At 37.9% G+C, this 288,358-nt stretch overlaps 1 protein-coding gene, 2 non-coding genes and 2 pseudogenes across 3 annotated transcripts; 3 read left to right on the top strand and 2 right to left on the bottom strand.

Moving 5' to 3' along the window:
• The first annotated feature begins 9,093 nt into the window (after window positions 1-9,093).
• Window positions 9,094-9,200, top strand: LOC112933614 (U6 spliceosomal RNA). Its single transcript, XR_003237702.1, has one exon. It is a non-coding gene; the product is annotated as a U6 spliceosomal RNA (small nuclear RNA).
• Window positions 9,201-9,881: 681 nt separating this feature from the next.
• On the top strand, window positions 9,882-10,039 carry LOC112933616 (small nucleolar RNA SNORA62/SNORA6 family). Its single transcript, XR_003237704.1, has one exon. It is a non-coding gene; the product is annotated as a small nucleolar RNA SNORA62/SNORA6 family (small nucleolar RNA).
• A 56,744-nt stretch (window positions 10,040-66,783) lies between these two features.
• On the bottom strand, window positions 66,784-211,498 carry SH3BGRL (SH3 domain binding glutamate rich protein like). The gene is made up of 4 exons (XM_026016764.2): window positions 211,207-211,498; window positions 89,957-90,142; window positions 85,399-85,479; window positions 66,784-70,771 (listed from the first exon to the last, which is right to left on the bottom strand). The coding sequence occupies exons 1-4, from the start codon at window positions 211,249-211,251 to the stop codon at window positions 70,739-70,741; spliced, it is 345 nt and encodes a 114-aa protein (XP_025872549.1). The 5' UTR covers window positions 211,252-211,498; the 3' UTR covers window positions 66,784-70,738.
• On the bottom strand, window positions 97,451-97,864 carry LOC112933580 (COX assembly mitochondrial protein 2 homolog pseudogene; annotated as a pseudogene).
• On the top strand, window positions 148,503-149,841 carry LOC112933578 (keratin, type I cytoskeletal 18 pseudogene; annotated as a pseudogene).
• Window positions 211,499-288,358: the final 76,860 nt, after the last annotated feature.

Raw genomic sequence — 288,358 nt, 5'->3', positions numbered from 1 at the left:
ACTGTAGAACAGATCAACAAAACCAGAAGTTGGTTCCTTGAAAGAATTAATAAGATAGATAAACCATTAGCCCACCTTATGAAAAACAAAAGACTGTAATTAATAAAATCATGAATGAAAAAGGAGCGATCACAACCAATACCAAGGAAATACAAATAATTTTAAAAACATATTATGAGGGATCCCTGGGTGGCGCAGTGGTTTGGCACCTGCCTTTGGCCCAGGGCGCGATCCTGGAGACCCGGGATCGAATCCCACATCAGGCTCCCGGTGCATGGAGCCTGCTTCTCCCTCTGCCTCTCTCTCTCTCTCTCTTTCTGTGACTATCATAAATAAATAAAAATTTAAAAAAAATTAAAAAAAAACATATTATGAGCAGTTATATGCCAATAAACTAGGCAATCTAGAAGAAATCGATGCATTTCTGGAAAGCCACAACCTATCAAACTGAAATAGGAAGAAACAGAAAACCTGAACAGGCCAATAACCAGGGAGGAAATGGAAGCGGTCATCAAAAACCTCCCAAGACACAAAAGTCCAGGGCCAGAGGGCTTCCAGGGGAATTCTAACAAACGTTTAAAGAAGAAACCATACCTTTTCTACTAAAGCTGTTAGGAAAGATAGAAAGAGATGGAATACTTCCACATTTGTTTTATGAGGCCAGCATCACCTTAATTCCAAAACCAGACAAAGACCCCACCAAAAAGGAGAATTACAGACCAATATCCCTGATGAACATGGATGCAAAAATTCTCAACAAGATACTAGCCAACAGGATCCAACACTACATTAAGAAGAATATTCACCATGACCAAGTGGGATTTATCTCCCGGATGCAAGGCTGGTTCAACACTCATAAAACAATCAATGTGATTCATCATATCATCAAGAGAAAACCAAGAAACATATGATCCTCTCATTAGATGCAGAGAAAGCATTTGACAAAGTAGAGCATCCGTTTCTGATCAAAACTCTCCATAGTGTAGGGATAGAGGGAACATTCCTCAACATCTTAAAAGCCATCTACGAAAAGCCCACAGCAAATATCATTCTCACTGGGGAAGCACTGGGAGCCTTTCCCCTAAGATGAGGAACAAGATAGGGATGTCCACTCTCACTACTGCTATTCAACATACTACTGGAAGTCCTAGTCTCAGCAATCAGGCAACAAAAAGAAATAAAAGGCATTCAAATTGTCAAAGAAGAAGTTAAGCTCTCCCTCTTTGCCGATGCAATGATATTCTACATAAAAAACCCAAAAGCCTCCACCCCAAGATTGCTAGAACTCATACAGCAATTTGAAAATATGCAGGGGGAAATCCCAATGTTTTGGTATCAGTTGAGACCTGATTTGTGACCTAATATGTTGTCTCTTCTGGAGAAAATTCCATGTGCACTTGAAAAAAAATGTGTATTCAGTTGTGTTTGAAAGGAAAATTCTGTATATATATGTGAAATCTATTCGTTCCAGCGAATCATTTGAAGCCCTTGTTTCCTTGGTGATAATTTGCCTAGAAAATCTGTCATTTGCTGAAAGTGCTGTGTTGAAGTCTCATACTTACAACTATCTAAGTATCTCTTTACTTTGGTTATTAATTGATTGATATACTTAGCAGCTCCCACATTAGGGCCATTAATATTCATGGTTTTTAGGTCTTCTTGTTGGATAGACCCTTTAAATATGATTTAGTGTCCCTCTTCAACCTTTATTACAGTCTTTGATATGAACTTTTTAATTTTTCTGATATGAGGATTGCAACCCCAGCTTTCTTTTGAGGACCACTTGAATAGTAAATGGTTCAGCACCCCTTCATTTTCAGGCTGTAGGTGTCCTTAGGTCTAAAGTGAGTCTCCTGTAGACAGCATATAGATGGGTCTTGCTTTTTATCCAGTCTGATACCCTGTGTCTTTTGATGGGATCATTTAACCCACTCACATTCAGACTAACTATTGAAAGATATGAGTTTGGTGTCATTGAAATAACTATTCAGTCCCTGCTTTTTTGGATTGTTTCTTTGGGCTCTCTCTCTCTTTTACATGGTCGCTCTTAATATTTCTTGCACATCCGGTTTGGTGGTCACATATTTTTTTCAGTTTCTGTCTATACTGGATGCTTTTTATATCTCCTTCTATTCTGAATGAGAGCCTTGCTGGATAAATTATTCTTGGTTGCATCTTCTTCTCATTTAATACCCTGAATATACCATGTCAGCCCTTTCTGGCCTGTCAGGTCTTTATTTAGAGGTCTGTTGTTTATCTCATATTTCTCCCCATATAAGTAAAGAATCTCTTGTCTCCATCTGCTTTAAGATTTTTCTCTTTATCTTTCAAATTTGCAGTTTCACTATTTTTTTATAAATTTATTTTTTATTGGTGTTCAATTTACTATTAAATGTTGAGGTGTTGAAAGGTTTTTATTGATTATTTTTGGGGGGTTCTTCTCTATCTCTTCTTTCTGAATGCCTGCTTCCTTCCCCAGATTTGGTAAGTTCTCAGCTATTATTTGTTCACATATACATTGTGGTCCTTTCTCAGCTTCTTCTGGAATCACAATTAGATGTATATTCTTCCTTCTCAAGCTATCATTTACTTCCCTAAATCTTTCCTCAGGAGCTCTTATTAGTTTTTCTCTTTTTTCCTCAGTTTCCTTCCTTATCATCAACCTATCTTCTATGTCACACTCTCTCTTCCACCTCATTAACCCTAGCAGTTAGATCATTCAGTTGGGCTTTCATGTCATTTAATCTATTTTAAAGTTTGGCCCGATTAGATCTCAATTCTACAGTTACAATGTCTCTAGAGTCCTTTATGTTTTTCTCCAGAGCCACAAGTAGCTTTATAATTGTACTTCTGAATTGACCTTCTGACATTGTATTGAAATTCAAATTCTGTAATTCTATGTCAGAGAGTACCATTTCCGGTGGTGAATTCTTCCATCTAGTCATTTTGTCCAGTTCATACTGGCTGTATGAGTGGGCTGAGTCAAATATATCAACCACGACATGATCAAAACACACCTTAGATGATTCTGAAGAGGTCAGAGACCAGAAAATAAAAGAAAAAGAAGAACACAGCAAAATAAAATAAAAGGACCACTAAAGAAAACAACAAAATTTTGAAACAAAGTAAAAATAACCAAAAACCAAAAACAAAGTAGAAAAAAGAAAAAAAAAAGTCATGAAAAGAGAAAAAAGTGGGGGGATTCTGGTGGTGAGGAAGTGGTAGTCGAGAGAGAATGTAATCTACCTGAGGGGTCTTAGAGGGTGATCCTCTTGGTTCTGAGTATATTTTGTTCTGTATGTTAGGAGATGCTCAATCCCAAATTTATATAAAACAGCAATACTTATAGCAAGCTCCAACATTGACCACCAAAACATAAACAATATAAAAGAGGGGGGCAGAGTAGGAAGAAAGAGAGAATATTATATCATAGAATTAAACAACAGGGTGTTCCACTTGGTGCTCGGTGTATATTGGTCCTGTTTTGGAAGGTATTAAATTCCACCATTGTAAAACAAAATGAGGCAGAAAAAAAAACCCATATCTCATATATTTGCCAAAATTAAATTGAATATGCAGAAGGGAATCCAGAAGTTAAAAATATATCTAAGACATGTAATTGTAGAAAATGAAGAGCTGGTAAAATATTGCAGTTAAGGTGGGAAAAGAGAAAAATATATTGGAAATCTTTTTTTTATAATAAATTTATTTTTTATTGGTGTTCAATTTGCGAACATACAGAATAACACTCATCCCGTCAAGTGCCCCCCTCAGTGCCCGTCACCCATTCACCCTCACCCCCCGTCCTCATCCCCTTCCACCACCCCTAGTTCCTTTCCCAGAGTTAAGAGTTTTTATTTTCTGTCTCCCTTTCTGATATTTCCCACACATTTCTTCTCCCTTCCCTTATATTTCCTTTCACTATTATTTATATTCCCCAAATGAATGAGAACATATAATGTTTGTCCTTCTCCGATTGACTTACTTCACTCAGCATAATACCCTCCAGTTCCATCCACGTTGAAGCAAATGGTGGGTATTTGTCATTTCTAATGGCTGTATACATAAACCACATCTTCTTTATCCATTCATCTTTCGATGGACACCGAGGCTCCTTCCACAGTTTGGTTATTGTGGACATTGCTGCTAGAAACATTGGGGTGCAGGTGTCCCGGTGTTTCATGGCATCTGTATCTTTGGGGTAAATCCCCAACAGTGCAATTGCTGGGTCATAGGGCAGGTCTATTTTTAACTCTTTGAGGAACCTCCACACAGTTTTCCAGAGTGGCAGCACCAGTTCACATTCCCACCGACAGTGTAAGAGGGTTCCCTTTTCTCCGCATCCTCTCCAACATTTGTGGTTTCCTGCCTTGGAAATCTTTAGTCTGATATAAAAATAAGTTGTAAGAAAGGGAGACAGAACATGATAGACTCCTAACTCTGGGAAATGAACTAGGGGTGGTGGAAGGGGAGATGGGCGGGGGCTGGGGGTGACTGGGTGACAGGCACTGAGGGGGGCACTTGATGGGATGAGCATTGGGTGTTATTCTATATGTTGGCAAATTAAACACCATAAAAAATAAATTTATAAATAAAAAAAATGAGTTGTAATGGAAAAGAAAAAAGGAAAACAAAAGACCCTCTAGTTCTATATACTATTTCCCCTTAGTTCTGGATCTTTCCAGTACTGCTTGATCAATAAAGTTGCTCTTCCCTTGTTCTTCTAGCTGGTCTGGGGCAGGGGTCTGCTGTACTGTTTCTTAGGTGTCTGTGCCTGGACAGAGATGCCTGCCCTTGCCTGATTCTGGGCTGAGTATGAGCTGTTTATTCTGTGAGGCCTTTATTGCGTAGAGGCCCTGCCTCTCCCAGGCATAAGTTGAAACAAAGAGGAGAAACAACAATGGTGGTGGTCAGATTTCCAGCTCTGGAGTTGATCTTCCCACGAGTAACTAACCATAGTCTCCAGTCCTTGCTTTCAGAGATGCTCCCAGGAGCAGGCACAGGTACAGTGATTTGTAAAGATGGGGGGTGCCCAGTGGGAGGAGAGTACTTGCTTTCCTGTGAACTCCTTGCTTCCGTGTGTCCCTGGGGAATGTAGGATCACCAGTTTTGTCCACTTGGGCACCCTGGAATCCAGGGCCTCGTGCTGCTGGACCTGCACTCCTGGGGACCGCCTCTCCCGAAGAGAATGGGGGCACAACCACCTCAGTTCACAGCTGGCCTACCTAACTGACTTGCTTCTTCCAAATCCCCCAGAGGGCTGTGTCGCTCCAGCCTTTTACCATTTTCGGACCTTGGTTTTGTAGTAAGCTTTCCCCGGTACCTCTCCTCTTATAGTGACTCTGGGAATCTTGAGGCTTCACTGCCCCTCCTAGGATTCTGCCTGATTCCCCTGCTAAGCACTTTTCCATGAGGGAAAACTCTGGCATGGATTCCATTCTGGTATCAGCTTTTTCTCTATAGACAACACTCTATTTCTTGGTTTGCCTCTCTCTCTTTTTTTGTACCTTTTTTCAATTTTTTACATTCCACATATGAGTGAAGTAATATGCTATTTGTCTTTCTCTGACTGACTTTTTCACTGAACATAATATTCTCTTAGTTCCATCACTGTCATTACAATTTGCAAATTTTAATTTTTTTTTTTATGGCTGAGTAATTATATATCTTCTTTATTCTTTATCCATTCCTCTATCAGTGAACACTTGGGCTGTTTCCATCATTTGACTCTTGTAGATAACGCTGCTTTAAACATCCAGGAGCGTGTACTCCTTTGAATTAGTATTTTTGTATAGTTTGAGTAAATACTTAGTAGTATAATTGATGGAACATAAGGTAGTTCTACTTTTGAATTTTTGAGGAAACTCCACTCTCTTTTCCAGAGTGGCTACACCTGTTTGCACTCCTACAAACAGTGCAAGAGGGGTTTCCTTTTCTCCACATCCTTGCTAATACCTCCTGTTTCTTGTGTTGTTGATTTAGGCTATTCTGAGACATGAGAGGTGATAGATATCTCACAGCAGTTTTGATTTACATTTTCCTAATGATCAGTGATGTTGAGCATCTTTTCCTGTACCAGCTGTCTGTATGTCTTATTTTTTAAAATGTCTTTTCATGATTTCTGCCCATTTTTAATTGGATCATTCGTTTTTTGGGGGGTATGAACTTCTATAAGCTTTTTATATATTTTGGATGCTAACTTTATTAGATATGTTATTTGAAAATATCTTCTCCCATTCAGTAGATTTCCTTTTAATTTTGGTGATTATTTCCTTCTCTGAGCAGAAGTTTTTATTTATTTATTTATTTGTTTATTTGTTTTTATCATTTTTTTTAGAAAGGGGGAAAGAGAAAGATGAGGAAGAGGGATAGGGAGAGAGAGAATCTTAAGGTGGCTCCATGCCCAGCATGGAGCCCAACAACAGGGTTCAGTCTCACAACCCTGAGATTATGACTTGAACTAGAATCAAAAGTTAGACACTTAACCCATGGTGCCACCCCGACACAAGATTCATTTTTACAGGTCATGGACTTGGAATGTCTTTCCATTTATTTGTGTAATCTACAATGTCTTTCACAAACATTTCATAGTTTTTAGAGTAGAGACATTTCACCTCTTTGATTAGGTTTATTCTTAGGTAAATTAATGAGTTTTGATGTAATTTTAAATGAGATTGATACCTCGATTTATCTTTCTGCTGCTTAATTATTGGTGTATAGAAATGCAACAGATTTCTGTATGTTGATTTTGTATCCTGTGACATTATTGAATTCATGTATTAGTTGTAGCAGTTTTTTTTGGTGGAATTTTTCAGGCTTTCTATATATAATATCATATTATCTGCAGATAGTGAAAGTTTGACTTCTTCCTTATTGATTTGAATACATTTTATTTTTCTTGTGGTTGTTGTTTGATTGTTGAGGCTAGGACTTCCCGTACTATGTTTAATAGTATTGAGAGTGGGCATCCCTGTCTTGTTCCTGACGGTAGAGGAAAAGATCTCAGTCTTTTTCCAATTGAAGATGGTATTAGTTCTGGGTCTCTCATATATAGTCTTATGATATTGAGGTATGTTCCCTCTAAACCTACTTTTTGAAGATTTTTATCATAAATATATGTTGTACTTTGAGAAATTATTGTTGTGCATCAATTGAAATGATCATATGGTTCTTATTATACTTTCTTTTATTAATGTAATATATCATGTTGATTGGCTTGTGAATAATGAACCACCCTTACAAACCAAGAATAAATCCGACTTGATCATAATGAATGATTTTTTTAATTTACTGTTGGATTTGTTTTGATACTATTTTATTGAGAATTTTTGAATCAGTGTTTCTCAGAGGTATTGGCCTTAAGTTTTATCTTTTAGTGGTGTGTTTATTTGGTTTTGGAATAAGGATAACGCTGGCCTGGTAGAATGATTTTGGAAGTTTTCCCTCCTTTTGTATTTTTTTTGGAATAGTTTGAGAAGACTACGTATTAATTCTTCTTAACTCCTCTACTATCCAGCAATTGTACTGCTAGATATTTACCCAAAGAATACAAAAATACTAATTCAATAGGATACGTGCACCTCAATGTTAATGGTAGCATTATCTACAACAGCCAAATCATGGAAACAGCTCTAGTGTTCATATACTGAAGAATGGATAAAGAAAATATGATATCCAGATACAATGGAATATTACTGAGCCATAAAGATAATGAAATCTTGCCTTTTGGAACAACATGAATGAAGCTGGAAAATACCATGCTAAGTGAAATAAATCACAGAAAGACAAATGCCATATGATTTCACACATATGTGGTATTTAACAAAAAGAAAAACAAGCAAAGGGACTGGGGGGAGGGGCAAATCAAGAAACTGAATCTTAACTACAGAGAACAAATGGATGGTTACCAGAATAGAGGTGGGTTGGGGCATATGTTAAATAGGTGATGGGGGTTAAGGAGTGCACTTGTGTCATGAGCAGCAGGTGTTGTATGGAAGTGTTAATTAGTATATTGTACACTTGAAACTAATAGTACACTATATATTGACCAACTGGAATTCAAATAAAAACTTAAAAAAAAAAACAACCTATTACTTCCATTTTACAATGGAAACAGGCATAAAAATATTATATACTTGTTAAAGTTCACAATTCTAATAAGTGGTGAAACTAGGGTTTGTACCAGGCAATCAGATTTAGAACCCCTGCTTTTTCTTTTAAAATTTAAATTCTATTTGCCAACATACAGTATAATACTCCGTGCTCATCACATCAAGTGCCCTCCTCAGTGCCTGTCACCTGGCTACCCTATCGCCCACCCACCTCCCCTTCTGCAACCCTTTTTTTTTTTGTTTCCAAGAGTTAGGAATCTCTCATGGTTTGTCTCCCTCTCTAATTTTTCCCACTCAGTTCCCCACCTTTCCCTTATAATTCCTTTCACAATCTCTTATATTCCATGTATGAATGAAACCATATGATGATTGTCCTTTTCTGATTGACTTATTTCACTCAGCATAATACCCTCTAGTTCCATCCACGTGGAAGCAAATGGTGGGTATTCATCCTTTCTGTTTCCTGTGTAACATTCCATTGTAGAACCCCGGCACTTAATCAGTACACTGTATTGCCTTTATCTGTACTAGCGGAATGCAAGTTGTGGAACAATGTATACAATATGATTATATCATGTAAATAGTGTGTTCTATGTGCCAGACACTTTTCTAATATTTCACATATACTAATTTAACCCTCATTACATCTCTATAAAACAGATTTTTTTTTTATTTTTTTTATTTATGATAGTCACAGAGAGAGAGAGAGGCAGAGACACAGGCAGAGGGAGAAGCAGGCTCCATGCACCGGGAGCCCGATGTGGGACTCGATCCCAGGTCTCCAGGATCGCGCCCTGGGCCAAAGGCAGGCGCCAAACCGCTGCACCACCCAGGGATCCCTAAAACAGATATTTTAATTTCCATTTAATCTATGAAAAAATAGAGGAACAGAGAAATTAGATAGGATGCCTTATAATACACAGTTATAAGTGTATAGTATGGGTTTGAACCCAGGCAGTTTTACTTCAAAGCAGATTTACTTGTGCTCATTTTGGTAGCACATACACTAAAATTGGAACAATACAGAAAAGATTAGCATGGCCCCTGTGCCAGGATGACATGCAAGTTTGTAAAGCATTCCATATTTTTTTAAAGCAGCCTTTGTACTTAACTTTCCTATTATAAGTGACCTTTTTCTCTTTAAACTGACCAAAAATAATACAGATCAGGGATCCCTGGGTGGCGCAGCGGTTTGGCGCCTGCCTTTGGCCCAGGGCGCGATCCTGGAGACCCAGGATCGAATCCCACATCAGGCTCCCGGTGCATGGAGCCTGCTTCTCCCTCTGCCTGTGTCTCTGCCCCTCTCTCTCTCTCTTTCTGTATGACTATCATAAATAAAAAAAATAAAAAAAAATTAAAAAAAATAATACAGATCAAACTATTTTTTTTCTTTTTTTTAATACCTGCCATACAGTCTGCTTTTTATTTATTTTTTTTAATTTTTTTATTTATTTATGATAGTCACACACAGAGAGAGAGAGGCAGAGACACAGGCAGAGGGAGAAGCAGGCTCCATGCACCGGGAGCCCGATGTGGGATTCGATCCCGGGTCTCCAGGTTTGCGCCCTGGGCCAAAGGCAGGTGCCAAACCGCTGCGCCACCCAGGGATCCCCCAGATCAAACTATTAATAGTGATTTCCTCTGGAAGGGAGGTAGCAGAGAGAAGGTGAAGATCCAATTTTACTTTTTACTCTCTGTATATCTATATGGTTTGACTTCTATTATGTGCATGAATTCATGTATTATTTGCAAAATCAAAAATAAATAAATCATTCACATTGTTAGAACTTGGAGTGGAGGCCACTGGCTGGCTTACGAACTCACAATTGTATGTAGTATGCTACATGAGGGGCGAATCTTTTTTTCACTAACACCACAAGGGTCTGTGGCTCAATGAGTGGAGTTAGATAGTAATTCTCATTATAAGAAAAAAAAAACTCAATCAATCAATCAGTCAATCACATACGTAAAAGGACAAGATAAAGTTTACTACCATCTTTAGAATATATTTTTTCAAACCTACAAGTGTCTGGTCTATTCTTCAAAATGATTATGAACTCAGATACAAACTCCTGAAGTAGACTTGGATGCATAAACAAAAATCTACATTGCTGATACTTTCAGCTTGATTATCAATAGAACTGCAGATGCTGTTATTTTTACAAATAATTCTTTCAAATTAATTATCACAAATATCCTATATAATAGGTTAATTCAAATTTTGTATGTCATACCAACCAATTTCTTTTAGGTTATCAAAGACATCCTCTTATAAGACAGAGTGCATTAATTCAGCTTGGCACCAAAGTTACAGCTCATAGCAAATCGAGAAAATAAGTCATAATTGCACACCAGAAAGATAATGAAAATAATTTTAAAAATTAGATTTTCTATCACTGCTACCACAAATGAATATTAAAAGGAAATGGATATCTCAAATTGTTCCTAACCTAGACTCCTTCATTAGTTGTGTCCCATCTCCTTTGCCTTTTTCACTTCTATATCCAAATTCTATCAGTCTCCTGTCCTAAATATCTTTGCCTTTCACTACTGTCATTTCATTTTTGTATTGCTGCAGCTGCTTCCAATCTTGCTCCCTTCAAATCCACTTGACATGCTAGATTGATCCACCTTTCATGCCTACAGCTAATTCCTTCATGGTGTCTAATCATCCATGGATTATTAATAAGAGATATAATTTATTGAGTGTCTCATAAGTGAAAGATGCTCTTAGACAACATCTGTACTCATTTAATCTTCACAGTAAATCTGAAAGTTATGGTTTTCTGCATTTTTATAAACAAGAAACAGCCTTGAAAATACTAAAAGTCAAAATCTGACATGAAACCTGAAGTCTATATGTTTTTTCCTGTTTGTTTCCTCAGTTTCTATTCCTGTGACTTGCTCTTAAAAGCTCCAATTACCACAATGCTTCATGACTGTTCCTTTCACCTTAAACTTCTTTATTCTTATAATTTCCTGGCATATTATACATCTTTCAGGTTTCTGATTAGGTCTCACTTCTTCAGGGATACATTCCTTGACCTACCTAGCATGGTTTAGGTTTCTCTACATTGCATTTACCACATTTGATCAGTTACCACTCTGTGAGTCACTCAAAGGTAAATGCTTCATCTTATTCATATTTATATGCTTGTTCTCAAACTTTATACAAGCAGTCTGACACTTATCATCAATAATTATCATTTTCTGAACTACTGACATATCAGATCATGTGCCAACCATGTTACATACTTAATTAATTTAATCTTCACCATGATGCTGTCAGGTAGGCATCACTACTCACACTCTAATGATTGATAAAATGACATTCAGAAGAAAGTAATTTGCTAAAGATGCATAGTTATAAGTGGTAGAGCCATGGAATACAAATTTGCCTAGCACATAAGCTGGTCCTTTACTGCCAATTTCCATTGTTCATTTTTGGCAAATCCAAAAAATCTTTTAAATATTATTGCTTTCTTCAGCCACTTGAAAATAAAGGCTATAATAATGAGCTACAAATGTATTGAAGAGGAAATGGACATTAAAGCATGAGGTCATCTTTTTCCACAGGGTGAATGGAGGAAGTGCTAGAAGAGTTGGTGTGCATTGTACTCAATATTACATAAGCCAAAAGGTCAACTCCCAGAAGGAAAGCACGTTGTCCCCAAGAAAGGAGGGGCACTGGAGAGGGAAAGGAGGCACTTCAGTGGGCTAAGAAAAAAATGTATCAAAGGCTGCTTTGGTGGTCCCCTCCCATCCAAGTAAGCATTGGCACCATTTACTCTGTCCCTACAAACTTAGGCAATACAAGTTTTAACTTCTCTTTTTCTTTATTCATCCCATTTTATTTTGGTCATTTTATTCCTCAGATGTCTCAGCCCTTCATCGCGGCTGCAGTTGCCAGACACTAAAGCTCACGCTTACACCGTTCTGAAGCAGCAGGAATACGGAATCCGTTAGTTCTACCGTCCAGTTCTACCCTGTGCCTCGCAGATGAGAGAAAAGAGGCCTTAACAGGAGTTTATTACCCAAGAATTCTTCCCCTCCCCCCCACAGGCCTGCAGTCACCTGGCACTGGAGTTCCTGCATCACAAGGGCACTAGTTTCTCAGCCAATCCAGAGTGCTCAGGCCAATGGCCCTTAGCAACAGCTTTGGAAAAGGGCAGGGCCAGGCTTTGGAACTTTGCATAGCTCAGCCTGAAGCAGTAGTGAAGTGACTGATTCTGGGTTACTTCTCCAAAGTAGCCTTGTAGTGAAAATAATGAGCTCCATTAAAATCTATTATACCAGCGTGTCAGGGTCCAGGGAGGTAAGAAAAGGGCCTTAGAAGGCAAAAAAGACTAAATACACTCTAATTGGGGGCTTCAGGATTGTGCTAAGACATTACCATCCTCTTCTTGCCTTTCAGTCTTCACGTCTCACCTCTCTAGGGATGGGAAAGGCAGGGGAGAAAAAAGAATGTGGTTATTGCCCTCACCAAGGCTGTACTCTAAAAATTGACTGATCTGGGAAGTTTCTGGGTCCTGAGCTCAGCCAACTTAAGTATTGCCAATGCTTCTGCAGATTTTTCAAATGGAAGAGATAAAGAACCCTGTTCTTTAGAAGAGATAAATAACACTGTTTAGGATAGGAAAGGGAAAATGTCAGTGAGTAAATGGCCAAAATCCTCAGAAAAGATTGAGTAATCATAAAAGATAAACTGGTAATTTCTAAGAATATCCATTTGCATAGATAAAACATGACTTAGATTACAGTTTAGATGAATTATGTTGACATTATAAGAGATGTTGTACAGCAGTGGTTTCTAACAGGAATATATTGTGAGCCACATATGTTATTTTATTTCTAGTAGTGACTTAAAAAAGGATGAGACTAATTTTAGTATATTTTGTTAAACTCAAAATTCACAAAATTTTACTGTTGCAACATGTAATCAATATTTAAAGAGATATTATATAAATATATTATTCTTATATTAAGTCCTTGAAATCTAGTATGTATATTGTACTTATATAATATTTTATATTGGATTAGCCACACTTCAGGTGCTCAATAGTCACATATAGCTGGCTAATAGTTATAGAAGGACCATTATATGGTTAAGAACCTCATTCTGGAAAAAAAAAAAAAGAACCTCATTCTGCAAAGGTTTTGGAGAAGCATGAAAATGAAAGAATTTTGAATTGATTATAAATGTTTAACATTCATCACACGCCTTTTGTGTGTGAAGACACTATGATAGATGCAGGGAGTAATGAGATTTGATATCAGTCTAGAAAGAGTGCATTGCTTTTGTATAAGCTTTATCAATTAGATTAGGGATTTTACCCAGATACTAAGAAACAACAATAACAAGAAGCACTTTTAAAAATAAAATTATGGGCCTTTTGACTATTTAACATTGTGATTTATGTTATCAGATATGGTACAAAGAGTCTGTAAGAGGGAATGACTCAAAATCAGTAAGGACCACACTGTACACAGCAGAAGACTCACACAACTGTTGGTCTGTGACTCTCAAACTGTAACATAAAAATCATCTGGAGGGCTTGATAAAATATTCCTGAGAGCCACTCCCAAATTCTGTAGTTTTGGAGTGGGATAAGGCTGATGTTGCCAATTTTATAATCTACATTCAGACTAGCACTTGTCTAATAAGCAACTGTTCTTATCTTAATGAGGTTCCGCTGAAAAAGTTTTGAAAAAGAAAACCACTATTAATATGACTTAAATCACATGCACCATGCCTTCGCAATTTTTAAAAATAATGAGCCTTAGAAAGTAGAAATGTTGTATAATGGAATTTCAGAAATTTCTTAGCTATCAATTGCAAATAGACAAGGTTTTCTAACCATGACTGGATTACATTTTTCAGTCATCAAAAAGCCTTCTACCATGCACCTTTTCAGAAATCATACTTGAATAAGCTGGAGTTTGTATTTGTCAAATTGCTTTTACATGTATTCTCATTCTAGTATCAGAGATTTTATTTGGCAAAATTGCCCAAGAATGTCATGTAAAATATGTAGAAAACTCAAATTTTAAAATGTATGGTATAGTTATTAACAAAAAATTGCAATTATAAAATATGATTAAAAGATAAATAATTAGGAATGCCTGGGTGGCTCAGTGGTTGGGCGTCTGCCTTCAGCTCAGGGCATGATCCCGGGGTCTCAGAATCAAGTATCGCATCAGGCTCCCTGCAGGGAGCCTGCTTCTCTTCTGCTTGTATCTCTGCCTCTCTCTGTATGTCTCTCCTGAATAAAAAAATAAAATATTTTTAAAAAGATAACTAATTATTACAATTTTACTTCTTGGTAGTGTTTCAGAAAAAAAGACAGTGTAAGAATATACAATTTTTCAGCAGATAATACAAATCTAATAGTTCATATAAGAGGATATAACAAGAACTCCACTTTTATACCCTACGCTATTTTTAAATCGTAATCTCCTGATATACTTTATTTTCTCATTCTGTGGATTTTATCTCTGTACTTAGGTATAGTCTCTGATTATGGTTTAGCACATGTAGTATGTTTCTTCAAAATTAAAAACCTGGTATGTTCATTTCTTACACAGAGCTACCATAGATATTAGCATAAATTAATGCAGTGATGAGTTGAAAAGTGTGCTTCAACTGTTAGAAGAATGTTATACTACTTCATGTGCAGTATGAAATCAATATGGTAAATACATATATAGCCCATTAGAGATTTTTAGTTCTTACTGAAACCTTACTGTATTTCTTAATATACATATTAAACATATTTATATATTACATATATCTACTATATATGTATGTATGTGTTTATCACAAGAAAATTATGTAATTTTTGCTCCTCCAAGAAACACCACACTATTAAAAGCTATTTCTCTTCCATAGCATAATGGATGGGGAAAATAAAATATAAATCATTAGGGTCAGTTGATTAACATCATTTTATCTCTTTATATACTTGTTTAGGTGAAGCAGAGACAGGAAGAAGTTACCAGAATTCTAGATACTTATAAAATAAAGTATGAATTAATAGATATTTCCATCAGTTTGAAGGTACTTCAAGAAATGAGGATGAAAGTTTCCACTCCTAAGGCTCTACCACCTCAGATATTCAATGGCCAAGAATATTGTGGAGTAAGAGTAAATGTCCATTTTTATTTTATTTTAATTTCATGTCCTAAGGTCAAATACACGGAGAAACAATACAATTATGGTCTGTGAGGGCCAGTATTCTTCATTTATACAATAACTTAATTATGTTCCTAAATATAAGGCAATATGTACTACATTATGAAAAAAGTATCATAAAAGAAAAGTATATCATGCTGCTTGTTTTGAGATACATAGTATTCTCCTTCATACATTATAGTATGAAATGATTGCCGCTAGGGGGAATTTTTTTTTTTTACCTTATATGGCAGATATTTGCAAAGGCCCAGATAAGATAATTAGCAAACTTACCCAAACACTTGAATTTAATGATTTCATAAGTGGAAATAATCGGCATTGATATTACAAGTTAATTTTAATTTCTTTTAGGATTTTGAAATGTTTCACAAGGCAAAGGAGAACAAAGAGATTTTGAAATTCCTGAAGATTGAATGAATATGTGGTGATGATACAAAAGATATTTACTGAGATCGATCTGCGTATACCTCTGTATACACTGGTTCCTTTTAATTATAACAATAGAAATATTCCATTAAAGTTAATTGATACCTAGATTAATTTGCAATCACTAACATGGGGGCTTTTACAATTTCAATTTTGCATTAAAACCATTTCTTTTTTACAGAATGAAAATTTTATAAAGCTATGAAAAAAAAACCACATTAAATTTCTATCAAGATCAAGCTTTTGGGATGCCTGGGTAGCTTGGTGGTTGAGTGTCTGCCTTCAGTTCAGGGCATGATGCTGTATTCCCAGGATCGAGTCCCACATAGGGCTCCTTGCATAAGCCTGCTTCTCCTGTCTCTGCCTCTCTCTATGCCTCTCTCTGTGTCTCTCATGAATAAATAAATAAAATCTAAAAACAAACAAACAAACAAACTTTTAAGTCACTAGTAGCTGTTAATTTATAGGCATAAAATAGACTTTTAGTGCAATTTTCAATTTATTTATTTATTTTTTATAATACCAGCTTTTTACTTTTTTTGTTTGTTTGTTTTGTTTTTTATGATAGTCACACACAGAGAGAGAGGCAGAGACACAGGCAGAGGGAGAAGCAGGCTCCATGCACCGGGAGCCCGACGTGGGATTCAATCCCGGGTCTCCAGGATCGCGCCCTGGGCCAAAGGCAGGCGCCAAACCGCTGCGCCACCCAGGGATCCCTGCAATTTTCAATTTACTTTGAGCTTTATTTTTAAATATTTCTCAGTATATTTTTTTAAAGTTTACATACTATACTAAGGTTGTTTAAAGTTTTTATTTATTTATTATTAGAGATAGAAAGAGGGAGCACCAAGGGGCAGAGGCAGAGGGAGAATCTCAAGCAGACTCCATGCTGAGTGTGGAACCTGAGAGGAGGCTCTTATCTCATAACACTGAGATCATGATCTGAGTTGAAATCAGTCAGAAGTTTGAGTGAGCCACCCAGGCACCTGTACTGGAGCTATTTTAAAAAAGAAAAGAAAAAAGCATATGACTGGGTCCCATTCCAAGTCTTCCTAAATGGAAATAAGGGAGAGAATTGCAATTTGTATTTTAACAGACACTTCAGGTAATTTTTTTTTTTTTGGTATACTAAGATTTGGGAACCAATGTTAAAGAATAACAACTTTAGATCACTCCTCTCTTTACCTCCACATTTGCTATAAAATGGTAGTTTCCTCTCTTTACCTCCACATTTGCTATAAAATGGTAGTTTTCTTCCAAATTTGTTTCTACACCTGTGGTTTCTATCTTGTTGCATTGTACCTCAATCCACTCAAACCCCAAGTCAGAAATCTGGGTATCATCCAAAATATCACCCACACCCCTCACTCTCATATGCAATCAATCATCAAACCCTACATGAGCTAGTCTTGATATCCGTTATCCCACAATTCTCTAGCTCTCCAGCTATTTACCTTGATCATGCCCTAATCATTCTTCCTTATACTATTGCAGTAATATCTTAACTCTCTTCTTCCAGTTTTATTATTCTATATCTGTCCTCTGCTGCTAAATCAGTGCGTTTCAACCTTTACTGAACTTTGTAATTATCTGAGGACTTTGAAACACCATAATTTCTGGATACTATCCTTATTTATTTATTTATTTATCTATCTATTTATTTATTTAACTATTTAATTTTTTTAATTTAAATTGTAATTAGTTAACATAAAGTGCAACATTGGCTTCTGGAGTAGAATTCAGTGATTCATCACTTACATACAATGCTCACTGCTCATTACAAGTGCCTTCTTTAATACCCAACATCCATCTGGCCCACTGCCCACCCATTTCCCTCCATCAGCTTTGTTTGCTCTTTATTGTTAAGAATCACTTTATGGCTTGTTTTCCTCTCTCTTTTTTTTCCCCTTTCTCAAATGTCCATCTGTATTCTTACTTAAATTCCACATATGAATGAGATCATATGGTATTGAATATGACTTACATATTTCACTTAGAACTATACTCTAGCTCCATCCATGTCTTTGTAAATGGCAAAATTTCATTCTTTTTATGGCTAAATAATATTCCAGTGTGTATGTACATATACATATATATACCCACATCTTCTTTATCCATTCATCGGTCAATGGACATTTGGGATCTTTTCATAATTTGACAATTGTTGATAATACTGTTAGAAACACCAGGGTGCATATGTATCCCTTTGAATTAGTATTTTTGCATCCTTTGGATAAATGCATGGTAGCACAATTGCTGGATCATAGGGTAGTTCTATTTTGTAGTTTCTGAGAATCCTCCTTACTATTTTCCAGAGTGGCTGCACCAAGTTTACATTCCAACCAACAGTGCAAGAGGGTTCCATTCTTACCACATCCTCACCAAAACTTGTTTGTTGTGTTCACTATAGCTATTCTAACAGGTGTGAGGTGATATCATGATTTTGATTTGTATTTACATGATGATCAGTGATGCTGATCATCCTGCAATGTGTCTCTAAGCCATTTAGATATCTTCTTTGGAGAAGTGTCTATTCATGTATTCTGTCCATTTCTTAACTGAATCATTGGTGATTTTGAAAACTTTTTTTTTTATAGACTGTAGATACTAACCCTTTATTAGATATGTCATTTGCAAATATTTTCTCCCATTACGTAGGCTGCTTTTTAGATACATTAATTGTTTACTTTATGTTGATGAATTCCTAATTCATTTTTGCTTTTGTTTCTCTTGCTTCCATCGACATGTCCAATAAGAATTTACTACAGCTGAGGTCGAAGAGGTTGATTCCTGTTTTATACTCTAGGATTTTGAAGATTTCCTGTCTCACATTTAAGTCTTTCATCCATTTTGAATTTATTTTTGATTATGGTGTAAGAAAGTGACCCAAGGGCACCTAGGTGGCTCAGTGGTTGAGCCTCTGCCTTTGGCTAAGGTCATTATCTGAGAGTCTTGGGATTGAGTCCTACATCAGGCTCCCCACAGGGAACCTGCTTCTCTCTCTGCCTATGTCTCTCCCTCCTTCTCTGTCTCTCATGAAAAAATAAATAAAATCTTTAACACAAAAAGTGGCCCAGTTTCATTCTTTTGCATGTTGCTATCCAGGTTGTTCAACACTATTTGTTGAATAGACTGTCTTTTTTCCATTATCTATTTCCTGCTTTGTCACAGTTTAGTTAACCAGATAGTTATGGATCCATTTCTGGGTTCCCTATTCTGTTTCAATCATCTATGTATCTGTTTTTATGCTAGTACCACACTATCTTGATGACTACATATTTGTAAATGTAGCTTGAAATTTGGAATTGTGATGCCTTCATTTTTTTTTTCTTTTTTAGAATTACTTTGGCTATTCAGGTTATTTTGTGGTTCCACACACATTTTAGGATTGTTTGTTCTAGCTCTGTGGAAAATGCTGGTGGTATTTTGACAGAGATTGTATTGAATTTGTAGATTGCTTTGAGTAGCATAGATACTTTAACAATGTTTGTTCTTCCAATCCATGAGCATGAAATGCTTTTCCATTTCTTTGTGTCTTCTTCAGTTTCTTTCATGAGTACTCTGTAGTTTTCAGAATATAGATCTTTTACTTCTTCAGTTAGGTTTATTCTTAGGTATCTTATGGTTTTTGGTGCAATTGCAAATGAGAGCAATTCCTTGATTTCTTTTTCTGCTACTTAATTATGGTTGTATAGAATAAAATGAATTTCTGCACATTGATTTTATATCTTACAACTTTGCTGAATTCATGTATGACTTCTAGCAGCTTTTTGATTAAGTCTTTTAGATTTTTTACATAGATAATCACGTCATTTACAAAGAGTGAAAATTTGACTTCTTCCTTGCCAATTTGGATGCTTTTGTTGTCTGATTGCTGAGGCTAAGACTTCTAGTACTCTGTTAAATCATAATGTTGAGGCTGGACTTCCTTGTCACGTTTCTGACTCAATTTTTCTCCATTGACGATATTATCTCAGGGTCTTTCATTTATGGCTTTTATGATGTTTAGTTAATCCTCCATCAATCCCAATTTTGTGAGGGTTGTTATCAGAAAAGGATGCTAGGGGCACCTTTGTGGCTCAGTCAGTTAAGCATCTGACTCTTGATTTTAGCTCAAGTCATGATCTCAGAGTCGTAAGAGCCAGCCCCACACAGGCTCCACAATGGGCATGGAGCCTGCTTAAGATTCTCTCTCTTCATTCCCTCTACTCCTCCCCTCACCTCTCTCTGAAAAAAGAAAGTAAGAAAGGATGTTGTATATTGTCAAATGCTTTCTACATCTGTTAATAAGACTATATGGTTCTTATTCTGTCTTTTGTTAATGTGATGTATCCCATTGATTGCTTTTTTAATATGAACCACCCTTGTAGCCCAGGAATAAATCCCACTTGATCATGGTGAATAATACTTTTAATATACTGTTGAATTCAACTTGGTAGTATTTTATTGAGAATTTTTGCATCCATGTTCATCAGGGATGTTGGCCTGTAAGTCTTTTTTTAGTAGGGTATTTGTCTAGTTTTGGAGTCAAGGTAATGCTGGCTTCTAGAATGAGTTTGGAAATTTTCCTTCCATTTCTCTTTTTTACAACATTTTAAGGAGAATAGGTATTAATTCTTTAAATGTTTGGTAGAATTACCCTAGGAAGCTATATGGCTCTGGACTTTTGTTTTTTGGGAAATTTTTGATTACTGATTCAATTTCTTAGCTGATTATGAGTATGTTCCATTTTTCTATTTCTTCCTGTTTCAGTTTTGGTAGTTTGTAGGCTAGTAGGAATTTTTCCATTTCCTCCAGGTTGCCCAGGTTGCATATAATATTCTATTATATATATTTTTTTGCATTTCTGTGGTGATGGGATGTCTCCTCTTTCATTTTTGATTTTTATCTATTCTAGTTCTTTCTCTTTACTTTCTCACAAGTCTAGCCAGGAGTATACCAACTTTATTAATTCTTCCAAAGAACCAGCCCTTAGTTTTGTTCATCCATTCTATTGTTTTTGTTTGTTTCCATATCATAAATTTCTGTTCTAATTTTTATTATTTCCTTTCTCCTGGCTTTAGACTTTATTTGCTGTTACTTTTCTAGATTCTTTAGGTATAGTGTTAGATTATATATTTGAAACTTGTTTGCTTCTTGAGGTAGGCTTTTATTGTAATATACTTCCCTCTTAGGACTACCTTTGCTGCTTCCCAAAGGTTTTGGACTAACAAGTTTTCATTCTCATTTCGTTTCATCTATTTTTTTATTTCTTCTTTACTTTTTGGTTAATCCACTCATTCCTTAGTAGTATATTCTTTAATCTCCATGTATTTGTAGTCTTTCCAAAAGTCTTCTTGTGTTTGACTTCAAGGTCTGAATCATTTTGATCTGAAAATATGCATGTTATGATCTCAATCTTTTTGTACTTTCTTAAGGCCTGATTTCTGACACAGTATGTGTTCCATTCTGGATAATGTCCCATGGGTACTCAAGAAGAATATGTATTCTGCTGCTTTGGTTGAAATGCTTAATATACATCTGTTAAGTCCACCTGGTCCAGTGTGTCATTCAAAGCCATTGTTTCCTTGTTGATTTTATTTAAATGATCTGTCCATTGTTGCATGCAGGGTGTTAAAATCCCCTACTATTATTTTAGTATTATCCATGAGTTTCTTTATGTTTATTATTAATTGATTTATATATGTGGGTGCTCCCAAGTGGGAGGTATAAATATTACAATTGTTAGACCTTCTTGATGTATAGATCCCTTAACTATGCTATAATGTCCTTCTTCATCTCTTGTTACAGTTTTTGTTTTAAAATCTAGTTTGGGGCAGCCCCAGTGGCTCAGCGGTTTAGCGCTGCCTTCAGCCCAGGGCAGGATCTTGGAGACCGAGGATCGAGTCCCATGTCAGGCTCCCTGCATGGAGTCTACTTCTCCCTCTGCCTGTGTCTCTGCCTCTCTATGTCTCTTATGAATAAATAAATAAAAATCTTAAAAAAATAAAAATAAGTATGTCTACTTTGGCTTTATTTTGATGTCCATTAGCATTATGGATGGTTCTCCATCCCTTCACTTTCAATCTGCAGGTATCTTTAGGTCTAAAATGAGTCTCTTGTAGGCAGGTTATAGATAGTTTCTGTTTTGTTTGTTTTTATTGTTCTTTTGGTTTTCTTTTAATCTAGTCAGACACCCTATGTCTTTTGGTGGGAACATTTAGTCCATTTACATTCAGAGTGATTATTGAAAGGTTAGAATTTAGTGCTATTGTGTTTTCTGTAGTCAGTGTTTCTGATAATTTCTCTGTTCCTTTCTAGTCTGTGTTGTTTTTGGTCTTCTTTCTTTTCCTCTCAAAGAGTCCCCTTAAAATTTCTTATATGACTGGTTTAGTGTTCACAGAATCCTTTAATATTTTTTGTTTGTTTGTATGGGAAACTTTTTATCTTTCCTTCTATTCTGAATGACAGCTTTGCTGGTTAAAGTATTTGTGATTGCATATTTTCCCCATTCAGCACGTTGAATAATTTCTTCCATTTCTTTCTGGCTTGGATGTTTCTGTGGACACATCTGTTGAAAACTTGCTCTGTATTCCTTGTAGATTAAGGACTTTTTTTCTCTTGCTACTTTCAGGCTCTGTCCTTGTCTGTATATTTGGTAAATTTGACTACGATATGCTTTGGTGATTGTCGAGTTTTGTTGAATTTATGGGAATTCTCTGGTTTTGGATTTTTATGTCTGTGTCCTCTCCCAGATTAGGGAAGTTTTCAGCTATAGTATGTTTGAATAAATTTTTTTTTAAGATTGATCTTTTTTTAATTTTTATTTTTAAAAGATTTTATTTATGAGAGAGAGAGAGAGAGAGAGAGATGCAGAGACACAGGCAGAGGGAGAAGCAGGCTCCATGCAGGGAGCCTGACGTGAGACTTGTCCCAGGTCTTCAGGATCATGCCCTGGGCCGAAGGCAGGCGCCAAACCACTGAGCCATCCAGGGGTCCCCTGAATAAATCTTCTACCTCCTTTTCTCTCTCTTTATTTTCTTGGATTCCTATAATTCAAATGTTATGTTTTAACAAGTTGCTGAGTTCCCTAGGTCTACCTTCGTGGTCCATTATCTTTCTTTCCCTCTTCTTTTAAACTTCATTACTTTCCATAATATCTTCTGTATCATTGAGTCATTCCTCTGTCATCCATTGCTGTTTTTATGGCATCCCCTTGGGATTTCATCTTGGATATAGCATTTTTCATTTAGGCCTGGTGAGATTTTACTAAGGGATTCTTTAGCATGTTCTATACTATTTTCAAGCCTACCTAGTATCCTTGCAATTGTTGTTTTAAACTCTAGCTCAAACATCTTAGTTTTATCTGTACTGATTAAATCCTTGACTGTGAGTACAGCTTACTGTTCTTTCTTTTGTGGTGAATTTCTTTGTCTCATCATTTTTTCCAGAAAAGGAAAGAAAAAAAAAGAAAAAGAAAACATACACACACAAAGCTAGATTCTTGGTGTGTTTTGATTTGCTTCTTAAAAAAATCTAGGTCCTTGGGGATCCCTGGGTGGCTCAGCACCTGCCTTTGGGCCAGGGTGTAATCCTGGAGTCCTGGGATCAAGTCCCACATCAGGCTTCACATGGAGTCTGCTTCTCCTTCTACCTGTGTTTCTGACTCTCTCTCTCTCTCTCTCTCTCTCTCTCTGTGTGTGTGTGTGTGTGTGTCTCATGAATAAATAAATAAAATCTTTAAAAAAAAAAGAATCTAGATCTAGAATTAAATAAATAAATAAATATTAAAATTAAATTAAAATGAAGGTAAGCAAAAAATTAAAAACATAAAAAGTATAAATAAAATAAAATTAATAATAAAAAATTTAAAAAGGAATTTAAAAGAAGAAAATAAATAAAAAAATTTTTAAAAATGAACAAAAGTAAAAAATAAGCTAGATCCTATTTTCACCTAAAGCTGAACCTTTGCAGCACTCTATATAATCTGTACACTTTGTGGGAGTGAGTTATTTGTGATGATCTTCTAGGGGAGTGGCCTGTTAGGCTGATTCTCAGGTGGAGTTGCCCTAATAGAAGTGTACCCCCTGGGGTCAGGGAACCTAAGCTTGGTGTAAGCCACCCTGGCTTCCAAATGACTGCAATGTTTTCCTCCCAGAAGGCTTTAAACAATGATCCTGGCCCTGGCGGTGCCCAGGACCTCTAGATGGGAAGCTGAAAGTTTGCACTGCCCATCCTTCAGTGAGCCCCATAGAGGAGCTATCAATCACTCTTGCATCCCTGGTTTCCCTTAGAACCCTGCATTCACCCTGCCTATATCTGAGTTTATTTATTATTTATTTATTTATTTATTTATTCTTTATTTAATCTTTGTATGCTGCTGAGTTCCAGTACCTACCTCTATCACAGCATTAGTAACAGTTTAGAACTATTGCCTCCCTTGAAAGTCATAATAGCCAGTACTTCAGTGCTTACTTATGTTCCAGGAAATTCTAAAATAAATAAATACATACATACATTCTTTAATTAATTTATTTTATTTAATCCTGAGGTTTTAATTTTGTTTAATCCTGAGGGGGTGTTTTTATCATCCTCATTCTGTGAAAGAAGAAAATGAGTGTGAAATAGTAATTTTCACTAGGTTACGCATGTAAGTGATAAAGCTAGATTTTTTTACCCATTACATAGACAAAGAGGCCATCTCTGGACATAGGGGAGGAGAATCTGAAAGGAGAGAAGACAGAAACAAAATGAATCGGTGGTGTGGGTCCATATAAAACTACTCCCACAAGTTATTCCTCCTAATGGTCAGAACCCGAAAGAGATATGGAAATAGAGTTCTTAAAATCCCAGATAGTCTTGGGAGAACCAGAATATCGAAAAGATTTGTACCTCTTATTTCTAAAGTCTAGCCAAAGAAGTCCTATAGGTTCTCATTGTACCAAAACTGTAGAGTTGCAATTCTTAAGTGAAAGTATAGTATGTTTGGGCTGAGGGCAGCCTTGCAAAGCCCTATATCTATCTCCACTGCAGTGAGATAGCATTTCAAGCATTCCCACAACTCCTGAATGAATTAAGATCAACCAAATGAGAAAAATTAAAGGCTATTTATTCAGGGGTGTAATAAAAAGGAGCTGGCTACTATCATTTGGAAATTTTTCAGACTCAACAGTAGGCAAAGGAGTCGAAAAGCTTTATGGTAGATGAAAAGTTTCAGATTTGCTCTGACTGAAGTTTATTGGCAAGGGGAAACTGGAGGCAAGAGAACTAAAAGCAAGATATCCTACACTGATGTTAGGGGAGCACATCTGTTTTTCTCCAGTTAGTTCTAAATTGGAAGCAGGGCCAAAAATTAGGAAAACTGGAAATTACTAAGTCAAGTCCTGGCTATTTTGAACTGATTGCTACAGTCTACAGACTTACTGGATGGTTTACTTCAAAGGTTATGGCTTGGCTTCCTGAGCTGGCTATTGCAAGTTATGGGTTAAAGTTCTATTTTTATGTAAAAACTGTACTTTGTATATTCAGTCTCACACTCTACTAAGAGAATATCAAAGTGGCTGAGTGTAAGCTAGCAGTTATGGAAGCCCTTTAAGATCAGGAAATGAATAAGACTTTTTTGAACATAGTGACTAGAGAGTAGAAGGATACAGACATATCAGTCACAGTTAAAACCAGTTTATCTTTTAAAATATAGAAAATAACTACCGTGTGCATTTTTCCCTTTAACACGTTATTTGTCTAGCTAAGAGACTAAGAAAACTGAGGGGGATTGTCACCCAGCATGATAACGTTAACTGGAGATGCCCATAGGAATGTTAATCTGGGCAATATAAAAAGTCTGCTGATTTTCAGATAATGCACTCTAATAGCCATCTACTGATAAGGTCTTTTACTCATCTCCTCTACTAAACCCCCTGTAATGAATTGAATCGCAGTCCCTGGGGCACCTGGGTGGTATAGTCAGTTCAGCATCTGACTCTTGATTTTGGATCTAGTCATGATCTCAGGGTCATGAAATTGAGCCCTGCATGGGGCTCCATGTTCAGCAGAGTCTGCTTGAAATTCTATCTCCTGTCCATCTGTCCCTGCTGCTCATATTCTCTCTCTCCACCTTCCTTTCATTAAATAAATAATTAAATAATATATCTATACAGTCACATTCTAGTTCCTGGCATCTATGAATCTTACCTTATTTGGACAGAGGTTTTACAAATGTAATTAAGGCTCTTGAAATGAGAGAAGGTCATCCTGGATTTCCCAGGTAGGTTCTAGATATAATGAGAATCCTTATAAGCATGAGGCAGAAGGATAGTAAATAGAAGAGAAAGCACTGTGGCCACTAAAGAAAAGATTGGAATAATATTGGCATATGCCAAGAAATTCTTAGAATCAAAAGCAGCTGAAAGAGGCAAAGAATAGATTCTCCCTTAGAACCTCCAGAAGGAATACAGAATTACTGACACCTTGATTTCAAACATCTGGCCTCCAGGACTCTGACAGATTAAATGTTTATTCTTTTAAGCTGTCCAGCTCATACTAATATTTTATGAGACTCACAGAAAACAAATATGCCCCATGTACAATTTCCCAAAATTAAGACAAAAAAATACCTGGGGTCATGGATGAGGTTAAAAGAGGTTTTCCTTTATACTGTTAAAGAAGAGACACAGGTATATTCCTAAGGTCATGCTATAAATGAGAAAGCTGCTGGAATAACACAAGAATCACTCCAAGTCCCAAGTATTATTTATTTATTTATTTATTTATTTATTTTACAAGTAGTTTTTATAAATTTTGTAATGCAGAGATTTTCAAAAGGTAGGTGGATACATAATAAAATTAATAGAGTTGTATGCTATGAGCATTTTTTGAAAACGGAAATAAAACAGTGGAAGATACTCCATTATATGACACATACTTTTATTTTAAAAGTTTGTTGTATTAAATTTAAATTTATTAATTGTAATATTAATTATTAATAACACTGATTTCAATATATTGATTATTTAATGTGCCAGCCATGTGTTATCTCATAGGTGAATGGGTCTACATCTTATAGCTGATGAAAAGAAAGTTTAGAGGATTAAATTAAGTAATTTAGCAATGTCTAAAACTAGTAAGTGATATAATAAGCAGAATTTGCAATTAAGTAGGTGGAAATAGAAGGTATTATACTAAGCAAAATAGGTCAATCAGAGAAAGAAAATTATCATATATAATTCCACTCATATGTGGAATTTAAGAAACAAAACAGAGGACCATAAAGGAAGGGGGGGGAATAAAATAAGATGAAATTAGAGACAGAGACAAACCAAAACAGACTCTTAACCATAGAAAACAAACTGAGGATTGCTGGAGGCAAGAGGGGCTGGGAGTACTGTGTGATGGAGAATAAGGGGGGTACATGAAAAAAAAAGGAGGGTATATTATGTAATGATGTAATGTAGCACTGGGTATTATATACAACAGTTGAATCACTGAACTCTACCTCTGAAACTAGTATATTTTAGTTAATTGTGTAAAATTAAAAATTAAAGAAAGAAGAAAGAAGAAGGAAAGAAAAAAAGAAAGAAAGAAGAAAAGAAAAGAAAAAGAAAGAAAGAAAGAAAGAAAGAAAGAAAGAAAGAAAGAAAAAAGAAAGAAATAAAGAGAAAGAAAGAAAGAAAGAAAGAAAGAAAGAAGAAAGAAAGAAAGAAAGAAAGAAAGAAAGAAAGAAAGATGAAAGAAAGGAAAGAAGGAAAGAAGGAAAGAAAGAAGATAAAGTGTGGGAAATGTTTACAGGCTTAATGTCCCCATGTTGAAAATTTAGAAAGACAGACATAGTATTGAATATGAATAAGTGTTATTGGGAATATTAGCTGTATGACTCTGGGAAAATAATGTAATTCATTTCATCTGTAAAAAGTAGATAATAATATCTACATTGTATATTTGCATAGATTAAAGAAAATAACACTTGGAAATAATTTCAAGGAAATCTGATCACAGAATTTTTTTAAAGATTTTATTTATTTATTCATGAGAGACATAGACACAGAGAGAGAGGCAGAGACACAGGCAGAGGGAGAAGCAGGCTCCATGCGGGGAGCCTGACGTGGGACTCGATCCCGGGTCTCCAGGATCATGCCCTGGGTTGAAGGCAGGTGCCAAACCACTGAGCAACCCAGGGATCCCCCTGATCACAGATTTTAATATAGTTTAGCAGTTTTTGTTTTAATTTTGGAAGAAAAAATTAAAAGTGTATGGTACATACATTTGAAAAATATTTAAAAGTAGTAGACATTGTTCAGAATCTTATTGAAAGGCGAATAAAAAAAAAACTACCTGGGACAAATGATTATGATTAAGACATACAATATATTGTTTGGGAGGAAAATCTGGGGAATAAATTTTGGGGGGAAATTAAGGCATCAAAAGTACACGTTTACTAGAGAATTTAGAAATCCACTCAATGCCAAGAATGAAAAGTATGTCCAGAGAAGACTTGACAAGGCCTTGAACAGCACTCATTTTGGTAAAAAAGTTAAACTATCTCTTATTTTAGATGACATGATCTATACATAGTAAATCATAATAACTCCACCAGGAATCTACTGGAAGTAATAAATGAATTCAGAGGAGTTGCAGGATACAAAATTAATACCTAGAAATCAGTTGCATTTCTATACACTAATAATGAAGTAACAAAAAGAAAAATTAAGAAGACAACTCCATTACAATTGCACCAAAAAGAAAAAAAATGCCTAATAAACTTAACCAAACTGGTAAAAAAATGGATACTCTGAAAACTATAAAATATTGATGAAAAATTTGAAGAGAATACAAAAAGTGAAAAGAGATTCCATACTCATGAATTGGAAGAATTAATATTGTGAAATTGTCCATATTAAAAATGTCCAATTACAAGGCAGTGCACAGATTCAACTGAATCTGAATGCCAACAGCATTTTTCACAAAACTAGAACAGATAATCCTAAAATTTGTATGGAACCACAAAAGACTAAATAGCCAAAGCAATCCCCTTTTTTAGATTTATTTATTCATGAGAAAAACAGAAATCTTTTTTTAAAAAAAGATTTTATATATTTATTCATGAGAGACACAGAGAGTGAGAGAGAGGCAGAGACACAGGCAGAGGGAGAAGCAGGCTCCATGCAAGGAGCTCGATGTGGGACTTGAACCCAGGAATCCAGGATCATGCCCTGAGCCAAAGGCAGCTCCCAACCACTGAGCCACTCAGGCATCCCAAAGAAATCCTGAGGAGAAAGAAAAAAACAAAGGTGGAGGTACCACAATTCCTGATTTTAATACAGGCAACAAAGCTGTAGTAATCCAAAGAGTATAGCACTGGCACAAAAATAGACACATAGACCTATGGAACAGAATGGAGGTCCCCAAAATAAACCCATATTTATATGATCAATTAATTTATCACACAGAAAGCAAGAATATCCTATGGTAAAAAGACAGTCTTCTCAATAAACAGTGCCAGGAAAAATGGACAGCTATATATAAAGAATGAAATTGGACCTCTTTCTAACACCATGTGCAAAAAAAAAAAACCCTCAAAATGGGTTAGACTAAAATAAGATATCTGAAACCATAAAACTCCTAGAGGAGAATACATGCAATAATTTCTGTGACATTGCCAAAACGAATGTTTTTCTAGATATGTCTCCTAAGGCAAGGGAAATAAAACAAAAATACACTATTAGAAGTACCTTAGAATAAAAAAGCTTTTGCAGAGTGAAGGAAACCATCAATAAAATTATTATTATTTTTATAATAAATTTATTTTTTATTTGTTCAATTTGACAACATACAGAATAACACCCAGTGCTCATCCCATCAAGTGCCCCCCTCAGTGCCGGTCACCCAGCCACCCCCACCCCCTGCCCTCCTCCCCCTCCACCACCCCTAAGGGTCACCTGGGTGGCTCAGTGGTTGAATGTCTGCCTTTGGCTCAGGTCATGATCCTGAGGTCCTGAGATCGAGTCCACATCAGGCTGCCCACAGGGAGCCTGCCTCTCCCTCTGCCTATGTCTCTGCCTCTGTGTGTCTCTCATGAATAAATAAATAAATAAAATCTTTGAAAAAGAAAAGTAATAAAGCACTGCGAAAGATTATTTATATTAAATCTATAATAGCTAGAGTAGAGTGGACATGGAAAAAATACAAATTAAGCAGGAGTCTTTATGTTCTGTCTCCCTTTCTGATATTTGCCACATACTTCTTCTCCATTCCCTTATTTTTCCTTTCACTATTACTTATATTCCCCAAATGAATGAGAACATATAATGTATGTGCTTCTCCGATTGACTTATTCACTCAGCATAATACCATCCAGTTCCATCCACGTTGAAGCAAATGGTGGGTATTTCTCATTTCTAATGCCTGAGTAATATTCCATTGTATACATAAACCACATCTTCTTTATCCATTCATCTTTCGATGGACACCGAGGCTCCTTCCACAGTTTGGCTATTGTGGACATTGCTGCTAGAAACATCGGGGTGCAGGTGTCCAGGAGTTTCATTGCATCTGTATCTTTGGGGTAAATCCCCAACAGTACAATTCCTGGGTCGGAGGGCAGGTCTATTTTTAACTCTTTGAGGAACCCCCACACAGATTTCCAGAGTGGCTGCACCATTTCACATTCCAACCAAGAGTGTAAGAGGGTTCCATTTTCTCCACATCCTCTCCAAAATTTGTGGTTTCCTGCCTTGTTAACTTTCTCCATTCTCACTGGTGTGAGGTGGTATCTCATTGTGGTTTTGATTTGTATTTCCCTGATGGCAACTGATGCAGAGCATTTTCTCATGTGCATGTTGGGCATGTCTATGTCTTCCTCTGTGAGATTTCTGTTCATGTCTTTGGCCCATTTCATGATTGGATTGTTTGTTTCTTTGCTGTTGAGTTGAATAAGTTCTTTACAGATCTTGGAAACTAGCCCTTTATCTGATACGTCATTTGCAAATATCTTCTCCCATTCTGTAGGTTGTCTTTGAGTTTTGTTGACTGTGTCCTTTGCTGTGCAAAAGCTTCTTATCTTCATGAAGTCCCAATAGTTCATTTTTGCTTTTGTTTTTTTTTTTGTCTTCGTGAATGTATCTTGCAAGAAGTTAGTGTGGCTGAGTTCAAAAAGGGTGTTGCCTGTGTTCTCCTCCAGGATTTTGATGGAATCTAGTCTCACATTTAGATCTTTCATCCATTTTGAGTTTATCTTTCAGTATGGTGAAAGATATTGGTCTAGTTTCATTCTTCTGCATGTGGATGTCCAATTCTCCCAGCACCATTTATTGAAGAGACTGACTTTCTTCCAGTGGATAGTCTTTCATCCTTTATCGAATATTAGTTGACCATAAAGTTCAGGGTTCACTTCTGGGTTCTCTATTCTGTTCCATTGATCTATGTGTCTGTTTCTGTGCCAGTATCACACTGTCTTGATGACCACAGCTTTGTAGTACAATCTGAAATCTGGCATTGTGATGCCCTCAGATATGGTTTTCTATTTTAAAATACCCCTGGCTATTCCGGCTCTTTTCTGATTCCACACAAATCTTAAAATAATTTGTTCTAACTCTCTGAAGAAAGTCCATGGTATTTGCATAGGGATTGCATGAAATGTGTAAATTGCCCTGGATAACATTGACATTTTCACAATATTAATTCTGCCAATCCATGAGCATGGAATATTTTTCCATCTCTTTGTGTCTTCCTCAATTTCTTCAAGAAGTGTTCTGTAGTTTTTAGGGTATAGATCCTTTACCTCTTTGGTTAGGTTTATTCCTAGGTATCTTATGCTTTTGGGTGCAATTGTAAATGGGATTGACTCCTTAATTTCTCTGTCTTCAGTCTCACTGTTAGCGTATAGAAATGCCATTGATTTCTCAGCATTGATTTTGTATCCTGCCATGCTACCAAATTGCTGTATGAGTTCTATCAATCTTAGGGTGGAGGCTTTTGGGTTTTCTATGTAGAGTATCATGTCATCGACGAAGAGGGAGAGTTTGACTTCTTCTTTGCCAATTTGAATGCCTTTGATGTCCTTTTTTTGGTCTGATTGCTGAGGCTAGGACTTCCAGTACTATGTTGAATAGCAGCGGTGAGAGTGGACATCCCTGTCTTGTTCCTGATCTTAGGGGAAAGGCTCCCAGTGCTTCCCAATGATATTTGCTGTGGGCTTTTCAAAGATGGCATTTAAGATGATGAGGAATGTTCCCTCTGTCCCTACAACCTGAAGATTTTTGATCAGGAATGGATGCTGTATTTTGTCAAATGCTTTCTCTGCATCTAATGAGAGAATCATATGGTTCTTGGTTTTTCTCTTGCTGATATGATGAATCACATTGATTGTTTTACCAGTGTTGAACCAGCCTTGTGTCCCAGAAATAAATCCTATTTGGTCATGGTGAATAATTTTCTTAATGTACTGTTGGATCGTATTGGCTAGTATCTTGTTGAGAATCTTTGCATCCATGCTCATCAGGGATATTAGTCTGTAATTCTCCTTTTTGGTGGGGTCTTTGTCTGGTTTTGGAATTAAGGTGATGCTGGCCTCACAGAACGAATTTGGATGCACTCCATCTCTTTCTATCTTTCCAAACAGTTTTAGTAGAATAGGTATGGTTTCTTCTTTAAACGTTTGATAGAATTCCCCTGGGAAGCCATCTGGCCCTGGACTTTTGTGTCTTGGGACGTTTTTGATGACTGCTTCAATTTCCTCCCTGGTTATTGGCCTGTTCAGGTTTTCTATTTCTTCCTGTTCCAGTTTTGGTAGTTTGTGACTTTCCAGGAATGCGTCCATCTCTTCTAGATTGCCTGATTTATTGGCATATAGCTGTTCATAATATGTATTTAAAATTGTTTGCATTTCCTTGGTGTTGGTAGTGATCTCACCTTTCTCATTCATGATTTTATTAATTTGAGTCTTCTCTCTCTTCTTTTTAATAAGGTTGGCTAATGGTTTATCTATCTTATTAATTCTTTCAAAGAATCAACTCCTGGTTCTGTTGATCTGTTCCACAGTTCTTCTGGTCTCGATTTTGTTGTGTTCTGCTTGAATCTTTATTGACTCTCTTCTTCTGCTGGGTGTAGTATCTATTTTCTGTTTTTTTCTCTAGCTCCTTTAGGTGTAAGGTTAGCTTCTTTATTTGAGTTTTTTCCAGTTTTTGAATGGATGCTTGTGTTGCGATTTATTTCGCCCTCAGGACCGCTTTTCCTGCATCCCAAAGATTTTGAATGGTTGTATCTTCATTCTCATTAGTTTCCATGAATCTTTTTAATTCTTCCTTAATTTCCTGGTTGACCCTTTCATATTTTAGCAGGATGGTCCTTAACCTCCATGTGTTTGAAGTCCTTCCAAACTTCTTGTTGTGATTTAGTTCTAATTTCAAAGCATTATGGTCTTAGAATATGCAGGGGATGATCCCAATATTTTGTTATCAATTCAGACCCAATTTGTGAACCAGTTTGTGATCTATTCTGGAAAAAGTTCCATGTGCACTTGAGATGAATGTGTATTCAGTTGAGTTTGGATGTAAAGTTTTGTCCATATCTGTGAAATCCATGTTCCCATGCATCAATTAAATCTCTCGTTTCTTTGGAGATGTGGTGTTCAGAAGACCTATCGAGTATACAAAGCGCTAGATTGAAGTCACCAAGTATAAGTGTATTATTATCTAAGTATTTCTTCACTTTGTTTATTAATTGATTTATATATTTGCCAGCTCCCACATTCGGGGCATATATATTGAGGATTGTTAAGTCCTCTTGTTGGATAGATCTTTTAAGTATGATATAGTGTCCCTCTTCATCTCTCACTATAGTCTTCGGGGTAAATTATAGTTTATCTGATATCAGGATGGCTACCCCTGCTTTCTTTTGAGGACCATTTGAATGGTAAATGGTTCTCCAACCTTTTATTTTCTGGCTGTAGGTGTCCTTCTATCTAAAATGAGTCTCTTGTAGGCAATAAATAGATGGATCCTGCTTTTTTTATCCAGTCTGACACCCTGTGCCTTTTGATGGGGTCATGAAGCCCGTTCACGTTCAGAGTTACTATTGACAGATATGAGTTTAGTGTCATCATGATATCTATTCAGTCCTTGTTTTTGTGGATTGTTCCACTGAATTTCTTCTTAAAGGGGAATTTTAAGAATTCCCCTTAAAATTTCAGGCAGAGCTGGTTTGGAGGTCACATATTCTTTCAGTTCCTGCCTGTCTTCGAAGCGCTTTATCTCTCCTTCCATTCTGAATGAGAGCCTTGATGGATAATGTATTCTTGATTGCATGTTCTTCTCATTTAAGAAACTGAGTATATCCTGTCAGCCCTTTCTAGCCTGCCAGGTGTATGTGGAGAGGTCTGCTGTTACCCTAATACTCCTTCCCATAAAAGTCAGGGATTTCTTGTGTCTTTCTGCTGTAAGAATCTTCTCTCTATCTTTGGAATTTGCAAGCTTCACTATTAAATGTCGAGGTGTTGACGGTTTTTATTGATTTTGGGGGGAGATCTGTCTATTTCCGGTATCTGGCTGCCTGTTTTCCTTCCCAGATTCAGAAAGTTTTCAGCTATGATTTGTTCAAATACATATTATGGCCCTCTGTCCTTTTCGGTGCCCTCAGGGACCCCAATTAAACGTAGGTTTTTCTTCCTCAGGCTGTCATTTATATCCCTTAATCTATCTTCATGGTCTTTTAATTGTTTTTCTCCTTTTTCCTCAGTTTCCCTCTTTGCCATCAACTTGTCTTCTATGCCACTCACTCATTCTTCCACCTCGTTAACCCTCGTCCTTAGGACTTCTAGTTTGGATTGCATCTCATTCAATTGATTTTTAATTTCTGCCTGATTGGATCTAAATTCTGCAGTCATTAAGTCTCTTGAGTTTTTATGCTTTTTTCTAAAGCCACCAGTAGCTTTATAATAGTGCTTCTGAATTGGCTTTCTGATATTGAATTGTTATCCAAATTTTGTACCTCTGTGGGTGAGAGGACTGTTTCTGATTCTTTCTTTTGAGGTGAGGTTTTCCTTCTAGTCATTTTGCTCAGTGCAGAGTGGTAGAAAACATGTTGTATTGGGAAAAGGAGAAAAAGAGAAGAGAGAAAGAAGGAAAGAAAGGAGAAAAAGAAAAACGAAAAAAGGAAGAAAAAAAGGAAAAAAGAGAAGAAAAAGAAAGAAAGGAAAAAAAGGGTGGGGGAAGCAAACATAAATCAAAAGGCAAACAACAACAACTACAACAAGAAAAAAAAAGAAATACGGGGATTATCTTCTGATTCTGTATACTTTAAGTCCCTTGACTTCCCCCTGGATCTTGTCCTTCTAGTTGGTCTTCCGGGGGAGGGGCCTATTGTGCTGATTTTCAGGTGTTAGCACTTGGGGGAGCTGCTCTGCCCCCTGCCTGGTACAGGGCTCAGTGGGGGTTGTTTACACCCTGAGGCCCCAGGAGGAACAACCACAGTGGCGGTGCCAGCTCTGGAGCCTTGGATTCAGCTCCCGCAGTAACTAGAGAGCTCTCAGTTTGCAGGGGCCTGGATTCTCCGGGGGCGGGGCCGCTGATCTGCTCAGCTCCGGGCAGGAGCATCCTTGCTCCTGGGCCCTCCTGGCCTCTGCCTGCCCCGGGGGGAAGCCGGATCCTGGGCTGTGTCCCTGCTGCCCAGTGCTCCTGAGCCTGTGCTATTGTATTCGTGCTCCTGGTGGCGCAGCCCCTCTGCACGGAGCCTCTTCCTCTGCCAGAGCCACCTCCGAGCTGCTCCCGGGGCCCGCAGCCCCCTCTTCGTGGAGCCGCCACCCGAGCCCCTCCGAGCTGCTCCCGGGTCAATTCGAGACCGCGCTGCAGCCCTTTAGGGAGCTCGGCGCTCTCTCCCCTGTGCGCAGTTGCTCTGATAGTTTCCCAGGGAGCCTGAGGGCATCCCCGCCCTTCCTGGGGTCCTGCTCTAACTCCCTGGGAGTGCCTTTCAGCCGGGGAAGATTGGTGAAGCTCCTGCTTCTCTGAGACGGAGCTTTCCTGTCCTGGGGGCACTCGCTCCGGCCTTAGCCAGGCTTCTTGTGGGGCCCCTCCCCCTTGGATGCCTTTTGTTTCTTTAATTCCCACCCCACCCCACCCCCACCCCCGTCTTCCTACCTTGATAGAAGCGCGAACTCTTCTCACTGTAGCATTCCAGCTGTTCTCTCTTTAAATCTCAGGCCAAATTCATAGATTTTCAGGATGATTTGAAGGTTATCTAGGTAATTTGTTGGGGACAGGTGGTTTGGGGACCCTACTCTTCTGCCATCTTGCCCCTCCTCCCATCAATAAAATTAAAAGGAAATCTACTGAGTGGGAGAATCTATTTGCAAATGATGTATCCTGTAAGGGGTTAATATTCAGTATATATAAAGAGCCTATGCAACTCAACACACCCGAATAAAACTAATTGAAAAATGGGCAGTGGACCTAAATGACATTTTTCTCAAGAAGATACACTGATGGCCAGGAGACAAATAAAAAGATGCTCAACATCACCAATCATCAAGGAAATGCAAGTCAAAACCATAATGAGATAACACCTCACACCTATCAGAATGGCTAAAATAAGAAAGACAAGAAATAACAAGTGTTGATGATAATGTGGAGAAGAAGGAAATCTCCTTCCCGGTTGGATGACTTGTCAATTGGTGCAGTCTCTGAAAATTAGTATGGAAGTTTATCAAAAATTAAAAAATAGAAATAATATATGATCCAATAATTCCACTATTGGATATTTATCCGAAGAAATTGAAAATAGTAATGCAAAAACATATATGCACTCATATGCTTGTTGCAGTATTATTTATAATAGCCAAGATATGGAAGCAAAATAAATGTTTATCAATAGACAAAGGGAGAGGCTTCTGGCAAGATGGCAGAGGAGTCAGTGTCCTCAACTCACCTGGCCCCACAAACTTACCTAGATAACTTTCTAAACATCCTGAACACCTTCGAATTCGATCTGATATGTAAAGAGAGAACAGCAGATATGCTACAGAGGTAAAGTTTTCACGTCTAACAAGGTAGGAAGGTGAAAAAAATCTAAAAAAGAATAAAGTGGGGGAGAGGAACCACGAGTAGCAGGACTAAAGCAGAGCTGCAAAAGCACCTGGGGTAGGAAATGCCTGCCCTGGAGAAATGGGAACTTTAGAAATCCACCCCAGAGTTTTCCCTGATGGAAAGGTGCTTAGCAAGAAATAGGGCAGAATCTCAGGAGTGGAAGTGAAAGCCTCAAGATTCTCGAGTCACTGTAAGACGAGGGGCACCTGGGGGAAAGCTCACCTCAAACCCCAGTCCAATATTAGTAAAGGGCTGGAGAACCACAGCCCTCTGGGGCATTTGGGAGAAGTCAATAGGTCAGGCAGGTGGGCTATGGACTGATTTGGCTGTACTCCATTCCCTTCAGGAGAGGCAGTCCATGAAAGTGTAGGTCCATTGGCATGGGGCCCCAGATCCCAGGGTCCCCAAGTGGACAAAGCCAGTGATCCTAATCTCCCCCTGGGGCAGGCGAAAGTGGAGAGAGCATGGGAAAGCAAGAAGTCTCCTGCTGCTGGGCGCCCTCCAAGCTGTGCAGATCAGTGCATATGTGCCTGCCCAGAGGAGCACCTAGGCCAGTGAAGACTGGGAGACTGAAGTTAGTTACTCCTGGGGAGCTCGACTTCAGAGCTGGAAATCTGGCCTCTGCCACTGTTGTTTTTCTTCTGTCGTTCACCTTGTGCCTGGGAGAGGTGGAGCTGCCAGGGGAACAAAGGCCTCACAGGATAAACACCTCATGCTGAGCCCAGCACCTGGCAACGGGTGGGGCATCTCTCCCCAGGCACAGGCACCTGAGAATCAGCACACCAGACCCCTCCCCCAGAAGAACTGCTGGAAGAACAGGGGAAGAGCAACTTTATTGACCAAGCAGCTGGAAAGCTGGAAAGATCCAGCACTGAGGGAAAATAGTATATAGAACTAGAGTCTTTTTGTTTGTTTGTTTTCCCATTACACCTCATCTTTATAAAGACTAAAAATTTCCAATATATATTCAATTTTTCCACCTTCACTAAAATATTTTATCAGCTCTTCATTTTTTTACATTTTTTCCTTCTTGTTTTTTTAATTTTTTTTCTATTTTTAAATTCTTTTTATTGGAGTGTGACTTCCCAACATATGGTCTAACACCCAGTGCTCATCCCGTCAAGTGCCCTCCTCAGTGTCCATCACCCAGTCGCCCCATCCACCCACCCACCTCCCCTTCCACTACCCCTTGTTCATTTCCCAGAGTTAGGAGTCTCTCATGTTCTGTCTCCCTCTCTGATATTTCCCACTCATTTTCTCTCCTTTCCCCTTTAATCCCTTTCACTATCTTTTATATTCCCCAAAAGAATGAGACCATATAATGATTGTCCTTCTCTGATTGACTTACTTCACTCAGCGTAATACCCTCCAGTCCCATCCATGTTGAAGCAAATGTTGGGTATTCATCATTTGTAATGACTGAGTAAAATTCCATCGTGTATATATACCACTTCTTCATTATTCATTCACCTTTCAGGGGACACCGAGACTCCTTCCAGAGTTTGGCTATTATGCATATTGGTGCTATAAACATTGGGGTGCAGGTGTCACAGTATTTCCCTGCATCTGTAGCTTTGGGGTAAATACCCAATAGTGCAATTGCTGGGTCATAGGATATCTCTATTTTTAACTCTTTGAGGAACATCCACACAGTTTTCCAGAGTAGCGGTAACAGTTCACATTCCCACCAACAGTGCAAGAGGGTTCCCCTTACTCCACAGCCTCTCCAATATTTGTTGTTACATCTCTTGTTAATTTTCACCATTCTCACTGGTGTGACATGGTATCTCATTGTGGTTTCGAGTTATATTTCCCTGATGGAAAGTGATGTGGAGAATTTTCTCATGTCCTTCTTGGCCATGTGTATGTCTTATTTGGTGAAATGCCTATTCATGGTTTTTTTTTTTTTTTTCTTTTCAGTTCGTGATTGGATTGTTTGTCTCCTGGGTGTTGAGTGTCATAAGTTCTTTATAGATCTTGGATACTAGCCCTTTATCTGGTAGGTCATTTGCAAATATCTCCTCATTCCGTAGGTTGGCTTTTAGATTTGTTGAATGTTTCTTTCGCTGTGCATAAACTTTTTTTCTTGATTAAGTGAAAATAGTTCATTTTTGCTTTTGTTTCCCTTGCCTTCATAGATGTATCTTGCCAGAAGTTGCTGTGGCCAAGCTCAAAAAGGGGGATGCCTGTGATCTCCTCTAGGAGTTGGATGGATTCTTGTCTCACATTTCGATCTTTCATCCATTTTGAGTTTCTCTTTTGGTATGGTGTACGAGAATGGTCTCATTTCATTCTACTGCACGTGGCTGTATAATTTTCCCAGCAACATTTATTGATGAGACTGTCCTTTTCCCAGTGGAGAGTCTTTCCTGCTTTGTCAAATATTAGTTGACCAGAGAGTTGAGGGCCCATTTATGGGTTCTCTCTTCTGTTCCATGGATCTATGTGTCTGGCTTGGTGCCAGGACCACACTGTCTCGAGGATCCCAGCTGTGTCGTACAACTTGAAATCCGGCTTTGTGATGCCCCGGCTCTGGTTTTCTTTTTCAATCTTCCCCTGGCTATTCAGGGTCTTACTGATTCCACACAAATTTTAAGATTATTTGTTCCAACTCTCTGAAGAAAGTCCATGGAATTTTTTTTAAAGGTTTTATTTATTAATTCATGACAGACACAGAGGAGGGGGGGCAGAGACACAGGCAGAGGGAGAAGCAGGCTCCATGCAGGGAACCCAATGTGGGACTCCATCTCAGGTGTCTACAATCACACCCTGGGCCAAAGGCAGTGTTAAACCGCTGAGCCCCTAGGGCTGCTCAGTACATGGAATTTTGATAGCAATTGCATTAAATGTGTAAATTGCCCTGGGTAGCATTTACATTTTGACAATATTAATTTTTCCAATCCATGAGCAGGGAATATTTTTCCATCTTTTTGTGTCTTCCTCAATGTCTTCAGAAATGTTCTATAGTTTTCAGGGTATAGGTTCTTTACCTCTTTGGTTAGGTTTATTCCTAGGTATCTTATGCTTTTGGGTCCAATTGTAAATGGATTGACTCCTAAAATTCTCTTTCTTCAGTCTCATTGTTAGTGTATAGAAATGTCACTGATTTCTGGGCATTGATTTTGTATTCTGTCTGCCACATTGCCGAATTGCTATGAGTTCTAGCAATCTTGGGGTGGAGTTTTTTGGGTTTCCTACATACAGTATCATGTTATCTGCGAAGACGGAGAGTTTGACTTTTTTGTCAATTTGAACGCCTTTTATTTATTTTTGTTGTCTGATTGCTGTGGGTAGGACTTCTAGTACTATGTTTACTAGCAATGGTGAGACTGGACATCAGTCTCATGTTCCTTGTATAAGGGGAAAGGCTCTCAGTGTTTTCCCATTGAGAATGATATTTGCTGTGGGCTTTTTGTAGATGGCTTTTAAGATGCGGAGGAATGCTCTCTCTATCCCTGCACTCTGAAGTGTTTTGATCAGGAATGGATGCGGTATTTGGTCAAATGCTTTCTCTGCATCTATTGAGAGGGTCATAGGATTCTTGTTTTTTCTCTTGTTGATATGATCTATCACATTGATTGTTTTACCAGTGTTGAGCTAACCTTGCATCCCAGGGATGAATCCCACTTGGTCATGATGAATAATCTTCTTAATGTACTGTTCGGTCCTATTGGCTAGTATCTTGTTGAGAATTTTTGCATCTGTGTTAATGAGAGATATTGGTCTATAATTCTCCTTTTTGGTGGCGGCTTTGTCTTGTTTTGGAAATAAGGTGATGCTCGCCTCATAAAATGAGTTTGGAAGTATTGCATCCCTTTCTATCTTTTGAAACAGCTTTGGTAGAATAGGTATAGTTTCTTCTTTAAACATTTGATAAAATTCCCCTGAGAAGCCATCTGACCATGGACATTTGCATCTTGGGAGGTTTTCGATGACTGCTTCAATTTCCTCCCTGGTTATTGGCCTGTTCAGGTTTTTTTTTAATTTTTATTTATTTATGATAGTCACAAAAAGAGAGAGAGAGAGGCAGAGACATAGGCAGAGGGAGAAGCAGGCTCCATGAACCGGGAGCCTGATGTGGGATTCGATCCCGGGTCTCCAGGATCGCGCCCTGGGCCAAAGGCAGGTGCTAAACCGCTGCACCACCCAGGGATCCCCTGTTCAGGTTTTCTATTTCTTCCTGTTACAGTTTTGGTAATTTGTGGTTTTCCAGAATTGCGTCCATTTCTTCTAGATTGTCTACTATATTGGCTTATAGCTGCTCATAATACGTTTTTAATATCATTTGTATTTGCTTGGTATTGGTTGAGATCCCTTTTATTTGTGATTTCATTAATTTGAGTCTTTTTTCTTTTGTTTTTAATAAGGCTGGCTAATGGTTTATCTATCTTATTAATTGTTTCAAGGAACCAACTCCTGGTTTTGTTGATCTGTTATACAGTTCTTCTGGTCTCTATTTCATTTAGTTCTGCTTGAATCTTTATTAAGTCTCATCTTCTGCTTGCTATAGTTTTTACTTGCTGTTCTTTCTCCAGTTCCTTTAGGTGTGAGGTTAGCTTGTGTATTTTTCTCCAATTTTTTGAGGGATACTTGTATTGTGATGTATGTCCCTCTCAGGACTGCTTTTGCTGTATCCCAAAGACTTGACAGGTTCTATCTTTATTTGAATTAGTTTCCATGAATCTTTTTAATTCTTCTCTAATTTCCTGGTAGACCAATTCATCTTCTAGCAGGATGCTCTTTAACCTCCACTGTTTGAATTTCTTCCGAATTTCTTCTTGTGTTTGAGTTCCAGTTTCTAAGCTTTGTGGTCTGAAAATATGCAGGATAAAATCCCAATCTTTTGGTATGGGTTGAAACCTGATCTGAGACCCAATATGTGGTCTATTCTGGAAAAAATTCCACATGCACTTGAGAAGAAAATCTATTCAGTTGTGTTCAGATGGAAAGTTCTGTATATATCTGTGAAATCCTTCTGGTCCAGTATATCATTTAAAGCTCTTTTTTCTATGGAGATGTTGTGCTTAGAATATCTGTCATTTACTGAAAGTGCCATGTTGAAGTCTTCTATAATTAGAGTTTTATTATCTAAGCATGTTATTAATTGTTGTACTTGGCAGCTCCCACATTTGGGGCAAAAATATTCATGATTGTTAGGTCCTCTTGGTCCTCTTGTTGGATAGATCCTTTAAGTATGATACAGTGTCCCTCTTCATCTCTCACTACAGTCTTCGGGATAAACTTTAGTTTATCTGATATAAGGATGGCTACCCCTGCTTTCTTTTGAGGACCATTTGAATGGTAAATGGTTCTCCAACCTTTCATTTTCAGCCTGGAGTTGTCCTTAGGTCACAAATGAGTCTCTAATAGACAGGAAATAGTTGGGTTTTGCTCTTTTATCCAGTCTGAAACTTTATGTCTTTTGATGGGATTATTTAGCCCATTCACGTTCAGAGTTACTATTGAAAGATATGAATTTAGTGTCATAATAATACTTATTCAGGCCCTGTTTTTTGGATTATTTCTTTGGGATTTCTCTTTCTCTTACAAGGTCCTCCTTAATATTTCTTGCAGAGCTGGTTTTGTGGTCACATATTCCTTCTGTTTCTGCCTATTTTGGAAGCTCTTTATCTCTCCTTTTATTGTGACTTACAACCTTGCTGGATAGCGTATTCTTGCTGCATGTTCTTCTCATTTGGGACCCCGAATATATCCTGCCAGCCCTCTCTAGCCTGCCAGGTCTCTGTGGAGAGGTCTGCTGTTAATCTAAAACTTCTCTCTGTATAAGTTAGGAATCTCTTGTTTCTTGCTGCTTTAGGATCTTCTCTTTATCTTTGGAATTTACATGTTTCACTCTTAAATGTCGAGGTGTTGAACAGTTTTTATTGATTTTGGCGGGGACCTCTCTGTCTCCTGGATCTGAATGCCTTTTTCCCTCCCCAAATTAGGGAAGTTCTCAGGTATGATCTGTTCAAATATGCTTTCCGGTCTTCTGTCCCTCTTGGCTCTCTCTGGAACCACAATTATACGTTGATTTTTTCTTCTGAGGCTTATTTATTTTCCTTAACCTTTCCTCATGGTCTTTAATTGTTTTTCTCTTTTTTCTCAGCTTCCTTCCTTGCCATCAACTTGTCTTCTATGTCCCTTCCTCTTCTAACTAATTAACCCTCATCACTAGGACCTCCAGTTTGCATTGCATCTCATTTACTTGATTTTTAATTTCAGTCTGATTAGATTCAGTTCTGCAGTCATGAAGTCTCTTGATTCCTTTATGCTTTTTTCCAGGGCAACCAGTAGGTTAATGATTGTGCTTCTGATTTGGCTTTCTGACATTGAATTGTAATCAAAATTCTGTAACTATGTAGCAGATAGTACCATTTCTGATTCTTTCCTTTGTGGTGAGTTCCTCCTTCTAGGAATTTTGCTCTGTGCTGAGTGGTGTATGAGCAGGCTGAGTCCAGAATATCAACAACGACCTAAGTAAATTTCACCCTAGGTGATTCTGCCGAGGTCACAGACCAGAAATTGAAAACAAAGATCAGGACAAAAGACAACAAAAGGACTACTAAAGTGAAAAACAAATTTTAAAACAAAGTAGTAAAAAATAAAACGCCAAGAATCCCAAAGAAAAAGAAAAAAAATGGCGTGGGTACGTGTAGATTGTGGTGGTGATGAAGTTGTAGTGGAGTGACAATGTAGTCTACCTGAGGGGTTCTAGAGGGTGATCCTCTCAGTTCTGAGTTTATTAAGTTATGTATGTTTGAAGATGCTCAGTACCAAATTTATATAAACCAGAAATATTTGTAGAGAGCCCCACCATTGACCCCCGAGGCAAATGAGATAAAAGAGGGGGGGCAGTATGGGAATGAGGAATCTCACAGAATGAGCCAGCACAGTATAGCACCTGGTTCTGGATGCATGCTGGTCATGTTTTAGAAGATAATAACTTCCACCATTGTAGAACAAAATGAAGTAGAGAAAACAAAAAACACAAATCAAAAAAAATATCTTGTATATCTCCCCAAATTAAGTTGAGTATGTTGAAGGAAATCTAGAATTGGAAAATAAATCTAGGACCTGTAATTGTAGAAATATGAAAGTAAAAAAAAAAGAACCTTAAAAATGAAGAGGTGGTAAAATATTGTAGTTAATGTGAGAAAGGAGAAAAAGATGGCAATTTACAGTCTGATATAAAAATGAGTTGTCCTGGAAAAAGGAAGAAAAATAAAATAGGAGGGTTACCCTCCTGGGGATTTATATACTGTATATACTTTATATACTGTAAATCCCACGACTTTCCCTGGAGCTTTATAATGCTGCTTCTCAAGAACCTGCTCTTCCCCTGTCCTTCCAGCTGGTCTTTGGGGGAGTTGCCCCCTGTGCTGATTCTCAGGTGTGTATACCTGGGGGAGCTGCCCTATCCCCTGTCAGTTTCCGGCTCAGTGAGTGCTGTTTACCCCATGAGGCCTTTGTTCCCTGGTGGCCCCACCTCTTCCAGGGAGAGGATGAAATCAGGAGGAACAACAAATCTGGCAGCAGCCAGGTCTCCATCCCTGGAGTCAGATCCTGCAGTAACTAACAGAGTCTCCTAGTGTGCACTGGCCTAGATGCTCTCAGGGTGGCGCTGGGGCGCTGATCTGCACAGCTTGCAGGGTGCCCTGCATCAGGAGTGTTCTCATGTCCTGTGCCCTCTCTGCTTCCGCCTGTCCCAGGGAGCGTGCATGATCATGAGCTGTGTCTGTTTGGCATCCTAGGGTCTGGGGCCTGTGCTGCTGGAATCCTGTTCCTGAGTCCATGACTCCCAAAGGCAGCAGGGCGCAGACACCTCCATCCAGAGCTGCCCTCCTGACCAAGAGGCTTCTCCTGAATGCCCCAACTTGTGTGCGCTCCAACCCTTTACCAACATCAACCTGCAGTGTGTGGTGCACTCTCCCCAGGTGCACTTCTTCTATTAGTGACTCCAGGAATCTGGAGTCTTCTCTGGCCCTCCTGTGACTCTGCCCGATTTCCCTGCTAAGTGCCTTTCTGTCCTGGAAGAACCCAGTTCAAATTTTTTAAAGTTCCCGCACCTCCGGGGGTGGACTTTCCTGTCCCAGAGGCTTTCACTGCCTGGATTTAGCCAAGCTCCTTGCAGTGCCCCTCCCCCACTTTGTGCTTCTTATTTTATTTTTTTCCAGCTTCCTACCATGTTAGAAGTGAAAATCCTTCTCTCTGTAGCATTCCAGCTGTTCTCTAAATTTCAGGTCAAATTTGTAGATTTTCACGACAGTTTAAATGTTATCTAGATAAGTTGGTGGGTCCAGGTGAAGTGAGGACCCCTACTCCTCCACCATATTGCCCCCTTTTTTCCTTTTTGACTTTCATATTTCTACAATTACATGTCTTAGGTATATTTTTCACTTCTGGATTCTCTTCAACATATTCATTTTAATTTTGGCAAATATACTAGATATTGTTATTCGTTTGTATGCTTTTAGATTTTTCCCCCTCAGTTGGTTTTAAAATGGTGTACGTTAGTACTTTATAAAACATGACCAATATACAGCCAGAACCAAGTGGAACACGCTGTTGGCTCATTCTGTGAGATTATATTCATTTTTCCTTCACATTCTGCCCCCCTCTTTTATTATGTTTATGTTTGGTGGTCAATGTTGGGGCTTGCTAGAAGTATTGCTGGTTTATATAAATTTGGGATTTATCATCTTCTAACATACAGAACAAAATACATTCAGAACAAGAAGAGATCACCCTCTAGTACCCCTCAGGTAGACTACATTCTCTCTCAACTACCACTTGCTCACTAGCAACATCCTCCTTTTTGTTTCTCTTTTTCCTTACTTTGCTACTTTTTCTTCTTTTTTTCTTTTTTCTTCTTTGTTTTTGGTCTTGGCTTTTTATTTTTAGTATTTTGTTTCAAAACTTGTTTTTCTCTTTAGTGGTCCTTCTTTTTAAAATTTTGTTGTGTTCTTCTTTTTCTTTTATTTTCTGGTCTCTGACCTCTTCAGAATAATCTAGAGTGTATTTTAATTAGGTCATGGTTGATAGTTTTGACTCAGCCCGCTCAAACACCCACTATGCACTGGACAAAATGACTAGAAGGAAGAATTCACCACAAAAAAAAGAACCAGAAATGGTAATCTCTGCCACAGAATTACAGAATTTGGATTTCTTTTTTGTTTGTTTGTTTATTTGTTTGTTTGTTTTTCTCAGAATTTGGATTTCAATACGATGTCAGAAGGTCAATTCAGAAGTACAATTATAAAGCTACTTGCGGCTCTGGAGAAAAGCATAAAGGACACTGGAGACTTTGTGACTGCAGAATTGAGATCTAATCAGGCCAAAATTAAAAATACATTAAATGAGATGCAAGCTCAACTGGATGATCTAACTTCTAGGGTTAATGAGGTGGAAGAGAGAGTGTGTGACATAGAAGACAAGTTGATAGCAAGTAAGGAAGGAAGGTGAGGGAAAAAGAGAAAAACAGTTTAGAGCCCATGAGGAAAGGCTTAGAGAGAAATAAATGGTAACTGGAAAAGGATGAATTACATCTAATTGGGATTACAAAAGAGGCTGAGAGAGAGAGAGAGGGTCACAAATATATGTGAACAAATCATAGCTGAGAACTTCCCAAATCTGGGGAAAGACAAAGGCATTCAGATCCAAGAGATGGAAAGACCCCTCAAAATCAATAAAAACCTTTCAACACCTCCACACTAAATAGTGAAACTTGCAAATTTCAAAGATAAAGAGAAACTTATTAAGCAGATGGAGACAAGGGATTCTTCACTTCTGGGGAGAAATATCAAAGTAACAACAGACCTCTACACAGAGACCTGGGAGGCCAGAAAGAGCTGGCAGGATATATTAAGGGTACTAAATGAGAAGAACATGGAAAGAAGAATACTTCATCCAGCAAGGCTGTCATTCAGAATAGGAGAGATAAAGAGCTTCCAGTATAGGGAAAAACTGACAAAATATGTAACCGCCAAACCGACTCTGCAAGAAATACTATGGGGGACACTGTAAAAGAAAGAGGGATCCCAAAGGAACAATCCACAAAAATAGGGACTGAATAGATAATACTATGAAACTAAGTTCATATCTTTCAATAGTTTGAATGTGAATGGGATAAACGGTTCCATCAAAAGACGCAGGGAATCAGACTGGATAAAAAGCAAGACTCATCTATATGCTGTCTACAAGAGACTCATTTAAGACCAAAGGACACCTCCAGTCTAGAAAATGAAGGGATGGAGAACCATTTACCATGCAAGTGATCCTCAAAAGAATGCTGGGGGTAGCAATCCTCATATTAGATAAATTAAAGTTTATGCCAATACTGTAGTAAGAGATGAAGAGCGACAATATATCATACTTAAAGGGTTTATGCAACAAGAAGACCTAACATTTATTAATATTTATGTGCCTAATGTGGGATCAGTCAAGTATATCAATGAATTAATAAGGAAAGTAAAGAGATACTTAGATAATAATACACTAAGAGGGACTTCTTGATGGCTCAGTATTTGAGCACCCACCTTTGGCTCAGCTCATGATCCCAGGGTCCTGGGATCCAGTCTTACATTGCACTCCCCACAGGGAGCCTGCTTTTGTCTCTGCCTATGCTTCTGCTTCTCTTTGTGTTTCTCATGAATAAATAAATAAAATCTTTTAAAAAAATACAGTAATGAGACTTCAACATGGCATTTTCAGGAAATGACAGGTCTTCTCAACAGGACATCACCAAGGAAACAAGGGCCTTAAATTATTCACTGAACCAAAGAGATTTCACAGATATATACAGAGCTTTCCATCCAAATACAACTGAATACATATTCTTCTCAAGTGCACATGGAACTTTCTCCAGAATAGACCACATACTGGGTCACAAATCAGGTCACAACTGATACCAAAAGATTCAGATTGTCCCCTGCATATTTTCAGACCACAATACTTTGAAACTAAAATTCAATCACAAGGAAAATTTTGTAAAAAACTCAAACACATGGAAGTTAAAGACCATCCTACTAAAAGATGAATTGGTCAGCCATGAAATTAGAGGATAATTAAAAAGTTTCATAGAAACTAATGAAAATGAAGGTACAACTGTTCAAATCTTTGGGATACAGCAAAAGTGGTCCTAAGAGGGAAATACATGGCAATAAAATCCTCCCTCAAAAAATTGAAAAAAAAAAAACATAATCAAACCTCAAACCTCATGGAATTGCAGAAAGAACAGCAAGTAAAACCTACACAAAACAGAAAGAGAGGTAATAAAGATTCGAGCAGAACTCAATGAAATAGAGACCAGAAGAACTGTAGAACAGATCAACAAAACCAGGAGTTGGTTCTTTAAAACAATTAATAAGATAGATAAACCATTAGCCAGCCTTATTAAAAAGAAAAGTAAAAAGACTCAAGTTAATAAAATCATGAATGAAAAAGGAGAGATCACATCCAATACCAAGGAAATACAAACGATTTTAGAAACTTATCAGCAACTATACACCAACATATTAGGCAATCTAGAAGAAATGGATGCATTTCTGGAAAACCACAAATTGCAAAAACTGGAATAGAAAGGAATAGGACCCCTGCACTGTCCAAAAACCAGCAAAGAAATTGAAGCAGTAATCAAAAGCCTTCCAAGACACAACAGTCAAGAGTCAGATGGCTTCCTAGGGGAATTCTATCAAACGTTTAAAGAAAAAATACCTATTCTACTAATTCTACTAAAGCTGTTTCAAAGGATAGAAAGAGATGGAATATGTACAAACTTGTTTTATGGGCCAGCATCACATTGATTCTAAAAACCAAGACCCCACCAAAAAGGAGAATTATAGACCAATATCCCTGATGAACACGGATAAAAAAATTCTCAACAAGATACCAGCCAATAGGATCCAGCAGTACATTTAGAAGATTATTCACCATGACCAAGTGCAATTTATACCCAGGATGCAAGGATGGTTAAAATCATGTAGTATAATGAACTTCATGGATCACATCAACTAGATAAAAACAAGAACCATATGATCCTCTCAATATATGCAGAGAAAGTATTTGACAAAATACTGCATCCATTCCTGATTAAAACTCTTCAAATTGTAGGGGTAGAGGCAACATTCCTCAAAGTCTTAAAAGCTATTTATGAAAATCCCACAGTGAGTTTCATTATCAATGAAGAAAAACTGACAACCTTTTCTCTAAATCAGGTACATGACAGGGATGTCCATTCTCAGCACTGATTTCAACATAGTGCTAGAAGTCCTAGTCTCAGCAGTCAGACAACAAAAAGAAATAAAAGGAATTCATATTGGCAAAGAAGTTCAACTTTCCTTCTTTCAGATGACATGATACTGCATATAGAAAACCCAAAATACTCCACCCTAAGATTGCTAGAATTCATACTGCGATTCAGCTATGTGGCAGGATACAAAATCAATTCCCAGAAATCAGTGGCATTTCTATACACTACCAATGATACTGAAGAAAGAGAAATTAAAGAATCAATCCCATTTACAATTTCACCCCAAAGCATAATATACTTAGGAATAAACCTAACCAAAGAGGTAAAGGATCTATATCCTAAAAACTACAGAACACTTCTGAAAGAAATTCAGGAAGACAGAAAGACATGGAAAAACATCCCATGCTCATGAATTTAAGAATAAATATTGTGATAATGTCTATCCACCCAGGACAATATACATGTTTAATGCAATCCCTATCAAAATACCATGGACTTCTTTACAGAGTTGGAACAAATCATCTTAAGTTTTGTATGGAAACCAGAAAAGACCCCAAATATCCAAAGGAATATTGATAAAGAAACCCAATGTTAGGGACATCACAATACTGGATTTCAAGCTGTATTACAAAGCTGTGATCATCAAGACAGTGTGGTACTGGCACAAAAACAGACACATGGATCAGTTGAAGAGAATAGAGAACCCAGAAATGGGCACTCAACTCTATCGTCAACTAATATTTGACAAAGCAGGAAAGAATGTCCACTGGAAAAAGACACTCTCTTTAACAAATGGTTTCAGGAAATTTGGACAATGTGAGAAAAGAATCCATCTAAATCCTAGAGAAGAACACAGGCAATATCCTTTTTGAAGTTGGCCACAGCAACTTCTTGCAAGACACATCTATGAAGGAAAAATAAAACAAAAGCAAAAATGAACTATTGGGACTTCATCAAGATTAAAAGCTTCTGTACAGCAAAAGAAACAATCAACAACACGAAAAGATAACCTACAGAATGGGAGAAGATATTTGCAGATGATGTATCAGATAAAGGGATAGTATCTAAGATCTATAAAGAACTTATTAAATTCAGCCGGAAAGCACCAAAAAATCCAGTCATGAAATGGGCAGAACACATGAACAGAAATTTCACTAAAGAAGTCATACACATGGCCAACAAGCACATGAGAAAACTCTCTCATTGACTTTCTATCAGGGAAATACAAATCAAAACCACAATGAGATACCATCTCACACCAGTGAGTATGGCAAAAATTAACCAGACAGGAAACATGAAATGTTGGAGTGGTGAACCCTCTTGCACTGTTGGTGGGAATGGAAAGTGGTGCAACCACTCTGGAAAACAGTGTGAATATTTCTCAAAAAGTTACCCTATGATTCATCATTGCACTACTGGGTATTTACCCCAAAGATACAGATGTAGAGAATTGCTGGGACATGGACACCCACATGTTCTTAGCAGCAATGTCCACAATAGCCAACCTGTGGAAGGAGCCCCAAAGTCCTTCAACAGATGAATGGATAAAGATCATGTGGTATATTTATAAAATGGAATATTACTGTGCCATCAGAACAGACAAATAACCACCGTGTGCTTCAACATGGATGGAACTGGGAGGTATTATGCTGGGTGAAGTAAGTCAATTGGAGAAGGGCAAGCATTATATGGTTTCACTAATATGGGGAATATAAGAAATATTCATAGGGATTATAAGGGAAAGGAGAGGAATTGATTGGGAAAAATTAGAGAGAGATACAAACCATGAGAGGCTCCTTACTCTGGGAAACAAACAAAGGGTTGCAGAAGGGGAGGTGGGCTGGGGGTTCGGATAACTGAGTGATGGGCACTGAGGAGGGCACTTGATGGAATGAGCACTGGGTGTTATACTATATGTTGCCCAACTGAACTTCAATAAAAACAAATGCAAATAGACAAATGGATAAGGCAGTTGTGGAACACACACACACTGGAATATTAGGCAACCACAAAATTTTGAGACCATATGATATGTGACAACATGGGTGGCTCTAGAAATTATTATACTAAGTGAAATAAGTCAGACATTGAAAGACAAATACCATATGATTCACTCATAGATGGAAGCAAAATAGAGAAAAGGAAAGAAAGAAAGAAGAAAGAAAGAAAGAAAGAAAGAAGAAAGAAAGAAGAAAAAGAAAGAAATAAAGAAAAGAAAAGAAAGAAAGAAAGAAAAGAAGAAAGAAAGGAAGAAAGAAAAAAGAGAAAGAAGTGAATAAACAAACAAATTAGAATTGGACTTTTAAATACAGAGAACAAAGTGATGGTTGCCAGAAGGGATGGGTGGAGTTGGGCCAAATGGGTAAAGGAAAGTGAGAGATACAGGCTTCCTGTTATGGAATGAAAAAGCACGGGATGAAAAGACAGAGCATAAGGAATATAATCAATGACATTATAGTAGAGTTGTATGGAGACAGATGATACCTACACTTGTGAGCATAGCATAATGCATTATAATGTTTGATCACCATGTTTTACACCAGAAACTCAAATAAAATTTCGTGTCAATTGCACTCAAACAAATTTATCTTAAAAAGCACTGCGACTTGAATGAACAAAGAAAAAAAGCGATAAATAAACATAGACTCTTAAACACAGAGAACAAACTGGTGGTTACCAGAGGTGAGGTCAGTGGGAGGATGGGTGAAATAGATGAATAGGATTAAGAGTATACTTATGAGGAGCATTAAGTAATGTATAGAATTGTTGAATAACTATATTGTACACCTGAATTTCATATAACACTATATGTTAATTATACTCAAATTAAAAAAAAATTAAAAAGGATAAAAAACCTGTAGCTTGATTGACAAAAAGAGAAAATATTCAAAATACTAAAATAAAAAAAATGAAGATGAAGACACTATTAATCTTATAGCAATTCAAAGGATAAGAAAATACTATTAACAATTGTATACCAACAAATTAGAAAACTTAGATGAAATGGACAAATTTTGAGAAAAAAAGTTCCAAAATTGACTCAAGAAAAAAAAAAAACAGAAAATATGTACAGTACAGAACTACAAAGAGTAGATATTGAATCTGTCATCAAAATCCTCCACTGCTGTGGTTAGGACACCCAAAACTAAATTAAATAACAGTGGTGAGAGTGGGCATCCCTGTCTTGTTCTTGACTATAGAGGAAATCCTTTCAGTTTTTCCCCATTGAGGACAATGTTAGCTGTGGGTTTTTTGCATATGGTCTTTACTTAACTGTAAAGAGCAAACTGATGGTTACAAGAGGAGATATGGGTGGGGGAATGGGTTAAATAGGTGATGAGGATTAAGGAATGCACTCATTGTGATGAGCACTAGGAGTTGCTTGGCAGTGTTGAATCACTAAATTGTACACCTGAATCTAATATAACACTGTATGTTAACTAACTGGAATTTAAATAAAAACTTTAAAAAATCCCCCCAACAAAGAAAAGTCCAGGACCAAATAATTTTAATGGTGAATTCCACCAAACATTTGAAAAATAATTAAAACTAACTTTCAGAGTCTTCTGAAAAATAGAAGATAGAATGCTTTCTATTAGATTAGATGAGACCAGCATTACTATTAAACTAAAGACAGACAAAGACAGCAAATGAAAGGAGAATTTCAGACCACTATTTCTTATCAATATACATCTAAAAATCTTCAACAACTTACTTGGACACTGAATGTAACAGTATATGAAAATGATTATACACCATGAACAAGCAAGATTTGTCCCACAAACTTAAGGTGGTTCATCATAAGAAATTCAATTATTTCAATACAGAACATTAATAGACTGAAGAAAAAAAACACATGATCATCACAATTCATGTAATAAAAACATTTGACAAAATTCCATACCATTTCATGATGAAAAGACCCAGAGAACTAGGCTAGACAAATATAATACAGAATACTATAAAGGACACTTATGATAAACCTATAGCTAAAAGCATTTTCAATTGTTAAAAGACTGAAAACTTTTCTCCTAAGATCAGGAACAAGACAAGGATACCTGTTTCACCACTGCCGTTCAACATTTTACTAGAAGCTCTAACCAGACAAATGATGAATAAATAAAAAAACAACAAGAGATACCCAAATTAGAAAGGATGAATAAATACTATTTCTACTCACAGATATCAAGATATATATTCTCTCAAAGAAGTCACAAAGAAGCTACTAGAACTTAAATATGTGATTTAGTTCTAATTTCAAGGCATTATGATCTGAAAATATGCAGGGGACGATCCCAATCTTTTGGTATCGGTTAAGACGCGAATTGTGACCCAGTATGTGGTCTATTCTGGAGAAAGTTCCATGTGCACTTGAGAAGAATGTGTATTCAGTTGCGTTTGAATGTAAAGTTCTGTAAATATCTGTGAAATCCATCTGGTCCAGTGTATCATTTAAAGCTCTTGTTTCTTTGGAGATGTTGTGCTTAGAATACCTATTGATTGTAGAAAGCGCTACATTGAAGTCACCAAGTATAAGTGTATTATTATCTAAGTATTTCTTTTTTTTTTTTTTTTTTTTAATTTTTTTTTATTTATTTATGATAGTCACACAGAGAGAGAGAGAGAGAGAGAGAGGCAGAGACACAGGCAGAGGGAGAAACAGGCTCCATGCACGGGGAGCCTGACGTGGGATTCGATCCCGGGTCTCCAGGATCGCACCCTGGGCCAAAGGCAGGCGCCAAACCGCTGCGCCACCCAGGGATCCCTATCTAAGTATTTCTTAACCTTGGTTATTAAGTGATTGATCCTGAATATATCCTGCCAGCCCTTTCTGGCCTACCAGGTCTCTGTGGAGAGGTCTGCTGTTAATCTAATATTTCTCCTGAGGGATCCCTGGGTGGCGCAGCGGTTTGGCGCCTGCCTTTGGCCCAGGGCGCGATCCTGGAGACCCGGGATCGAATCCCACATCGGGCTCCCGGTGCATGGAGCCTGCTTCTCCCTCTGCCTGTGTCTCTGCCTCTCTCTCTCTCTCTCTGTGACTATCATAAGTAAATAAAAATTAAAAAAAAAATAATATTTCTCCTGATAAAAGTTAGAAATTTGTTGTCTCTTGCTGCTTTAAGGATCTTCTCTTTATCTTTGGAATTCGCAAGCTTCACTATTAAATGTCCAGGTGTTGAGCGGTTTTTATTGATTTTAGGGGGGGGGGATCTCTCTATTTCCTGGATCTGAATGCCTGTTTACCTTCCCAGATTAGGAAAGTTTTCAGCTATGATTTGTTCAAATACATATTCTGGACCTCTGTCCCTTTTGGCACCCTCGGGAACCCCAATTAAGTGTAGATTTTTTTCCTTTTGAGGCTGTCACTTATTTCCCTTAAGCTATCCAAATGATCTTTTAATTGTTTTTCTCTTTTTTCCTCAGTTTCCCTCTTTGCCATCAACTTGTCTTCTATGTCACTCACTCGTTCTTCTACCTCGTTAACCCTCTTCGTTAGGACCTCTAGTTTGGATTGCAACTCATTTAATTGATTTTTAATTTCTGCCTGATTAGATCTAAATTCTGCAGTCATGAAGTCTCTTGAGTCCTGTATGCTTTTTTCTAGAGCCACCAGTAGCTTTGTAATTGTGCTCCTTGAATTGGCTTTCTGACATTGAATTGTAATCCAAATTTCGTAACTCTTTGGGAGGGAGGACTGTTTCTGATTCTTTCTTTTAAGGTGAGGTTTTTCTTCTAGTCATTTTGCTCAGTGCAGAGTGGCCACAAACAAGTTGTATTGGGAAAAGGAGAAAAAGAAGAGAAAGAAGAAAAGAAAAAGAAAAAAAAAGAAGGAAAACGAAAAAGAGAGACAAAAAAAAGTGGGGGAAGCAAACAGAAACAAAACAAAAAACAAAAAACAAAAAACAAAAAACAAGGGAGAGTATCCTCTGATTCTGTATACTGTAAATCCCTCGACTTCCCCTGGAACTTTCCAGTGCTCTCTTGGTCAATAATTTGTTTTCCCCTGTCCCTATAGCTGGTCTTCTGGGGGAGGGGCCGGCTGTGCTGATTTTCAGGTGTTAGCACTTGGGGGAGCTGATCAGCCCCCACCCTGGGGCAGGGCTCAGTGAAAGTTGTTTAACCTGTTTATCCTGTGAGGCCACTGTGAGTCTCAGTGGAGGTTGTTTATCCTGTGAGGCCCCAGGAGGAACAACAACAGTGGTGGCGGCCAGCTCTCCAGCCCTCGAGTCAGCTCCTGCAGAAACTAGGGAGCTCTCAGTCTGCAGGGCCTGGATGCTCTAGGGGTGGAGGCCACTGATCTGCTCAGGTGGGGGTCACCCAGTGGTAAGAGCATCCTTGCTGTCCTGTGTCCTCCCGGCCTCTGCCTGTCCCGGGGGGAGCGCCAGATCTTGGGCTGAGTCCCTGGCGCCCTGTGCCCCCGGGCCTGCGCTGTTGGAATCGCGCTCTTGGCCGCGCAGCCCCCTTCTGCATGGAGCCTTTGCCGGAGCCACTCCGGGAGCTGCTCCTGGGGCTGCGCAGGCCCCTCCGAGCAGAGCCTCCGTCAGAGCCGCTTCCGAGCTGCTCCCGGGGCACGCAGCTCCCTCCCCACGGAGCCGCCGCCTGCACCGCTTCCGTGCTGCTCCCGGGTCCAGCTGGGTACGTGCTGCAGCCCTTTAGGGAGCTCAGCCGTGGGGTGTAGCGTGCTCTCCCCAGGGAGAAGGTCCTCTGTTAGTGTCCCAGGGAGCCTGAGGGCATCCCTGCCCCTCCTGGGATCCTGATCCAACTCCCTGCCAGCGCCTTTCCGTCCGGGAAGATTAGTGAAGCCCCTGCTTCTCCCCCAGGCGGTGCTTTCCTGTCCTGGGGGCACTCGCCCCGGCCTTAGCCCGGCTCCTCGTGGGGACCCTCCCCCTTGGATGCCTTTTGTTTCTTTCTTTATTTTTTCCCGTCTTCCTACCTTGATAGAAGCGTGAACTCTTCTCACTGTAGCATTCCAGCTGTTCTGTCTTTAAATCTCAAGCCGAATTCGTAGGTTTTCAGGGTGATTTGAAGGTTATCTATGTTTATTGGGGACAGGTGACTTGGGGATACTACTCTTCCTCCATCTTGCCCCGCCCCTGTTAACAGTTTATTTTTAGTTTTGTTTCAACATCATTAATAATCAGGGAAATGCAAATCAAAACTGCCATGAGACATCAATTTATACTTGCCAGAATGGCTAGATTAACAAAGACAAGAAATAAAATGTTTTGGCAAGAATATGGAGGAAAAGGAACCCTTATGTCTTGTTGGTGGAAACACAAATTAGTGCAGCCATTGTGAAAAACAGAATGTAGATTCCTTAAAAAAATTAAAAATAGATTTACTATATGTCTAATAATACCACTACCCGGTATTTAAACAAAGAAAATGAAAACACTTATTCAAAAAAGTATATGCACTCTTATATTTATTGCAGCATTGTTTAGCCAAGATATGAAAGCAATCGAAGTATCCACTCATAGAAGAATATATCAATAAAATGTGGTAATGGAATATTACTCAGTCATAAAAAAGAATGAGATCTTGCCATTTACAACAGCATGAATGGACCTACAAGGTATAATACTAAGTGAAATATGTCAGATTGAGAAAGACAAATATCATATGATTTCACTCATATGTGGAATTTAAGAAAACAAAATAAATGAACAAAGGAAAAAGAGACCAAAAGCAACTCTCAAGTACAGAGAACAAACTAGTGTTTGCCAGAGTTGAGGTGGGTGGAGAGAAGGGTTAAATAGACAAAGAGGATTAAAGAATACTTATCTTTATGAGTGCAGAGTAATGTATAGAATTGTTGAATCCCTATATTATAAAATGTAGATATTATAAAATTTGGAGAGTAATATTTTTAAGACAGAGTTACTTGATGACCCAGGATACACTTTCCTTTTCATAGCTCCTTAGAACATATCAAACAAATTGTAAGGAGCAAAAAATGTAGAATGGAGTGGGAGGGCTATTCACCACTTAGCTATATAGACTGATGTACCACATGCTGAGTTGTCATTTACCATTCCAGATGCTTAATTTGTATTTTTTCCATGTCCACTCTACTCTAGCTATTATAGATTTAATATAAATAATCTTTTGCAGTGCTTTATTATTTTTCATTTTCAAAGATTTTATTTATTTATTTATTTATTTATTTATTTATTTATTTATTTATTCATGAGAGACACACAGAGGCAGAGACATAGGCAGAGGGAGAGGCAGGCTCCCTGTGGGCAGCCTGATGTGGACTCGATCTCAGGACCTCAGGATCATGACCTGAGCCAAAGGCAGACATTCAACCACTGAGCCACCCAGGTGACCCTTTCTCAGTGATTTCATTTAATATTTTATTAATATTTAGAAATATTGAAATCATGTATGATATGTATACATTTAATCTGATATTGTGAGGGAATGTGAAAAGAAATGAACTTATCCATTATTTATCACAAGCTTCATCTACATGAACAAACCAGTTTGATTATTTTGACAGACTTAACCAATTCAAACCAGGACAGAAGCTGTGAATCCAGTACATCATTTGACATTTTTCTCTGACAGCTGAAAAACAATCAGTGCAAGAATCAAAATACTTTGTGAGTTTAAAGCCATATTAAAATTAGAAAAACAAAACAATGGAGGTAAAATCTGCACTTCCTTTTTTTCCTAAGTTATTTGCATCAATTGCCTTAAAATTCCATTTCACAGAGCAGTTTCTGCTGCCATAGTAATAGCAACATTTAGTAGGACCAGGATCTAATTTTTAAATATACATAAATTTAAAATAAGTTTTAAAAAGTTTTTGAACTCCAGAATTTTACTCTTTATTAACCTTTTTCAGAAATATAATTATTTTATATATGGGGTCTGGGAGTGTTGGGGGCATAAAAAGACAATTTCATTCATGCTAACTTTTAATGTGATGAAATGAGAGGCAAAACTACAGATTTTGGAGTTATGAGGACTTAGCTAGCTGCCATTTCTCAACTGTGTGTTCCTGGGAAAGTTATATCACTTCACTTTATTCATCAAAAATATGGAGATAATGATACCCACTGCATAAATTAGGGTTCTCATATAAAAAAATAGCAATAATACAAACAATCCTTGTTTGTATTGGTATGTGTGTATTGGTGTGTGTGTGTGTGTGTGTATGTGTGTGTATATATATATATATATATATATATATATATATATATATATATACAGGTTGGAGTCTGGAAATTCCAGTAGCAATTGATGTTGCAATCTTGAATCCTGAGGCTGTCTGGAGGGAGAATTCCTTCTTCCTCAGGGGGCCTGAGACTTTTTCTCTTAAGGCCTTCAACTGATTGAATGAGGTCTCTCTGCATTATGGAGAGTGATCTGCTTTAATAAAAGTCTACTAGATTAAATGTTAACCATATCTAAAAAATACCTTCACAGCAATATCTAAACTGATGTTTGAACAAACATCTGGGAATTAGAGCCTAGCTAATTTGACACATAAATCTAATCATTACACCTGCTTATGGTTGTTGTGAGGATTAACTGAATTTATGTGGGCAGGGGACCTACGGAGTGCTTAGAGTATGTGCCCAGCTTTCACCATACCCAGTAACAATCTAATAATTGGGATTTGAGTGAAGAAAAGAAGAAGGAAAAAGTGCTCTGTATGTTCTGGGGTTATTTTTGATTTACTTAACAGTGGGGAAATGGAAATAAATTTACTAATACAAGCTCCCATTACAGTTTCTCTGCTTCTTCCCCTACATTAACCCAGTACTAGTGCAAATTAATTATTCCCATGGTAATGCAAATTAATAACTCAAGGTCTTCCAGAATCTCAGTCAGTTAAGTAGTTTGACCAATTTCTGGAATTAAGGCCTTTTCTTTATCCTTACATTTTTAATAAGGGTCATTAGTTTAATCTTCTCACAGTGTGGACTTTTTAAGAAACCCAGAAAGATCATGTACTTTTAAGGTTATGATATTTGGTGAAAATTTTGGGAAACGTATTTTTTTCCATAAATCACGTGGCATGATTGGTTGGAGGGATTAAATATTTTGACCTTAGGGCATACAGCTATATTAAAATAAGAAATGGTACCAGATGGTAACTTAATTCCATAGGAAGAGATTAAAAGAATCAAAATGGCAAATAAGGTTAATATGCTCATAAAAAATCTTCTATATTTTTGCTGTTCTCTCTTCTCAGACTCTTAGATCCATAAGATTAAATAAAGTAATAATTAAAACAATGTATTTTTGAATTTGTAATATATGGTCATAATAAACATAATAATAACAGCACAAAAGGCACAGAGAGAATAGAATTATATCGGAGTAAAGTTTTTATATCTAATTGGAATTAGGTCAGTATGAATCTGGGGTGATTTTGACTAAAATGCATATTGGGACTCTAGGCAAACATTAAAAAGTTAAAATATAATTTGAAAATTATCAAAGACATTAAAAGATTATAAGAGAAAACAACGAATTCAAAAGAAAACAACATGAAAGGAAGAGAGGAACAAAAAGACATGAGGTATAGAAAACAAAAGTCAACAAGACAGATGTCAATCCATCAATATCAATATTAACATGAAAATGGGTTAAAAACCTCATCTAAAACCAAATTATATCAGATTGGATTAAAAAAAAAACAACTTCTAAGATTAAACTGCCTATGGGGGACACATTTTGGATTCATAGATAATAACTGGTGTAAATGAAAGGATGGAAAAGATATAGTATGCAAACAACTACCATAAGAGAAGTAAATCAATAATATCATAAAAATAGACCTTCAAACAACAAAAATGTCATTAGAGAAAAAGAGGAACATTTTATAATTATTTAAAAAATCATTCCATGAAGAAAATAAAGCAGTTATGAAATTATATACACCTAACAAATTACCTCCAAAATAAAGCAAAAAATGGCAGAATTGAAGTGAAAAGTAGACAGCTGAGCAATAATAGTTGGAGAGATTAAAAGCCCTGTATTCAATAATAATAGTATAATTAGTCAGAAAATCAACAATGAAATAGAAAAAATACATCAATAAGTCCAAATAATTATCTTTAGAATACTCCAGAGAACAACATTAGACTACTTGCTCTTCTCAAGTATACATAAAATATTCTCCAGAAATCATGTTAGGCAATAAAACAAAGCTTAACAATTTTAAAAGGACTGGAATCATATAAATATGTTACCTAACAACAAGAAATTGAATTAGAAATTAATAACAAGAAGAAATTTGGGAAACTCAAAGAAGATAAAGATTTAAAAAAATAAAAATAAAAACCTCCTGAGTAATCAATGAGTCAAAGAAGAAGTCATCAAAAAATTAGAAAATACCTTGATACACTTACTTGGTAGAAGAGATACCATACTCAATAATACCTTGAATACTCAATAATACCTTGATATAAGTGAAAACGAAGTCATAACATTCCAGAAGTTATGGGATACAGCTAAAGCAGTTCTCAGAGAAAAATTTACAAATAATATTTTAAATTAAGAAACATCTCAAATTAATACATTAACCTTCAGCTTTATAAAGCTAAAATAAGCATTTTAAATGCAAGAAAGCTAAAAACTAGTGTGGAAATTAGTAAAAAGGGAATAAAGAAATAAAGTAAAACAAAAATTCACATAAGTTGGTTCCTTGAAAGAGCAATGAAGTTGGCAATTATTTAGCTAGACTAACCAACAAAAAAGAGTGAGGACTCAGGAAAGAAAACAGGGACATCACCATCAACTACACAGAAATAAATAGGTTCATATTTAGGAACAGAATTAACAACTTTATTTCAACAAATAAGGTAATAGATAAAATGGACAATTTCCTAGAAATTAAAAAACTATAAAACTAATTAAGAACAGAGAGTATCAGAACAGATCTGTAACAAATGAAGATATTTAATTAGTAATACAAAAAAATGTCCATATAAAAAGGCCTCAGATAAGGTGTCATTACTGGTAAATTCTGCAAAACATTTAACGAAAGATTAGCACTAATCCTTACAAAAAGAAGTTGAAGAGGAGGATGAACTTCACAATTCATTCTACAAAACCAGTATTACTGTGATGCTGAAAGTAGACAGAGTCATCACAAGGAAACAATGACAGAACAATATTCCTTATGAATATAGGTGCAACATTGCTCAAAAAACCAAATCCAGAAATACCTAAAAGGGATTATGCATCATGGCCCAGAGGTACTTTTCCCAGGAATGCAAAGTTGGTTCAACATATTAAAATCAATTTATCAATTTAGCTAATATCACCCTCAATGGGAAAAACTGATAACTTTCCCTCTATAGTCAGGAAAAAGACAGGGATCTCCACTCTCGCCAATGTAATTTAATATAGTACTGGAAGGTTTACCCACAGCAATCAGACTAAAGTCATAAAAAGTCATCCAAATCAGCAAGGAATAAGTCAAACATTCACTATTTGCAGATAACATGATACTCTACATAGAAAACTTGAAAAACTTCACCAAAAAATTGCTAGAACTGATACACAAATTAAGTAAAGTTGCAAGATACAAAACCAACTTAAAGAACTCTGTTGCATTTCTATACACCAATAATGAAGGAGCAGAAAGAGAAATCAAGGAATTAATTCCAAATACAATTGCACCAAAAACAATAAGATACCGAGGAATAAACCTAACCAAGGAGGTGAAAGACCTATATCCTGAAAACTATAAAATGCTGATGAAAGAAATTGAAAATGAGACAAAGATGGAATGACATTCCATGAACCTATATAGAAAAAATAAATACTGTTAAAATGCCTCTACTACCCAAAGCAATCTATACAATTAATGCAATACCTATCAAATACCAACAGCATTTTTCACAGAGCTAGAACACACACAATACTAAAATGTGTATGGAAAATCAAAAGACCCTGAATAGGGGCATCTGGGTGGCTCAGTTAGTGAGAAGATAACTCTTGATTTTGGCTCAGATCATGATCTTTGGTTCATGGGATCAAAACCCTCTTCAGAATCCTCACTCAATAGAGTATTCTGGAGATTCTCTTTCTGCTCTTCACTCCCACTCTCACTTTCTCTTAAATAAATACATAAATCTAAAAAAAGACCCTGAATAGTGAAAGCAATCATGAAAAAGAAAAGCAAAACTGGAGGCATCACAATTCTGGACTTGAAATTATATTACAAACATGTAGTGACCAAAGCAGTATAGTACTGGCACAAAAATAGACACATAAATCAATAGAATAGAATATAAAACCCAGAAATTAACCCACAACTATATGGTCAATTAATCTTCAACAAAGCAGGAGACGATATCCAGTGGGGGAAAAACAGTCTTTTCAATAAATGGTGTTGGGAAAACTGAACAGCTACATAGAAAAGAAAGAAACTGGACCACTTTCTTGTATCATATGCAAAAATAAATTCAAAATGGATGAAAGATCTAAATGTGAGACAAAATCATCAAATGCTAGAGGGAACACAGGCAGTAAACTCTTTGGCACTGGCCATCACAACTTCCTATTAGATATGTATCTTGAAGCAAAGGAAACAAAAAGAAAAATAAGCTATTAGACTTCATTTTCAAAAAGCTTCAGCACAGTGAAGAAATAACCAACAAAACTAAATGGCAATCTACAGAATGGGAGAAGATATTTGGAAATGACATATCTGATAAAGGAGACTGTATATATCCACTGTATATTCTTTTCTGCTTTGTCAAGATTAGTTAATCATATAGTTGTGAGTTCATTTCTGGGTTTTCTATGCTGTTCCATTGATCACATGTCTGTTTTTGTGCCAGTATCATACTGCTTTGACAACTATAGTTTTGTTATATAGTTTGAAGTCCTAATTTGTGATGCCTCCAGGTTTGCTTTTCTTTTCCAGGGATGTTTTCACTATTTGGAGTCTTTTTTAGGCCTATACAAATATTAGGGTCTTTTGTTTTAGTGCTATGGAAAATGCTGGTGGTATTTTGACAGGGATTGCATTGAATGTGTAGATCGCTTTGGGTAGTATAGACATCTTAACAACTTTTGTTCTTCTAATCCATGAACATGGAATATTTTTCCATTTCTTTGTGTCATTTTCAATTTCTTTCATAAGTGTTCTGTAATTTACACATCTTTTACCTATTTGTATTCCTAGATATCTTATGGTTTTTGGTGCAACTGCAAATAGGATGGATTCCTTGATTTATTTTTCTGCTGCTTCATTATTGGTGTATAGAAATGCAACGGATATCTGTACATTGATTTTATATGCTGCATTCTTGCTAAATTTATGTGTTACTTCTAGCAATTTTTTTGGTGAAGCCTTTCAGGTTTTCTACTTAGAGAATCAAGTTACCAGCAAAAAGTGAAAGTTTGTCTTCTTCCTTGCTGATATGAATGCCTTTTGTTTCTTTTTGTTGTCTGATTGCTAAGGCTAACACTGTCAATACTATGTTAAATGATAATCCCGATCTTGTTCCTGACCATAGAGGAAAAGCTCTCAGTTTTCCCCATTGAGGATGATATTAACTATGGCTCTTTTGCATATGGCCTTTATATTGTTGAGGTATGTTCCATCTATCCCTATTTTGTTAAGGGTTTTTATCAATAGGGGATCCCTGGGTGGCTCAGCGGTTTAGCACCTGCCTTCCGCCCAGGGCGTGATCCTCTGGTCCCGGGATCAAGTCCCGCATCGGGCTCCCTGCATGGAGCCTGCTTCTCCCTTTGCCTGTGTCTCTGCCTCTCTCTCTCTTTGTGTCTCTCATGAATAAATAAATAAAATCTTTTAAAAAAGGGTTTTTTTTATAATAAAATTGTATTTTTATTTGGATTTTTAAAACATTCATGTGATTTAATTAACATGAACGTCAATTATTTACATTTTGTATGTTTCAACTAAATGTAAAAGCGATCCAGAACACTTTCCTTTAAGTACACATATTTTTTTTAATAAATTGATTTTTATTGGTGTTCAATTTACCAACATAGGGTTTTTATCAATAATGGATGCTGTATGTTGTCAAATGCTCTTTCTGCTTCTATTAAGAGGATCACATGATGCTTAATATTTTATTAATGTACTGTATCACATTGATTTGTGAATATTAAACTGCCTCTGCAGCCCAGGAATAAATCCCATTTGATCATGGTATATAATTAATTTAATGTAATTTGAATTCAATTTGCCAATATTTTATTGGGAATTTTTGCATCCATGTTCTGTTGGTGTAATTATTTTTGGTGGGATCTTTTTTTGGTTTAGGAATCAAGGTCATGCTGGCCTCGTAGAAGTTTGGAATTTTCCTTCCTTTTCTATATTTTGGAACAGTTTGAGAATAGGTATTGACTCCTTTTTAATTATCTGGAGGAATTCTCTTGGGGAGCCTATCTGGCTCTGGACTTCTGTTTGCTGGGGTATTTTTGATTATGGTTTCAATTTCTTTGCTGGTTATGAGTCTATTCAAATTTTCTACATCTTCCTGTTTCAGTTTTGGTGGTTTGTGTGTTTTCAGGAATTTATTCATTTCTTCCATATTTCCCAGTTTTTTGGCATATAATTTTTCATAATATTTTCTTATAATTGCTTATATTTTTATGGCATTGTTTGTGATCTGTCCTCTTTCATTCATGATTTCATTTATTTGGGTCCTTTCTTTTTTCTTTTCTTTTTGATATGTCTGGCTAAGGTTATATCAATTGTATTAATTCTTTCAAAGAACTATCTCTTAGTTTTGCTGATCTGTTCTACTAGGTTTTTTTCCTATATCATTTATTTCTGCTCTATTCTTTATTATTTCTCATCCTCCTCTGGCTTTAGGCTTTATTTGCTGTTCCTTTTCTAGTTCTTTTACGTGTAAGATTGGGTGTGTATTTGAAACTTTTCTAGCTTCCTGAGGTAGTCCTGTATTACTATGTAACTTCCTCTTAGGATCTCCATTTATGCATCCCAAAGGTTTTGGACCATGGTGTTTTCATTTTCATTTGCTTCCATATATTTTTTAAAATTTACTCATTAACCCATTCATTCTTTAGTAGGATGCACTTTAACCTCCATGTATTAATAGTCTTTCCAAAATTTTTCTTATGATAACTTGAACGAACTTTCATAGCCTTGTCATCTGAATATATGCATATGTAATTTTTATCTTTTTGTACTTGATGAGGGCTTATTTGTGGCCCAGTATGTGATCACTCTGGAAAAAGAGCTATCTGCACATGAAAATAATTTGTTTTATGCTGCTTTACGATGAAATGTTTTGAATATCTCTGTTAAGTTCATCTGGTCTTATTTGTCATTCAAAGCCATTGTTTCCTTTCTGATTTTCTACTTAGAATATCTGTCCATTGCCGTGAGTGGGGTGTTATAGTCCCCTACTGTTATTGTACTATTATCAATGACTTTCTTTATATTTATTATTAATTGATTTATATATGCATGTACTTCCAAGTTGGGGGCATAATAATTTACAATTATTAGATCTTCTTGATGGATGGATCCCTTAATTTTGATATCATGCCCCTCTTGATCTTTTGTTACAGACTTTGTTTTAAAATCTAGTTTGTCTGATATAAGTATGGCTACTTCACCTTTTTTTGATCTCCTTTAGCATGATAGATGGTTCCCCATCTCCTCACTTTCAAGTCTCAGATGTTTTTAGGTCTAAAATAAGGCTATTGTAAGCAGTATATAGATGGGTCTCTTTTTTTTAATCAATTCTGTTACTGTATGCCTTTTGATTGGAATATTTAGTCCACTTACATTCAGAGTGATTATTGGTAGATATGAATTTAATAGCATTTTGTTACTTGTAAGGTTGATGCTTCTGATGATCTCTGTTCCTTTCTAGTCTTTGTTGCTTTTGTTCTTTCTTTCCTACTCAGAGAATTCCCTTTAATATTTCTTGCAGGGCTGGTTTAGTGGTCACAAACTCCTTTGGTTTGTGTTTGGCTTGGAAACTCCTTATCTGAATGACACCCTTTCTGGGTAAAGTATTCTGGATTGCATATTTTTCCCATTCAGCACATTGAATATATTATGTCTCTGTCTTCTGGCCTGCCACCTTTTTGTGGAAAGATCTGCTGTTAGCCTTATTTGTCTTCCGTTTATGCTTTCAGGACTCTTTCCTTGTCTGTGTATTTTGTGAATTTGACTAGGGTATGTCATGGTGCGGGCTGGTTTTCATTGAATGTGATGAGTTCTCTGTGCCTTTTGGATTTTGATGTCTGTTTCCTTTCCCAGATTCAGGAAATTTTCAGCTATAATTTGCTCAAATAAACCTCCTATTCCTTTTTTCCCCTCTTCTTCTTCAGGGGCTCCTATGATATAAATGTTATTACATTCTAATATGTCACTTAGTTCCCTAAGTCTACCTTCATGTTCCATTACTTTTTATTTTCTTACTTTCATCTTTATTATTTTACATAACTTTTTCTTCTGTATCACTGATTTGTTCCTCTGCTTTGTCCATCCTCATTGTCTTTGCATCAGTCAGTTTCACTTCTCAATTATAGTATTTTTAAAATTTCAGACCAACTAATTTTTAGTTCTTTTATCTCTGCAGGAAGAGATTCTTTAGTGTGTTCTATGCTTTTCTCAAGCCCAGCTGGCATTTTTATGATTGTTCTTTTAAATTCTGATTCTAGCATCTTACTTATATCTGTTTTGACTAAGTCCCTGGCCATTACTTCTTCCTATTCTCTGTGGGTGGGGTGAATTCTTCTGGCTTGTTATTTTATGAGAGTCACTGTTGGTGTTTTGTTTTGTTTTGGTGTGTGTGTGTGTGTGTGTGTAATTAGGTAAGCCTGTTATATTCCTGCTCCTGAGAGTAATTGCTATATTTAGAAGAGGTCCTACACTGTCCTAGGCCTGATGCTTGACAAGGTGTTTCAGAGTGTGTGCTCTACTTTTGTGTTTTGGTTACTCCTTCCCTTAGGTGAGTCCTCTGCAGAGTTTCTCCTTGTAGTGGAGAGTGGACATTTTATCCTGTGTGACAAGTTTAACCTAAGCATATTTTGGTCTGCTTTTTAAAAAGAAACCTGATACTATTTGTCCTAGAGCTGAAGCTTTGCAGCATTTTGTGATCCATAGATCTGGTGTGTGCAAGGGGTTTGTGCTGATCTTCTGGGGGAGGGTCCTGCTGTGCTAATTTCTCAGGTGGATTTGATCTAGTGAAGATACACCTGCAGGGTTCCCTGATAGTGGTTTTTGTAAGTGGCTGGAGACTCCACCAGGGGTGCTGTGTTGCTCACTGAAGTTGGTCAGTGATGATGAGGGGGGATGTCAGGGTCTTATTCTCTTGGTCTCATAGCAGGGAGTTCACACCTGCTGCACTTTATGAAGCTCTCAAAGAAGAGAAAACAATCTTCCCTCTAATGTTCCTAGCTTCCATCAGATCCCTGCCTTCACCATGTCTGTTCAAGCTGTCTGTCTTCCAGGCAGCACAGTACCCCTGAGTTTTATCTCAGGCCCATGGCTGGGTTTCAAAACTCCAAATTTTGGGGACCTACTTGGCACAGACCTACACTGATCCTCTAAGAGACAGTCTTGCCAAACTGTGTCTTGTGCCAGTCTGTCCCAGAAAAGTAGTCACATGACCATGCAGCAGTTCAGAATTTATCGTACATTGAAAAAAAAAAAAAACTGGCACTAAATTTTGCTGCTATCAGCAGTTGTCTCTGTTCCTATGGTAGTGAGCAGGGCTGTACATTGGCTCCTGCCAGCTCTTTTGTCCCCAGAGAGGCCATGCCACCATTTCCAAATGCACTCCAAGAGGGGAACTGTTTCTCCCCATGTAACCCAGAGGATCCTCAGACCACACTGCCTGGTCTTAGGCCTCAGCCCTCCTTCCCCTTAGGTGCACCACTTAGCCCATGAGGCATGACTCTGGAAATGGTGTAGACTTCTAAAACTTCAGACTTTGAGCTCTTCTAGGTTATAAACTTACGGTAGTCCGCCCCTCTTCTTTTCTCAGTCAATGGGTCTGGGAAAGAGTTTTTCCTGGGCAATCTCTTGCATGCTTTTACTCTTTCTCTCTTTCTCACATCTGTCTGTGATCAGGACTCCCTCCTCTGCAACATCTGCAATTATTTTCTCCTCCAAATGAACTCTCCACAGCTCCTACAGTTCATGATTAGCCATTTTACTACCTCTAGATATGCATTTTGTTTTGTCAGTTCTCAGATTGATTTTTGGGTGTTTAGAATAATTTGATATTTATCTTAACTCTGAAGCCAAAAGTGTCATTTTCTCTTGATGGATTCCATTTTGACATTGTTAACTTAGTCTATAGTAAAAAAATCCCAGTGCAATAAAACATACAGTGGTGTATTGGTTTTAGGTGTACAAAGTAGCAATTCAACAATTCCATATATTTTTCAGTACTCATCAAGATAAATGTGAGAGATGTCTCTTAACACTATAATTCATCGGCCTGTATATATAGTATAGTGATCCTTTTATTTGAAACAACCTATTCATATAACAGAAAATATGCTTTTATTTTTCAAAATGTCATAGTAGCAACAGTATGAGATTTATTTCTCCTATGAGAAAACACACCAATGAAGGTATAATTCCAAAGATATTATAGTGTCTAGTTCCATCTTGTGAAAATTTGGATTGGAATGAAAAATAGATTTTTAAAGACAAACTATAGAATGCTTCAATAGAGACAAGGTAAACTTGAAGGATGAAAAGTGGGTTGACATTGTTTTCAATAATCCACTTTCATTACTCTGAGTATATAATATAACTCCAATATTTTATTAAACAATTGGATTAAATGTTAATTTCTTTCTCTTTTTGCATGTCCATGTCATGAATAACAATTATTTCAAAAATATAAGGGAGGTATTTATAAGACTATGAATAGCTAGTTGGTAGTATTATGTCTTACACTCCCATTTATAATATCAAAATAATTCACCATGATTAATGTTAGGATAATGAGCCAACAAAAGCAATAGTAATTTGCCACTTATTATTTATCATTTAAGAATATTGCAATTTAGTACTATTACTTTTCTTACAATTTAAATGAACTGAAATATAATTTTTGAATAAATAAGTCTAAAAAATATCCACATAGATGAGTACAAACAGCATCATCAGTATTTAATAAAACTCAAGAGAAAATATTGACCAAACATTATTTTAGTATTTTCCAGAATCTATTACAAGGCACCCTGTTTCGTTTATTGTTCTCCATGGCCTATTTTTGTAGAGAAAACAATGGAATAGTTCCTTGTGCGATTCTAGTGTATACAGCAAAGTTTAGAATCTTAAAAAAGGAAAACTTAGAAACTGTATTCAAATTATTTTCTTTCTGTTATTGTTCTTTTCTCCTTTTACACCTTCTGAAACATGTATTACTCATCTTAAATTACTATTATACTTAGAAAGTCTGGGAACACATAAATTATGTTTCTAAAGGACTGACTTTATTTTAAAACATTGCATCATGTTTGAATCTCAGTAAGCAAAGCCATGTCTTCATTGTATGTTGATTTTGGCAAAAAGAACAGACTTGCATACATCAGATGATATGATAAGGTAATTTAAAGTAAAAGATTTTTTTAACATAATAAAGTAGTGTGGAATTAAAGCACAATATGTATATCTTCTGGGTAAGTAATTTAAGCCATAATGTTTCTTGTTTTCTTAGAAGTTCTAATAATTAACATTTTTTTAAATGGGCCCTTTTATAGATACTTGTGCTATTCACTGGAATAGAAGCACAGAAAAGATTCTCTCTGCTTAGATTAACAAATTCACACAATATGTGCCTAACCTGAAATAAATATATCAAATATCTGAGAAGTAGTGTGATTCATGATGACAAGTTGTTTTAAAAGGGGAATTGCTAAGATTTTTTTTTAGCAAAGACCCTACAAAAACCAGTCTTGGGCACTGAGTGCTGAACTATTTTATAATAGCTAATTAAAAGTCTGAGTTATTTGCCAAAGTATGCTGTTTTAAACTTACATGCTATCCCACATTCATAACATATATATGCATATTTCACTGGGGCAAGCAACTTAGAAATATGATTGCATCATAGCTGTGTAGTTATACAAGGAACTTGTCAACTTAATGCATTTATTTTTTGTAAAAGTTCACCTGTCTAATCACTGAAATATACAATGAAAGGCTACATTTAGAGACCTAGAAAACCTATGGTTTAGTATAAAGAAATTTCAATTACAAAATAGTGGGAATGTTATAATTACCAAAAAAATATGATATCTAATATATCATAAACTTTACCTGCAACTACCTTTTAATCACAATAACATCACACCAAAAGAGTACATATTTTTGTTAACTAAAATTAAAGAGGCAATTTGGGAACAAGAGACAGATTCCTTCACTCTGTGTTTTAAATTCCTCCACATCGAACTACAGATACATTTAAGCTGTCAATCACAATACCAAAAAAGGGACAGGATTTTGCTTTCTAAAATCATTGAAATACATAAAATGCCTTGGAAGATAATGATACTATTCCATAACATCTAAATATTTTATGTGCAGTTCTCATTCTCCTATCATAGTATTCATATTTTAATTATGTATTTATTTTGATTGTTTGCATATGAAAACCTAATCTATTATCTCAACATTAGGCTCATTTCTTTTAGAGCCAAGGTAATTTTAAAATCAATAAAGACTCCTTTTTCAAGATGCTTAAGGCAGAGTGCATAAGATTCATGCTTGCTGCTTTGCCTGAGCTTCTGCTTCCTGAAATGAAAAACAAACAAAACAGATATATTTAAATATCACAAAGCATAAATTTTTGTACATTTTGGATAAACTATATGAGCTCGAATTATTAAGAATATTTAAAAGCAGGGGTCCCTGTGTGGCTCAGTTGTTTGAGCATCCAACTCTTGGTTTCCACTCTGGTCATGGTCTTGGGGTCCTGGGATTTAGTCCTGTGTCTGGCTCTGCGTTCTGGCGGGAGTCTGCTTCTTTCCTGCTCTCCCTCTTCCTCTGCCCCTCCCCCACCCATGTGGTCCCTCTATTTCAAAAATAAACAAATGCATCTTTAAAAAATAATATTCAATGGCAAATAATGGCTTGCAGAGAAGATTGCTTAAAAATTATTAATAGAAAAAACTATAAAATAGAAACTTCTGTTTAGAAGCATATATAATAGAAGACTGACTAATCATTACTAATTGTTTGAAATAATTCCAAAAAAACAAGTGATTTATAAGTATAGTTCATATTTTATTTAAAAGTAGATGATTTCTGGGCTCCCTGGGTGGCTCAGCGGTTTAGCGCTTGTCTTTGGCCCAGAATGTGATTCTTGAGTCTCTGGGTAGAGTCCCGCATCAGGCTCCCTGCATGAAGCCTGCTTCTCCCTCTGCTTGTGTCTCTGCCTCTCTCCCTCTCATGAATAAATAAAATCTTTAAAAAGAAAAGTAGATGATTTCTTTTCTGTGTGATTTTTCACCAAAATTGAGTGTTCCAAAACATTGTCATCTAAAGTAGATGATTTCTTTTCTGTGTGATTTTTCACCAAAATTGAGTGTTCCAAAACATTGTCATCTAACAATTATAATTAATTGTTTTTGTTTAATTAAGGTTTAAGTTCCTTGGAAAATATATTATTTGTTAAACGATTGTTTTTTAATTTTACAATAGTAGGCAGGAAAAGAGGTCAAGTTGTTTTCTTCTCCTTGGGCAATGACTATCTGTAGCGTTGGAACTCTGACCTATAGATGTGCTCTGGCTCCTACTATAGTACTCGGCACAAAATATGCTTCAAGGAAAGCTTATGAAACTAAAGATGGGGGACAAGAGTGACTTTGGTGAAAGCAACTTCAGAGTTAAGTTGTAGAAATCATGTATGCTGGACAATATCATTCTAAATACACCTTCCATAAGTTGAATACTTGATAATCTCAGGAGGAGTGGAAATAGTTGAATGCACCCAAATGAGCCTCTGACACTATGCCTAGAAAAAGGAGAAAAATAAAAAACTAAAACAAAAAAAATGATAGATTTTTATAAAACAAAAAAGGTAGAAATGAAAAGAAAAAAGGACACTGAAATTCATGTTTAATATATCTTTAATAGAAAAGATGTAAAATATTACTGACTCACCTCCCAAAACCCTTCACCAAGAAAAAGGCCCTAAACTCTTTTTTAAAACTCCAAACGTAGTATTTGGGTGTCAAAATGAATATATCTTAGACCCACATTATATATATTTCTTTCATATTATAGAGCAACCTTTCAAGAATTTCCTCACACGCAGAATGAATTTTACACTAAGACCTCTCAAAGGCTTGGCACATATAGCTGGGGAAGTAGTTCTATAAAGATGTAAATATGTCCTAATGTGAAATCCTTCTTCTTATGCACATGTAATACCTCTGGGTAACTAGTATTTTGGAAACAGCCTAATTCCCTAAAGTCACATCCTATCAATCTTTGCTGTAATTAGTTATATTTAACTCTCAGTTATTCCTTTTAATGGAAGAAATTGTTAGCACAAACATCCAAAACAAAATGGCAATTCAAAATTCTTTGTAATATCTTCACATCATATTTAAATTATTTACCTTTTAAATTACATTTTATCCATCAAATATGTATATTGTGCTAAAATATTTGTTACTACATAGATGTAAGTAGCCAATATTCATAGTTCATAGATTATCTAACCAACTAGAGATATTTGGAAACAGGTGTATGAGGTATCCTCCCCCTATATTCCTAATATAAACATCATTGGATAAATGCACTGATTTTCAGTCATATAATCCTGGGTTCAAATTCGAGCTCTGCTACTTAATTATTATGTATCCTTGGACAAATTACTTAAATTACCTGAGCATCAGTTTCCTCCCCTGTAAAATGCCAGAGGACACTTAGCTCATAAGGATGGTATAAGGATAAAATGAAATGCATGTGAAGTGTCTAGTTTAGCGTTTGGCCCATTGCAGGCAACTATCCTACTTTCCTGCTTTTCTCATCTCCAATTTTTGCCTAGTAACTAGGACCAATACCACAGCTAAGTGATGTTAATATAAAGTTTCTCTTGGAGATATAATAAAATAGGATGGACTTAGTGGAAATAGGACTGCCTCTAATTTCACAGCAGAGGCAGATTCCATTTCTTCTCCCTACAGAAAGTTCAACCAAAGCTAATGAGAAAGTTTCTCAAACCAGCATTCTCTATTCTCTCAACATACTAGTGAACATCAGTTAATGGTTCTTCTCTCAACATGAACATAACCAGATTTTTACTATTTAGTAAAAATACATTATTTCATATCTGAAAATCATCACCTCTACTATAAAGAAATGCTAGTGCTAAGGAATTATCTTTTGTATTAATAAAATAAATAGTAAATATCAGCCTACCCTGTTTTAAATGCACCCAATATAAAAATAATATAACAATTGTCTTCCAAAAGAGGATTCCTTATTCTATGGAAATATTTGTCATAAGGTACTTTTAAATATCAAGTTCTCCACTGCATTGGCTTTTAATGATTTTTAAATGTAAAGAGAATGTACGCTAATTATTTGGAAAGTGAAGAAAGGAGAAAAATATTCACATTTAGCTATGGTTCTGTTCAGTCTCCCAACATAATTAGAATATTAATTATACATTAAAAACAATGATATACCTCATAATATATCTTTATACAAACCCATTTTTTAAATAATAAATTTATTTTTTATGGGTGTTCAATTTGCCAACATACAGAATAACACCCAGTGCTCATCCCATCAAGTGCCCCCTTCAGTGCCCATCACCCATTCACCCCCACCCCCCGCCTTCCTCCCCTTCCACCACCCCTAGTTCATTTCCCAGAGTTAGGAGTCTTTATGTTCTGTCTCACTTTCTGATATTTCCCACACATTTCTTCTCCCTTACTTTATATTCGCTTTCACTATTATTTATATTCCCCAAATGAATGAGACCATATAATGTTTGTCTTTCTCCAATTGACTTACTTCACTCAGCATAGTACCCTCCAGTTCCATCCAAGTTGAAGCAAATGGTGGGTATTTGTCCTTTCTAATGGCTAGGTAATATTCCATTGTATACATAAACCACATCTTCCTTATCCATTCATCTTCCTATGGACACCGAGGCTCCTTCCACAGTTTGGCTATTGTGGACATTGCTGCTATAAACATCGGGGTGCAGGTATCCCAGTGTTTCATTGCATCTGAATCTTTGGGGTAAATCCCCAACAGTGCAATTGCTGGGTCGTAGGGCAGGTCTATTTTTAACTCTTTGAGGAACCTCCACACAGTTTTCCAGAGTAGCTGCACCATTTCACAAGGTTTTTCTTCCTCAGGCTGTCGTTTATTTCCCTTAATCTATCCTCATGGTCTTTTAATTGTCTCTTTTTTCCTCAGTTTCCCTCTTTGCCATCAGCTTGTCTTCTATGTCACTCACTCCTTCTTCCAACTCCTTAACCCTCGTCATTAGGAATTCTAGTTTGGATTGCATCTCCTTCAATTGATTTTTAATTTCTGCCTGATTAGTTCTAAATTCTGCAGTCATGAAGTCTCTTGAGTCCTGTATGCTTTTTTTCTAGAGCCACCAGTAGCTTTATAATAGTGCTTCTGAATTGGATTTCTGACATTGAGTTGTAATCCAGATTTTGTAACTCTGTGGGAGAGAGGGCTGTTTCTGATTCTTTCTTTTGAGGTGAGGTTTTCCTTCTAGTCATTTTGCTCAGTGCAGAGTGGCCCAAAACAAGTTGTATTGGGAAAAGGAGAAAAAGAGAGGAGAGAAAGAAGGAAAGAAAAGAAAAAAAGAGAAAAAAAAGAAGAAAAAGAGAAAGAAAAAGAAAGAAAGGAAAAAAATGGTGGGGGAAGCAAACAGAAATCAAAAAGCAAAAAAACAAAAACAAAAACAAACCACTGGGGAGTATCTTCTGATTCTGTATACTTTAAGTCCCTTGACTTCCCCTGGAACTTGTCCATCTAGTTCGTCTTCTGGGGGAGGGGCCTGTTGTGCTGATTTTCAGGTGTTAGCACTTGGGGGAGCTGCTCTGCCCCCTTCCTGGTGCAGGGCTCAGTGGGGGTTGTTTACCCCGTGAGGCCCCAGGAGGAACTACCACAGTGGCCTCGGCCAGCTCTGGTGCCCTGGATTCAGCTCCCGCAGTAACTCTGGCGCTCTCAGTCTGCAGGGGCCTGGATGCTCGGGGACGAGGCCGCTGATCTACTCAGCTCAGGGCAGGAGTGTCCTTGCTGTCCTGGGCCCTCTTGGCCTCTGCCTGTCCCGGGGGGAGGCCGGATCCTGGGCTGTGTCCCCAGCGCCCTGTGCTCCCGGGCCTGCGCTGTTGGATTCGCCCTCCCGGCCACACAGCCCCCTCTCCGCGGAGCCCCCACCCGAGCCCCTCCAAGCTGCTCCCGAGTCCATGCGTGCGCGTGCTGCAGTCCTTTAAGGAGCTGGGCGCACTCTCCCCGGTGTCCAGATGCTCTGTTAGTGTCCCAGGGAGCCTGAGGGCATCCCTGCCCCTCCCGGGGTCCTGCTGTAACTCCCCGTGAGTGCCTTTCCACCGGGGAAGCTTGGTGAAGCTCCTGCTTCTCCGGGAAGGTACTTTCCTGTCCTGGGGCCTCTCGCCCCGGTCTTAGCCTGGCTCCTCGCTGGGCCCCTCCCCCTTGGATGCCTTTTGTTTCTTTAATTCTTTTTTCCCTGTCTTCTTACCTTGATAGAAACGCGAACTCTTCTCACTGTAGCATTCCAGCTGTTCTCTCTTTAAATCTCAGGCCAAATTCATAGATTTTCAGGATGATTTGAAAGTTATTTAGGTAATTTGGTGGGGACAGGTGATTTGGGGACCCTACTCTTCCGCCATCTTGCCCCTATCCTATAAACCCATTTTTAATGAAAGCACTAGTTCATTCAGTGAATAAACTATTTTTGTGACCCTAGGTTTGGACTTTAACTTGTTTTCAAAGTTTCAAAGTTATATAACACTTTGAAACATACTTTTATCCATAAAGCTCATTCAGTATTTCATTATTTTGGTTGACCCTACTGTTAGATATTTAACTTGCTTCTAAAGTTTTAGGATTCCAAATAACATTTTGATATGTGTTTTTATCCATAAAGCTTTTTCCATGTATAGAATGATTTCAATAGACTATAATACTCAATGTGAAATTACTGCATGAAGGACCATAAGCATGTGAAGGTCCTTGATATCTATTTGCCATTCTGGTTTTCAAAAGGAAATACTAATTTATATCACCACCAGTATTATGAGAGAGCATTTGTTTCAATGCGCCCTTCTTGGCATTAAGCATTATCACCTTGTTTTTTCTTCACTAATTTCACAGATGAAAATTGAATCTCATTTTATCATGTGGTCTTTATTGTCAGTGCATTTTTCTAATGTGGATTAACTAGTTGCATTTCTTATTTTGTTTATTTTCTATTCACCAGTTCTTTCTGGAAAGCTTATTGTCCTATTAAATTAAAGGGAAAAAACCTCTGAAAGTTTAGTCAAAGAATAGAAAAATAATTCTGGAATCAAATTTATCACTTATAGTCTTGGAACAAATCTATTAAATAATAACATTCAAAATCTCCCCTACCACCAAATAAAATGCACAGCATAGGGAATATACTCAATGGTATTGTAATAGTGTTGCATGATGACAGATGGTTACACTTGTGAGCTTAACATAACTTATAGAGAAGTTGAATTGCTATGTTGTATACCTGAAACTTATGTGTCAACTATATTCAAGTAAGTAAAACAAAAACAAATCTTTCTATAATCACTCCACCTTTCTACTCCACTGTCAATTTCAGATCTCTTCTTCTTATTCCAATCTATTTGCTCTCTCCTTGATAAAATCTACTGTTCTTTTACTTTATTCCTACTCCTAGGCATAAGGATGGAAAAAAAAAAGAAACCACTATAACCAAGCCGACTGGCTCCACTATGAATTCATCAACTCTAACTTTAGCTGGACTCTCTATTTTGCTCAGCCATGCTTCCATTCTTAACCTTAATCAACTCGTTAGTCTATTTTCAACAACTGAATCCATTCAATTATCCTCAAAGTGTTAATACCTTACATTTCCCATCACTCCTAGCAGATGATCTTATGCTCACAATATGACATTTTCAAATATGAACTTCTCTAGCCTCCCCACATATTACAATTTCTATTTTTATCCATGCTCTCTTCATATTCTCCAGTCTCAGAAAAAAAATACATGTCATCTCCTTTCCAAACTAACACTTCTCCTCGATCACTCACTTTTTTGTTTCCTCCATGACATTTATTTCCCAGTCACTCAGGTCAGAAGCCCTAGAGACAGCTTCACTTTGTCCCAGTTCCTTATATACATCACATAAGTTGCTATGTTTTATCATACATAAGTTTTCTATATCTTCTAAATTCATCTTTTCCTTCCCATGGTGCTCCCCCACTTAGGTCCTCTCCATTACTTATTCTGGATTCTTAAGTTACCCTCTAATGGGTTGGCTTATCTCTAATATCTAATTTCTCAAATGTTTTACAATCCTTACAGAGGCCAATTTTCTTAAGACATGGATCAAATAACATCTTAAAAATGCAGAGATAATTTTACTATTATCTTCCCCCATTTCCTACCATGACTTTTGGATACCTAAAGGATAAAGATGAAAGTACTTAACACGGCATTCATAATTTAGTCCAAACTACTCAGCCAACCTCACATCCTCTATTTAATATGCCCTATTCTGCAGACATGCTGCACTTCACTCTGCTTCCTGAACATACATACCATCATGTGAAACTATATCTCAAAGCAGTGGTTCCTGTGGCTGCCTCTGTGAAAGACATCTTAGCTCCATTTCAGTATTTTTGAATGCCTAACAACTCAAATGCCATTTCCTCTGTGAAAATTTCCCCAACTCGACAGTAATAATTTATTATTATTTCTTCTGGACACCTACAGCACTTCAGTCAGGGCATCCAGAATTTACCATAATATGTGTTTGATCATAATTATTTGTAGACATAGTTGTTGTATAATTATTGCAATACTTTCCCTTCGGGATGTTGAAAACACTTTGAAGGTAGTGACCATTCATTCTCCATATTTGTCCCACCATTAAAGTCAAGTTAGGGATTGACAATCAATACTTGCTGAATGAATAAGTGAATGAATGAATCATACTTTAAAGTGAAGGAAAGGGAGTAATTCGCCACAGAAAATAGACTAGTCTTTTTTCATACTTCCTCTTATCTACACTGAAATCAATGACTTAACGTGGGTTTTCCTAACCTGATTTTTTAAGTTTTTTTATTGGAATTCAATTTGCCAACATGAAGCATAACACTCAGTCCTCATCCCGCCAAGTGCCCCCCTCAGTGCCTGTCACCCAGTGACTCGAACTGCACACCCACTTCCTTTTCCACAATCCCTTGCTCATTTCCTGGAGTTAGCTGTCTCTCATGTTTTGTCACCTACACTAATATTTCCCCCTCATTTTCTCTCCTTTCCCCTTTATTCTGTTTCAATATTTTTTATATTCCCCAAGTGAATGAGACCATATAATCTTTGTCTTTCTCCGACTGACTAAATTCACTCAGCAACTGGAACCCTCCAGTTCCATCCACATTGGAGCAAATGGTGGGTATTTGTCATTTCTAATGGCTGAGTAATATTACATTGTATACATATAACACATCTTCTTTATCGATTCATCTTTTGATGGACACCGATGCTCCTTCTACAGTTTAGCTATTGTGGACATTGCTGCTATAAACATTGGGGTGCAGGTGTCCCGGTGTTTCACTGCATCTGTATCTTTGAGGTAAATCCCCAGCAGTGCAAATGCTGGGTCATAGGGCAGTTCTATTTTAAATTCCTGGAGGAACCTCCACACAGTTTTCCAGAGTGGCTGCACCATTTCACATTCCCACCAAGAGTGCAAGAGGGTTCCCCTTTCTCCATATCCACTCCAACATTTGTTGTTTCCTGCCTTGTTAATTTTCACCATTCTTCCTGGGGTGAGGAGGTATCTCATTGTGGTTTTGATTGGTATTTCCCTGATGGCCAGTGATGCAGAGCATTTAATCATGTGCCCGTTGGCCATGTGTATGTCTTCCTCTGTGAGATTTCTGTTCATGTCTTTTGCCCATTTCATGATTGGATTGTTTGTTTCTTTGCCGTTGAGTTTAATAAGTTCTTTATTAATCTTGGACACTAGCCCTTTATCTGATCCGTCATTTGCAAATATCTTCTCCCATTCTGTAGGTTGTCTTTTAGTTTTGTTGACTGTTTCTTTTGCTGTACAGAGGCTGTTTATCTTGATAAAGTCCCAATAATTCATTTTTGCTTTTGTTTCCCTTGCCTTTATGGAAGTATCTAGCAAGAAGTGGCTGTGGCAAGTTCAAAAAGGGTGTTGCCTGTGTTCTCCTCTAGGATTCTGTTGGATTGCTGTCTCAATTTAGATCTTTCATCCATTTTGAGTTTATCTTTGTGTATGGCATAAGAAAATGGTCTACTTTCAGTCTTCTGCATGCAGCTGTCCAATTTTCTTAGCACCATTTATTACAGAAACTTATCTTTTTTGCAATGGATAATATTTCCTGCTTTGTCGAATATTAGTTGACCATAGAGTTGAGGGCCCGTTTCTGGGTACTCTATTCTCTTTCACTGATCTATGTATCTGTTTTTGTGCCAGTACCACACTGTCTTGATGACCACAGCTTTGTAAGACAACCTGAAATCTGGCATTGTGATGCCTCCAGCTATGGTTTTCTTTTTTAATATTCCCCTGGCTATTAGGGGTCTTTTATGATTCCACACAAATCTTAAGATGATTTGTTCCAACTCTCTGAAGATTGTCCATGGTATTTTGATAGGGATTGCATTAAATGTGGAAATTGCCCTGGATATCATTGACATTTTCAGAATATTAATTCTTCCAATCCATGAGCATGGAATATTTTTCCATCTCTTTGTGTCTTCCTCTATTTCTTTCAGAAGTGTTCTGTAGTTTTAGGGTATAGATCCTTTACCTCTTTGGTGAGGTTCATTCCTAGGTATCTTATGCTTTTCGGTGCAAATGTAAATGGGATTGACTCCCTCAATTCTCTTTCTTCAGTCTCATTGTTAGTGTATAGAAATGTCGCTGATTTCTGGACATTGATGTTGTATCCTGCCACACTGCCGAATTGTTGTATGAGTTCTAGCAATCTTGGGGTGGAGTATTTTGGGTCTTCTATGTAGAGTATCGTGTCATTGGCAAAGAGGGATAGCTTGACTTCTTCTTTGCCAATTTGAATGCCTTTTATTTCTTTTTGTTGTCTGATTGCTGAGGCTAGGACTTCTAGTACTATCTCGAATAGCAGTGGTGAGAGTGGATATCTCTGTCTTGTTCCTGATCTTAGGGGAAAGGTTTCCAGTGTTTCCATATTGAGAATGATATTTGCTATGGGATTTTCGTAGATGGCTTTTACGATGCTGAGGAATGTTCCCCCTATCCCTACACTCTGAAGAGTTTTGATCAGGAATGGATGCTGTATTTTGTCAAATGCTTTCTCTGCATCTATTGAGAGGACCATAAGGTTCTTGTTTTTTCTCTTGCTGATATGATGAATCACAGTGATTGTTTTACGAGTGTTGAACCAGCCTTGCATCCCGGGGATAAATCCTACTTGGTCATGGAAAATAATCCTCTTAATGTATTGTTGGATACTATTGGCTAGTATCTTGTTGAGAATTTTTGCATCCATGTTCATTAGGGATATTGGTCTATAATTCTCCTTTTTGGTGGGGTCTTTGGTTTTGCAATTAAGGTGATGCTTGCCTTATAGATCGAGTTTGGAAGTATTCCATCCCTTTCTATTTTTTCAGAACAGCTTTAATAGAATAGGTATGATTTCTTCTTTAAACATTTGATAGAATTCCCCTGGAAAGCCATCTGGCCCTGGCCTTTTGTGTCTTGCGAGGTTTTTGATGACTACTTCAGTTTCCTCCCTGGTTATTGGCCTGTTCAGGTTTTCTATTTCTTCCAGTTCCAGTTCTGATTGTGGTTTTCTAGAAATGTGTCCATTTCTTCTAGATTGCCTAATTTACTGGAGGATAGCTTCTCATAATATGGTTTTAAAATCGTTTGTATGTCCTTGGTGTTTGTGATGATCTCTCATTTTTCATTCATGATTTTATTAATTTGAGTCTTTTCTCTTTTGTTTTTAATAAGGCTTGCTAATGGTTTATCTATCTTATTAATTCTTTCAAAGAACCAACTCCTGGTTTTGTTAATCTGTTCCCCAGTTCTTCTGGTCTCTATTTCTTTGAGTTCTGCTGGAGTATCTATTAACTCTTTTCTGCTGGGTGGAGGATGTGTTTGCTGTTCTTTCTCTAGCTCCTTAAGGTGCAAGGTTAGCTTTTGTATTTGAGTTCATTTCAGATTTTGGATGGATGCTTGTATTGCGATATATTTCCCCCTCAGGACTGCTTTTGCTGTATCCCAAAGATATCTTCATTCTCATTAGTTTCCAAGAATCTTTTTAATTCTTCTCTAATTTCCTGGTTGACCCTTTCATCTTTAGCAGGATGGTTTTTAACCTCCACGTGTTTGAATTCCTTCCAAATTTATTCTTGTGATTTAGTTCTAGTTTCAAAGCATTATGGTCTGAAAATATGCAGGGGACAATCCCAAACTTTTGGTATCTGTCAAGACCTGATTTGTGACCCAGTATGTGGTCTATTCTGGAAAAAGTTCCACGTGGACTTGACAAGAATGTGTATTCAGTTGCATTTGGATGTAAAGTTCTGTAAATATCTGTGAAATCCATCTGGTCCAGTGTATCATTTAAAGCTCTTGTTTCTTTGGAGATGTTGTGCCTAGATGATCTGTCAATTATAGAATGCACTGTGTTCAAGTCTCACAATATAAGTGTATTATTATTTAAGTATGTCTTAACTTTGGTTATTAATTGATTGATATGCTTGGCAGCTCTCACATTAGGGGTATAAATATTCATGATTGTTAGATCCTCTTGTTGGATAGATCCTTTAAGTATGATATAGTGTCCCTCTTCATCTCTCACTACAGTCTTTGGGGTAAACTTTAATTTATTTGATATGAGGATGGCTACCCCTGTTTTCTTTTGAGGACCTTTTGAATGGTAAATGGTTCTCCAACCTTTTATTTTCAGGCTCTAGGTGTCCTTACTTCTAAAATGAGTTTCTTGTAGACAGTAAATAGTTGGGTCTTGCTTTTTTATCCAGTATGAAACCTTGTGCCTTGTGTTGGGATCATTAAGCCCATTTACACTCAGAGTTACTCTTGAAAGATATGAATTTAGTGTCATCATAATACCTATTCAGTCCCTGTTTTTATGGATTGTTTGCTTGGACTTCCTCTTTCTTTTACAGAGTCCCCCTTAATGTTTCTTGCGGAACTGGTTTTGTTGTCGCATATTCTTTCAGTTTCTGCATATCTTGGAAGCTCTTTATCTCTCCTTCTATTCTGAATGAAAGCCTTGCTGGATATTGTTTCCTTGGCTGCGTGTTCTTCTCATTGAGGACTCTGAATATATCCTGCCAGCCCTTTCTGGCCTGCTAGGTCTCTGTGGCGAGGTCTGCTGTTAACCTAATAGTTCTCCCCATAAAAATTAGGGATTTCTTGTCTCTTGCTGCTTTAAGGATCCTCTCTTTATCTTATGAATTTATAAGTTTCACTATTAAATGTCGGGGTTTTGAATGATTTTTATTGATTTTTGGCGGGGAGGGGGGTGGATCTCTCTATTTCCTGGATCTGAATGCCTGTTTCCCTTCCCAAGTTAGGGAAGTTCTCTGCTATGATTTGTTCAAATACACTTTCTGGTCCTCTGTCCCTTTCGGTGCCCTCTGCAACCCCAATTAAATGTAGTTTTTTCCTTTTGAGGCTGTCATTTATTTCTCTTAACCTTTCCTCATTATCTTTTAATTGTTTTCTCTTTTTCCCTCAGCTTCCTTCCTTGCCATCAACTTATCTCCTGTGTCACCCACTTGTTCTTCTACCTCATTAACCCTCATTGTTAGTACCTCCAGTTTTGATTGCATCTCATTTAATTGATTTTTAGTTTCAGACTGATTAGCTCTAAATTCTGCAGTCATGAAGTCTCTTGATTCCTTTATGCTTTTTTCCAGAGCCACCAGTAGTTTTATAATTGTGCTTCTGAATTGGCTTTCTGACATTGAATTGTAATCCAAATTCTGTAACTCTGTGGGAGAGAGGACTGTTTCTGATTCTTTCTTTTGTGGTCAGTTCTTTCTTCTAGTCATTTTGCTCAGTGCAGAGTGGCTAAAAACAAGTTTACTGGGAAAATGAAGGAAAAGGGGGGAGGGGAAATCAAACAAAAAACAACAAAAAAAGAAGGAATAGTATCCTCTGATTCTATATACTGTAAGTCCCTAGATTTCCCCAGGAGCATTACAGAACTTCTTGGTTAAGAACTTGCTTTTCCCTTGTCTTTCCAGCTTGTCTTCTGGGGGAGGGGATTTCTGTGCTGATTCTCAGGTGTGTGCACCTGGGGAAGATGCCCCGCCCCCTGCCAGGTGCACTGTTCTGTGGGAGCTGTTTATCCCTTGAGGCCCCTACTCCCTGGCATGATCACTCAGTCCCAGGTACAAGGCTACATCAGGAGGAAGAACAGTGGTGGCACCCAGATCTCCAGCTCTAGAGTCAGCTCCAGCAGTAACTACCACAGCTCCCAGTCTGGAGGGGCCTTGATGCTCCGGGGGCAGGGGACGCTGATCTGCATAGGTCCGGGCACCTGGTGCTAGTAGTGTTCTTGCTGTCCTGTGTTCTCCCGGCCTCTGCCTGCTCCAAGGGGAGCACCGGATCCTAGGCTGTGTCCCCTGTGCCTTGGGATCCGGGGTCTGCGCCGCTGGAATCATGCTCTCGTGGCCGCGCAGCCCCCTTCACATGGAGCTGCCACCTGAGCTGCCGCTTGACCTGCTCCCAAGGCCCCGCTGGGTGTGTGTTCCATCCCTTTAGGGATCTCGGTCGGAGTGTGTGGTGTGCTCTTCCCCGGTGCGCACTTCCTCTATTAGTGACCCCGGTAACCTGCGGTCTCCACTGCCCCTCCTGGGATCCTGCCGGAGCTACTGCAATCACCTTTTCTTCTGGGAAGATTGGTAAAGCTCCTGCTTCTCCGGGACTGGGCTTTCCGGTCCTGGAGGCACTCACCGCCTGATCTTAGCCAGGCTCCTCACTCGGGCCCCTCCCCCTTGGATGCTTTTTTATTTAATTTTTTCCCTGTCTTCCTACTTTGTTGGAAGCACGAGCTCTTCTTACTCTGGCATTCCAGCTGTTCTCTCTTTAAATCTCAGGCCGAATTTGTAGGTTTTCAGGATGATTTGAAAGTTATCTAGGTAAGTTGGTGGGGACATGTGACTTGGGGATCCTACTCTTCTGCCATCTTGCCTTGCCTCCCCTAACCTGATTAAACAAAATATCTTACCTAACATTTCTTATGCCTTAAATTATGCAGTCTAAAAGAAGATATTTTATCCATGGAAAAAGAGAATTCATCAAGGAAACAGAATTTCACAGTGACTCAGACAACAATGCTAGTAAATGGTCTCTGCTGAGAACATGAACAATAACAGACCCTCAAAATTGGAGAAGGAGCTGGAGTTCAATGAATCTGTTCAACATAAAATTAGTTGCTAACAACAAAAGATAAAATGATAGAACAGGAATCATACATTCTGATTAAGCCAGCGTGTGTAGAAAAGAACATGGTAAAAGGCAAAGTATATTTAATGTCCATAGCTTTAAGACATTTCATTAAATAGGAAATTTAATTTTTCATTATTTTCTTTATATGATATCCCCTGGAAATACTACCACTTTAAAAATTAATTTGTTATTGGCAGTGAGAAAGCCCCAAGTTTAGCCAGCAATTTAGTGACCAGTTTTGAAACTCAAATGCTTTTACGTGATTTGAATGCATGACTCTAGCATTTGCTTTCACAGAAAGACAATAGAGGCTGCCAAGAAGATTACTATGTACTAAGATGAGTTCTGTTGATGTAGAACCATGCATGACAGCTGAAATAATGGAGTCTTTAAAATTGGTAACCACTTATTATTTATAAATGGGTCAATAAGAAATTTGTTGCTTTGGATAACTTGATGGAGAAGTCACTCCACCTACATCCTACTCATACACTTTATGTATGAGATTATGCATTGTGTGCCCTACCTGTGTGCCCTACCTGGATTTAAGTACATGTAGAGAAGGAAGAGTTCTGTTACCTATGTTACACTGCCTCTGGCTTAACTTGAATAGTTGATAAAGGTAGAAATCTCACTGACTAAAAATTCCAGCAGTAATATAATAGATTATAAAGCAAGAAAACAAAGGAATCATACCTTTGAACCAGGTGGGGCTGTCAAGCCCAAAAAGGCATACACTGCATTATTTTCTCTAGCTTCAAAGAAAGCATCATAGTCCTTAATGAAAAGAAGGCAAGAAAAATTAGCAGTATGCAACCAACAAAGGAAATAAAAGATTAAATTATTCAAAATTAACTCATTGGTCAACCTTTTGGGGGGCATACAAACTATCTAACTTCGAAAATGCTACAATTTTGGAAAGACTAGTAAAGAGGCAAGACATATTACATCCCACTTAATATAGGTTAGAATATATGCTGTTTGGTGGGGCAGAAATGGCAAAATGACTTATTCCATATCACATAGCATTTAAGTCTGTTTGAGGTCAAGTTACTTTCTCCACAACCCAAAGCAACCAACTATTTCAGTAAGAGTTTGGTTATTTCTGGTAGGAGGCTGTTGTTTCTGTTCCCCATTATTTCTCTTTCATTATTTATTAAGGTAGAGATATCCTCAGAACCTACAGTATACCTGATATTAACTAGGCCATGCATGTAATAAATCTATGCTGTATTTGAAGGAAGGGAATGTAATTTTCATGAAATATGACCAGAGGAGCAAACAAACTACTTAGATGTTTCAATTCAAGGATCCAAGAAAAACCTCACATGACTGAATTTGGTTGGGCTTTCCACTGTCATCCTCTAAGCCACCAAGTATGTTTTAGAAGTGACAAATAGAATTGCCTAAATTTGACTATGACATATAATCAGTAGCAAATCTACTTAGAAAACACAGCCATTGTCAGTACCTGGTCTTATTTTGTTTAAAACACACAAAAATAAGTTTGTCATCTTGGTGGATTTATTGTAGGTGAAAAATATTCATAATTTGCTGGTTTCTCTAGAGATTGCCTCATGAATATATTGTTAATTACAGGGTTAAGTCCTGACACTTGAAGAATCTGGAGATATACAGTTTAGATATATGTATAATTTCTGGTACTTGGAGAATCTCTCAAGCCATTAATGACCCTAAATTGGAACCTTACTCCAAGAAATAGCAAAGTTTCTCTCTTATTTAGGGATCTTCTAATGCAATCAGAATTGTTTAGCACTACTGAAATATCCCCAAGGATTGACTCAAAGCATCTTATTGTGTACCCTACATGTTGGCAAAGGAATAAACCTTAAACAACAGGCATTTATGAACAGCCTCCTATGAGCTTACTCTTCAATAGTGAAACTATTTTGATATTGATAGCAATTTCATACTGAGACACATGACCTATAAACTACTCAAAATAAACAAACAATATACATCATTTTTACACTCAACCACTTGGAAGTAACTTCAAAATGCTAGCTGAAAGAGTCAGTCACAGAAGAGTTATTTTTTACCTTTTGTTCAAAAATAACTCAAGCCAGTCTTTAAATTCATGTGAAAGAATATAGATTCAACTATGTTGAAATATGATCATAAAATGCTACTCTAATTGTCTGTTTCAAGATCACAGTATAATATCATTTTGGGGGCCTGGACTTAGCAAACACAAACAGATTTGTAACTCCAAGACAAAAGAACATCACCAGTTTCTCAATTAAGTCAGATTAAATCAGTTTATTTTGCAAATACATATTGAGTACCTACTATATACCAATCATTTTTGGTGCTAAGAATATAAGAGTATACAAAACATTAAGATCTTCATATCTATTCATGGCTCAATCCTAGGGAATTCAAATTTAAAATATTTACAAAGAGTAAACAAAACAGATTGTGATATAGTCTGCTTCTTCTATAGGAATTTGCTTGAGGAAAAAAAAAGATATTTTGTTTACACCTCTGTGATTCCACTAACATTAACCTGTATATTGGTATCATAATCATTACCAATTCATGAAAATGCTCTAGTTCTTCATATACATAGCATAAGCTCTTTCAGAATCAAGATTATCCTTAAAAATGCACCTATGTAATAGAGCCTCATCTATGTAGTAGGTTAGTTGTTTTAGTCACATTCCAGGCTGGAAATAAGAACCTAATCCATAGTTCAGTGTTCTCAACAGGATATAACTCCCCACCCCCACCCCCAGGGAAGTCTGGCAAAGTCTAGAGATATTCTTGGTTTTTCACAACTGGGAGGGTGCTACTGACACTCACAGACAGAAAACAGGGTTGCTGCTAAACTTTCTATGATGCACAGGGTAGCTCCCAACAACAAAGTATTCTCCAATCCAATATCTCCATAGTGCCAAGTTTGAGAAACCTTCAGATATTTTAAACAACGGAATTCAATACAAAATATGAAGAATTTATTTACAAAGGAACTGATGAAAGGCAAACAGGAAATGGTAAGGGAACCCAAAGATTATCAACAGCAAGAGGCTGCTACCACAGCTATACAGCTAATGGAAAAAGTGCAGAAGATGATATTACAGAACCCAAGAGTTGGGATACCTGGTACCACAAAGCAGACACAGCCACTGCTACCACAGCTATACAGCTAATGGAAAAAGTGCATACCTGGTACCACAAAGCAGACACAGCCACTGCTACCACAGCTATACAGCTAATGGAAAAAGTGCAGAAGATGATATTACAGAACCCAAGAGTTGGGATACCTGGTACCACAAAGCAGACACAGCCACTATCATGGACATCTCCAGAAGCCAGAAGGAGGGTTACACCTTGGCTTTTCCTTTCCTCTGTCCTCCAGTCTTTCAACCAGTATCTCCCATTATTGGCCAAACCTAATAGCCAGTCAGCAGTGAATACTGCGAGATTTAATTTACTGAGGTCAGCAACCCTTCTATAATACAGAATGGAGGAAGAAAGTAAAGATAGGATCTTTGTATAAATAGGAAAATGAAATATACACTCGTTTAAAAGAAAAAGTAAGAGCTTTAGAATAAAACAGATTTAGCAAGTCAGTTAGCCTTCTTCTAGGCCTAGTCTGTATAGGGACAAATCTTAATTTTCATTGTTATTCAAATCCTAACTTAGTGTCTGGCACACAGCAGACATTCAATAAAAATGTGATCCTTTATCCATTAACAAATATTTGTTTGGTCGAGTCTCACCTCCTGCTCCATCCTTTCCAGCTCCCTATTTCTCACTGATACCTGATTTCTGTAACATACTACATTCCCTTACATTGTGGCTTCTGATGGAGAAATAAGCCAGGTCAATGTGGTTTCTCAACTGTTACCCTTATAACCTAAAATGTGTTTGTTTTCAAGTCCAAACAAATTAAAATTCCTGCTTCAAAAAAAGTTAAGAAAATACTTGCTGGCTTATATCGGACTGGATGGCCTCTGAGGCCTCTTCCAGCTCCTGGGATGCAGCAATTTGCAGAAATTAGAGAATCACTGAGGTTTTGTTATCTTAATGAATAGCCTTATTGCCTTTTCCTTATCTGCAGAGTATGTCTTTACACATCAGCCCTGTTGGCAGCAACAGATGAAATGTTCAGGACCCTCCTCAGAACTTAAAAATTCAGTTCACAGAGAAAATATTTTGTGTCAATAAAGTTCTCAATTTTTCCATGCTCCCTCCCCTAGATTTTCAGAACTGACACACGAATAAAGATCCCCACCAAAAAGTGTCCTTTTACTTGCATATATATATCTATGAATTAGAAGATTTGGATTGCTGACTCTAATACAGTTGTTCTTCAGTCATGCTAATTCTGAGGATATAGCAGGGTAAACAATTCCTTACTGGAAATTCCTATAGCCCTCACATTTGCTTCTTGTACTATCTCATCACATAGAAATGGATTCATAACCACACTCCAATTGTTTCAGGTGTGTATGATTCTTCCCACACCTCACTCCCAACAGCTCCTTAAGAGAAGAAAACTATTATATTTATACTTGTACTTACCATGGTAGCAAGAATGGCCACCAGCTTCAAATGTTAAATATATAGTGACAGAAGAATAAAGGAAACTACTCTATGGTTTAAATAAAGACTAAAGATGGTATACTTGAAAGCACCAGTCACAAAGCAAAACTCCATTTTTGTTTCCCTTGTTCTTTACATGAGTTAAATTAGCTAACTTAACATTTTGTGAAAATTCATTAATAATACCAAAATAAAAGTATTATTGACTTCAAGGAGAAAATAAGGTATTATTATTTTTAAACTATTTTTCATCTAAATATGCAGTTGACTTCTCAAAAGCTTCTTCATGGACATAGCAGACACAATGCAATTGCTCTATATAGAATTAAGAAGAAATGGAAAGGCAGGGTGCCTGGCTGGCTTAGTTGATAAAATATGCAGTTCTTGATCTTGGGGTTGTGAATTCAATACACAGGTTGTGTGTAGACACTACCTAAAAGTAAGATCATAAAAAAAGAAATGGAAGAACAACTCTGTGTTCAAGGTCTGTATTATCCATTTACAGGAAATTTTAGGGGGCATGATTCATCCATTTGTTTCCTAGTAAAAATATCCCAGCTGCTTAATATGGATGAAGTGATGAACAAAAAAAAGGCTGTATACAAATTTGGGATAAAAGGGATTGGATGTATTTGAGGTGATGCATTTGATAAAACAAGAGTTTAGATTTTAATTTTTTTCTTACCCCACGGTACTGGCTTTCATTGAAAATCTGAGGTGGCAGCGGGTACCCTGTGGCTGGTCGATTGTTTTCAGGTACATTTTCTCTCATCCACTTCCGATTCTCTTCATTGGCTGCAATGTCTTTTTCTTCAAATCCTATTTTGTTAGCTTCTAAAAAACCAAGCACATCTTGCTGTTTCTTCTTAATCTAGAACCCAAAGGACAAAGAAACTATGTTGTTGAACAAACATTTTGTTGTTTTTATTTTTCAAATTAAACAAAAGTCAGTGTTTGAGAACTAGCAGAAATGAATTCAGACAGGGATCAAGAATTGTGGCTTCACAAAAGACATGGTTTTTCCACTTTATTATTTTGCTGTTAATGGTGTCTCATAAGTGGATTGAATGGCTTTCAGCCTATAGATCCTTTTATCAACCTCTTTTTTTCTTTTTCCATCAAAAACTCCACATCAAATGACACAAAAGTAAGGCTACCTAAAGTGTATCAATAGCCTAAACCACAGTTAAATAAAAATTGAGTAATGGAAGCTGTGCTTTCTGATTATCTCTAAGCCTCTCTTAGTTTCAGCCCTTGTAGGAAGTCTTTCCAAAAGATTCAAGTCTATATGGTGTCTTTTTTTTTGCCTTAAACTTTATCTTTAACTATAATTTTACATTTTTAAATTAAAAACTTTATAATTATTATACCTTCTAAGTGCTTTAGGTTTACTTCATAGCAGAATAGTTTTTAAAAATATACTTGCTATCATTTTTTCCACTTATTATTCATTAACTTTTTATTTTATTCCCAGTGTATTTAGCATGCAGTGTTATATTAGTTTCAGATTTACACTATAGTGATTCAACAATTCCATACATTACCCAGTTATCATCACAAGTGCACTCCTTAATCCCCATCACCTATTTCACCCATCCTCCCCAACCACCTCCCATATGGTAACCGTAAGTTTGTTCTCTATAGTCAAGAGTCCGTTTCTTAGTTTATTTCTCTTTCTTTTACCTTTGGTCAATTTTTTTTTTTTAAATTCCACATATGAGTGAAGTCAATATGGTATTTATCTTTCTCTAATTGACATAGTTTGTGAGCATAATACTTTCTAGCTTCATCCATGTCCTTGCAAATGGCAGGGATTTGGGTTTTTTAAAATAGCTGAATAATTTTCAATTATGTATATAAAACCGCATCTTCTTTATCCATTTATCTAGCAATACACACTTGGGCTGCTTCCATAATTTGGTTATTGTATATGCAGCTGCCATAAACTTAGGGGGTGTGTGTGTCCCTTTGAATTAGTGTTTCTGTATTTTTGGAGTAAATACTTAGTAGTGTAATTACTGGATCATAAGGTAGTTCTATTTATAAATTGTTGAGGAAACTCCATACTGTTTTCTGCAGTGGGTGCACCAATTTGCATTCCCACCAACAGTACAAGAGGGTTTCCTTTTCTCCGTATCCTTACCAATAATCATTATTTCTTGTGTTTTTCATTTTAGACAATCTGACAAATGTGAGGTGATATCTCAATGTGGTTTTAAACTGCACTTTTCGGGGCCCCTGGGTGTCTTGGCTAAAACTCTGTCTTTGGCTCAGGTCATGATCCTAGGATCCTGGGATCAGGCCCTCATTTGATTCCCTGTTCAGCAGGGAGTCTACTTCTCCTTCTCCCTCACCCCTCACCCGTGCTCAGGTGCCAGTCTCAATTAATTAATTAATTAATTAATCCTTAAAAATAAAATAAATTGCATTTCTCTATTTCTCTGATGATGAGTAATGTTGAGCATTTTCTCATGTGTCTGTTGGCCGTTTATATGTCTTTTGTTTCTTTTCTTCCAAATTTTAATTTAATTCTAGTTAGTTAACATATAGTGTAATATTGATTTCTACTCATTATCAATACTTATTGGTAATGAGTAGAATTTAGTGATTCATCACCTACATATAACACCCAGTGCTTACTATAACAAGTGCCTTCCTTAATACCCATCACCAATTTAGCCCATGCCCCACCCACCTCCCTTCAGCAACCCTGTTTGTTCTCCATTGTTTAGAATCTCTTATGGTTTGCTTCCCTCTCTCTCTTTTTTTCCCCTTCACATACGTTCACCTGTTTTGTTTCCTAAGTTTCACATACGAGTGAATTTATATTGTCTAAATCTGACTGACTTATTTTGCTTAGCATGGTTCACTCTAGCTCCATTCACATCATTGCAAATAGCAAGAATATTTTTTATCTTTTTGATGGCTGGTTAATATTCCACTGTGTATATATATCTCCTCTTCTTTATCCATGTATCAGTCAGTGTACATTTGGGCTATCTCCATAGTTTAACTATTACTGATAATGCTGCTATAAACATCAGGGTGCATATTACACTTTTGAATCTGTAACTTTGTATCCTTTTTGTAAATACCTTATAATGCAATTGCAAATAGCAGGATCTCATTCTTTTTTAAAGGCCGAGTAATATTCCATTGTATTATACATATATATATATATATATATCCTATTATACAGCAATTGCACTGTATGTATATATGTATTATATATACATATATTGGAAGAAAAGAAACAAAAGACATATATATGTATTATATACATATATGTTATATTATATATGTATGTGTGTATATATATATATTATATGTACAATACATATATACATACAGTGCAATTGCTGTATAATAGGATACTTCTATTTTTAACATTTTGAGGAACCTCCATAATATTTACAGAGTAGCTGCACTGGTTTGCATTCCAGCAACAGTGAAAGAGGGCTCCTCTTTTTCTGCATCCTCACCAACATCTTTTGTTTCCTGTGTTATTTTAGCCATTCTGGCAGGAGTGAGTTGATATCTCCTTGTGGTTTTGATTTGTATTTCTCTGATGGTGAGTGGTGTTGGGCATTTTTTCATGTGTCTGTTAGATATCTGAATGGAAAAATGTCTATTTATGCTCTCTGCCCATTTTTAAAATAGATTATTTGTTTTTTCTGTGTTGAATTTGAGAAGTTCTTTATGGATTTTGGATACTAGCCCCTGGTCTGATATGTCATTTGCAAATATCTTCTCCCATTCTGTAGTTTGTATTTTAGTTTTCTTGATTGTCTCTTTCTCTGTTTCTCCATTTTGAATTTATTTTTGTGCATAGTGTAATAAAGTAGTCCAGTTTCATTCTTCTGCATGTTGCTGCCCAGTTTTACCAATAGCATTTGTTGAGTAGAACTTTTTCCATTGGATATTATTTTCTACTCTGTTAAAGATCAGTTGACCATATAGTTATGGATCCATTTATGGGTTTTCTACACTGTTCCATTGACTTATGTATCTGTTTTTGTGCCAGTACCATCCTGTCTTGATTACTTTGTAATATAGCTTAGAATTCCAGAATAACAATTCCTCTAGTTTTGCATTTATTTTTCAATATTGCTTTGGCTATTCAGCATCTTTTATGGTTCCAAACAAATATTAGGATTGTTTGTTCTAGCATTGTGAAAAATGCTGTTGATATTTTGATAAGGATGGCATTAAATGTGTAGACTGCTTTGGGTAATTTAGACATTTCTGCAATGTTCTCCTAAGACATGAACATGGACTTTTTTGTATTTTTTGGTGTCCTATCCAATTTCTTTCATAAGTTTCCTATAGTTTTCAGATCTTTTACCTCCTTGCTTAGGTTTATTCCTAGGTATCTTGTTGTTTTTTTGGTGCAATTGTAACTGAGATAAATTTCTTTTTCTGCTGCTTCATTATTGGCATATAGAAATGCAACAGATTTCTGTACATTGATTTTTTTTATGCTGCAACTATACTGAATTTATCTTTTCTAGCAAGGTTTTTATGGAGTTGTTTGGATTTTATACAGATTATTGTGTTATTTGACTTTCTTGCTGATTTGGATGCTTTTTATTTCTTCTTATTGTCTGATTGCCAAAGCTAACACTTTTAGTACTATGTTAAATAATAACAATGAGAATGGACATTCCTGTCTTGTTCTTGACCATAGAGGAAAAGCTTTCAGTTTTTCCCTCTCGAGGATGATATTAGTTGTGGGCATTTTGTATATGGCCTTTATGAGGTTGAGGTATGTTTATAACTACTCTTTTTAAGGGTTTTTTATCAAGAATGGATGCTGTATGTTGCTAAATACTTTTTCTGCATTCATTGAGATTATATGGTTCTTTTTCTTTTATTAATGTGGTTGATCACATTGATTGATTTGTGAATATCGAACCATCCTTGCAGCCCAGAATAAATCTAACTTGATTATGGTGAATAATTATTTTCATGAGCTATTAGATTTGATTTGCTCATATCTTCTTAATAATTTTTTGCATCCATGTTCATCAGGAATATTGGTCTATAATTCTTTTTCATTTTTAATTTTTTTCATTTGTTTTTATTGAAGTTCTATTTGCCAACATATAGTATAACACCTAGTGCTCATTCCATCAAGTGCCCTCCTCAGTGCCTGTCACCCAGTTACCTGAACCCCAGCCCACCTTCCCCTTCTGCAACCCTTTGTTCATTTCCCAGATTTAGGAGTCTCTCATAGTTCGTCTCCCTCTCTAATTTTTCCCGCTCATTTCCCCTCCTTTCCCTTATAATCCCTGTCACTATTTCTTAAATTCCCCATATGAGAGAAACCATATGATGATTGCCCTTCTCCAATTGATTTACTTCATTCAGCATAATACCCTTCAAGTCCATCCAAGGTGTTCTTCAACAGATGAATGGATAAAGAAGATGTGGTATATATATATATATATATATATATACAATGAAATAGTCCTCAGCCATCAGAAAGGATGAATGTGAATCTCCTTTTAAGTGGGGTCTTTGTTTTTGGATCCAAGATAATGCTGGCTTCCAAAAACAAGTTTGGAAGTGTTCCTCCCATTTCTATTTTTGTGAATAGCTTGAGAAGAATAGGTATTAACTCTTCTCTAAATGTCTACTAGAGATCCTTTGGGAAGCCATCTGGCACTGGACTTTGGTTCTTTGGGAAATTTTTTATTACTGATTCAATTTCTTTGCTGGTTGTGGATTTGTTTCAATTTGTATTTCTTCCTATTTCAATTTTGGTAGTTTGTAGGTTTGTAGGAATTTGTCCATTTCTTTGAGGTTGCACAGTTTGTTGGCATATAATTTTTATAATATTCTATTATAATAGTATTTTTAAAAATATTTTATTTATTTATTAATGAGAGAGAGAGAGAGGCAGAGACATAGAAAGAGGGAGAAGCAGGCTCCATGCAGGAAGCCTGAGGTGGGACTCAATCCTGAGTCTCCAGGATCAGGCCCTGGGCTGAAGGCAACGCTAAACTGCTGAGCCACCTGGGCTGCCCTATAATTGTATTTCTGTGGTGTTGTTAGTGATCTCTCCTCTTTCATTCATGGTTTTTTGTTTTTGTATTTGTTTTTTTTTTGTTTTTTTTTTAATTTTTTTTAATGATAGTCACACAGAGAGAGAGAGAGAGGCAGAGACATAGGCAGAGGAAGAAGCAGGCTCCATGCACCAGGAGCCCGACGTGGGATTCGATCCCGGGTCTCCAGGATCGTGCCCTGGGCCAAAGGCAAGCGCCAAACTGCTGCGCCGCCCAGGGATCCCTGTTGTTGTTTTGTTTTGTTTTGTTTTTTTACTTGGATCCTTTTTCTTTTCTCTTTGGCAAGTCTGGCTAAGGGTTTATCATTTTTCTTAATTCTTTCAAAGAACCAGCTCTTAGTTCAGTTGATCTGTTCTACTAGGTTTTTTGTTTCTTTCTATTTTGTTTATTTCTGCTTTAATCTTTATTATTTCTTTTCTTCTGTTGGCCTTGCTTTATTTGCTGTTCCTTTCTTTCTAGCTCCTTTAGGTGTAAGATTAGGTTGTGTATTTGAGAATTTTATTGCTTCTTGAGTTAGAACCCTGTTGCAATATGCTTCCCTCTTAGTACTACCTTTGCTGCATTCTAAAGTTTTTGGACTCTTGTATTTTCATTTTCATTTGCTTCCAAGATTTTTATAAAATTTTAATATCTTAATTTTCTGGTTAACACATTCATTCTTTAGTAGTATGTTCTTTAATCTCAATATATTTTTGTTCTTTCCAAATTTTTTTGTGGTTGACTTCAACATTCATTGTGTTGTGGTGTGAAAATATGGGTTATATGACCTCATTCTTTTTGCACTTTTTGAGGGCTGATTTATGACCCACTTCGTGATCTATTCTGGAGAGTGTTCCATGTACAATTGAAAAGAATTTGTAATTTCCTGCTTTAGGATAAAATTTTTGAATCTTTCTGTTAAGTTAACTTGTTCTAAAACGAGAGAAGGACAAACTAGAAGAGATTCTTTACTATAGGAAACAAACTGAGGGTTGCTGGAGGGGCATTGGGTGGGAGCATGGGGTAACTGGGTGATGGGCACTTGATGTAACGAGCATTGGGTGTTATATGCAACTGATGAATCACTAAGTTTTACCTTTGAGACTAATAATACACTATATGCTAATTAATTGAATGTAAATTAAAAAATAAAAAACATAAATAAATAAAAAGGAAAAAAAGTCATCTGATCTAGTTTCTTATTCAAAACCATTGTTTCCTAATTGAGTTTTTGCTGAGATGATTTCTTGATGTAAGTGGGATGTTAAAGCCTACTACTATTATTGCACTATTATCAGTGAGTTTCTTTATGTTTATTATTAATTGTTTTACATATTTGTATGCTCCCAAGTTGGGAGCATAAATATTTACAGTTGTCAGGTCATCTAGTGGGATAGTCCTAATTATTATGTTGATGATGATCAGAGCCTTCTTCGGTGCCAGATTTGGTGAGGGAGACACCCTCTCAAACTCACTGAAGACTCTCAACTGATCACCTAGAAGGGATACAGACTTTGGAGTCAGATGGCCTGGGTTTGGATCTCAGGTCTATCACTTTCTAGCTGTGTGACCTCATGGGCAAATCACCTAATCCCTGAGCTATAGTTTCCTCTGCCATAAAACAGACTTCTAACAGGGCTGCTTTAGGACTTAGAGAAGATACAGTACATAAAGTATCCAGCCTGGTGCCTGGCACAGAGAAGATCCCCCATGCACATTCCTTTCTCTCCTCTTTATTTGTCCATCCCACGTGGGGAGGCCTGGGCACCTCTGTGTCACAGCTTATGTATGTGAGTGCCAAGGTAGGGTGGGAACTCACTGTCTCTGTGGTTAGGTGAGGTATTATCTACATCATATCTACCTTTAAGCACACGTCAGTATTGATGCACAGAAACTGATGTGAAGACACAGAGGTGAAGTTCCCTACCCAAGTTCACAGCAGAAAATGGTGATAGGTCCAAAAAAGACCTTGGAGCCTTCAGTCTTCAATTTTTTAAAGATTTTATTTATTTGTTCATCACACACACACACACACACACACACACACACACACACACACGCAGAGACATAAGCAGAGGGAGAAGCAAGCTCCCTATGGGGAGCCCCATGCAGGACTTGATCCTGGGACACCCAGGATCATACCCTGAGCTGAAGGCAAATGTTCAACTACTGAGCCACCCAGGCAACCCTTCAATTTTTTAAAACAAATTATGCCTGTAATTTACTTTTCAGTTTCCTTTGCAGGATTGAAATGTCTTTTTTGCATCACATTTCCATGTTCTTTGCTCTTGGTCCTCTTTTCCAAGTACTCATTCTTCAAGTATTTTCTTCTCTCTTCATCAATATCATTGCAATGACCAAAAAGTTTCAGAATGTTGTGATTTTTTTGGTGACATTCCTTCAGCAAGTTAGTCAAGATGTTGCATTCTTCAGTGTGCAAGTGTGGAGATAAGTCAGGATGCATATTTAGGAGGTGACAGCACAACAGAGCAAACTGACTCTCAGTCACACTGGGAGGGCTGAAGTGACAGTCACTAGTGAAGATTCTCCATGCAAAGGCCAGCTGCCTGGATGCTGGAGGCAGGGCAGCTCCAGTGGCAAAGGCTCCCACGCCCTCCACCCCCCCACCCCCACATGCTGGACAGCATGAAAGTGATTATGCTAGATTAAAATTAATTAAAAACATGTAAATATATAAAAACAAAATGCCACATGACTAAGTTGAGTATGTTGCTGCAGAATGCCCTTCTTCATCTCCTATTACAGGCTTTGCTTTAAAATCTAATTTGTCAAAAAAGTAAAATAAAGTCTAGTTTGTCTGAGGTGAGTATGGCTATTCCAGCTTTTTTTGTGATTAATTCCTTAATTTCTATTTCTGCTGCTTCATGTATATAGAAATGCATGTGTATAGAAATGCAACAGATTTCTGTATGTTGATTTTATATCCTGTGACTTTACTGAATTGATTTAGGGGTTCTAATAATTTTTTTTGTAAAGTCTTTAGGGTTTTCTATATGTAGTATATCATCTGAAAATAGTGAAAGTTTTATTTCTTCCTTGCCGATTTAGGTTCCTTTCATTTCTTTTGTTATCTCATTGTTGTGGTTTGGATTTTCAGTACTATGTTGAACAAAAGTGTTGAGAGTGGACATCCTTCTCCTATTCCTGACCTTGGAGAAAAAGCTCTTAATTTTTCGCCATTGAGTATGATATTCACTGTGTGTTTTCATGCATGGACTTCAGTATTTTGAGGTATGTTGCCTCTAAACCTAGTTTGATGAGAGCTTTTTTATCATGAATGCATATTGTACTTTTACAAATGCTTTTTTTCATCTATTGAAATGATGATATGGTTTCTATATTTTCTCTTATTGATGTGATGTATCTTGTTGATTGACTTGTGAATACTGGATCACCATTGAATCCTGGGGAAAAATACCCAATTGATTGTGGTGATCTTAGCTTGTTTTGTTTTGTTTTCTTGATGAGCTTTTTTTATCCATTCTGTCACTTTATATATTTTGATTGGAGTGTTTAGCCCACTTGAATTCAAAGTAATCATTGATAAAAATGTATTTATTACCATTTTGTTACTTGTTTTGTGGTTGTTTCTATCACTTATCTCTGATCCTTTCTTCTCTTGCTCTCTTCATTTGTTTGCTGATTCTTTGATACATAGATTCCTTTCTATTTATACTTTCTGTCCTAATAAGCATTCTAAAACAAATAGAAACAAATCTTTCCTTAACCATGCTATAAGTCAGAGTTACTCTACATTTGATTTTCATTGTTTAGAACAGAAATTGGATAATATATGAGCTAAATCTACCTGTATATGAAGTTTGGAATATACCTGTACCACTCATGAGCCATTAGCATGGGCTTCTAAGGTTCTATTTCATGTGTTTGTGCTACTTCTTTGATAGAAGATTTGAAATCCTTACCTTCCCATTCTGTGACATTGGATAAAGTTTGGTCATGTCTCAATCACTTTTTCTGTCCTCAAACACTTCCTTATTCTTTCTTTTCCAAAACTGGTCAAAATATAATAAGAGAATGAACTAATATAATGTCAGCATTTCTACCTGATGTTTTAACAATATTTTGGGGGGTTATAGATTAACACATTGAAATACAAAGCTTTTATTATTATTTCTGTATTACCAGATAGAGATAATACACTTCTTTTGTCTGCTAATCATATGTAGGAGAGAGCTTAAAAATAGTAAAATTAAGACTTTTTAGTTAGGTTTCTCCATTGCTATGAATTTTTTTAGAACTTTAATTCACACATCTATGTTAATTTAAATTTAAAACTATTACTTAACATTTCTGTTAATTTAAATTTAAAACTATTACTTAACATTTCTGAGTTGCAGAGCTCAATCAATAATTTTTTTTTAATGGAGTCACACTAAAAAGCTACCTGGGGCAGAAGCATCAGAAATATAAAATCAACAGAAGCAGTTCTCTCAAAGGATATAATAATGCAAAACATCAACAAAATCACCACCACCAACAAACTCCTATACAGTCAAGTTCCCTCTGGATTTGTACCCCTATACTCATTATACACATACATGCATACATACACAGAGGTTGTATTTTTGTCCTTCTAACTTGCTTGTGATTGTGAGTAAACAACTTTATCTTTCATCACATAACCCCAGGAAAAATTACTCCCTAAAGATGCATCACAATCCAACAAAATTTGCAACAAGATATTTTTATTACAAGAAATATATTTCCTTATTAGTTTATAATGTCAAGATTTCCCCCTAAATATAACATATAGGCTTTTATGAATTTTGAGGAAAATCAATGTAAAAATCAGTAATCAGGAGTGAGTATCTAGTGGACTAATGCACTAAGTGGAGGATTCAATTAAATCATTGTTTTCAATCTTCATGATACAATAGGTGTTCAGTTAGTTCAAAATGTGGCAAGTAATTTGTCAGCCATTTGTATATTTACAAATTTAGTTTTTTTATAAAGATGATACATAAATATGGTACTTTCAGGCACTTATCATTTTAACAGATATATATATTTTTTGGCTTTTTTATTGGAGTTCAATTTGCCAACATATAGCATAACACCCAGTGCTCATCCCATCAAGTGCCCCCCTCAGTGCCCATCACCCAGTCACCCCCACCCCCCCGCCCACCTCCCTTTCCACCACCCCTTGTTCGTTTCACAGAGTTAGGAGTCTCTCATGTTCTGTCTCCCTCTCTGATATTTCCCACTCATTTTCTCTCCTTTCCCCTTTTTCCCTTTCACTATTTTTTATATTTCCCAAATGAATGAGACAATATAATGTTTGTCCCTCTCTGATTGACTTATTTCACTCAGCATAATACCCTCCAGTTCCATCCACGTCGAAGCAAATGGTGGGTATTTCTTAACGGATATATTTTTAAACAATTTATTTTATTTTAGGGAAAGAGCAAGCCTGTGTGAGTGACAGCATGAGTGAGCACAGAGCCAACACAAGACTCAATCTCGGGACCCTGAGATCATGATCTGAGCTGGAACCGAGAGTCAGACACATGACAACTGAGCCACCTCGGCACCCCTAACAGATATTTTTGAATAATGAAGAGTTAATGTTATAGCTCACATGCTAAGAATTACACATGGCCCTGGGTAAATGTCATTTGTCATGTCAGTATATTAGAGTAAAAAGGCACAGAGCCTAAATGAATCTTTGAGGCCTTTTGCTCACTATTAAATGCTATGCTGAGAACATTGTACACTCTACTGAGTTAAGATGCTGGTTAGGCCTAGTATCACTGGGCATTATAGCATATGTTCACTGGTATCTTTATCTTTCAACCATCAGCTCCAGACTGAAAATATTTCTTCCATGCTCTGGAAGTACCTAACAATAAGTATACATGCTTCTTGGAGTGTTTACATTTCTACAAAGCTAGACAGAATGGGCCATAATAATACTTTAAGTAGGTTTTGCCCTGTCAAATGTTCAGCTTTGAATATTCAGGTTATGTATTTTTTTCTAATTAAATCATATCTGTGAGTCCAAATTTTCACATATCATGATTATTTCCAACATGGAATATTTTATATCTAAAGAGTTATTATTGACTTTCTTATATGTCTATAGGCACATGTTCAGTGCAACACATCCTGACAAAAGGGGTTCTGCTGATGCTAATTTCCTAATTTCTTAATGGAACTTAAAATGAAGGGACACAGAGAACATATGTGACTGAAAGCTTCATTTGGGGAACAATTAAGAATGGATGTCATGGGATCCCTGGGTGGCGCAGCGGTTTGGCGCCTGCCTTTGGCCCAGGGCGCGATCCTGGAGACCCGGGATCGAATCCCACATCGGGCTCCCGGTGCATGGAGCCTGCTTCTCCCTCTGCCTGTGTCTCTGCCTCTCTCTCTCTCTCTCTGTGACTATCATAAATAAATAAAAATTTAAAAAAAAAAAAAAGAATGGATGTCATAAGGGTTTACTAAGGAATAAAATTTAAATTCCCTACAGGAAAATAAACAATAAATTACTTCAAAGTTAAAAGGTTATTAATATCCTTTTCAGCACATAAATGCATTTACAAGTAGGAAATAGCACTGTCCAAGAATTTAAATCTTTTTTTTTTTCAGAGCAAACCACACCCTTCACCTCCACCCAAGAATGAAAAATTATTTCTGCTACATGCCAGGGTTTGAGATTCAATGTATCCTTCCCTCCAAAGACACAGATCTGGGCCTCTGAACAACTAACACCTGGAGGAAACAGCTGCTCTCCAGCTAGCCTCAGTTAGTTTGTCTGTCATGCCAAGAATCAAGTTTCTTTTGAAGAAAGGAAACTGAAATGGTTTCTGCTTTAGTAGGTGCCAATGTGAATGTCTGAATTCCAAGGAAACAATAAAACTTCAGTAATCATGTTTCAAATGGGAAAACAAGAGTATTTTTAATGAAAGTGCCAATCTAGGCACTTTTAAATCATAAAACATTTAATCTAGGTGGAGGTTTTGTCTTGCTTTATAATCAACATCTGTCACACATTCTCAGCTGACACTTGAATGAACATTGACAGAGGTTCCAATTATGATGTACTAAAATTTAAAATGATTGTCTGAAACTGTGTTTATTTATTTGAAACTGTATTTAGTAGCTACTCAACAATATATCTCAGAGGCCTTTTAAGTGTTTAATAACTTCATTAGTTTCTCTAAAATATCTAAAGAAAGATGGCAGATTCCCTTCCAAGATTACAATCTAATGAAAAGGATTAAATATACTAAACAATACACAACATAGTATTTAAATATGAAGCTAACTCAGCATAATACCCTCCAGTTCCATCCACGTTGAAGCAAATGGTGGGTATTTGTCGTTTCTAATCGCTGAGTAATATTCCATTGTATACATAAACCACATCTTCTTTATCCATTCATCTTTCGATGGACACCGAGGCTCCTTCCACAGTTTGGCTATTGTGGCCATTGCTGATAGAAACAATCGGAGAAGGACAAGCAGTGTATGTTCTCATTCATTTGGGGAATATAAATAATAGTGAAAGGGAATATAAAGGAAGGGAGAAGAAATGTTGGGAAATATCAGGAAGGGAGACAGAACATAAAGACTCCTAACTCGGGGAAACGAACTAGGGGTGGTGGAAGGGGGGAGGAGGGCGGGTGTTGGAGGGAAATGGGTGACGGGCACTGAGGTGGACACTTGACGGGATGAGCACTGGGTGTTTTTCTGTATGTTGGTAAATTGAACACCAATAAAAATTAATTTAAAAAAAAAATAAATAAATAAATATGAAGCTAAGACAACCATATGTATAACATGGTGAGAGGGTCCAAATGAATGACAATGCCAATAGGTGCAGGGAAATAAGAAGACAGAGCAAGTGCTTATGGCTATTATTGATGTTACTTAGATTAAACTTAATAGCTAGCACAAATGCTGTATATTATATCTATATTGCATGTGACCTATAATTTTATTGAAAAGATGTTATACTTAGTAAAGTTCAATATAACTGGCTTATGAAAACTAGGCTTACAAATGTTGTAACATATTGCACTAGAACAACGAAGGTACGGTATTACAAAATAAACTTGGAAACTTTCTAAATGGATGATTCACAATTTCTATGACTAAATGTTTATGCATAATTAAAGTCTATAATTTAATAAACAATTGTATGGATGTGTATTTTGTCTTTTTAAACAGCTTAAAATTTGTGACCCAGACAATTTCTGCAATTAGGAATTCAAATATATAGATTCCCTCCAATTGGTTCTGCTTATTTCAAATGCTGCCCTAAAAAGGGTCACTCTATTTTGTAGGAAAATAGTAAGACTGTATTTGCCTACTCTGTACCTAAACATTTAACAGTAGAGTGTAGGAGGAGTGAACAAATAACATTTAAATCTGCCAATCTACTTACAAAATACATCCAAAAGGAAAATCATATCTGAATTACTAGTTAGTTTTTTTGATGCTGGACCAGTGCTGTGTTGCCACTGGGTAGTTGTTCAGTAACTAGAGATCTGTATGCATTTTAAGTGAATACTGTCATAAGTCTTTAAGCCACTCTTCCTGTTGCTTAATATAATGCTTAATATAATGATACAACCACAGCAAGACACTTGTTTACATCTTGTCTATTTTGCAATATTTTCAAAAATGCTTTGGTCACAATCAGCCATGTAAAATTTGTAATCCATGTCTCTTTGCCAACAAGTCCACAACAAATCTGGGTCAAGATGACAATTAAGAATTTTCTTGGGCAGCCCGGGGGGCTCAGCAGTTTAGCGCTGCCTTCAGCCCAGTGCGTGATCCTAAAGTTCCGGGATAGAGTCCCACCTTGGGCTCCCTGCATGGAGCCTGCTTCTCTCTCTGCTTGTGTTTCTGCCTCTCTGTCTCTGTGTCTCTCATGAATAAGTAAATAAAATCTTTTTTAAAAAAGAATTTTCTTGTTGATCTTCCACATCTACCCCTAGCTCCCTGGAATTCTCCTGATTGATATTCCATGATGTGGCAGCAAAAGAGCACAATCTAAGCCTTGTTATTTCACTGTCACCAAAAGAAAAAAATCTACTGTTATTATTCTCCTTTTTAGTTGTACTTTTACCACATCATGTCAACACAGATGTTAAGGTTCAAGTAATTTTAAAAATAGAGCTTGTGTGAAAAGAAGAAATAGTAGATATTTAAAGTAGTTTCTAAGAAATAGCTATTTCTTAAGGTGGTCATAGTAAGGAAAATACAGTCACGTTTATTTTCTAGGTAAAAAAGGCTTTTCTTGACTAAATGAAATATCAGTTCTGAATAACCTCATTTATCCAGCCCTTTCTTATCTGGCAGTTTTTTCTATCTGTACTTTTTGACAAGAGTCAGAAGGATTGAAGTTCATAAGCTTCACAAGATTTAGACTATGTGGGCTCACAGAAGCTATGGGTTCATCTAGTATAAAGAGACATTTTGTGGTATTAGCAGATGTTCAGTAACTATTCCCAATCTTATAGGAATTTCAAGTTGTGGTTGTGTTCAGACAAGACTAGGAGACAGATATTTTCTTCTTATTATTTATACCAATTAATCACAACTAACATCTATGGAAGGCCAATTAAGTGACAGCAGCCAAGTTAAGTGTTTTATATGTGCTATTTCATTTAGTATTTATAATAGCCTTATAAGGTAGATATTACTACCTCCACTTTACAGATTAGAATATTGAATAAGTTAAGTTAATTTACCCAAAGTCACAAAGCTAGTGGGTGGCAGGGCTGATATTCAAACCTAGATATCTCTAACTCCAGAGCTTAAGTTTGTTCCACTACATTTCCCTATACAGCTTCATGATTATATTATATTGATTTTTAAAATTTATATAAGATTGACAATCTCTTACAAAGATCAATAACACTTTTTGATGTATTCTTACTATATAATTTAATACTAAATTTTACTTACCAGACTATAATTTTGTGTTTATTGTCATCCAAATGAGTGTGTATACAATTTAACCAATCTCACATCATTATAAACAAAAGTGATTAGAATACTCAATTCCAACTCTAGGATCCTTTGCTGCTAGAAAAGGATTAGTGCTGGACCTCTTCCTTTTTTTTGTAAATATTTTATTTTTTTATTCATGAGAGACACACAGAGAGAGGCAGAGACAGAGGCAGAGGGAGAAGCAGGCTCCCTGTGGGCAGCCCAAAGCGGACTCTATCCCAGGACGCCAGGACGCCTGAGCCAAAGGCAGATGCCTTACCACTGAGCCACCCAGGCATCCCAGTGCTGGACCACTTCCTAAGTAATGTTAGGGGCTACCATTCAATCAAGAATGGTTAGCATAGCATAATGTACAGAGAAGGTGAACCACTATGTTGTATACCTGAAAATAATGTAACATTGTGTGTCACCTATAATGAAATAAAAAAATATTATATACAAATAGTATAGTTTCTATGTACACACTGGGCCTCCAAGCAATTGTTCTTACCCTAATACAAGTAAAACTAAAATAAAATAGATATTATTTATAGGCTCAAGGAATTTATAAATTATAAGATTATAAATTCCATACTAGTGGATAATTTAAGCAATGGAATCCCGTCAGCCCCTAATCAAAGTCTGGTGTCTTTCTGCTGCATGGAAATGCACAGATTAAGGCTGGGTTAATAAGGAGAAACAAAAGGATACAGACTCCATGTTAGGGTGTGCTAACAATCTGCTGCATAATTTTATATATACCAGGTCCCTGTCTGCATTGCACAAAATATAATCTAACTATAAAGTCTAATATAGTAATTATTATTTATTAAGGGTTGCTTATGGGCCAGGCATTATACTAAGCCCTTTACGCAACTGTTTTTTCACATACTTATCTTATTTGGTTTCCACAACAATATTGAGGCAACTGCTATTATTTTCATTCCAGATTCATAGATGAAGAAACTAATGCTCAAATGAATTAGAAATTTCCTTCAAAGCACATTTGTCTGATCTGTCAGAGTGAAAAGCACCACTTAAACACTAAGCATAATGAATAACAAAATAATGCATTGCCATACTTGTTATCTTGTGCTAAATTGCACTGTCAACTTAATGATGGCTCTTTGAGTGCAGATATAGTTCATAATTCTTTTGTATCATTCTTAATTCTAAACTTTATCCTAGAATAAGAGCAAGAAAAATCATTGATTGTTTTAAAGCTTTTATACACAGGGTAGATTTTTCTAGATAACTCCTTCAGTTTATTCCCACTCTGAAGTTCTGTAATAATGAAACAAACATACCACAAGTAATAAAATCCTTCTGGCACTTTAAGACTTGGTAAGAAAATGTTACAGTGAGGAAGCAGTCATTCATATGAATCCCACTGCCTTTATATATTACAAATGTCTCCTTCTAAAACTGTCATATATTTGGACAAATAAAGTGTGAAGTTAGGTACATTTCTAAGTGCTTCCACAAAAGTGTTAGTCACTTGTGCCATAGGTGGCTACAGGAAATTAGTGCTAACAGAGAAATATAGCAACAAATATTTTCAGCTATTCTGGCTGCTTTGGGAATGCCATTAAAATAAAAAATTTCCTTGAAACAAATCATGCTATTATAATTAAATATCAAAGCTAAATATTTGTGCTAGGTTAACATATGTGGATTTTATGTTCCAAAATAAAATTCAGGCTTTTTGCACTAAGAATTTAAAAATAAACAAACCACTTTATTCCAGCCTTCACCTCCCTGCTCTAAACACTTAAATCATTATCAATTCAGTCCAATGAGTTTCTATACAGATTTCAGTCTCCTTTAGGAGAACTTTCTTATAATAGAATAAAGGAAATTTTGTATATGAAGAGGTATAAAATTCTGGTTATTCTATAATTAGCAAAGATATTCTCCAACCAACCATCTCTTTATGAAACAAATTCTGGCAGTATGGAAACTTAATTACAAATACTATGGCTTCTTCCTAAAGCCACAGTTCCTGCAAATGCTACAGGGTTTCTAATTCTGGTCAGACAGATTCTCCACAAAGCCTTCCCATATAAGGATAAGCAAAACCACAGGAATACTCCAACAGGCTAATGTGAGGTCACAGGGCAGGCATATGAAAACCAAATATGGTAGCTAAATTCTCCAACTCACAACAGTTACTTAAAAAAGGAGGGGAGGCTGTAACCACCAACTCCAAACTATCAGTTTTGAATCATAAGAAAAGTAAGCAATTAATATCTTCTCATTAGTGTTAACTGGCTGACAAATACAAACCAATCTACCTACCATGTATGAAATTAGCTTTGTCTTTTTATTTTTTATTCCTTTATTTTTATAAATTTATTTTTTATTGGTGTTCAATTTACCAACATATAGAATAACACCCAGTGCTCATCCCATCAAGTGCCCCTCTCAGTGCCCCTCACCAATTCCCCCCCACCCACCGCCCACCTCCCATTCCACGACCCCTCGTTCGTTTCCCAGAGTTAGGAGTCTCTCAAGTTCTATCTCCCTTTCTGATACTTCCCACCCATTTTTAGCTCCTTTCCCCTTTATTCCCTTTCACTATTTTTTATATTCTCCAAATGAATGAGACCATATGTTTGTCCTTTTCCGATTAACTTATTTCACTCAGCATAATACCCTCCAGTTCCATCCACGTCGAAGCAAATGGTGGATATTTTTCGTTTCTAAGGGTTTTTTTTTTTAATTTTTATTTATTTATGATAGAGAGAGAGAGAGAGAGGCAGAGACACTGGCACAGGGAGAAGCAGGCTCCATGCACCGGGAGCCCTATGTGGGATTCAATCCCAGGTCTCCAGGATCGCGCCCTGGGCCAAAGGCAGGGGCCAAACAGCTGCGCCACGCAGGGATCCCATATTTGTCGTTTCTAATGGCTGAGTAATATTGCATTGTATACATAAACCACATCTTCTTTATCCATTCATCTTTCGATGGACACCGAGGATCCTTCCACAGTTTGGCTATTGTGGCCATTGCAGCTAGAATCATTGGGGTGCAGGTGTCTCAGCATTTCATTGCATCTGCATATTCGGGGTAAATCCCCAGCAGGGCAATGGCTGGGTCGAAGGGCAGATTTATTTTTAACTCTTTAAGGATCCACCACACAGTTTTCCAGAGTGGCTGCACCAGTTCACATGCCCACCAACAGTGGAAGAGGGTTCCCCTTTCTCCACATCCTCTCCAACATTTGTAGTTTCCTGCCTTGTTGATTGTCCCCATTCTCACTGGTGTGAGGTGGTATCTCATTGTGGGTTTTGATTTGTATTTCCCTGATGGATAGTGATGCGGAGCATTTTTTCATGTGCTTGTTGGTCATGTCTATGTCTTCCTCTGTGAGATTTCTCTTCATGTCTTTTGCCCATTTCATGATTGGATGGTTTGTTTCTTTGCTGCTGAGTTTAATAAGTTCATTATAGATCTTGGATACTAGCCCTTTATCAGATAGGTCATTTGCAAATATCTTCTCCCATTCTGTAGGTTGTCTTTGAATTTTGTTGACTGTATCCTTTGCTGTGCAAAAGCTTCTCATCTTGATGAAGTCCCAATAGTTCATTTTTGCTGTTGTTTCTCTTGACTTCATGGATGTATCTTGCAAGAAGTTATGTGGCCAAGTTCAAAAAGGGTGTTGCCTGTGTTCTCCTCTAGGATTTTGATGGCATCTTGTCTCACATTGAGATCTTTCATCCATTCTGAGTTTATCTTTGTCTATGGTGCAAGAGAGTGGTCTAGTTTCATTCTTCTGCATGTGGAAGTCCAATTTTCCCAGCACCATTTATTGAAGAGACTGTCTTTTTTCCAGTGGATAGTCTTTCCTCCTTTGTCAAATATTAGTTGACCATAAATTGAGGGTCCACTTCTGGATTCTCTGTTCTGTTCCATTGATCTATATGTCTGTTTTTGTGCCACTACCACACTGTCTTGATGACCACAGCTTTGTAGTACAACCTGAAATCTGGTATTGTGATGCCTCCACTTATGGTTTTCTTTTTGAATATTCCCTGGCTCTTCGGGGTCTTTTCTGATTCCACACAAATATTAAAATAATTTGTTCCAACTCTCTGATGAAAGTTCATGGTATTTTGATAGGGATTGCATTAAACGTGTAAATTGCCCTGGGTAACATTGACATTTTCACAATATTAATTCTGCCAGTCCGTGAGCATGGAATATTTTTCCATCTCTTTGTGTCTCCCTCAATTTCTTTCAGAAGTACTCTGTAGTTTTTAGGGTAGAGATCCTTTACCTCTTTGGTTACATTTATTCCTAGGTATCTTATGCTTTTGGGTGCAATTGTCAATGGGATTGACTCCTTAATGTCTCGTTCTTCAGTCTCATTTTTAGTGTATAGAAATGCCACTGACTTCTGGGCATTGATTTTTTATCCTGCCACACTGCCAAATTGCTGTATGAGTTCTAACAATTACGGGGTGGAGTATTTTGGGTTTTCTATGTAGAGTATCATGTCATCTGCGAAGAGGGAGAGTTTGACTTCTTCTTTGCCAATTTGAATGCCTTTTATTTCTTTTTGTTGTCTGATTGCTGAGGTAGGACTTCCAGTACTATGTTGAATAGCAGTGGTGAGAGTGGACATCCCTGTCTTGCTCCTGATCTAAGGGGAAAGGCTCCCAGTGCTTCCCGATTGAGAATGATATTTGCTGTGAGCTTTTCGTAGATGGCTTTTAATATGCTGAGGAATGATACCTCAATCCCTACACTCCGAAGAGTTTTGATCAGGAATGGATGCTGTATTTTGTCAAATGCTTTCTCTGCATCTATTGAGAAGGTCATATGGTTCTTGTTTCTTCTCTTGCTGATATGATGAATCACATTGATTGTTTTATGAGTTTTGACCAGGCTTGCATCCCGGGATAAATCCTACTTGGTCATGGTGAAGAATCTCTTAATACATTGCTGTATCCTCTTGGCTAGTATCTTGTTGAGAATTTTTTCATCCATGTTCATCAGGGATATTGGCCTATAATTCTCCTTTTTGGTGGGGGTCTTTGTCTGGTTTTGGAATTAAGGTGATGCTGGCCTCATAGAACGAATTTGGAAGTACTCCATCTCTTTCTATCTTTCCAAACAGCTTTAGTAGAATAGGTATGGTTTCATTAAACGTTTGATAGAATTCCCCACGGAAGCCATCTGGCCCTGGCCTTTTGTGTCTTGGGACGTTTTTGATGACTGCTTCAGTTTCCTCCCTGGTTATTGGCCTGTTCAAGTTTTCTATTTCTTCTAGTTCCAGTTTGGTAGTTTATTGTTTTCCAGAAATGTGTCCATTTCTTCTAGATTGCCTAATTTATTGGCATATAGCTGTTCATAATGTTTTTAAAATTGTTTTTATTTTCTTGCTGTTGGTAGTTGTCTCTCCTTTCTCATTCATGATTATATTAACTTGAGTCTTCTCCCTCTTCTTTTTTAATAAAGCTGGCTAATGGTTTATCTATCTTATTAATTCTTTCAAAGAACCAACTCCTGGTTCTGTTGATCTGTTCCACAGTTCTTCTGGTCTCTATTTCATTGAGTTTTGCTCAAATCTTTATTAACTCTCTTCTTCTGGGTGTAGGATCTATTTGCTGTTTTTTCTCTAGCTCCTTTAGGTGTAAGGTTAGCATTTGTATTTGAGTTCTTTCCAGTTTTTGGATGGATGCTTGTATTGCAATGTATTTCCCCCTCAGGACTGCTTTTGCTGTATACCAAAGTTTTTGAATGGTTGTAATTTCATTCTCATTAGTTTCCAAGAATCTTTTAAATTCTTATCTAATTTCCTGGTTGACCCTTTCATTTTAGCAGGATGGTTTTTAACCTCCACGTGTTTGAATTCCTTCCAAATTTCTTCATGTGATTTAGTTCTAAATTCAAAGCATTATGGTCTGAGAATATGCAGAGGATGATCCCAATATTTTGGTATCAGTTAAGACCTGATTTGTGACACAGAATGTGATCTATTCTGGAGAAAGTGCCATGTGCCCTTGAGAAGAATGTGTATTCAGTTGGGTTTGGATGTAAAGTTTTGTATATATCTGTGAAATCCTTCTGGTCCAGTGTATCATTTAAAGCTCTTGTTTCTTTGGGGATGTTGTGCTTAGAATACCTATCAATCGTAGAAAGTGCTACATTGAAGTCACCAAGTACGTGTATTATTATCTAAGTATGTCTTAACTTTGGTTATTATTTGAATGATATATTTGGCTGATCCCACATTCGGGGCATATAATATATATATTGATTTTTATGTCCACTTCTTGGATAGATCCTTTAAGTATGATATAGTGTCCCTCTTCATCTCTCACTACAGTCTTCGAGGCAAACTTTAGTTTATCTGATATAGGGATGGCTACCCCTGCTTTCTTTTGAGGACCATTGGAATGGTAAATGGTTCTCCAACCTTTTATTTTCAGGCTGTAGGTGTCCTTATGTCTAAAATGAGCCCCTTTAGACTCCAGATGGATGGGTCTTGCTCTTTTATCCAGTCTGAAACCCTGCTCCTTTTGATGGGGTCAGTAAGCCCATTCACATTCAGAGTTACTATTGAAAGATATGAATTTAGTGTCATCATGATACCTATTCAGTCCCCGTTTTTATGGATTGTTCCATTGGACTTCCTCTTAAAGAGGAATATTAAGAGTCCCCCTTAAAATTTCTTGCAGAGCTGGTTTGCTGTTCATAAATTTTTCAGTTCCTCCCTGTCTTGGAAGCTCTTTATCTCTCCTTCTATTCTGAATGAGAGCCTTGCTGGATAAAGTATTCATGGCTGCATGTTCTTCTCATTTAGGACCCTGAATATATCCTGCGAGCCCTTTCTGGCCTGCCTGGTCTCTGTGGAGAGGTCTGCTCTTAATCTAATATTTCTCCCCATAAAAGTTAGAATTTTCTTGTCTCTTGCTGCTTTAAGGATCTTCTCTTTATCTTTGCAATTTGCAAGCTTCACTTTAAATGTTGAGGTGTTGAGCTGTTTTTATTGATTTTAGGGGGGCTCTCTCTATTTCCTGGATCTGAATGCCTGTTTCCCTCCTCAAATTAGGGAAGTTATCAGCTATGATTTGTTCAGTTACATATTCTGGACCTCTGTACTTTTTGGCGCCCTCAGGAACCCCAATTAAACGTAGATTTTTCCCTCTGAGGATGGTTATTTATTTCCCTTAATCTCTCCTCATGATCTTTGGTTTGTCTCTTTTTTTCCTCAGTTTCCCTGTTTGCCATCAACTTGTCTTCTATGTCACTCTCTCGTTCTTCTACCTCATTAACCCTTGTCTTTTGGACCTCTAGTTTGGATTGCATCTCATTTAATTGATTTTTAATTTCTGCCTGATTAGATCTAAATTCTGCAGTCATGAAGTCTCTTGTGTCCTTATGCTTTTTCCCGAGCCACCAGTAGTTTTATAATAGTGCTTCTGAATTGGCTTTCTCAAATTAAATTGTAATCCAAATTTTGTAACTCTGTGGGAGAGAGTACTGTTTCTGATTCTTTCTTTTGACGTGAGGTTTTCTTTCCATTTTGCTCAGTGCAGAGTGGCCAAAAACAAGTTGTATTGGGAAAAGGTGAAAAAGAGAGAAGAGAAAGAAGAAAAGAAAAAGAAAAGAAAAAAAGAAGGAAAAAAAAGAGAAGAGAAGAAAAGAAAAAAAAGGCGGGGGGAAGCAAACAGAAATCAAAAAATAAAAAACAATGGGTATTATCCTCTGATTTTGTGTACTGTAAATCCCCTGGACTTCCCCTGGAACTTTCCAGTGCTGCTTAGTCAGTAATTTGTTTTTCCTCTGTCCCTCTAGCTGGTCTTCTGGGGGAAGGGCCTACTGTGCTGATTTTCAGGTGTTAGCACTTGGGGGAGCTGCTCAGCCCCCTGCCTGGTGCAGGGCTCAGTTAATGTTGTTTAACCTGTTTATCCTGTGAGGCCAGTGTGAAGCTCACTGGGGGTTGTTTATCCTGTGAGGACCCAGGAGGAACAATAACAGTAGCAGTGGCCAGCTCTCTAGCCCTGGATTCAGCTCCAGCAGTAGCTACTGCAGCTCTCAGTCTGCAGGGGCCTGGATGCTCTGGGGGTGGGACCGCTGATCTGCTCAGCTCGGGGCTGCCCTGAGGCTGGAGCGTGCTTCCTGTTCTGGGCCCTCCTGGCTTCTGCCTGTCCCGGGTGGAGCACAGGATTTTGGGCTGTTTCTCCGGTGCCCTGTGCTCTTGGGCCTGCAGCTGTTGGAATCGCTCCCGGCCGCGCAGCTCCCTCTGTGCGTACCCTCTGCCCGAGCCGCCCCCGAGGTCCTCCCGGAGCCTTTGCCTGAGCCACCCCCGAGCTGCTCCCGGGGCTGCGCAGCTCCCTCCCCACGGAGCCACCGCCTAAGCTTCCTCCAAGCTTCTCCCGGGTCCAGAGGTGCGCGCTGCAGCCATTTAGGGATCTCTGCCGTGGGTTGTCATGCGCTCTCCTGGGGTGCTGGTACTCTGTTAGTGTCCCCAGGAGCTTGAGGGCATCCCCGCCCCTCTTGGGATCCTGCTCCAACTCCCTGCGATGGCTTTTCAGTCCGGGAAGATTGGTGAAGCCCCTGCTTCTCTTGGATGGGGTTTTCCTGAGGCTTTCCTGTCCTGAGGGCACTCGACCCGGCCTTAGCCGGGCTCGGTGCAGGGCCCCTCCCCCTTGGATGCCTTTTGTTTCTTTATTTTTTTTCCCCCGTCTTCCTACCTTGATAGAAGTGTGAACTCTTCTCAGTGTAGCATTCCTACTGTTCTCTCTTTAAATCTCAAAGATTTAGGTTTTCAGGATGATTTGAAGGTTATTTAGGTAATTTGGTGGGGATAGGTGACTTGGGGATCCTACTCTTCCATCTTGCTTCGCCTCTCCAGCTCTGCCTTTTTATTCTTTTCCTTTTCAATTCTAATAAAGGCTACTATGAAATGTGCTAACATGGACACATTCAACAATAGTGTATGGCATGTGAATAAATAAATTAGTAAAATCTGCCCCTGTACAGAAGAAAATATAGATTTTTCAAGTATTTCATGTTAATAGCTTCTGCCCTATTGTAGGGAAGGCACTGTCTTACACTATGACCAAGAAAAAAGTATCTATATAAGTAACATCCTTTGGTACTAAGGATAGGTCCTGAGGGGATTCTGTTCCTCACTTGAACTCCAGGATGGAACAACATCCTGAGATCTGGTCCGTGGCCATAAAGAGAGAATTTCCCCTACTTCTCACTACCAAAACCCCATAATTAAGAACAATTAAGTCCCTTTCTTTCCAGGGATCATAGAGTTTCAATCAGAATAATTATATGCCTTTGCAATTTTGAAGCCTGGTTAATTCAGTCAAAGTCAAACAAAATTAGGAGCATTTTGAGAGTGTGCATCAAGAGCCATGGAAACATTCAAGTTCATTGATACAGTAATCTCACTTCTAGATTGCTAGTTTAAGTAAATAAACCAAAGAGGGTATAAACTGTGCCTAAAGAGGTTATGCGATATTTTGGTATGTTTTTGCTGTTGTTATTTATTTGTTTCATTTTCTAGCAGTTCAGGATTGAAAGTGGCCTGCATCCAACCATTTGGGCTTGGTTAAGTAAACAGGTGTGTGGTCATTTGAAATATTGCTGAGTACAATTGAAACTGACCACAGTATGATTATGTAGCAAAAAAAAAAATGATAAAAAGAGTGAAGAAGAAAGTCTAGAGAAGTATTTACTGTGTCTAGCATAGTATTTGCTATGAAGCAACTTATAAAAAGGAAAACTCTTTTTAAAGATAAGACAGGTGGGACAACTGGATGGTTTAGCGGTTGAGTGCCAGCCTTCCACTCATGGCATTATCCTGGAGCCCCTGGATCAAGTCCCACATCAGGCTTCCTGCATGGAGCCTGCTTCTTCCTCTGCCTATGTCTCTGCCTCTCTCTCTCTCTCTCTCTCTCTCTCTCTCTCTCTCTGTCTCTCATGAATAAATAAATAAAATATTTTTTAAAAAAGATAAGACAGGAGTTCAAACACAATTATTTTGAGTACTTATATTGATAGCAGGAGTGCTACCTGTTAGCACCTTACTCAGGAGACTAATTGAGTAGTGTTAAGATCATAAGACTATGGAGATGCCCCACCAAACTTTTTTTTTAAGAGGAGCTCGAGTGTGCAATGGGGGGAAGGGGAAAAGGGAGAAAGAGAGAGAGAATCTTAAGCAGGCTCCATCCCCAGCACAGAGCCCAAGGTGGAACTTGATCAAGACCCTGAGATCATAACCTGAGTGGAAATCACAAATTAGATGCTTAACTGACTGATTCACCCAGGTGCTCTCTTCCACTACCAAACTTCTTTAGTGATGTTATTTTGCTTTACACATTTTTAAGAATATTTCAAATACCAATTTATGTATGTTAAGCTCTTAATAGAGTCAGCATAGTACTGTGCACAGACCATAGATCATCAGACCTGTGGTGAACACACTCTCATGGGACCCCTTCCCATGATCCTTGCCTCATAGTATTGCTTCCTTGTATAATCTCTTCCTCTGGAATGTGGAAATAATTTGTTATTTGCTTCCAGCTAATAGAATATGGCAAAGGTGATGGGATATATCTTTACTGATGATGTTATAAGGCTTTATCTTTCTAGCTGACCCACACTAGAGTTTTTCTCTCCTTTTTTGGAAATTAAAAAGCAAACTTCCATGATTAGTACAGCCTCAAGGAAATGAATTCTGGCAACAACCATATGAGCTTGAAAGTGGATTCTTCCATAACGGATCCTCTAAATGACAAGCCACTCCTGGTGCACACCTCCATTACAGCCTTGTAGAGAACCCAGCTAATCTATTACAGATTTCTTGAGCCACCGACACTGTGATATAATAAATGTGCATTGTATTGTTTTAAGCCACTAAATTTATAGTACTTTGTTTACAGCATAGAAAATTAATACAGAACATGACTGACTGGGTTTGTATTTATATCTTTCACTTATTATCTGTGTGATTGAGCAAATTAATTACCCTCTATGGGTCTCAAATGCTTCATTTATTAGTTGAAAGTAACAGCACTCACATACCATAATGATTACAGAGAAAATTATAGATAAGAGAAGCAATGTAACTCTCGCATTGCCTGTCACAAAGCAGCCTAGATTGTAAATTATAAGCACTTTTATGTCTGGAACCTTGTCTATTTTGCTCATGGTTTTATCCAGTGCCCATTATCATATTTTACCTATAGCAGGCATTCTATAAATAAATGAAAATAAGCTCTCAAGGAATGGCAGATGCTATTTTAAATATACACGAAGAACCCTTGTTTTCAAGTTACTAACAGCAATGAATTACATCATAGTGCACTAATCACAACACAGGGCAGTCTTTCCAGAGCAGTATGATAGAGTATGCAGATGAAGAGCTAGACTCTGGAATCAAACTTAAGAATATTTTATCTGCATAATTCAATGTAACTTTTTGATAAGCAGCTATTAATATCAATAGAAATTGCACAGGAGAGTGATAAAGAGGTGCTTAAAGCAAATAATGTAGTCCCTCGGTATTCATGAGAGGACTATTGGTCTATAAAGTGCTGGGCTGACATCTGAACATTCAAAAAGCCTAGTAACTTTCCTCACTTCCTGGGGCTCTGAAAACAAGATGGGCTGTTAAGTATACCCAGAAAATGTTTGAGGGACCACTCAGACACTGTAAAATTCTTCCTAAAACAACCTTAAAAAGATGAAACTGTTGACTTACTGCATTATAGTAAGATTCCAGAAGTGTTGTGCTTGGAAAAGTGTCATCCAAAGTAAGAAATTTTATCTTGATAATAGTACATAAAAGATACTACTAATTTAAGAGCAACTGATGGAAAGTTGGATGGCTGTTAGGTATTGTCAAGCAATACATTTCTTGAGTTGTAGAGTAAATTTCCATTAAAAACATACTGTCTAGAGGAGAACACAGGCAACACCCTTTTTGAACTCGGCCACAGTAACTTCTTGCAAGATACATCCACAAAGGCAAAAGAAACAAAAGCAAAAATGAACTATTGGGACTTCATCAAGATAAGAAGCTTTTGCACAGCAAAGGACACAGTCAACAAAACTCAAAGACAACCTACAGAATGGGAGAAGATATTTGCAAATGACGTATCAGATAAAGGGCTAGTTTCCAAGATCTATAAAGAACTTATTAAACTTAACACCAAAGAAACAAACAATCCAATCATGAAATGGGCAAAAGACATGAACAGAAATCTCACAGAGGAAGACATAGACATGGCCAACACGCACATGAGAAAATGCTCTGCATCAGTTGCCATCAGGGAAATACAAATCAAAACCACAATGAGATACCACCTCACACCAGTGAGAATGGGGAAAGTTAACAAGGCAGGAAACAACAAATGTTGGAGAGGATGCGGAGAGAAGGGAAACCTCTTACACTGTTGGTGGGAATGTGAACTGGTGCAGCCACTCTGGAAAACTGTGTGGAGGTTCCTCAAAGAGTTAAAAATAGACCTGCCCTACGACCCAGCAATTGCACTGCTGGGGATTTACCCCAAAGATGCAGATGCAATGAAATGCCAGGACACCTGCACCCCGATGTTTCTAGCAGCAATGTCCACAATAGCCGAACTGTGGAAGGAGCCTCGGTGTCCATCGAAAGATGAATAGAAAAAGAAGATGTGGTTTATGTATACAATGGAATATTACTCAGCCATTAGAAATGACAAATACCCACCATTTGCATCAACGTGGATGGAACTGGAGGGTATTATGCTGAGTGAAATAAGTCAATCGGAGAAGGACAAACATTTTATGGTCTCATTCATTTGGGGAATATAAATAATAGTGAAAGGGAATAGAATGGAAGGGAGAAGAAATGGGTAGGAGATATCAGAAAGGGAGACAGAACATAAAGACTCCTAACTCTGGGAAACGAACTAGAGGTGGTGGAAGGGGAGGAGGGCGGGGGGTGGGGGTGAATGGGTGACAGGCACTGAGGGGGGCACTTGACAGGATGAGCACTGGGTGTTATTCTGTATGTTGGCAAATTGAACACCAATAAAAATAAATTTATTATTTAAAAAAATAAAAATAAAAACATACTGCCAAAAGGGTGCCTGGGTGGCTAATTCAGTTAAGCCTCCAGCTCTTGATTTAGTTCAGTCATGATCTCAGGGTCCTTGAATTAAGACCTGCATTGGGCTCTGTGCTCAGCATGGAGTCTACTTGTTCTCTCTCTCCCTCTCTCCCTCTCTCTTTCTCATGAGCAAATAAATAAAACCTTATAAAAAATACATTTAAAAAACCCCCACAACATACTCCCAGGAGTGCCTGCCTGGCTCAGTTGGTAGATCATGGGACTCTTGATCTTGGGATCATGAGTTCAAGCCCCCATGGGGCATAAAGCTTACTTGAAAAAATCCTATCAAATTATAAAACTAATTTTTTTCTTAGAATTCGTTACTTTATCTGGAATTTATTAAATTGCTCCAAATGTAAAATAATCCCCACTCCCAACTGATAGATAAATCTGAAGCCATAGAAAAAATTCCAAAGTTAACAAACCCTATATCCACAACACTTACCTAGTGTTGACCATAAAAATCCACCAACATTTGTAACTGTTAAAAGGGGAAGACCAAAAACATTGTGAAACAATGAGTAGTGAAGTCATTGACTTAACCTCTGAAAGTCCCCTAAATCATTCTATGAAGAAGACCAATAATACTCTCAAATAAAAAGACACAGGCACATTCTCAGATATACAATTCCTGTTAACTCCAGGTTGAAAGGAAATTATTTCTCCACTTCCCTTTACTTGTTCAAAGGGAAAGGAAACTGTTTTTGCCTATGTCCTACTACATTTTTAGCCCAGGTAAGATGTTTTACTATGACCAAATTCTGTCTCAGTATAATAAAAACATTTTAAGGCAATGGCTTTTTCAATTAAGAGAGGTATTATGGTGGCAACAGAAAGCAGGGGAACAAAACAGAATGATTCAGGAAAGTGTGACCTATTGTTAATGACATTACGCAAATGCAGAGAGAATCTCCATTGGCTACCATGAAACAGAACATCAAATGCAGGAAAAAAAAAACAATCCTTTTGCATGTTGATCAATTTCATTGAAATGGCACAAAATGCTCCAATTCAACTCACCCATATTCAATTTATTTAACCTTAAAATTACCATTCTATCAAATACATAACAGGACATATCAAATTTATACACATTATCTAACTGGGTTAACTTTCACAAATAATTATGCTATATTTTTAGATCACAGGGTCAGCTTCCCAAACAATAAAAACTTTATCTAACTAAATAGCATAGTTTATTAATGTAACAGAATGAGACAAATAGGTGTGACCTTGTTTTACACACTGAAAACAGTCATTCAATGTAAAGAAAACCCTCAGTCTATTCAAGGTAAAGTATTTCAAGTGGCCTTACACAAACATATGATGATTTCAACTTTTTTTTCTTTTTTAAAGGAAATTGTAAGAATCTTTACAAAGAAATGCACGTTAATAAATGATGTTTAAAATTTAAAAGTTGGGGATGCTTGGGTGGCTCAGTGGTTGAACGTCTGCCTTTGGCTCAGGGTATGATCCCGAGGTCTGGGATCAAGTCCCACATCGGGCTCCTTGCAGGAAGCCTGCTTCTCCCTCTGCCTAAGTCTCTTCCTTTCTCTCTCTGTGTCTTTCAAGAATAAATAAATACAATCTTTAAAAAAATCTAAAAGTTGTTTATATGACTATTTAAGGTGCACAGGCTCAGTTGGTAGACAATTCTTTGTCCAATTATCTACACACACACATAAAACACATGTCCCTGATCACTCTCTCTAGACCCTCCTGGGAAAATAACTGCTAACCATATTCAGCTGATGATGGGTCCATAGCATAATCTTTACACATAAAGTTCTGTCTATGACTTCATAAAGCAAACACAAAGAAGTGAATACTACTTTTTCAGATTACATTAGCGGTAATGCTAATTTTGTCCTCTATCATTGATGAAGTGATAACATTTCATTACAAATGAAATTAAAGACTTTCCTTTCAGGGAAGCATAGCAACATAGAGAATTCTGTATCCTGGGCAAAACAAATTCATTTGCCATAGGAAAAATAACTAGCCTGAAGCCTTAGTTGACCAGTGTACCCCAGGTAAACATTACAGAGAACACTATGAATGTATTCCTGGACTAAAGCCAATATAAATCATGTTCTGAACTGACAAGCTGAGAATAACTATGTGTTACCTAATTAGTTAAATAAAACCAGGATCAAATGGTCCAAGAAGTTAACCAACTAGTAAGCTAAGGTTGCTAAACAAAAGAAGCCTGGATCATGCAGCTCTGTTGGCTCATCAGTGAGTTTCTGTGCAATTTAGTTGCTACCATTGTTTTTGGGCTTATGACCATCAAGAACAACACCTTGAGAAGCAATAAGAACTACTGTAAAGATTTGTAAAAAATCTGATATTTTTACTCTAATTGCAAACTAACAAGTAAACCTGCCATAGTTTTAATGATGGTGGCAGAAAACATAACCACTTCTAGGTCACAACAGTAGTATCCAGATTATTAGCATTTTCTTGTACCTTTTCTCTGTTCCTCAATTCCTTTATGGTGACACAGGACGCCAAGTGAGGGAACCCAGATATTTTATACTGAGTCATATGCAAATTTCCCTTCGCTTTAGAGAGAGAGAGAGAGAGAGAGAGAGAGAGAGAGACTATCCCACTTTTCAAGGCTGGTTGCATCCTTAAAACGATAATACAGAACAAAGGTAGTCAGTGCCTTTTTTCACAAGATGTGCACAAATGCAAGGGATCAATGGAGAACTGTCTGCCAATATCTACTATTCACAACGTATTTGTGTATTATACGTTCTCAACTTTTCTACATTTCTTATGAGGAAGCTAGTCTAAACATCAAATGTAATTTTGGGTGATGAAATCCTATAATTTCACCACCTGGTTGCAGAGAAAATTTTAGGAGTTAGGTTAAACAGAAATTATATTAAAAATAGAAATAATGGATTCCTCAAGAATCCATCAACCCAGACTGAACTCTTCTTCTACCAGGGATTGCACAATCATTCAGCAGTCCCTCATAAGATAGGTTGTTTATTTGTAAAATCAATTCTTGTTACCAAAGTTACATCTTTAACTTCTCTCACTCAAAACCCGAAGTTTAGACAAGCTGCACAGCATTTATTCTCTGTAAACAAGGCTTTGCCTTAAGGGTATTGACTCTGATTCAGGAAATGATTTGTTGAAATAAACTTAATACTAGTCAAGTTTAAAAAAAAAAAGATTGGCAGTTATCACTACAAAATTCTTATTGAAAGTAAATTCTATGAGAAAAAGGACTATAATGTTGGGGCTCCTGGGTAGCTCAGGAGTTGAGCATCTTCCTTTGCCTCAGGTCCTGATCCTGGGGTCCTGGGATCAAGCTCCATATTGGGCTCCCCACAGAGAGCCTGCTTCTCCCTCTACCTATGTCTCTGCCTCTCTCTTTGTGTCTCTCATGAATAAAGAAATAAAATCTTTAAAAAGGGACTGCAATGTAAATGTTACTACTTAATGTTATATAAAAAGCATTGCATTTTTCTAAAGATTTTATTTACTTGATAGAACACATGAATAGGGGGAGGGGCAGAGAGGGCGAGACAAGCAAACTACCCACCAGGATCTCTGAATCAGGACCTGAGCCATACAGATGGCTAAGCAGATGCTTAGCAGACAGAGCCATACAGGGGTTCCCTAGACACACTTTATTTTTTAATTTGTTTTTATTGAAGCTCAATTTTCCAACATAAAGTATAACACCCAGTGCTCATCCCATCAAGTGCTCTTCTCAGTTACTATCACCAAGTTACTCCAACCCCCCAGCCACCTTGACTTCGGCAACCCTTTGTTCGATTCCCAGAATTGCAAGACTCTCGTGGGTTGTCTCCCTAATTTTTCCCACTCATTTCCCCTCCATTCCCTTATAATCCATTACACTATTTCTTATATTCCTTGTATGAGTGAAACCATATGATTGTATTTATACAATTGCCTTACTTCACTAAGCATAATACTCTTCAGATCCATTCATGTCCAAGCAAATATTAGGAACTCGTCCTTTCTGATGGATGAGTAATATTCCAATGTGTGTGTATATCTATATGTATATACTCCACATCTTCTTTATCCATTCATCTGTCAAAGGACAATGTAGCTCCTTCCACAGTTTAGATATTGTGGACATTGCTGCTATGAACATTGGTGTGCCAGTGTCCTGGTGTTTCATTACATTTGCATCTTTGGGGTAAATAATTGCTGAATCATAGGGTACCTCGGTTTTACAATTTTGAGGAATCTTCACACTGTTTTCCAGAGTGGCCGGATCAGTGTGCTATCAAACCAACAGTGCAAGAGGGTTCTCCCTTCTCCACAACCTCTCAAACATTTGTTGCTTCCTGTCTTGTTATTTTTAACCATTCTCACTGATGTAAAGTGCTATCTCATTGTGGTTTTAATTTGTTTTTAAATTTTTTTGTTGGAGTTCAATTTGCCAACATATAGCATAACACGCAGTGCTCATCCCTCCAAGTGCCCCCCTCAGTGCCCATCACCCAGTCACCCCAACCCCCTGCCCACCTCCCCTTCCACTACCCCTTGTTTATTTCCCAGAGTTAGGAGTATCTCATGTTTTGTCACCCTCACTGATATTTTCACTCATTTTCTCTCCTTTCCCTTTATTCACTTTCACTAATTTTTATATTCCCCAAATGAATGAGACCATATAATGTTTGTCCTTTTCCAATTGACTTAATTCACTCAGCATGATACTTTCCAGGTCCGTCCACGTTGAAGCAAATGGTGGGTATTTGTCGTTTCTGATGGCTGAGTAATATTCCATTGTATACATATACCACACCTTTTTTATCCATTCATCTTTCAATGGACACCGAGGCTCCTTCCACATTTTGGCTATTGTGGACATTGCTGCTATAAACATTGGGGTACAGGTGTCCTGGCGTTTCACTGCATCTGTATCTTTGGGGTAAATCCCCAGCAGTGCCATTGCTGGGTTGTAGGGCAGATCTATATTTAACTCTTTGAGAAACCTACACACAGTTTTCCAGAGTGGCTTCACCAGTTACATTCCCACCAACAGTGCATAGTCTACAGCCATACCACCCTGAAAGTGCCCAATCTTGTCTGGTTTTAATTTGTATTTCCCTGATGGCAGTGATGCAGATCATTTTCCCATGTGCTTAGTGGCCATGTGTATGTCTTCTTTAGTGAAATTTCTGTTCATGTGTCTTCCCATTTCATGACTGGATATTTTGGTGCTTGGGTGTTGAGTTTAATAAGTTCTTTATAGATCTTGGATACTAGCCCTTTATCTGATAGGTCATTTGCAAATATCTTCTCCCATTCTGTAGGCTGACTTTGAGTTTTGTTGACAGTTTCTTTTGCTGTGCAGAAGATTTTTAACCTAATTAAGTCTCAATAGTTCATTTTTGCTTCTGTTTCCTTTGCCTTTATAGATGTATCTTGCAAGAAGTTACTGTGGCCAGCTCAAAAAGGTTGTAATCTCTGTTCCCCTGTAGAATTTTGATGGAATCTTGTCTCACATTTGGGTCTTTCAACCATTTTGAGTTCATCTTTGTGTATGGTGTAAGATAATGGTCTAGTTTCATTCTTCTGCACATGGCTGCCCAATTTTCCCAGCACCATTTATTGAAGAGACTGTGCTTTTTCCAGTGGATAGTCTTTCGTCCTTTGCCGAATATTAGTTGACCATAGAGTTGAGGGCCCATTTCTGGGTACTATATTCTCTTCCACTGATCTATGTGTCTGTTTTTGTGCCAGTACCAAACTGGCTGGATGATCACAGCAATGTAATACAGCTTGAAATCCGGCATTGTGATGCCCCTGTCATTGGTTTTCTTTTTCAATAGTCCTCTGGCTATTCTGAGTATTTTTTGATTCCATACAAAACTTAATATTATGTTCCCAACTCTCTGAAGAAAGTCCATGGTATTTTGATAGGGATTGGATTGAACATGTAAGTTGCCCTGGGTAGCATAGACATTTTCACAATATTAATTCTTTCAATCCATGAGCATGGAATATTTTTCCATCTCTTTGTGTCTTCCTCAATTTCTTTTAGAAGTGTTCTGTAGTTTTTAGGGTATAGATCCTTTACCTCTTTGGTTAGGTTTATTCCTGGGTTTCTTATGCTTTTGGGTGCAATTGAAAATGGGATTGATCCCTTAATTTCTCTTTCTTCAGTCTCATTGTTAGTGTATAGAAATGTCACTGATTTCTGGGCATTGATTTTGTATCCTGCCACATTCCTGAATTGCTGTATGAGTTCTAACAATCTTGGGGTGGAGTCTTTTGGATTTTCCATATACAGTATCATGTCATCTGTGAAGAGGGAGGATTTGACTTCCTTGCCAATTTGAAGGCCTTTTATTTCTTTTTGTTTTCTGATGGCTGAGACTAGGACTTCTAGTACTATGTTGAATAGCAGTGATGAGAGTGGATATCCCTGTTTGCTCCTGATCTTAGGGAAAAGGCTCTCAGTTTTTCCCCATTGAGAATGATATTCACTGTTGGCTTTTCATAAATGGCTTTTAGGATATCGATGAATGTTCCCTCTATCTGTACAGTTTGAAGAGTAATTTGTCAAATGTTTTCTCTCCGTGTATTGACAAGATCATATGGTTCTTATTTGTTTTCTTATTGATGTGATCTATCACGTTAATTATTTTATGAATGTTGAAGCACCCTTGCATCTGGGGAATAAATCCCACTTTGCCATGGTGAATAATCCTCTTAATGTATTATTGATCCTATTGGCTACTATCTTGTTGAGAATTTTTGCATCCATGTTTATCAGGGATATTGGTCTATAATTCCCCTTTTTGGTGGTCTTTGTCTGGTTCTGGAATCAATGTAATCCTGGCCTCATATAACAAGTTTGGAAGTATTCATTTCCTTTCTATCCTCCTAAACAGCTTTAGTAGAATAGGTATTATTTTTTCTTAAACATTTGATAGACTCCCCTAGGAAGCCATCTGGCACTGGCCTTTTTTGTGATGGGAGGTTTTTGATGACTACGTCAATTTCCTTGCTGGTTATTGGCCGGTTCAGGTTTTCTATTTCTTCTATTCCAGTTTTGGTATTTTTGGTTTTCCAGAAATGCATACCTTTCTTCTAGATTGCATAATGTGTTGGCATATAGCTGCTCATAATATATTTTAAAAATCATTTGTATTTCCTTGGCATTGGTTGTGATCTCTTCTCTTTCATTGGTGATTAATTTGAGTTTTTTCTGTTTTCTTTTTAATAAGGCTGGCTAGGAGTTTATCTATCTTATTAATTCTTTCAAAGAACCAACTCCTGGTTTTGTTGATATTTTCCACAGTTCTTGTGGTGTCTATTTCATTGAGTTCTGCCCCAATCGTTATTATTTATCTTCTTCTTGGTGTAGGTTTTACTTGCTGTTCTTTTGCAATTCCTTAGGTGCAACATTAGCTTGTATATTTGAGTTTATTCCAGTTTTTTGACGGAGGCTTGTATTGCGATGTATTTCCCTCTTAGGACTGCTTTTGCTATATCTCAAAGATTTTGAATGGTTGTATCTTCATTTTCACTAGTTTCAATGAGCCTATTTAATTCTTCCCTGATTTCTAGGATGACCTATTCATATTTTAGTAGGATGGTCTTTAACCTCCATATGTTTGAGTTTTTCCAAATTTCTTCTTATTGTTGAGTCCTAGTTTCAAAGCATTGTAGTCTGAAAATATTCAGAGAACAATCCCAATCTTTGGTATCAGTTGAGACCTGATTTATGACCCAGTATGCGGTCTCTTCTGGAGAATGTTCCATGAGCACTTGAAAAGAATGTGTATTCAGTTGTGTTCAGATGGAAATTTCTGTATATATCTGTGAAATCTATTTGGTCCACTTAATCATTTAAGGCCCTTGTTTGGTGATTTTGTGCTTAGAATATCTGTCATTTGCTGAAAGTGCCCTGTTGAAGTCTCCTACTATTAGTGTATTATTATCTAAATATGCCTTTACTTTGGTTATTAATTGATTGATATACTTGGCAGCTCCCACATTAGGGGCATAAATATTCATGATTGTTAGGTCTTCTTGTTGCATAGACCCTTTAAGTATGATATAGTGTCTCTCTTCATCTCTTACTACAGTCTTTAGGATAAACTTTAATTAATCTGATATGAGGACTGTTGCCCCTGCTTTCTTTTGAGGACCAATTGAATGGTAAATGGTTCTCCATCCCTTTTTTCAGGCTGTAGGTGTCCTGAGGTCTAAAATGAGTCTCTTGTAGACAGCAAATAGATGGGTTTTGCTGTTTTATTCAGTTCAATACCCTGCGTCTTTTGATGGAATCATTTAGCCCATTCACGTTCAGAGTAACTATTGAAAGATGAATTTAGAGTCATCATATTATCTATTCAATCCCTCTTTTGTGGATTGTTCCTTTGAGCTCCCTCTTTAATTCCCAGGGTCCCCCTTAGTATGGCTTGCAGAACCAGTTTGGTGGTCACATACTTTTTCAGTTTCTGTGAATCCTGGAATATCTTTATCTCCCTTCTATTCTGAATGAGAGCCTTGCTGGATAGAGTATTCTTGGCTGCATGTTCTTCTCATTTACTATCCTGTATATATCATGCCAACCCTTTCTGGTCTGCCAGGTCTCTGTGGAGAGGTCTTCTGTTACTCTGATATTTCTCCCCATATAACTTAAGAATATCTTTTTTCATGCTCCTTGAAGAATTTTGTCTTTATCTCTGAAATTTGCAAGTTTCACTTTTAAATATGGAGGTGTTGAAAGGTTTTTATTTATTACTTTCGGGGGGGAGTCCTCTCTATCTCTTCTATCTGAATGTTTGTTTCCTTCCCCAGATTTGGAAAGCTCTCAGCTATGATTTGTTCACGTAAACTTTGTGGTCCTCTCTCTCTCTCTCTCTCTCAGACTCTTCTGGAATCCCAATTAGATGTATATTCTTCCTTTTCAAGCTAACATTTATTTCCCTAAGCCTTTCCTCACAGGCTCTTAATTATTTCCCCCCTTTTACCTAAGCTTCATTCCTTACCATCAACTTCTATGTCACTCACTCTCTCTTCCACATCATTAACCCTAGCAATTAGAACATCCAGGTGGAATTGCATCTCATTTAACCTATTTTTAATTTCCACCTGATTACATCTCAATTCTGAAGTCACGAAGCTTCTAGAGTTCTTTATGCTTTTTTAGAGCAACCCCTAACTTTATAATTGTATTTCTGAATTGACTTTTTGACATTGTATTGAAATTCAAATTCTGTAACTGTGGCAGAGAGAACCATTTTCAGTTCTTTCTTTTGTGTTGAATTTTTCCTTCTTCATTCTGTCCAGTGCATACTGGTTGTATAAGTGGGCTGAGTCAAAAATATCAACCACATCCTAAATAAAATACACACTAAATGATTCTGATGAGGTCAGAGACCAGAATATAAAAGAAAAAGAACAGAACAAAATAAAACAAAAAGACCACTAAAGTGAAAAACAAATTTTAAAATAAAATTGTAAACATAAAAAGCCAAAAACCAAAAACAAAGAGGAAAAAAGAAAAAACAAAAGGAAAGAGGGAAAAGAGAAATAAAAGGAGGGATGTTGGTGGTGAGATAGTGGTAGTGGAGAGAGAATGTAGTGTACCTGAGGGGTCCTAGAGGGTGATCCTCTTGGTTCTGAGTGTATTTTGTTCTGTATGTTAGAAGATGCTCACTCCCAAAGTTATATAAACCACCAATACTTATAGAAAGCCCTAACATTGACCACAAAAACATAAACAAGATAAAAGAGGGGGGCAGAATGTGAAGTAAGAGAGAATATAATCTCACATAAGGAACCAACACGGTGTTCCACTTGGTTCTGGGTGTATGTTGGTCATGTTTTAGAAGGTACTAACTTTCTCCATTGTAAAATAAAACAAGGCAGAAAAAACAAAAACCAAAAACCCATATTCTGTTTATCTACCAAAATTTAATCGAATATGTGGAAGGGAATCCAATAATGAAAAGTATGTCTAAAGACATGTAATTTTAGAAATATGAAAGTCAAGATGGAAAAAACTTAAAAATGAAGAGCTGGTATAATATTGTAGTTTAGGTGTGAAAAGAGAAAAAATATTGGAGATTTTTAGTCTGATATAAAAACAAGTCATAATGGAAAAAGAAAAAACAAAAGAAAACAAAGGAACTCTCCAGTTCTATATACTGTTTTCTCTCAGTCCTGGAGCTTCCCAGTGCTGCTTGGTCAATAAACTTGCTCTTCCTTTGTTCTTCCAGCAGTTCTTCTGTTGGAAGGTCTGCTGTGCTGATTCTCATGTGTCTCTGCCTGGGAGAACATGCCCTGCCCCTTGCCAGGTGCTGGGCTCAGTGTGAGCTATTTATCCTGTGAGGTCTTTGTTCCCTAGAGGCTCCACCTATCCCAGGCACAAGGTGAAACAAAGAGGAGAAAGAACAATGGTGGTGGCCAGATTTCAATCTCTGGAGTTGAGCTCCCCAGTAGTAACTAACTGCAGGCTCCCAGTCCTCACTGGCCTAGATGCTCCTGGTGGCTGGCATGGGTGCACTGATCTGCACAGCTTTAAGGGCACCCAGGGGCAGGAGAATTCTTGCTTTCCTGTGCCTTCCATGCTTCTGCCTATCCTAGGGGCAAAGCAAGATCGCTGGCTTTGTCCACTTGGGCACCCTGGGATCCGGAGTCCTGTGCTGCTGGACCCACACTCCCAGGGACTATCCCTGCCTAAGGTATCAGGGTACAGCCACCTCCATCCAGAACCTGCTCGCCTAATCAACTGGCTTCTCCCAAATACAACACAGGGCTGTGGCACTACAGTCCTTTACCAGTATCAGACCTTGGTTTGTGGTTAGCTATTTCCCAGGCAACCCCTCCTCTTATAGTGACTCTGGGAATCTTGAGGCTTCACTGCCCTTCCTGCAATTCTGTCTGATTTCCCTAAGCATTTTTCCTTTAGAGAGAACTCTGGCATGGATTTTAAAGTTCCCACTTCTCCAGGGCTGGGCTTTCCTGCCCCAGAGGCTTTTGCCACTCTGCTTTAACCCTACTATTCATGGTTCCCCTCCACCATTTTATTTTATTTTTTTATTTTATTTTATTTTATTTTATTTTATTTTATTTTATTTTATTTTATTTTATTTATTTTATTTTATTTATTTTTATTTTATTTTTTACTTTTTGCCTTCCAACCTTGGTAGAAGCAAAAACTTTTCTCTGTGTAGCATTCCAGCTGTTCTCTCTTTATTTTTGAAATATTTTATTTATTTATTCATGAGAGAGAGAGAGAGAGAGAGAGAGAGAGAGAGAGAGGCAGAGACAGGGGTAGAGGGAGAAGCAGTCTCCATGCAAGGAGGCCAATGTGGGACTCAATCCAGGACGTTTGGAATACGCCCTGAATCAAAGGCAGATGCTCAACTGCTGAGCCACCCAAGCGTCCCAGCTGTTCTCTCTTTAAATCTCAGGTTGAATTCATAGGTGTTCAGGATATTTTAAAAGTTATCTAGGTAAGGTTGTAGGGCCAGTGAATTGAGGACCCCTATCCTTCTACCATCTTGCTCCTCTTCCCCTAGCCACTAGGGGAGGCTTTAAATACTTTGTTGTCAAGGGCCATTTCTATCACTACAGAAAGTTTTGTCAGATAGTGCTATGTGAGAACTGACAGGAGGGGGAATTCAGCACTTCACAAATCAGAACACAACAGCAGCTCAGCTGAAAGGTCTCATGTTTATTACTGAACCAACCTACTGGTATAGAAGCAAAGTAACAGAGAAAGTAATTTCCTTGATAAGACATGTCTATTGGCCAGGTAGGAAGGATGTTTCCATAGTGATGGAAAAGGAATATGTGATTTCCAAGTAGGTTAAATAGGTGTGCCAATTATGTTTGCTATCTTATGATGTGCAATGCTTCCTCATAGACCCAGCTTGGTTCTTCTCCAGTGCCTCCTCTTGCAGTTGTACCTGATTTTATTACCAGTTTTCATCTGAATCCACTGGGGAATGGGACAATTCTGCTTCTGTTTCTTGGCCAGGAATCGACTGATCCTGAAAGTCTTATGAAAAGACATGGTGAGGAATATCAACCACACACAACCAGGATGGCGGCAGAAAGGAGAGAGCAACAGCATTGCTTTTGTATTTTGTTGTGATTTTAATCAACATTAGAAGTAAGCATACACTATGGGGAATAAAAACTACAAAAATGAAAAAACTAATTTTATTTTACAATTTTTAAAAGTGTTTCCCTGTGATTACAAATATAGCCAAAACCTGTGAAGAATTCTAGGATAGTTAAATACTGAAAAGTCAGGGTCAATTATCAGCTAGTCTCCATGGTGAGAAAATAAGTTATATTTTCTTCATTAAGATTCACACGCACAAAGGGGAATGAATTATAGGACAGTAGATAATTTTTTGAAGTATATCTAAATGGTATGAGCATCTGACTCACGCAGATTATAGCAAAGAATCATGAGTAAAATTAACAGCAGTTATCAAATCCATGCCTATCATGGACTTTATAAAATTTGAATGTTACTGATTAACTGCACAAATTACCAAAGCAATAACATTTCATAATATCTATTTGTTGGTTGGTAAATATACAGTTTCCTTAAACATTTATGGGTTGTTCAAAAGATCTACATCATACATGTTTGTTAATGAATCTTCATCATAGAATCCTGCCACTTTTTAAGGCTTGAGACTCGCAAACATTTCAGTGACTAGATTTGTAGGGCAGCAGGGAATAAGTAATCAATATTTCCAGCCTTCCAGAATGTGTGCAATTCCATTTTTTGGCATAAAAACAAGGAAAATGATGAAAAATTGATTCATTGCTATACTAAATTAAAAGATCTTTTAATTAACTTTTTTTTTCTCAATGATCCTCAGTCCATGCTTATATCTTGGTAAGGAAATCCACTCTTTCCTCCAATCCTATAGAGTAATTCTTGTTCTACAACCTAGCTTTACAGGGAGTATAAAGGGCAAAAACACTATTTCTGTTTTATAAAAGTTTAAAATTAAGGAAACTAAATTCAATGTTCCACGCTTCAGTAAAATAGTTATATATTTTAAATACTTATGTCACCTGCTAAATACAACACTAAGCCCTTTAACATTATAACATTTTATGAGGTCAGAAAACATTTCTTAAAGCAGTTAACTTTGTCCAATAAGACACGGCTAGTAAACAGTGGAACAGAGATTCAAAGCAAGTAGTTTTTAATTTTTTTTCTCGTTCTAAGTTTTTGTTTAAATTCTAGTTAGTAAACAGGAGGAGGCAGAGCAAGATGGCTGAAGAGTAGGGTCCCCAAGTCACCTGTCCCCAGGAAATTACCTATATTACCTACAAATCATCCTGAAAACCTACGAATTCGGCTTGAGATTTAAAGAGAGAACAGCTGGAATGCACAGTGGGAAGAGTTCACGCTTCTATCAAGGGAGGAAGACAGGGGAAAAAAGAAATAAAGAAACAAAAGGCATCCAAGGGGGAGGAGCCCTGCGAGGAGCCCGGCTGAGGAGCCGGGCTAAGGCCCGGGCAAGTGCCCCCAGGATAGGAAAGCCCCAGGAAAGCCCCATCCAGGAGAAGCAGGGGCTTTACCAATCTTCCCAGGTGGAAAGGCGCTCGCAGGGAGTTGGAACAGGATCCCAGGAGGTGCGGGGATGCCCCCAGCCTCCCGGGAACACTAACAGAGGACCTGCGCCCCTGGGAGAGCATGCCACACCCTGCGGCCGAACTCCCTAAAGGGTTGCAGCACTGGCACGGATGGAAACGGGAGCAGCTTGGAGGCGGCTCTGGCGGAGGCTCCCCAGGGGAAGGACCTGCGTGCCCCCGGAGCAGCTCGGGGGCGGCTCCAGCAGAGGCTCCACACAGAAGGGGGTTGCGCAGCCCGGATCCTGATTCCAACACCACAGGACCGGGAGCACAGGACGCCGGGGACAGAGCCCAAGATCTGGCGCTCCCCTGGGACAGTGAGAAGCCAGGATGGCACAGAACAGCAAGCATGCTCCAGCCTCGGGGCCGCCCCGAGCAGAGCAGATCATGCCCCGCCCTCCAGCATCCAGGCCCCTACAGACTGAGAGCTCCCTAGTTACTGCAGGAGCTGACTCCAAGTCTGGAGAGCCGGCCGCTACTACTGTTGTTGTTCCTCCTGGGGACTCACAGGATAAACAACCCCCACTGAGCTCACAGTGGCCTCACAGGATAAGCAGGTTAAACAACTTTCACTGAGCCCTGCACCAGGCCAGGGGCTGCGCAGCTCCCCCAAGTGCTATCACCTGAAAATCAGCACAGGAGGCCCCTCCCCCAGAAGACCAGCTAGAGGGACAGCGGAAAAACAAACTATTGACCAAGCGGCACTGGAAAGTTCCAGGGGAACTACAAAAACAAGGAAATACAAATGATTTTAAAAACATATTATGAGCAGCTATTTGCCAATAAATTAGGCAATCTAGAAGAAATGGATGCATTCGTAGAAAGCCACAAACTACCAAAACTGGAACAGGACGAAATAGAAAACCTGAACAGGTCAATAACCAGGGAGGAAATTCAAGCAGTCATCAACAACCTCCCAAGACACAAAAGGCCACAGCCATATGGCTTCCGAGGGGAATTCTATCAAAAGTTCAAAGAAGAAACCATACCATTCTACTAAAGCTGTTTGGAAAGATAGAAAGAGATGGAATACTTCCAAACTCAATCCATGAAGCCAGCATGACCTTAGTTCCAAAACCGGATAAAGACCCCACCAAAAAGGAGAATTATCGACCAATATACCTGATGAACATGGATGCAAAAATTCCCAACAAGATACTAGGCAATAGGATCCAACAATACATTGAGAAGATTATTCACCATGACCAAGTAGGATTTTTTTTTTTTTTTTGACCAAGTAGGATTTATCCCCGGAATGCAAGGCTCCTTCAAAACTTGTAAAACAATCAATGTGATTCATCATATCAGCAAGAGAAAAAACAAGAACCATATCATCTCCTCAATAGATGCAGAGAAAGCATTTGAAAAAATACAGCATCCATTCCTGATCAAAACTCTTCAGAGTGTAGGGATAGAGGGAACATTCTGCAGCGTCTTAAAAGCCATCTACGAAAAGCACACAGCAAATATCATTCTCAATGGGGAAGGACTGGGAGCCTTTCCCCTAAGATCAGGAACAAGACAGGGATGTCCACTCTCACCACTACTATTCAACATAGTACTGGAAGTCCTAGCCTCAACATTCAGACAACAAAAAGAAACAAAAGGCATTCAAATAGGCAAAGAAGAAGTCAAAGTCACCCTCTTCACCGATGACATGATACTCTACTTAGAAACCCAAAATACTCCACCCCAAGATTGCTAGAACCCATAGAGCAGGATATAAAATCAATGCCCAGAACTCAGTGGCCTTTCTATACACTAACAATGAGACTGACGAAAGAGAAATTAAGGAGTCAATCCCATTGCCACTTGCACCAAAAGCAATTAGATATCTAGGAATAAACCTACCCAAAGAGATAAAGGATCTATACCCTAAGAACTATAGAATACGTCTGAAAGAAAGTGAGGAAGACACAAAGAGATGGAAAATATTCCATGCTCATGGATTGGAAGAATTATTATTGTGAAAATGTCAATGTTACCCAGGGCAATTTACACGTTTCATGCAATCCCTATCAAAATACCATGGACATTCTTCAGAGAGTTAGAACAAATTATTTTAAGATTTGTGTGGAATCAAAAAAGACCCCGAATAGCCAGGGGAATTTTAAAAAAGAAAACCATAGCTGGGGGCATCACAATGCCAGATTTCAGATTGTACCACAAAGCTGTGGTCATCAAGACAGTGTGGTACTGGCACAAAAACAGACACCTAGATCCATAAAACAGAATTGAGAATCCAGAAGTCGACCCTCAACTTTATGGTCAACTAATATTCAACAAAGGAGGAAAGACTATCTACTGGAAGAAAGACAGTCTCTTCAATAAATGGTGCTGGGAAAATTGGACATCCACATGCAGAAGAATGAAACTAGACCACTCTCTTGCACCATACACAAAGATAAACTCAAAATGGATGAAAGATCTAAATGTGAGACAAGATTCCATCAAAATCCTAGAGGAGAATACAGGCAACACCCTTTTTGAACTTGGACACAGTAACTTCTTTTAAGATTCATCCATGTAGGCAATAGAAACAAAAGCAAAAATGAACTATTGGGACTTCATCGAGATAAGAAGCTTTTGCACTGCAAAGGATACAGTCAACAAAACTAAAAGACAACCTACAGAATGGGAGAAGATATTTGCAAATGACTTATCAGATAAAGGGCTAGTATCCAAGACCTATAAAGAACTTATTAAACTGAACAGCAAAGAAACAAACAATCCAATCATGAAATGGACAAATGATATGAACAGAAATCTCACAGAGGTAGACATAGACATGGCCAACAAGCATATGAGAAAATGATCCTCATCACTGGCCATCAGGGAAATACAAATCAAAACCACAATGAGACACCACCTCACACCAGTGACAATGGGGAAAATTAATAATGCAGGAGACCACAAATGTTGGGGAGTATGTGTAGAAAGAGGAACCCTCCTGCACTGTTGGTGGGAATGTGAACTGGTGCAGCCACTCTGGAAAACTGTGTGGAGGTTCCTCAAACAGTTAAAAATAGACTTGCCCTACATCCCAGCAATTGCAGTGCTGGGGATTTACACCAAAGATACGGATGCAATGAAACGCCCGGACACCTGCACTCCGATGTTTCTAGCAGCAATGTCCACAATAGCCAACCTGTGGAAGTAGCCTCGGTGTCCATCGAAAGATGAATGGAGAAAGAAGATGTGGTCTATGTATACAACGGAATATTACTCAGCCATTAGAAACTACAAATACCCACCATTTGCTTCGACATGGTTGGAACTGGAGGGTATTATGCTGAGTGAAATAAGTCAATCAGAGAAGGACAAACATTATATGGTCTCATTCATTTTGGGAATATAAAAAATATTGAAAGCGAATAAAGGGGAAAGGAGAAAAAATGAGTGGGAAATATCAGAAAGGGAGACAGAACATAAGAGACTATTAACTCTGGGAAACAAACTAGGGGTGGTGGAAGGGGAGGTGGGCAGGGGAAGGTGGGGGTGACTGTGTGATGGGTCCTGAGGTGGGCACTTGATGGGATCAGCACTGGGTGTTATGCTATATGTAGGAAAATTGAACACCAATAAAAAATAAATTAAAAAAATAAATTCTACTTAGTAAACATACAGTGTAAAAGTTTCTGGAGTAGAACTTATTGATTCATCTCTTAGATACAACACTGTAGGGTAAGTAGACTTTCATAATTTTCAAGAATTATTTTATTTATTTATTCATGAAAGACACAGAGAGAGCAAGGCAGAGACACAGGCAGAGGGAGAAGCAGGCTCCAGGCAGGGAGCTCCATATGGGACTCAATCCTGAGACCACAGATCATGCCAGAGTCAGGGTCAGGTGCTCAACCATTAAGCTCCCCAGGCATCCCCTAATTATTATTTAAATTGAAGAATGTTTGACATAGTATTATATTATTTTAAGGTATAAAATATAGTGATTTGACTTTTTTTTAAAGGTCTTATTTATTTTAGATAGAGAGAGAACACAAGCAAGGGAAGAGACAGAGTGAGAAGTCCACTCTCCATTGAGCTAGGAACCTGACACAGGACTTGATCCCAGTACCCTGGGATCATGAGCTAAGCCTAAAGGCAGACATTTAACTGACTGAGCCACCCAGGTGCCCTGTGATTCAACATTTATATACAGAAGATGGTGGAAGAGTAGGTTACCCAAGTCCTGAAAACCTATGAACTCAGCCTGAGATTTAAAGAGAGAACAGCTAGAATGCTACAGTGAGAAGAGTTCGTGCTTCTATCAAGGTAGGAGGACAGGAAAAACATAATAAATAAAAAACCATCCAACGGGAAGGGGCCCTCAAGAGGAACCAGGCTAAGGCTTGGCGGCAGTGCCTCTGGGACAGGAAAGCCCAGTCTCAGAGAAGCAGGAACTTTACCAATCTTCCCGGATGGAAAGGCGCTGGCAGGGAACTAGGGCAGGATCTCAGGAGGGGTAGTGGAATCCACAGGTTCCCAGGGTCACTAACAGAAAAAGTGCGCCCCAGGGGAGAGCACACCATACACCCAGGGCCAAGCTCCCTAAAGGGATGGAGCATGCACCTGGCGGCCCTCGGGAGCAGCTCAGGCAGTGGCTTTGCACAGAGGGGGCTGTATGGCCCCAGGGAGCACAATTCCAGTGGCACAGGCCCCAGAACCCAGGGTGCCAGGGGACACAGCCCAGGATACTGCACTCCCTTTGGGATAGATGGAGCTGGGAGACTCAGAACAGTGAGGACACTCCTAATGCAGGGTGCCTTCCAGCTGTGCAGATCAGCGCCCCCAAACCCTGGAGGATCCAGGCCCGGCACCTGAGGACTGGGAAACTACGGTAGTTACTGCTGGAGCTGACTCCAGGGCTGGAGAGTTGGCCACCAACACTATTGTTCCTCCTGGTGTCACCATGTGCCTAGGACTGAGCAGGGCCTAGTAGTACAAGGGCCTCAAGTAGTAAACAACTCCCACTGAGCCATGCACCTGGCAGGAGGCAAGGTAGCTCCCCCAGGAAACACACCTGAGAATCAGCACAGCAGGCCCCTCCCACAGAAGACCAGCTGGAAGGACAGGGGAAAAGCAAGTTCTTGACCAAGCAGTGTTGGAGAGCTCCAGGGAAGTTGAGGGACTTACAGTATATAGAATCGGGGGATACCCATCCTGTTTTTTTGTTTTGTTTTGTTTTCTTTCATTTCTCATTTTTGTTTTGTTTTTGTTTTTATTCTTTGTTGGATTCTTTCCCTCCTTTTTTCTCTTTCTTTTTCCTTCCTACTTCGAGTACAACTAGATTTTAGCCATTCTGCACTGAGCAAAATGAATAGAAATAAGAACTCACCACAAAACAAAGAATCAGAACAGTACCCTCTCCCACAGAGTTACAGAATTTGGATTACAATTGGATTTCAGAAAGCCAATTCAGAAGCACAATTATAAAGCTACTGGTGGCTCTGTAAAAAAGCATAAAAGATTCAAAGCCATCATGACTACAGAATTTAGAGCTAATCAGGCTGAAATTAAAAATCAATTACATGATATCCAATCCAAACTAGAGGTGCTAACGACGAGAGTTAATGAGGTAGAAGAAAGAGTGAGTGACATAGAACACAAGTTGATGGCAAGGAAAGCAGCTGAGGAAAAAAGAGAAAAATAGTTAAAAGATCATAAGGAAAGCTTAAGGGAAAAAATGAGAGACTCAGAAGGAAAATATACATTTAACTGGGGTTCCAGTGGGTGCCAAAAGGGACAGAGGACCAGAAAGTGTATTTGAACAAATCATAGCTGAGAAATTCCCTAACTTCCCTGATCATGGGGAGGGAACCAGGCATTCAGATCCAGGAGATAGACCCCCCTAAAATCAATAAAAAACTTTCAACAGGGACACATTTAATAGTGAAACTTGCAAATTCCAAAGATAAAGAGATGATCCTTAAAGTAGCAAGAGATAAGAGATCCTTAACTTTATGGGGAGAACTATTAGGTTAACAACAGACCTCTCTACAGAGACCTGGCAGGCCAGGAAGGGCTGGCAGGATATATTCAGGTTCCTAAAGGAGAAAACCATGCAGCCTGAATACTCTATCCAGCAAGATTCTCATTAAGAATACAAGGAGTTATAAAGAGCTTCCAAGATAGGCAGAAACTGAAAGAATACGTGACCAACAAACCAGCTCTGCAAGAAATAATAAGGGGGACCGTGTAAAAGAGGAAGTCCAAAGAAAAAATCCACAAAAATAGGGACTGAATAGGTATTATGATGACACTAAATTCATATCTGTCAATAGAAACTGTGAGTGTAAATGGGCTTAATGATCCCATCCAAAGGCGCAGGGTTTCAGACCGGATAAAAAAGCAAAACCAATCTATCTGATGTCTACAAGAGACTCATTTAGACCTAGGAACACCACAGCCTGAAAATAAAAGGCTGGAGATCCATTTACCATTCAAATGGTCCTCAAAAGAAAGCAGAAGTAGCAATCCTCATATCAGATAAATTAAAGTTTATCCCAGAGACGGTAGAAAGAGATGAAGAGGGATACTCTATCATATTAAAGGATCTTTCCAACAAGAGGACATAACAATCATGAATATTTATGCCCCTAATGTAGGAGCTGCCAAGTAGATCAATAAATAACCAAAGTTAAGACATACTTAGATAATAACACACTAAACCTGGGAGACTTCACCATGGTGCTCTGTGTAAATGACAGATATTCTAACCACAACATCTCAAAAGAAACAAGACCTTTAAATGATACACTGGACCAGATGGATTTCACAGATATTTACAGAACTTTACATCCAAAGGCAACATTATCCACATTCTTCTCAATTGCACATGGAATTTCTTCAGAATAGTCCACATACTGTGTCACAAATCAGGTCTTAACCCATACCAAAATAGTAAGATTGTTCCCTGCATATTTTCAGACCATAATGCTTTGAAAACTAGAACTAAATCACAACAAAGTGTTTGGAGGAAATTCAAACACATGGAGATTAAAAAGCATCCTGCTAAAAGATGAAAGGACCAACCAGGAAATTAGAGTAGAATTTAAAATATTCACAGAAACTAATGAGAATGAAGATACAACCATTCAAAATCTTTGGGATACAGCAAATGGAATCGTGAGAGGGAAATACATCACAATACAAGCATCCCTCAAAAACTGGAAAAAACTCAAATACACCAGCTAACCTTGCACCTAAAAAAACAGAAGAAAGAACAGCAAACAAAACCTATACCCAGCAGAAGAAGATAGTTAATAATGATTTGAGCAGAACTCAATGACATAAAGAACAGGAGAACTGTGGAACAGATCAACAAAACCAGGAGTTGGTTCTTTGAAAGAATTAGTAAGATAGATAAACCATTAGAATCTAAAAAAAAAAGAGAAAAAGATCAAGTTAATAAAATCATGAATGAAAAAGAAGAGATCACCACCAATACCAAGGGAATACAAACGATTGTAAAAACATATTATGAGCAGTTATATGCCAATATATTAGGCAATCTAGAAGCAATGGACACATTTGTGGAAAACCACAAACTACCAAAACTGGAACAGGAAGAAATAGAAAACCTGAACAGGACAATAACCAGGGAGGAAATTGAAGCAGTCATCAAAAAGCTCCCAAAACACAAAAGTCCAGGGCCAGATAGCTTCCCTGGGGAATTCTATCAAACGTTTAAAGGAGAAAGCATACCTATTCTAGTAAAGCTGCTCCGAAAGATAAAAGGAGATAAAAATACTTCCAAACTCATTTTATGAGGCCAGTGTCACCTTAATTCCAAAACCAGACAAAGCCCCTCCAGAAAGGAGAATTATAGACCAATATACCTGATGAACACAGAGGCAAAAATTCGCAACAAGTTACTATCCAATACGGTCCAAGAGTACATTAAGAAGATTATTCACCATGACCAATTTGGATTTATCCCTGGGATGCAAGGCTGGTTCAACACTTGTAAAGTAATCAATGTGATAGATCATATCAACAAGAGAAAAAACAAGAACCATATGATGCTCTCAATAGATGCAGAGAAAGCATCTGACAAAATACAGCATCCATTCGTGATAAAAACTCTCCAGAGTGTAGGGATAGAGGGAACCTTCCTCAGCATCTTAAAAGCCATCTACAAAAGCACACAGCAAATATCATTCTCAATGGAGAAACACTGGGAGCCTTTCCCCTAAGATCAGGAACAAGACAGGGATGTCCACTCTCACCACTGCTATTCAACATAATACTAGAAGTCCTACCCTCAGCAATCAGGCAACAAAAAGAAGTAAATGGCGTTCAAATTCATAAAGAAGAAGTCAAACTCTCCCTCTTTGCAGATGACATGATACTGTCCATGGAAAACCCAAAATCCCCACCCCAAGATTGCTAGAACTCATACAGCAATTCAGCAGGATACAAAATCATGCCCAGAAATCAGTGGCATTTCTATACACTAACAATGAGACTGAAGAAAGAGAAATTAAGGAGTCAGTCCCATTCACAATTGCACCCAAAGCATAAGATATATAGGAATAAACCTACCAAAGAGGTAAAGGATCTATACCCTAAAAAATAGAACACTTCTGAAAGAAATTGGGGAAGACACAAAGAGATGGAAAAATATTCCATGCTCATGGATTGGAAGAATTAGTATTGTGAAAATGTCAATGCTACCCAGGGCAATTTACACATTTAATGAAATCCCTATCAAAATACTATGGATTTTCTTCAGAGAGTTGGAACAAATAATCTTAAGATTGGTGTGGAATCAGAAAAGACCCCGAGTAGCCAGGAAAATATTGAAAAAAAATCAGAGCTGGGGGCTTCACACGGTGGATTTCAGGTTGTACTACAATGCTGTTAGCATCAAGACAGTGTGGTACTGTCACAGAAATAGACACATAGGTCAGTGGAACAGAATAGAGAATCCAGAATGGCCCCTCAACAATATGGTCTTCTAATATTTGACAAACCAGGAAATACTATCCCCTGGAAAAAAGTCTCTTCAATAAATGGTGCTGGGAAATTGGACATCCACATGCAGAAGAATGAAACTAGACCACTCTCTTACACCATACACAAAGAGAAACTCAAAATGGATGAAAGATCTAAATGTGAGACAAGATTCCATCAAAATCCTAGAGGAGAACACAGGCAACACCCTTTTTGAACTTGGCCAAAGCAACTTCTTGCAAGATACATCCATGAAGGCAAGAGAAACAAAAGCAAAAATGAATTCTTGGGACGTCATCAAGATAAGAAGCTTTTGCACAGCAAAAGAAATGCTCAAGAAAACTAAAAGACAACCTACAGAATGGGAAAAGATATTTGCAAATGACATATCAGATAAAGGGCTAGTGTCCAAGATCTATAAAGAACTTATTAAACTGAACAGCAAAGAAACAAACAATCCAATCATGAAATGGGCAAAAGACATGAACAGAAATCTCACAGAGGAAGACATAGACATGGCCAACGAGCACTTAAGAAAATGCTCCTCATCACTTGCCATTAGGGAAATACTAATCAAAACCACAAGGAGATACATCACACCAGTGAGAATGGTGAAAATTAAGACAGGAAGCAACAAATGTTGGAGAGGATGTGGAGAAAGGGGAACCCTCTTGCACTGTTGGTGGGAATGTGAACTGGTACAGCCACTCTGGAAAACTGTGTGGAGGTTCCTCAAAGAGATAAAAATAGACCTGCCCTATGACCCAGCAATTGCACTGCTGGGGATTTACCCCAAAGATACAGATGCAATGAAACGCCAGGACACCTGTACCCCGAGGTTTCTAGCAGCAATGTCCACAATAGCCAACCTGTGGAAGGAGCCTCAGTGTTCATCGAAAGATGAATGGATAAAGAAGATGTAGTATAATGGAATATTACTCAGCCATTAGAAATGACAAATACCCACCATTTGCTTCGATGTGGATGGAACTGGAGGGTATTATGCTGAGTGAAGCCAGTCAATCGGAGAAAGACAAACATTATTATATGGTCTCATTCATTTGGTGAATATAAAGATAATGAAAGAGATTATAGGGGAAAGGAGAGAAAATGGGTGGGAAATATCAGAGAGGGAGACAGAACATGAGAGACTCCTAACTCTGGGAAACGAACAAGGCGTAGTGGAAAGGGAGTTGGGTGGGGTTTGGGGTGACTGGGTGATTGGCAGTGAGGCAGGCACTTGAGGGGATGAGCACTGGGTGATATGGTATATGTTGGCAAATTGAACTCCAATACAAAAATAAGTATAAATGAATAAAAAAGAAAAAAGAAGTTTCCAGGGGGACAAAATGCTCACCAGGATAAGTGTAGTTATCATCTATCACTGCACAAAGTTATCACAATATTATTGACTATAATCTCTAAGCTGTACTTTTCATCCCTATGACTTATCTATCTTATAAGTGGAAGTTTGTACTCTTTACTACCTTCACCTATACTGCCTATTCCTTTTGCCATCCTGATTATGTGTTGACTGTTTCTCGCCATGTATTTCCACAAGGCTTTCAGAATCAAGTGATTCCTGGCCAAGAAACAAAAGCAGAATCGTCCCATTCTCCAGTGGATTTGGAGGAAAACTGTTAATAAAATCAGGTACAACTGCAAGAGGAGGCACTGTAGAACCTCACCTCTGGGAACCAGATTGACTTTAGCTGCATGAGTCCATGATTTTTACAATGACAAAATAGAAATAGAAGTTAAATAATTAAGTAAGGTATAGGTAAATAATGCCAGTAATTTATTAAATAATTAGGATTCATTTTTTATTCTAAAAATCAAAAAGGGTCTAATCAGGCAAACCAATGAAAAACCCAATCACATTCAATTAATAAAAGGAAAATTGTTGGATTAAAATATAAATGTACTTTCTTTAAAGACTTCAAAAACAGTTATTTCCATTTAAATATATACTTTTTTCTAATACATTTTATCAGCATTCGTTTTCAAGTCTAGAACTGAGGTTAAAAATGGATTTGAAATGCTATGGTATAAAATCTATTAAAAAGCAAGCTATGTTCATACATTTTATTAGATTGCCTAACTTAGGTTATGATTATTAGGAGAGTGCTGTGTTCTTCAGGAAAGTCTTAGGAAATTTCTATAATTATGTAGTATCCATTTTATCCTAGCAGGCTTTTTTTTTAAATATCAGATGTTTAGACTGGGATATATGGTATGAGTTAAAATTGTATTTTTCCTATTCTTTACCAGATAATATGTTTTAAAATATATTTTTTGATCTGGAAAGGAGATGCCCATAATTTCTGTTCATTTGGCAGAGCAAAAGAACACAGAATGAAGGTCTCTAGCTCCTCCATTGAGCAGAGGTAAGGAATACATTTGGATATAGTCAATATATGTCTAATTCTAATAAATCTACTAGCACAATTGAAAAAAATGCCTCATCTGTTTCTGAACACCATTAAGGGAGGGAAAAATTAAACTGAGGTGTAATTCCTGCAATTTTTAAGGGCATATAGCTGCTCTTATAAAGAACCAGAATCTGGCCCTGAATTTTTTTTTAGAGAAGGAAGGGAGAGGAGAGCACATGCATGCAGGGTAGGTGAGGCAGAGAGAGAGAGAGAGAGAGAGAGAGAGAGAGAGAATCTTAAGCAGGCTTCATGTCCAGCATGGAGTCTGATGCAGGGCTCAGTCCCACAACCCTGAGATTATGATGTGAGCTGAAATCAAGAGTTGGATACTTAACCGACTGAACTACCCAAGCACATGGAAAATTTGTTGCTTAAGTGAGAAAAACAGAGGAGGTGAGTCAAGATGGTGGAGGAGTACGGTGCCCAACTCATCTGGCCCCACCAACTTACCTAGATAACTTTCAAACCATTCTGAACACCTACGAATCTGACCTGAGATTTAAAGAGAGAATAGCCAGAATGCTACAGATAGAAGGGTTTTCTATTCTAAGAAGGTAGGAAGGTGGAAAAAAATAAAATTAAAGAGAATCAAGTGGGGGAGGGGCACCCCAAGGAGTCAGGCTAAGGCCTGCGGCCAAAGCCTCTGGGACAGGAAAACCCAGCCCCGGAGAAGCAATAGCTTTAAAAAAATCCGCACCGGATTCTTCCTGGACAGAAAAGTGCTCAGCAGGGAAATCAGGCAGAATTGCAGGAGAGTCAGCGAAGCCTCCACTTTGCCAGAGTCACTAATAGAGGACGTGTGCCCAGGGGACGGTGCACCAGGAACTGTGAGCCATTCTCGGTAAAGGGCTGGAGCATGCATCCAGCAGGGCATCTGGAAGAAGCCAGTCAGGCTGGTGGCTCCAGACTAAGGTGTCTGCGCCCTGCTGCCCTCGGGAGCCACCAGCTGGGAGAGCGATTCCAGCAGTGCAGGGCCCCGGATCCCAGGGTGCCCAAGAGGACATAGCCCACGATCCTGCACTCCTGCTGGGACAGACAGAAGCAGGGAAGGCACAGGACAGTGAGGACTCTCCTGCCACTGAGTGCCCCAAGCTGTGCAGATCAGTGCACCCACTCTGGCTCCAGAAGCATCTAAGCCAGTGTGGACTGGGAGACTGTATTAGTTACTAGTGGGGAGCTGACTACAGAGCTGGAAATCTGGCTGTGGCCATGTGTTGTTTTTCCTCCTTGTTTCACCTTGTGCCTGGAGTGGTGGGGCTGCCAGGGAACAGAGGCCTCATAGGGTAAACAGCTCCCACTGAGCTCGGCACCCAGCTGGGGCGGGGGGGCATCTCCACCCAGGCACAAACACCTGAGAATCAGCACAGCAGGCCCTCCCCCAGAAAACCGGCTGGAAGAACAGGGGAAGAGCAGGTTCTTGACCCAGCAGTGCTGGAAAGCTCCAGGGGAAATCAAGGGATTTACAGTACACAGAACTAGAAGGTACGCCTCCTCCTTTTTTTCCTTTTTCCAGTACAACTCGTGTTTATATCAGACTAAAAATTTCCAGTATTTTCTCCTTTCCCACCTTAACTACAATATTATACCACCTCTTCATTTTTGAGTTTCTTCCTTTTTGACATTCATATTTCTCCAATTACATGTCTTAAATATATTTCCACCTCCAGATTCCCTTCAAAACACTCAACTTAATTTTGTGAGATATACAAGATATGTTTTTTGTTGTTTCGTGTTTTTCGTTTTCTCTGCCTCATTTTGTTCTACAATGGTAAAAGTTAATACCTTCTAAAACATGATCAGCATGCACCCAGGACCAAGTGGTATACCGTGCTGGTTCATTCTGTGAGATTATATTCACTCTTCATTCCCATTCTGCCGTCCTCTTTTATCTCATTTATGTATTAGTGGTCAATTGTGGGTCTCTATACAAGTATTTCTTGTTTATACAGATTTGGGACTGAGCAACTTCTACATACAGAACTTAATATACTGAGAACCAAGAGGATCACACTCTAGGACCCCTCAGGTAGACAACATTATCCCTCCACTACAACTTTGTCACCACGAACGTCTCCAGCAACCCCCCCTTTTCTTCTCCTTTTTTTCCCTCTTTAATTTTGCTTATTTATCTTCTTTTTTTTCACTTTTCTTTTTTTTCTTCTTTGGGATTCCTGGCATTTTATTTTTTACTACTTTGTTTTAAAATTTGTTTTTCACTTTAGTGGTGCTTTTGTTTTATTTCGTTCTGATCTTTGTTTTCAATTTCTGGTCTCTGGCTTCATCAAAATCATCTAGAGTGAAATTTACTTAGGTTGTGGTTGATATTCTTGACTCAACCGACTCATACAGCCACTCTGCACTGAGCAAAATGACTAGAAGGAAGAACTCAATGCAAAAGAATCAGAAACAGTACTTTCTGCCACAGAGTTACAGAATTTAGATTATAATTCAAAGTCAGAAACCCAATTAGAAGCACAATTATAAAGCTACTGGTGGCTCTGGAAAAAAACCATAAGGGATTCAAGAGACTTCATGACTACAAAATTTAGATCTAATCAGGCTGAAATTAAAAATCAATTAAATGAGATGCAATCCAAACTGGAAGTCCTAACGATGAAGGGTAATGAGGTAGAAGAAAGAGTGAGTGACATAGAAGACAGGTTGATGGCACGGAAGGTAGCTGAGGAAAAAAACAGAAAAACAATTAAAAGACCATGAGGAAAGGTTTATGGAAATAAATGATAGTCTCAGAAGGAAAAGTCTACATATAATTGGAGATTACAGAGAGAGCTGAAAGGGACAGAGGGACAGAAAAAGCATATTTGAGTAAATCATAGATTTGAACTTCCCTAATTTGGGGAGGAAAACAGGTATTTAGATCCAGGAGATACAGAGGTCCCTCCAAAATCAACAAAAACTGTTCAACAACTCAACATTTAAAAGTGAAACTTGCAAATTTCAAAATTAAAGAGAAAATCCTTAAAGCACTGGGAGATAACAGATTGGTAACTTATATGGTGGAGAAATATTAGATTAATAGTAAACCTCTACACAGAGACCTACGAGGCAAGAAAGGGCTAGTGGGACATATACTCAGGGTACTAAATGAGAAGAACATGCAGCAAAGCATACTGTTTCCAGCAAGGCTCACATTAACATTAGAAGGAGAGATAAAGGTCTTCCAAAATAGGCAGAAACTGGAAAAATATGTGACCACCAAACCAGCTCCACAAGAAATATTAGGGAGGATTCTGTAAAAGAAATAGGAAGCCCAAAGGAAAAAATCCACAAAAACAGGGCCTGAATAGGTATTACAATGACACTAAATTCATAGCTTTCAATAGTAACTCTGAGTGTGAATGGGCTTAATGATCCCATAAAATGACACAAGGTTTCAGGCTGGATAAAAAAGCAAGACTCATCATCTATTTGCTGTCTACAAGAGACTCATTTTAGACCTGAGGACACCTACAGCCTAAAAATGAAAGGGTAGAGAACCATTTACCATTCAAATGATTCTCAGAAGAAAGCTGGGGTAGCAATCCTCATCTCAGATACATTAAATTTTATCCCAAAAACTATAGTAAGAGATGAAGAAGAACACTATATCATATTTAAAGGATCTATCCAACAAGAGGACCTAACAATCATGATTATTTGTCTGTAATGTGGGAGCTGCCAAGATTATCAATCAATTAATAACCAAAGTTAAGACATACTTAGATAATAATACCCTAATACTGCGAGACTACAACACGGGGGTTTCTGCAAATGACAGATATTCTAAGCACATCTCCAAAGAAACAAGAGCTTTATTTTTTTTAATTTTTATTTATTTATGATAGTCACAGAGAGAGAGAGATAGAGAGAGAGAGAGAGAGAGGCAGAGGGATCCCTGGGTGGCGCAGCGGTTTGGCGCCTGCCTTTGGCCCAGGGCGTGATCCTGGAGACCCGGGATCGAATCCCACGTCAGGCTCCCGGTGCATGGAGCCTGCTTCTTCCTCTGCTTGTGTCTCTGCCTCTCTCTCTCTCTCTCTCTCTCTCTGTGACTATCATAAATAAATAAAAAAAGAAAAACGATTTCTTTAAAAAAAAAAAAAAAAAGAGAGGCAGAGACATAGGCAGAGGGAGAAGCAGGCACTGGGAGACCGACGTGGGATTCGATCCCGGGTCTCCAGGATGGAGCCCTGGGCCAAAGGCAGGCACTAAACTGCTGCGCCACCCAGGGATCCCCCGAAACAGGAGCTTTAAATGATATACTAGACCATATGGATTTCACAGATATATACAAAATATTGCATCCAAATGCAACTGAATATACATTCTTCTCAAGTGCACGTGGAACTTTCTCCAGATTACACCACATACTGGGTCACACATCAGGTCTCAACTGAACCCAAAAGATTTGGATTGCCCCTGCATATTTTCAGACCACAATGCTTTGAAACTAGAACTAAATCACAGGAAGAAATTTGGAAGAAACTCAAACACATGGAGGTTAAAAAGCATCCTGCTAAAAGATGAAAGGGTCAACCAGGACATTAGAGAAGAATTTAAAAGATTCATGGAAACTAATGAGAATGAAGATACAACCATTCAAAATCTTTGGGATACACCAAAAGCAGTTCTAAGGGGAAATACATCGCAATACAAGCATCCCTCAAAAAACTGGAGAAAATTGAAACACAAGCTAACCTCGCACCTAAAGGAACTGGAAGAACAGCAAAGAAAACCTACACCAAGCAGAAGAAGAGAGTTAATAAAGACTCGAGCAGAACTCAGTGAAAGAGAGACCGAAGAACTGTAGAACAGATTAAAAAAAAAAAAAAAAACAGAAAAGAGGAGTTGGTTCTTAGAAAGAATTAATAAGAGATAAACCATTAGCCTGCCTTACTAAAAACAAAAGAGAGAAAAGAATCAAATTAATAAAATCATGAATGAAAAAGGAAAGATCACAAGCAATACCCAGGATATACAAACAATTTTAAAAACGTATTATCAGTCCTGGCCCGAGCCTGAGCCCTGGCCTCCTGAGTCGCCCTCTGGCTCTCAAGCAGTATGAGCTTCACCACCTGCTCCACCTTCTCTTCCAACTATCGGTGCCTGGGCTCTGTGCAGTCGCCCAGCCACCAGGTCCGGCCGATCAGCAGCAGTGCGCCAGCGTCTATGCAGGCGCAGGGCTCCGGATCTCCATATCCTGCTCTACCAGCTTCCGGGGCACTTGGGGATCCAGGGGCCCGGCTGCGGGGATGGCCGGGGGTCTGGCGGGCATAGGGGGCATACAGGGCGAGAAGAAGACCATGTAAGACCTGAATGTCTGCCTGGCCTACTACCTGGAGAAGGTGAGGAGCCTGGAGGCTGATAATCAGAGATTGAAGATGAAAATCCGGGAACACCTGGAGAAGAAGCGTCCCCAGGTCAGAGACTGGGGGCATTACTTCAAGACCATCGAGGACCTGAGGGCTCAGATCTTTCAAGTGCTGTGGACAATGCCCGCATCGTTCTGCAGATTGACAATGCCCGGCTTGCTGCTGACGACTTGCGTGTCAAGAATGAGAGGGAGCTGGCCAGGCGGCAGTCCATGGAAAGCAACATCCATGGGCTCTGCAAGGTCATTGATGACACCAATGTCACTCGGCTGCAGCTACAGAGATCGAAGCTCTCAAGGAGGAGCTGCTCTTCATGAAGAAAAACCACGAGGAAGAAGTAAAGGGTCTACAAAACCAAATCGCCAACTCTGGGTTGACGGTGGAGTTGGATGCCCCGAAATCTCAGGACCACAGCAAGAGCATGGCAGATATCCGGGCCCAGTATGACGAGCTGGCTCAGGAGAACAGGGAAGAACTGGACAAGTACTGGTCTCAGCAGATCGAGGAGAGCACCACAGTGGTCACCACACAGACCGCTGAGATCAGAGAAGCTGAAATGACCCTCACGGAGATGAGAGGTACCGTCCAGTCCTTGGAGATCAACCTGGACTCCATGAGAAACCTGAAGGGCAGCTTGAAGAACAGCCTGAGGGAGGTCAAGACTCACTATGCGATGCAGATGGAGCAACTCACCGGGGTCCTGCTGCAACTGGAGTCAGAGCTGTCCCAGACCAGGGCAGAGGGTCAGTGCCAGGCACAGAAGTTTGAGGCCCTGCTGAATGTCAAGGTCAAGCTGGAGGCTGAGAATGCCACCTACTGTCACCTGTTGGAAGACGGGGAGGACTTCAGTCTTACTGATGCCCTGGACAGCAGCAACTCCTTGCAGGCCATCCAGAAAACCACCACCCGCAAGATCATGGATGGCAAGGTGGTGTCTGAGACCAACCACACCAAAATTCTGAGGCGCTGAGGCAGCAAAACAGGGTACCCTTTGAGGAGCAGGAGGCCAACAAAAGGTTCAGAGGTCAAAAAAATGTATTATCAGCAAATATACACCAAAATATTAGGCAATCTTGAAGACATGAACTCAATTCCAGAAAACTACAAACTACCAAAACTGGAACAGGAAGAAATAGAAAACCTGAACAGGCTGATAACCAGGTAGGAAATTGAAGCAGTCCTCAAAAACCTCCCAAGACACAAAAGTCCAGGGCCAGATGGCTTCAGGGGAATTCTATCAAACGTTCAAAGAAGAAAAAATACCTGTTCTACTAAAGCTCTTCCAAAATACAGAAAGGGACAAAATACTTCCAAACTCATTTTATGAGGTCAGCATCACCTTAATTCCAAAACCAGAAAAAGACCCCACCAAAAAGGAGAAAAATAGACCAATACCCCTGATGAACACTGATGCAAACATTCTCAACATGACACTAGCCAATAGGATCCAATAGTACATTATGATGTTTATTCACCATGACCTAGTGTGATTTATCCTAGGGATGCAGGTTTGGTTCAACACTGTTAAAACAATCAACAAGATAGATCATATCAACAAGAGAAAAAACAAGAACCATGTGATCCTCTCAATAGATGCAGAGAAAGCATTTGACCAAATACATCATCCATTCCTGATCAAAACCCTTCAGAGTGTCGGAATAGAGGGAACATTCCTCAGCATCTTAAAAGCCATCTACGAAAAGCCCACAGGAAATATCATTCTCAACGGGGAAAAACTGAAACCCTTTCCCCAAAGATCAGAAACATAACACGGATGTCCATTCTCACCACTGCTATTCAACATATTACTAGAATTCCTAGCCTCAGCAATCAGACAACAAAAAGAAATAAAAGGCATTCAAATTGGCAAAGAACTGAAACTCTCCATCTTCATAGATGATATGATGCTGTCCATAGAAAACCCAACGATTCCACCCCAGATTGCTAAAACCCATACAGCAATTCGGTAATGTGGCAGGATACAAAATCAATGCCCAGAAATCTGTGGCATTTCTATACACTAACAATGAGACTGAAGAAAGAGAAATTAAGGAGTCAATTCCATTTACAATTGTACCCAAAAGTATAAGATACATAGGAATAAATCTAACCAAAGAGATAAATGATCTATACACTAAAAACTACAGAATACTTCTGAAAATAATTCCGGAAGACACAAAGAGACAGAAAAATATTCCCTGCTCATGGATTAGAAGAATTAAAATTGTGAAAATATCTATGCTACCCAGGGCAATTTACATGTTCAATGCAATCCCTATCAAAATACCATGCACTTGGGCAGCCCCGGTGGCCCATCAGTTTAGTGCCACCTTCAGCCCAGGCCATGATCCTGGAGATCCGGGATCGAGTTCCATGTTGGGCTCCCTGCATGGAGCCTGCTTCTCCCTCTGCCTGTGTCTCTGCCTCTCTCTCACTCTCCCTCTCTCTCTCTCTCTCTCTCTGTGTCTGTCATGAATAAATAAATAAAATCTTAAAAAAATACAATGGACTTTCTTTGGAGTTGTAACAAATCGTCTTAAGATTTGTGTGAAATCAGAAAAGACCCCAAATACTAAGGGAATATTGAAAAAGAAAACCAGAGCTGGGGGCATCAAATGCCAGATTCTAATTTGTACTACAAAGCTGTGATCATCAAGACAGTGTGGTACTGGCACAAACACAGACACATAGATCAATGGAGGAGAAAAGAGAACCCAGAAGAGGGCCCTCAAGTTTATGGTCAACTAATGTTCAACAAAGCAGGAAAGACTATTCACCAGAAAAAAGACAGTCTCTTCAATAAATGGTGCTTGGAAAATTGGACAGCCATGTGCAGAAGAATGAAACTAGACCATTCTCTTACACTATACACAAAGATAAACTCAAAATGGATGAAAGTTCTAAATGTGAGACAAGATTCCATCAAAATCCTAGGGGAGAACACAGGCAACACTCTCTATGAATTTGGGCACAGCAACTTCTTCAAGTATACATCTATGAAAGCAAGGGAAACAAAAGCAAAAATGTATTACTAGGACTTCATCAAGATCAAAAGCTTCTTCACAGCAATAGAAACAGTCAACAAAACTAAAAGACAACCTATAGAATGGAAGATATTTGCAAATGACTTATCAGATAAAGGGCTAGCATCCAAGATCTATAAAGAACTTATTAAACTGAACAGCAAAGAAACAATCCAATCATGAAATGGGCAAAAGACATGAACAGAAATCTCACAGAGGAAGACATAGACATGGCCAAGAAGCACATGACAAAATGCTCTGTATCACTTGCATTCAGGAAAATACAAATCAAAACCACAATGAGATACCACCTCACACCAGTGAGAACGGTGAAAATTAACAAGACAGGGAACAATGAATGATGGAAAGGATATGGAGAAAAGGGAACCCTCTTGCACTTTTGGTGGGAAGGTGAACTGCTACAGAGACTCTGGAAAACTGTGTGGAAGTTCCTCAATGAGTTAAAAATAAAGCTCCCCTACAACCCAGCAACTGCGATGTTCAGGATTTACCCCAAAGATACATATGCAGTGAAAGACTGAGACACCTGCACCCCAATGTTTATAGCACCAATGTCCACAATAGCCAACCTGTGGAAGGAGCCTCGTTGTCCATCAAAAGGTGAATGGATAAAGAAGATGTGGTATATGTATACAATGGAATATTACTCAGTCATTAGAAACGACAAATATAAACCATTTGCTTCGACATGGATGGAACTGGAGGGTATTATGCTGAGTGAAATAAGTCGATCGGAGAAGGACAAACATTATATGGTTTTATGCATACAGGGAGTATAAAAAATAGTGAAAGGGATTATAGGGGAAAGGAAAGAAAATGAGTTGGAAATATCAGAAAGCATAACAGAACATGAGAGACTCCTAACTCTGGGAAACAAACAAGAGGTAGTGCAAGAGGAGGTGGACAGGAGGGTGGGGTGATTGGTTTCTGGGACTGAAGGGGGCACTTGATAGGATGAGCACTCGGTGTCATAGTATATGATGGCAAATCGAACTCCAATACATACATACATACATACATACATACATACACAAATACATAAATACATAAATAAATGAGAAAGATATAATTGAAGTTGGTAGACTATTCATAAATTAAACTACTGCATACCGATGGATGTATACTTTCAACAACCATACTAATTTATTTTAAAGAAGGAGAGATAAAGAGAATTACAACACTAATTTGAATTATAGAGTTAAAAATAGATCTGCCCTACGACCCACCAATGCACTGCTGGGGATTTTCCCCAAAGATACAGATGCAATGAAACGCCGGGACACCTGCACCCCGATGTTTCTAGCAGCAATGTCCACAATAGCCAAACTGTGGAAGGAGCCTCGGTGTCCATCGAAAGATGAATGGATAAAGAAGATGTGGTTTATGTATATAATGGAGTATTACTCAGCCATTAGAAACGACAAATACCTACCATTTGCTTCGACATGGATGGAACTGGAGGGTATTATGCTGAGTGAAATAAGTCAATCAGAAAAGGACAAACATTATATGGTCTCATTCATTTGGGGAATATAAAAAATAGTGAAAGGGAATAAAGGGGAAAGGAGAAAAAATGAGTGGGAAATATCAGAAAGGGAGACAGAACATAAAGACTCCTAACTCTGGGAAATGAACTAGGGGTGGCGGAAGGGGAGGAGGGCGGGGTGGTGTGACTGGGTGGCAGGCACTTGATGGGATGAGCACTGGGTGTTATTCTGTATGTTGGCAAATTGAACACCAATAAAAAAATAAAATTATTTTAAAAAATGAATTACAGAGTTATTATGCCTTAGAGTAAAAAAATAATCACAATGTCATAATTCTAAAACATAGAGGCATGCTTAGTAGATAGCTGTTTTAAACAAAGTTGAAAACTTCACTATATTAAAAATACTTGAGGAGTCCCTGGCTGGCTCTGTTGGTAGAGCGTGCAACTCTTGGCCTTGGGGTTATGAGTGCATGACCCATACTGAGTGCAGAGAGTATTTCAAACTTAAAAAAATATTTAAAGAGATTCTAAATTTATTTTGAATTATACACTATGAAATTTACTCTTTTGGTGTACAATTTTATGAATTCTGACACACGCATAAAGTCATGTAACTACCAACACAATCAGAATAGTTCTCTTACTTCTCTGTAATTTTTCTGGTTCTGCCTCTTTGTAGCTTTAGTTTTTAAAACTAAAATTTCAGTTCACAGATATTCTCAACTATTACTGCCTAGTTACTTTCAGGTTTCTGTCAACCTTTTGCTGAATAAGAATTTAGTATTTTTTCCACAGAAAAAGATAAACTCAAAATGGATGAAAAATCTAAATGTGAGACAAGATTCCATCAAAATCCTAGAGGAGAACACAGGAAACACCGTTTTTGAACTTAGCCACAGCAACTTCTTGCAAAATATATCCATGAAGGCAAAGGAAACAAGAGCAAAAATGAATTATTGGGACTTCATCAGGATAAGAAACTTCTGCACAGCAAAAGAAACAGTCAACAAAACTAAAAGACCACCTACAGAATGTGAGAAGATATTTGCAAATGGCCTATCAGATAAAGGGCTAGTATCCAAGATCTATAAAGAACTTATGAAATTCAACACCAAGGAAACAAACAATCCAATCATGAAATGGGCAAAAGACATGAACAGAAATCTCACAGAAGACATAGACATGGCCAACAAGCACATGATTAAATGCCCTGCATCACTTGCCATCAGGGAAATACAAATCAAAATCACAATGAGATACCACCTCATACCGGTGAGAATGGTGAAAATTAACAAGACAGGAAACAACAAATGCTGGAGAGAATGTGGAGAAAGGGGAACCCTCTTGCACTGTTGGTGGGAATGTGAACTGGTACAGCCTCTCTGGAAAACTGTGTGGAGGTTCCTCAACGAGTTAAAAATAGATCTGCCCTACGACCCAGCAATTGCACTTTTGGGGATTTACCCCAAAGATACAGATGCAGTGAAATGCTGGACACCTGCACCCCGATGTTTATAGCAGCAATGTCCACAGTAGCCAAACTGTGGAAGGTGCCTCAGTGTCCATCGAAAGATGAATGGATAAAGAAGTTGTGGTCTATGTATACATTGGAATATTACTCAGCTATTACAAATGACAAATACCCACCATTTGCTTCGACGTGGATGGAACTGGAGGGTATTATGCTGAGTGAAATAAGTCAATTGGAGAAGGACAAACATTATATGGTCTCATTCATTTGGGTAATATAATAATTAGTGAAATGGAATAAAAGGGAAGGTTAGAAAATGAGTGAAAATATCAGTGAGGGTGACAAAACATGAGAGACACCTAACTCTGGGAAATGAACAAGGGGTAATGGAAGGGGAGGTGGGCGGGGTTTGGGGTGACTGGGTGATGGGCACTGAGGGGGACACGGCAGGATGAGCACTGGTTGTTATGCTATATTGGCAAATTAAATTCCAATAAAATAAATTAAATGAAAAAGAATTTAGTTTTTTTTTTTTTTTTCACAGAAACACAAATGGATAAGAATCTGTATGTCAGGTCAGTAAGTATTTATGAAGTGCTTGTTCTGAGTTCAACATTACACTAAATGTTCTGGGGACTACAGTTTGAGAAGATAAAAGTACTACATAGGAACAGAAGTCATAGGCATGTGAAAGTTTATAAAAATATGAGACTTTATATAATGAAATGTTTTATTGTAAGATTCACATTATGAAAAGGATTCTTTCTCTAAAACATTTATGAGTGTATCTTTGGGAAGAGTCTCCAAGCTTTTCATCAGATTATCAAAATTACTAAAGTGGAAGGTCTAAAATGTGTTATCGAAAAGAAATATGAAAAGACATAGGGTGGAAATAATTGCTGATAAATTTTATAATCCAATAAGCAACAGAAAGATCTAACCTTCACAAAGCACTTTAAGCTTTCACATCATTTCTTTCCTTTAAACCAAGAGGCATTTGAAAAAGATTCTTAAGTTATGAAATGAGATGAAGGATACAGGAAGGAAATTGGTAGACCAGTAATATGCAGAATGGGTTAAAAAATGACTGAAGGTAATAAATTATTTTTTAAGTCTAAAGGGACAAGGAGTCAATTGGAAGGTGTGGACTATAGAAGTGTGTAGGAAGCAGAAAATCTAAGAAACATTATTAAATGATAAATTGATAGAATTTTTGGGAAATATTAAGGGTTAGGAGTTTTGAAATCAGTCATTCATTTACTTTTATTTATTTATTAGGGAGCAAGAAAGGGAGAGATAGAGAATGCAAGTCAGGAGAGAGAGAGAGGGACAAGCAGATTCTGCGGAGTGTAGAGCACAATGAGGGCTGGTACCCAGGACTCCAAGACTATGAGCTGAGCCAAAACCAAGAGTCAGACACTCAACCAACTGAGCCACTTGGGAGTCCCTAAATTCAATCACTCATTTAATAAGTATTTATTGAGCTGAACCTATTTGGTTCTTGGTACTTGTAAGAAACAGAGATAAGAGCAATAAATATGCAGGGAAGGTCCCTGCATCTATGGAGTTTATAATCTAATGAGAAGCAGACAATAAATAGGAAATAGGAAAACACACTAACAAATTGATGAAATAATTTCATATGTTAATTAATTGATGCATGCTATTAGTGAAAGATGACTTCCAAAACACAGAGGACAAGTGCAAGGAAACAAGTAAGTGCTAATTAATGGACTTGGCTTTTATTTATTTTTTTAAGATTTTATTAATTTATTCCGAGAGAGAGAGAGAGAGAGAGAGAGAGAGAGAGAGAGAGGCAGAGTTACAGGCAGAGGGAGAAGCAGGCTCCATGCAGGGAGCCTGACATGGGACTCGATCCCGGGTATCCAGGATCACCCCGGGTTGCAGGTGGCGCTAAACCGCTGCGCCACTGAGGCTGCCTGGACTTGGTTTTTAAAACAAAATTTCTCATTTCATTAAAAGATGATGCTGACAATAACATGGGACAACTGGCAAAAGCAGAACATTGTTAATGAAGGGAGAACTTCCATATGAATGTGTATTATATAAATGTGTGTTGAAGAGGGTATATCTGAGAGGGCAAAGATGGTGAAAGAAGGAGCAGAGAGTAAAGATGTTGAGTTATGTTTTAAATAAATTGAGCCAGGAGTCCTTTATTTTTAGGGAAATCAACCCATGGGTAGGACAGCAAAATGTACCATCCTAACAAAGGAAAAAAGCTACCTCAGCACAATAAAATGATGATAAATTCAGTAAATGCTATCTTTTTTATAGCATTTGAAGAGGATTTTGTTTATGATAAACATATACTGACTATATGCACAGTAAGGAATGAACAATTGGTAAATTAATGCATTAAGCTTCTCTTTTGTTTTCTACTCCCACAGGTAATTGTTGATATAAGTCTATGTCTTATAGAGCTGTTACCACATAAATGCAGTCTAAAATATATACACACATTAGCATGCAAGCTTTGTTATCTTTACTAGATTACAATCTCCTCAAGAGGAGGTTCCACATCTAATTTATGTTTGTGTCCATCAAAATACCAGAATGTCTCACACATTGTGGGTATTCAATAAATATTTTTAGGTTAAGGCCTCTTCAGGGCAGAAGACCTTATTTACACCACAATGTATCATTTTGATGGTTCTCCTCTCATGAGAATACTAACTGGATTTATTCTATTGGCACTATAACCACTGTAAAATTATTGACTAGCAGTATTTTCATCTTTCAGTCAAAACCTGTTTTGATCCAATTCTAAATAATAAGAAAACGAACACAAGAAAAACAGAATGTATGGATTTTCAGGCCCCAAAACTAAGCCAGAAAAGAGGCAGGCAAAGAGATAAGGCATGTAAAAATGCTTTGCTAGTGCCTCTAATTCCTCCCAGGTTTTTATCTTCCTCTACCCAACATCTAAAATGTCTTCTGTTTATGGACAGTAAAGAATCTTTTTTAAACATGTAAACAAATACTTAACATATGAGCTACAAAATCTATTTAGAATTGGTTAGAGTTAAAAGATGACTATCTATTTACAAATAGATAATAGGTTTTTGCTCTCTACCTGTGTGTGTTTGAGAAAGCAAACAATTCAAAGATGAAAAATACACCTTAGGGAAACAAACATGAATGATATTGCATGCTGTATGTTGGCACAATATCCTAAGGCTCACAAAAGATGAAGCTCAAATAAAATCTTCATGGAAATGTGCACTGTTGATCAACATTTTAAAGTTAGGTGGTATTCTACTACTTAATTACTTCCTTAGAACTGGTCATCAGAGATAGCTACATGAACATAGTCATAAATAAACATGACCTGTCTAGTCCTGTAGCTTATAAGTGCCCTTCCACTGGTCCTTTTTTTTGGGCGTTCTTCCACCATTTTTGGATATGTGTTTTACAAAGAGTTGTAAGGATCTGCATAGGGAAGGCACATATGTTAGATGCAAGAATTTTAAAAGTCAGGATGGGAAACCAACCTTAGATAAAAATGATTCTAGAAAAAAAGAAGATTGAATGAATCAACACATACGAAGTGCTAAAAACAATGTCTGACACATAGCATTTAAGTAATGTTAGTTGTTATTACTGATGTTATTATTTACATAGGTGAGAGAGGTGGTATTGGTGTATTGGTAATATTACTCAACGTTGAGTTAGAAAAGTAGGTTCAGAATTAATTTATTCTAACTACTAGATAGATGATCATAAGTTAGTCACTTAAATTTTCTGGGCCTTAGCTTTCTACTGTCCAAAAGAGTGACGTGAATACTTATGCTCATAAGTTGTTATGAGTATTAATGTTAACTGTGATAATATGTGAAAGGACTTTGTAAATATAATAAAGTAAGGTTTTAAATCAATAAAATTTCTTGACTTTTGTCTCACTACCATACTTCTCACTTGAGTCTATCTGATTTCCATAGTCTCAAATCTACAGACTGTATCTGCTTTCTTACGGAGGATTCCCTGGTACTACAAAACCATATCAGGATTTCTTTTCACTTTCTTTTCTACTCTACTCTATTCTATTCTATTCTTTCTTACACACCTACCCACATGTGCATATACACACTTGTGTGCGCGTGCACACACACACACCACAAAAATTACTGAATTTCAGATCAGTTTCTTTCTTTTTCTCCTAGAATCCTATGTATTATATCTCAAATGGTTCCCTGGACTAGACTAATTCTAAACACTGCCACTTCTTTTAGGAATTAATTATTCATTTTTCAAGCTATGTAGTTATTAGCTCTTTAAGAAAGACTTGGCTTGGTCTCCCCAGGTCCTCAGCTCCATAGCGTTAGTTACTTATAGTACTTGATTCTTTTTGATGTGGCTTCTGATGCTCAAAATGCAGACTCTTGAGTCACATTCCTACAGATCATAATTCAACATGTTTACAATGTCCATGAATGACATTTTGAACAAGCATCCTGTGGGATTTCCCCCCACTACATTATGAATACCAATGAAATGTTTATAGAATCCTTGAGACATTCACCAATCTCCTAGTCATATCTTTGCTCTTACTGTTGCCTCTCTCAGGAATGGTTTTTTCCATCACTAAGAGTAAAATCTTGCTTATTTTTTGAAATCCAGCTCAAATGTAGCCTCCTAGTCCATTTCTCCCACACCTAATACATGTATTCTTTTCTGATGAATAAGATATAGTACTTTACCAGCACTAGGATACAAGGAAGTATTGAGCCATCATAGAGTTTCTGGGCTTTACAAGTTTTCTATAAGATCTGTAAAGTGGGTAAACTAATAGAAAAGTCTATAGTACTTGGCATCTGATTGATCAAGACAGTAACTCAAATTACATAGAAACTGGAAAGGAGGACTAGCAGCTATATCAGGACCAACCATTGAGAATGAGAAGTAAACAAAAAATACTTGTTAGCAAGAACACTGTTTAAGTTCAGTAAGGAACAGTCAAGTGATAACAACGCAATGGTCTCAGGGGAAAAGATGGCTGGTTGCACAACTACCTAAATGAGTTTATGCAGTTGGGATTGGCTATATAGTAACAAGGAGGAAATAAGGGAGGGAGGGAGGGAGGGAGCTAACAGCAGAATTGGCAGTGACATGAGAAGAGTAGAAGCTTTGGACATAGTTATTATGTGGCAAAATGGGATTTGAACCCACATCAACCTAATTTCATATACTATTGGATTTTCAGACCTTAATGTGACTTGGAATATAATTCAAGAATTCTTGAATGGGCTCAGAATTCTGTTATTTTAAAAAAATAAACACCTTTCTAGGTGCAGGTGGGCAGTCTATTAATCATATGTGAGAAACAGTGAACTATTGCTTTTCACTGTTTACTTGAGGCACTGTTTCTTTCCCTCTCCTCATATGCATGTTCACCTTTCAGGGATACCCAACTACCTAGCAAGCACAAACATTAAAAAGATAAATTCACTAAACTTTTTCTTCTTTTCCCCATCCTTGCAAGCTCTGAGTTCTTAAAATTAGACTCCTTTAAATGTCCCAAAACATAAGGGCAACTGCTTTTCTGAGATAGTTTGGTAGTGGTCCCTGGAAGACATATTAGATCCCAAACCCTTAAGCTCATAAATGCATGTTTTCTTCATTAAAATTAAATATCATCATCATCATGATACCTTACATTTTATCAAGTGCCCACTATGTGCTAGGCACAATGTAAAGCATATCATACTATCTTAATTTTAAAAAGAAAAATGTAAAATTGAAATTATCTTTATTTGACAAAAAAGAAATCGAGCCTTTGAGAAGGAAAAGTTAAGTAACTTTCTCAGGATAACCAACAGTGAATGATGGTTTAAACCACTACCTGGAATTTTAACCCATACAGTCTGAATCTAAACCCTATGCTCTTAACTGTTCAACTATGTAACCTGTGGAAACTCAGATATTTCATGACTGCTTATCAGTTCATAATTATACGCACTAACTATTGGCATAAGTCAAAGACACTCTCACAAAAATTTTAAAGGAAGACAAAAGGACTTAGTCCAAAGCCCAGAATTATAATCCTTCATGGTACTAGAACATGCTTGGTAAACCACTATTACCCAGCAAATACAGACATGATCAAGTATTGTGTGCCTCAAGATTCAGAGAGGTTTAATGATTTTAGAGGGAGACAGAATTGGGGAAAAAAAAGATGAATAACTCCAGTTAAGTCACATCTAAGAACTTTTAATTTCAATAATGTCTAATGCTATGTTAAATATCACACATCCTCTCAAAAAAGAAGGAAGTTTTTTCCATATTACAGGAAAAATACACAATGGAGAACATTTTGTTGTAACATTTTGTTGCCATAAAACAATGTAATCACAATCACATCTACTGGCTGTCTTTGGACACAAAATAATAAACAAAATTGTTAGAAAAGAATCATTAAAATTTTTAAATGGAAGAATTGCATTGAACTGTTCATAAATTCACTTTATAAAATTTATCAAAGACAACTAAAGTGAAGAAAACCATTTCCTCATGCATAATATAGAATTGATTTTATAATGTTCACTCCATTGTTTTTAGCAAGTGAGCAAGTTAAGAGTATTTCTACTTTGGAGCAACCCCTGTATAATAGGAACCTACTTCTTCACATGCAATTTGAGAAATTTGGAAAGGACCAGTCAAATGACCTGCTTCAAATGGCCTATGATTATTCTGGAACATGGGAAGAGCCTAGGCAAAAGAGTTAAACATTAATAGTAAAGTCAAAGATGAAATAATCTCTTGAATGATGGTGTAGAAACAGCACAAGCTTTCTCAATAGGTTATTCAAGATGGGCCTATTAATTACTTATAGGTAATTAAGATGGGCCTCCCAAATGAATAAGTGTAAAAGCAAACCACTGCTATAACTCCTGTGGAGTCCAAGCTTACCAGTTCAAATTCACTTTACCAACATTAACAGTAGCTGGTTTTTGTACTTCTTATTAGAATAATGCTAAGGTAAGATCCAGGGTATGAATTCTGGCTATACAAATTTACTGGATATAAGACCTCAGTCATGTTATTAAATACTTTGAGACTTCATTTTCTTGTACGGAAAGTGGGTATAATACACCTACTTCAAAGGGATGTAAGGAATAAATGAAAGGACAAATGTAAGGTGACTGGCTTTGACCTGGGAAATCCCCAAACCCTCAATAAATAGAAAGTCTTTCCACATCTTTCTCCTCCTTTTCTTTTTTTCTATCAAGATTTTATTTAAATTCAAGTTAGTTAAGATATAGTGTATTAATTTCAAGGATAGAATTCAGTGATTTATCACTTACATATGTCACCCAATGCTTACTATAAGTGTTGTCCTTAATGCCCATCATAATCCATTTACCCCATCCCCCCACCTTCCTCCACTCCATCAACCCTCAGTTTATTCCATATAGTTAAAAGTCTATTATGGTTTGCCTCCCTGTTTTTATTTTATTTTTCCTTCCTTTCCCCTTTGTTCATCTATTTATTTCTTAAATTCCACATATGAATAAAATAATATAGTATTTGTCTTTCTCTAACTTATTTCGTTTAGCATAATATACTTTAGTACTATCTATATGAATGAAATTGGCAAGATTTCAGTCATTTTGATGGCTAATATTCCATTGTGTGTGTGTGTGTGTGTGTGTGTGTTTTCATTATCCATTAGTCAGTTGATGATCACTTGGACTCTTTCAATATTTTGACTATTGTGTATAATGCTGCTATAACCATTGTGATGCATATGCATCTTCAACACTATTTTTGTATCCTTTTGATAAATACCTAGTAGTGCAATTGCTGGATCATAGGTTACTTCTAATTTTAACCTTTAAAGGAACCTCCATACTGTTTTCGAGTGGCTGTACCAGTTTACATTCCCAATAACAGTGGAAAAGTGTTCCCTTTTCTCCACATCCTCGTTAATACCTGCTGTTTCCTGAGCTGTTAATTTTAGTTATTCTGACCAGTGTGAGGAGTTATCTCATTACAGTTTGATTTGTATTTCTATGATGAGTGATGTTGAGCATGTGTCTGTTAGTCATTTGGATGTCTTCTTTGGAGAAATGTCTCTTAATATCTCTTGCCCATATCTTAACTGGATTTTTTTGTTTTTGGGTGTTAAGTTCTTTAAATATTTTGGATGTTAGGCATTTATCTGATATGTAATTTCAAATATCTTCTCCCATTCTGTAGGTTCCCTTTATTTTTTGTTGATTGTTTACTTTCCTATTCAGAAGCCTTTTATCTTGATGAAGTCCCAATAGTTCATTTTTTATTTTGTTTCCCTTACCTCTGGATCCCTGTCTAGCAAGAAGTTGCTGCAGCTGAGGTCACTGATGTTTGACTTCAAAGATGTTGGTTGTGTTCTACTCTAGGATTTTGATAGATTACTATCTTACACAAGCCGTTCATATGTTTTTAATTTATTTTCATGTATGGTGTAAGAAAGTGGTCCAGATTCATTCTTCTGCATGTAGTTGTCTAATTTTCCCAACACTATTTGTTGAAGAAACTTGTCTTTTTTCCATTGGGTATTCTTTCCTGTTTTGTAGATTATTTGACCATATAGTTGTGGGTCAATTTCTGAGTTCTCTATTCTGTTCCATTCACCTATATGTATAATTTTTTGGGCCAGAAACATACTGTCTTGATGATCATAGCTTTGTAATACAGCTTGAAGTTTGGAACTGTGATGTGCCTCCACCTTTGGTTTTCTTTTTCAACATTTCTTTGGCTATTCAGGATCTTTTCTGGTTCCACACAAATATTAGGATTGTTTGTTCTATCTCTGTGAAAAATGCTGGCATTATTTTGATAGAGATTACACTGAATATGTAGATTGCTTTGGATAGTACAAATATTTTAACAATATTTGTTCTTCCAATCCATGAGAATGGAATATTTTTCCATTTTTTTAGTGTGTCTTTCTCAATTTCTTTCATAAGGGTTCTATAGCTTTCATATTACACATCTTTTATCTCTTTAGTTAGGTTCATTCCTATGTATCTTATTGTTTTTGGAGCAGTTATAAATGGGATCAATACATTGATTTCTCTTTCTGCTGCTTCATTATTGGTGTATAGAAATACAACAGATTTCTGTTGATTTTATATCCTGGCACTTTGCTGAAATCCTATATTAGTTCTAACATTTTTTTGGTGGAGTTCTTCACATTTTTTACGCAGAGTATCATCTTATCTTCAAAGAGTGAAAGTTTGACATCTTCTTTGCTGATTTTGATGCTTTTATTTCTTTTTGTTGTCTGGTTGCTCAGGCTAAGACTTTCAGTAATATGTTGAACAATGGTGAAAATAGACATCAATGTTGTGTTCTTACTTTAGAGGAAAAGCTGTTAGTTTTCACCAATGAGGACGATTTTAGCTGTGGGTCTTTTGTATATATCTTTATGTTGTTGAGGGTTATTCCCTGTATGTCTACTTTTTTGTGGGTTTTTATTAAGAAGGGATGCTGTATTTTGTCAAATGCTTTTTCTGTATCTATTGAGAAGATCGTGTGGTTCTTATCTTTTCTTTTGTTAACATGATATATCATGTTGATTGATTTGCACATATTGAGCCACCCCTGCAGCCCAGGAATAAACCCCACTTGGTCATGGTGAATAATCCTTTTAATGTACTGTTAGATTTGATTAACTAGCATCTTGTTAATAATTTTCCATCCATGTTCATCAGGGATAATGGTCTGTAATTGTCCTTTTTAGTGGGGCCTTTGTCTGGTTTGGAATCAAGGTAATGTTGGCTTTATGAAGTGAGTTTGGAAGTTTTCTCTCTGTTTCCAATTTTTAGAATAGTTTCAGTAGAATGGGTATTAATTTTTATTTAAAAGTTAGATACAATTTCCCCAGGCAGGCATCTAGCTCTGGACTTTTGTTTATTGGGAGATTTTTGCTTACTGATTCAATTGTTTTACTGGTTAGGGGTTGGTTCAAATTTTATATTTCTTCCTGATTCAGTTTTGGTAGTTTCTAGGTTTCTAGGAACTTATCCATTTCTTCCAGATTGCCTAATTTGTTGGCATATAATTGTTCCTAATATCCTCTTATAATTGTATTTGTGCCATGTTAGTTGTATTCCCTCCTCTTTCATTAATGATTCTATTTGTGTCCTTTCTCTGTTCTTTTTGATAAGTCTGTTTGGGGTTTGTCAAATTTGTTAATTTCAAAGAACCCACTGCTACTTTCTTTGATCTGATCTTCTGTTTTTTTGTTTTGTTTTGTTTTGTCTTTCTATATTATTGACTTCTGTTCTAATCTTTATTACTTCCCTTCTCTTGCTGGACATAGTCTTTATTTGCTGTTCTTTATTCCAGCTCCTATAGGTGTAAGGTTAGGTTGTGTAATTGAGACTTTTCTTGCTTCTTGAGGAAGACTTGTATTGCTATACACTTCCCTTTTAGGACTTATATTGCCACATCCCAAAGGTTTTGGACTGTCATGTTTTCATTTGCATTTGCTCCCATGTATGTTTTGATTTCTTCTTTAATTTTCTGATTAATCTATTCATTTTTTAGTAGGATGTTTTTTAACCTCCATGTATTTGTGGGCTTTCCAATTTTTTTGTGTGTGTGGTTGACTTCAAATTTCATAGCATGGTGGTCTGAAAATATGCATGATATGATCTCAATCTTTTTGTACTGTTTGAGTCCTGATTTGTGATCCAGTATTTGACCTATTTTGGAGAATATTCCATGGACATTAAAAAATAATGTGTATTTTCCTGCTTTGGGAGGAAATACTTTGAATATGACTGTTAAGTCCATCTGATCCACTGTCACATTCAAAGCCCTTGTTTCTTTTTTGATCTTCTGCTTACATGATCTGTCATGTGTAGGGTGCCATGAGTAGGGTATTAAAAGTTCCCTATTGTTATTATATGCCATGAGTAGGGTGTTAAAAGTTCCCTACTGTTATTATATTATTATCAATGAATTTCTTTATATTTGTTTTGATTTATATATTTGACTACTCCCAAGTTAGAGGAATAAATATTGCAATTGTTTGATATTTTTGTTTGATAGATCCCTTTATTAAGTTAAAGTGTCCTTCTTCATATCTTCTAACAGTCTTTGGTTTAAAATCTAGTTTTTCTGATATAAATATGGTTATTTCAGCTTTCTTTTGATATCCATTCGCATGAGCAATGGTTCTCCACTCCCTCACTTTCAGTCTGGAGGAGTCTTTGGGCCTAAGCTGAGTCTCTTGTTAGCAGCATATTGATGGGTCTTGTTTTGTTTTGTTTTAAATCCATTCTGACATATGTCTTTTGATAGGAGCATTTAGTCCATTTAGATTCAGAGTAATTACTGGTAGATATGATTTTAGTGTCATTGTATTATCTGTAGTCACCATTCCTATAAATTGCCTGTGTTCCTTTCTAGTCTTTGTTGCTTTTAGTTTCTCTTTCCCTCTCAAAGAGTACCCTTGAATATAAATAATAGTGAAAGGGAATAGAAGGGAAGGGAGAAGAAATGGGGAAATATCAGAAAGGGAGACAGAACATAAAGACTCCTAACTCTGGGAAATGAACTAGGGGTGGTGGAAGGGGAGGAGGGCGGGGGGTGGGGGTGAATGGGTGACAGGCACTGGGGGGGCACTTGACGGAATGAGCACTGGGTGTTATTCTGTATGTTAGCAAATTGAACACCAATAAAAAATAAATTTATTATTAAAAAAAGAGTACCCTTTAATATTTCTTGTATAGCTGGTTTAATGTTCATGAACTCCTCTAGTTTTCGCTTGTCTTGAAAACTATCTCTCCTTCTATTATGAATGATAAGCTTTGATAGATAAAGTATTCTCGGCTGCATATTTTCCCATTTAGCACTTTGAATATTTCCTGCCACTCTCTTCTGGCCAGTAAAGTTTCAGTGGACAGATCTGTTGCTAACCTTATGTGTCTACCTTGGGGAATTAAGGGACTTTTGTCCTAGCTGCTTTCAGGATTCTCTCTTTACCTTCCTATTTTGTAACTTTCACTATTACATGTCTTTATTGTTGACCTGTTCATTTTTTGTTTTTTAATTTTATTAATTAATAATTATTTTTTTATTTTGAAGGGAATTTGTGGAGGCCAAGAAAATTAAGGCCATTCCACCTTAAGTTCAGCGTTAGCACAAGTACAGCCATCTCAGGCCCCTGTGAATAAGAGCTGAACTTTATCTTACTTCAGTTACAGAAAAAAACAGCTTACAGCTTAATGCCCTAGAAAGCCCCATTTTAGAATGCAAACAGCTCAGTGCCAGTGGTAGGAAGCCCCATATTAGAATGAGAACAGAGCTCAAAGCCAGTGGCAAGAAGCCCCATATTAGAATGAGAGCAGAGCTCAACGTCCTATATCAGAATGAGAACAGAGCTTAATGCCCTTGAAAGCCCCATATCAGAATATAAACAGAAGTAGAGAAATTCTTCCACCCCTTCTGGAGGTCCCCTAGACCAGACCACCTCAGGGTCCAAGTCCCTGCTCCGCTGTGTCAAGTATACTTGGACCTAAGCTCGAGCTTGTAAATAAACCCTCGTGTGTTTGCATTGGTGTCGGCTCCTTGGTGGTTTCTCCGATACATAAATCTTGGGCACAACAGAATTATCTGTGCCTGTTGGGCTTGAATGCCTCCTTCCTTCCCCAGATTAGGAAAATTCTCACCTATTATTTGTTCAAGTAAAGTTTCTGCCTCTCTTTCCCACTATTCTTCTTCTGGGACTCCTATGATACAGATATCACTTTGTTTTATGGAATACCTGAGTTCCCTGAGTGTACTTTGGTGATCTAATAGTTTTCTCTTCTTTTCAGCTTCATCATTTTCCACAATTTTATTTTCTATATCACTTTTTCTCTCCTTTGTATCTTTAATCTTCATTGTGATTATATCCAGTCAGTTTTGCCTCTCAGTTATAGCATTGTTTTTCAGACTGACTAGCTTTTATTTCTTTTATCTTGGCAGCAAGGTTTTCTCTGCTGTTTTTTATGCTTTTATCAAGCTCAGCAAGTAGTCTTATGACTGTTGTTCTAAATTCTTGTTCTGATATATTGCTTATATCTGTTTTAAGCAAGTTTCTGGCTATGATTCTTCTTGACCTTTCTTCTGGGGAAAATTCCTCTGTCTGGTCATTTTAGCTAAGTTTCTGTCTTTTGTGTGCTTTGAAAAGTTGTTACGTTTCCTGCATCTGAGAGTAATGCTATATTATAAAGGGTTCATTCATACACTGTCCAACCCTTCAGGAAATATTTCCGGTATATGCTGTGTGCACCCTGCTGTTATATTTTGGTTGTTTTTTTTCCCATTGCTCAATCTTCTGCAGAGTTCCTCCTTGCTTGCAGTGTGGAGTATTTGAACCTTTAACTAGGTTTGCTTTGATTTATTTGTTATTTGTTAACATAAGCCTGGGGGGAAAAAGGAAAAGAAAGCCTAATCTAAAAAAGAAAAAAGGAAAAGGAACTAAAAACCCAAACAAACAATCAAAAAACTACAAACTTGATTCCAAAGAAAAAGGAAAATAAAAGCAAAAGAAACCTGATCCCCCACCCCACCCCCAAAAAAGGAAATGAAGAAACAACTAACAAACACACACAAAATATAAGCCTAATTACAAAGAAAAGAAAAAACAAAAAATTAAAGACTAGTCCTACTTCCACCAGAACTTCAGGTGATGCTTTGAAGCCCTCTATGATCAGTAGACCTGGTGTATGCAGGGTGCTGCCTGTGCTGATCATCAGGGGAAGAGGCCTACTGTACTGGCTCAGAGTCAGACCTGCCCTGGTAAATATGCACTTACTTGCTAGGCACAGGGGGGTGGGGTTTGGTGTAAGCAGCTCTCACCTCCACTGGGGGCCACTGTGTGGCTCTTTGAAGTTGAAAATGGTGCCATCTCACTCTCTTGTCCTTGGACCAGTGTTCTCACACTCCACCAATTATTCAGGAAGTTCTTACAGGATAATAAAGTGCACTTGGTGCCACAGCAATTCTGCTTTTTATGTTTGGTGCATGGCTGGGATTCTAAACTCCTAATCTTTAAGGACTTGGCATTGGACAGACCTGCTCCCCTCCTCTGGAGTACAGCCTCACAGCTGTGCTGTGTCTGGTGTCCTTTGTCCTAGAAAAATAGTCCTGCGCCTGCACAGTTCATGGAATCTATAATGTAGCACAGGCAAAAGCAGCAACCAGGTTACCCACCCTCTGTGCATGCCTCTGTCACCTGCACACTAAAGGCAGTTTGCTGGTGCTTATGGGGTTTTGCCCTTGGAGAGGCAAAATGCCCTCTTCCAAATGTACTCCAGGAAGGGGAATGTTCTCTCCCTGTGTGACCAAGAAGATTGCTACACCAAGTTTGCACTCTCAGGACAGCATCTAACTTCTCCCCAGGAGTATATGTCACAGCTCTGCTCTGGTGAAAGTCGCACACTTCCAAAACCTCAGAGTTTGAGCACCATATGCCATTTGCAAAAAAACCTGCAACATGAGCATCCCCTTGCTCACTAGTCTATGGTGTAGAGAGTTTTTCACATTCTGTTTGCAAAAAAACTTGGAATATGCAGATCCCCTTGCCTACCAGTCCTTGATGTAGACCGGCTTTCATCTTTTGTGAACCCCACAACACACTCTCTTGATGCCTCTCTCTTTCTCTCCCTTTTCTCTATCCATGGAAAAGGTTCCCTCCCCTCAGTGGTACCACAGTGTTTCTTTCCCCCAATTACTTCCACGCACCTTGCATCTGCCACACTGTCTCCTTCCTACTGTGGAGATCCTTCTAAAAATCCTTAGACTAGTTTCCTGAATGTCCCATGTGATATGACCTCAATACAGCTGTGTTTGAGGGATGAGGAAAGCCCAAGGTCTCCATACTTCTCCACCATCCTAACTCCTCCCCACCTCCTCCTTTTCTTCTACTCATTAATCAAACTTAATCCAAAGTTCTACCTTTCCCAGAATATGTTTTAGGCACACTGATTTTCCCTATTTTATCTGAATTCTTATAGTAGTGATTCTTCACCTGTGGTCAAGAGATTACTGTGAGGAGAGAAGAACAGAGTTATTATTATAAATGACATACAAAACATTTTCTAGAGATTGAAAGAATAAGTTCAACATATGACTGTTTTCCAATATATATAGAAACTATTGTGTAAATTAAAATGAAAATTCACTTCAATGTGTTAACCAAATTCATGGCAGCTTTTGTTATTATTTATTTTCTTAATCAATGGATAGTAAAAACTCAAATACTAATTTGCTATATTTCCATATTTATTTCCATATTTATATTTTGAAAAGGTATATCCCACTATCACAATCAGCTCTATAGTTGTATGATGATGTTCTCCAGTTGTTTAGAGCTGACTTGGACTAGGGTGAAGGAAGTGAGGCCCTCACCTAGGGTAAAAATTTAAGGGGCCCCAAAAAGCTCAGTAATCAAGATGAATAATATTTTTAAGTAATTTTTAAAATAAAAATTAATGCAAAGAATATATTATGAACAAAATATCAAAATTTTACACAAAAAATGATCTGATGAGGCCAAATTTATGGTGAAGTAAGCTAGGTAAATGAGATTAAGTGTAGGGTCAGATGCTGGTTCATAAACATTGAGAATTTGACCCTGTATGTCCAAAGAAAAAGGAAATATTAGATCATTATTTCACAATATGAAAACTGTTTCATAAAATATTCAGCTAGATCTTTGAAAGGGTAAGCTATTCTATGCCATGAGTGCTTTTGCAAAGTAGATACCTTTACCATGCAAAAACCAGAGCAAGCATAGGAGAGAGAATGAGAAGAGAAAGAGATGAGTATGCATTTGAAAGAATGAATTTAGCAATAGGATAAACAGTTCTGAGTCAGTATCAACCAAACAGTAAAAGTCCTGTTGTTCAAAAGGGCTGATTGCTAACCTACACTTATTTTCCACAGGGCAGGTAAATCATCTTTATCATCATTATCATCATGACACTATTTATTGAATACTTATTGTATTCTAAGTATTACATTAAGAACTTCACCTTGTTTAGTCATCAGAATGATTCTGTGATATATATACAGTCATATTTCACTCATTTTATATAATGAGTTTCAGAAGGGATGAAATGATTTGTATATAATGCTGTACCTAGTAAAGGATTTTATGGACAATATGAATTGATCCAATCAATCTTTAATAATAACAATAATAATAATAATAACAAAAGTAACAGTATTATCAAATGTTAAATGCTAATTTAACAATTACTGTTTCAAGTACTGTACTCATTTAAACTTTATAATAGCCAGGTAGGTATTATTATCTCTGTCTTACTGAGATGCCTAATTAGAAGTGTGTGTGTGTGTGTGTGTGTGTATTTTTTTGTGAGTGTGTGTGTATTTATTTGCAATAAATTTCTAAGCACAAAATGGAGCCATTCTTGATCAGGGTGCCACAATAGGAAACTAAAACTTACATAACTTTTGTTTTCCTACATGTTACACTTGGGCAAAAACAGTATAACCAGTCAGCCAATCCCAAAATACCAGGCCAACTCTCAGCCTTCTCACCCTAAACATGTTTGACTATGTGGCCCCAACCCCCTAGATGTTTTCTATTTTTCTTTTCCTTGTTCTTTATTCTTTATTCTACAGAAGCTTCCTGCCTTCCATCCCATTTTGCAGTTCTCTAAATGGAGATTGCCTGCTTTATGAAGTGTTAAATAAAGTTTGTTTGTATTACCTAAATTGTTTACTCATTTTTTAAAATATACACACATACACATATAATATATGAACATATATATCTAAGCATTTACTATGTGCCAGGTATTATGCTAATTATGGCACATATTATCTCAGTTAATTTGCTGGTGCCCAGAGAATATTGCTACTGTAGCCTTGGACCCAAAGCTGCCACTTTTACAACTGGGGTCTTCTAACAACTTGGCATTAGTGTTTATGTGCTAAGTTTCATATACTATAAGGCTCTGAAAGGTTCTTCTAGAGACATTACTGGTATCATTTATGAAAGCCAATAACTGTTATGAAACAAGAACCAAAGAAGACTACTGGAATTTAAATATAAAATATTCACAATTTAATCTCAAAACAAACTAGCATGCTTGTGTGGTTTTTCTGACAACTGCATCCTATTTTTCTACACTAATTTTCCAACTCTTTGACACCAAGTGAATGTCAAACAGTGCAATTCTGACACTACCTGCAATTAGATAAGATTCCATAAATTAGAGGGCTCAGTCCTAGGACTGCCCTCAATTCAGATGTGAGCCACAAGTGGGGATCCCAGGAAGCCCACACTTCTAACTACAAATTCAGGGGTTCACATAACTGTCCCCCCTCAAGATCACTAGAACACCTTACACAACTTAGGAAAGTTTTAGAAAAAAAGTAACTTTACTTACTCTTAGTTTATTGTGAAGGATAAAATTAAGCAGCCAGATCAAAAGGTATATAGAGTGAGGTTTGGAAGAATCCCAAGTGTAAGAACTTTTGTCTTTGTTGAATCAGGGTGCACCATTCTCCTGGAACTGGATATACTCAACAATTTGGAAGCTCTCCAAACTCTGTCATTTAGGGGTATTTATGAAGATTTCATTATGTAGGCATGATTGATTAAATCACTGGCCACTAGTGATTGAACTCATTCTCCAGCCCTTCTCCACTCCCTAGGGGTGGAGATGAAAGTCCCAACCCTCTAAAAATTTGTTTTTGCTGGAGATTAGCTCTCATTCTAGAGCTATTTATATGCCACACCCTGCCAAGAGCCACATCATTAACATATAATCAGGTGTGGTTGTTATGAATATCAAAAAGCACTCCTATCATTCAGGGAACTCAAGGGTTTAGGAGTTCTGTGCCAGGAACTGAAGACTCTCTCTCTCTCTCTCTCTCTCTCTATATATATATATATATATATATATATATATATTTAAATTTTAACTGTGAGCAGTTGGAAAGAGTTAGGAATCCCCCTCCAGTCAGCTATAGCAACAAGTCAACTCCTTTCTAGCAGAGGACAAAATCCTACAGAAATTTGCTACCTTATTTAGATCCCTAGTTTCACATGGAATTGATTTAAAAAAAAGTGTCCAAAACCTAATTTTGTCTGTTTAAAAAATGACAATGGATACTGATATCTTCAAGGCCAATAATATGTACAAAACGAAATTCAGTTTTCCTTATTAAAAAAAAAAAGCCTAATGTCACAATGTTAGGAGTGACGAGTATTCACTTGACTGCAAATGGATAAATAGAACTTAATCTGCAAGCGCATATACCTAGTATGTCTGGTGAAATGTGTCATTTTGTTGGCAGAAAATTATTTTCCTGAAAGAATAAGAGTGAACAATGATTATATTCACAGGCTTCATACTAAAATTATATTTAAATTTATTTCTATTCGAAAATTTTTCTAGAGCAATCCAACATGGTTTTTCTGGCTTCTCTCCCTATAGAGCCACAGACTATCAGCTAGTGAATGTTTTTGCTTTCAGTGTATCAATACATTGTTCTCAAGAGCAGTGACCTGGGAGTAAGTTAACTTGGAGTCTGGTTCCTGAGCTGTAGATCTTTATATATATAATCAAGGATTTAAAATAGTTAATTTCTAAGGAAGCTTCCTACTCTGCTATGCTATTGTTTCATGAAGTCTTCCACTTTAACAGACAGATAACCCAGGGATAATAAGTGATGTCCAAATTTTCCTGAATGTTTATCTCCTCTAGAATCTAGTTTGAAAAAGAAGACCTTGCTTTTCCTCAAGAGTGTTACACAAAGAATTATGCTTTCAGGTGACTACTCTTTTAATAGACTAGTTCTTTACTTAGGTTATAGGCATGAAATTGTGAAATTCAACATACTGTGACGTAATTAGGAACTCCAAGAGACCAATAATTTCATTTGGGGGAAAGTAATTATAAAAGCCACCTAGCATACTTTGATCTTAAGGCAAATGAGGGAAACCCAGCTTTCATCCTATTTGGCTCAGAGTCAAAGCTGAAATACAGGAATCCACAGGCTGATGTCCATGTGTCAAGACTCAGTTAGGGCCACACGTTGCAGCGATGAAAGATCTCAGGGTTATTATGTTGAAAATAGTTGTGCCAATAATATTACCACCACTTTAATCTTATAGAGGATTTTAGAGTTTATAAAGTTTACCATCATGTTCTCAAGGCTCTATTTAACGTATCTTCTAATTTCTTAATTTTTTTTTTAATTTTATTTATTTATGATAGTCATACAGAGAGAAAGAGAGAGAGGCAGAGACACAGGCAGAGGGAGAAGCAGGCTCCATGCGCCGAGAGCCTGATGTGGGATTCGATCCCGGGTCTCCAGGATCGCGCCCTGGGCCAAAGGCAGGCGCCAAACCACTGCGCCACCCAGGGATCCCTGTATCTTCTAATTTCTATCCCATTTTTATTTCAAAATATCTCAAAAAAGTGTTATTATTCTTCCTGAAATGTTATTTTTCTTGCAGGTCATCTAACTGGTTCTTCTTTCCTTTAGGACTAAATGTAATTATCACCACCACAGTGGGACTTTCCCTGACCATACTACCTGAAGTAAGTCTCTTGTTATGCTTTCACATTAGACCTTAACTTCTTCATCCATGAACTTATCACAAGTTGTAATTACATATTTATGTGTTTACTTCTTTAGTATCTGTATTTTCCACTAGAATGTAAGCTTAATGAAAGCAAGGGCTATGACAATCTTATTCATTGATGAATCCCCAGGGCCTAGGGCAGAGCCAAGCACAGAATATGCTCCAAATGTACTTTATGAATGAATAAGTAAATTAATACATATTCACTCGTTCTTTACAACAACTTCATGAAATAGGTAGAGCGAGCACTGGTATACTCATTTTCTAGCTGAGGTCACTGAGGTTCACAGAAACTAAATGACCTATTATGTAGCTGTGAATGGTGGAACTAAAATTCAACCTCTGAATTTCCTGCTCCAAATCCAATGTACTTTTCACTATATCACATGTCTAGTAACTCCCTAATTACTAGTAATACCATTTCATTTAATCATTGACTCCTTCTCCATGGCCTCTGGAAATGAATTTTAGGCACCGGAGATGAAAATGCATCACAGATTTCCTTAAAGAAGAGTTATTCAATTATCTATGTTCTTTTCAAAAGATCTCCTTTTCATCCAGGCCACTCAGGATTCCCAAACTTCAATAATAGTGAATCTCAAAACCTCTAAGTCCTTTATGTAACTTACAAGCTATAGCTCATGTATCACACTTAATGTCATTTTGTTGAAGAAAAGAATTAAGAGTTATATATCCAAAAAAAAATGAACAAAGTAAAATGGACTATATACTATAGTTTAAAATGGACCATTCTTCTTATAAACAATATATTTATATTGTTATTATAGTAATAATAATGATCACTAGAAAAGTCAATGGGCAAACACTGTAACCATGAGGCATTTTGGACAACCTAGTGTCTAAAATTGCCTGCTTGATAAACTATATAGAAGCATGAAGCTACATGGTCACCATTTATTTTATAACAATTTCTATAAATTAGAGAGTGTAGTAATCCAAGAGATTAATGAAATATGTTATCATGTTAGTTAACACTTCAGAGATTAGTTCACTATTTATTGTACTCAGCTCAATGTTGGTATAGGCTATTTAACAACATGCCAGCTTACAAGAACTGAAAAAAATTTTAAAAACGCCAATTTTTAATTCCACGATTTAAAGAGGATTTGTAATTAAGAGATCATTGTTATTTTTACAAAGCAAGTGGAATTATTGTCTTTAAGACTTGACCAAGACAGCAAGTAAAAAATAATTCTTTTGTGAAGCAAAAGTAAAAATTGGTTTCTTTTATGCTAGGAAGTGGACAACAGTTCCAACTGATAGTTTGTTCAAGAATTTTTGTGCACTTTTCATATAGACTCAAGCCCCAAGAATTTTTGCAAGCAATTAAGCAGGTTTTCTGTGTTTTGAAACAAATCTAGCAGAGTAAGGGCATATGGTGGTGAGAAATGTAAAGAAGAAAAATGTAAAGAAGAAAAAAATTGGTTGTTTTTAAGTAGAAAAATAAAACGAAACTCTTAAATGAGGAACTAATTGTTTTAGCTCTAGTGATCTTCAGATCAGAATAAAATGTGGCAGTTCTAAAATCATGAAGTAAATAAAAAAATTGTACCACATTTTCAACTGGTTTGGAGGTCTAACAATTATTCAACATTTGGTTTTGAGTCTCCATTTTTCACAATGATATCATTGTAGTGAAAAGCCAAAAGTATTCATGTCAGGTACAACTTTACAAATTTCTTCATGACAGGCTTGAGAGATCTGTAATACAGGCAATGTTAAATCCAACATTACCTAAAAGGAACAAAAGTAGTGACAGAATTAAATGAATTGACTGAGAATATACGGCAATGGCAGAGCAAGGAGTTCTATTGGTTTCCTATTGTCACAAAAACAAATTATTTCAAATTTAGTGGCTTTAATCGACACAGATTTATTCACTTACAACTTGAGGTTAGAATTTGAAATTAGTTTAATGGGGTTAAAATTAAGATGATGCCAGGGATTGTTCCTTTGAGGTCTCTAGGCAGAACTCCATTTTCCTAGCCTCTTCTAATTTCTAGAGGCTACATGCACTTCTTGGCTTGTGACCCCTTCCTTGCATCACTGTAACCTTTTATTTCCATCATTATATCCCCCATTTCCCCCTCTGTCATCAAATCTTCTTTTGCTTCCTTCTTATAAGGACTATGGTAATTACATTTAGGTCCACCAAGATAACCTAGGATTATCTCCCCATTAATTCAATCATACCAGCGAAGTCCCTTTTGCCTTATAAGGTGATATTAACAGGTTCCAGAGATTAGGACCGGGATATCTTTGGAGGCTATATTCAGTTTACCTTAGGAATAAAACCGAATCCAAGCACATTTATGTTTCATCTACTAAACCAAGGATGACTTGCTCATGGCAATATAGCCACCATGAGTTGTTACGGTTTTTCTGTGTGATTCTGGGATTCTGACAAAAGACATAAATCATTCTCTCTCTCTCTCTCTCTCTCTCTCTCTCTCTCTCTCTTTCTATCTCTCCCTCTCTAACTCACAGACACAGACACACATACACACATACACACACAGTTAACACAGATTATCAATGCAGTTCAAAATAATGTTTTTTAACTTACAATAATAAAAATATAAAGAAATATTTGAGTCAAATTTCAACAGAGCAAAACATTTTCATGTTAAAAAAATAAAACCAAATTGTTAAATTCTAGTTTTAAGACTGTCAGCAACAGACCAAGATGTAGAGTAAAAGCCTATATACCAACATTTGAAAAAGATGGCTGGTAATTATCTAGTGAAGTCAAATATTGCAAATGAAAACGCTCTACATAAACTAGATAATTCCTTAACTGTACCTTATCTTATCCTATCCCCAAAATATTTTGACCTCCATAGATAAGACAAAACTTCCTAGAGATTACAACTAAATTATGACGATTAGTACTGACATCAGCTATTTATGTAAAACCACATGTGTTCTCCCAGTAATGTCACTGATGACCTATGTGATCTTGATAAAGTCTTTTCATCTTTCTGAAACTGAGTTTTATGGGCAAATAAGTTTAAACAAAATGAATTTATAAATTCCTTTCAGATCAAAAGCTATTACCAAGGATGACAAGAATAGATGTCCTTATTATAGTGAAATACAGAGCAATCTAAAAATACTAATTGAAACCAACAAAATTCTAATCCTCACTCTACTACTACTTCTTTTTTTTTTTTTAACTTTTATTGGTGTTCAATTTACCAACATACAGAAAAACACCCAGTGCTCATCCCGTCAAGTGTCCACCTCAGTGCCCGTCACCCATTCTCCTCCAACACCCGCCCTCCTCCCCTTCCACCACCCCTAGTTCATTTCCCCGAGTTAGGAGTCTTTATGTTCTGTCTCCCTTCCTGATATTTCCCAACATTTCTTTTCCCTTCCTTTATATTCCCTTTCACTATTATTCATATTCCCCAAATGAATGAGAACATACAGTTTGTCCTTCTCCGATTGACTTATTTCACTCAGCATAATAACCTCCAGTTCCATCCACGTTGAAGCAAATGGTGGGTATTTGTCGTTTCTAATTGCTGAGTAATATTCCATTGTATACATAAACCACATCTTCTTTATCCATTCATCTTTCGATGGTCACCGAGGCTCCTTCCACAGTTTGGCTATTGTGGCCATTGCTGCTAGAAACATTGGGGTGCAGGTGTCCCGACGTTTCATTGCATCAGAATCTTTGGGGTAAATCCCCAACAGTGCAATTGCTGGGTCGTAGGGCAGGTCTATTTTTAACTCTTTGAGGAACCTCCACACAGTTTTCCAGAGTGGCTGCACCAGTTCACATTCCCACCAACAGTGGAAGAGGGTTCCCTTTTCTCCGCATCCTCTCCAACATTTGTTGTTTCCTGCCTTGTTAATTTTCCCCATTCTCACTGGTGTGAGGTGGTATCTCATTGTGGTTTTGATTTGTATTTCCCTGATGGCAAGTGATGCAGAGCATTTTCTCATGTGCTTGTTGGCCATGTCCATGTCTTCCTCTGTGAGATTTCTCTTCATGTCTTTTGCCCATTTCATGATTGGATTGTTTGTTTCTTTGGTGTGGAGTTGAATAAGTTCTTTATAGATTTTGGAAACTAGCCCTTTATCTGATATGTCATTTGCAAATATCTTCTCCCATTCTGTAGGTTGTCTTTTAGTTTTGTTGACTGTATCCTTTGCTGTGCAAAAGCTTCTTATCTTGATGAAGTCCCAATAGTTCATTTTTGCTTTTGTTTCTTTTGCCTTTGTGGATGTATCTTGCAAGAAGTTACTGTGGCCAAGTTCAAAAAGGGTGTTGCCTGTGTTCTCCTCTAGGATTTTGATGGAATCTTGTCTCACATTTAGATATCTCATCCATTTTGAGTTTATCTTTGTGTATGGTGAAAGAGAGTGGTCCAGTTTCATACTTCTGCATGTGGATGTCCAATTTTCCCAGCACCATTTATTGAAGAGACTGTCTTTCTTCCAATGGATAGTCTTTCCTCCTTTATCGAATATTAGATGACTGTACATTTCAGGGTCCACTTCTGGGTTCTCTATTCTGTTCCATTGATCTATGTGTCTGTATTTGTGCCAGTACCACACTGTCTTGATGACCACAGCTTTGTACTGCAACCTGAAATCTGGAATTGTGATGCCCCCAGCTATGGTTTTCTTTTTTAAAATTCCCCTGGCTATTCAGGGTCTTTTCTGATTCCACACAAATCTTAAAATAATTTGTTCTAAGTCTCTGAAGAAAGTCCATGGTATTTTGATAGGGATTGCATTAAACGTATAAATTGCCCTGGGTAACATTGACATTTTTACAATATTAATTCTGCCAATCCATGAGCATGGAATATTTTTCCATCTCTTTGTGTCTTCCTCAATTTCTTTCAGAAGTGTTCTATAGTTTTTAGGGTATAGATCTTTTACCTCTTTGGTTAGGTTTATTCCTAGGTATCTTATGCTTTTGGGTGCAATTGTAAATGGGATTGACTCCTTAATTTCTCTTTCTTCAGTCTCATTGTTAGTGTATAGAAATGCCATTGATTTCTGGGCATTAATTTTGTATCCTGCCATGCTACCAAATTGCTGTATGACTTCTAGCAATCTTGGGGTGGAGGCTTTTGGGTTTTCTATGTAGAGTATCATGTCATCGGCGAAGAGGGAGAGTTTGACTTCTTCTTTGCCAATTTGAATGCCTTTAATGTCTTTTTGTTGTCTGATTGCTGAGGCGAGGACTTCCAGAACTATGTTGAACAGCAGTGGTGAGAGTGGACATCCCTGTCTTGTTCCTGATCTTAGGGGAAAGGCTCCCAGTGCTTCCCCATTGAGAATGATATTTGCTGTGGGCTTTTCGTAAATGGCTTTTAAGATGTCGAGGAAAGTTCCCTCTATCCCAACACTCTGAAGGGTTTTGATCAGGAATGGATGCTGTATTTTGTCAAATGCTTTCTCTGCATCTAAGGAGAGGATCATATGGTTCTTGGTTTTTCTCTTGCTGATATGATGAATCACATTGATGGTTTTACGAGTGTTGAACCAGCCTTGTGTCCCAGGGATAAATCCTACTTGGTCATGGTGAAAAATTTTCTTAATGTGTTGTTGGATGCCATTGGCTAGTATCTTGTTGAGAATTTTTGCATCCATGTTCATCAGGGATATTGGTCTGTAATTCTCCTTTTTGGTGGGGTCTTTGTCTGGTTTTGGAATTAACGTGATGCTGGCCTCATAGAATGAATTTGGAAGTACTCCATCTCTTTCTATCTTTCCAAACAGCTTTAGTAAAATAGGTATGATTTCTTCTTTAAACGTTTGATAGAATTCCCCTGGGAAGTCATCTGGCCCTGGACTCTTGTGTCTCGGGAGGTTTTTGATGACTGCTTCAATTTCCTCCCTGGTTATTGGCCTGTTCAGGTTTTCTATTTCTTCCTGCTCCAGTTTTGGTAGTTTGTGGCTTTCCAGGAATGCGTCCATTTCTTCTAGATTTCCTAATTTATTGGCGTACAGCTGTTCATAATATGTTTTTAAAATCGTTTGTATTTCCTTGGTGTTGGTAGTGATCTCTCCTTTCTCATTCATGATTTTATTAATTTGAGTCTTCTCTCTCTTCTTTTTAATAAGGTTGGCTAATGGTTTATCTATCTTATTAATTCTTTCAAAGAACCAACTCCTGGTTCTGTTGATCTGTTCCACAGTTCTTTTGGTCTCGATATCATTTAGTTCTGCTCGAATTTTAATTAACTGTCTTCTTCTGCTGGGGGTGGGGTCTATTTGTTGCTTTTTCTCTAGTTCCTTTATGTGTAAGGTGAGCTTTTGAATTTGAGATCTTTCCAGTTTTTGAATGGATGCTTGTATTGCGATGTATTTCCCCCTCAGGACTGCTTTTGCTGCATCCCAAAGATTTTGAACGGTTGGATCTTCATTCTCATTAGTTTCCATGAATCTTTTTAATTCTTCCTTAATTTCCTGGTTCACCTTTTCATCTTTTAGCAGGATGGTCCTTAACCTCCACGTGTTTGTGGTGCTTCCAAACTTCTTGTTGTGATTAAGTTCTAATTTCAGGGATCCCTGGGTGGCGCAGCGGTTTGGCGCCTGCCTTTGGCCCGGGGCGCGATCCTGGAGACCCGGGATCGAATCCCACGTCGGGCTCCCGGTGCATGGAGCCTGCTTCTCCCTCTGCCTATGTCTCTGCTTCTCTCTCTCTCACTGTGTGCCTATCATAAATAAATAAAATTAAAAAAAAAATTTAAAAAAAAAAAAGTTCTAATTTCAAGGCATTATGGTCTGAGAATATACAGGGGACTATCCCGATCTTTTGGTATTGGTTCAAACCCGATTTGTGATCCAGTATGCGGTCTATTCTGGAGAAAGTTCCATGTGCACTTGAGAAGAATGTGTATTCAGTTGAGTTTGGATGTAAAGTTCTGTAGATATCTGTGAAATCCATCTGGTCCAGTGTATCTTTTAAAGCTCTCGTTTCATTGGAGATGTTGTGCTTAGAAGACCTATCTAGAATAGAGAGAGCTAGATTGAAGTCACCAAGTATAAGTGTATTATTATCAAAGTATTTCTTCAGTTTGGTTATTAATTGGTTTAAATATTTGGCAGCTCCCACATTCGGGGCATATATATTGAGGATTGTTAAGTCCTCTTGTTGGATAGATCCTTTCAGTATGAGATAGTGTCCCTCTTCATCTCTCACTATAGTCTTCGGGGTAAATTTTAATTTATCTGATATAAGGATGGCAACCCCTGCTTTCTTTTGAGGACCATTTGAATGGTAAATGGTTCTCCAACCTTTGATTTTCAGGTTATAGGTGTCCTTCTGTCTAAAATGAGTCTCTTGTAGACAGCAAATAGATGGGTCCTGCTTTTTTATCCAGTCTGAAACCCTGCGCCTTTTGATGGGGTCATTAAGCCCGTTCACGTTCAGAGTTACTATTGAGAGATATGAGTTTAGTGTTATCATATCTATTCAGTCCTTGTTTTTGTGGATTGTTCCACTGAACTTCTTCTTAAAGGGGAATTTTAAGAGTCCCCCTTAAAATTTCTTGCAGAGCTGGTTTGGAGGTTACATATTCTTTCAGTTCCTGCCTGTCTTGGAAGCTCTTTATCTCTCCTTCCATTTTGAATGAAAGCCTTGCTGGGTAAAGTATTCTTGGTTGCATGTTCTTTTCATTTAGGACCCTGAATATATCCTGCCAGCCCTTTCTGGCCTGCCAGGTCTCTGTGGAGAGGTCTGCTGTTACCCTAATATTCCTCCCCATAAAAGTCAGGGACGTTTTTCTCTTGCTGCTTTAAGGATCTTCTCCTTATCTTTGGAATTTGCAAGCTTCACTATTAAATGTCGAGGTGTTGAACGGTTTTTGTTGATTTTAGGGGGGGATCTCTCTATTTCCTGGATCTGAATGCCTGTTTCCCTTCCCAGATTAGGAAAGTTTTCAGCTAGGATTTGTTCAAATACATATTCTGGTCGTCTGTCCCTTTTGGCGCCCTCGGGAACCCCAATTAAACGTAGGTTTTTCTTCCTCAGGCTGTCATTTATTTCCCTTAATCTGTCCTCATGATCTTTTAATTGCTTGTCTCTTTTTTCCTCAGTTTCCCTCTTTGCCATCAACTTGTCTTCTATGTCACTCACTCGTTCTTCCACCTCGTTAACCCTCGTCGTTAGGACTTCTAGCTTGGATTGCATCTCATTTAATTGATTTTTAATTTCTGCCTGATTGGATCTAAATTCTGCAGTCATGAAGTCTCTTGAGTCCTTTATGGTTTTTTCTAGAGCCACCAGTAGCTGTAAAATAGTGCTTCTGAATTGGCTTTCTGACATTGAATTGTAATCCATATTTTGTAACTCTGAGGGAGAGTGGGCTGTTTATGATTCTTTTTTTTGAGGTGAGGTTTTCCTTCTAGTCATTTTGCTCAGTGCAGAGTGGCCAAAAACAAGTTGTGTTGGGAAAAGGAGAAAAAGACAGAGAAGGAAAGAAAAGAGAAAAAGAAAAAAGAGAAAGAAGAAAAAAAGGGGAAAAAGAGAAGAAAAAGAAAGAAAAAGAAAGAAAGGAGAAAAAAGAAAAAAAAAGTGGGGGTGGGGGAAGCAATCAGAAATCAAGAAGAAAGAAAAAAAAAGCACAAAACAAAACAAAACAAAAAAAAAACAAAAACAAAAAACAAAAACAAAACAAAAAAAAAAAACCACGGGGGAGTATCTTCTGATTCTGTATACTTTAAGTCCCTTGACTTCCCTTGGAACTGGTTCGTGTCGCTGGTCTTCTGGGGGAGGGGCCTGCTGTGCTGATTCTCAGGTGTGAGCACTTGGGGGAGCTGCTCTGCCCCTGCCTGGTGCAGGGCTCAGTGGGGGTTGTTCACCCCTTGAGGCCCCGGGAGGAAGCCACAGTGGCGGGGGCAGCTATGGGACTCTGGAGTCAGCCCCCGCAGTAGCTCCGGGGCTCTCCGTCTGCAGGGCCTGGAGGCTCCGAGGTGGGGCCGCTGATCTGCTCAGTTCCAGGCAGGAGCGTCCTCACTGTCCTGGGCCCTCCCGGCCTCTGCCTGTCCCGGGGGAGGCCGGATCCTGGGCTGTGTCCCGGCGCCCTGTGCTCCGGGGCCTGCGCTGTTGGATTCTCCCTCCCGCCCCGCAGCCCCCTCCGCGGAGCCGCCGCCCGAGCCCCTCCGAGCTGTTCCCAGAGCCGCGCCGCCCCCTCCGCGGAGCGTCTTCCTCCGCCCGAGCCGCCGCCGAGCTGCTCCCGGAGCCGCGCAGCCCCCTCCGCGGAGCCGCCGCCCGAGCCCCTCCGAGCTGCTCCCGGAGCCGCGCAGCGCCCCCGCGGAGCCGCCGCCCGAGCCCCTCCGAGCTGCTCCGGGTCCCGCCGAGCGCTGCAGCCCTTAGGGAGCTCGGCGCATCTCCCCGGGGCGCAGTTCCTCTGTTACTGTCCCAGGGAGCCCGAGGGCATCCCCGCCTTTCTGGGGATCCTGCTCCAATTCCCCGGGAGGCCTTTCCGCGGGGAAGGTTGGTGCAGCTCCTGGTCCTCCGGGACGGGGCTCTCCTGTCCTGGGGACACTCGCCCCGGCCTCAGCCCGGCTCCTCGGGGCCCCTCCCCCTTTTAGGCCTTTTGTTCCTTTATTTCTTTTTCCCGTCTTCCTACCTTGATAGAAGCGCGAACTCTTCTCACTGTAGCGTTCCAGCTGGTCTCTCTTTAAATCTCAGGCCGAATTCGTAGATTTTCAGTATGATTGGATGGTTTTCTAGGTAATTTGTTGAGGACAGGTGACTTGGAGACCCTACTCTTCCGCCATCTTGCCCCTCCCCCTCTACTACTACTTGTTTAAGAATTCCAAGACTGGTCATTTAATATTATCATACCTTAGTTTTCTCCAAGCACTGATGCTTAGCAACCTTCACATAAATTAATTATTCTATTGCTTCTCATCTTCATGAAGCTTTGAGAAGAACTAATAAGAATTATATTGCATTTAACTGTCTTTGATACGAGATATGACCCACCTGTTAAGTCATAAAGATCTTAGGCATATAAAAGCAGGGAAATTTGCTTAAAATCTCTCTTGAGGAAGAAAAATTGGGGGTTATACATTAAAATAGGTCTGTGTTTGGCTCCTTCTGCCAAGTTGTCTCCACAATTCTCTAGATTATATAGTCAAAGTGTTCTTCTGGAAATAAGGTTATACTGGCAATCTGTAATATATTGATTCTTCTCACAGTGATGTGTCTTTCTCAACAAAATAGGCAGGCAGGCAGAGTTCTTGTGGTGCCAGATTAGATAGTTCAAGGCTCTTATCATAGTTCCTTACAGACAATTGCCATATAACCAGACCATTGGAAAAATGCTCAATAGTTCCCTATAGAAAGCTCACCTTACTCCTTCATTACTGACAATATTCTTGAATCTCCTATTTTCAATTATCTATACTATGTCAAGGGAAACTGATATTCTCAATTTAAACATTGGTTTATTAGCTTCTGTAACAAATTACCACACATTTAATAGCCTAAACTGACACAATTTTTTTTTTATCTTGAATTTCTGGAGGTCAGAAACCCAACATGTCTCATTGGGCTAAAATCAAGGTTTTGGCAAGGCTGCATTCTCTTCTGGAGACTCTCTGAGATAATCTATTGTATTGCTCTTTCCAGCTTCTAGAGGCTGTCTGCATTCCTTGGCTCATAGCCCATTCCTACATCTTCAATCCAGAAATGCCTGTTAAATTGTTCCAATATGACATCAATCTGACAATGACTGTTCTGTCTCCATCTTTCACTTGTAACAAACATTGTGATGATATCAGTCCCTTCTGGATAATCCAAGATAATCTCCCCATCTCCAAATCTTTAATCACATCTGCAAAGTCCCTTTTGCCATGTAAGGTAATATAGTTACAGGTTCCAAAGATTAGGACGTGGACATCTTTGGGAGGTCATTACTCTGCCTACCATAATTGGCCTGAATACTAATAATTAATCCACTATAGTTGTATGCAGGCATTCATCTATGCAAATTCACCCAATGAATTCACCCAATAAATGTAGCCAGAGTAGTCCAATGATAATAAAAATGCCCATCTTCAATTTGCCCTAATAGAGAAGAGGATATTTGAAAATTTCTTTTCTACTTAATTATAAAACATAGGCACAGCTCTTACCTCTATCACATTTATTCCAAGTGTCATTACCATCACTCTCTCTCAGTCACAAAGACTGTATGAACACATCATTCATCTTAATATGCTTTTATTAAAATTAAATTTCTCAGAAATATAAGTATATATACCCAAAACTACATGAATACTTACACCAAGGATTCAGGATTTAAAACTTTAATGATAATTAGTAAGACTCAAATTAGAAAGTGGCAGCCAAGATGGTAAAAGACATAAAATATATGCAATATATGGAATACTTGAAAGAACTAAGAATTCTCAGTCTGGAAACAGATATTCAAAAAACAAGAATTCATGATGTGAGTCTTACCTGTGGTGAAGGGCTCTAATATCAAAGAGAAGATTTATTTCCAAATTTAAAAAATCAGACCACCAGGTAGAAGTTAGAATGAACCACATTTTGGCTTAATTTAAAATTACTTTTTAAAAAAATATTTATTTATTTGAGGAGAGAGAGAGAGACAGAGAGAGAGACACAAAGAGAGAATGAGTGGGGGAGGGGGGTGCTGGGCAGAGGTAGAAGCAGGTTCCCTGCTGAGCAGGGTGCCTGCCAAGGGACTCCATCCTAGGACCCTGGGATCATGATGTGAGCCAAAGGCAGATTTTTTAAAAAGATTTTTATTTATTTATTCATGAGAGACACACACACAGAGAGGCAGAGACACAGGCATGGGAGAAGCAGGCTCCATGCAAGGAGCCCGATGTGGGACTCGAACCTGGGAATTCGGAATCATTCCCTGAGCTAAAGGCAGGCACTCAACCACTGAGCCACTCAGACGTCCCCTAAAGGCAGATATTTAACTGACTGAGCCATTCAGGTGCCCTTGATACTACTTTTAATGATTAGAGTTGTCTAACAATGAAACAGCTTATTTGTTTTTTTTTAAGATTTTTTTATTTATTCATTTGAGAGAGAGAGAGAGAGAGAGAGAGAGAGAGAGAGCAAGTGAGAGCATGAGCAGGGGGGAGGGTCAGAGAGAGAGGGAGAAGAAGACTCCCTGCTTAGCAGAGTGTCTGACATGGGGCTTGATACCATGACCCCAGGATCATGTCCTGAGTCAAGGACAGACACTTAACTGATTGAGCCACCCAGGCACCTCTGAAACAACCTATTTGAATAATTATTAGAAGTTGTATTTATTAACTTAGTAGCTAATAGTAGTAGTTATGAATAGTGTTTAGTAGAAGTTAACCAGAATTGTTTAACAATGAAGCAATATGTTTGAAGAATTACTGAAAGTATCAATGGAGAAGGAAATATTTAAAAGGCTGCAAAAAGAAGACATCTGCATTGAGTAAAATGCTGGACAGATTGGAAGATGCTATGAGTCTAAAATTAGGCTTTGCAGAGATAAAAGTTCTTCCACATAAAATCTTACACTAATGTTTCTTACTTTATTAAGGCAGCAGCATCATTAATAAAAGTAAAGTGTTGATCACCAAGTGTTTACTGAATATCTCTTATGGTTTAAGGTTTGAAGACATATATGACACAGTCCTGTCCTCAGACTGTTTAATGGAGTGATCAGAACATAACCATAAGAAGGCAATGGGCAATATTATGAGCATCCCTCATGAAACATATAGATGATAAGTGCTAAAGGAGTTTAGATGTAGAGAATTACCTTACTTTAAGTATGCCGGAAAGACTTCATTTGTGAAAAGGGGTAATGAATGGCTAAGACCAAAGCCAGTGAAATGGGTGGAGAAGGATAATTCAGGTGAAGGGAACATGGAGAGCAAAGTCACAGAAGCGAGGATATATATGGCACATTTAGGAAGTAGCAAGCCCAGCTGTCTGGTCCAGAGAGTGCCACTAGTACAATGCTTTCTACTGATTTCACACAAGATGATTTTTAATACATGAATGGAAATATTTAATTATATATATTTACTCTAATATGTAATATAAAAATAGATAATTAGCACATTAAATCCATGATCCCACAGATACTGTTGTCTGGGATAAATTATTTCATTCATACATCCATGGATTCCATAAGCATATATTCATTACATAGTTTCTGGTCACTGGGCCCTGTGCTGTGGTCTGAGAACACAACACTAACCACTTTAGGTTAAGGCACAGCATTTCTTTTTCTGAGGATTTGAATTTATTTACAGTATGATTTGTACTGGCCTGTGACTTTGGTTAATAGTCCAACTAGGATCATTGTATTTCCTCAGTCTTAATCATATAAAATTAATGGAATTGGTATTGGGAGGTTATAAAACTCAGGTCAGGCTCAAAAGGCTTGAAAAAAGGCCTGGGTGTTGAATAAAATATAGTCTCTACTTGTACAGGGCTTTTATGATGAAGTCAGCTTTACTTATCAAGTAATTATCTAATCCATTGTCTTTTTTTTTAAGATTTTATTTATTTATTCATGATAGTCACACAGAGAGAGAGAGAGAGAGAGGCAGAGACACAGGCAGATGGAGAAGCAGGCTCCATGCAGGGAGCCCTACGTGGTATTCGATCCCGGGTTTCCAGGATCGCGCCCTGGGCCAAAGGCAGGCGCCAAACTGCTGCGCCACCCAGGGATCCCCTAATCCACTGTCTTTTTTAGGAAAGACTGAAGTTGACTCAGCTTTAAATCAGCAATTTCTAAGAAACTATAATAAAGCTTCCCACGTGGTTTCTCTAATTATTTAGACAAAAATATGTATTTCTAATCTCTGAGTTGAAGAAAAAAAGGAACAAAAAGACCACTGACAAAAAAAAGACTGAACAAAGGATAATTTGTGATCCTTTTGTTACACTATATTAAAAAATAGAGTTAAAGGAAAATGCAATAAGATCACAAGGGAGATTCAAATTAAGCTTTGTGTATGAAATGAAATTAGTAAATACAAAACATCTTAAATCAGATTGTCACAGATTAATTATGACCTGAAATAATGTCTTCTAATATCTATTCTTGATTAACTCTCAGTATTGCTTACAACTATGTGGTTTTTGTTTTAAGCACATAATCTGTGCTTTAGCTCATATTCTTGATTTATAGGTGTATTTGAAAGAAATAATATTTGGGTTATATGTAATAGGGCTTCATGAAATTTGTTTATAATTTTGGATGGTCTTGAGACTGGGACCTACTGCAAATTTGCCTAAAATACTCAGAGTAGATTTTTAATATCTTACAATTAAGTATAATAAGTACTAAGAGAAAAAAAAAAGAAGTACTAAGAGATTCCAAAGAAATGGAGCATTGGAGGAAATAATCCGAAAAGAAAGATTATTAATGAAAACAATGTAATCATTTTCAATAGCATGATTTTTTTTCATTAATAACATCATCAGCTATCAAAAATGAACAATGCCTAGTACTTGGGCTTTAGCAAATTACTGATTTGAAAGTGCTTAAACAACTGATTTTGAGATTAGTTTAAAGTCAGTAAATCACAAGTCTCACAAAATAACCAATAAATGACAATATTCCTTTTTGGCATGATCTTAGAGTGTACTGATCTACAGGTATGAACAATAAATACCCAGAATGTTTCCCCACAAAAAAAGAGGGATACAAAAAAGGAGAAAAAAACCATCAAACCAATTTTAAGCTTTTTAAAATAAGGTAGATTGTAAAGTCAGGAAAAACACTTTGTCCTCCACAGAGGTAAATATTTTATCATTAGATATTTAGGAAATATACGTTGAATTGATAACGGGTATATCTCTATGTATTGCATAGTGCTTTACTTCCTTCTCTTCCATGGTTTCAAGAATCTGATCTCCCTGTTTACTACACAAATAGAGGCAAGCAGGGGAACCTGGGCAGTTCAGTTGGTTAAGCGTTTGCCTTAGGCTCAAGTCATGATCCCAGGGTCCTGGGATAGAGACCCATGTTGGGCTCCTTGTTCATGGAGAGCTTGCTTCTCCCTGCTTATTCTCTCTCTCTCTCTCTCTCTCTCTCTCTCTCAAATAAATAAGTAAAATATTTTTTTAACACAAGGTAAAGAATATCCTTCATTAGTCATGCAGAATTCTAACAATCTTAGTTCCCAAGTCTAGGACAACAAGGAATAGAAAGTAGTACTGCAGCATATTATCAAAGGAGGTTGTAAATTTCCCTCTTTGGAGAATTTACTAAGAGGAAATTGATTACCCTCTTGGGACAGTTCACAGGCAGTCCTTAGGTGGTTGGACTGTATGACCTCCTATCCTTTTCTATCCAGATGCTTCGAATAGTTTGTTTTCAGTATGTTTGTTGCTGATAAGAATAGAAGAGACTGAAAGCCATTTTTTTTTTTACAGTGGATAATGAACTTCCAGTGTTAGACTCTAGGATTATGTTTTTTTAAGATTCTATTTATTTATTCATGAGAGACACAGAGAGAGAGGGCAGAGAGAGAAGCAGGCTTTCTGCAGGGAGCCCAATGTGGGACTTGAACCCAGGACCCAGGGATCGTGCCCTGAGCCACAGGCAGACACTCAACCACTGGACCACCCAGGCATCCCAGACTCTAGGGTTCTTAATAACAATTAATATTAATAACAAAAAAAGATTTTCCATATCCTTTCCATGTAGATATAATCTCTTTAGTTCACTAAAACATCATTATAAAAATTTGAAAGCCATAATGCTATTTTAAGACGAAATATCTGGTGCTAGGAGAAAATTTATCCACCAGAACAGGACCCAACTGGATTTCAATGTTTATTAACTCTTGGTAATGAGGCAACCATTTTTTTAAAAGATTGTATTTATTCACAAGAGACACACAGAGCGAGGCAGATATGTAGGCAGACAGAGAAGCGGGATCCCTGTGGGGAGCCCCATGCAGGACTCCATCCTGGGACCCTGGGATCATACCCTGAGCCAAAGGCAGACATTCAACCACTGAGTCACTCAGGCATCCCAAAGTAACCATTTTTTGACAGAGTTCACATGTTTGTGGTAGTGAGAGTTAGAAATATGATGGAAGGGGAAAGGAGGGACTAATATTATCTTCAGTTATCTAATAATTGGTGAAAACATAGAGAAATATTGATTGTTTCAGCACTTAGCCTCTTTGCTATATACTTAATCAAAGGCAAACATGTTGAATAGTCCCCACACTGGAAAGTCTGGCTCAAGAGATAGTCCTTGTCAAATTTAATTGTAGCAGTGGCATGAACTAAGCTCAAAGGAAACAAAGCACACTAATATGCAGGACCCTGAACCAAATATTAAATCATACAGTTGGGAATCCTATAATCCTTGGAAAAGAAGGAAAGAATCAGGAAGAGCACAAAGGGAGAGACAAAAATAAGATGATTGAAGTGTTATAAGTTAAGGAGGTAGGGGCACCTGGGTGGCTTAGTGGTTGAGCGTCTACCTTTGGCTCAGGGCATAATCCCTGGGATCTGTGATGGAGCCCTGTTATGGATCCCCCCCTCCCACATCAGGCTCTCCGCAGGGAGCCTGCTTCTCCATTTGCCTATCTGTCTGCCTCTCTGTGTCTCTCATGAGTAAATAAATAAAATCTTTTTAAAAAAGGAGTTAATGAATACACCTTATATTTTTGTAAGGCATAATTGTTAATACAAAAGATCAAAACTGGGGTGACCATGAAGAGATCATAGAGTGATCTAAAAGACATTTTTTCAGATAATAAAACAGGAGCCTAGTATGCTTTGCTCCATAGTTCCACGATAACTGATAGAAATAGGCACTAAAACCTCAAATCTTTGGCTTGTCAAAATTGCTACATTTGAATTAAATCAAAACCGTATAGTAATCATACCCATACAAATGTTAAGATCTATTTCCCACACCTTTCTCCAGGGAAATGACAGGGAAATTGAGTAAAAGTTAATTCAATTAATAAACTACCACTGTTTTCAGAATAGTTATTCAAGGCTAAGATCATTGTCAGGGCAACTGGAAGAGGTAGACAAAATACTTGGGTACATTTGATGGAGGGGGGGTGGCAAGTGAATGTTAATTCCTGGTAGACAGAATACCAACTTGAACATAACTAGGCCCTAAAGTAGTTCTGTTTTTGAGTCCCTCACATATACCTCCTTATTTGTAAGCCATATAGTTTGGTCCCCAAAATTGACATCTCTATATGTCCTATCTTATTCTGGCTCAGGGAACAGGCTGAGGATTATTTTTGGCTCTTCTCACTCTTGAGGACCTGTGTCAAGAATCTAGCCCAGTGGATGACAATAACTATTTTCTGAATGAATGGATGAATGAATGAATGAATTTTGAGGTAAAAGAATAGTACAGCCTATAGATCCAGAATAGGCAGGGCCTGTCCATCCTATCTAAGACTCAGCACTTGAATATCTCTGCCAAATTTTTATATAGTATATGTATGTATATATATTATTAAGTTTCTTCAATGGAGAAGTACTAAACCAGAGCTCCAAAAACTCTCTGATGTTGAATTTAATAATTTAATGTAAATGCAGCCCCAAATTTCTGATTTCTTTCCATTTTTTTCTTTGTCTTTTTTTCCTGAGTTGCTTACACCATATCCCAAATCAGCCCAGAAATCTTGGAAGCTATATTAAGATAAGGAGGATGGGGGCATCCCGGGAGGCTCAGTGCTTTAGTGCCTTCTTCAGCCCAGGGCATGATCCTGAAGACCCGGGATCGAGTCCCATGCTGGGCTCGCTGAATGGAGCCTGCTTCTTCCTCTGCCTGTGTCTCTGCCTCTGTGTGTGTGTCTCCCATGAATAAATAAATAAAATCTTAAAAAAAAAAGATTGGGAGGATGGGAACTAAATGTAAAAGAATAAATTGAAAAAAAGATAAGTTTCACTTTCTTTTGACTAAAATAATACATCTTGGGATGCCTAGGTGACTCAGTGGTTGAGTGTCTGCCTTCGGCTCCGGGCATGATCCTGGAGTTCCAGGATCAAGTCCCACATCAGGCTACCCACAGGGAACCTGGTTCTCTCTCTGCCTATGTCTCTGCCTCTCATGAATAAATAAATAAAATCTTTCTATAAATAAATAAATAAATAAATAAATAAATAATCCAACTTCTAGAAGTTAGAGTGTAGAAAGCAAAATATTCTAAAGATTCAAACTAAGTTTTACTGAAGTTTAGCAAGTAAAAGTAAGGTAAAGTTTCTAGCTGTTCTTCATAATTTCTGTAAGAACTTTGACTTTCCTGACTATTCTTTGACAAGGGTAATTTAAATTTACAACTAAAAATAAAGACATTTTACTACATAATCATCAGAGACTTTATATGGTAACTGAAATTAGCGAAAAAAACCGCTTTCTGAAGTAATTTAGATTTGTCTTGATAAAAGCATCCATTGGACATTTATACATTTATACATAAAAACATCCATTATACATTTACTTGATAAAAACATCCATTTGTCCATCCATTGGACAATAAACAAAAATGTTTATTTAGTTTCATTGTTTTCTAATCGTGAATATTCATCTTTCTTTGTCATAATTTCTAAAGTATTAATTCTTGAGTATTTCAGCCACTGGTGATTCAACAATGAAATATAAAACCAACAATGCTCTGATAAACCTAGGCTGGGAAAACGGATAAACAGGATTTTTTCAAGGCAAATTCCAATTCACTTAGTTTTGTTCTATTTTAATTCTTCTAAACTATCTTTTTTTCGTTTTGTCAAACTATTCAAATAGTCTACCTACTCACCCCTTCCTCATTATATAATGCATTTCTTTAGGCTTTCTTTTTCTTAGATTTCATTTACTTATTCATGAGAGACACAGAGAGAGAAGGCATAGACATAGACAGAGGGAGAAGCAAGCAGGCTCTATTCAGACATGATCTGCATGATCCCGAAACTCTGGGACGCTCAACTGCTTAGCCACTCAGGCTTCCCTCTTTTTTTAGGCTTTTAATTAGGTTTTTGTCTTCACCATTCTACTGAAACTATTTCCAAGATCATTAATAATTTCTTTATTTTGGATTTAATAGCCTTTTAAAATCGGTACTCTAGTTTCTAAAGGATGCAACTCTGATCTCTCTTAATGAATCCTCCTGTTTCCTGCTGCACCTGCTTTCTTTCACACCATCCTGAATGTGAACATCCACTAATATCCTGTCATTGTTCTCAGCCTTCTTCTCATTTCACTCTATAATTCCTCCCTTCAAGCGAGGTCATTATTTCCTATGGTGTCAAGTCCTTCTTTGTGAATAACTTCAAAATCTATTCTCCAGCCACCATCTTTCCCAAGTTGTAGTCAAACATTTCCCACTAGCAACTGCAGATCCCCATTTGAATGACATGTTTGCACTTGAATTTAAACATGTTATCCATTCATGCATCAACAAATATTTATTTGGAAACTTACAACGTATAAGTATATTCTGGACAGTGAGAAGCTCATGGTCTGGTGGAGAAGATAGGTAAGTCATTTTCTCTGTCGAATTTTGAAATAGTACTATATTAAAGTAGAGCTCTAGGGCAGCCCAGGTGGCTCAGCCATTTAGTGCCACCTTCAGCTCAGCACCTGATCCTGGACTCCCTGGATGGAGTCCCACATCAGGCTCCCTGCATGGAGCCTGCTTCTCTCTGCCTATGTCTCTGCCTCTGTCTCTTTCTCTGTGTCTGTCATAAATAAATAAATAAAATCTTTAAAAAAATAAAGTAGAGCTCTACAAAGTATCTTAAATTTTTACAGGTCCATCATTCTGAGAGGAGGAAAGCTAAGAGATAAACTGTAAAAACACTGACTTGGCCTCAAAATCTGTTCTTTTATGAACAGAAACCTACGTTATGTGATTTTTAAAAATTGGTAGAGACTATTTTTTTAACTTAAGATAAATGTTTACAAAAAGGCTAATCCTATTTTATACAATATGCAATCTGTATTTTTTATCATATGCTTTCATACAGAATAAGGGCTTGTCATTAATCATATGAAATGAAAGTTGCCAAATAATCCTAAAATTTGTATGGAACCAGAAAATACTCCAGACAGTATGAGGAATTTTGAAAAAGAAAACCAAAGCTGGTGACATCACAATGCCAAACTTCATGCTCTATTACAAAGCTGTCATCATCAAGACAGTATAGTACTGGCACAAAAATGGATATAGAGATCAATGGGACAGAATAGAAAACCCAAAAATGGACCCTTAACTCTATGGTCAACTAATTTTGACAAAGCAGGAAAGAATACCAAATGGAAAAAAGTCTCTTCAACCAATGGTGCTGGGAAAATTGGACATCCACATGCAGAAGAATGAAACTGGACCATTTTCTTACACTATACATGAAGATAAACTCAAAATGGATGAAAGACCTAAATGTGAGATAATTATCCACCGAAATCCTAGAGGAGAGCATAGCCAGCAACCTCTTTGACCTTGGCCACAGGAACCTTTTGCTAGACACATTTCCAATGTCAAGGGAAACAAAAGGAAAAGTGAATTATTGTGACTTTATCAACATTAAAACCTTCTGCACAGAAAAGGGAACAGTCAACAAAACTAAAAGGCAAATATAGAAAGGGAGAAGATATTTGCAAATGAAATATCAGATAAAGGGCTGGTATCCAAGGTCTATAAAGAATTTATCAAACTCAACATCCAAAAAACAAAGAATCTAGTCAAAAGATGGGCAGAAGACATGAACAGACATTTCTCCAAAGAAGACATCCAAATGGCCAACAGGCAGATGAAAAAATGCTGAACATCACTCAGCATCAGGGAATTTTAAATCAAAATTTAAATCAAAACCACAATGTAATACCACTTCACACCAGGCAGAATGGCTAAAATTAACAAGTCAGGAAGCAACAATTATTGGTGAGGATGTGGATAAAGGGAGACTCTTACACTGTTGGTAGGAATGCAAGCTGGTATAATCTCTAGGAAAAACAGTATGGAGGTTTCTCAAGAAGTTAGAAATAGAGCTAAACTAAGACCCAGAAATTGTACTACTATGTATTTATCCCAAAGATACAAATGTATTGCTCCCAAGGGGCACCTGCATCCAATGTTTATAGCAGCAATGTCCACAATAGACAAACTATGGAGGTATCCATCAACAGATGAATGGATAAAGATGTGGTGTGTGTCTGTGTGTGTGTGTGTGTGTGTATATATATATATATATATATATATATATATATATGTAAAGGCATATTACTCAGCCATTAGAAAGAATGAATACTTATCATTTACACTGACATGGATGGAACTGGAGGGTATTATGCTGAGCAAAATAAGTTAATCAGAAAAAGACAATTATCATATGGTTTCACTCATATGTAGAATATAAGAAACAGCACAGTGAATCATAAGGGAAGGGAGGGAAAACTGAATGGGAAGTCATCAGAGATGAAGGAAAACCATGAAAGAGTCTTAAGCAAAGGAAATAAACTGAGGGTTGCTGGATGGGGGTGGGTGGGGGAATGGGGTAAATGGGTGATGGGCATTAAGAAGGGCATGTGATGCGATGAGCACTGGGTATTATATGCAACAGATGAATTATTGAACTCTATATTGAAAACAATGATGTACTATATGTTGGTTAATTGAATTTAAATTAAAAAAAGAAAGTTCCTTTACATTTTTACTAAAAAAAAAGAAAATAGACACATAAATTACTGCTTGCCATTCCAACTTCAAATATTTACAAGAAATCTTATAATAGCAATCAAATGATGGTCCTTTTTGCAAGTGTGGGTTTGGAATGAGGTCATAATTATGTCAATCATTTGAAGATGGTCTACCTATTTTTTCTTATAATTTTTTGTTGGAGCAATTCATGTTTTGACAACCCAAGAACTCAGATTTTGCTTTTTTTGTTTCCCCAGAATCTCTTAACATGAGCTACTGCACGATAAGTATCTAACTGTTGTACCACCAGCCCCTTTCTAGATGTTCTTTATATATCCCAAGCAATAATATGCTTATGTACAGCTTCCCTAGTTTTACACATTATCCTAAAAGTGTAATTCTAATATTTCTTTATCCAATCACATTATGTAGTAAAAAGTCAAATAATCTCTATAAATTATTGACTTTCAAAAAGTAATTATATATTAATTTATAGAAAATCTACTTGGTCATCTAGATATAAATGATTTAGATAATACTGTGTTAGATGTTTTACATTTTAAAGCATCATATAGTGCATTACTTCTCATGAAATCTAGAATCACTTACTTTCAAAACTACACACATGCTATGTTGCTGGTGGGAGGTCTCTCGAGCAGGCCCTGGTATTTGGGAAGTATAAAAATTCCCTGGGATGTATAGTTTTAGTTGTTGAGGTCAGCCTTTTGGTAGAGTCATACTTAAATCCACGTAGGATATATAAACTTTCTTAAGGCCCCCAAGCAGAGTCTGACCATAACCACTCAATTTTAAGGGTATATAAAAAAATACCAAACAAAGATTATTCTTTAATTTAAATTTCAAATGTAGAGATGCCTGGGTGGCTCAGTGGTTGAGTCTGCCGTCGACTCAGGGCACAATCCCCGAGTCCAGGGATCAAGTCTTAAATTGGGCTCCCTTCAAGAAGCCTGCTTCTCCCTCTGCCTATGTCTCTGCCTCTCTCTGTGTGTCTCTCATAAATAAATAAATAAATAAATAAATAAATAAATAAATAAATAAATATCTTAAAAAATAAATTTCAAAATGTAATCATAAGTCCTAATGCAACTGGTCAATAAGTCAATGGTTACACATACTATCCTCATAATATTTTTGTTCTTGCCTTTCAACAAGTTTTCTTTTAAAAAATCACATAAATTCTATGGTATAAAATCGGCCTTATTCTGGATTTTGACACATTTCCTACTTATTTCCTTTAAAATTTACCAGGTCTTTTTCTTCTTACCTGGTCAACTCTCTATATCACCATCATCACCCCTGATTGTCCTCTCATCATTAGAAGATTTAATTTAATATTTCTAAAATTTTAAGTAGAAATTTACTGAAAAAGCTATACCTCAACTGCTGCATTTTTGGGGTTTCTAAATAGCTGATGCACAAGACCAATTATGTATAAATTTCTGAAAGAGTAAAATCAGATTCTGTAATTTTTAGTAATGGATTTCCAAACCAATACTTATAGAAGCTTTCTTCCATGCTACTCTCATTTTATATCATTTATAAATGACATAAACCTTTGTGAGGGTTATGAGAAGCAAAGAAAATTTTAATGACCTACAGATAACATAGGCAACAGTCAATAACACATGCCACACCCTAAAGCTACATGCTCTAGCTGAAAGCTTAAAACCCCTTCTAAAAATAATTTGTCTCACCTACTTTTTGTTAGACTGCCTTACACAAGAAATCTTATATTGGGATAAAAGCACATATTTTGCATTCTAAGTAATAGTATATATTGAACTATTATGACTTTGATTTTCTGCTCTGGATAATTTTCTTTTTAGAGCGGGAGAGAGGTGGGGGGCAAGAGGCAGAGGGAGAGAGAGAGAGAGAGAATCTTGAGCAGGCTCCACACTAGTGTGGAGCCTCATACAGGGCTCCATCTCACAACTCTGAGATCATGACCTGAGCCAAAATCAAGAGTTGGAAATTTAACCGAATGAGCCACCCAGATTCCCCTGAAGAATTATTAGTTCTCTACATGATATACCAGGCCACTAAAATTTTTCTTTGTACTGCTATAAAACAATTAACTAAGAAATACTTTTCATGATTTTCAAGTTTATTCGAAAAGCAATTTTGCAATGACTTTTAGTTTCAGAACTACATTCATAGTGGATAATCAAGAAATATCAGCCAAAAGGTCAAATACCATGGTTGTTAAGATCATGGGCTCTGGCATCAGACAAACCTAGTTGGCAGTGCTTTGCTAGCTCTCTGAGTCTGTTTCCTTTTCATAAATGGACAGAGAAACTGCTGACTTTATTGAGTTGAAACAGGAATTCAATTATATAATATTGTACTTACCACTATCCCTGGCATATTTTAAGTGCTCACTGACAAAGTATTGCATGAGAAATTAAAATGAGATGATTAATCATATTTTAACATATGATATAATTGTCTATGCTCATCTTCCTTCCAAATCAACTTTGAAATATCACGCTGAATAGAATGGTTTGTGATATCATGCAGCTGGTTTTTTTTCATGCAACTACTATTAAGTGTATATTTACTGCTTTAATTCTAACATTGGGGATATGCTGCACTCAAAATAATTGGCTGAGTGGTAGTGGCAAAACAGACAAAATTTTCTCTATTTTTCTTGAAAGATTTTATTTATTCATGATAGACACACACAGACAGGCAGAGACATAGGCATAAGGGGAAGCAGGCTCCCCATAGGGAACCTGATGTGGGACTCAATCTCAGGACCCTGGTGTCATGACCTGTGCCAAAGGCAGATGCTCAACCACTAAGCAACTCAGGTGCCCCCAAATTTTCTCTATTGTAACTGTTAACTGAGATAAATATTCTCTGGTATTTAAAAGATAAAGTACTATTTGTCTTGACTCACTGTTTGAAATATCCTAAGCAAAAATGTATGGCTTTAAATCCAACTCTGATAGTGTCTCATTTCCAGAAAGGACTAAGCCAAAGGGACAGAATTCAAAGACTAGAATCCATAATCAGAGTTTACAAGTCATAGCACTATTGCTTTGCTAATGAATTTAGAAAATTTACAGAATCATAAAAAGCCACTTTTAAATTATGTTAGCCTATGACAACATGAAAATACTTTTCAGGGAAGAGAATTTGAGTCAAAAGAACTCAATACATGGCACAAATGCTATTTAAAATCTGTCCTTGGTTAAGCAATTTTATTTAAAAATAAAAGAACTAAAATATATCTGAAACTGATGCTACTAACCAACCTCCTTACTTTCCCCACCCACCTAATTCTCATGTACAGATTATGGATGAAGACACATTTGCCTGGTTAAGCATATTCCAGTCTTTTTCTCTCTTTTCATGTATCATCCAGTCTTAAATAGTAGTTATAGGTTCATAGTCACGTGACAAGAATTTAATGTACTATTGACAATTTTTGTTTAATAACTATACATTAAGAGGATGTGTAAATAACAGTATTTAGGAGTGGGTTCTGGAGTCCGAACAACTTGGTTTCTTCTTTTTTTTTAAGCAAGCTCCTTGCTCAGTGTGGAGTACAGCATGGAGTTTGAATCCACTACCCTGAGATCAAAACCTGAGCTGAGACCAAGAGTAGGGTGCTTAACCAACTGAGGAACCCATGTGCCCCCAGAACAACTTGGGTTCTAATCCCAGTTCTGCCACTTGAAACTTTTTTTAAAGATTTTATTTATTCATGAGAGACACAGAGAAAGAGACAGAGGCAGAGACATAGGCAGAGAGAAGCAGGCTCCATGCAGGGAGACTGATGTGGGACTCGATCCCAGGAGTCCAGGACCACACCCTGGTCTAAAGGCAGGCACTAAACTGCTGAGCCATCCAGGGATCCCCCCACTTGAAACTTTTTGATCTTAAGCAATATAACTAAGGTTTCTGGGTCTTAGACATACTCCCTTAGACATACATATTTACAGATGTAAATATACATTTGTTTAATCTTGTTCTGTATTGGAGGAAATAATTAAGTACTAGGTTTAAAAGACTTTCTTGTAGGCAAGAAAGAAGAACTGAAAGCAACAGACGGTCATAGTCTAAGATTCCAACAGAATCTCAATATGTTTAATTTTATCAGTAAGAAATGAAATATTACATTCACTCTTGATAATTCAATTAACTAGCAGAAAATATTTCTGTAAAAGATACATGTTTAATTGTGCAATATATATCTTAGAGAAGAATTTAGGTATTAACTACAGAGAATTAGAACATTTGACCTGAATGCATGTGGGGCTTCAATCTATTTATTATTTTCCAGGTCAATCCAGGGGGAGAATTGATCTTATGGTGTATTGTTCAGAACTCCTCCTCAGTACAGAAACTAGACTTTGAGCTAGAGATAAACCCATTTTATATTTCTCTTCTACCAGCTCATAAATCTAAATTTATACTAAATATGTTCTCATTCATTTGGGGAATATAAATAATAGTGAAAGGGAATATAAAGGAAGGGGAAAGAAATGTTGGGAAATATCAGGAAGGGAGACAGAACATAAAGACTCCTAACTCGGGGAAACGAACTAGGGGTGGTGGAAGGGGAGGAGGGCGGGTGTTGGAGGGGAATGGGTGACGGGCACTGATGTGGACACTTGACGGGATGAGCACTGGGTGTTTTTCTGTATGTTGGTAAATTGAACACCAATAAAAATTAATTAAAAAAAATTTCCAAGATACATTCTTCCCTAAAACTATTTGACTCTTAAATGCCCAAGAATCATTGCTGATAATTGTGATTTCCAAGCCTCTTTAAGTTGGGCCAAATTATTCCAAAAACTGCCACTGTTGCTGTGAAATTAAAGAAGTCAGTCATCAAACATAGGGCACCAAGTTGAAACCACTGATACTGAGTCCCTGCATTAACCAGGTGAATGCTGTCATTTTCCATCATTTAGAACCAAAAAGTATTTCTAAACATTCATATGATGAAAAATTTCTGATTTTGTTCCTTTAAGTAGTTTATGAATACTTTTAAATAGCATCCAAACTTTGACAGTTATAACAAAGACCATAGCATACATCAAAACAATGTTCAATTTATAAATATAAGGTCAGAGAAGCAAAATATTCTGCCACCTAAAATACAATTACTTGAGAATCATATAGATGAAGAATTGTAGTTTATTATCCCACATGTATATTATCCAAATGAAAATAATACTGTGACTAGTGATTCATACTTTGGCAATCACAAGCATTTATTTACTCATTTTTATAACTAGTATAGTGAATAGTGTCATAAAGAAATGTATATTTCATTTTGAACATGGATAATTGTCTTAGAAGTCATAAAAGAGATAATTTTTAAAAAGTTATTTCATAAATAAAACCCACAGAAACCATCTATCTACCACAATCTCAACATTTTACACTAAGCCTACCTAGAATGCATAGAGACCATAAGATGGAGATTATTATGAGTCCAGAGTAAAGAAGTATCAGGAAAAAAAACCCCCCTAACCAGTTAAAATTCTCCAAGCAATCATCTCTCTAGCAGTTCTCATCAAAGACTAATGTTGATTTTTGTTAAAAGTTACTGAAATTTATTAAGTTACACAGGGTCTGTATTTATTGTTCCTGTTCCATTAAATATAAATTTATAGGGCATTACAATCTCAACAAGAACAACAACAACAAAAATATGGTATATACTTCTGTGTTACAGTGGGTCAAGACATACACAAACAGTCCTGAACAGGCAGAAATCACCCCCTATAGACAGACAACTTTGGAATTACATTCCTGCTAAATAGTTTCCACAAAAAGAAACAGTATTCAGGCCTGACTTTCTATACCTTGACTTACAAAAAACAATTCCAAATGGGCGTGTCTTCTCTATCCCCCTGTCCTTGAGTGAATAGTCATTTACTCCACTTAACGACATTCAATTTCAGATATACTATCTCTCCTCCACATCAGCTCATTTTTCGAATCCCTGTATATGTATATGGTCAGGCAATTCTTCCAATTCTTCCAGTCATTTCTGTACCTCTCACCTCATGTTCACATTTATCTTCTCATGCCTCCTCTACATGCATCACTGGGACAATGTATTTCTTGGTGGTTAAATACATGTTATTGTATTCAAACAGCTTGTGCTGGATTCAAGTTCTGTGACATCCTATTTATATGACCCTGAGAAAACTGTTTAACCTTTCTGGACCTGTATTTCCTTATCTTAAAAATAGAGATAATCATAAAACCTAATTCACAGGACTAGGAATTGTCAACAAAAAATGAGATAGTACCTGACACACTTAAGTGTTTCTATTATTATTATGGCTTTCAAGAAATTGATTACAAAAACCAACACACCTGTTTTCATTTCTACATTTTTGAGAACCAAATGCTACCACTATTGGGGCAGAGTTGAGTAAATATTTGAAAACTTTTTTTTTTTTTTTTTTTTTGATCAGGCTATGTGGGAAAATAAGTCCTGAAATAAGCACAGAAAAAATTAATATTGTTTTGGACTTATATATTCTCCTGTGCCTGGTAAAACATTGAATATTGGTTATTTTTATAACAACCATTAGGAAGAGTCAGAAAACAGTGAAAGATTAGCAATCCAAAACCAAAAGCTTTCTTTTAAATGCTCTTCAGAGAACTACACTTAATAACTTATCTTAGTAACTTATAAGAGTGTCTCACTTTGAGCAATCATTGGGTTCCCATTAAGATTTTTGCGCCAAGAAGGCGGGGCAAGATGGTGGAAGAGTAGGATACCCAAGTCACCTGTCCCCACCAACTTACCTAGATAACTTTCAAATCATCCTGAAAACCTACGAATTCTGCCTGAGATTTAAAGAGAGAACAGCTAGAATGCTACAGTGAGAAATGTTCACGCTTCTATCAAGGTAGGAAGATGGAAAAAAATAAATAAAAAAGCATCCAAGGTGGAGCACCCTGCGAGGAGCCAGGCTAAGGCAGGGGCGAGTGCCTCCCGGACAGGAAAGCCCCGTCCCGGAGAAGCAGAAGCTTCACCAATCTTTCCGGATGGAAAGGCGCTCGCAGGGAGTTGGAGCAGGATGCCAGGAGGCGCAGGGATGCCCTCAGGCTCCCAGGGGCACTAAGAGAGGACCTGCGCCCTGGGGGAGAGCGCACCACACCCCGCGGTCGAGCTCCCTAAAGGGCTGCAGCGAGCACCCCGTGGGGCCTCGGCAGCAGCTCAGGCAGCAGGTCTGGCAGCGGCCTTGCACAGAGGGGACTGTATGGCCCCAGGAGCACAATTCCAGTGGCACAGGCCCCAGAGCCCAGGGCGCCAGGGGACACAGCCCAGGATCCTGCACTCCCTTTGGGACAGATGGAGCTGGGAGGGCTCAGGACAGCGAGGACACTCCAGGCTGGAGGGCAGTGGGGCGTGGGAGCAGCTCAGGAGGTGGTGTAGGCAGCGGATCCCCGAGGTGGGGGCCCCGCCGCCACGGGAGTGCAAATCCAGTGGTGCAGGCACCGGAGCCAAAGGCGCTGGGGGACACAGCCCAAGATCCGGCACTCCCCACAGGACAGGCAGAGGTGGGGAGGACACAGGGCAGCAAGGACACTCCTGCCAACAGACGGCCCAGAGCTGTGCAGATCAGGGCCCCCCCGCCCCGGGAGCATCCAGGCCCCTGCGGACTGGGAGCTGCAGTAGTTACTGTGGGAGATGATTCCAGGGCTACAGAGATGGCTACCACCACTACTGTTGTTCCTCCTGGTGTCACCTTGTACCTGGGACTGAGCCAGGCCACCAGGGAGCAGGGACCTCACAGGATACACAGCTCCCACTGAGCCGTGCACCTAGAAGGGGGCTGGGCAGCTCCGCTAGGTGCACAGACCTGAGAATCAGCATAGAAGGCCCATTCCCCAGAGGACCAGCTGTAAGGACAGGGGGAAAGCAAGTAATTGATCAAGCAGTGCTAATTAAAAAATAATAATAATAAATAAATTTCAGCTATATTTAAAAAAAAAAAAAAAAAGAAAGTTCCAGGGGAAGTCGAGGGATTTACAGTATATAGAATCAGAGGATACTCCCCCTTGTTTTTTGTTTTCTGTTTGTTTCTCCCCCACCCCTTTTTTTCTCTCTTGTTCTCCTTTTCTGACTACAACTTGTTTATGGCCAATCTTCACTGAGCAAAATGACTAGAAGGAAAAACTGACCACAAAAGAAAGAATCAGAAACAGTACTCTGTCCCACAGAGTTACAGAATTTGGATTACAATTCGATGTCAGAAAGCCAGTTCAGAAGGACAATTATGAAGCTACTAGTGGCTCTGGAAAAAAGCATAAAGGATTCAAGAGACTTCATAACTGCAAAATTTAGAGCTAATCAGGCCGAAATTAAAAATCAATTAAATGAGATGCAATCCAAACTGGAGGTCCTAATGATGAGGGTTAATGAGGTAGAAGAATGAGTGAATGACATAGAAGACAAGTTGATGGCAAGGAAGGAAGCTGTGGAAAAAAAAGAAAACAATTAAAAGATCATGAGGAAAGGTTAAGGGAAATAAATGACAGCCTCAGAAGGAAAAATCTACCTTTAATTGGGGTTGCAGAGGGCGCCAAAAGGGACAGAGGACAAGAATACAGTTTGAACAAATCATAGCTGAGAACTTCCCTAATTTGGGAAGGGAAACTGGCATCCAGAGATATCCCCACCACTAAAATCAAGAAAAAACATTCAACACCCCGACATTTAATACTGAAACTTGTAAATTCCTAAGATAAAGAGAGGATCCTTAAAGCAACAAGAGACAAGAAATCCCTAACCTTTATGGGGAGAAGTATTAGGTTAACAGCAGAGCTCTCCACAGAGACCTGGCAGGCCAGGAAGGGATGGCAGGATATATTCAGGGCCCTAAATGAGAAGAACAGAATACTTTATCCAGCAAGGCTCTCATTCAGAATAGAAGGAGAGATAAAGAGCTTCCAAGATAGGAAGAAACTGAAACAATATGTGACCACCAAACCAGATCTGCAAGAAATACTACGGTGGACTCTGTAAAAGAAAGAGGAAGTCCAAGGAAACAATCCACAAAAACAGGGACTGATTAGGTATCCTGATGACATTAAATTCATATCTGTCAATAGTAACTCTGAGTGTGAATGGGCTTAATGACCCCGTCAAAAGGCATAGGGTTTCAGACTGGATAAAAAAGCAAGACCCATCTATTTGCTGTCTACAAGAGACTCATTTAGCCAGAAGGACACCTACAGCCTGAAAATAAAAGGTTGGAAAACCATTTACCATTCAAAAGGCCCTCAAATGAAAGCAGGGGTAACCATCCTTATATCAGATAAACTAAAGTTTATCCCAAAGACTGTAGTAAGAGATGAAGAGGGACACTATATCATACTTAAAGGATCTATCCAACAAGAGGACCTAACAATCATCAATATTTATGCCCTGAATGTGGGAGCTGACAAGTATATCAATCAATTAACAACCAAAGTTAAGACATAGTTAAATAATAACACACTTATACTTGGAGACTTGAACACAGCGCTTTCTACAATTGATAGATTTTCTAAGCACATCTCCAAAGAAACAAGAGTGTTAAATGATACACTGGACCAGATGGATTACACAGATATTTCCAGAACTTTACATCCAAATGCAACTGAATACACATTCTTCTCAAGGGCACATGGAGCTTTATCCAGAATAGACCACATACTGGGTCACAAATCAGGTCTTAACTGATGCCAAAAGACTGGGATTTTACCTGACATATTTTCAGACCATAATGATTTGAAACTAGAACTAAATCACAAGAAGTCTGGAAGGATTTCAAACACGTGGAGGTTAAAGACCATCCTGCTAAAAGATGAAAGGGTCAACCCGGCAATTAGAGAAGAATTAAAAAGATTCATGGAAACTAATGAGAATGAAGATACAACCATTCAAAATCTTTGGTATACAGCAAAAGCATATCTGATGGGGAAATACATCGCAATACAAGCATCCATCCAAAAACTGGAAAGAACTATAAATACAAAAGCTAACCTTGCCCCTAAAGGAGCTGGAGGAAAAACAGCAAATAGATCCTACACCCAGCAGAAGAAGAGAGTTAATAAAGATTCGAGCAGAACTCAATGAAATAGAGACCAGAAGAACTGGGGAACAGATCAACAAAACCAGGAGTTGGTTCTTTGAAAGAATTAATAAGATAGATAAACCATTAGCCAGCCTTATTAAAAAGAAGAGAGAGAAGACTCAAATTAATAAAATCATGAATGAGAAAGGAGAGATCACCACCAATAAAAAGGAAATAGAAACGATTTAAAAAACTTAATATGAGCAGCTATATGCCAATAAGGTAGGCAATCTAGACACAATGGACGCATTTCTGGAAAACCAAAAACTACCAAAACTGGAACAGGAAGAAAAAGGAAACCTGAACAGGCCGATAACCAGGGAGGAAATTGAAGCAGTCATCAAAAACCTCCCAAGACACAAAAGTCCAGGGTCAGATGGCTTCCCAGGGAATTCTATCAAACGTTTAAAGGAGAAACCATACCTATTCTACAAAAGCTGTTTCTACAAAGGAGAAACCATACCTATTCTACTAAAGCTGTTTCTACAAAGATAGAAACAGATGGAGTACTTCCAAATTCATTCTATGAGGGCAGCATCACCTTAATTCCAAAACCAGACAAAGACCCCACCAAAAAGGAGAATTATAGACCAATTTCCCTGATAAATTCTCAACAAGATAGTAGCCAATAGGATCCATCTGTACATTAAGAAGATGCAAAAATTCTCAATAAGATAGTAGCCAATAGGATCCATCTGTACATTAAGAAGATTATTCACCATGACCAAGTGGGTTTTATCCCCAGGCTTCAAGGCTGGTTCAACACTTGTAGAGCAATTGATGTGATAATATCAGCAAGAGAAAAAAACAAGAACCATGTGATCCTCTCAATAGATGCATAGAAGGCATTTGACCAAATACAGCATCCATTCCTGATTAAAACTCATCAGAGTGTAGGGATAGAGGGAACATTCCTCAGCATCTTAAAGGCATCTACAAAAAGCCCACAGCAAATATTATTCTCAATATGGGAACACTGGGAGCCTTTCCCCTAAGATCAGGAACAAGACAGGGATGTCCACTCTCAGCACTGCTATTCAATATAATACTAGAAGTCCTAGCCTCAGCAATCATGCAACAAAAAGAAATAAAGGCATTCAAATTGGCAAAGAAGTCAAACTCTCCCTCTTCACAGGTGACATAATACTGTCCATAGAAAACCTAAAAGACTTCACCCCAAGATTGCTAGAACTCATATAACAATTCGACAGTGTGGCAGGATACGGCATCAATTCCCAGAAATCAGTGGTGTTTCTATACACTCACAATGAGACCGAAGAAAGAGAAATTAAGGAGTCAATCCCATTGAAATTGCACCCAAAGCATAAGATACCTAGGAGGAAACCTAACCAAAGAGGTTAGAGGATCTATACCCTAAAAACAACAGAACACTTCTGAAAGAAATGGAGGAAGACACAAAGAGATGGAAAAATATTCCATGCTCATGGATTGGCAGAATTAATATTGTGAAAATGTCAATGTTACCCAGGGCAATTTACACATTTAATGCAATCCCTATCAAAATACCATGGACTTTCTTCAGAGAGTTGGAACAAATCATCTTTAGATTTGTGTGGAATCAGAAAAGACCCCGAATAGCCAGGGGAAGATTGAAAAAGCAAACCATAGCTGGGGGCAGATTTCAGGTTATACTACAAAGGTGTGGTCATCAAGACAGTGTGGTACTGGCACAAAAACAGACACATAGATCAATGGAACAGAATAGACAAACCAGAAGTGGACTCTCAACTTTATGGTCAACTAATAATCGACAAAGCAGGAAAAACCATCCACTATAAAAAGGACAGTCTTTTCAATAAATGGTGCTGGGAAAGAAGAAAGAAACTAGACCGTTCTCTTACACCATACACAAAGATAAACTCAAAAAGGATGAAAAATCTCAGTGTGAGGCAAGATTCCATCAAAATCCTAGAGGAGAACACAGGCAACACCTTTTTTGAACTTGGCCGAAGCAACTTCTTGCAAGATACATCCATGAAGGCAAGAGAAGCAAAAGCAAAAATGAATTATTGGTACTTCATCAGGATAAGAAGCTTCTGCACAGCAAAAGAAACCATCCACAAAACTAAAAGACAACCTACAGAATGGGAGAAGATATTTGCAAATGACGTATCAGATAAAGGGCTAGTATCCAGGATCTATAAAGAACTTCTTAAACTCAACACCAAAGAAACAAACAATCCAATCATAAAATGGGCAAAAGACATGAACAGAAATCTCACAGAGGAAGACATAGACATAGCCAAAAAGCACATGAGAGAATGCTCTGCATCAGTTGCCATCAGGGAAATACAAATCAAAACCACAATGAGATACCACCTCACACCAGTGGGAATGGTGAAAATTCACAAGACAGGAAACAACAAATGTTGGAGAGGATGTGGAGAAAGGGGAACCCTCCTGCACTGTTGGTGGGAATGTTAACTGGTGAAGCCACTTTGGAAAACTCTGTGGAGGTTCCTCCAGGAGTTTAAAATAGATCTGGCCTATGACCCTGCAATTGCACTGCTGGGATTTACCCCAAAGATACAGATGCAGTGAAACGCCGGGACACCTGCATCCCGATGTTTATATAGCAGCAATGTCCACAATAGCCAAACTGTGGAAGGAGCCTCGGTGACCATAGAAAGATGATTGGATAAAGAAGATATGGGGTATGTATACAATGGAATATTACTCAGCCATTAGAAACGACAAATACCCACCATTTGCTTTGACATGGATGGACCTGGAGGGGATTATGCTGAGTGAAATAAGTCAATCAGAAAAGGACAAACATTATATGGTCTCATTCATTTGGGGAATATAAAAAATAGTGAAAGGGAATGGAGAGCAAAGGAGAGAAAATGAGTGAAAATATCAGTGAGAGTGACAAAACATGAGAGACACCTAACTCTGGGAAATGAACAAAGGGTAGTAGATGGGTGGTGGGCGGAGGGTTGGGGTGACTGGGTGATGGGCACTTGGTGGGATGAGCACTGGGTGTTATGCTATATGTTGGCAAATTGAACTCCAATAAATAAATTTAAAAAATATTTTTGCCCCCAAATCTCTAAATTGTGTGTTAAAAACTATTTGGTAGAAGTCTTAATGACAATACCTTAGTACTGCAACCTGAATAGTGCACATTTATGTTATAAATGAAGTATACTCGCTTTTTCCTGTTTTAGTACTATTTAAAAATACTCATGCTTTTTAAAAAATAAAAATTTATTTTGTCAATATGCGTAATTTTGATAACAAGCTCATAAGAACTATAATTACTGAAACAACACACAAATTTCTAGTAACTCATAAGATAAAAAACTGAAACAAAACATAAATAGCATATATTTCCTATTTGTATAGTCTTCAGCAATCCAGTCTAACAGCATACGTAAAAAGAGATAGCAGTCATTTTTTTAAGGCTTTTAGAACCCTAAGTCTTTACAAAGGGAGAAATACAATTGTTCTTTAATAGAAATTTTGAAAGGAGTTTCTTTTTGAATCTGCTTTTGGGGGAGAGGTAGATGAGCAAGAAAGCAAAGAATAAAAAGTAGTATTGGAAATGCCTATCACCTAAAATGAAACTAACTTCTGATCAGGAATTTAACTAAAGTTATTAAGCTGGTCTTTAAAATTTTACAATTACTGTGTTGGGCGTAAGACTCTGAGGAACTCAAATATTACTCTGAAATATCATAATTAATATAAGTGGATAATAATAAAGCAAGAAGCTCATGAGGTAAGGTTCAAAGGCAATATAAAAAGTTTTAGGTTTTCAACCTAAATTTGCTCAAAAATTGTAATGTTAAGTATTCTGTCTGAAAACTGTCTAAACATACCCATGCATGGTGGCCAGAAAAGACGAAGTTCAAAGTTCAAGGTTTTTGTGATTTCACCTAACCTTCAGTTTTATCCCAAATCCATTTTAGGGGTAAATAAACAAAACAAACAATAGTAAAAATATGAAATAGCTGCTGTTCTAAAGCCCAGAAGAAGGAGGCAGTTACTACATCCTACATCAGGAACTCACATATCTACTCTTGCTACTGTTAGCTTTTCTTTTGAGTTGTGAAAAACAGGCACTTTCATTTATCATGGATATACACTCAGGTTGCACCCCAGTTTATCTTATTCCTTCCCACAGCTGCTGAAGAATTCTTACTCTAAATTAAAAGCACATGAACCCAGAAGGGACCTGTCCTATCATTTGAAGAAGCAGCAACTGGAGTCTGCCACTACATAAGAAACTGCTTACTTGTTAGTTCCCTTTTTAGTTCTCAATATATTTGAAGCAGTTAGAAACTGTTAGAAGTTATGTCTTTTGGGGAAAAAAATCATAATAAGGAACACTATGGAAGGAAAAAACAGGTCCTTTGTCACATTAGTTAAAAAAACCGCCACAACTTTGCATCATTGTTCTCAATCCCCCCACCCCCATTCTGCCTAGTTCTAACACTTTTTAAACTGAATTAAAACACACTCTCCTACACACTGGCAAAATAACTCTTTGATTAAACGGGCCTCACTTCAAAAATAATCACAATGTTTCAGTAGGCCTCCACTCAATTGTCATCAGCACTTTTTACATCTTTACAGAAGTGCATGCCTGCCTTTCATCTCAGTACCTAGAGCACAGATGTCAAATTTCCCACTCCTGAAACTCACCACTGTGTGATTTTACTTGACTTCTTCCCCTAACCTTAAAGACCCAATACCACCATCTCCCATCTAACAAAATTCAGTAACTTTCTCTTTCCTTCAACGTAGAAATGTGATCTTACATCGTAAGGGAAACAAAGCTAAACTCCATAGAAAAATGGAATCGAAGCAACAAAGGAAAGAAAGAGAAGGGGAAAACGGGTGGAAGACCGTGTGTCTTCCTAAGTAGTGGCTGCCAGATGAACTTCTGCAATTTTACGGTTCTGGAGCAGCAGGAGACTGGTGTGTAGGAAAACAAAGGTGGTCTCTCCACCCTCCTTACCGCCGTTGAACCAGAGGAAGATGCAATATACACACGGATCACCATCCTGGGAGCAATGGCCGCTGTTGTTTGGGTCCTGCAAAGGGCTTGAGAGAAACTGCAGCAAATGCTGGAATTCAGCTAGAAGTGGAAGAGAGGTGGGAAGAAGAAAGGGGGGGAAGGTGGAAGGGGAACTCGCCAGAGTCCCGCCTCCTCCCTTGACTGCTTTCACTGAGCTCAGAATACTGCAGTCCCAGTCCCAAAGCCTGGAAAATACAGGCTCCTTTGCATCATTTCTATTTTTTTTTTAAATAGGGAGTCTCGAATTGCACCGCGAGATCTGTTGAAACATTTATTTTTGACGATTCTCTCCGCAAGAGGAGGCAGAGGAGAAAGAAAAAAAGCAAAAGGGAGCATTGTATTAAATTATATTAGAATGAAGGACATTTTCCCACAGAAACTGAAAGTTCTGCACATAACTTCCTGCTCAGAAATGTATGCAAATAAGACAGATCTTCCTTAAATGAAGACTCCCTATGTTGAATCAGACACTAGTAAGAAAGCCCATGCTTTCAAAGTTTTGTGCATTTTAAGACTCCTATTATGTAATGATTATTCTGACGATAGCTGGTCGCAGAAATTAGGCATTGAAGAAGTGAGAAAAGCCACAGAAGATTTAAGAAAAGTTTCAGGTTTCCCTAAACCCAGACATGGCAGGACCAGTTTTCTTTCTGAGTTTTACTTTTTGTTATGATAGGGAACATGGTCTCTGAAAATTTGTAGGAGGCCTGACTGCCAAACTCAATAATGGAGGAAGAAATTGCAAACAATAAAAAATTGAAAATACAGTATAAGAAAGTGAATGATTTGTTTTGTTTTGTTTTTTAACTGACTGAAGAAAAGGGAATTTAAATTATATGTTGCAGAGATGTTGAAATGATGAATAGAGGGAACGGACGATTATTTTTAGCTCTAAGGAAATGTATAAACAATTGATAATGTCCAGAGAGGAACCCTATACTTCAGAGTAGAATTTCTTTTTCCCAAATTATGTCAAATGAACAGAAATAAAAAACTTACAGTCAGTCATCTGTCCTAATTCTTTACTTTTCCTCTGCAGTTTTTCCTCCCTCTCCATTCTAGTAGTGTAATCACTTTTGTCTAGGTTCAATAATTGTAATACTTTCCTAACGGTTCTCTGGCCACAGGTTTTCCCTTTTTTCAATCGATGTGATCCATACAACAGCATTGAAAGGTGGATATTACTATAACAATTTTACAGATGAAGAAACTGACACTCAAGAAAATAAGTAATTTTCCCAATGTCATATAGCTGATAAATTCCAGAGTCAGGACTAGACCTTAACTCCAACCAACTTAACGCCACCGTCTTAACCATCATTATTGTATCGCATTGCCTGGAACAGGGCAAGCACTCAGTAACTGTTAGCTATTTTTTCTCCTAAAACATTACTTTAATATATCACTAAAAACAATGTAGGCTAAAATACTATAGATAGTTCTTTATTGGCTATCAAACCAAACCTAATATTTCTAAGGGGCACTCTCCATGATCCTACCTTATACTTTTCATAGTCTTACCCATTGCTTCTCCGAGTAACTTCCTCGCATAATCATTGTTGACACCCCCATTGCAATCTCCATATTTATTCTCTTTTACATGGCTTTCCTCTTTCTGTCCCATTCTTCACTTTTCTCCCATGTCCTTATACCCTTTTCTGTCCTCATCTGCCCAACTCTTACCTTTTCTAGATAAAACTCAGAATTATTATACAAATAATCAGGCAGAAATAAGTCAGGATGATAAGCTATCTTCATCATTGTTAATTTCAGGGTGAGTGTTATTGGGCTTCCCAGCCCACAGGACAGGAAAATCTTCCTTAAGGTTTTGATTTGGCAAAATGGGCATAATTTGCCACATGCATATATAGTCAATCTTCCTGCCTCTTAGTGATCAACATGTATTCTATTTGGACCCAAGGCCTCTTTTCAACTGAAAAAAAATATATAAAGAGAAAGAAAGAAAAACTCTTGTATTCATTCTATATTCCCATATAATAAAATTTACATCTGGAGAACACTGGATGGCAGAATGAGTAATGAGTTCAGTGGGCCTTATCTAAAACTCTCAGAATGGGAAGCTGATTCTTGGTATTTAATTTACTTTAAATTCAGACATTAATCTAAGTGAAAATTTGCTAAATAAATTTATATATAAATAAAATCTGTTGGCCTTTATTGACAACATTAGGAATACATGAGGGGGCTGGCTTTACCAGTATTTTTATCCTAGAAATTAACATTATAGATTATATTAGACTTGTTCCTTACTATATTCAACTATCCCTGGAATGTGTATTCTATAATAGTCATCTTTGCTTCATTTTAATCTTACATAAAACAGTTCCCCAAATCATTTTTAATATTATTTGACTGGAAAGGTTAAGGCCAGATTAAAGTAAGATGAATCAAAGAATTTTCAAATAGTATTTGTGACCTATTGCCATAGGAAATCTATTTATTAACCAAAAGTTAACATTTTTCAAAAATTATAAAATAAATGCATGCTATGTTCAGAAAACTTAGCAAACATTGTAAAGAAAGAAAGTATCTTGAGATAACCACTTTTAATATGTTCATGTAAACCCTTCTAAACCTAGTCAGAGACAGATGACAGTGTGTAAGAAGGGTTGAGAAAAGTAACAGGGAGGAAGGGAATAAATATATTTTAAAAATCTATCATAGGATACATACCATTTTGTAAATGGCTGTTTTCCACTTAGAAAATATTTTAAAAATTATCCAATATTATTCTATGTGATTTTTAAATGTTTTATATGATTCCATTTTATAGATATTCCAAAAGTTATGTAACCAGTTCTGTATTATTGGACATGTTGCTTATTTTAAATTATTCTATATTGTAGTTAATGCTGCAGTATATGTTTATCAATAAATTTTTGCCCACATCTTTAATAATTTTTTCAGAATAAATCCTTTTTTTAAAAGATTTTATTTATTTATTCATGAGAGACAGAGAGGGGGGTGGGGGCAGAGACACAGGCAGAGGGAGAAGCAGGCTCCATGCAGGGAGCCTGACTTGGGACTCCATCCCGGGTCTCCAGGATCAGGCCCTGGGCTGAAGGCGGCGCTAAACCACTGAGCCACCTAGGCTGCCCCAGAATAAATTCTTAAACATGGAATTGCTGGCATACTAGATAGGACTCCAGCCTATTGTCACAATGTTACAATTTGGACCCAGCATTGCCCTGGTCTAGACTGGAAAGAAATGTTGATTTCCTTGAGAAACTATTTGATGTTACCACAATCACAAGAATGGGGCTAAGGAGCTATGAGTGGAGATTTTATGACTATGGTTGTAAGTAGTGGAGCCTAAGGACAGTTCTTAGCAGGTTTTACTCCCCTCTCCTCCTTCACTGACTTTCCTGATATATCAGGTCCCTATCTTTAGCACTTTTCTGATATGGCAGGTAAATTCCTACAAATGCTTCTCTGTCCCATATACCCTTTGCTGAGCCAGGTTCTCAGCAAAGGGTATATGGTTAATGGTGTCAGAATGAGTACAGCTCTACACAAAATATAAATTTTGGTTTCCTGTTTTGAATTTTTAGGCCAAATTCTGAGCTGGTGGGTTTAACACAGTTTCAGTGAGCTGTACATAATAGTGGTAAAATTGGGGTATATGGTGTAAGAATAGGTGAAAAGATAGAATTAAACATAATTGAGCTTATCTGTCACACGGAAAAGTTCCATAACAAGAGTCTAATAATTTCTGGTAGAAATGTCATACATATTGCATAGGATAAGAGCTAGAAGACACCTTCTATTCAGAAATTCTACCTCAATTTCAATCTCCATATTTCCTACCATTCAAAACTTTTTTCTATATTCACTAGGGATTCTGTTTATGATGGAAAGAATCTCCTACACCTTCAGCCCTCTCTCTGTTCTTTCTACCTCCTTGCCTTAACTGATACTTGTCTCTTCAGAACAGCACTTTCCCTTCTCAAATGGAGACGGCTTATGCTCTCACACCCCACTCAGGGTTAGGAATCTCCAGGTGGGTTATCTTTAAAAGAGAAGGTCTGCTTAGAAGCTTCATTTCCTTTCTTGGCAAATGGTCCCCAGGCAAAAGCAGATCTGATTTATCACTGAGTCCTTTGAAATTGAAATCAATCCCCATTTCTTACTCTGGTAATTCCTCACTTTCTTGCCAAGGTTGTTGATATTTTTAAGGTTTTTGTAAAGTGTCCTCTAAAATTTTAAATTGCCTTTGGCAAGAAGGTTGTTTCAAATCATCCAGTACATTGCCAGAAGCAGAAATATTTCCTATTTTTAAACTTTTGAGAAAGTAAAAGTATTATTTATCCCATAATACAAAAAGAAGACTACAAAATCATAATTAAGAAATGCTTAATTAGGGGATCCCTGGGTGGCTCAGTGGTTTAGTGCCTACCTTCGGCCCGGGGCATGGTCCTGGAATCCCAGGACCTGTATGGAGCCTGTATGGAGCCTGCTTCTCCCTCTGCCTGTGTCTCTGCCTCTCTCTCTCTCTGTCTCTCATGAATAAATAAATAAAATCTTTTTTAAAAAAGAAATGCTTAATTAAATATATGCAAAACATTACCACATCAACTTCTTTAAATGTTAAATTTAGCATTCACCAGTATTTCATTTCACTTGAAAACAATTTGGAATTTAGATTTTTCTTCTATAGTAGCAGAATTCCCAAGTATATCTAACAATTGCAGAAATATCACTGTCAAGCATGATTTAATGAATTACTTGGTGCCAAGTAATTTTGAATTTAAAAACCAAGTTATAACATATTAATACTTTTCATTTAACATTTATATTTAAGTAAGAAGATAGGTACATTTAGATTTTTAAAAAATTGTTGATACACTGTGTATGGGTGTTTCCAAAATAATACTGCCTAGATTTTTATTTTATTTTTTTAAAGATTTTATTTGTTTATTCATGAGACACACACACACACACAGAGAGAGAGAGAGAGAGAGAGAGAGAGGCGGAGACACAGGCAAAGGGAGAAGCAGGCTCCATGCAGGGAGCCTGATGTGGGACTCAATCCTGGTTCTCCAGGATCAGGCCCTGGGCTGAAGGCAGAGGTACCAGCTGAGCCATTCAGGGTACACAAGACTGCCAAGAGTTTTAATGGTATTCAAAGAGCCTTGAATGTTGGATGAAACCACCAAAAATGTTACTCAGTGATGCTCTGGTCTTCACCCTTCTGTAAGCACTGGTAGATGAAAGACTAAGAAAATATCTTTTCTCTATTTTTTTAATGAATAATTTTTATTGGTGTTCAATTTACCAACATACAGAATAACACCCAGTGCTTATCCAGTCAAGTGTCCCACTCAATGCCCGTCGCCCATTCACCCCCACCCCCCGCCCTCCTCCCCTTCCACCACCCCTAGTTCATTTCCCAGAGTTAGGAGTCTTTATGTTCTGTCTCCCTTCCTGATATTTCCCAACATTTCTTCTCCCTTCCTTTATATTCCCTTTCACTATTTTTATATTCCCCAAATGAATGAGGACATACACTGTTTGTCCTTCTCCGATTGACTTACTTCACTCAGCATAATACCCTCCAGTTCCATCCACGTTGAAACAAATGGTGGGTATTTGTCGTTTCTAATGGCTGAGTAATATTCCATTGTATACATAAACCACATCTTCTTTATCCATTCATCTTTCGATGGACACCGAGGCTCCTTCCACAGTTTGGCTATTGTGAACATTGCTGCTACAAACATCGGGGTGCAGGTGTCCCTGCGTTTCATTGCATCTGAATCTTTGGCGTAAATCCCCAACAGTGCAATTGCTGGGTTGTAGGGCAGGTCTATTTTTAACTCTTTGAGGAACCTCCACACAGTTTTCCAGAGTGGCTGCACCAGTTCACATTCCCACCAACAGTGGAAGAGGATTCCCTTTCCTCTGCATCCTCTCCAATATTTGTTGTTTCCTGCCTTGTTAATTTAATCCCCATTCTCACTGGTGTGAGGTGGTATCTCATTATGGTTTTGATTTGTATTTCCCTGATGGCAAGTGATGCAGAGCATTTTCTCATGTGCATGTTGGCCATGTCCATGTCTTCCTCTGTGAGATTTCTCATCATGTCTTTCGCCCATTTCATGATTGGATTGTTTGTTTCTTTGGTGTTGAGTTGAATAACTTCTTTATAGATTTTGGAAACTAGCCTTTTATCTGATATGTCATTTGCAAATATCTTCTCCCATTCTGTAGGTTGTCTTTTAGTTTTGTTGACTGTATCCTTTGCTGTGCAAAAGCTTCTTATCTTGATGAAGTCCCAATAGTTCACTTTGCTTTTGTTTCTATTGCTTTGTGGATGTACCTTGCAAAAAGTTACTGTGGCCTAGATCAAAAAGGGTGTTGCCTGTGTTCTCCTCTAGGATTTTGATGGAATCTTGTCTCACATTTATATCTCTCATCCATTTTGAGTTCAATCTTTGTGTATGGTGAACGAGAGTGGTCTAGTTTCATTCTTCTGCATGTGGATGTCCAATTTTCCCAACACCATTTATTGAAGAGACGTTCTTCCAATGGATAATCTTTCCTCCTTTATCAAATATTAGTTGACCATAAAGTTCAGGGTCCACTTCTGAGTTCTCTATTCTGTTCCATTGATCTATGTGTCTGTTTCTGTGCCAGTACCACACTGTCTTGATGACCACAGCTTTGTAGTACAACCTGAAATCTGGCATTGTGATGCCCCCAGGTCTGGTTTTCTTTTTTAAAATTCCCCTAGCTATTCGGGGTCTTTTCTGATTCCACACAAATCTTAAAATAATTTGTTCTAACTCTCTGAAGAATGTGCATGGTATTTTGATAGTGATTGCGTTAAACGTGTCAATTGCCCTGGGTAACGTTGACATTTTCACAATATTAATTCTGCCAATCCATGAGCATGGAATACTTTTCCATCTCATGTGTCTTCCTCAATTTCTTTCAGAAGTGTTCTATAGTTTTTAGGGTATAGATCCTTTACCTCTTTGGTTAGGTTTATTCCTAGGTATCTTATGCTTTTGGGTGCAATTGTAAATGGGATTGACTCCTTAATTTCTCTTTCTTCAGTCTCATTGTTAGTGTATAGAAATGCCACTGATTTCTGGGCATTGATTTTGTATCCTGCCACGCTACCAAATTGCTGTATGAGTTCTAGCAATCTTGGGGTGGAGGCTTTTGGGTTTTCTATGTAGAGTATCATGTCTTCAGTGAAGAGGGAGAGTTTGACTGCTTCTTTGCCAATTTGAATGCCTTTAATGTCTTTTTGTTGTCTGATTGCTGAGGCGAGGACTTCCAGTACTATGTTGAATAGCAGTGGTGAGAGTGGACATCCCTGTCTTTTTCCTGATCTAAGGAGAAAGGTTCCCAGTGCTTCCCCATTGAGAATGATATTTGCTGTGGGCTTTTCGTAGATGGCTTTTAAGATGTCGAGGAAAGTTCCCTCTATCCCAACACTCTGAAGGGTTTTGATCAGGAATGGATGCTGTATTTTGTCAAATGCTTTCTCTGCATCTAATGAGAGTATCATATGGTTCTTGGTTTTTCTCTTGCTGATATGATGAATCATATTGATTGTTTTACCAGTGTTGAACCAGCCTTCTGTCCCAGGGATAAATCCTACTTGGTCATGGTGAAAAATTTTCTTAATGTGTTGTTGGATCCTATTGGCTAGTATCTTGTTGAAAATTTTTGCATCCATGTTCATCAGGGATATTGGTCTGTAATTCTCCTTTTTGGTGGGGTCTTTGTCTGGTTTCGGAATTAAGGTGATGCTGGCCTCATGGAAAGAATTTGGAAGTACTCCATTGCTTTCTATCTTTCCAAACAGCTTTAGTAGAATAGGTATGATTTCTTCTTTAAACGTTTGATGGAATTCCCCTGGGAAGCCATCTGGCCCTGGACTCTTGTGTCTTGGGAGGTTTTTGATGACTGCTTCAATTTCCTCCCTGGTTATTGGCCTGTTCAGGTTTTCTATTTCTTCCTGCTCCAGTTTTGGTAGTTTGTGGCTTTCCAGGAATGCGTCCATTTCTTCTAGATTGCCTAATTTATTGGCGTAGAGCTGTTCATAATATGTTTTTAAAATCATTTGTATTTCCTTGGTGTTGGTAGTGAACTCTCCTTTCTCATTCATGATTTTATTAATTTGAGTCTTCTCTCTCTTCTTTTTAATAAGGTTGGCTAATGGTTTGTCTATCTTATTAATTCTTTCAAAGAATCAACTCCTGGTTCTGTTGATCTGTTCCACAGTTCTTTTGGTCTCGATTTCATTGAATTCTGCTCGAATTTTAATTAAATCTCTTCTTCTGCTGGGCGTCGGGCCCATTTGCTGTTTTTTCTCTAGCTCCTTTATGTGTAAGGTGAGCTTTTGTATTTGAGTTCTTTCCAGTTTTTGAATGGATGCTTGTATTGCAATGTATTTCCCCCATCAGGACTGCTTTGGCTGCATCCCAAAGATTTTGAATGCTTGTATCTGCATTCTCATTAGTTTCCATGAATCTTTTTAATTCTTCCTTAATTTCCTGGTTGACCCTTTCATCTTTTAGCAGGATGGTCCTTAACCTCCACGTGTTTGAGGTCCTTCCAAACTTCTTGTTGTGATTTAGTTCTAATTTCAAGGCATTATGGTCTGAGAATATACAGGGGACTATCCCGATCTTTTGGTATCGGTTCAGACCCAATTTGTGACCCAGTATGTGGTCTATTCTGGAGAAAGTTCCATGTGCACTTGAGAAGAATATGTATTCATTTGAGTTTGGATGTAAAGTTCTGTAGATATCTGTGAAATCCATCTGGTCCAGTGTATCATTTAAAGCTCTTGTTTCTTTGGAGATGTTGTGCTTAGAAGACCTATCGAGGGTAGACAGTGCTAGATTGAAGTCACCAAGTATAAGTGTATTATTATCTAAGTATTTCTTCTCTTTGGTTATTAATTGTTTTAAATATTTGGCAGCTCCCACAATCGGGGCATATATATTGAGGATTGTTAAGTCCTCTTGTTGGATAGATCCTTTGAGTATGATATAGTGTCCCTCTTCATCTCTCACTATAGTCTTCGGGGTAAGTTTTAGTTTATCTGATATGAGGATGGCTACCCCTGCTTTCTTTTGAGGACCATTTGAATGGTAAATGGTTCTCCAACCTTTTATTTTCAGGTTGTAGGTGTCCTTCTGTCTAAAATGAATCTCTTGTAGACAGCAAATAGATGGGTCCTGCTTTTTTATCCAGTCTGAAACCCTGCGCCTTTTGATGGGGTCATTAAGCCCGTTCACGTTCAGAGTTACTACTGAGAGATATGAGTTTAGTGTCATCATGATATCTATTCAGTCCTTGTTTTTGTGGATTGTTCCACTGAACTTCTTCTTAAAGGGGAATTTTAAGAGTCCCCGTTAAAATTTCTTGCAGAGCTGGTTTGGAGGTCACATATTCTTTCAGTTCCTGCCTGTCTTGGAAGCTCTTTATCTCTCCTTCCATTTTGAATGAGAGTCTTGCTGGATAAAGTATTCTTGGTTGCATGTTCTCTCATTTAGGACCCTGAATATATCCTGCCAGCCCTTTCTGGCCTGCCAGGTCTCTGTGGAGAGGTCTGCTGTTACTCTAATACTCCTCCCCATAAAAGTCAGGGACTTTTTGTCTCTTGGTGCTTTAAGGATCTTCTCCTTATCTTTGGAATTTGCAAGCTTCACTATTAAATGTGGAGGTGTTGAACGGTTTTTATTGATTTTAGGGGAGGATCTCTTTATTTCCTGGATCTGAATGCCTGTTTCACTTCCCAGATTAGGAAAGTTTTCAGGTAGGATTTGTTTAAATACATATTCTGGCCCTCTGTCCCTTTCAGCGCCCTCAGGAACCCCAATTAAACATAGGTTTTTCTTCCTCAGGCTGTCGTTTATTTCCCTTAATTTGTCTTCATGGTCTCTTGTCTGTGTCTTTTTTCCTCAGTTTCCCTCTTTGCCATCAACTTGTCTTCTATGTCATTCACTCGTTCTTCCACCTTGTTAACCCTTGTCTTTAGGATTTCTAGTTTGGATTGCATCTCATTCAATTGATTTTTAATTTCTGCCTGATTGGATCTAAATTTTGCAGTCATGAAGTCTCTTGAGTCCTTTATGCCTTTTTTCTAGAGCCACCAGTAGCTTGATAATAGTGCTTCTGAATTGGCTTTCTGACATTGAATTGTAATCCAGATTTTGTAACTCTGTGGGAGAGAGGACTGTTTCTGATTCTTTCTTTTGAGGTGACGTTTTCCTTCTAGTCATTTTGCTCAGTGCAGAGTGGCCAAAAACAAGTTGTATTGGGAAAAGGAGAAAAAGAGAGAGAGAGAGGGAAAGAAAAGAGAAAAAGGAAAAAGAGAAAGAAGAAAAAAGGGAAAAAAGAGAAGAAAAAGGAAAGAAAAAGAAACGTGAAAAAAAAAGGGGTGGGGGAAGCAATCACAAATCAAAAAGAAAGAAAAAAACACAAAACAAAACAAAACAAAAAAAAAAAAAACACGGGGGAGTATCTTCTGATTCTGTATACTTTAAGTCCCTTGACTTCCTCTGGAACTGGTCCGTCTCGCTGGTCTTCTGGGGGAGGGGCCTGCTGTGCTGATTTTCAGGTGTTAGCACTTGGGGGAGCTGCTCTGCCCCTGCCTGGTGCAGGGCTCAGTGGGGGGTGTTCACCCCGTGAGGCCCCAGGAGGAAGAACCACTTGGGGGCCGCCAGCTCTGGAGCCCAGGATTCAGCTCCCGCAGTAACTCCGGGGCTCTCCGTCTGCAGGGCCTGGAGGCTCCGGGGTGGGGCCGCTTATCTGCTCAGCTCGGGGCAGGAGCGTCCTTGCTGTCCTGGGCCCTCCCGGTCTCTGCCTGTCCTGGGGGTGGTCGGATCCTGGGCTGTGTCCCGGGCGCCCTGTTCTCCGGGGCCTGCGCTGTTGGATTCGCGCTCCTGGCCGCAGCCGCCTCTCCTCGGAGCCTCCGCCAGAGCCCCTCGGAACTGCTCCCGGGGCTGCACAGCCCCCTCCGCACGGAGCTTCTTCCTCTTCCCGAGCCGCCACCACCGAGCTGCTCCTGTCCTCGCAGCCCCCTCTGCGCAGAGCCGCGCCCGAGCCCCTCCGAGCTGCTCCGGGTCCCGCCGTGCGTGCTGCAGCCCTTTAAGGAGCTCGGTGCCACCGCAGGTGTCTGTTACTGTCCCAGGGAGCCTGAGGGCATCCCCGCCCTCCTGGGTCCTGCTCTAACTCCCTGCGCGCCCCTTTCTGCCCGGGAAGGTTGGTGCAGCTCCTGCTCCTCCAGGACGGGGCTCTCCTGTCCTGGGGACACTCGCCCCGGCCTTAGCCTGGCTCCTCGTGGGTCCCCTCCCCCTTGGAGGCCTTTTGTTTCTTTATTTCTTTTTCCCCGTCTTCCTACCTTGATAGAAGCATGAACTCTTCTCACTGTATCATTCCAGCTGGTCTCTCTGTAAATCTCAGGCCAAATTCGTAGATTTTCAGGATGATTTGAAGGTTATCTAGGTAATTTGGTGGGGACAGGTGACTTGGAGACCGTACTCTTCCGCCATCTTGCCCCTCCTCTCTCTTTTCTCTATTAATAGACAACACATTAACATACATATTTAAAAATTACTGCACTTTGGAAGACTAACTGTTTTTTTTTCTCCAAGGGTCACCATCAATGGCAATATCTGCAGTGGAAACAGAGTAGGTTAAATAACAGAGCACTGTGCTTCAGAGGTCTGAACCTGTCTCACCTGCTACATAGTGATATTCATCAGCATTAAACAACTTTAGGATTTGGTGCTGGAAAGTGTCTTGGAGGTACTAGGTCCAGAGTTTTGATCTCATCCAAGATGTTATGTCCATAAGTGTAGTAGCTACAGGGTGTCATACACCCATGGGAAATAAGTGGTCTGTGCTTGGAAAAATAACGGTTAAAGAAAAAAATTTTATGAGCTCTGTACAGAATTCCAGTACAGGGGTAGAAAATTATTTTATCCATTGTCCCTGAGCAGTAACACAAAAAGGTCTCAGGGAACTGAACAGGTCTACAAGCCAGAAGAACTATTTCTAAAACCTGCTGATACTTGTAGTAAGGGCTACTGACCCATTAATCTTCCACTGAGTGCCACTGATTCCAGGAGAGTAGCGAGTCAACCTGTGAAGATAACTCAGTTATCATCAGAATGAGATGTTATGGGCTAGATTGGAGGGTGACATCCCAGGTATTAGTTCTTCCCAAATGAGGCCTCCTTTCAAATCCCTTTCTTACACACACACCCCCTCAACACACACCCATCACAATTCCACTATTTAAAGAGTCATAGATCTGAAAGGGACCTCAGAGGTCATTCTAATCCTCTAGCTCCCTCCACACACTAACAATAACACCATAAATGATCATCTAGGCACTACTGGTGAACACCTCCAGTTACAGTGAACTAATTTGCAATTCCTAAGGCATTCCTATACTGGTTTTGGTCAGCATAATATTTTAAATTTTTTTTCTGAGGTTGAGGTGAGCACTGTTTCCTTTTATGTTTCTTTGATACTAATAATTCATAGTTATAAACTCACTTCTATTTTTGTCAAGCATTTGCAATAAGAAGCCTTCTCTCCTCCAAGTTAATATTTTCAGTTTCTCTAACCAGTCTTTCTTAAAAAAAAAAAGATTGTATTTATTTATTTATTTATTTATTTATGAATGGTACAGAGAGAGAGGCAGAGAGGTAGAGAGAGAGAGAGGTAGAGGGAGAAGCAGGCTCCATGCAGGGAGCCCTATGCGGGACTTCATCCCAGGAACCCGGGATTCCGCCTTGTTCAACCACTGAGCCACCAGGCATCCCTAGTCTTTCTTTTTTAAACTAGTCTTAATAAGCTGTAATGTCCAGAGGTTTCTCCTCTAAATATGTTCCAGTTTGTCAATTTCTGTCTTCTGCAGAGGGTGATTCCCAGAACTGAATGTCATATTCCGAGTGTTATATGACTAGCATCAAGTACAGTATTATAAGATCCTCATTTTGGATCATGTGTTTCTCTTTTTAAGCCCTCCTACATGGTGAGGAATGGTTTTTCTCATTGTGGTTTTAATTTGCATTTCTCTGCTTACTGAGAAGTTATATACCTTTTGATATATTAATTGCCTTTTGGATGTTTCAATTGGGGGAATATTTGTGCAAAATTTTTGCTCATTTAAAAAATTTCTTTATCTTGTCTCTATTCCAAACAACAGCCTTGTAACACTTATAATTTTTAAAGTTTTAATTTAAGTTTCACTGAGTTAATATACAGTGCAATATTAGTTTTAGGTTTACAATAGAGTGATTGAACACTTCCATACAAAATCCTGCACTCATTGGGATCCCTGGGTGGCACAGCGGTTTGGCGCCTGCCTTTGGCCCAGGGTGCGATCCTGGAGACCCGGGATCGAATCCCACGTCGGGCTCCCGGTGCATGGAGCCTGCTTCTCCCTCTGCCTGTGTCTCTGCCTCTCTCTCTCTCTGACTATCATAATAAAAAAAAAAAATCCTGCACTCATCACAAGTGCCCTACTTCATCCCCATCGCTTATTTAACCCATACCCATCCACTTCCCTTCTGGTTCCTATCAGTTTGTCCTCTATAGTTAAGAGTCTGTTTCTTCTAATTATGTACTATATGTTGGCTAATTGAATTTAAACTTTAAAAAAAAAAAGAAAAAAAAGAGCCTGTTTCTTGGCTTGCCTCTTTTTTTCATCTCTTTGCTCATTTGATTTATTTCTTAAATTCCACATATGAGTGAAAACATGGTATCTGTCTTTCTCTGACTGACATATGTTGCTTAGCATACTACTCTATAGCTCCATCCACGTCATTGCAAATGGTTAGATTTCATATGCTATCATATGCTAAGTAATATTCTATGGTATATATAACACATCTTCTTCAGCCATTCATCTATTGATGGACACTTGGACTGTTTCAATAATTTGGCTTTTGTAGATAATGCTGCTATAAACATTGGGGTACATGTATCCCTGCAAATTAGTATTTTTGTATTCTTTGAGTAAATACCAAGTAGCACAGTTACTGGATCATAGCGTAGTTCTATGTTTAACTTTTTAAGGAAACTCTTACTGTTTTACAGATTGGCTGCACCACTTTGCTACCCGACAAGTGATGCAAGAGAGTTTCACATTCTCCACACCTTCACCAACTCTTTTTATTTCATATATTGTCTTTTTCATATATTTTCTTTATTATGCTGAGGTATGGCCTCTCTAACATCCTTTGGTGGGGGTTTTATCATAAATGGATATTGCACTTTGCCAAATGCTATTTCTGCATCTACTTAAATGATCACATGATTCTTATCCTTTCTTTTATTGATGTGATGTATCACACTGATTGTTTTATGAATATTGATCCATACTTGCAACACAGGAATAAATTCCACTTGATCATGGTGAATGCTTATTAAAAGATATTGTTGGATTTGATTTGTTGGTATTTTATTGAGAATTTTTGCATCTTTGTTCATCAGGGATATTGACCTACAGTTCTCTTTTTTAAATGCTGTCTTTATCTGATTTAGTATCAGGGGAATGCTTGCCTCATAAAATGAATTTGGAAGTTTTTCTTCCATTTCTATTTTTTAGAATGGTTTGAGAGCAATAGGTATTAACTTTCCTTTAAATGTTTGATAGAATTCAACTGTGAGCCCATCTTGTCCTGGACTTTTGTTTGTTGGGAGATTTTTGATTACTGATTCAATTTATTTTTGCTGGTTATCAGTCTTTCTCTTTAACTTTGATTAGGTTATATGTTTCTGGGAATTCATCCATTTCTTCCAGGTTGTCCAATTTGTTGGCATATTGTTTTTCATTAAATTCTCATATAATTGTTTATATTTCTGTGGTATTGGTTGTGCTCTCTCCTCTCATTTATGATTTTATTTGGGTCTAGTCTCTTTTCTTTTTGATGAGTCTAGTTAAGGGTTTTCACTTTTATTAATTTTTTTCAAAGAACCAGCTCCTGGGTTCATGGATCTGTTCTATTGTATTTTTAAAATTTTCTATATCATTTATTTCTGCTCTAATCTTTATTATTTCCTTCCTTCTGTTGCTCTTCATTAGTTGTTCTTTTTTTCTAGCTATTTTAAGTGTAAGGCTAGGTTTTTTTTATTTGATGTTTCTCTTGCTTCTTGAAATAGGTCTATAGTGCTATATACTTCCCTCTTTACATGGTTTTTGCTCTATCTCAAAGGTTTTAGAATGTACCGTGTTCACTTTCATTTGTTTCATATAAAGTTGTATTTCATGGTTGAGCCATTCATTATTTAGTAGCACATTGTTTAACATTCATGGATTTGTGACTTCCAGATTTTAAAAAAAACTATTGATTTCTAGCTTCAATAGCATGTGGTCAGAAAAGGCTCATGGTATGCCTTCAATCTTTATGTATTTGCTGGGGCTTGTTTTGTGACTAATATGTGATCTCTTCTGAAGAATGTTCTATGTGCACTTGTAACGATGGGTATTTTGCTGTTTTCAGATGGAATATTCTCAATATATCTGTTAAGTCTATCTGGAACTGTTTGTCATTCATAGCCATTGTTTCCTTGCTGATTTTTTGTTTAGATGATGTGTCCATTGATGTAAGTAGGATGTAAAATTTCATTTTTTTGGATTATTATCAATTAGTTCCCTTAATTTTGTTATTAATAGATCCATATATTTGTGGAATCCCACGTTTGGTGCATAAATATTTACAGTTTGTATATCTTCTTGTTGGATTGTCCCTTTTATTCTTATATAGTGTCTTTTTGTTTTATTCTTATATAGTGTCTTTTGTTTCATTAAATTTTCTGTTTTAAAGTCTAGTTGGTCCAATATACATCCATTTACATGATAAATATTTCTCCATCCCCTCACTTTCAGTCTGTAGGTGCTTTTAGGTCTAAAATGAGTCTCTTATAAGCAGCATATAGATTGTTCTCGATGTTTTATCCATTCTAATGCCCTATGTCTTTTGATTGGAGCATTTAGTAATTTTGCATTCAAAGTAATTATTGATAGACATGCATTTCTTGCCATTTTATTACTTGTTTTGTCATTGTTTCTTGAGTATTTCTGTGATCCTTTCTTGTCTTTCTCTCTTTCATGGCTTCCTCAGTTTCTTTAGTGATATATTTTGGATTCCTTTCTCTTTATGTTTGTATGTTTATTAATGGTTTTTGACATAGGGTGACCATTAGGTTTATATATAACCTCTGCAAATAGCAGTCTATATTAAATTGATGGTCATTTAAGTTCAAACTCATTCTTTTCTTCTCTTTTCCCCATGTTTTTGGTATATGTTATTATATTTTATGTAATTTTTTGTGAGTTCCTAGGCTAATTTTGTAAATAAATATTCATTTTTACTGCTTGTATGTTTCCTGCCTTTAAACTGTCACTTTTGGACTCTCCCTTCCACTCAAAGCATCCCTTTAATATTTATTACAGGGCTGGTTTAGTGATCACAAACTCCTTTAGTTTTTGTTTGCCTGGGAATCTCTTTAAATCTCTTTCTATTCTGATTGAGAGCCTTGCTGGATAGAATATTCATAGCTGCAGAATTTTCCCATTCAGAGTATATGAAATTTCCCATTTGAGTATATCATGCCACTCTCTTCTGGCTTGCCAAGTTTCTTTTAAAAATTCTCCAGCCAGCCTTATGGGTTTTCCCTGGTAATTTAATGACTTATTTTGTCTTGTTGCTTTTAAGATTTTTTCTTTATCACTATATTTTGCATATTTAATTACAAAATACATTGGTGTTGGTCTGCTTTTGTTGATTTTGATGGGAGTTTACTGTGCCTCCTAGACCTGGGTCTGTTTCTTTCCTTGTTTTAGGGAAGTTGTCAGCTATTATTTTTTCAAATTTTCTACTCTCTTTTCTCTGTCTGCTTCTTCTGGGATTCCTCTAGTAGGAAGGTTATTACTTTTGATGGAGTCAGGGTTTCCTAAATCTATTCTCATTTTGCACAATCTTCTTTCTTTTATTCAGCTTCATTGTTTCCATTACTTGTCTAATCTAGGTCATGAGTTCATTTACCTACTTCTCCTAGCCTACTATTCATTACAACATGTGTTGTTACTCTAATTTATAGCACTCTTCATCTGATTGATTCTCTTTTTAACTCTTTTGTATCTGTGGTAAGTGTCTCACTGATGTCTTCTTTTCTGAAGCCCAGTGAATATCCTTATGATTGCTGCTTTAAATTCTCAATCAGGCATATTACCTATTTCTTTTTCACATTAGATCTCTTAATTTGTCTTTCTCTTACTCTTTCATTTGGGATAAATTCCTCGGTCTTCACATCTTGTCTAAGTCTCTGCCTTCTTCTCTGTGTTAGAAAAGCCACTTATGTCTCCTGCTTCTAAAAATTCTGGCTTGGGATCCCTGGGTGGCGCAGCGGTTTGGCGCCTGCCTTTGGCCTAGGGCGCGATCCTGGAGACCCGGGATCGAATCCCACCTCGGGCTCTCGGTGCATGGAGCCTGCTTCTCCCTCTGCCTGTGTCTCTGCCTCTCTCTCTCTCTGTATGACTATCATAAATAAATAATAAAAAAAAAATTTAAAAAAAAATAAATAAAAAAAAAATAAAAATTCTGGCTTTATGATGAAAAGGTCACATGGTGTCCAGGGCATGGTGCTTCAGGGAATGTCTCTTTGGTGTGTGCTCTGTTATTATCTTCTGGGTGCTCTAGGCTTCAGGCCAGTCATCTGCAGAGACGCTCCTTGCCTCTGTTTGGTCCCTAGTCTGAATGTAGCAAGTTTTTACTAGGTGTGCTCTGGTCTGCTTATGAAATGAAACCTGTCACCATCTCCACTGTAACTGAGGTCCTGAAAAACACTGGTACAGAGATGTAGTGTAGTCAGGGGTTTGTGTTGGTCTCTTGGGGGGAGGGTCCTACAGCACTGGGACTGAGGTAAGCATAACAGAGTAAGACAGTTTCACTAGAGCTCAGGTGGATGAGAATTGGTTTAAGCAAGTTATGCAGCCAGTGTGGGCACTGCAGTACTTCCTGCAGGTAGCTCTGTGTTTATGCTGAGGAATTGAGGAAAGAAATGATGCCAGACACCTGTTTTTCATGTAGAGGTGTCTCCATAAAACCTACTCACAGGGAACATATCAGGAATAGCAAATAATGTCCCCACTTTGTGACCCAGGCACTCTTCAGATCACTGTTTCCATGCTCTCTGCTCAGGGTTTGTTTGCCTGTTTTCCTCCATCTACCTGCCTCTCCTTGTGACCCTTACATTTGCTTTAAATATCTTCTATCCTGAGACAGGGCATTTTACTATTCTAAAAGGGTCATTTTATAAACAGTAGATCTTATTTTAAGGATATATATATATATATTTTTTTTCTTTCTAGTTAGTTATTAGCTTTAGGTAAATTCTTTAAGAATCTTCCCAGACCCTACAGACATAAAGATCTTCTCTTATATTCACTTAGAAAGTTTTATTATGATTATTTTTACTTTTAAAACTAGAATCCACCTGAGATTGATTCACATGGAAGATTGGAGATACGGATCAAATTTAATTTTTCCACATAGATATCCAACTTTTTTATCACTAGTAGTTGATAAAAAAACATCCACTTCCCTGCCAGAGTGCAGTGACTTGGGATTTGGAGCAAAGCAGGCTAAAAAGCCAGTATCCACATTAGCCACCCTCAGGAGATGCCTCTGTGCTAAGGGGTGAGGGAGGCAAATGGCGTCCTCCACTCTTTTGTCCATGGAGGGCACCTCTCATAGATGTACTCCAAGAAGAGGGAACAGTCTCTCCTCATGCATCTAGGAGATCCTCAGATTATGCTATTTTCCCCAAGGTTACCTGCCTGCCTTCTCTCTGGGATTAAGGCAGCACCTTCAAGCTTCTATCTAAACCATGCCATGGGCCTCTAAAACTCTAGTCTTTAAACCCCACTGCTTTCAAAAACTCAGGAAAATAAATCCTTTTTACTTTCCCAGTTAATGCCTTTGGGGAAGTGTTTTCCTTGTGCAATCAACTGTACACTTCTCTCTCTCTCTCTTCCTTCCTTTCACCTTTCTCTGCGAATAGGGCTCCCTCTTCTCCACAACACGTGATTGGTTTCTCCCCCAAACCACTCAACTCCTCATTTCCTATATTCCTCAAGTGGCCTCTTCTCACCCTCTACTAATGCAGTTTGTTCTATCAGTCTTCAGGCCAACTTCTTGAGTATTCAGAATGATTTGAAAGGTTATTTGAGGGATGAGGCAAGCCTAGGGTTCTCCTACTATGTTGCTATCTTAGCTCCCCCAGCCCCCAATAATAAACTATTTCTTGTTGTTACCTAGAAGTGTTTCTTTAATCAAGCTGTACCTATGATTTGCATATTTTTCTGGTATATATGATTTATATATCTTATATACTTAAAATGTTTCTATTAAAATAATAAACTAAGAGATATAAAAATGAATTAATCTTAGCAACATAACATTGTGTAGAAATATTAAATTCCAAAACATTACTTATAGAATGAACATTTTTAAATTAAGTTAAAAATACCCAAAATTATAAATATCTTCAGAATACATTTAAATTCAATAAAGCTAAATAAAATAGAAATCCTGAAAACAATAAACATGACATTCAAGGTAGGTCACCCATGGTAATGGAAGAGCAGGAGAAAAATACATAGCTAAATGCCAAATTGCTGTCAAGGTGAGGTCTCATTTTGGTTGTTGGATTTGTGTATGTTTTTTACATTATAAAAACTGATTTACTAAATCAATAACTAAAAGTTATCCATATACAAGACTAATTAAAGAGTATATCATAGAAAATGTTTATAATGAAGTCAATTCTGTATGTTTTATGTCAATTTAAAAATGTGTAAGTGATATATGTTTCAAAAATTATTTTAGAGATTATGGAAGTATAGTGTTTAATGATAACTGATCTAGAAGACATTTTTCCATCTCAGATTAAGAGAATTTTTTTCAAATGTTTTCCAAAAATTATAATATGTCTGTTCATTCTTTCTACTATAGTAATTCTATAAGAAAACTTAAATTAGAACTGTATTCCAAAAATATATTTCATAAAATATTATTTTGGGGTAATATTGAGAAATAATGCACTCACATAGATAACAAATAGTTTCATGCTCACATTTGGGAAAGACTATATATTATGTTTATCTTATTGGAAACCTTAATTTACTTTAGTGTACCCAAACTCTGGAAAGTCTTGCAGTAAGGACATGTGAAAACATGTGTTTAACTTGCTTGATCTTATGTTTCCTAAATTTATTTGGTCATAGAAAAAATATTTTTCTCAAAACTATCCCATTAACATTCAATGTTCTGAGGGACAACAGTTTAGGTAACACTGGTCTACTGGTCTAGCATAATATATCCCTAGTAAACGCACACTAACTTTTAGTGATCAGCATTTTCTTTTCAAATTACTTTTTAATACATTTAGAATGTTTCTTGGAATACTACTACTTCATTAAAATAAATAATATTCTCCCATCATAATTGTTATGGGAACCCTTTTATTCCTCATTAAAATAATTGTTCAGTTTCATTCACTGATATCCTCACTACTAAGAAGTTGTTCTCATGTGCCTCATAGAGCCTGAGAATTAGGATAATACCATGTGGGACTACCAAGTCTATCTGTAAGTATTTACAAAGAGGTCTTATACTACAATAAAGCAGATGACTGCTACTACTATGAAAACATAAACTACAGAAAAGAACTCTTCTATTTTTAGACTATAAGACTGAAAATAAATGCCTTTGGAGTGATGATTATGTGCAAGCATTGTGAATAGCTCTACATGTGCATCATTCCATCTAAATCTTCATAACAGTCATGTGAAATAGCTGTTATTATCCTTATTTGACAGAAGATAAAACTAAGGCACAATGTTTAAGTAATTTGATCAAGGTCGTGTAACTCTTAAAGACAGAAGCAATATTGCAAAATAGGTTGGTTTAATTTCATGTACTCTTAACTATTATGCTATACTGCCTCCGTGAGGACAAAGACCACAATTTATTTATATCTTAAATACTTCACAATGCCTAGCATAGTTGTTGCTCAAAAAACATTTGCTGAATGAATGAATATATAAATAAATACATTGCAGCAAGGTCAAGGAACTTTCATGTATTCAAAGAATTTATGTGCTCTAGGTAAATAACTAGTGATCATGGAACTTCAGTTCTTGTTTATTAATGTTGTCCTACCCCTACTAGTCTATAGAAGTCTGTCTAAATACCATTAATATATTTCAAAACTAATTTTTGAAATTATGGAATTAAACTGAAAGAATTTAAAAACAGGTTAATAGTGGGATCCCTGGGTGGCGCAGCGGTTTGGCGCCTGCCTTTGGCCCAGGGCGCGATCCTGGAGACCCGGGATCGAATCCCACATCGGGCTCCCGGTGCATGGAGCCTGCTTCTTCCTCCGCCTGTGTCTCTGCCTCTCTCTCTCTCTCTGTGACTATCATAAATAAATAAAAATTTAAAAAAAACAGCTTAATAGATTTCTGCATACCCTTGAATAAAGGACTGTAGTATGTGTGAGTTCTCTATGAATAAGTGGATCAGTGTAATAAATAAATATATTTTAACATTTTAATTCTTTTTTAATAATAAATTTATTTTTTATTGGTGTTCAATTTGCCAACATACAGAATAACACCCAGTGCTCATCCCGTCAAGTACCCCCCTCAGTGCCTGTCACCCATTCACCCCCACCCCCCACCCTCATCTCCTTCCACCACCCCTAGTTCGTTTCCCAGAGTTAGGAGTCTTTATGTTCTGTCTCCTTTTCTGATATTACCTACCCATTTCTTCTCCCTTCCCTTCTATTCCCTTTCACTATTATTTATATTCCCCAAATGAATGAAACCATATAATGTTTGTCCTTCTCCGATTGACTTACTTCACTCAGCATAATACCTTCCAGTTCCATCCACGTTGAAGCAAATGGTGGGTATTTGTCATTTCTAATGGCTGAGTAATATTCCATTGTATACATAAACCGCATCTTCTTTATCCATTCATCTTTCAATGGACACGGAGGCTCCTTCCACAGTTTGGCTATTGTGGACATTGCTGCTAGAAACATCAGGGTGCAGGTGTCCCGGCGTTTCATTGCATCTGAATCTTTGGGGTAAATCCCCAACAGTGCAATTGCTGAGTCCTAGGGCAGGTCTACTTTTAACTCTTTGAGGAACCTCCACACAGTTTTCCAGAGTGGCTGTACCAGTTCACATTCCCACCACCAGTGTAAGAGGGTTCCCTTTTGTCCACATCCTCTCCAACATTTGCGGTTTCCTGCCTTGTTAATTTTCCCTATTCTCACTGGTGTGAGGTGATATCTCATTGTGGTTTTGATTTGTATTTCCCTGATGGCAAGTGATGCAGAGCATTTTCTCATGTGCGTGTGAAAGAGATTGAGGAAGACACAAAGAGATGGAAAAATATTCCATGCTCATGGATTGGCAGAATTAATATTGTGAAAATGTCAATGTTACCCAGGGCAATTTACACGTTTCATGCAATCCCTATCAAAATACCATGGACTTTCTTCAGAGAGTTAGAATAAATTATTTTAAGATTTGTGTGGAATCAGAAAAGACCCAGAATAGCCAGGGGAATTTTAAAACAAGAAAACCATAGCTGGGGGCATCACAATGCCAGATTTCAGGTTGTACTACAAAGCTGTGGTCATCAAGACAGTGTGGTAGTGGCACAAAAACAGACACAAAGATCAATGGAACAGTAGAGAATCCAGAAGTGGACCCTCAACTTTATGGTCAACTAATATTTGATAAAGGAGGAAAGACTATCCACTGGAAGAAAGACAGTCTCTTCAATAAATGGTGCTGGGAAAATTGGACATCCACATGCAGAAGAATGAAACTAGACCACTCTCTTGCACCATACACAAAGATAAACTCAAAATGGATGAAAGATCTAAATGTGAGACAAGATTCCATCAAAATCCTAGAGGAGAACACAGGCAACACCCTTTTTGAACTTGGCGACAGTAACTTCTTGCAAGATACATCCACGAAGGCAAAAGAAGCAAAAGCAAAAATGAACTTTTGGGACTTCATCAAGATAAGAAGCTTTTGCACAGCAAAGGATACAGTCAACAAAACTAAAGGACAACCTACAGAATGGGAGAAGATGTATCAGATAAAGGGCTAGTTTCCAAGATCTATAAAGAATTTATTAAACTCAACTCCAAAGAAACAAAGAATCCAATCATGAAATGGGCAAAAGACATGAACAGAAATCTCACAGAGGAAGACATAGACATGGTTAACATTTTAATTCTTATTCTCCAGTAATGAGACTATTTTTTACTAGAAAGTGATCATATTAAGTATCACTAACCTTTGTGCTAGCATCATCATTATTTGTTAACTTAGGAATTATAGAAAAATTATTTCACCATTCTAATTGATCACCTACTATAACTCCAGGGTTTCACAATTTCATAAAACACATCTAAGTAAATAACAGGATAGTGATAAATGCAGTAAGAGACAAAAGCATAGATGCAATAGGAAGAAATTCAGTAAGATAAGGTAAACCTAAAAAGATTACGCTAATTCAAAAGACAATTTACTGAGCAACTATCATGTGCCAGATACGATGCATATTGTAAAAGAGACAGAGATGCATTAATACAAGAACACTACACTTAAGAAGTTCATAACTTTAAAGGAATGACTGACAAGAAAAAAAATATGGAACTGACTGAGGAGTATTATAGAAGCTGCATATAAAACAGTATGGGAGCACATTAAAGGGAAATACTAAGTCTTGGATGAAAAGAGAAAGGCTTGGGAAGCCCCAGTAGCGCAGTGGTTTGGCGCGGCTGCAGCCTAGGGCGGGATCCTGGAGACCTTGGATCAAGTCCCACCTCGCACTCATGGAGCCTGCTTCTGTCTCTGCCTCTCTCTCTGTGTGTGTCTCTATGAATAAATAAATAAATAATCTTAAAAAAAAAGAGAAAGGCTTGCTGAAAAGTGAACTTTTTTCTTTTAAAATGTTATTTATTTATATTGTTTGGGATATGTAGTATACTCAAATGGTTCAAATAAAGCAGTGAATTAAGGTTTATATTGAAGAGTTCCATTAACATCCCCTTCGATCTGCACCACTCTTTCCTACCCCCTACAAATAACTTCTCTTGTTAGTTCTTGTAGATAATTTCCAGTGTTTCTCTATGTAAATATGCAGAAATGAAGACACGCATTATTATCACTTACATCCTTTATTTATTTAAAAGATATACTTTTACTTTTCTTACTTTTTTCACTTTACTATATATCCTGGAAATCTTCCCAAATCACCATATAGAGAGAGGTTACTCATTGGTTTTTAAGCAGAAGTATAGTACTCCATTCTGTGGGTGTACCATAGTTTACTTAACCAGTTTCTCAGTGATGGACATTTCAGTTATTTCCAATCTTTTATTACTACACACAGTACATCAATAATTAGCTTTGTATGCATGTGCAGGTATATCTGTAGATATAAGTTCTCATTAGGATGGCTAAATCAAAGGATAAATTCATTTGTATTTTTGATAAACATTACCAAATTATCCCCCATAAACATTGTTCTATCAAAATATATGAGAATGTTGGGACACCAGGGTAGCTCAGTGGTTGAGTGACTACCTTCAGCTCAGGACATGATTCTGGGGTTCTGGGATGGAGTCCCACATCAGGCACTCTGCAGGGAGCCTGCTTCTCCCTCTCCCTGTGTCTCTACCTCTCTCTGTATTTCTCATGAATAAATAAATAAAATTAAATATATATAAATAAATAAAATTTTATATACAAATATATTAATATATATATGAATTCATATATATATGAATGTTTATTTCCCAAAGTTGATTGGTGAAAATTCTTTTTTGTTGTAGCTGAATGCATATTTCCCTTATGATTAGCTCTTGTCTGTGATATGAATTGCAAATATTTTCCAGCTTTTCAGTATTCATTTTTAAATTTTTATTATTTTTTTAGTCATGCAGAAGTAATTTTTTTCTTTTAGTCGACATTGTTAATATTATCTTTTTTGGATTCTAGATTTTTTACCATAGTTTAAAAGGCCTTTCCTATCCCTTGTTTTTTTAAAAAAAATTTCACCCATGCTTTCTTCTCCTACTCTTGTAGTTTTTTTTTTTTTTTTAACATTTGGAGTTTATTCTGGGTGTGCAGTGTATGTTATGTTCTGATAATCTCTTTGCACTTATTTATTTCTTTGTTTTGTTGGAATTCTTTAAGGCAAATTACAGACATGTCTGCTCACTCCTAAAATAATTCACTATGCATATCAAACTGATAGGACTTATTTTTCCATAAAACTACCATGCCATTATCATATCTATCCAAATTAATAGTTATTCCTTAGTATCCAGGCTATATTAAAATTTCCCTGATTACTTCAAAGATGTATCTTTACAACCATTTATTTTTTTTTCTCTCATCAGTATCCAAATAAGGACCATATATCACATTTGGTTGTATGTCTCAAGTTTGTTTCATTCTACATCCTATATTACGTATATACATTTAAGGAGCAGAAAGAGAAGAACCAGAAGAGTGCAATATCACTCTTTAAAAATCGCTTTAGACACTTCTCAAATACTTTTGAGAAAGAAATAGAGTTTAAACAAATAACGGCTTTGTCCAGCATATTTAATTTTATCAAGACTTGTGATTCATAAAAAGTAACTTGTTTTTGATAAACTGTTTTTGCATTATCTAGAATTCTTCAAAAGGTTCCTTGTGAATATACTTATCAATTCTAATTTTATATACTTATTGTTTTATTTGTAATATTTTCTGATGGGAGGAGAAAATAATTTCAGTAATGTATCATAATTTGTGTACAGTATGTACAATGACCCTGAAGCAGTGTAGCAGAAGTGTGGTGAACAATGTTGCTCAAGTTACTTGGACATAAAGCGCAAAGAGAGAGGAAAATGTCAAATCATTCGGGACTCTTTAGGGGCACTAAGGATCTTGGATTTTCTCTTGAGAACAATGGGAAGTCATTGAAAAATTTTAATTTTTCAGTTGTATACTTTCAACTCAGGAAAATTCTTAATATTTCTATGTTGATTAGCAAGCTCACATTAAAAATATAGAAGAAAATATCTCACATGAAATACATATAAGAAAATGTAAACTGATTGTCATACACCAATATGTGAGTAAAAACTCAGTAAATTATGTTGTGAAGTCTAGAAACATGCCATTGCATTTCTGTTTACATTTCCACCAATTCCTGACATATAAGAACTCAGGATTCAAGTGTCAGTATTTGAAAAGAAAATAAATGGTATTTGTAACAATAGAAAATTTGTACATTCATTTCAGAAATTACTTCCTTGCCATTTATTTTCCTTCCCACTTATTAAGGCATGTTTTCTTTTTTCTGTGATGAAAGCTGCAATTTCACCATGATTGGTCCACTTATAAAATCTCATTTTCTCATAAGCAGATCTCCAAAATGCATATTATCAATCATTTAATATTTACCATATGAGAATGAAGCTACTAGTAATACATAGATTGATTGATTGGTAAAAGCAGGTTCCCCTTAGTCAAAAAAACAATTGTACTATTGTTGTAACAGTGCTATATATTTCTCCATGTTCATTTCAGTCTCTTAAAATCAACGTTGGAAAATAGCATTTTGTAGCAGAGAATACATCAGGATTGAAGTCAATCACAAAAATGTCACAATCCCAATTTCACCACATATTTGTAATATATCTTGGCCAAGTCACAGTCACTCTAAGTCTTAGTCATTTTTTTTAATTTTTATTTATTTATGATAGTCCCAGAGAGAGAGAGAGAGAGAGAGAGAGGCAGAGGGAGAAGCGGGCTCCATGCACCGGGAGCCCGATGTGGGATTCGATCCCGGGTCTCCAGGATCGCACCCTGGGCCAAAGGCAGGCGCCAAACCGCTGCGCCACCCAGGGATCCCCATCATTTTTTATATACATAATAGAAATAATAATATCTAACAGGCAGAGTTACTATGAGAATTGTGAGTTTATGTAAAGCATCTGGCACATAGTAAATGCAAAATATGATTATGATGCTTTATTTTGATAGTTAACATAATCTTAATGGTAGATTTAAGGGATTTGAGATATATTATTTCTCAGTATGATATATATGTAAATATAATATGTAATATGTATATGTATAATAACTACTATGTAATATTATAGATGTAATATGCATATATACATATATAATATGTATGCAATGTGTAATGTGTATATATTTCATATATGTATATTACATATGTAATATGCATGTGTGTATATACATACATATGTATGTATGCATATACATAATATATGTATATTGCAAGTCATGTAATGTATGTATGTATATATATTATGTACATAAGTACAATATGTATATATTATGCAATATACATGCATAATATGTAATATGTAATATGTAATATTATATGTACATATATATACAGTTAGCTGGTAATCTCTCATTTACAAGTGATACATTTCATCACTGATATTTCTCATTGGTAGTCATTGAGAGTGTTTGAAGCATTATTGATTTTACTCTTGATGCTTCTAGTGCATCCACTTATAATTTTATAAATTAGGCCATTTGCATTGCTAGACAAAGTGATCTTGCCTTATTTTGCTTTCCTTTCTTAATATATCCCATTCCTTTTCTGTTATACATGTATTTTCTTACTAGAAAAGTAATATAGCCATAAGTGACTTTCATTTCCCAGACCCCATCATCACGGATGTAAAATAGTTATTCTAACAATCATCAAATAGTATTACTATGATTCTGGATTCACTTGCTTTACAAAATCTAGTACCTGCTCTCTACCTCACTTTACTCATAAACCCAGTACATCACAAATAGGTTTGAGAACCCTTAGTGGATTCTCTCACATGCCATAAGAACCAGTCTTCTTGGTTGCTACTTGGTGCCCGCCATTTTCTTTCTCTCCTTACTAATGTTTCCGGTCTTGTATATGCCTAAGGAAGCTGTGGAATCCATGCCTCATAAGGCACCATTCATTACTGATGGCCTTTGAAGGTTCTTGCTGCTACTGGCACTTGAACATTTTTACACTAAGTTAACTAATAATATCAATTGCTTTTGCTTAAGAGGGATATCTGAATTAAGGGTGCCATCTCCCATCTGAGGTTGTTGACATTAGTGCTCCAGACACTTCAATGTAAGGATTAAATATTTGATGTGTTATGAAAATGCAAACACTGAGGCAAAACAGCTGTGTAATTAGGTGAAACAGCTCATTGCAGTTTGCTTTTTTTAAATATTTTTTTAATTAATTTTTATTGGTGTTCAATTTACCAACATACAGAAAAACACCCAGTGCTCATCCCGTCAAGTGTCCACCTCAGTGCCCGTCACCCATTCCCCTCCAAAACCCGCACTCCTCCCCTTCCACCACCCCTAGTTCGTTTCCCAGAGTTAGGAGTCTTTATGTTCTGTCTCCCTTCCTGATATTTCCCAACATTTCTTTTCCCTTCCTTTATATTCCCTTTCACTATTATTTATATTCCCCAAATGAATGAGAACATACACTGTTTGTCCTTCTCCGATTGACTTATTTCACTCAGCATAATACCCTCCAGTTCCATCCACGTTGAAGCAAATGGTGGGTATTTGTCGTTTCTAATTGCTGAGTAATATTCCATTGTATACATAAACCACATCTTCTTTATCCATTCATTTTTCGATGGACACCGAGGCTCCTTCCACAGTTTGGCTATTGTGGCCATTGCTGCTAGAAACATTGGGGTGCAGGTGTCCCGACGTTTCATTGCATCTGAATCTTTGGAGTAAATCCCCACCAGTGCAATTGCTGGGTCGTAGGGCAGGTCTATTTTTAACTCTTTGAGGAACCTCCACACAGTTTTCCAGAGTGGCTGCACCAGTTCACATTCCCACCAACAGTGGAAGAGGGTTCCCTTTTCTCCACATCCTCTCCAACATTTGTTGTTTCCTGCCTTGTTAATTTTCCCCATTCTCACTGGTGTGAGGTGGTATCTCATTGTGGTTTTGATTTGTATTTCCCTGATGGCAAGTGATGCAGAGCATTTTCTCATGTGCATGTTGGCCATGTCCATGTCTTCCTCTGTGAGATTTTTCTTCATGTCTTTTGCCCATTTCATGATTGGATTGTTTGTTTCTTTGGTGTTGAGTTTAATAAGTTCTTTATAGATTTTGGAAACTAGCCCTTTATCTGATATGTCATTTGCAAATATCTTCTCCCATTCTGTAGGTTGTCTTTTAGTTTTGGGAACTGTATCCTTTGCTGTGCAAAAGCTTCTTATCTTGATGAAGTCCCAATAGTTCACTTTTGCTTTTGTTTCTTTTGCCTTTGTGGATGTATCTTGCAAGAAGTTACTGTGGCCGAGTTCAAAAAGGGTGTTGCCTGTGTTCTCTTCTATGATTTTGATGGACTCTTGTCTCACATTTAGATCTCTCATCCATTTTGAGTTTATCTTTGTGTATGGTGAAAGAGAGTGGTCCAGTTTCATTCTTCTGCATGTGGATGTCCAATTTTCCCAGCACCATTTATTGAAGAGACTGTCTTTCTTCCAATGGATAGTCTTTCCTCCTTTATCGAATATTAGATGACCATACATTTCAGGGTCCACTTCTGGGTTCTCTATTCTGTTCCATTGATCTATGTGTCTGTTTTTGTGCCAGTACCACACTGTCCTGATGACCACAGCTTTGTAGTACAACCTGAAATCTGGCATTGTGATGCCCCCAGCTATGATTTTCTTTTTTAAAATCCCCCTGGCTATTCGGGGTCTTTTCTGATTCCACACAAATCTTAAAATAATTTGTTCTAAGTCTCTGAAGAAAGTCCATGGTATTTTGATAGGGATTGCATTAAACGTGTAAATTGCCCTGGGTAACATTGACATTTTCACAATATTAATTCTGCCAATCCATGAGCATGGAATATTTTTCCATCTCTTTGTGTCTTCCTCAATTTCTTTCAGAAATGTTCTATAGTTTTTAGGGTATAGATCTTTTACGTCTTTGGTTAGGTTTATTCCTAGGTATCTTATGCTTTTGGGTGCAATTGTAAATGGGATTGACTCCTTAATTTCTCTTTCTTCAGTCTCATTGTTAGTGTATAGAAATGCCATTGATTTCTGGGCATTGATTTTTGTATCCTGCCACGCTACCAAATTGCTGTATGAGTTCTAGCAATCTTGGGGTGGAGGCTTTTGGGTTTTCTATGTAGAGTATCATATCAACGGCGAGAGGGAGAGTTTGACTTCTTCTTTGCCAATTTGAATGCCTTTAATGTCTTTTTGTTGTCTAATTGCTGAGGCGAGGACTTCCAGAACTATGTTGAATAGCAGTGGTGAGAGTGGACATCCCTGTCTTGTTCCTGATCTTAGGGGAAAGGCTCCCAGTGCTTCCCCATTGAGAATGATATTTGCTGTGGGCTTTTCGTAAATGGCTTTTAAGATGTCGAGGAAAGTTCCCTCTATCCCAACACTCTGAAGGGTTTTGATCAGGAATGGATGCTGTATTTTGTCAAATGCTTTCTCTGCATCTAATGAGAGGATCATATGGTTCTTGGTTTTCCTCTTGCTGATATGATGAATCACATTGATGGTTTTACGAGTGTTGAACCAGCCTTGTGTCCCGGGGATAAATCCTACTTGGTCATGGTGAATAATTTTCTTAATGTGTTGTTGGATCCTATTGGCTAGTATCTTGTTGAGAATTTTTGCATCCATGTTCATCAGGGATATTGGTCTGTAATTCTCCTTTTTGGTGGGATCTTTGTCTGGTTTCGGAATTAAGGTGATGCTGGCCTCATAAAACGAATTTGGAAGTACTCCATTGCTTTCTAACTTTCCAAACAGCTTTAGTAGAATAGGTATGATTTCTTCTTTAAACGTTTGATAGAATTCCCCTGGGAAGCCATCTGGCCCTGGACTCTTGTGTCTTGGGAGGTTTTGGATGACGGCTTCAATTTCCTCCCTGGTTATTGGCCTGTTCAGGTTTTCTATTTCTTCCTGCTCCAGTTTTGGTAGTTTGTGGCTTTCCAGGAATGCGTCCATTTCTTCTAGATTTCCTAATTTATTGGCGTACAGCTGTTCATAATATGTTTTTAAAATCATTTGTATTTCCTTGGTGTTGGTAGTGATCTCTCCTTTCTCATTCATGATTTTATTAATTTGAGTCTTCTCTCTCTTCTTTTTAATAAGGTTGGCTAATGGTTTATCTATCTTATTAATTCTTTCAAAGAACCAACTCCTGGTTCTGTTGATCTGTTCCACAGTTCTTTTGGTCTCGAAATCATTGAGTTCTGCTCGAATTTTAATTAACTGTCTTCTTCTGCTGGGGGTGGGGTCTATTTGTTGCTTTTTCTCTAGTTCCTTTATGTGTAAGGTGAGCTTTTGAATTTGAGTTCTTTCCAGTTTTTGAATCGATGCTTGTATTGCGACGTATTTCCCCCTCAGGTCTGCTTTTGCCGCATCCCAAAGATTTTGAACGGTTGTATCTTCATTCTCATTAGATTCCATGAATCTTTTTAATTCTTCCTTAATTTCCTGGTTCACCTTTTCATCTTTTAGCAGGATGGTCCTTAACCTCCACGTGTTTGTGGTCCTTCCAAACTTCTTGTTGTGATTAAGTTCTAATTTCAAGGCATTGTGGTCTGAGAATATACAGGGGACTATCCCGATCTTTTGGTATCGGTTCAGACCCAATTTGTGACCCGGTATGTGGTCTATTCTGGAGAAAGTTCCATGTGCACTTGAGAAGAATGTGTATTCAGTTGAGTTTGGGTGTAAAGTTCTGTAGATATCTGTGAAATCCATCTGGTCCAGTGTATCATTTAATGCTCTCGTTTCTTTGGAGATGTTGTGCTTAGAAGACCTATCTAGTATAAAGAGAGCTACATTGAAGTCACCAAGTATAAGTGTATTATTAACAAAGTATTTCTTCAGTTTGGTTATTAATTGGTTTAAATATTTGGCAGCTCCCACATTCGGGGCATATATATTGAGGATTGTTAAGTCCTCTTGTTGGATAGATCCTTTCAGTATGAGATAGTGTCCCTCTTCATCTCTCACTATCGTCTTCGGGGTAAATTTTAATTTATCTGATATAAGGATGGCAACCCCTGCTTTCTTTTGAGGACCATTTGAATGATAAATGTTTCTCCAACCTTTTATTTTCAGGTTGTAGGTGTCCTTCTGTCTAAAATGAGTCTCTTGTAGACAGCAAATAGATGGGTCCTGCTTTTTTATCCAGTCTGAAACCCTGCGCCTTTTGATGGGGTCATTAAGCCCGTTCACGTTCAGAGTTACTACTGAGAGATATGAGTTTAGTGTCATCATATCTATTCAGTCCTTTTTTTTGTGGATTTTTCCACTGAACTTCTTCTTAAAGGGGAATTTTAAGAGTCCCCCTTAAAATTTCTTGCAGAGCTGATTTGGAGGTCACATATTCTTTCAGTTCCTGCCTGTCTTGGAAGCTCTTTATCTCTCCTTCCATTTTGAATGAGAGTCTTGTTGGATAAAGTATTCTTGGTTGCATGTTCTTCTCATTTAGGACCCTGAATGTATCCTGCCAGCCCTTTCTGGCCTGCCAGGTCTCTGTGGAGAGGTCTGCTGTTACCCTAATATTCCTCCCCATAAAAGTCAGGGACTTTTTTTCTCTTGCTGCTTTAAGGATCTTCTCCTTATCTTTGGAATTTGCAAGCTTCACTATTAAATGTCGAGGTGTTGAACGGTTTTTGTTGATTTAAGGGGGGGGGATCTCTCTATTTCCTGGATCTGAATGCCTGTTTCACTTCCCAGATTCGGAAAGTTTTCAGCTAGTATTTGTTCCAATACATATTCTGGACCTCTGTCCCTTTCAGCACCCTCGGGAACCCCAATTAAACGTAGGTTTTTCTTCCTCAGGCTGTCATTTATCTCCCTTAATCTATCCTCATGGTCTTTTAATTGCCTGTCTCTTTTTTCCTCAGTTTCCCTCTTTGCCATCAACTTGTCTTCTATGTCACTCACTCGTTCTTCCACCTCGTTAAGCCTCGTCGTTAGGACTTCTAGCTTGGATTGCATATCATTTAATTGATTTTTAATTTCTGCCTGATTGGATCTAAATTCTGCAGTCATGAAGTCTCTTGAGTCCTTTATGGTTTTTTCTAGAGCCACCAGTAGCTGTATAATAGTGCTTCTGAATTGGCTTTCTGACATTGAATTGTTATCCAGATTTTGTAACTCTGTGGGAGAGAGGGCTGTTTCTGATTCGTTTTTTTGAGGTGAGGTTTTCCTTCTAGTCATTTTGCTCAGTGCAGAGTGGCCAAAAACAAGTTGTATTGGGAAAAGGAGAAAAAGAGAGAGAAGGAAAGAAAAGAGAAAAAGAGAAAAGAGAAAGAAGAAAAAAAGGGGGAAAAGAGAAGAAAAAGAGAAAGAAAAAGAAAGAAAGGAGAAAAAAGAAAAAAAAGGGGGGTGGGGGAAGTAATCAGAAATCAAGAAGAAAGAAAGAAAAAAAAGCACAAAACAAAACAAAAACAAAAACAAAGAACACGGGGGAGTATCTTCCGATTCTGTATACTTTAAGTCCCTTGACTTCCCCTGGAACTGGTTTGTCTCACTGGTCTTCTGGGGGAGGAGCCTGCTGTGCTGATTCTCAGGTGTTAGCACTTGGGGGAGCTGCTCCGCCCCTGCCTGGTGCAGGGCTCAGTGCGGGGTGTTTACCCGGTGAGGCCCCGGGAGGAAGCCACAGTGGCGGGGGCAGCTCTGGGACCCTGGAGTCAGCTCCCGCAGTAGCTCCGGGGCTCTCCATCTGCAGGGCCTGGGTGCTCCCGGGCGGGGCCGCTGATCTGCTCAGCTCCAGGCAGGAGCGTCCTTGCTGTCCTGGGCCCTCCCGGCCTCTGCCTGTCCCTGGGGGAGGCCAGATCCTGGGCTGTGTCCCGGCGCCCTGTGCTCCGGGGCCTGAGCTGTTGGATTCGCCCTCCCGCCCCGCAACCCCCTTCGCGGAGCCGCCGCCCGAGCCCCCCCGAGCTGTTCCCGGAGCCGCGCCGCCCCCTCTGCGTGGAGCTTCTTCCTCCGCCCGAGCCGCCGCCGCTGAGCTGCTCTCGGAGCCCCACAGCCCTCATTGCGGTTTTCACTTTGGGTTTTCTTATAGGACTGAAATGTGTGAGTCCCTGTGAGTGTGCTGGATTAGTGACTAATCCAACTGAAATATATACACCTGTGCTGTAATTTAAATCACTCTTTCTAATGGAGCTGACCCCTTGTCTTTGAATTTATCTTTAGTTCTGTAACTTTTTCCTCACTGAGGAGGAGGTAATTTTCAAGAGGTTCTATGGCCCTTCAGGTAGCTAGGCTCTTGCCACTGCTCTGCCACCAGTTCTCCAAGTATACAGACATGTCAAAAATCCAAGTAGAACAAAGCTTGTGGGCATACTGAGCCCCTCTATGACCTGTTTTCCTGGTAAAACAAAAACAAAAACAAAACAAAACAGCAAAACAAAACAAAACAAAAAAACACGTAGTATGTGCTGCAGTCTGTGTCTTCACTCAAGAATCAATCTTGCAAGAATGGAAAAATAAGGAATCCTTTAGCCATTCTAAGATGGGTTCACAGGCCCAGATTCTTACATACCAACAACCCTGGACTGTTTGTGACATAGAACAACAAAGGTGATAGAATAACGTTGGGTTACAATCCAAATTTCAAATTACCTCTGTGGTGAATTAGAACTATTTTTCAATAAAAGCATTTGCCTTTCTGTCTCTGATCCCTTTTACCCTAGAAAAGTAGGTCTCCAGATTCATTGTGTCTTTCGGAGCTTTCTGAGGCTTCTCTGGAAGAGCTACATGTTCAAAAAGCACTGTTATAAAGCCTATGCCTATGGGCAAGCAGAAGCCCTAGATCACAATGACAACCCTAATCTCATTCTCTGACTCACCATATACTCTAACATCTCTTTTCTCATGGAAATCAGACACAGCCAACTGTAAAATTCCTACACAAAGGACAGATGCTTTATTTTTGTACCTAATTTCTCAAGCTCTGGACTCATAGATGTAGGAAAAGTGTCATTCCCTAATTCTTCTGTGGGCAATAGATCATGTTGTTAGATACCAGTGTATTAGATCCATTTTCTGTCAGCTTTAGTCACATTAGGCCAGGTGTACGGAATTTCAATTCTCAACTCCCACTCCAAAGTAAGGGGATCTGCAAACAGTCAGGATTTCTGCTAAATTTACAAAAATTGAGGGTGAAGAAAAATAATATTTTTTTGGAAAGTGTTATTTTTTAGAGTATTTATTGCCAAGTGCTAGCACTGCATGTGTTAGCTCTTAATCTGTGTGCTCTGCTGCTACTCCCTGTCTCCTGGCATGTTTGGCAAAGTCTAATATGATTATTTTATGTTGTGAATCTCCTGAGAGTCATGGTGGGGTCATTCTAAATTTTTTTGTGCCTATCACCTGGACTCTTTTACATAATAGTTTATATACAAAGAAGCATTTCTTCCATAAAATCGATGCAACTGTGATTTAGAGTCCTTTAATTTTGGTCATGATGAGTGAAAAAATTGGTTTCCAAGAGGCTGCTCCCATGAGTTCTGCTCTCTGGGTTTACTTTTTTAATTCTATATTTAAATTCAATTTATTTAACATATAGTGTATTATTAGTTTCAGGGGTAGAATTTAGTATTTCATCAGTTGCATATAACACCCCAGTACTCATTCCATCAAGTACCTCCTTAATGTCCATCACCCAATTACCCTATACCCCCATCCACCTACAGCAACCTTCAGTTTGTTTCCTAAAGTTGAACACCTCTTATGGTTTGCTTTCCTCTCTATTATCATCTTATATTATTTTTCCTTCCCTTCCCTTACACACTCCTGTTTTGTTTCTTAAACTGTACACATGAGTGAAATCATATGGTATTTGTCCTTCTCTAAATGACTTATTTTGCTTAGCATAATACCCTCTACTTCCACCCAAATTGTTCCAAATAGCAAGATTTCATTCTCTTTGATGGCCAAGTAATAATCCATTGTATAAGTATACTATAGCATCTTTATCCATTCATCACTTGATGGATATCTGGGCTCTGTCCATATTTTTGTTATCATAGACATTGCTGCTACAACCGGTGGGGTGCATGTACCACTTTGAATCACTGTGTATGCATTCTTTGCATAAATATCCAGTAGTGCAATTCCTGGGTGGTAGGGTAGATCTATTTTTAACTTCTTGAGGAACTCTCATATTGTTTTCAATAGTGCCCGCACCACTTTGCATTCCCACCAACAGTGTAAGAGGGTTCAACTTTCTCCACATCCTCATCAAAATCTGTTGTTTCCTGAGTTGTTAATTCTAGCCATTCTAGCAGATAAGAGGCATTATCTCCTTGTGATTTTGATGTACATTTCCCTGATGCCAAGTGATGTTGAACATTTTTTCATGTGTCTGTTGGCCATTTGTATATCTTTTTTGGAGAAATGTCTGTCTGTTCATGTCTTCTGCCCATTTCTTGATTGGATTATTTGGGTGTTGGATGTTGAGTTTATAAGTTCTTTATAGAACTTGGATAATAACCCTTTATCTTATAAGACACTGGCAAATATCTTCTCCTATTCTATGAGTTGCCTTTAAGTTTTGTTGACTGTTTTCTTTGTTCTGAAGAAGCTTTTTATCTTGATAAAGTTCCAATGGTTCATTTTTGCTTTTGTTTCCCTTGTCTCTGGTGATGTGTCTAGTAAGACGTTGCTAGAGCCGAGGTTAAAGAGGATGCTGCCTCTGTTCTCCTCTGGGATTTTGATGGATTCCTGTCTCCCATTTAGGCCTTTCATCTATTTTGAGTCTATTTTTGTGTATAGTGTGAGGAAATGGTCTAGTTTCATTCTTCTGCATGTCACTGTCCAATTTTCCCAAATCCATTTGTTGAAGAGACTGTTTTTAATTGGTTCAATTTCTGGGTTCTGTATTATGTTCTATTGATAGATTGTCTGTTTTTGTTCCAGTGCCATACTGTCTTGATGATTACAGCTTTTTGATAGAGCTTCAAGTCCAGAATTGTGATGCCACCAGTATCAACACCTTTTTCAACATTCCTTTGGCTATTCAGGATCTTTTCTGACTCCATACAAATTTGAAGATTATTTGTTCCAGCTCTGTGACATAGTTGATGGTATTTTGATAGGGACTGCATTGATGTATATATTGTTCTAGGTAGCATAGAAATTTTCACAATGTTTGTTCTTCCAACCCATGAGCATCATGTTTTTCTGTTTCTCTGCGTCTTCTTCAATTTCATTAATAAGTGTTCTATAGTTTTCTGAGTACAGAGCTTTTGCCTCTTTGCTTAGGTTTATTTCTAAATATCTTATGCTTATTGTTGCAATTGTAAATGGGAATGACTCATTTTTTCTTTCTTCTGTGTCATTGTTAATGTATAGAAATACAACTGATTTCTGTCCACTTATTTTATATCTTGCCACTTTGCTGAATTCCTTTATGAATACTAGCAATTTTAAGGTTTTGGGCTTTCCACATAGATTACCATGTCATCTGCTAAGAGGGAAAGTTTGACTTCTTTGCCAATTTGAATGCCTTTATTACTTTTTGTTGTCTGATTGCTGAGACTAGGACTTCTAGTACTATGTTGAACAACAGTGGTGATAGAGGGCATCCCTGTTGTGTTCCTGACCTTAGGAGAAAAGCTCTCAGTTTTTCCCCATTGAGAATCCTATTTACTGTAGGCTTTTAACATATGGCTTTTATGATATTGAAGTATGCTCCCTTTATACCTCCACTGGAAACGTTTTAACCAAGAAAGAATACTGTACTTTGTCAAATGCTATTTCTGCATCTATTGAGAGGATCATATGTTTATTGTCCTTGCTTTTATTAATATACTGTATCACATTGATTGATTTGCAGATGTTGAACCACCCATGCAGACAAAGAATAGATCCCACTTATTCTTTGTGAAAAATCCTTTTAATGTACTGTTGGGTCCTCTTGCCTAGTATTTTGGTGAGTATTTTAGCTTACATGTTCATAAGAATTATTGGTCTATAATTCTCATTTTTGGTGGGATCTTTGTCGGTTTTGTGGTCAAGGTAATGCTGACCTCATAGAAAGACTTTGGAAATTTTCCTTCCATTTCTATTTTTTGAAACATATAAGCTCATTCTAAAATATTTTGTATGATTTGCTTGTGAAGCCATATGGTCCTGGACTTTTCTTTGTTGGGATTTTTTTGATTACTGATAGAATTTCCTTGATAGTGCTTGGTCTATTTAAATTGTCTATTTATTCCTATTACAGTTTTGATAGTGTATATGTTTTCAGGAACTTATAGCAGCACTATCCAATATAGCTAAAGCATAGAAAAAGCCCACATGCCCATCAACTGATGAATGATTAAAGATGTAGTATACATAGACAAAGGAATATTAGCCATAAAAATAATGAAATCTTACCATTTTCAGTGATCTGGTTGGAACTAGAGTGTATCATGCTAAGTGGAATAAGTCAATCAGAGAAAGAAAATGCCATGTGATTTCATTCATATGTGGATTTTAAGAAGCAAAAAAGATGGACATAGGGAAAGGAAGGAAAAATGAAAAAAAGACACGGAGGAAGGAAAACAATAAAAGACTTAAATATAAGGAACAAACAGGGTGCTGAAGCAGAGGTGGGTGGGGAGATGGGGTAATTTGGTGATGGGCATTAAAGAACACACTTGATGTAATGAGCACTGTGTGTTATATGCAAATGATGAATCACTTAATTACTTAATTTTACTCTGAAACTAGTACTAAAGCACAAGCGAACCAACTTGAATTTAAATACAATTTTGAAAGAAAAGACTATATTCTACTTTTTTTTCGGATGTAATATACTGAATATATCAGTTCAATCCATCTGATCCAGTGTGTCATTCAAAGCCACACTTTTCTTGTCTATTATCTGTTTGGATGATCTGTCCATCTATTTAAAAGGAGTGTAAACTTCCTCTACTATTATGGTATTACTATTGATCAGTTCCTTTATGTTTGCTATTAACCATTTAATGTCTTTGGGTGGTCCCATGTTGATTGCATAAATATTTACGGTAGTTATATCTTCTTCAGATTATCCCATTTATATAGTGCCTTTCTTTGTTTATTGTTGAAGTCATTGTTTTAAAGACCATTTTGGGGGCAACTAGGTGGCTCTGCAGGTCATGCATCTGGCTCTCTTCTCAGGTCATGACCTCAGAGTTGTGAGATGAGCCACATGTTAAACTTCATGTGGGGTGAAGAGCCCACTTGGAATTCTCTCTCTCTCTCCCCCAATCCTCTGCTCCCCCTTTCTTTTTTCAAAGATAATAAATAAACAAGTCTATTTTGTCTGGGAAAAAAAGTCTTATATTTTTTATATAACTATTGATACTGAAGCATTCTTTAACATAGATTTTTATGATAAGTATTTCTGCATCCCCTCCCTTTCCATCTGCAGGTGACTTTTGGTCTGAAATGCACCTATTGCAGGCTGCATACAGATTGGTTTTCTTTTTTAACCAAACTGACACCCTATGTCATCTGGTTGGAACATTAGTTCATTTACATTCAAAGTAATTATTGAGCAAGATGCATTTGTTGCCTTTTTGTTACTTGTTTCGTAGATTTTTCTGATGTTTTTCCCTCTTTCATGGTTTCTTTTTTTTATTGGAGTTCAATTTGCCAACATATACAATAACACCCAGTGCTCATCCCATCACGCGCCACACTCACTGCTGGTACCCAGTCACCCCCACGCTCCGCCCCCCTCCCTTTCTACCACCCCTTGTTCATTTCACAGAGTTAGGAATCTCTCATGTTCTGTCTCCCTTTCTGATATTTCCCACTCATTTTCTATACATTCCCCTTTATTCCCTTTCACTATTTTTTATACTCCCCAAATTAATGAGACCATACGTTTGTCCTTCTCCGAATGACTTATTTCACTCAGCATAATACCCTCCAGTTCCATCCACGTCAAAGCAAATGGTGAGTATTTGTCGTTTCTAATGGCTGAGTAATATTCCATTGTATACATAAACCACATATTCTTTATCCATTCACCTTTTGATGGACAATGAGGCTCCTTTCACAGTTTGGCTATTGTGGACATTGCTGCTATAAACACTGGGGTGCAGGTGTCCCAAAGTTTCACTGCATTTGTATCTTTGGGGTAAATCCCCAGCAGTGCAATTGCTGGGTCATAGGGCAGATATATTTTTAACTCTTTGAGGAACCTCCACACAATTTTCCAGAGTGGCTGCACCAGTTACATTCCCACCAGCAGTGCAAGAGGGTTCCCCTTTCTCCACATCCTATCCAACATTTGTTGCTTCCTGTCTTAACTTTCACCATTCTCACTGGTGTGTGTGATGTATCTCCTTGTGGTTTTGATTTGTATTTCCCTGATGGCCAGTGATGCGAAGCATTTTCTCATGTGCCTGTTGGCCATGTCTATGTCTTCCTCTGTGAGATTTCTGTTCATGTCTTTGGCCCATATCATGATTGGATTGTTTGTTTCTTTGCTGTTAAATACATTCTTTATAGATCTTGGATACTAGTCCTTCATCTGATAGGCCATTTGCAAATATCTTCTCCCATTCTGCAGGATGGATTTTAGTTTTGTTGACTTTTCTATTGCTATGCATAAGCTTCTTATCCTGATGAAAGCTCAATAATTGATTTTTGCTTTTGTTTCTCTTGCCTTCATGGATGTCTCTTGCAAGAAATTGCTGTGGTCAAGTTCAAAAAGGGTGTTGCCTAAATAATAATAATAATAATAATAATAATAATAATAATAATAAAAGGGTGTTGCCTGTGTTCTCCTCTAGGATTTTGATGGACTCTTGTCTCACATTTAGATCTTTCATCCATTTTGAGTTTATCTTTGTGTATGGTGCAAGTGAGTGGTCTAGTTTCATTCTTCTGCATGTGGATGTCCAATTTTCTCAGTACCATTTATTGAAGAGACTGTCTTTTTTTTCAGTGGATAGTCTTTCCTGCTTTGTCAATTATTAGTTGACCAGATAGTTGAGGGTCCACTTCTGGATTCTTCATTCTGTTCCATTGATCTTTGTGTCTGTTTTTGTGCCAGTACCACACTGTCTTGATGACCACAGCTTTGTAGTACAAGCTGAAATCTGGCATTGTGATGCCCCCAGCTATGGTTTTCTTTTTTAATATTCCCCTGGCTATTCGGGGTCTTTTCTGATTCCACACAACCTAAAGATGATTTGTTCCAACTCTCTGAAGAAAGTCCAAGGTATTTTGATAGGGATTGCATTAAATGTGTAAATTGCCCTTGGTAACATTGACATTTTCACAATATTAATTCTGCCAATTCATGAGCATGGAATAGTTTTCCATTCCTTTGTGTCTTCCTCAATTTCTTTCAGAAATGTTCTGTAGTTTTTAAGGTATAGATCCTTTACCTCTTTGGTTAGGTTTATTCCTAGGTATCTTATGCTTTTGGGTGCAATTGTAAATGGGATTGACTCCTTAATTTCTCTTTCTTCAGTATCATTGTTAGTGTATAGAAATGCCACTGACGTCTGGGCATTGATTTTGTATCCTGCCACCCTGCCGAATTGCTGTATGAGTTCTAGAAATCTTGGGGTGGAGTCTTTTGGGTTTTCTATGGATAGTATCATGTCATCTGCGAAGAGGGAGAGTTTGACTTCTTCTTTGCCAATTTGAATGCCTTTTATTTCTTTTTGTTGCCTAATTACTGAGGCTAGGACTTCCAGTACTATGTTGAATAGCGGTGGTGAGAGTGGACATCCCTGTCTTGTTCCTGATCTTAGGGGAAAGGCTCTTGGTGTTTCTCCATTGAGAATGATGTTTTCTGTGGGCTTGTTGTAGATGGCTTTTAATATGCTGAGGAATGTTCCCTCTATCCCTACACTCTGAAGAGTTTTGATCAGGAATGGATGCTGTATTTTGTCAAATGCCTTCTCTGCATCTATTGAGAGGATCATATGGTTCTTGTTTTTTTCTCTTGCTGATATGATGAATCACATTGATTGCTTTATGAGTGTTGAACCAGCCTTGCATCTCAGGGATAAATCCAACTTGGTCATGATGAATAATCTTCTTCATGTATTGTTGTATCCTATTGACTAGTATCTTGTTGAGAATTTTTGCATCCATATTCATCAGGGATATTGGTCTATAATTCTCCTTTTTGGTGGAGTCTTTGGTTTGGAATTAAGGTGATGCTGGCCTCATAGAACGAGTTTGGAAGTATTTTTATCTCCTATTATTTATTTTTTTATTGGTGTTCCATTTGCCAACATACAGAATAACACCCAGTGCTCACCCCATCAAGTGCCCCCCTCAGTGCCTGCCACCCAGTCAACCCCACCGTCCACCCTCCTCCCCTTCCACCACCCCTAGTTAATTTCCCAGAGTTAAGAGTCTTCCATGTTATGCCTCCCTTTCTGATATTTCCTACCCAGTTCTTCTCCCTTCTCCTCTATTCCCCTTCACTATTATTTATATTCCCCAAATGAATGAGACCATATAGTGTTTGGAAGTCCTCCATCTCTTTCTATCTTTCTGAATAGCTTTAGTAGAATAGGTATGTTTTCTTCTTTAAACGTTTGATAGAATTGCCCTGGGAAGCCATCTGGCCCTGGACTTTTGTGTCTTGGGAGGTTTTTGATGACTGCTTCAATTTCCTCCCTGGTTATTGGCCTGTTCACGTTTTCTATTTCTTCCAGTTCCAGTTTTGGTAGTTTGTGGCTTTCCAGAAATGTGTCCATTTTTTCTACATTGCCTAATTTATTGGCATATAGCTTTTCGTAATATGTTTCTAAAATCTTTTGTATTTCCTTAGTGTTGGTAGTGTTCTCTCCTTTCTCATTCATGATTTGGTTAATTTGAGTCTTCTCTCTCTTCTTTTTAGTAAGGCTGGCTAATGTTTTATCTATCTTATTAATTCTTTCAAAGAACCAACTCCTGGTTTTGTTGATCTGTTCCACAGTTCTTCTGGTCTCTATTTCACTGAGTTATACTCAAATCTTTATTAATTCTCTTCTTCTCCTGGCTGTAGGATCTATTTGCTGTTTATTCTCCAGCTCCTATAGGTGCACAGTTAGCTTTTGTATTTGAGTTCTTTCCAGTTTTTTGATGGATGCTTGTATTGCAATGTATTTACCCCTCAGGACTGCTTTTGCTGCATCCCAAAGATTTTGAACAGTTGTATCTTCATTCTCATTAGTTTCCGTTAATCTTTTTAATTCTTCTCTAATGTCCTAGTTGACCCTTTCATCTTTTAGCAGGATTGTCCTTAAACTCCACGTGTTTTAAATCCTTCCAAACTTCTTGTTGTGATTTAGTTCTAATTTCAAAGCATTATGGCCTGAAAATATGCTGGGGAGGATCCCAATCTTTTGGTATCAGTTCAGACCTGATTTGTTACCCAGTATGTGGTCTATTCTGGAGAAAGTTCCATGTGCCCTTGAGAAGAATGTGTATTCAGTTGCGTTCGGATGTAAAATTCTGTATCTGTGAAATCCATCTGGTCCAGTGTATCATTTAAAGCTCTAGTTTCTTTGGAGATATTGTGCTCAAAAGATCTGTCAATTGTAGAAAGCGGTACATTCAAGTCACCAAGTATAAATGTATTACTATCTAAGTATGTCTTACCTTTGGTTATTAGTTGATTGATATAATTGTCAGCTCCCCCATTCGGGGCATAAATATTGATGATTGTTAGGTCCTCTTGTTGGATAGATTCTTTAAGGATCATATAGTGTCCCTCTTCATCTCTTACTACAGTCTTTAGGATAAACTTTAATTTATCTGATATAAGGATGGCTATCCCTGCTTTTTTTTTTTTTTTTTTTTTGAGGACCATTTGAATGGTAAATAGTGCTCCAACCTTTTATTTTCAGGCTGTAGGTGTACTTACATCTAAAAATGAGTCTCTTCAGTACATGAGACTCATAACTCTGGGAAACAAACTAGGGGGGGTGAAAAGGGAGGTGGACGGGGGGTGGGGGTGACTGGGTGATGGGCACTGAGGGGGGCAATTGATGGGATGAGGACTGGGTGTTTTTCTATATGCTGGAAAATTGAACACCAATAAAAATAAATTTATATATAAAAAATAAAATAAAATGAGTCTCTTGTAGACAGCAAATAGATGGGTCTTGCTTTTTTATCTAGCCTGAAACGCTGTGGCTTTTGATGGGGTCATTAAGCCCAATCACGTTCAGAGTTACTATTGAAAGATGTGAGTTTAGTGTCATCATGATACCTTTTCATTCCCTGTTTTGGTGGATTGTTCCCCTGGACTTCCTCTTTCTATTACACCGTCCCCCTTAGTATTTCTTGCCGAGCTGGCTTGGTGGTCACATATTCTTTCAGTTTCTGCCTATCTTGGAAGCTCTTTATCTCTCCTTCTATTCTGAATGAGAGCCTTGCTGGATAAAGTATTCTTGGTTGCATGTTCTTCTCATTTAGGACCCTGAATATATCCTGCTAGCCCTTTCTGGCCTGCCAGGTGTCTGTGGAGAGTTCTGCTGTTATCCTAATGCTTCTCCTCATGAAGGTAATGGATTTATTCGCTCTTGCTGCTTTAAGAATATTCTCTTTATCTTTGGAATTTTCTAGTTTCACTATTATATGTGAAGGTGTTGAGTGGTTTTTATTGATTTTAGGGGGGGACCTCTCTATCTCCTGGATCTGAATGCCTGTTTCCCTTCCCAGATTAGGAAAGTTCTCAGCTATGATTTGTTCAAATACATATTCTGGACCTCTGTCTCTTTCGGCACCCTTGGAAACCCCAGTTAAATGTAGATTCTTCCTTCTGAGGCTGTCATTTATTGCCCTTAACCTATCCTCATGATCTTTTAATTGTTTTTCTCTTTTTTTCCTCGGATTCCCTCCTTGCCATCAACTTGTCTTCTAGGTCTCTCACTCCTTCTACCTCGTTAACCCTTGTCGTTAGGACCTCTAATTTGGATTGCATCTCATTTCATTGATTTTTAATTTCTGCCTGATTAGATCTAAATTCTGCAGTCATGAAGTCTCTTGAATCCTCTATGCTTTTTTTCTAGAGCCACCAGTAGCTTTATTATTGTGCTTCTGAATTGGCTTTCTGACCCTGAATTATAATCCAAATTTTTTAACTCTGTGGGAGGGAGGACTGTTTCTGATTCTTTCTTTTGAGGTGAGTTTTTCCTTCTAGTCATTTTGCTCAGTGCAGACTGGCCAAAAACAAGTTGTACTGGGAAAAAGAGAGAAGAGAAAAAAGAAAAAGAAGATGAAAGAAAGAAAAAAGGGGGGAAGCAAACAGAAAACAAAAAACAAGGGGGAGTATCATCTGATTCTATATACTGTAAATCCCTCGACTTCCACTGGAACTTTCCAGTGCTGCTTGGTCACTAACTTGCTTTCCCCCTGTCCTTTTAGGTGGTCTTCTGGGGGAGGGGCCTGCTGTGCTGATTCTCGGGTTTGTGCACATGGGGGAGCTGCTCAGCCCCCGGCCTGGTGCAGGGCTCCGTGGGAGTTATCCTTTTTATCCTGTGAAGCCACTGTGAGGCTCTTTGGGGGTTGTTTATCCTGTGAGGCCCCAGGAGGAACAACAACAGTGGCAGCAGCCAGCTCTCCAGCCCTGGAGAGTCAGCTCCTGTAGTAACTACCACAGCTCCCAGACCACAGGGTCCTGGATGCTCTGGGGGCAGGGACCTCTGATCTGCACAGCTAGGTGCCGCCCAGCGGCAGGAGAGTCCTTGCTGTTCTGTGTCCTCCCGGCCTCTGCCTGTCCCGGGGGGAGCGCTGGATCTTGGGCTGTGTCCCCCAGCCCCCCGGGCTCCAGGGCCTGTGCCACTGGAATCACGCTCCCAGGCTGTGCAGCTCCCTCTGCCCCAAGTCATCGCTGGAGCTGCTCCCGGGCTAGTGCCCTTTATGGAGATTGGTCATGGTCTGTGGTGCACTCTTCCCCGGGACACAGTTCCTCTGTTAGTGCCCCTGGGAGCCTGAGCGCATCCCTGCTCCTCCTGGGGTCCTGCTCCAACTCCCTGGGAGTGCCTTTCCATCCGGGATGATTGGTGAAGCTCCTGCTTCTCCAGGACTGGGCTTTCCTGTCCTGTGGGCACTCGTGGCACAGGCTTAGCCCGGCTCCTCACAGGGGCCCCTCCCCCTGGATGCTTTTTTATTTCTTTATTATTTTTCCCCCGTGTTCCTACTTTGATAGAAGGGCAAACTGTTCTCACTGTAGCATTCCAGCTGTTCTGTCTTTAAATCTCAGACCAAATTCGTACGTTTTCAGGATTATTTTAAAGTTATCTAGGTAATTTGGTGGGGACAGTTGACTTGGGGACCCTTCTCTTCTGCCTTTTTCCCCCCTCCCTCTTTCATGGTTTCTTGATTTTTATTTTTTAGTGATATACTTGAACACTTCTTATCTCTTGCATATCTATTCCTTTTTTATTTGTGGTTACTGTTCGGCTTATATATAATGTTCTTTTGTATACATCATTCTACATTAAGCTGATGGTCTTCTAATTTTGAACTTATTCCTTTCTTATCTTTCTTCTACATTTCAAATACTTGGTATCATCCTGTTATTTTATAAATCCCTTGAAAGATTTTTACAGAAATGCTTATATTTTTTATTTTTTAAAATATTTTATTTATTTATTCATGCAAGACACAGACTGAGAGAGAGAGGCAGAGGGAGAAGCAGGTTCCATGCAGGGAGCTCGATGTGGGACTTGATCCCGGGACTCCAGGATCACACCCTGGACCAAAGGCAGGCACTAAACCACTGAGCCACCCAGGGGGTCCCCGAGAAATGCTTATCATTTTAATGCTTTAGTGCTTTTTACTTTTCATACTCTGACTTATGTCTTTCCTTTCCACTCAAGGAGTCTCTTTTAATATTTCTTGTATGGCTGATTTAGTGGTCATGAACTCTTTTATTTTTTGTTTGAGAAACTCTTTATCTCTCTCTTTTTTTCTGAATTGTACCCTTGCTGGATAGAATATTCTTGGCTGCAGATTTTTCCCTTTCAGCATTTTTGAATATATCATGACACTTTCTTCTAGCCTGCCAATTTTCTGCTGAAAATTAGTTGATAGGCTTGTGGGATTTTATTCTAATGTAACTGTCTTCTTTTCTTTTGCAGTCTTTAAAGGTTTTTTATCACTATTTTATCATTTTAATTACAATGTGTCTTAGTGTGTACCTCCTTGGGTTTAATTTGTTGAGAGATCTGTTTTCCTCCCCAGATTTGGGAAGTTTTCAGCTATTATTTCTTCAAATACATTTTTTGTCTTTTTTTTCTCTTTTCCTTCTGACGTCCTTATAATCAGAATGGTATTATGCTTAGAGAACTCATTGAGTTCTTTTCCCATTGTGCAGTATTTGTTTGTCTCACATCTCTTCAGCTGATTTGCTTCACATTACTCTATCCTCTAAGTCACTGATACTTTCTTCTGCTTCCTATAACCTACTATTTATTCCATCTATTGTATTTCTAATTTCATTTATGGAGTTTTTAATCTTTGATATGTTTTTCTTTAACCTCCTTTCCAAGGAATCTCACTGATGTCCTGCACTCTTTCTTGAGGTCCAGTGAATATCTTTATGAATATTTCTTTAAATTCTCTATCAGGCATACTACTTATTTCTGATTTGCTTAGATCTCCTGCCATGATTTTGTCATGTTTTTTACATTTGGGACATAATCCTTTGTCTCCTCATTTCGTCTACCTCTCTGTGTCTATTTTGTGTGTGTGTGTGTGTGTGTGTGTGTGTGTGTGTGTGTGTGTGTGTTGGGAAGTCAGCTAATTCCTCTTCTCTTAAAAATAGTTGCTTTATTAAGAAAGGTTTTGTAGTGTCCTGCAGTGCAGTGTCCACTGTTCACCAGAACCTAGTACTTTAGAGGAGTCTCCTATGTGTGTTGCTATTGTGTCTGAGTAGCTTTCCATTTCAGTCCAGACTGCACTGACCTTCTGCCTGTTAATGGTTGTGCTTCTCTCTGTGCTATTAGGGAGACAAAAGCAGGCTGATTCTGAGTGGGTGTGATGGTAGGAGGGCTTAGGAGCAGGGCACAGGATTAGCAAAATTTTCATTAAGCCACTAGTCCTAGGCCAAATCCCCCAAAGTAAGGTGGTGGCCAGAGGCACATCATGCATTAGCACCAATGGCCAGGGACAAGTCACATAGCTGAAATGGTGGTAAGGGACATACAGTGACTTCGCATGGCATGTGATATCTGTGCATATAGAGCCTGGGTAGCTAGTCCTAGGTAAATCCCCAAAAGAATGGAGACAGCTGTGGGTGTGGTATAGCAGCAACAGTGGGCAGGGTCACATGGCATCTATGTCCCAGGTGGATAAGTGGAGAGTGAGGTATCTAGGGTGTGCAAACTGTGTGGGGCTAGCTGGGCAGGGCACCTGCATTAATTAACTACATGTGTGCTAAAGCCAAGGTGGAGGCTGGAAGGCTTAGAGTGTGCCAGTCCTCAGGAGAACTTGTAGGTGAGGCAAACTCTTTGCAAGTTATGTAGCAGGTATCTGTGCTGTGGCTGGGGGCATGCAGCCTCTGTGTGCATGGTGGTTGGGCAGGGCATTCATGGTGTCAGCAAAATTTGCACTGAACCTGTAATCCTAGGTCAGATTCCCATAAGTCCTATGGTAGCTCAGGTGTGCCCAACTTTAGATGTAGCAGCCGCAGCCAGGAGCCTGTAGCATCTTTGGGCATGGCAGCTAGATGTAGATCCAGGTGGCCTCAGGCCTATGGCATCTGTGTCTGGGACAGCTGATCTAGGCATACATTATTTTAAAAAATTGTGCTGTGCCCACCGCAGAAGCCAGCATGCTTGGAGTGGGTGAATCCTCAGAAGGACAGCAGGGTACACTGCTGGCAGGTTAGGTAGCAAGTGTCTGTGCTGTGCAGCTTCCTACAGGTGGCTCTGTGTTTATGCTGGGGGAAAGGAGGAAAAATAGTGCCCACCAGCTACTTTGATCCTGGAGAAGTCCCCCAAGAATCTCCTAAATCCTTATAAATAGATTTCTCCATTTGCCCCAGGCATTGTGCAAAGTATTGATTCTGTTGCCTCTCTGTGGGCTGTTGTCTCATTAAGGGCAGGTACTCAGCTCAGCTATCACTTGCCCTCTTGCTTGCCCAATGCTGAGTCAGCTGACTTTCAAAGCTCCAGGATTCAAGTCCAGCTGATTATACAAACTCACAGAATTCGACCCCTCTGGTTTTCAAGGCTAGACATTATGGATATTCATACTCCCATGTGGGCTCCCTGGTGCTTTCCACTCTTGGCACCTGCAGGTCCTTCCCTCCTGTGGGAAGCTCCCCACCAAAATTTCTGCCCTTCATAAATTCTCTGATATAACTTCTTCTCTAAATTTATCCCTGGAGCTTGTTCTTCCATTCTTCAGATCACTCTCTGGTTTATTGACTTGGATGGGGGTAATGTCTAGTTGTAAATAATGGGACAAGGTGAGTTTAGGGTACTATTCCACCATCATCCCCTTATTTAAGTGTTTTTTAAAACAGAATCCTGCCTGTAGAAAACCTAGCCTTCAAAAATGAAGCAGAAATTAAGACATTCCACAATAAACAAAAGCTGAGAAAATTTACTGATTGCAGATCTATATACCTTACAAGATAGGCTAAAAAGAGTCCAGGCTGAAATGAAAAGACAGACAGTAACTAGAAGCCATGGAAAGAAATAAATGATTATAGTAATGGTAATTACCAGGTAAATATAAAAGACAGTTTTAGTATACTTTTAGTTTACAACATCTTTTTTTTTTGTTCCTTTTATGTCTTAGGAGACTAATGCATAAAAATAATTAAAACTCAATGTTAATGTCCACCCTTGTATAAATATGTAATATGTGACAAAATAAGAACATAAAGGGGACAGAGAGGTAAAAGAGCAGAGACTTTGTATTCTATTGAAGCTAAGTTGGTATCAATTTAAAGTAGATAACTGTACTAGAAATTTAATTTAGGATGCTAATGTTAATTCCTATTTAGTCACTAAGAAAATACTTTTAAAATTTATATAAAAATAAGAAGGGAATCAAATTGACACACTCCAGTAAAGTGAAACAAAAAAGATGGTAATGGCAGAAATGACATACAGAAAAAGTAATCTGTAATACCAAACTAACAGAAACAATGCTCAGATACTAGCTGTACAGCTAGTATCTGTAAATGCCATTGCCCACTAAAAAGAATGAGAACCTTGGAGAAATGGCTGGGTCCATGTCTGAATCAGGAATATACCAGATGATCCCCAGACATCTTAACATACCAGACATCCAGGAAGCCAAGGTAAAAGAGGTTGCTGCCTGTGTTTTCCTCTAGGATTTTGAAAGATTCGTGCCTCACATGTAGTTTTCTTCCATTTTGAGTATATTTTATTTTATGGTGTAAGGAAATGATTCAAGTTCATTCTTTTGCATGTAGTATCCAATTTTCCCAACATCATTTTTTGAAGAGACTGTCTTTTTTCCCAATGGATATTCTTTCCTGCTTTGTCAAAATTAATTGACCGTAGAGGTGAGGGTTCATTTCTGGGTTCACTATTCTGTTCCATTGATCTATGTGTCTGTTTTAGTGCCAGCACCATACTGTCAGGATGATTACAGCTTTGTAGTACAGACTGAAGTCCACAATCGTGATGCCTCCAGCTTTGTTTTTTTTTTCTTTCAATATCACTTTGGTACTCGGGCTCTTTTCTGGTTCTGTACAAATTTTAGGATTGTTTATTCCAGTTCTGTGAAAAATGTTGATTGTATTTTGATAGAGATAGAATTTAATGTGTAGATTGCTTTCAGAAGCATAAACATTTTCATGTATCTGTTTTCCAATCCATCAGCATGGAATATCTTCCTCAATTTCCCTCATAAGTGTTATACAGTTTTCAGAGTAGAAATTCTTTACTTCTTTGGTTAGAGTTATTCTAGGTATCTTATGGTTCTGGTACAATTGTAAATGGGATCAATTCCTGATTACTCTTTCTTCTCCTTCACTTTTAGTGTGTACAAATGCAACAGACTTCGGTACATTGATTTTATATCCTGCCACTTTGCTGAATTCTTGTATGAGTTCTAGCAATTTTGGGGTGGAGTCTTTTGGATTTTCTACATAGAGTATGATGTCTGTGAAGAGTGAAAGTTTGACTTCTTTGCTGATTTGGATGACTTTTATTCTTTTTGTTGTCTGATTGCTGAATCTAGGGTTTCCAGTACTATGTTGAAAAACAATGGTGAGAGTGGATACCCCTGTCATTTTCTGACCTTAGGGGAAAATATTTGATGCCAGTTTTTCATATACGGCTTTTATAATATTGAGGTATGTTCCCTCTATCTCTACATGGCAGAGAGTTTTATCAAGAAAGGTTGCTGTATTTTGTCAAATGCTTTTTATGCATCTATTGAGAAGATCATATGGTTCCTGTCCTTTTTTTATTGATATGATGTATCATTTAGATTGATTTGCAGATGTTGAACCACACTTGTGGTCCAGGAATAAATCCCACTTAGTCGTGATGAATAACCATTTTATATGTACTGTTGGATCCAATTAGCTAGTATCTTGAAGAGCATTTTTGCATCCTTGTTCATCAGGGATATTGGTCTGTAATTCTTCTTAGTGGGGTCTTTGTCTTCTTTGGTATCAAGGTAATATTGGCCTCCTCAAAAGATTTTGGAAGTTTTCCTCCATTTCTATTTTTTTGAAACAGTTTGAAAAGAATAGGTATTGACTCTTTAAATGTCCGGTAGAATTTCCCTGGAAAGCCATCTGGTCCTGGCCTCTTGTTTGCTGGAAGATTTTTGATTACTGATTCCATTTCTTTGATGGTTATGGCTATGTTTATGTTTTCTATTTCTACCTGTTTTAGTTTTGGTAGTTTATGTTTCTAGGGATGTATCCATTTCTTCCAAATTGCCTAATTTTTTTGGCATATAATTGCCCCTAGTATTCTCTTATAATTATTTGTATTTCATTGGTGTTGGTTATGATCGCTCCTCTTTCATTCATGATTTGATTTATTTGGGTCCTTTCTCTTTTATTTTTAATAAATCTAGCTAGGACTTTATCAATATTATTAATTCTTTCAAAGAATCAGCTCCTAGCTTTGTCGATCTGTTCTACTGTTTTTTTCTTACTTCTGTATCATTGATTCTTGCTCTAATCTTTATTTCTATTCTCCTGCTGAATTTCAGCTTTACTTCCTCCTGTATTTCCAACCCTTTTAGGTATAAGGTTAGGTTGTGTATTTGAGAATTCTCTTGCTTTTTAAGAAAGGCCTGTATTGCTATACACTACCTTTTTAGGACTCCCTTTGGTGCATGACAAATGTTTTGAACTGTCCTGTTTTCATTTTCATTTGCTTCCATGTATCTTTAAAAAATATTCTTTAATTTCCTGGTTGATCCATTTATTCTATAGTAGGGTACTCTTTAGCCTACATGTATTTGTTGTCCTTCCACGTTTTATTTCTTGTGGTTGACTTCAAGTTTTAAAGCATTGTGCTCTGAAAATATTCATGGTGTAATATCATTTTTTTCTCTAATGGTTGAGCCTGATTTGTGATGCAGTATGTGATCTATTCTGAAGAATATTCCATGTGAACTTGAGAAGAATGTGTATTCTGCTGCTTTAGGATGAAATGCCCTGAATATGTCTGTAAAGTCCACCTGGTCCTGCGTGTCATACAAAGCCCTTGTTTCCTTGTTGATTTTCTGCTTAATGATCTGCCCATTGCAGTGAATGGGATGTTAAAGTCCCCAACTACTATTGTATTATTATTATGAGTTTCCTTAAGTTTATTATTAATTGAATTATGTAATTGGCTTTTTCCAAGTTGAGGGCATAAATATTTATAATTGTTAGATCTTCTTGTTGCATAGGCCCCTTTATTATGATATAGTGTTAATCTCTTATTACAGTGTTTGGTTTAAAATCTAGTTTGTCAGGACACCTGGGTGGCTCAGTGGTTAAGCATCTGCCTTTGGCTCAGGTCCTGATCCCAGGATTCTGTGATTGAATCCCACATCAGGCTCCCACAGGAAGTCTGCTCCTCCCTCTGCTTATGTCTCTTTTTAAATCTCTGTGTCTCTCATGAATAAATAAATTAAATCTTTAAAAAATGAGATAAAATCTAGTTTCTTGGAGATAAGTATGGCTACTTCTGCTTTATTTTGGTATCTAATCCATGATAAATGGTTCTCCACCTCCTCAGTTTCAATCTGGAGGTGTTTTGGCATCTAAAATGGTATTATGCTGAGTGAAATAAGTCAATCGGAGAAGGACAAACAGTGTATGTTCTCATTCATTTGGGGAATATGAATAATAGTGAAAGGGAATATAAAGGAAGGGAAAAGAAATGTTGGGAAATATCAGGAAGGGAGACAGAACATAAAGACTCCTAACTCGGGGAAACGAACTAGGGGTGGTGGAAGGGGAGGAGGGCGGGTGTTGGAGGGGAATGGGTGACGGGCACTGAGGTGGACACTTGACGGGATGGGCACTGGGTGTTTTTCTGTATGTTGGTAAATTGAACACCAATAAAAATTAATTTAAAAAAAATAAAATGAGTATCTGTAAGCAGCATACCAATGGGTCTTGTTTTTTATACTAATTGTGATACTCTTTTTTCAAATGATTTTATTTATTTATCCATGAGAGACACAGAAAGAGGCAGAGACATAGGCAGAGGGAAGAGAAGTAGGCTCCATGCAGGAGCCCGATGTGGGACTCAATCCTGGAGCTCCAGGATCATGACCTGAGCCAATGGAAGATACTCAACTGCTTGAGCCACCCAGGCACCCCAATACTCTGTATCTTTTGATTGGAGTGTTTAGTCCATTTACTTTCAGAAAAATTATGAAAAGATGAAATTAGTGCCATTGTATTACCTGTAATGTTGCTATTTCTGTTTGTTTCTGGTCTTTGTTACTTTTGGGCTCTATTTCCACTCAAAGGATCCCTGTTAGTACTTCTTGCAGGGCTGGTTTAGTGTTCACAAATTCTTTTAGTTTTTGTCCTGGAAACTCTTTATTTCTCTTTCTATTCTTAATTGCAGCCTTATTGGATAAAGTATTCTTGGTTGCATATTTTTCTCATTTAACACATTGAATATATCATGACAGTCCTTTCTGGTCTGCCAGATCTCTATGGCAGGTCTTCTGCCAGCCTTATGTGTCTACCTTTATATGTTAAGGACCTTCTTTCCTGAGCCTCTTTCAGGATTTTCTTTATCTTTGAAATTTGCAAGCTTCAGTATAAGATGAAGTGTTGACCTATTTTTGCTTATCCCTAGGGGGCTTCTCTGTGCCTCCTGGGCATCAATGCCTGTTTCTTTTCCCATGTTAAGAGAGTTCTCAGCTAGAATTTTTTCAAATAAACCTTGTGCTCCTTTCTCTTGCTCTTCATCTTCTAGGACCCTATTATATAGATCTTACTTTGCTTTATGGAATTGCTGATTTCTCTAAGTCTCCCTTCATGCCCTAATAGTTTTATTTCTCTAGTCTTTTTACTTTCCTTATTTTCCATCATTTTATGTTCTATGTACTGATTCTATCTTCAGTTCATTCATCTTCATTTTTATGGCCTTCACTTTGGGACTGTATCTAGGTAATAGCATTTTTATTTCACCCTGACTAGATTTTAGTTCTTTTACCACTACAGCAAGGGATTCTCTAGCATCTTTTATGCTTTCTTCAAGCCTAGCTGGTATCTTTATAAACATTGTTTTAAATTCTAGTTCAGACATCTTTCTTATATCAGTATTGATTAAATTCTTGGCCATGAGTACTACTTCCTGTTCTTTCTTTTGGGGTGGTTTTCTCCATTTTGTCATTTTGTCCAGAAAAGAAAAGAAGAAAGAAAAAGAAACAAAAACAATAACAACAAAAAATTCAGGAAGTGCTTCTGGTCTATGGTGTGTACACTATGCTGTTGCATTTTGGCTGTTCTTTCCCACTTGTCTACTTTTTACAGAGTTCCCCTTTGCTTGTAGAGGAGAGTGTGTATTGATTTGTTTGTCAAGATAAAAAAGAAAGAAAAAAAAAAAACAAGCCTGATCCAAGACAGGAGAAAGAGAAGAGGAACATAAATGCAAACAAATATTCAAATAAAAAGGTGTAAGCCTAATTCCAAAGAATAAGAAAGAAAGAAGGATAAACAAGTAAGAAAAGAAAAAAAAAAGAAAAAATAAGATGAGTGTCTGAAAATTAAGAGATGGTAATAAACCAAACAAAACAACAATTATAAAATTATGAGCCTGATCCCTACAAAAAAAGAGAAAAGAAAAATACAAATATAAAAGGTAAAAATAAGAAATACAAAAATAAAAATTAAACAAAATAAAATTATGAAAAGTGGAAAGAAGAAGAAGGAGAAAAGAGCCTGGTATATTTCGGATGGAAGCTGATGTTTTGGAGCCTGCTTGCTTTCTTATTCTCTCTCTCTCTCTCGCTCTCTTCTTTCTTTCTTTCTTTGTTTCTTTTAGTGAAAATTTTTTTTCTTTTCTTTTTATTTAAGTTCAATTAATTAACATATAATGTATTATTAGTATCAGAGGTAGAGGGCAGTGATTCATTAGTCTTCTATAATATCCCAGTATTCATTACATCATGTGCCCTCCTTAATATCCATCACTCAGTTACCCTGACCCCATACCCTCTTCCCTCCTGCAACCCTCAGTTTGTTTCCTATGATTAAAAGTCTCACATTTTGTCTCCCTCTCTGATTTCATCTTATTTTTCCCTTTCTTCCCCCATGATCCTGTTTTGATTATTAAATTCTACATATGAGTAAGATCACATGGGAATTGTTTTTCTCTAAGTGATTTATTTCACTTAGCATAATACCCTCTAGTTCCATATACATCATTTCAAACGGCAAAATTTCATTTTCTTTGATGGCTGAGTAGTATATATATATATATATATATATATATATATATATACACACACATATATATATATATATATATATATATATATATATATATATATCCATTCATCTGTTGATGGACATCTGGGCTCTTTCCATAGTTTGGCTATTGTGGACCTTGCTGCTAGAAACATTGGGGTGCAGGTGCCCTTTGGGCCACTATTTTTGTATATTTGGTGTAAATAACTAGTAGTGCAGTAGCTGAGTATTAGGAAAGCTCTATTTTCAACTTTTAGATGAATGCCCATACTGTTTTCCACAGTAGCAGCACCAGCTTGCACTCCCACCAACAGTTTTAGAGGGTCACCTTTCTCCACATCTTCACCAACATCTGTAATTTCCTGACTTGTTAATTTTAGCCATTCTGACTGGTATGAAATTATATATTCTAGCAGTTTTGATTTGTATTTCCCTTATGCCAAGTGATGTTGAGTATTTTTTCATTTGTCTTTTGGCTATTTGTATGTCTTCATTGAAGAACTGTCTGTTCATGTCTTCTGCCAATTTCTCACCTGGATTATTGTTTCTTATGTGTTGAGTCTGATAAGTTCTTTACAGAACTTGGATACTAACCCTTTATCTGATAAGACATTCACAAATATCTTCTTCCATTCTGTCAGTTGTCTTTCAGTTTTTCGAATGTTTCCTTTTTACTACAAAAGCTTTTTATGTTGATGAAGTCCTAATAATTCATTTTTGCCTTTGCTTTCCTTAACTTTGGAGATTTGTTTAGCAAGAAATTTCTGCAGCTGAAGTTACAGATGTTGCAGCCTGTATTCTCTAGGATTTTGATGGATTCTTGTCTCACATTTAGATCTTTCATCCATTTTGAGTCTATCTTTGTGTATGGTGTGAGGAAACAGTCCAGTTTCATTCTTCTTTATGACCATTATTCTGCACTCTATATCTGACATCTGAGCTATATCCATACTGATTAGGTCCCTGGTAGTCAGTACTGCCACTTGTTCTCTACTTCGAGGTGAGTTTTTCCATCTTGTCATTCTGTCCAGAGAAGTATAGATAAATGAAAGAACAAAATACTAAGATGGTCACAATGACCCTAGAGAAATATACAGTAAACAAATTGGAAGAGACCCAAAACAAAAAAGAAAAAAAAATTAAAAATATTATCATCAAAAAAGTGGACAGAACAGAGCAGTACACTGTATTCTGTGCATATTTTCGTCTATTTGTTAAGAAAATGGATCCCAAAATTGTAAAGAAAGAAAAACTCATACATGTACAAAAATAAAAATAAATAGAATTAAAGGATAGAATGTAACAAAAAAATTAAATGCCAAAAAAAGAAGGAATATAAACAGACTGGTGTACATAACAGAGCAATACAATATATCCTGGGTATATTTATATTTTAGTCCATTTGTTAGTAGTTACTGCATCCCAAAATTGCTAAGAAAAACTCTCTCTCTCTCTCTATATATATATATATATAGATAGATAGATAGATAGATAGATAGATATAGATGATATAGATATAGATATAGATATAGATATAGATATAGATATAGATATAGATGTAGCTAGATATTATAATATATATTTATACTATTTATATAAATATATTTATATTTATTTATATAAATAAATAAATATTTATTATATATATTGCCATGGATTGCTCTATGTTGGTTTTGTTCCCCGAAGGCTTTCTGTACTGTACTTTATGACTTTATGTACTGTTTTAGAGGATAAGAATGAAAATGGCAGCATCCCAATCTCTAGCCCCTGAGCTGAAAGGTTGAAACCCCAGTTTTCAGTGCACCCTTAGGGAAAAGCAGTCAATCACTCCTGTCTCCCTGTTCTCCATCCTCACTCTGTGCTCACCCAGTCTATGACCAAGTGATTCTGTTTCAGGTTAGTGACCCCAGTTTCTGTTTCCATACCCTGCAAACTCTTCTTGGGGGGAGAAGGGGAGTCTTGGCCACGATTTTGCAGCTAGCTGGGCCCTTGCTCAGAGAGCAGTTGACCGACCACACCATGGTTTTTGGTTTATTGCAGCCCTGATCTGAAAGCCCACTCCTGGGCCCACTGATTGCAGCCAGTTTCCCCATACCAATGCCTGGGAACTCTGCTTTACTCTGGTGCCTCTGTTCTTTCTGTGACTCTGGGGATCCTGAGACTGCAATGTCCCACCTAATAATCTGCCTTGATTCACCACCTGAGCATCTTTCATGTAGGGATGTCCCTCACCAGAGTAGACTTCTAAAAGTTCCGATTTGTGTTCCATGCTATATCACTTTCTGGTGGTCAACTTACAGAGGTTCCCTCCCCCCATGACTTATCATCCTATATATCTCAGATTCAGTTTCTACCTTGAAGAAAGTGGTTGGTTTTCTATCTGTAGAATTGCAGCTATTATTTTCTTAGATCTCTGGTTGAGTTCGAACGTGCTCAGAATGATTTGATAATTATCTAGCTGAATTCCTGGGACCAGACAAAATTAAGGTCCCCTACTCCTCCATCGTTTTGGACTCCTTTTGAAACATTATTTAATCAGCAGACTTGAACCATGTGGGGGACTTGTGTTGGTCTTCTGAAGTTGAGGACTGTTGTGCTGGCTCACAAGCTGACTTGTCCTTGTAAAGATACCCCTGCCTGGTGCAGGGGGGCAAGGTTTAGTATAGGGGACTCCAGCATCCACTGGAGGCGCTGTGTTTCTCTCTGAAGTCTGTCTATGCTGGTGGGCAAGGGGGAAGGAAGGGTGATAGAGGAAGAATATGGCATCACTCTACCCTGTCATCCCCAGAGAGGGGACTCCTGGCCAATGTTGCTCAGGAGACCCTCTCAGAAAAGTGAAAAATCTCCTGTGTCAGTTCCCTGCCTTTACCCTGTCTGTTTCTGGGTCCTCTGTGTGCCTGGTGTACTTTATCTCTGGCCAGTGGCTGGGATTCAAAACTCCAAGTTTTAAAAGGCCTTGCAAGGTGTGGACACCAACCTCTTCCCCGGAGGAGAGCCTCACAGTGCACCTGGCATTGTCCTGTCCCAGAAAAGCAGCTTCACATTTCCAGTGTGGAAGCTAGAGTATATTGTGATGCACAGCGAAAAGCTGCAACCAGGTTCTGCCATCTGTGCATGACTCAGTCCCCTACTCTGTTTTTTTTTTTCCAGAAAAGGAGTTGTGTGGAGGCTTGAATAGACTGTGGCAGACAGAGAAAAGCACTGGCCAGTTATATGAAGCCTGTTCCAGGCTCTGCTCTCTGTTCAGTTCTGCTGCAGAAAACCAGCTTCTTGGTGCACACAGAGGTTTAAGCCTATTATGGCTCACAGGGGAAAATTGTTAAGAAGTTTTCTTCCCTCTGTGTATACTTCTGACCCTGCTGTTGAGCACAGCTCAATGGCTCCTGCTGCCCTTTTGTCCTTGGAGGGGCCAAATACATTTTTCCAAATGTACTCCAGGAAGGGGAGTGACCTCTCTCCCTATGCAACCCAAGGGATCCCCTCACTGCAGCTTATTGTCTGATCCCTATCTGCTGCACTTACTTCCACTCTCTCCCTCTCCCTTTTGCTCTATGAAAAGGGCCCCCTCTTCTTTGAGGCTGTACAGCTGTTCCCTCCCCAAATCATGGTTCCAAAACTCACATCTGCCATGTTTTCTCCCTCCAACTGTGCATATTCCTAGTTGTTCAAAATAGTTGGATATTGATCTAGCTGTGTTTGAAAGACAAGGCAAACTGAGAATCCTACTACTACTCTGCCATTATAGCTTCCCCTTATTCCCTGCTTTCCGGTTTTAAAAACAAGATATCTTTGTTCATTAACACTATGGGCTTGACATTATGGATTGTTTCCAGATATGCTGCCAAATATGAATATCTTTTGCACTATGCTGAAGATTCATAGCATCTTCAAATACATCTTCAAATACATACATTAAATGTATTTAATCACCTTGGTATATAAAAGAAAAGAAAATTCAGGTCCAAATTAGTTCTAGCTTCTTTTCTTTTTTAATAATCTCAGTCATTGCTAATGCTCTCACAAATCAATGCTGAGATCCTTTGAGAAAAATTAAATGAGTAAAAAAAATCTGATGTTTGTTTACCTTGCAAAATCAGTGAAAAACATGAAATAATACCTGGCTATTGGCAAATTATATCATTCTTTTTTTTAATTTTTTTTATTTATGATAGTCACAGAGAGAGAGAGAGAGGCAGAGACACAGGCAGAGGGAGAAGCAGGCTCCATGCACCGGGAGCCCGATGTGGGATTCGATCCTGGGTCTCCAGGATCGCGCCCTGGGCCAAAGGCAGGCGCCAAACCGCTGCGCCACTCAGGGATCCCAAATTATATCATTCTTAAAGTAAAATGATAGAAGAAATTTTTTTTTGTTCTAGTTTCAAGTTTTTATTTAAATTCCAGTTAATGGACTTATAGGGTAATATTATTTTCAGGAGTGGAATTTAGTGATTCATCACTTATAGAAAAGAGTGCTCACCACAAGTGTCCTCCCTAATACCAATCACTCATTTAGCCAATTCGAGGCCCACCTCGTCTCCAGTAATCCTCAGTTTGATCTCTATATTTGAGTCTATTGTATTGTTTGCCTTATTCTTTTTCCCCCATGTTCATCTGTTTAATTTCTTAAATTCCTTATATGAGTGAAATCATACGGCATTTGTCTTTCTCTAAATGACTTATTTCACTTAGCATAAGACTCTGTAACTCCATTTACTTCATTGCAAAGAGCAAGATTTCATTCTTTTTGATGGCTGAATAATATTCCACTATATATGGATGTGATATAATCACATCTCCCTTATCCAGTAATTAGCAAGTGGATATTTGGGCTCTTTCCATAATTTGGCTCTTGTAGATAATGCTACTATGAACATTAAGGTGCATGTATCCATTTAAATAAATATTTTTTTATTTGCATAAATACCTAAGAGTGCAATGCTGGATCATAGGGTAGTTCTCTTTTTTAATTTCTTAGAAAACTCCATACTGTTTTCCATAGTGTCTGTACCAGTGTGCATTCCCAAAAGAGCTCTAAGAGGTTTCCCCTTCTTCTGCATCCTCACCAACATTTTATTTCTGTCAAAATGTCTTTTTAATTTTAGCCATTCTGAGAGGTTTGAGGTGATATCTCATTTCAGTTTAGATTTGCATTTCCGTGATGTGGAGTGATGTTTAGCAACTTTTCATGTGGATGTTAGCCATCTGTAGGTCTTCTTTGGAAAAATGTTTATTCATATATTCTGCTCATTCTTTAAATGGACTATTCATTTTTTGGGTGTTAAGTTTGATAAGTTATTTATATATTGTGGATACTAACCCTTTATTAGATATGTCATTTACAAATATCTTTGCCCATTTCCGAAGTTGCTTTTTAATTTTGTAGTTTCCTTTGCTGTGCAGAAGTCTTCTATTTTAATGAAGTACCAATAGTTTATTTTTCTTTTTCCTTTGGTTTCTTTTGCCTCAGAAGACAGATTTGGTTGCTGTGGACCCTGTCAAAGAGATTATTGCCTGTGTTCTCCTCTAGAATTTTGATGGTTTCCTGTCTCACATTTAAGTCTTTCATCTATTTTGATTTTTTTTAAGTATGGTGTAAGAAAGTGGTCCAATTTTATTCTTTTGCATGTAGCTGTCCAGTTTTCCCAGCAACATTTGTTGAAGAGACTGTCATTTTTCCTTTGGATATTCTTTCCTGCTTTGTTGAAGATTAATTAACAATATAATTGTGGGTTAATTTCTAGATTTTCTATTGTGGGTTAATTTCTAGATTTTCTATTCTGTTCCAATGATCTGTGTGTATGTTTTTGTGCCAGTACCGTACTCTTTTGAGCAGTGCAGCTTTATAATATAATTTGGGGTGAACATTTTATTTTTTCCTTGCTGATCCAGATGCTTTTTATTGCTTTTGTTGTGTGATTGCTGAGGTTATTAAGACTTCTGGTACTGCGTTAAATAACAGTGGTGAGAGTAGACATCCTTGTCTTCTTCCAGACTGTAGAGGGAAAGGTCCAAGTTTTACCCATTAGGGATGATATTAACTGTGGTTCGCTATAATATGGCCTTTATAATTTTGAGGTATGTTCTCTCTATCCCTACTTTCTTGGGAGTTTTCATCAAGAATGAATGTTATACTGTGTCAAATGCCTTTTCTGCATCTATTAAAATAGTCATATGATTCTTGTCCTTTCTTTTATTAATGTGGTATATTGTGTTGATTAATATGCTAATATTAAACCACTCTTTTTTAAAAATAAATTTATTTTTTGTTGGTGTTCACTTTGTCAACATACAGAATAACACCCAGTGCTCATCCCCTCAAGTGCCCCCCTCAGTGCCCATCACCCATTCACACCCACCCCCCACCCTCCTCCCCTTCCAACACACCTAGTTTTTTTCCCAGAGTTAGGAGTCTCTATGTTCTGTCACCCTTTCTGATATTTCCCACACATTTCTTCTCCCTTCCCTTCTATTCCCTTTCAATATTATTTATATTCCCCAAATGAATGAGAACATATAATGTTTGTCCTTCTCCAATTGACTTACTTCACTCAGCATAATACCCTCAGTTCCATCCACGTTGAAGCAAATGGTGGGTATCTGTCAATTATAATGGCTGAGTAATATTCCATTGTATACATAAACCACATCTTCTTTATCCATTCATCTTTCGATGGACACCGAGGCTCCCTCCACAGTTTGGCTATTGTGGACATTGCTGCTGTAAACATCGGGGTGCAGGTGTCCCGGCGTTTCATTGCATCTGAATCTTTGGGGTAAATCCGCAACAGTACAATTGCTGGGTCATAGGAAAGTTCTATTTTTAACTCTTTGAGGAAGCTCCACACAGTTTTCCAGAGTGGCTGCACCAGTTCACATTCCCACCAACAGTGGAAGAGGGTTCCCTTTTCTCTGCATCCTCTCCAACATTTGTTGTTTCCTGCCTTGTTAATGTTCCCCATTCTCCCTGGTGTGAGGTGGTATCTCATTGTGGTTTTGATTTGTATTTCCCTGATGGCAAGTGATGCAGAACATTTTCTGATGTCCATGTTGGCCATGTCTATGTCTTCCTCTGTGAGATTTCTCTTCATGTCTTTTGCCCATTTCATGATTGGATTGTTTGTTTCTTTGGTGTTGAGTTTAATAAGTTCTTTATAGATCTTGGAAACTAGCCCTTTAACTGATACGTCATTTGCAAAAATCTTCTGCCATTCTGTAGGTTGTCTTTTAGTTTTGTTGACTGTATCGTTTGCTGTGCAAAAGCTTCTTATCTTCATGAAGTCCCAATAGTTCATTTTTGCTTTTGTTTCTTTTGCCTTCATGGATGTATCTTGCAAGAAGTTGCTGTGGCCAAGTTCAAAAAGGGTGTTGCCTGTGTTCTCCTCTAGGATTTTGATGGAAGCTTGTCTCATATTTAGATCTTTCATACATTTTGAGTTTATCTTTGTGTATGGTGAAAGGCAGTGGTCTAGTTTCATTCTTCTGCATGTGGATGTCCAATTTTCCCAGCACCATTTATTGAAGAGACTGTCTTTCTTCCAATGGATAGTCTTTCCTCCTTTGTCGAATTTTAGTTGACCATAACGTTGAGGATCTACTTCTGGGTTCTCTATTCTGTTCCATTGATCTATGTGTCTGTTTTTGTGCCAGTACCACACTGTCTTGATGACCACAGCTTTGTAGTACAACCTGAAATCTGGCATTGTGATGCCCCAGGCTATGGTTTTTTTTTTAAAATTCCCCTGGCTATTCGGGGTATTTTCTGATTCCACACAAATCTTAAAATTATTTGTTCTAACTCTCTGGAGAAAGTCCATGGTATTTTGATAGGGATTGCATTAAACGTATAAATTACCCTGGGTAAAATTGACATTTTCACAATATTAATTTTTCAAATCCATGAGCATGGGATATTTTTCCATCTCTTTGTGTCTTCCTCAATTTCTTTCAGAACTGTTCTGTAGTTTTTCGGGTATAGATCCTTTACCTCTTTGCTTAGGTTTATTCCTAAGTATCTTAGGCTTTTGGGTGCAATTATAAATGGGATTGACTCGTAATTTCTCTTTCTTCAGTCTCATTGTTGGTGTATAGAAATGCCATTGATTTCTGGGCATTGATTTTGTATCCTGCCACACTGCCAAATTGCTGTATGAGTTCTAGCAATCTTGCGGTGGAGGCTTTTGGGTTTTCAATGTAGAGTATCACATCATCAGCGAAGAGGGAGAGTTTGACTTCTTCTTTGCCAATTTGAATGCCTTTAATGTCTTTTTGTTGTCTGATTGCTGAGGCTAGGACTTCCAGTACTTTGTTGAATAGCAGTGGTGAGAGTGGACATCCCTGTCTTGTTCCTGATCTTAGGGGAAAGGCTCCCAGTGCTTCCCCATTGAGAATGATATTTGCTGTGGGCTTTTCGTAGATGGCTTTTAAGATGTAGAGGAATGTTCCTTCTATCCCTACACCCTGAAGAGATTTGATCAGGAATGGATGATGTATTTTGTCAAATGCTTTCTCTGCATCTAATGAGAGTATCTTATGGTTCTTGGTTTTTCTCTTGCTGATATGATGAATCACATTGTTTCTTTTACGATTGTTGAACCATCCTTGTGTCCCAGGGATAAATCCTACTTGGTCATGATGAACAATTTTCTTAATGTACTGTTGGATCCGATTGGCTAGTATCTTGTTGAGAATTTTTGCATACATGTTCATCAGGGATATCGGTCCGTAATTCTCCTTTTTGGTGGGGTCATTGTCTGGTTTTGGAATTAAGGTGATGCTAGCCTCATAGAACGAACTTGGAAGTACTCCATCTCTTTCTATCTTTCCAAACAGCTTTAGTAGGATAGGTATGTTTTCTTCTTTAAACGTTTGATAGAGTTCCCCTGGGAAGCCTTCTGGCCCTGGAGTTTTGTGTCTTGGGAGGTTTTTGATGACTGCTTCAATTTCCTCCCTGGTTATTGGCCTGTTCAGGTTTTCTATTTCTTCCTGTTCCAGTTTTGGTAGTTTGTGGCTTTCCAGGAATGCGTCCATTTCTTCTAGATTGCCTAGTTTATTGGCATAGAGCTGTTCATAATATGTTTTTAAAGTCGTTTGTATTTCCTTGGTGTTGATACTGATCTCCCCTTTCTCATTCATGGCTTTATTAATTTGAGTCTTCTCTCTCTTCTTTTTAATAAGGCTGGCTAAACGTTTATCTATCTTATTAATTCTTTCAAAGAACCAACTCCTGGTTCTGTTTATCTGTTCCACAGTTCTTCTGGCCTCGATTTCGTTGAGTTCTGCTCAAATCTTAATTAACTCTCTTCTGCTTGGGTGTAGGATCTGTCTGCTGTTTTTTCTCTAGCTCCTTTATGTGTAAGGTTAGCTTTTGTATCTGAGTTTTTTCCAGTTTTTGAATAGATGCTTGTATTGCGATGTATTTCCCCCTTAGGACTGCTTTTGCTGCTGCGTCCCAAAGATTTTGAAAACTTGTATCTTCATTCTCATTAGTTTCTGTGAATCTTTTTAATTCTTCCTTAATTTCCTGGTTGACCCTTTCATCTTTTAGCAGGGTGGTCCTTAACCTCCACGTGTTTGTGGTCCTTCCAAACTTCTTGTTGTGATTTAGTTCTAATTTCAAGGCATTATGGTCTGAGAATATGCAGGGGACGATCCAAATCTTTTGGTATTGGTTCATACCCGATTTGTGACCTAGTATGTGGTCTATTTTGGAGAAAGTTCCATGTGCACTTGAGAAGAATGTGTATTCAGTTGAGTTTGGATGTAAAGTTCTGTAGATATCTGTGAAATCCATCTGGTCCAGTGTATCATTTAAAGCTCTCGTTTCTTTGGAGATGTTGTGCTTAGAAGACCTATCGAGTATAGAAAGAGCTACATTGAAGTCATCAAGTATAAGTGTATTATTATCTAAGTATATCTTCATTTTGGTTATTAATTGATTTAAATATTTGGGAGCTCCCAGATTCAGGACATATATATTGAGGATTGTTAATTCCTCTTGTTGGATAGATCCTTTAAGTATGATATAGTGTCCCTCTTCATCTCTCACTACAGTCTTCGGGGTAAATTTTAGTTTATCTGATATGAGGATGGCTACCCCTGCTTTCTTTGAGGACCATTTGAATAAATGGTTCTCCAACCTTTTATTTTCAGGCTTTGGTGTCCTTCTGTCTAAAATGAGTCTCTTGTAGACAGCAAATAGATGGGTCCTGCTTTTCCATCCAGTCTGAAACCCTGCGCCTTTTGATGGTGTCATTAAGCCCGTTCATGGTCAGTTACTATTGACAGATATGAGTTTAGTGTCATCATGATATCTATTCAGTCCTTGTTTTTGTGGATTGTTCCACTGGACTTCTTTTTAAGGGGAATTTTAAGAGTCACCCTTAAAATATCTTGCAGAGCTGGTTTGGAGGTCACATATTCTTTCAGTTCCTGCCTGTCTTGGAAGCTCTTTATCTCTCCTTCATTTTGAATGAGAGCCTTGCTGAATAAAGTATTCTTGATTGCATGTTCTTCTCATTTAGGACCCTGAATATATCCTGGCAGCCCTTTCTGGCCTGACAGGTCTCTGTGGAGAGGTCTGCTGTTACCCTAATACTCTTCCCCATAAAAGTCAGGGATTTCTTGTCTCTTGCTGCTTTAAGGATCTTCTCTTTATTTTTGGAATTTGCAAGCTTAACTATTAGATGTCGAGGTGTTGAACGGTTTTCACTGATTTTAGGGAGGGATCTCTCTATTTCCTGGATCTTAATGCCTGTTTCACTTCCCAGATTAGCAAAGTTTTCAGCTAGCATTTGTTCAAATACATATTCTGGCCCTCTGGCCCTTTCGGCGCCCTCGGGAACCCCAATTAAACGTGGGTTTTTCTTCCTCAGGCCGTCGTTTATTTCCCTTAATCTAATATCATGGTCTTTTAATTGTTTGTCTCTTTTTTCATCAGTTTCCCTCTTTGCCATCAATTTTTCTTCTATGTCACTCACTCGTTTTTCCACCTTGTTAACCCTGGTTGTCAGGACTTCTCTTTTGGGTTGCATCTCATTCAATTGATTTTTAATTTCTGCCTGATTGGATCTAAATTCTGCTGTCATGAAGTCTCTTGAGTCCTTTATGCTTGTTTCTAGAGCCACCAGTAGCTTGATAATAGTGCTTCTGAATTGGCTTTCTGACATTGAATTGTAATCCAGATTTTGTAACTCTGTGGGAGAGAGGACTGTTTCTGATTCTTTCTTTTGAGGTGAGGTTTTCCTTCTAGTCATTTTGCTCAGTGCAGAGTGGCATAAAACATGTTGTATTGGGAAAAGGAGAAAAAGAGAGAGAAAGAAGGAAAGAAAAGAGAAAATGAAAGAAGGAAGAAGAAAAAGAAAAAGAGAAAGAGAAATGAAGAAAGGGAAGAAAGGTTGGGGGAAGCAAACAGAAATCAAAAAGAAAACAAAAACAAAAACAAAAAACAAGAAACACGGGGGAGTGTCTTCTGATTATGTATACTTTAAGTCCCTTGACTTCCCCCTGGAACTCGTCTGTCTAGCTGGTTCTCTGGGGGAGGGGCCTGTTGTGCTGATTTTCAGGTGTTAGCACTTGGGGGAGCTGCTCTGCCCCCTGCCTGGTGCAGGGCTCAGTGGGGGCTGTTTACCCCCGAGGCCCCAGGAGGAACAACCCCAGTGGCGGGCCAGCTCTGGAATCCTCCAGTCAGCCCCTGCAGGAACTCCGGAGCTCTCTGCCTGCAGGGCATGGAGTCTCCGGGGCAGGGCCGCTGATCTGCTCAGTTCGGGGCAGGAGCTTCCTTGCTGTCCTGGGCCCCCCTGGCCTCTGCCTGTCCGGGAGCGGGGGGGGGGGGGGGCGTATCCTAGGCTTTGTCCCGGTGCCCAGTGCTCCGGGGCCTGCGCTGTTGGATTCGCCTTCCCGATGGCGCAGCCCTCTCCACGGAGCCACCGCCAGAGCCCCCTCCGAGCTGCTCCCAGCCCCGCAGCCCCCTCCGCCCAGAGCCGCCACACGAGCCCCTGCGAGCTGCACCATGTCCTGCCGTGCACGCTGCAGTCTTTTAGGGAGCTCGGCCATGGGGTATGGCGCACTCTCCTGGGCACGCAGGTGTCTGTTAGTGTCCCAGGGAGCCCGAGGGCATCCCCGCCCTCCTGGGGTCCTGCTCCAAATCCCTGCGGGCCCCTTTCCGCGGGGAAGGTTGGTGCAGCTCCTATTTCTCCGGGACAGGGCTCTCCTGTCCTGGGGACACTCGCCCGGGCCTTAGCCCGGCTCCTCGCGGGGCCCCTCCCCCTTGGATGCCTTTTGTTTCTTTATTTCTTTTTCCCTGTCTTCCTACCTTGATAGAAGCACGAACTCTTCTCACTGTAGCGTTCCAGCTGGTCTCTCTTTAAATCTCAGGCCGAATTCGTAGATTTTCAGGATGATTTGAAGGTTATCTAGGTAATTTGGTGGAGACAGGTGATTTGGGGACCCTACTCTTCAGCCCTCTTGCCCCTCCTCCTCTAAACCACTCTTGCCACACAGGAATAAATCCCACTTGATAGTGGTGAATGTACTGTTGGATTTGATTTGCTAGTATTTTGTTGACTATTTTTACATCTGTGTTTATCATTGAGTAGCCTATAATTCTGTTTTCAGTGAGGTCTTTGTCTGGTTTTGGAATCTGGCCCTGCAGAATGAGTTGGAAGTTTTTTTCTATTTCTATTTTTTTAGGGAGTTTGAGAATAATCGGTATTAATCTTTAAAAATTTTGGTAGAATTCCCCTGGGAAGTCTTCTGGCCCTGGTCTTTTGTTTTTTGGGAGATTTTTGATTACTGAATCAATTTCTTTGCTGGTTTGTGGAGTTAATTTTTTTCCTGTGATTTACTTCAAGTTTCATAGTGTTGTGGTCAGAAAATGTGCAGGGTATGATCTGAATCCTTTTTGCTTGTGACATAGTATGTCATCTATTCTGAAGAATGTCCCATGTGCACTCAAGAAGAATTTGTATTTTGCTGCGTTAGGATGAACTATTCTGAATATATCTATTAAGTGAGTTTGGTCCAGTGTGTTATTTGAAGCCATTGTTTCCTTGTTGATTTTCTTCTTAGATTATCTGTCCATTGATGTAAGTGGGGTATTAAAGTCCCATACTATTATTGTATTAGTATCAATGAGTTCCTTTATGTTTGTTATTGTTTTATATATTTGGTGCTCCCTTGTTGAGTGAATACATATTTGCAATAGTTAGATCTTCTTGTTGGATTGTCCCCTTATTATGATAAAGTACTTTTTTTCATCTCTTGTTACAGTTTTTAAAATGTAGTTTGTCTGGGTGTGCCTGGGTGGCTCAGTTGGTTAAGCATCTGCCTTTGTCTCAGGTCATGATCCCAGGGTTTCCTGATTGAGTCCTGCAACTTGAACTCCTGCTCAGTGGGGAGTCATCCTCTCCTTCCTCCTGCTTATGCTCTCTCTCTGTCCCCCTCTCAAATAAATAAATAAAATCTCTTAAAAATTACAAAATAAAACATAGTTTGTCTGATATAATTACAACTAGTCCAGTTTTCTTTTTTGTGTCCATTTTCAGGATAAATGATTCTCTACCCCCCCCCACTTTCAATCTGCAGGTGTCTTTAGATCTAAAATGAATCTCTTATAGTAGCATATAGATGGGTCTCATTTTTTACAAAAATCCATTCTGACACCCTATGTCTTTTGATTGGGACATTTAGTCCATTCATATTCGAATAATTGTTGGTAGATATGAATTTAGTGTCATTTTATTATTGGTTTTCTTGTTTATGGGGATTTTCTATTCTTTCTAGTTTTTGTCCTTTTTGGTCTTTCTTTACCACTCAAAGAGTCCTCTTTAATACTTCTTGCAGAGCTGGTTTAATGGTAATGAGATTCTTTAGTTTTTGTTTCCCTAGGAAAGTCTTTATCTCTCTTATTCTGAATGATAACATTGCTTGATAGAGCATTTTTGGCTGTAGATTTTTCCCATTCAGGATGTTGAATATATCATCCCACTTCTTTCTTGCCTTTCAAGTTTCTGTGGAAAGATCCCCTGCTAACCTTACTGCTTTTTCCTTGTAAGTTAGGATCTTCTTTGTCTTGCTACTTTTAGAATGTTTTCTTTATTTTATTTTGCTAATTTAACTACACTATGTCTTTTTTTAATTTATGATAGTCACAGAGAGAGAGAGAGAGAGAGAGAGAGAGAGAGGCAGAGACATAGGCAGAGGGAGAAGCAGGCTCCAAGCACCGGGAGCCCGACGTGGGATTCAATCCTGGGTCTCCAGGATTGTGCCCTGGGCCAAAGGCAGGCACTAAACTGCTGCGCCACCCAGGGTTCCCTAATTTAACTACACTATGTCTTAATTTTCACCTCCTTTTGTTGATTGTTATGGGAGTTCTGTGTGCTTCCTGGATGTGGATGTCTGTTTCCTTCCACAGATTAGGGAAGTTTCAGCTATGATTTCCTTAAATAAAGCTTCTGTTCTCTTTCCCCTCTATTGTTCTTCTGGGATTTCTATTGTATGAATGTTATTACACCTTATGGAGTCACTGAGCTCCTTATGTCTACATTGGTGTTGTAATATTTTTCTTTTTGTCTTCATTATTTTCCATTATTTTATCTTTTATATTATTTATTCATTCCTCTGCATCTTCCATTTTTATGTTCATGACATTTAATCAGTTTCTAATCTTGGTTATTGCATTTTTCATTTTGTGTGCCTAGCTTTTAGCTCTTTTATCTCTGTAGTAAGGGACTCCCTGGTGTCCTTCTCTGCTTCTGTCATGCCCCGTGTGTATCTTTTTGATTGTTACTTTAAATTCTGTGTCAGAATTTACTTACAGCCATTTCTTTTAGATCTCTGACTGTGACCTTTTCTTGTTCTTTCTTTTGGGATGAATTCCTCCATTTTGGCATTTTGTCTTGGTCTCCGTCACTTTCAATTTGTTAGGAAAGCCCATATGTTTCCTTCTCCTGAGAATATTGACTTTATGAAGAATAGGTTACATACTGTCCAGGTCCTGAGACTTCAGGACATGTCTTTGGTGTATGCTTTGTGCACTCTGCTGTTGTGTTTTGGATGCTCTTTCCCTCAGGTCAGTCTTTTTCAGACTTTATCCTTGCCTTCAGTGTGAGTGTTTGGACCTTGGCTAGAGTGTGGTGACTTTTAGCTAAGTGTGCTCTGGTCTATTTGTTAAGTGACCTGATGCTATTTCCACTAGAGCCTAAGATTTGCAGAACTAAACATGGCAGACATGATGCATGCAGGGGGTTTGTGCTGGTCTTCTGGGGGAGGGTCCCAGTGCACACTGGTCTGAGAAAAACAGCACCAGCAGAGAATAGAGGCACAGAGCTTGGTATAAGGTGTTTAGATCACCAGTGTTGGTGTTGTGGTACATAGTGAAGTTTATTTATGCTGAGAGGCATGGGAGAGAAATGGCACCAGCCCACTCCCGGGTCCCTGGAGAGAATTTATGCCCTCTGCCACTCAGGAAGCCCTAGCATAATAGTGAACTACCTCCCTTTTAGTGTTCCAAATATCCCTCAAATTACTACCTTCACATTGTCTGTCTCTCCATCTGCCTGCCGAGCAACACAGTGTACCTTGGGCTCTATCCCAGGGAGGCTGACTGAATTTTAAAACTCCAAACTTTAGGGATCTAGTTTGGTGGGGACCTGCACTGGTCCTCTGGGGGAAGGTCTCACTAATACAGGTTTGTCCCAGAAGGGTAATCTCACCAAAGTGGAAGGGCATGGAGTTTGTAGTAAAGCACAGCAACAAGCCAGTTTCCAGGTTAACCACTGGGAGGTGCATCCCAGGAAATCCTCAGATCATGCAGTCTATACTGGGCTATCTGCCCTCCTTCTCCAAAGGAGCACTGCAGCACCCTCAGGGCTCCATATCAGCCACGCTGTGGACTTCTAAAACTCCAGTTATTGAACCTCACTCCCCCAAATAAGCCCCTCTCCATTTCCCAATCACTGGCTTTGGGGAAGTGTTTTCCTTGTGTGATCTCCTGTGCACGCCTCTCCCTCTAGTCTTTCTCTGTGACTAGGACTTCCTCCCCTCTGCAGTACCCATGATCTGTTTCTCCCCTAAAATACTTCTCCACACCTACTTTCTACAATGTGGCCTCTTCTCTCCCTCTAGTTGTGCAGTTTGTCTTGTCAGTCCTCAGGTCAATTTATTGGGTATTCAGAATGATATTGTATTTATCTTGTTTTGTTTGAGGGGCAAGGCAATCTTAGGTTCCTCCTAGTATTCTGCCATCTTAGTTCTTCCCCTAAAAGAACATTTTTAAAACTGCAGATCACAGTCTATTAAGTAGTGAAGTCAAGTCATTGTGTCACAACCATCATTTTTATACAATGAAGTAGTGTAAAGATGTATAAAAATATCTGTCACTTAGAACAATAATCATTTTGTGAAACTTTTGTTTCAGTTACATATTTATGTGTGTGTATGTATATATGTATTTGTGGACAGAGCCATATAATCTATTTTTGAACTGTGGATAGTAGTCACAAAGACATTTGTGATAGAAAAACCACCAATCCTCTTGTCCTGGAAGGGATTTTTTTCTAAGTTCATGTTTTGTATCTATTTTCTACTCTATACATTGAAACAGCGAAGATTTATGCAGCACAACATAGCTACTAGAGATATTGCCTGGAGGCGGGCACAACTTTTCAGACATGTTTACTAAAACAGAGTACCAGGTGCTCCGGTAATTCCAAATAGACCTAGTTTCCTCTGTAGGGATAGTTCCAATTTCATATAAGTTGAATACCTGAGATGGCACATCTTTGTTGTGAATCTGGGCCCTGTAGTATAGATTGAAACCTTTAAATTATAATTTAGAAAAACAACCCTCATGTATTTCCAGTAACATCTAATGTGAAAGTGTAGGGGACTGAATAACAAAAGGTTAGACAGTTAAAACCTAGGAAAGATATTGTATACTAGGTGTCAGTGCCTGCAATGATAGAGAAATAACTATTTGGTATTTTGTTACTGAGGCCAAGAATATGAAAGTTGTTGGCTGGACTTCTTTGAAATTCTTCTTTGCATTAGTTCTTCTTGAATAGCATCACCACAGAACTTGAACTTTTCTAGATATCTTTTCAAAATGGTTATACTCAGGTGGCTTGGAACTTTAAATAGCCAGCATCCATGTTCTTCCAGTGTTCTGACAAAGGCAATTCTGTCATTTAGAACCACCAATATTTCTTAGTAGTTCATATAATCCATTGCCTTTCCATTAGATGTCATGAGGTGGCAGAAACTTTTGTTTGTCTCTAAAGGACCCTCCTAAACATTTATCTTCATCAATTTTTGGGGTTTTATAACTTATGCTCTACAAATATAGCAAGATAGTTTACTGGCTTCCTAATAAGGCATATTATACAGCTTGTATCTGGTCATAGTAACTGTGAGTATGATAATCCATGCCCATTTGTAATTTTTCACACTTTTTCATATTACCACAGTAGGTAAGGTATGTGGACAGAATGATTTCATATGATTCCATTAGTTGACAGTTCTTCGATATGATTTCTCAGACCATTAATCTCGATAAACCAGACCTTCTAGATCACTAGCTATCAATTGAGGAAAAATTTGTCATTCAGGAGACATTTAGCAATGTCTGAAGTCATTTGTTTTTTGTCAAAACTGTGGGTGTATATCTAATGGGTAGAGGTCAGGGGTGGTAGTAAACATTATATAATGCCCAAAACAGCCCTTCCTCATCCAAAACACAGAATTACTTGTCCAAGATGTCAGTAGTGCTGCAGCTGATTTTTAAAAATACTGTCTTGACCCCTATGTTTGACCCCAAATTTTCTTTAATCATTCAAAGCTATAGTAACTTATTTTCTTCATATACCCCTTCATTTACATGGATACTCTATTATGGCCTGAGTCCTTATCTTCCTTCTCAAAATTTTTCTTCTCCTTCCCAGAACTTGAGTAGTTCTTAAGCTCAAAATTATGTTAACTAAGATCTTAAACTTAGAGTTTTCTAAGATGACAGGCAAGAGAAACAGAGATTGAGAAGTTATTGTTGTGGTTGTTGTTGACTTGTCATAATTTATTTTAAAAATAATTTAAGTATAGTTGACACACAATGTTACATTATTTTAGGGAGTGGCATAAAGATTTGATAAGTTTATATGTTATGACATGCTCAACACAAGTGTAGCTACCATCTGTCACCATACAGTGCTATAACGATATCATTGACTTACATTCCTTATGTTGTGCCCTTTATTCCTGTGACTTGTCATTCCATAACTGGAAGCCTGTATCTCCCACGGCCCTTCATACATTTTGCCCATCTCCCACCTCCCACCCCTCTGGCAACCATCAGTTTGTTTTTGTATTTATAGGGCTGATTCTGCTTTTATGTTTAATTATTCTTTTTTTTTTTTAGATTTCAGAGTTGTTTTTGTTTCTATTTGTCTTTAATTTTGGTGAGCTAGTATGCATAACATAAAGGGAGTTTTGTTGAGGATATTATTAGTCTTCTGATGGAAATAATATACTGGTACTTAAAATGGCTAACATTAGGCTCATCAATGTCATGTACACCACAGCAGGGTTGATTCAGCTCACCTCAATGGCTAATGTGGAGAAAATTAATGAGTTCAATTTTAAATATGATAGTTTGAGGTGTCTATTGGTCATTCAAGCAAAGATGTCAAGTAGGTCATTAAATATATGGAATTAGAGGTAAAAATAGATGTGAACATTATCATTTTATAGATGGTAATCAAAGCCACGAGACTGTATGGTAAGAGCTAAGAATATAATACAAATTTAGAAGAGAAGGTAGTCCATGACTAAACTCTTCAGATTAAGGATCAATTCAGAGCCAGTGATCTTTCCACTATATCAAGCTCTCTCAGACGGAAGGGGAATTGCATTTAATAATTTAATAAAATTTTATATTAAACACTTATTATATGGTGACACTATTTACATCAGTAAATAAAACTGACAGAAACCCCAGACCTTAGAGGAGGTTATGGTATAATAAGTTTCTTTATAACAAAACATGGGTTCCAGAAGTCTTCCCACTTATAATCCTCTGGTTCTCTGAAAACCCAATACCCCATCTTCACTATTAGAAAAAAATTCTAGATGCTACCTTATTCTCCCATTTTCTCTATTCCAGCATCTTTGTTTGATGTTGTACGTGACTTTAGCTTTCCTAGAAAACTGCTGGTTGTTTTGAAGAAGTGAAATAGATAATGCAGCAATCCAGATATTAGGCATTGGCCTCAGGCAAAGAGAAGGGGAAAAATGTTACAAAAAAGGAATAATAGGTATTCATAATGAAATAAATAACATTATAAACCCAAGTTAAGATAAGTGAGCAAAGAATTCTCAGTTCTTAGACTGACAAAATATAACAAAGGTAGGACAACATAGTTACACAGTATTGGAGGAAGTAAGGGTAAAGATATGGGCCTGGTTTGAAAATGCCAGTATGCATTAGGAAAGGAAAAATTGTAGAGGGAAAATAAGTAAACTCAAACAATCATATTTTTTATTTATCTTTGCCTTTTCTATCTTGGACTAAGTTTTACTCCCATCAGGCAAAAAATTTATATGAGTAAGAGAACATTAAAAAATGCATTGAACTAAAAACTAATAATAAAACTTTAGACTTTCTGAGTTAATTATTATTATTATTGAAGTGTAATTAACATGCCATAGTCTATTAATTTCATGTGTGCAACATAATGATTTGACATTTGCATACATTGTATATATTTAAAAAATAGGGATGCCTGGGTTGTTCAGTGGTTAAGCATCTGCCTTTGGCTCAGGGCGTGATCCTGAAATCCTGGGATTGAGTCCCATATCAGGCTTCCTGCATGGAGCCTGCTTCTCCCTCTGTCTATGTCTCTGCCTCTTTCTGTGTCTCTCATGAACAAATAAAAATCTTTTTAAAATAAAATAAATATTGTGTAGGATATATCTTAAAGTAAAGGAAAATGTCCAAAGTTCATATATATTAAAAGTTGTACTTTATCATAGATACATTGTTTTTTTTAAAAGATTTTATTTATTCATGAGAGACACAGAGAGAGGCAGAGACATGGCAAAGGGAGAAGCAGGTTCCCCGTGGGGGACCCTAATGTATGACTTGATTCCAGAAACCTGGGATCATGTCCTGAGTTGAAGGTAGTTGCTCAACCACTGAGTCACTCAGGAGTCCCATAAATACACTTTTTAAACTAAAAAACAGACAGTATTTTAAAAGTGAGTTAGATAGTAACCAAGAGAGCAAAATTATCCTAGAATCTTTGCTTACCATTTTGATCACTGTTTGAATTCTTCTTCTACCTCAGGTCACCCTTAGTTCTTCCTATAACCCATGACCATCTGGTGGGCATTCTCACTGGACTCACCTAGCCTAAAGTGTAAGACATGACCATAATATTATGAAATCCATAGTTCCAGAAGCACTACACACATAGACGAGCTGGTAATAATCCTTCAGTCCTTTCATTTTTTTTCTTTTTTGGAGTAAAAAAATTACAGAACTATTAAGTATGTAATCAAAGGTCTTACTTTTACATATTAGGACTCCACATCAGCATAATTATTCTAGCAACCAGTATTTGTTAAGAACAGTTTCCTTTATCTCGGTCAGTTTATGAAGTCCCCTACATAATTCTGTGAATACTCAGGACTCACAATTCTGACCAACGCAGGATATTTTAAGTATCCTGCTGATGGAAGGATATAGACATTGATCATTCTGTACATTCAAAAATGTCACTTCTTATGTCAAACCTATGTTGGATTAGTATTAACAACCTGGATGAAAAAACAAAAAACAACCTGGATGGTATGTGACCTCCTCCTTATGAAAAGATGACAATACTTCCAGAGAAGGAAGTAGACACTGTGGAAGAGTACCAGTTGCTGGAAAGGTATACGGTATAATGATGCTGCTCTGAACATAAAATTTCAAAAAAAGTTTTCTACACTTTTATGTGAGAAATTTATTCAGAGAGCCATGGATGTTTGGACCTGTGTGTATAACTGAAAGTCTACCTGTATACCTAGACT

The sequence above is a fragment of the Vulpes vulpes genome, chromosome X, assembly GCF_048418805.1.
Source record: "Vulpes vulpes isolate BD-2025 chromosome X, VulVul3, whole genome shotgun sequence".
Taxonomy (NCBI): domain Eukaryota; kingdom Metazoa; phylum Chordata; class Mammalia; order Carnivora; family Canidae; genus Vulpes; species Vulpes vulpes.
The sequence above is the reverse complement of the archived record's forward strand: the minus strand, read 5'-3'. Positions and strand labels throughout refer to the sequence as shown.

Bases quoted from the DNA above. Each gene is read 5' to 3' on its own strand.
- SH3BGRL (XM_026016764.2), bottom strand. From the start codon at position 211,251: ATGGTGATCCGTGTGTATATTGCATCTTCCTCTGGTTCAACGGCG. The intron at 85,480-89,956 runs GTAAGAAAAAAA...CTTTTCATTAAG, and splicing joins ATGAAAGCCAGTACCGTGGG to GACTATGATGCTTTCTTTGA. The intron at 70,772-85,398 runs GTATGATTCCTT...TTTTCATTTCAG, and splicing joins CAGCCCCACCTGGTTCAAAG to GAAGCAGAAGCTCAGGCAAA.